This window comes from Hesperophylax consimilis, chromosome 10 (genome assembly GCF_061612785.1).
Source record: "Hesperophylax consimilis isolate HC1 chromosome 10, BYU_Hcon_1.0, whole genome shotgun sequence".
NCBI lineage: Eukaryota > Metazoa > Arthropoda > Insecta > Trichoptera > Limnephilidae > Hesperophylax > Hesperophylax consimilis.
In genome coordinates, this window is record NC_142845.1 from 18656833 (window position 1) to 18945190 (window position 288358).

Sequence of the window (288358 nt, forward strand, 5' to 3'; positions counted from 1 at the left end):
GTTTGAAAGATGTCTTTCTAGAGATGATTTGGCTGCATGTGCTGTTCATAATTTATTACTAACAAAGTTTTTATAATTTTTTATTGAAATATAAAGAATATCGGTTACATTTATTTATTTATTCAAAAAACAGTTTTTAACATTAAAACATACTCTGCACATCTCGCTAGGGCATTCCTGTATCAAGATGTGCAGCTTTACAAATACATCATTTAAAAAATACCATATGTAAACTTAATATAATAATAACATTAAATTTAAACCCAAATAAGAAAAGTTAATGACACTGTTGTGTCGAGACCAGTAGACAAAAATAAACAAAATTTTAGTAACTAATGTACGAAAAATAAAACAAAAATGTCAACAAAAGAAGCATTGGGCAGTACGTTTATAGTAAGTTAGCAACAATAATATTCTTATGTTAACTAAAGTACAAGGTACCTGTGCTGGCTTATCAGACACAACCATAGGGTAACCATACTAACAATTACAAGATGGATAGAGGCCGTTCAAGTATTATGTAAGCACTATAGGGGGGCAGGGGGGTCTTTGCTTTGCTTATTTTTGATGACATGGGGGGGTGGGGGGGTCGAGATAGTGATTACGTCAGCACTGCTCAGCAGTAGTTATTTTTTTTTACATATTGGCAACCCATACATTGTCTATGTTTGAAAACCGAATACATATTCGGGGATTCCCACAAATAATTAATAAGTTTAGGTACTCGCTTAGAAGCGAATGGGGGAATTACCGCGCGCTACTCACTTGTCAAAATTTCTTCCATCAATCTGAAGATCAGAATCAAATCAGAAAAATGCATATAGGTACCAATTTTTACGAAAGCATGGGTGGGGGGGGGGTAAGAGCTTTGCTTACTTTTGGTGACAAGGGGGAAGAGGGGGTAAATAATTGTAATAAATCTGCTTACGTAATACTTGAACACCCCCATTGTATGAATAACAAATTATAAGAAAAAATAAAATAACTAAATAAAAATAGGTAAATAATAACAGATAGGTAAGTAAATAATATTAATAATAATAATAATAAATAGTAAGTAAGTAAATAAATTCAACCCACGCGAACGCGAGCAGTCCTCCGGGCACTGAATTGACAAGGCCCATGGCGCTGATAAAAATTAAAACACAACAGCCCCAACACATCGCCCTTTAGATTTTATTTCATCAAAGTTATATTTTTGTGTAGCCAAAATACAAACCATCCGAATATTATTGATTACAGTGATCACCTACCTAGGCGTCTGTTGATTTTGACAAGGGGTGTCAAAATTTTAGTCGCACCAAGCACCATTTGGCTCAGGGCCGGCCCTGCGTAAGAATGTTCCTTAAAATGGAAAGATCTTGCAAAATGTATTTCTTAGTGGTAAATACATCATGGTGTGTGTTTGAATAACGCTGAAATCAATAAATTATTTTACTTGAAATTAATAATACAAAAATATCCAAGAAAATAATTTATAACTCCGATTGAAGACTTCATTGCCATCTATGAACATAGGGTCAAACCTTTGCGGTAAAACCATGGCCGCGCTGCCTGCTTTTAGTTGTATTATTTCTCAATAGATGTCTACCAACCCCTCGTCTAACATTCCATATTTTATAATAAAAACGGCAAATAAAACATTCCCCTACAAATTAAGCATTTGATTTTGTATTCTTAAAAATTATTAAATTTGATTTCAGGCCTTAGAATCAAACTTTTTGCGTCATCCCTTAAAAAACAAAAGGCTGTATTGGTTTTATTTACACATTTTGACGAATATTGACATATCCTCGGTAGTATAGTGGTAAGTATCCCCGCCTGTCACGCGGGAGACCGGGGTTCGATTCCCCGCCGGGGAGATCTTTTGGCTTTTCATTTACCTATTTTTTTTTTTTTTTTTTTATAATCTATTATGTCTTTTGGCTTTTCATTTACCTATTTTTTTATTTTATTTTTTTATAATCTATTATGTATTGAACTCATATGCGATGTATCTTTACAACATTTCTTAATATGCATGTAGTTGTTTACGCACTGACGTAAATCCTTTCGGTATGTTAAAATGATTATTACGGTCCAATTACTCATAAGAGCAGAGCAACATCTGTTGAATCGATTATCGTTTGAGAAACTAATTATGGTAGACCTACAAAATATAATTATATTACTTTGGTACGTACAATAAAGCGCCTAACGATAGTCTGGTATCTCGTATATAGTAGTTTTGTGAACAGCAGACCTCGCCTGCATAAAATTGTGTGAAATCATTTGAGATTTTGATCAAGATTTGTTACATACCCACTTAATTATATAACTTTTTTTTTAAATTAAAAACAAAAAAAAATTTCCAAAGAAACGTCAATCTGTCAATTATAATTCTTTTTTCAAACTTTCTTTGGGCAGGTAGGTACGATAATATTGAAAAAATGCGTAAAAATATTGTCCAATTAAGCACGAAGATTTCACGTTTGAAAAACTTCAAAACGGTAGAGTTAAAAAAGGTCTTCGCTATTCTCAGTCAAAAATAAAATAAAATCATCATTTGTTTCAATTAAAAAAGGTGATTATAATAAATTGATTTCGGTGCCAAATAATACAGATACATAATGTATCCATCACATTAAATGATAGTTGGTTTGGTACCTACCCAAGAACCCAAGTAATGACTTCTGTACCCTCTATTAATTTGTTACAGTCAATGGCGCGAAGTCAATGTTTTTAGAACCGTTTCGCTATATCCTTTTACAGGGATTCCTTCCTCCGCCCCACAGTGGGCTGAAAATCGCCTTTCATAGACATAGAGACTTGAATTTTCAAGGGTATTTTTTGGATAGAAATGGATTCTGCTGATCTATTATCTACTATGCTATAAAATTTCGTACGAAGCAATTGCGTGTACAAATGAAGGAGTTATCATTTTTTAAAGAAAAAATTGTATGGCACTGACATTAAAAATGAGGCTATCTCTGGAATCATAAGATTGGCGATTCTATCCTTACACGCAGATATACTACTATTTATTTGTACTTTTTGACATACTTCGTATTGTGGCGCAACTTGCGATTTTTTTTTAAATCCTCAAAGTTGAAAAAAACACTTTTTAATGTTGATGATTCATTTTAATGCTTATTTATGCTTTGCAGTATTAACTTCATCATCTCTCTCAAAAATAATGCGTGAAAAACAGAAAGAGGGGTTACATATTTATATTTACATTTAAATACGGTTATATCAATGTTTTACGGTTATTTCTTGAGCTGTTAGCAAAGATCCCGTCTCCGAATTACAGTAATGAGCATATTTTTCTGGCCAAAAAAGGTTTCCAATATGGTAGAGGATTTAAAAAATTTGAGACAGTTTTCAAAGTGTTATTTTTAGCCATCATCAAAAATGCATTTTTTTCGATTTACCTACCGGTTCACGTACCGATTTCATTTTAACAACCGGTTCATAACATAACCGCATGGCAGCCCTGAAAACAGTGATATACTGACAAATATGTATAATATAATGGGTAGGGAGGTGTATTTAGTAGTTTCCCCTTGTGTTTTGAGTTGATGCTCCAAAAATGTGTTAGCCATTTTAGTTCACACCGCGCTGTGATGATTATTACTGTTTTAATTTATTATTTAGTATCTATCGTAAAGTTTTGGAAGTCTGTGAGAATTCCATGTCAGTTATGATAAATAATATTACTATACACATACCTATTTAATTGTTTAACGTAATTAATTAATTAATTTTTGTAGCAAAGTTACAAATTAATAATTTGTTGCATGAATCTCTAATAAACTAATTTAATTACCCAGTTAGTAGAGAAATATTATCCGGCCTAACTGTGAGCTCATATTACAAATATTAGCTTCAAGTACGAATTATAAACGACTAGCTGAAGTTCCCGGCGTTGTGCGGGCTTTAAGCAGAGTTTTTCGAAATCAGATCTGGAGTAGTTTTTAGTTTTTTCCTCATGTTTTGAAAGTCATGTGTGCAAAATTTTATCAAAAGCATCAAAATTATGCTTTAAAATGGTAGGAGACAGTGACCTTCCTCTTGTTTTGTGGGTCAAGTGTGCAAAATTTCATCAATCTCGGTATCTAGATTTTAATTTTAAATATAAACTCGCATAAGATTTTTTTCCACATTTTTTAATAATAATCTTAATTTATAAAAATCACGTGTCACTGTGTTCGTACACGCTAATCTCCGAAACCGCCCAACCGATTTTAATGAAATTTTGGTTGGTCCCAGCTTGAAATATAGTATCATGAACACGTGATATATTAGGAATTTACAAAAAGTTCAAAAAACGACCTGCAGTCCCATTTTTAACCGGATTACCAGTTTTATTATTATAATTAATTTAACTTCACAATTTACACCGTAAATTATACTTTTTACTTAACTTTATATTTAACTTCACACTTTACATCGTAAATTAGGTATACTTTTTACTTAACTTTATACTTAACCTCTACACTTAATACCACGGTGTGATTTAAAAAAAAACTTATTTTTTTGGTACCTTATATTATACTTTTAACATTATGCTGTATACTTACCTTGTACTTTTAACTATATTTCTATTTAATGTTAATAATTGCACATGTTGTGCCGTTTGTATTTAAATAAATTTGAAGAGATTTTAAATAAATTAGCAATACCTACTCATTTTTCTCAGTGTAGTTTCTTTAATCGTTCGTAACATCTTCAGTGCAAGAAAATGATACACAATTTTTTTTCATTGGAACAACACATAAATATTAATTTTGTAAAATGCATGATTTTCCTATAATTTTGGTTTCGGGTTTAGTTCTGGCGTCGTAATAACAACTTTTCAAATGGAGGAATGCCCCACTACGCAAACGGGACTATTAGCGAAGTAATAAATAAATCATGGTATAGTTGTTTATTGAAACAAGGGCGGCCTTTCTTCTCCGTTATGTTAGGACTTTGTTTTGATATCCAACACATTCGTTGACAAATGAATCGTTCAGATTATTCTGGCCCGGACTAAGTAGAAGATTCTTACAATTACTATTTTTAAATTCATTTCCGTAGCAATTGTTTTGTTGAGAGCAGTATCCAACACAGATTTTCAATAAATGTCTATTTCTTATTCGTGTAATACTGATATTTATTTATTACTTTTGGATGCCATCACACAGATCGAGGTAAAAGATAAATCAAAAGTTCCGTATTGTTTTTAGAGTCAATTTTTGTAATACATATCGACTGTGTTCTGATAAAACCACATTAAAAGCCACATTTCTTATGAATGTTACTTTTCAGTAGTTTCAAAGATAAGTCTTTTTTTTATTTTTACTGATTTTTAGGCATTGAATTTGTTTTGGTTATTTCTAGAAAACCGTAGAAGAAATTACTGAATAATTATCGTAAAGCAAAGACGATATTTAAAAAATGCAATTGCTCAAAACCGAGATTTGTTTGGTTTTTGTTTTCAGTCCAGATGATAAAACAGTTCTTTCGCAATTTCTGAGAGCATAGGTACCTATTTAAATATTTTTCAAAATAAATTTATTATTTTTTCCGAACGTCAACTACTAGCGTTGACCCTTGAAAATCACGGGATAGGCTGAATTCTTAACAAATCAATTTCAAATATGATTTAAGATTTTCACGGCAAAAAGTATTTTTGTTATAACACATTTGCCCTGATGATGGACACTGCAATGCTGTCCGAAACGTTGGCTAAATAAGGAGTTAGCTCAACACGGCATAACACCCCAAAAACAAATAACAAAAAAAATCGATTTCAAATTTGAAAATGGCACAATAAACAAAAAAACTTTAATTGCATTATGTAGGTAGTTACTTGATCGCTTGTCTGAATTATTCACACAATCACTCCCAATTCTTAAAATGACTCTTTAATTCAAAATTAGAGTTCATTGAACCAGAGTTACGCAGGACACACAAATAACCGAAATTGGTAATTTTGAGTGCGTAGCGAAGTTCTATTTTGAATGGACCATTTGGCATTTCATCTATCTGTAAAATTGTTTGTCACGTTCCGGTTCCGGTTAATTATGGTGGCCGTGTTGGATACCACTTTTTTATTCCGACATAGTTCGCATTATCGTGGTTCCTACTACGAGCTACGAGAATCAATATTATGGTAGGTACTTACCAGCCCGAAGAAAGTTTGAAAAAATAATGCTCATTGAGATGGTGACATTTAGGACGGGTTGTTTCGGAGAATTTGAATAATTCATCAAATTTCAACGTGAATTTTCAAGTTCTGTGAAAGGTTTTTTCAAGTTCTGTTATTATTTCAGTTCTGTCAAGCAACTAGCCTATAATGATATAATAACAGAACTTGAATAGGACTTTCACAGAACCCGAAAATGAATGTTGAAAATTGATGAATTGTTCAAATTCTCCGAAACAACTCGTCCTTATTTGGACAAATTGTATAATTCCTTATATGAAATGTAAAAAATTTACGTTAAATGTATGTATGCTTTATAATTAAGTAGGTAGGTATTTGAGTAGGTACCTACATACAAATATTAAATTACCTTAGTACATTTATTTTATTTCATTTAAGTTCGTTTATTTTAATTTAATTTCAGTGCAGTTCATTTTATTTACATACATAGTTTGTATCTTATATAACATGAAAATGGGGGCCTCAGCACGTGTAAGAACCCAGTGAGGTTCACATGGCCGAATAATAAAAAAAGCGAAAATTATGAACATACCTTTTTAGGCTGAAGGTCTACTGTTCACAAAAATGAGAGTAAATCTTATAAGAATGTGATAAGAATCCAGAAGTAATCCACCATCCTCACGTTGTAATAAATGTTTTCTCTTAAATCCTAAACACGTTTAATTATTACTAGTGGACCACGCAAGGCTTCCATATTGCTTTGAAACTTTGAAATTTTCTGCGAAATCGGTCAACTACTTTTCAAGTTTTGCGAGCGCTAATATACTCAGACTGAATTTGTATATAATAAGATTGTTCTCAAATTAATTCTAACTGATTCGGGACTGCACTCGGCGTTGTTCAGAGTCGTCATTACGTTGTGCTTGCATTTGTGAGTTTAGGTAATGCGTGGTATAGAGAATAGAGATCAGTTTCATTTGGTAAGGGATCCTTTTCAGGACTCTAAATCGGCTACTTAGTAAAAATAAGTTAGCAATAACCAAAAAGTGTAAATTATCAGGAGAATTGAGAGTGCTCATGGAAAAATATATTTAAATTTTAAATGGAAACTTATCAGCCTTTCGCGCTGCTCGAGAATTTGGCGGACGTTGTTAATAATAATCAGATAAGTCAAGACAAGTGTCAGATATCAGTGATGTTTCCGCAAATGGTCGGGATGGAAGACGATGTCACCTGCAGCTATGGAGGTTTGGAGCCGACCGGAAGACAGAGGTACCAGGCCAACGCCAGGGAGAGAGACCGAACTCAAAGGTTGGTTCATTTATTTGCATGGAGAACGAATAATCTTCAAATAATCTTTTGTAAACGCAGAGAAATGTCACTGATGCGTTGAAGTGATCATATTTGGGTAAATATTTAGCTGACCGCCGCACTTTTAGGTACAGGTTATGGAAATTAAAATATGTACATGTCATAAAAATAAGTACTGCTCTTGCATTAAAAAACTCATCAAAATTATTGGTAATTCAATTAAAAACTGGACTGAAGCCCGCTTTCTGATAAACTTTTAGAAAATTCGTAATAATATCAGAACACATGTTCATGCACCTTCGTTTGTCTTAATAATAAATAATGACGAAATGCGAAATGTTAGGATTTTTATGAATACATTTTCTGACATAGTGACAAAACATTTGTATTTTACTAAAAGTTTATCAGGATACCTATCAATTCGTTCGTTGATGGAAGACTTGAACAGTACCAGCCGAGGAATGGAACTCGAGACGCCTTGGTGGGAACCAGACGCGATGCTAACTCAGCCACTGACATGTCATATTGTTCAAATGCTCTTTCATTTAAATAATTACAAGTCGATTTGCACCTCGTTCCAGTTTATTAAATACTCTCAAATGACCAGACTTTGAACACGTTTATTTGTATTCTATCAAACACAATTTCAAAACGCTAATAGGTACATTCTTTTTTGAAGAATGATTAACTTAATTTTTCTAAGTTAACAATGAAGGTAGGTACGGTAAAAGTTCGGATCCATAACTGGTGATCTATTTATTCACTGTATAATTTCATCAATCTGTTATTATAAAAATCATTCGAATTTGACTTTGTTTTCTTCCGTTACATACTGCAGTAGGGTTGGCAATTGGGTGCATTCAATTTCAGTCACCTGTTGCTTGGGCTCTTTTGACTCGCGAAACGCAAATCGAACGTTTTAAATCAACTTATTCGAATTTTATTTGAATTTGAAGGCTTTTTCGAATTTTTCTTACATTAGCTCTCTCACAAGAGGCCCTGAGATTTAAAAAAAATTAATATAGGTAGGTATGATGTAGGTATTTATGTAATGAATTGATTTGTCAGCAGTGTCAATACGGCCTTCTCGGTCCTTCGTTCATTGATCCCCACGGAGCCTCGAGACAGAAAATTGAGCAAAATAGAGATACTGCGCCTGGCGGGCAGCTACATCAGTCACATGGCCAATCAGCTACTCACAGGTACTTAACAAACTTCTTACACATTTAGTAACAAAACTGACAAATAACAGAGTTATTAACAAAATAGAGATACTGCGACACCATCCATAAAACAGCTCATTTTCACAACAAAAATTGAATAAATTTCATCTTTCTATAGATTAAAACGCAAGATGAAGCGAACACAACATGTCATTTAACTATGTAGATGTAGAGTGTAGAGCTGTAAACTAAAGACGAAGCGAACAAAACATGTCATTTAACTATGTAGATGTAGAGTGTAGAGCTGTAAACCCAAGATGAAGCGAACAAAACATGTCATTCAACTATGTCGATGTAGAGTGTAGAAATGTAAACCCAAGATGAAGCGAACAAAACATGTCGATCCTCTATATAGATGTAGAGTGTAGAGCTGTAAACCCAAGACGAAGCGAACAAAACATGTAATTCAACTATGTAGATGTAGAGTGTAGAGCTGGACACCCAAGATGAAGCGAACAAAACATGTCATTCAACTATGTAGATCTAGAGTGTACACTCTACATCTACATAGTTGAATTACATGTTTTGTTCGCTTCATCTTTGGTTTACAGCTCTACACTCTACATCTACATAGTTGAATTACATGTTTTGTTCGCTTCATCTTTCTATAGATTAAAACGCAAGATGAAGCGAACAAAACATGTAATTCAACTATGTAGATGTAGAGTGTAGAGCTGTAAACCCAAGATGAAGCGAACAAAACATGTCATTCAACTATGTAGATGTAGAGTGTAGAAATGTAAACCCAAGATGAAGCGAACAAAACATGTCAATCCTCTATATGTATAGATGTAGAGTGTAGAGCTGTAAACCCAAGACGAAGCGAACAAAACATGTAATTCAACTATGTAGATGTAGAGTGTAGAGCTGGACACCCAAGATGAAGCGAACAAAACATGTCATTCAACTATGTAGATGTAGAGTGTAGAAATGTAAACCCAAGATGAAGCGAACAAAACATGTCATTCAACTATGTAGATGTAGAGTGTAAAAATGTAAACCCAAGATGAAGCGAACAAAACATGTCATTCAACTATGTAGATGTAGAGTGTAGAGCAGTAAACGCAATTTATAAATAATTTCATTACTATGGCAGCACCGATTTCACAATTTAAAAAAAAATATATTTATCTTGTGAGGTTACATTTGACTTTCGAAGAACCACTAATTTATTTACAGATATATTCCAAACTACAATAGTACAATAGGTTTCGTTTATACCAAAACCTTACAAAAATTTTGAATTAATTCTTCAAGGTATCGGTGACCAACCGTGTATGCAGTGGAAAAGATGTGAACAAGGAGGAACCAGGAGTCAGGTCTGCACCTTCTGCTGGTCTTCTATGAAGAAAGAGGTAATTTACTAACTTCACTAAAGGCTACCCACTCCAGCAATTTTTGGCATATTATGCGAAGTTTACAAAAACGTTTTGAGCTTGCCATAATGTGCCACATTTATAGAACCTAAAAATATGAGATAAACTTTGAAATCTAGGTCATTGGCTTTAAACCGGAGTAAGCAATTTTATATTATGTTCCATATGAATATTTTTAGGAGTGGTATTAATTAAATAATATGGTAAATGTATATATATACAAATGACACCAATCGCTCGAGTGGCTACACACTAAACAAGAAGAGTCATAGAGGGCACAATTTTAATTAAAAATGTTTTGTAACTACTCCACACTTTTTTTTCAACTTTTACGTGAAGAATCTCAAAGTTTTTTTTACATTTCATTAGCATTAATCAAGACTCGTGCGACGCATGAGAAGATTTTTTAATAATTTAAATTTAGCAGCCACCTTTGGTCTGGAGGACCAAAAAACTTGAAAAAAAAACCCTCGTTTCTGTACCAATACGTGCGGTCCGTTTGATAGGTTTCCCTATCTTAACAAACGGATTGCAATCTTTGGAGCACAGGTGTCAGGTAGGAATGGTGTCCTTGGACTTGGTATTTTAATGCCAAAAAGTGCCTTTTATTTTATTTTGTGGATGTTCAGGCATAAATATTTAAATGTTTTCCGATCATTTTATAAATAACTTAATTTGCCACATTATACAATAAAACTATAACCGAAAATGGGTTCGTAAGTAGGAAATTTTGAACTTTAAAGTTTTCATAGGCCTTTTAAATTATTTTTTTCTGGGCTTATAAAAAAGACTTATGAAGAAAATAATCAATCGTTTCAAAGGCCAAGATGTATTATACTCGCGGTATTTATTTAACGCATCTGAAACATTTCTAGGCGACCAAATTTTCAAACGAAAAACACATGATTTTGCATTACTACGTAGTGCATCGCCTTAATTCAACAGTTCGGCAACAATTTGATGTGTTTCCTCCCTCATGCAATATGGGTCTCTTCAAGACCGAAGTGCACTGCTTCCTCTCCCCAAAAACACCATCCACACCGCATCCCCAAAGATGACATAATAACCTGTGTGGAGTTTATATACACTTTATTTTGCCCTCTTGATGGCATTTATTTGGTAGTTGGGAATGGCTTGTGTGGACAGTCTGGATAAAGATATTCACGTTTATCTCTGTTCACCACCTGTGCGGTGTCCACTCTTTTAACCACCCTGTACAGTTTTTTTTAAATAAATTGTCTGTTTTATTTCAGAAATCCCTTCCTGCGAGTAATCAGCCAATCAGCAGCGTCATAGAAGACGTTTCTTTTTATTAGTTTTTACATTGAAATAGCACTAACCACCATTATTTATTATAAGATTTATAAGAAAAAGATTGTTTATGAAATCAATGCTTCTCTTGTTAACTGGCAGTTGGAAATCCCCATGGAACTAAAATACCCATTCTCTTTAGAAATCGCTAATAATAGGTAGATACTAATATAAATAATATGTATACTTATATAAATTTATTTACTGTTGTAAAATACTCTATTTTTAATTTGTAGTTTCAATAAATTAATATGGTATACTTCTTATTTTATGTTGCCATTAATCCATTCTGAGAGGGAAATTTTAATGTATATATTTTGTAATTAATACTGTGCAAGAGTCCTAACTGCTCCGGATTTTTCGGAGCCAGTGAGATTCTCATCGAAATCTCTCCCATGTGAAATCTATAGCTACGCCACTGGGTTCTTGAAAGAGTTTTCCCTCATCACCACAACCTGATTTTTTTTTAAATTTATTCTTTTTTTATTTTTTTTTGCAAAATATTTTGTGTATTTCATTATGTGTAGAATTAAATTTTATTATGCTAGAAATTAAATTTAGAAAAAATAAATTATTATTATCCCCAAATGCGATTTGTTGTGGGGCTGAAAGGAGTGGAGAGGGAATTGGGAATAAGAAGGTTGGGAAATACCTAGCTATTCAGATCTGGTCACTAAAGACAGCTAAAGTAATTTCATGAAACTCTTAGATTCAGAATCATGGTCTTTCACTAGCCCTTAGAAGACAGGTAATATTAAGACAGGTAAATATGTACACATCTCAAATCAAAATATAATATTGAAAATTATATTTGAAATAATTGACAGGTTTCTATAATGTCAACGCTTTACTTGGGACATTATTGAAATGCGTTCAAAACTTCTAAAACCTAGCTCTATACACTGCAAATTGCAGTGCACTTGAACTTGAAGAAGTCATGATTTCACTGATCTGCTATTATAGTTGGTCGGATCCTTGAGGGTAAGTTGACACTGACCTGATAGCGTTTGATTGATGTTTGATGACCGGATAAAGGTCTTAAGTCAGGAAATTGGCAAACCGAGTCAGAGGACATCTTCAATTTATGCATAGGAATTTAAAAGAGAAATTTTTAGAGTATATATCACTCTGAAATGAAAAAGTGTTTCTCAACCTAATTTCTGCCATGCCCCACCTCAAAGCTTCCAAAACTTTCATGTTGATTGCTAGTGTTGGTACTACTGTTCATATTTGACGATGATTTATAGTCTTATATTCCTCTAACTCAGTAAGGGACAGAAAAACTAGCTTAACGTGTGAGATTGTTGAAATATTGTTGACACCAACTTATGAGCAAGATAAAGAAAAAGACACTAATATGGTTTGGGCATGTAGTAGGAATAAACGAAGAAAGGAGTGTAACACAGACATTCAATGGAGTGTTAGGGGAATATTATGTGAAGCGAATGAAAATGGTAGAAGTCGGAGACATCGGAGAAAGACATTGCACGATCAAGCGAACCATATCAGGCCATGCCAAGAGTCAAAATTACAGAGGGTTTAAGTATGAATGTGAATGAAGCAAGAAGAGTGTGCTAAGACCGGGTTTTTTAACCGTCCATCCGCTCTGCTTACCCCTTCGGTAAACGGTGTGGTGGTTAGATTATTCATTAGTAGACTTTTCTTTAGAGAATCTCAACAAAAATTTTGTGCTTTGTCCACAAATTCTCAGAGGTGTGCCATTCTCAGTGGTCAACAGAAGAGGTGTAACAAAGTGTGCCATCAGTTCCTTTCAATATTCAGCGGTAAAGAGATATAATACTTAACAAATAGAAGTGATTCGACAAATTCTGCAGAAATACCTCAAAGCAGAGACAGTGCCAAGAGTTCGGCAGAATAGTGATCATCCTCTCAGACTTTGTGGTCGACATTTCGTCTCAGATATTCCCCTACCAGTTAACTCAAAAAGACAAACATCGTAGCGGCGGTGTCATGTTTGCAAAAACACTATGCCCCACCGAAAAAAACAAGTTCAGACTCGTCATTGGTGCAGTGAATGTAAAGTTGCCTTATGCCCTTCAATTTTTTTTTAAATATATGTAAAGTTGCCTTATGCCCTTCAATTTTTTTTTAATATATCATACACTACACATACATAACACTACAAAAATATACAACACTCCTGGCCCTACCAAACTAATGTGTGGTCACCCTCTTCAATTCCGACGCAGCGTATCGTGAATGTGTATGTATAAGAGGGACGATTTATTTTAGTGTCTAAAATATTCAGTTGTTTACTTTTATTCATTGAAAAAAAGTTTTCATGATTTAACATTATGTGGAAAAGTACATTTATGACCTACGCTAATTAAGTTTTATGATACCATTACTATTGTGTGAGTGATTATTTCTGGGACACCTACATTTTTGGGGTAAATTCAATTTTATTTATTTTATCGCCGTTTCTGGGGAAAATCAGCAAATATCTGACCGGTTGCATGAGGGTTAAATTCCAAAAGAACTAGGCAAGTAAAGAAAACTAATTGATAACCAATTTATTGTCAAAACTACATAACTAATATTCAAATAAAATCCATTACACAGAAAATAAAACCGGTTTATTTGGGGATTATTTATTAACCGGGGATTATTTGCCACCACAATGTTGGCTCAAGACAGAAGTCAAACAACAGAACACTATTGGCCGTGAGAATCTTAAATCATTTTGTTATTTTGGTTTGTTGTGCACTCTCAAAGAAGGCGACCACACTATGGTGATGGTGTAATCGTGCCACTTGAACAGGTGTCCTACATTGCATATCTCTTGAGCCTAGGACTACCATCAAATATTCCTGTTTCTTCGCTGAGATCTGCGGTATATCTCCTCTCTCGGCACAATTAAACATCTCCTGGGCCAACTCCAGTACGAAGGTTACGGATCGACTGCCTGAACATTGGAGCGCTGTGTGCCCGTTGCTCCTATCCGGGCTGTTATAAATGGCGCCGTGCTCAAGCAAATATTTCACAATGTCAATGGACCCATTTGAGGCTGCCACATGCAAAGCAGTGACACCGTCCACAATAGTTTTCGCATTGATGAAATCATTGTAAGCTCTGACTTTAACCCTCTTAACAGTCTGCAATAAGGTTCCAACGCTGTCCACACAACCACAAGATGTGGCAGCGTGTAATGCGGTGTTCCCTTTGACGGAAGCAGCGGTAGCATCAGCTCCACTCTTCAACAGCAACCTAACAATATCTGCATGTCCTCCACTTGCAGCTAAATGTAACGGTGTTCTTCCATCTGCGTGTGCCGTATTCACGTCCGATCCACTGCGAATCAAACTCTCCACCAGGGTAACGTCACCTTCGCTAGCAGCTACAATTATGTCCATTTCACATCTACTTTGAAGACTATTTATATCAATTTCTGGAATATTGCCAATTGTAACAGATTCTTTAAGATTTTTAAAGAATGAATCCAACACTAACATATGTGGGTAATTGATTTGGGGATCCCGATGTTCCAGTCCTTCCCTGTAAACTATTTGAGCGTTGAATTGTCTACCTTGGGAGAGGAATATGTCCACAATTTTGGTGCAGGTGAAAAGAGTATTAGCGTGGTTGGGCCCTAAGACATTCTTCTGAATTGCATAGACTTGCCGGTAGACCTCCAGGGCCTCCGCTGTTTTACCTTGTGCGTCGAGAACTTTTGCCAAATGACCTTGTGCTTTCAGAGATCTACTGTCATTCTGTCCATAAATGCATTTAGTATCCTCGTAAATCTGCTTGCTGATGCTCAAAGCTTCCTCAAACTTCCCTTGTTCTTTGAGCACAGCAGCGATGTTGGTTTGCACAGTCAAAGTCAGAGTGTTCAGACCTATTTTTTGTAAACTTTCCAGAACTTCGTAATTCATTTTCAAAGCTTCTTCAATTTTTTTCAAATCAAAAAGACATTGTGCCGCATGTATTTTGGTAAGCAATAGATCCATGTGGTCGTCGCCCAGAGCTTCCTGTTGTTTAGTGATTACTTCCTGAAATACTTCCAAAGCCTCCTGGCTCCGTCCTAGACGCATTAATGCAGCAGCAATCTGACTTCTCGTGCGAAGCGAAAGTCGGTGATTTGGTCCCAGGGTATCCCTTCTTATTATATAAATTTCATCTAATATTGATAAAGCATCGAAAATTCTTGACTGAAAGAAAAATATTTGAGCTATCTCTTCTACAATGAGAAGGGTGCCAGGGTCATTTCTTCCCAACAAACGATGTCTTTCATTTAACAATTCCTCTAGAATAGACGAGGCTTCTGTGAAATTTTCGAAATCAACCAAAACTTTTACCTTTGTCAAATTGTGTGAAAAATGATCTTGTAAAATGTTACATAACCTGCCTACTTTAGGAAAGTTATTTTTCATAGCAACCTCCACAAGAGTACTTCCTTGTATATTCCGAGACTTGAGCACTGCTTTAATGGTCCCGATGTCTCCAATTTTGGCAATATCTTCAATCACCTTCGCATCGCAATTTTCAGCTTTTTTGAAAGAGTTGTGCACAAGTTTCAGTAAATAAATAGTATTTTCCTGTGTTGCTAAATCAAAGGGTGTTTTTCCGTTCTTGGACTCAATATTGTACACTGCGCCATTTTGTAATAAAGATACAATGATACCCAGATGAGAAAATTCAGAAGCAATATGCAGGGGAGTTTTTCCTTCTTTTCCAAAAGCATTAGGTTTAGCTCCATTCTTCAGGAGAATATCGCATATCTCCTGAAAACCTTTCTCAGAGGCCAAATGCAGAGGTGAGGAATTATCTGCATTCTTTGCTTCTACCAACTTTCGAATTTCTTCAATTAACTTTTCTGCTTTAGAAACAGCATTCTCATTTACAGCTTTAAAAAGTTGTCCTACTGATGCTAACAGTTCTCTGGTGTCAGCGTCGCTAGTTAAATCTAATGGTGAGTTACCATCACCATCTGTAGCATCATACATTGCGCCATTACTGAGTAAAGCGATCACAAGTTCATTGTGACCCTTCCCAGCGGCATAGTGAATAGGCAGTTTGCCCGCCACATCAACTGTATTAACATCAGCATGTTTATCTATCAGGTATTGAGCCAGTGTTGGATGTCCGCCTAACGTAGCTATGTGCAACAGTGTAGCGCCACTATCACCGAGATCGCCAATAGTCATCCCACGCTCGAGAAAAAACTCTACCAGTTTCAAATGCCCTTGGTAAGCCGCAATGTGAATCGCTTTTAAACCATTCGAATCTCTAATGTTAAGATCTGCTCCTCGGTCCAACAGGTATTTTACGACTTCTAGATTTCCCGCCATAGCCGCAAGATCCAAAAGCGACCAGTCGTTACTGCATTTAGCATTTACTTTGACCTTGCAATGTTTGAAAAAACAATTCACATTATTCAATTTGTTGTTAATAATTGATAGCTCTATCGGTGTGCAGTTCTTTTCATCTAGTACATCATGTTTGGCTCCCGATCGAAGTAAAGATTCCACGACACCGGAATGATCCAAGATGGCTGCTAAATGTAGTGGAGAGGACCATCCATCAGGTGTTAGATTAGCATCAGATCCGTGTTCCAACAAGACATCCACAAACTCCTTGTGACCACCGTTCACAGCCAATAATAAAGCTGTAGAGTTGCCTGGACAAATAAAATCAACCTTGACACCTTTGCTTATCAGAGCTCGGCCTATGTGCCAATTACCTGAGTCGGCCGCTAATTGCAAGAACGAAGGTCCTTCAACATTCATATGAATGTCCAAATCTTTGCGTTTAAGCAATGTTTCGACAATATATTTATGTCCTGCAGAAATTGCAGTAGCCAGCGGTCTCCCTCCCCCTATGTTAACATCGGCCCCCTTGGCTAGCAATATATCCAATAGCTCTTTATTGTTAGTGTTGGCTACTTCGCATAATACGGAAAATTGCTCATTATTTAGTGAGTTTATATCAGCACCCTTATTTAATAATAGGTTTACAGTTGATTTGTGGTTTCCTGCCACTGCTAGATGTAATGCGGAATTACCACGCATGTTCACAGCGGGGACATCTGCCCGTCCTTCAATCAATGCTTCAACAACGCTTCTGTATCCATGAAAAGATGATAAGTGCAAAGCTGTGTTGCTGTCCTCACAAACCTCTTCAATGTTAGCTCCCCACTTAAGTAAGAGCTGAACAGTTTTCTGGTTGGAAGCTTTTTTGGCAGCCAAGTGCAAAGGTGTGCAGTTTATTTTGTTCTTGGTATTTACATTGGAACCTTTTATTACTAAAGACTCTGAAACCGCTGCATGACCTTTACCAGCACTCAAGTGCAGAGGAGTTGAACCATCATCATTAACAGAGCAGACATCGGCACCTGCACCCAACAGAATTTCTACGGTTTCCCGGTGACCCCCATCTGCAGCCAGGTGTAATGGTGTCATTTGATTTGCAGTGCGTGCATCAATGATGAATCCCCGCTCAATCAAAGATCTAACAATATCACTATGACCCAACATAGCACTGACATGTAATGCAGAAAAACCATCTGCATTTTTACAGTCCAACTGAGCCCCAGCTTGTAAGAGAAGTTCAAATATATTGTAGTTTCCGCTCCTCACTGCAGAAAGTAGTGGACTCACACCAATTACATTCAAGGAGTTAATATTAGCGTGGTTTTCCAAAATAATCTGGACTATTTTTGTTTGGTCATTGTTGATCGCCGTTTGCAAGGGAGTGTTGCGGGAGTGCTTAGAGACTATGTCAATGAAGGCTCCTTCCTTCAAAAGGATATTCACTACATCTACATGGTTATTAAGCACGGCGGAATGTAACGGAGTTAATCCTTTGGTAGTTTGCAAGTTCACATATGCTCCATGTTTTATAAGACATTTAACAACCTCTGTATTACCATAAGCCGCAGCCAAGTGCAAGGGACGTATGTCTTGAAGAGTCTTGGCATTGACATCAGCTCTGTTCTCCACTAAGTACTGCACCAGCTCTGCATGACCGTGTTCAGCAGCTGCATGAAGAGGAGTAAAATCACTGTGATCATCATCAATAGCTGCAGTATCAACTTCTAATAGAACTTTGAATGAATCAATACAATTGTTTACTAATGCGTAATATAAAGAAGAGAAGCCTTGGGTATCTTTAATGCCTACGATTGCTCCGAGAGACAATAATGTTACAACAGATTCCTTGTGACCGTTCAGAGCTGCTATGTGCAGAGGTGTCTTTCCAGTGCCATCAGGCTGATCAATTAAAACACTTATCTCTTCCACAAGATATTTCACAATGGCCTCTCTTCCAAAAGCTGCTGCTATGTGCAAAGGGGTCTGCCCATTTACATCCATTGAATCTGGGCTCACGTTATTTTCAATTAACATTTGAACCATTTCAACGCTGGTTCCCTTAGCAGCGGTGTGTAACGTGGTGGAACAACAGATTAAACTTCTGGAATATAAGTCCGCTCCTTCTCGGATACATGTTTGCAAACTCTGGAGGTTGCCTTCAACCAAAGCTTTAAGCATTTCTTCCTGATTTTTTATAATCTCTAAGTTCCGGTCAAATTTCTGTTCCAGTTGTTTAAAATTGTGAGAAAATATTTTTCCCATTTTGCCATTGTTTAAAATGAGTATTTCTTCCGTGTCAGGTTCCGAAAGTAAGATGGTGTTCAAGATCATGGCAGAGAAAGAGTCGCTGGATAGAATATTGTCAACCAATGCATTACCGTGAGCCAAGTAGTTTCTCAACATCCTTCCGGTCAACAGAGGCACATTATGGTCAAGATAAAGCCAATTGTTAGAGAGACACTTGGTCTTTTCTTCCAACAGAGACATGGTGTCCAGCATGAGAGCTTCGATCCTCAGTTTGTTGTGATTAGTCTTTTGGACGAATGGAAGTAGATTGCGAGATGAGTGGTATGACCTACCGGTCCCTATAACATCTCCAAGTTCACATAAATGTAGGGTTATGCGTTTATCCAAATCTTCATCTTTGGGAATGATATTTGTTTGTACTTCTGCTTTCGAGGTGTTTCCTTTAATGATGTCTTTATCATGGTGTGTGTGTAATGACAACTGCGTTCTATATTCATCAATCCAGTTGATAGCGTTTTTTTCTTTATTAAATAAAATCTCAATTTTAAATAGTAGTTCTTGTATTTCATTTGTTATTTCTGGTAGGATTCTCAATGACACGCTTTCAAAGAAGCTGTTTGATAATGACTTTAATAACGTTAAATCATAAAAATTATCTTCTGCTGGGAACATTGTGATGTTTGCAGGAAAGTAGTGCTTCCTCCACAAATCAAAGTATTTGATATTCTTCCTGCTGCATTTTGTACCTTGGAAAATTTTGTCTAAGGAACGAAGATATTTAATAAATTTTAAAAAGTCTTCTTGTAAATTTTTGTTTGTGATTTCGGATTTGTTTATCTCTTTTATTTCATTTAATGTTATCTCCTCAAACGTAGTTTTGTCTGTAACGAGTCTGCTAATTTTTTCAATGATGTCTCGAATATATTGGTGCTCATTTGTGGTAAGATCTTGGTTACGTTCAGAGATTGAAAACTTTGGGAAGTGATTCAAATTAAGCAGGATTTCTTGAAAACATTCATTTTTTATGAAATCTGCAGAAATTAATTGTGTTAAAACCTTAATTTTATTTGAGTAATTAATGTCATTTATTACTGTGGCAATCTTTTTGATATCGTTTACAATATTTGAGTATAATTTAGAAACTTCTATAGTATTGTTATTGTCTGGGATAAAGTGAACGTGTGATATTGAGTTGCGTAAGTTTTTAAGAACGTCTCTGGTGGCCTTTGGTGCCAAGAACAGTAGAAGGTCACTTACAGCCGTGGACAAATTGGGACTGTCTAAGGTGTCCTTCAGGTGCTCTCCCAGCACTTGCAGAGTCCTCTTGATGGTCAGCTGGCCTTCTCTTGTCGCAGGATCCACGGGCAAGGCCGAATCAATGTAGCTCTTCATGATATCCAGAGAATAGATATCTCGTACCACATTGTAATCAGCGTATAAACCTTGGAATTGGGGGTATTTGCTGATAATGCCTTCAACAACCTTTTCACGGCTCATTCGGACTCTGGAACGAAGCTTGGAGACGTCGGTACTATGGATGAATCCCTCCAAATCTCGCAAGACCTGACAAAAGTCAGCCAATCCCTTTAGCAATGAACCCTTTCTCAGTACAGACAGGTAAAACAAATTGATCTGTTTCAGATCGGTGTGAGCGGATATGAAACAAACCAAACAAAACTCAAGTTCCTCCCAAGGTACCGCGGAGTATGTAGCCTTTAATACTTGTTTTGAGATATGCATATTCTGCACTATGAACTTGCCAATGCATATAAACCGACTGTCCACTTTCTTGTGGGAGTATTCTACCGTAAGAGTTGAGACATTTTGAATGATTAATTGAAGCCTCTGTTGGATAAGGTATTTATCTGGAGTACTAGGGAGTTCATTATCTTTAGAGTAGAAACGCAACTTAATCAACTTAGATTGGACAAACAATTGCATCTCAGCCTCTATAAGGACATTTTTCAGTAGTAATTCATCTAGGGACGTGGAGAGAAGTTGATCCAATAATTCATGGCACGCTGAGCTACTGAAGAGTGTGAGGAGCGTATCGAGGAGTTCCACATTGCTGGAGCGGATTGCATAATATACTGCATTGTGTCCTTCTTTATCCGTGTAATTCCACTCCGTGGTAGTCTCCATTCTCTCGCGTTTATCACTGACTAGTGACTTTAATACTTCAGTCTGCTTGTGCTTACAGGCCAAGGTAATCAGCTGGAAGGAATCTTCGAGAGGAAGTCCAATCTCCCCTCCAGATACTGCGCCAACCATTTTCTCCATAACTCTTAGCTCTGGTGTATCACCATCCAAGGGTCCAATATGGGATTCCTGAAAGTTAACAATACTTATGTTTATATGCATGGTAGATAACACAGACCTTCAAAAAAAAATTCCTTCCAAGTAGATTTACATGGAACCAATGTTACCACTCACAGTACTTTTTTCGGTAGATGGTTTGGGCATGTAGAGCGATTGAGCAAAGAAAGGAGAGTATATGAGCAAAAGTGAATGGTAGCAGAAGTCGGGGACGACCGAGGAAAATATTCACGATCAAGTGAATGAGATACTCGAGTCGGGCCATGTCAAGAGTCGAAATAATAGAAGAGTTTGTATGAGACAACGTATGAATGTGAATGAGGCAAGGAGTGTGTGCCAAGACCGAGTTATATATGTATATTTATTTATTTATAATAATCATTATTATTATTATAACTAACTAACCATCACTCCGTTTTCTCCGCAGGGATAGGCAGAGAGGACGGACCGCCTAACAACTCGGTCTTGGCACACACACACACACACACGCCGTTTCTCCGCAGGGATAGGCAGAGAGGGCGGACTGCCTAACAACTTAGTTAATTAGTTTAGTTAATCATGATAAAAATAACAATAACAAACTGGGATTACATATTGCATATTCGCTTGTATATTTGCTTTTTGAAAAAGGCAATGTTATTCAAATTAAATATGTCGAGAGAGCAAGTTTCAATTGTGTAATTTCTGAGAACAAAAATTGTACATAAAATGAATGCGAGAAACAACTGCGTTAAATGGAGCATGGATTGTTGTATTTATTGGGTATACGATAATTAATCATACTCACCAGATCAGTACTGATCAGTGATGCCATATCGCGAAAATAAAAATATGTATGTAGATTTGAGACAAAAATCCGTAGGTCGTCAAAATATTTATAGGTGCTAGATCAGTGATGATATACCTAACATTTTTGAATTTTACATACCCATAAGAGCTACTCGTTCTACAACCCTGTTTAATTGTAACAATTCCAGGACTGAGTATTTCAAACACTCGCTTGTACCTAGATTACATGAAGTTAGTAATAGGTACGCAGATGTAGCGGATCTGTTTAACTGCACAGAAGCTAGGTACAAGAAGGCTATACTATCCTATCTTCTAAATCATTACTAATATAACGTAAGTCTACCTATACTTGTTGATAATATTTTGTATGTACTTGTATCTCCTTCTAGAGCTTGTATTAATTTTATACTTGTCGTCATTTTATGATCAAATGCCACAGTTAATTGTTATTCTATGACGTGTGATTATTGTGTATGGTATATTTATACCGTTGATATTAAATAAATTTTCGAATCCATGGAAGGGGAGGCTAGAGAATTTCGGGAGACGAATAATTCCTCAGAATATTTTGATATCCATGGGGGGAATGGGTGGTTAACTAATTTCAGACAAGAATAATTCACCACATATTTTCTAATCAATGGGGAGGTGTAGAATTTGGGAGGAAAATAATTCCCCAATAATTCTAAATCCGTGGGGGGTGTAGCTAGAAAATTACGGGGAAAAAATTCCTCAGATATTTTCAAAACCATGGGGGGGTTGGTATAAACTATGGAGTTCCGCAAGGATCTATACTGGGGCCCCTTCTATTCCAAATATATATAAATGACATCTGCCAGTTTTTTTTTTTTTTTTTATTGAATATATAAACACATTACAATAATTTACAAATGTAGATATTTCGAGGCTGATTGCGAAAAAATTAGAAATTTTTAACAAAAAATTGCCCAACTCAATTGAGAAATTATTTCTCGTGTTTGAGTTGGGGAGTGTTGTGAGTCATTATGGTTTATAGGTTGTAAAATTTCACTAGTTGATGTAGCTAAAAATTAACAAATAGCTATAAAACAAGATGATAAATTTGATTACACTATATAATTAAGAAAATAAGAAATTTAATTACAAACTAAAAAATAAAAAATATAACTTAAATAATATAATAGTTATTAAACTTAGAAAAAAATAAGATATAAAAATAAAAATGTACTTATTAGGTACGAAATAATAGTAGGTAGGTACAGTACTGGTAGTAAATTGTTCAAAGACCGAGCTGGCAATCTTGTATGAAATGGGTACTTAATAAAATGCAACAACAATAAACGCATATTAGCACATATTAGGAAGCGGATAATATAACTTTAGAGGATATGTATTTTTTTTTTTAAATATTAAATTTTGTTTATATATATTTTTTTTTATTAATCATTAATCAATTTTTCTAAATTCATAACGTGAATTTAGGAAAAATTTAATTAATAAAAATTACAAATGAGTTCATATAAACAATTATTTGAAAAAAGTATCCAATGAAATTAAAACTTGTGATTACCGTTGGGTTTATCTAAAAGTTGTTTGATTTGTGATTTGAAAGTTTTGTAATTTTTTTCAGTTTTAATTTTATCCTGAAGGGCATTGAACAATTTTATACCTTGATAATTATAATGGTGTTGACCAGCACTAGTATTACATTTAGGAATTTCTAAGTTACCACGTGATCTAGATCGGTTACTTATTTTTGTAGAAATTGTTGAATTGAAATGGTCTTTATGAATTTGTAACAGTGCATTCTTTTTAAAAATTTTGTTTAAGCTAAGAACCCTAAACGAGTCAAACAGCTCCGTGGTTGGAAATATCGATGGTTTTCTTAGGATGACTTTCAAAATTAACCTCTGAACCTTTTCTACAGGTGAAAGGTTAGTTTTGAAAGTCCCTCCCCAACCGATTATACCATATTGTAATATGGATTGGGCAAGAGAAAAATATATAATTTTAATCATATTATATGAAAGGATGTTTCTCAATCTAATGAATAAGTAAATAAGTTTTCTTACTCTGGTTGCCGTATTTTGGACTTGTTCGTTCCATTTTAAGTGTCTATCTACTATGATACCCAGATACTTTATACTATTTGTGCATGTTATTGGTAAACAATTTACATTACCGCATTCTTTTTTATTTTCACATTGTGATGAATGGATTTTAATGGTAATATTGTTTTTAAAAAATTTTTCCTGCAAAGAGAATGGGATGAAATATGTTTTCTCGGTATTTAGTGAGAGACAATTTAGGTCGAACCATGTTTTGAGTATGTTTATATTGATATTGGCTATCCTCATTGTTTCCTCCCATGATTTTCCTTTTGTGATAACTACAGTGTCGTCTGCGTAAGATATCATATCTCCAACAATGGGAAGAGTGAACATTTGATTTACATATATAATAAAAAGGATTGGACCGATGACAGTTCCTTGCGGTATGCCAAAAGATGAGGTTTTGGGTTCACTAAGGGTATTATTGATTTTGACATATTGGAATTTCTCTTTTAGGTAACTTTGGAACCATGATAGTACTATTCCGTCCAATCCAATTTGTTTTAGTTTCTCAGTGAGTTTTGAGTGTGATATGCTATCAAATGCTTTGCGGAGATCAATGAAGATTCCAAGACACTTTTCTCCATTATCTAATTTTTGCATTATTGTTGATGTCAATTTAGCAATCGCATCCTGTGTGCTGAGATTGTCCCTAAATCCGAACTGGTTTGGGCTCATTATCTTCTTATCTTTTATGTAGTTGTTGAGTTGTTTTTTAACAATTTTTTCATAGATTTTTTCTATATTTGATGTGAGTGCTATGGGACGGTAGTTAGAAGTGTTTTTTTCGTCACCAGTTTTAAAAACAGGGGTCACAATAGTCTTCTTATAGATGTTCGGGAATATGCCCTTCTTCAGACTAACATTTATTATATGAGCAATTGGTTTGCTGATTATCTCAAGTACAGTTTTTAATGTTTTTACAGTTATGTTGTCGTAGCCAGGGCTCGCTGATCCTCGTAGACTTATTATAGCGTTTTCAACTTCTTTATCAGTTACTGAAGCAAATGTGTGGAAACCTTCTTCAAAAGTTGGGTTTAGCTCTGGTTGTTGAGTTTGTTTTTTGTCTAGGATAATATTACTAGCAAGATTAGCGCCGACATTAACAAAATAATCGTTAAAGACATCACCACAAAGTTTTGGGTTTTTTTCTGTGTCAGTATTGATTCCTTGATGAGTAACTTCTTTTGTAAATTTTTGTTTTGTGCTTTTGTTGGTTATTGTTTTGATAATTTTCCAGAACTCTTTGCTGTCTTGACCAGCATTTTTTAATTTATCACGAAAATACTTTTCTTTAGTCAGTCTAATGAAAAGCGTAAGTTTGTTTCGATATTTCTTGAAGAAAGTAGCGATTTTTTCGTCGTTAGGGAATTTTTAGACTGGTGATAGTATTTTTCCTTATTTCTGATTGAAATCACTAATCCATGGATTAGTGATTTCCAGTTGAAACTACATGGTGCAATATTTCTATACGCAGATGACACTGCAATATTTTACTTCAGAAAAAACTTAGAAACTCTATTAGAACAATCTCAAAAGGATCGTACTAAACAGTTGGCTAATAAAAAATAAATTAACAATAAATATTAATAAAATCGGCTACATGATCCTAAGCTCACCTAAAATAATAATACCGTCGCATAAACCTTTACAAATAGAAGAAAGGGACCTATGTATTTATCTTGGCTTACATATTAATAAACATCTGACATTTAAACAACACACTCATCATCCCACTAATTGGTGTATTTGGTAGAATTGCCCATCTCCTACCAACAGAGGTAAAGAGGGGCTTATACTTTAGTTTAAGCCAGTCCCATCTAAATTATTTAATAGAAATATGGGGAAACACATACATTACATACCTAAATGATTTACAAACAATACAGAACAAAGTTATTAAAAAAAAACTCTTCAATTATAACCCGAACACTCCCACAAAAAAAAAAACTATATCAGGAAATGAAACTCTTGAAAATAAGAAAATTGTACGAATACAACATATGTCTCCTAATCTACAAAATCCAAAATGGACTTATACACACAAACACAACATTTAAACAAACGTCACAAGTACACAAACATTATACTAGGCAACATAACAAATTGTACACAAATACTGTAAGGACTGAAAGTGGCAAAAGAGGCCACGAGTGTATTTAAAAAAAATACAAATATATATTTTTTTTAACTTTTTAATCTTGTTATTAGAACAAAATTAGAAAACTACTTGTATGTACTTATTTAAGAAAGTGAAATGTAATTTCTTTTAACATTAATTTTCTCCTATTCCGCTTCACTCTTAATACGCAATATTTCACTTTAAAATAAATGGATTTAGCTTTATTAAATCAAAACATGATTTATTATGTCGGGGGAGACGGAAATATACGCACTTTTAATTTTAATTTCGTTTATTAAGTCACTTACGCGATATGTCAATTAGTATGCGGCGCCGCCGAAAGCGACTATGTTCATATCAAGAGTTGGATTATATTCATAATATCGTAATTCATACCTACAAAATATTTCATAGACACTGCTGCCAACCAAAAAAAAATTTGAATTGCCATATAAAATAAATAATATCATCGTGTATAATTAATCCATATTAATAATATATGTAAGTCAATGTATTATTTATAACAAATAATCAACATATAATTAAATAAAATAACCCGAATAACAAACAAATAGAATAAAATGTGATTAAACGTATTCCGTTTATGTAGTTTAGGTTAGGTTAGGTTAGAACATGTAAAATAGTTATTAGAATTAAATCACAAACAAGTCTATACAAACCTAGCGTAGCCCACATACTATTTGAAAACTGGGATATAACTCTAAAGGGGACGCGAGCAGGCGTTATTAAAGGGGCATTTTTTTGCTATAGAAAGTCACAGTTAGATTAGGTTAGGTTATATATATTAATTTAATATTTTCAAGATTTTATTTTCTAACTGAATTAGTTCGTACAGTGAATCCAGCATGTCTAGAAATGTATTAAATTGGAACTAAATTTTTCATTACTATGGCAACACCGAATTAGTTGCTTTGTCTATGACGTTTCGTATGTCTGTCATGTTATGGTCATGTTGCTCCGATTTACTGTCTTAAATCCGTGTATGATCCGCTCATTTAATAATTATTTTTTCATTGTTTGCCTGTATATTGTTTGAATTTAATTAAAATGAACAAACCGATACGTAGTGGTGCAAGAGAAGTTATATACAGCGTTTTTCAACGCTGCCTAGCCGAATATCGCGCGAAGATGCTCCTATCTAATTTAGAAGATGTTTACAAACGAACTGCAGAAATGACTGGTACGTAGTATAGTTTTTTTAATAAATTTCATTAGTATTAGAAGATTTATGCCAATTTTCGAGCGATTATAACCGTTACAATCTGATTTGAGGTTATGCTTAACAATCCGAATTTGACATTTCCTTTTGACAGTTCATATGAGGCCACAGGAAAAAGGGAATAACTCAATTAAAAAAAAAAATTTGCAACTTCTTTAAACTCATAGAAAAGTAACTTTTTTCTTAATTTTATCTTTCTTTCTTTCTTTCTAAATGAATATTATCTAGTATGTGTTTTTTTAACTATAATTTTTTTCTATAATACTAATTTTAATGATGTTTTTCACACACAGGAAAATCTGAATCAACGGTAAGACGAATCGTCAAGGAAGGGGAAAAGGCAGACGGAAAATTTGAAACACCGGGAAAACGGAAAATAGGACGCCCTAAAAAAGAGTTGGATGATTTTGATATTTGTGCCATTCGACAAAAAATTCATTTTTTTTACATAGTGCGAAAAGAAGTCCCAACTTTAAGAACATTACTAACTGTACTCAAAGAAGACATTGGATTTGATGGTAGCCGGGAATATTTAAGAAGAATTTTGCATTCCATCGGCTTTGTTTATAAAAAGTGCAAAACAAACAGAAGTGCTCTTATTGAAAAAACAAATATTGCGGCGAAAAGAGAGCATTACTTAAAAATTATCATGGATAACCGAAATTTACCTGAAGAACTGCAAAAAAATATTATTTACTTGGATGAAAGTTATATCCATTCATCCTACAAGCTAAAGAAATGCTGGCAATCTATGGATGTGACAGGAGTTCAACACGATATTTCAAAAGGTAAGCGCTGGATCATTGTTCACGCTGGAAGTGAAATGGGTTTTGTCCCTAATGCCCTATTAATTTTTAGTGGAACAAACAAAAAAGAGGATTACCATTCTGAAATGAATGCACATAATTTTAAAAAGTGGGTTGTTGAGAAGCTCATACCCAATATAGCAGAGCCCTCCATTATTGTCATGGATAATGCGCCTTATCACAGTGTTGTGAGAAACAAGGCACCAACAACCTCAACGAGAGTTAATGACATAAAAGCATGGTTATTACATAACAACATTGTTTTTGACAATTCATTAAGGAAACCATCATTGTTGGCTCTGGTTAAAATGCATAAGCCAGAGCCTGTATATGATATTGATGAAGTATTAGGAGAGCATGGTCACACGGTTGTAAGGCTTCCCCCTTACCACTGCGACCTTAACCCGATTGAGCTAATTTGGGCACAGGCCAAACGAAAAGTTGCATCTCAGAATATTGGAAACACGGTCAATATAAAAGAGCTGACAGAAAATGCTTTTAATAGCATAAGTGCTGATGATTGGAAAAATTGTTGCAAACACGTGATGAAAATTGAGGCAGAATATTATGCACGAGGCAGTACTCTGTATGATGATATCGATGAACTGATAATACGTTTAGATGAAGATGAAGATACGGAAGAAGAAGAATCGCATGAGGACGAAGATAATAATTACATGTCAGGTGTTGAATTAATAGACTCAGATTTTTAAATACCTTTTGTACCTACGTTTTTATAGCGAAATAAACGCCCACTTAAGACTTGTTTTGTTTTATTTTACTTCCATTTAAATTACAGTTTTTTGTGCAAAATTTTTGAAAATACAAATACGTTATGAAATATGCATTTTGGCTGAAGTGTTTTTTTTTAACATACATTCATTGTCCTATGAGCCATCTTGGTGTTGCCATTTAAAACCTAGAAAACGATTGCAGCGCCATCATTTGTTTTCTACACTTAAATGTCGAGCTGTAGGTAGGTACTGTACCTAACCCGCGCACTGGCTAGGTAAATAACTAGTTGTGGTATTTCCGGCAAATGTCACATTATTTTGTTTCTTTCAAATCTCGTGTGACATATCGCGTAAGTGACTTAATAAACGAAATTAAAATTAAAAGTGCGTATTTTTCCATCTCCCCCGACATAATAAATCATGTTTTGAATTAATAGAGCTAAATCCATTTATTTGAAAGTGAAATATTGCGTATTAAGAGTGAAGCGGAATTCGTAACCTTTACCCTTTTAACTTAATAAAAATAAAATAAGATAGTCGTGTATCGCCTTGGTAAAAACAACCATTCAGGATCATAACGTTGCTTGAAATGGCATTAGCCATGTTTAGTTACCAAGTAATTGACAGGCACTCCTCAACCTTCATGTTTATTTGTTTTGTTAAAAGTTACAAAATAAAATAATAACATACATGTTACTTTATCGCCTTTCTGCGCCGACACGAATGCTGTCATAAATAAACCACTCACGACGATGCTAATACGAAATATATCGTTTTAACTTGTCCTTTCGTCAATTCTCTTCTAACTTCTACAAAAATGTACAAAGGATGCAGGTGCAGATGCAGCAAGGTGTCCAAAAATGAAAATCCGGCGTAAAAAACCTGTTTTAAGGCTGCCTTTACACTTGTAAGTTTTATCCTGTAAGTTGCTCACGTAAGCGACTTATGATAAATTTACCAATATAAACGACACCTTAAGACGCTTACCGTAATTTATACAAAGTTATAGAAATTTTTCTTAAGTGAGTTTTTGACAGGTCTAATCGCTCACGCGGGAATTTACGGCTCTCACAGCTTATCAAAACAGATTCATAAATAAACCACTCTCTGAAGATTGATAAGTTGTAGAAGTGAGTCGTTCGCGAACGAGTCGGCTCAGTGAACCGGATCTTTTATTTACAAGGATCCGTAAGAGCCGGTTCCCAAATCAGCTGCTCACTCGTTCGCGGATGACTCACTCGTACGGGAACCGGTTTTTTTTCAGAAACCCGCTTCCAGGGGCGTACAACTCCCGTCTGACCTTGTAACCCTGAATGGGAGGAGTTATTCAATACCCAAATTCTTATAGACAAAGCTGTTGTGGCTGAAAGCTCAGATCTCATTGGCTCAGAGCAAAAATTTTAGTTTGATCTCTCGCTCTCTACCATAGCGACTTGTGTAACAGAAAGAGAAGCTAAGCATGTGTTATGCTGCGATAAAAATTAACGGTAATTTCCAAGACGCCATTTCGGAAGTCGAAGTCAGTTGAAGTTTTTAGCGTAAATATTTTGAATTTTGAAAATCGTCTAACCCATCTAAAAATAATGTTGCGGGCTAGAATTCTTCAAGGTGATAAATTAATGCCGTGTTGTGTTAAAGGTTGCTCAGACGGATTCGATAATCCGGTGCTAGCAAGATGCAGCAAGAAATACGTTTGTTTGTGGGTGTCATTTCGCAATTCAAAGCAAAAATACGGTACTTTTGGGATTAAAAAAGAATGCTTGGCAACGCTTAATCTTCCAGTCATCATATAATATCCTGTCTATCTCCACCAACTGAAAGAAGGACCCGAACCCGTTGTTAAATACAGGTACTAACCTCTCGTTCTTTGATACAATGTTCCTGATTCCTGAATTTTCTTAATTGGCTAATAATTTAATTAATTTTCCTTTTCAGACCTATCCGTATTCCGACGCGTGGTATAGTAATACCACGTATTAGGATGCTAAAACTGCTAAACAAAGCCACGATTACATCAAACAAGGTCATTTAAACCTCTCCAGAATTGCATCATGTAAGTATTCAGATTTAACCAGCATTTTCCATAATGTTTTCCGACGATAAAGCTGTGGAAATTATATGAAACCCTTGCAGGAGAATTTGAATAACTTCTAGTGCTGTGGCAATAATAATTAACACTTCAATTTGTTACTCTTCTAATATTTATAAGATGTAAGTCACCTACAGTACGCTTGAACAGTGTGGAATCCTCATTTGAAGGAATATTCTGAAGGTATACACCTGATTTATTTTGCAGTGAAACTCTTTTCGCTCCCTAAAAATTCTGCAGAAACTGCATAAAACGCTATTTTTTCCCATACAAGAAAGTTCAAAAGTTCAGCAGTGAATTAATCCATCACCATGTCCCCTTTTTCTTAAAATATTTTTAATTAATTTCATCCATGAAATTTATTAAATATTTGTACAATACTAGAATAGTGTAATCATTGGTCTCAAATTTTGTCTTTTTCTAGGTAAGACGAAGGTCATTTTGAGCTGCATTGGTCCGACAGCAGCCCTTTCTCCCAGGAAACAGAAGATGCACTTGGAGATTTTGGGGACCAGACGGCAACTGCGATATGTATAACATTTGTATGTATATATATAACAGACTTTTCTGTAGGCCTTTTTAAGGTATACAATTCCGTAGTACATTATTTTGATATTCTCATAAGGTCTCGCCAGCGTTAGCAATGTAAGTGGCCAAAAATAATCTTTATATCGACTTTTCTCTGCTTTTTATCAATATGTGTCAATGCATGTGTTATTTATCTAAACCTTCCGGAATAAATTCTCTGAATGATGCTGAAAACCTTAACGAAATCAGTCGCATAGTTAAGAAGAACTAAGCGCACAAACAGACAGACGCGAATGTCACTTTATTTTATACTATTTATAGATAATGGATTCCACCACGAATTGTCAGTATCCAAAATAGAAATATTAATTACATGTTCTTAACTTCTATTTCATAATATCTGTATCATACGTATCCAGACCTCCAGAATATTTCAAGAGAATTCATATTTACGCCAAAATCACAAAAACACTCAAACCCCGAAACCGCTTGATACCGTGTCGCCGACACATTTGGAGATCTTTACATCAAAATAACTCAATCAAATGATGTATTATATGTGATTAATCAAGATAATTACATAGCAATATAATAGCAGAACCTGAAACACATCTGAAAATAATCATCTATCACCTCCCTCGGACACACCAACCCACGAAGTGACCGCGGCTAGGAAGGCTACTCAGTATTTACGTAGGACCCCCTCCACTACTCCCCGGATGGAATTCCATGATGGCCGCCGTCTCCAACCAATCACAGCCCAGCATGTCACCTTGACTTTCTTATCAAACACTGATAACAGATTCAAATGTGATTAATTGTGATATCATCAGACTGGATTTACGGAAAAATGATGCAAGATATAACTACGAAATAAATATCAACATCAAGAAATGATTATATACTAATACAATAACATGAATAATTATATCTAACTATATTTGTTACCCTTTGGGAAATGTTCAAACCAAAGATATTTAACTTCAAACCCAATATGAAAATTTGTATAATTATTTATAAAATAAATAAACGGGACTGCGGGAGATGGTTTTGGTAGATTGAACTGACTTGGTGAAAGGTATCATATTAAAATATAACTTTCCTCTCAACAAGATAATTGCAGAGAGGAAAAATACCTAACCACTTTACTCCTCACGAAAGAGGATAGAACGCCTCCGAGAGGGTTCGATTTGAAAACGTTCTATAAATAGAGAACCGAATTCCATACAAAGTCAGTTCAACAACTACCTCTGAAAGAGAATCCTCTCTCCTGAAGAACCATCTCCAAGTCTCCAAAAGTCTCAAGAAATATTTTCAAGTGTTTTATTCAGTAGTAAATTCAGTTTTTCCAAGTATTAAATTCTTTTCGTCAGTTTAGATCTGGAAATAAATTCCTCTCTGATCGTGGCTTTAAACTCTACCACGAACTTCTACAACATCTACTACCTCTACCAAGACTGAAAACGCTGACAAGTGTACCCAGCTACCTTCGTATCTACAGTTATTCTACGGACAGTATATTGTTTCGTACAATATCTTTTGTTGTTTTACAAGCTATATTTCTTTACAAGCTTTTATTATGTACACGATTTTTATTTCTTATATTATGATTTATGTATTATGATTTAAATTATACCATGTAAAATTCAAAAGGCGTTACTATTGTTGTTCGTCTAGTCAGGGCCGGCCCTGAGCCAAATGGCGCATGGCGCAAGTAAAATTTTAGCGCTCCTTGTCAAAACCAGTAGATGCCTAGGCCCTAGGTAGTAGATAGGCGATCACTGTAATCAATTATATTTTGATGATTTGTATGTATGCGTAGCGTGGTTTTTATGAAAGATAATATTACGTTGGTTTAGGTATTATCACCCTTGGAAATTCAGCGCCCGAAGTGGACTGCTCTAATTGCGCCCGCACAGGGTCGGCCCTGCCTCTAATTCTTTTTTTTATTACTTGACATAATGAATATCTTTCAACACGTTGAATATGTATTTTGTGTATATATTCTTGTATTTTTGTGCAAGGTCAAATAAAATCCTATTAAGTTGTTGCAGTAAGACAGAAATCCTGGGTTCGATTCCTAGTTGAGACCGTTACTTTTTATTTTTCTGTGTCTTGTTCTGTTTCATGTTTTGTTTAGATATATTAGTATTATCTTCTACTTCAATGATAAATCAATGCTCAATACATCGGTTGTACTGACCCTGTTTTGTATTACTGTCCATTGTCTTTTTGAAAATAAAAAGTATTTTGATGTGTGCATAGCTGTGGGATTTTTTTATTTTCCTTTTCCTACATTCAAATATTTTTATTTTTAAAATATGATTTTTTTGGGCTAGTGAATGAACGATGTTAGCTGGGTGCAGTTATATTGTCTATGTTTGCACTTTTTTAAATGGCCTTGAGATATCTTTATGGTCCACAATATATTTACCTGTCTGGACCAAACGACCGTTTTATCTGTGGTCGTCTGTGGTTAAGGGGGTGACAAAATGGGCCCATACAAAAAGCCCGAAGATATCGATCTAGAGAGTGGTTTATTTATGTTATGAACGGATCTCACGGCTCGCGGGTCACTACTGACGTACTGACCAGATTGATCATAGATTGATAGATACGACATAATAATATTGGTATTCCCGCTTGCATAACATTTTAGTTGTTGCATCGGCACTTATTTAGTTTATTATAACAGGAACAGGGACGAGTTATATTATGTGCATGGTTTATTTTCAGGTAATCATTGATATCTAAATAATCGTAAAAAAAGTAATGTTGGTATTGAGTACTTACATGAACGACGTTTAACTATTATTCTCACACCGAAGTATTTTGTTTCACAACACAATTTTTACATTATTATTACACTTATTTTGGAAACAATTAATTTAAAATAGATTTAAGTTTACGTTTATTGTTCTAAATTTTAATATTCACTAATTGATTTTTTAAACTTGATTTAAATAAACTTTTTCTATAGTATTGATAAAGATTATAGATTGTAATTTTAAAATAACACATCTGACAATTTTGACGATGTCATTCTGGATCTTTTTGGGTGAGAGTTTAACCTGCTTTCGAAAATATTCTTTCACAAGGCACCGAGGTTGATGGTATACATAATCTTTTTTTAACGATTGTATAAAGCTGGGAGTAAATAGCTTTTCTTGTGGAAATCATGGTAATTTTAAATTAAAGCCATATAAAAGTACGTAATTATGTTTTCCGTGTAACATAAATTAACAAGCGATAAGAATCGTGATTCAACGATTACCGTACGATTGAAATTTGACGCATGTTTGACGTTTCGTACCAAAAACCTAACAAAACAAAAGATTTCTCGATTTCATTTTATCATTCTTACAAAAGGGTATTCCAATAATATTGGGAATCCCTTTCGAATGTGATCATAAATAATATAAATATACGAAATATAGATCGATTTCCCGAGACAAAAATTTTGTTTTCGAAATATACCAGACACCAAATACCAATTTTTGCGATTTCTCAAGTTTGTGAAAATACATGTGACCATAGACAATATAATTGCACTCGGCCTACTTAATTCGTTCGATAGCCCACAGAAGCAAAAATGTCGGAATGTTTCCTCACGACACAAGGTCCCATCTAACAAAGTGCTGTCCTGAGAAATTAGCTTTAAAGCATTTATCATTACAGCTCATTTTTCCGGAGGGAGCTTTGTCAGACGCAACCTGTTACTGTTGATGAAAAATCGTAAAAACCCAAAAATATTTTAAATACAACTTTTATAAAAGAAAAATGGGGTGGGGGGGGAACCGGATCAAACGAACCGGTTCACGGAAGCGGATCTTTCAAGTGAACGGGACCTAGTAAACCGGCTCCCTCAACAGAGCCGCTTCGCCCATCTCTAATTAAGTTGAGACCGTCGAGACGCTCTCAGTAAGTTTTGACGTCACTGTCGGGATGGTAAAACAGAAATCTGCAACATCGACAATAAGATTCGGTCTTCTGCCGTTGCACATCGGGACCAGTGTTGCCAACGAAGGCGATTTATCGCCATTTAGGCTACTCAGAACGAGAATCGGCGATGAAAAGGCGACTGGTCGCCTATTAGGCTACTTCAGAGACAAGTTATTTAAGTCAGTCAAATCACAAATAATATTTTTTGCACCCGAAAAAATGATGTGAGGAATTTTTCGATTGGAATTCCGTAGCTACCCCCCCCCCCCCATGGAGTTAATTTTTTTTCATCGAAGTTCTGTTACCACCCCCCCCCCCCATGGATTTCGAAATAATAAAAGGGGGAATCAAGCTCACGTAGAATATTTGTGGGGAATATGTGGGCAGAATCTATACGAGTTCATTAGAATCACTGCAACTGAAATTCGGCTACATTAGGCAACTTAAAGTTTGAAAAACGGCGACATTAGGCCAAGATCCGTTGGCAACACTGATCGGGACTTGTTTACTAGAGATGGGCGAAGCGGCTCAGTTGAGGGAGCCGGTTCACTGGGTCCCGTTCACCTGAAAGATCCGCTTCAGTGAACCGGCTCGATTGAACCCCCCCCCCTCCCCCCCTCCATAAAAAAAAAATAAAATAAATCCTTCGCGATAAAAGAATACATACGTGTAGTCGTCGATATTATACAATGGTACAAATATTGAAATCGACCTGTGTTCTACACTCTACAGTGTCCTAAGATGTTTAAGATTCGCTAGTGAAATTTATTTTAATTGTACATTGTGACCGAAATCAAATTGGATCGTTTATTATACAATGTGCTATTTTTATGTTTTGGTGAAATTAAAAGTATTTATTATTATTTTTTTGGTAAACTAATGTTTAAGACAAGATTTTTTATGCATAGCACAAAGGGTAACAATTATTTTATAAGCAATAATTATTAGCCTGAAACACTAGTATATATTGAATTATTTCGCGGATAAGAGATAAGCCGCCATAGCTCAGTGGTCAGAGCTGTCGACCGGAAATCGAAAGGACACGGGTTCAAGTCCCGTTGGCGTCATGTTTCTTTTATCAGGAGATTTTTCAATGTGGATGAGTGTTTTAGGCTAATAATTATTGCTTATAAAATAAAAGTATTTAAACATGAAATCATGAGATTTCATTTTTCTTTTATAAAAGTTGCATTTAAAATATTTTTAGGGTTTTATGATTTTTCATAGCAGGTTGCGTCTGACAAAGCTCCCTCCGGAAGAATGAGCTGAAAAGATAAATGTTTTAAAGGTCATTTCTCAGGACTGCGCTTCGTCAGATGGGACCTTGCTATCGTGAGGAAACATTTCGACATTTTTGCTTTGGGAATATTATATATTTCGAAGACAAAATTTTTGCCCAGAAAAATCGATCAATATATCGTATATTTATGATTACATTCAAAGGGGATTCCCAATTTTATTGGAATACCCTTTTATTAGAATGAAAAAATGAAATCGAGAAATCTTTTGTTTTGTTAGGTTTTTGGTACAAAACGTCAAACTTCAATCGTACGGTAATCGTTGAATCACGTTTCTTATCGCTTTTTAGTTTTTTTTACCCGGAAAACATAATTACGAACTTTATAATAGCTTTAATTTAAATTTACCATGATTTCCACAAGAAAAAAGAGTGAAATTTGGAATCATTTTTCTGCGGCCACAAAAATTGTCAGATGTGTTATTTTTAAATTAAAATCTATAATCTATATCAATACTATTGAAAAAATTTCTTTAAATTAAGTTTAAAAAAATCAATTGGTGAATGGAATTAAAATATAGAACAATGAAAATAAACTTAAATCCATTTTAAATTAATTCTGTCCCAAATAAGTGTAATAATAATATAAAAATTGTGTTGTGAAACAAAATACTTCGGTGTGAGAATAATAGCTAAACGTCGTTCATGTAAGTACTCAATGCCAACATTACTTTTTTACGATTATTTCGATATCAATGATTAACTGAAAATAAACCATGAACATAATATAACTCTTCCTTGTTCCTGTTATAATAAACTAAATAAGTGCCGACACAACAACTAAAATGTTATGCAAGCGGGAATACCAGTATTATTATGTCGTATATATGATCAATCTGGTCAGTACGTCAGTAGTGACCCGCGTGCCGTGAGATCCGTTGAACGATGTATGCGGATCTTCGTTCGCGAACGGGTGAGTCGGCTCTTCGGGTCTGGCGGGTCACCTGCTCACCGTTCTCGAACGAGTGAAGCGGGTCACCGGGTCACCGGCTCACCGGCTCACCGGCTCACCGGCTCACCGGCTCTTCGTTCGCGAACGAGTGAAGCGGGTCACCGGGTCACCGGCTCACCGTTCCCGAACGGGTGAGTCACTACCGATCCGCGAACGAGTGAGCGGCTGATTTGGGAACCGGATCTTACGGATCGGTGTAAAGATCCGGTTCACTGAGTCGACTCGTTCGCGAACGACTCACTTCTATTGTTTACATGTTTACTTGTCGCGAAAGTGGTTTCGGCGAGAGTGGTAAATTTATGTTTGCGGCATTTGCGGTTTGTTTATTGTTGTTTGATTGGTTTATTTATGGTTTATGATGTCAAGTGATCAATTTAGTGCCGTCAGTGAGTGGTTTATTTATGAGCCAAACTTAAAACTTTAGTTAAACGGGATATTTCGAAATAACAGCGTCATAGTAATATATCTGGGTGAAATGCAGATTACGCCAAACTCTGGGAATTGAATAAAAATGCACTTTCTAGATGAGAAAAGTGTGTAGAAACTCATTAAAAAAAGAATTAAGGCGCGGAAGAATTAATTGAGGGAGATACAGCCGATCAAAGTTTAATAAAATTGCACTTCGCGATCTGAGGGTAAAATTCGGTTTATGGGAGTCACTCGAATAACCGAAATTGAACTTGATTTAGACTAATTTAGGGCTGGGGAATCCGAATCTGAAGAATTAGGTGGGGGTCGGCACTATTAACTGAGTTATAGGGTTTTGAAATTTCGTACGCGATACATAGAAACCATGTTTTATTTATCAATTATGACTTAAGAAAATCAAATTAATAACTTTTTTAATACTTTTGAAATTTCAGTAGTGCCAACCAAAAAAAGAAAAGTGTTGCCATATAATAATAATATTTTTTTACAAAATAGGTTAGGTTTTTAGTTTAGTTAGTCGACATGGTCACATTGCGTTGATCATGCCCCTCTTAATCTTACCCAACCCATCCTACATCTCTGTTTACTTAAATCATGCCGCGCATCTGATCATGTTTTGATAACTTTCAGAAATCCTATATTGGATGGTGATACATCAGAGCTAAGAGCTATGGAGGAAATGGTTGGCGCAGTATCTGGTAAGGATAATGGACCTCCTCTTGAAGATCCCTTCCAGTTGATCACCTTGGCCTGCAAGCACAAGCAGACTGAAGTATTAAAGTCTCTGGTCAGTGATAAACGAGAGAGAATGGAGACCTCCATGGAGTGGAATTACACGGATGAAGAAGGACACAATGCGGTATACTATGCAATCCGCTCCAGCAATGTGGAACTCCTCAATACGCTCCTCACACTACTCAGTAGCTCAGCGTGCCCAGAATTATTGGACCAACTTCTCTCCGTGTCCCTAGACGAATTACTACTGAAGAATGTCCTTATAGGGGCAGAGATGCAATTGTTTGTCCAATCTAAGCTGATTAAGTTGCGTTTCTACTCTAAAGATAATGAACTCCCTAGTACCCCAGATAAATGCCTCATCCAACAGAGACTTAAATTAATCATTCAAAATGTCTTAACTCTTACGACAGAATACCCCCACAAGAAAGTAGACAGTCAGTTTGTGTATATTGCCAAGTTCATAGCAAAGAATATGCATATCTCAAAACAAGTATTAAAGGCTACATACTCCGCGGTACCTTGGGAGGAACTTGAGTTTTGTTTGCTGTGTTTCATATACGCTCACACCGAACTGAAACAGATCAATTTGTTTTACCTGTCTGTACTGAGAAAGGGTTCATTGCTAAAGCGATTGGCTGACTTTTGTCAGGTCCAGCGAGATTTGGAGGGATTCATCCATAGTTCCGACGTCTCCAAGCTTCGTTCCAGAGTCCGAATGAGCCGTGAAAAGGTTGTTGAAGGCATTATCAGCAAATACCCCCAATTCCAACGCTTGTATGCTGATTTCAAGGTTGTGCGAGATATCTATTCTCTGGACATCATTAAGAGCTACATTGATTTGGCCTTGCCTGTGGACCCTGCGACAAGAGAAGGCCAGCTGACCATCAAGAGAACTCTGCAGGTGCTGGGAGAACACATGAAGTACACCCTAGACAGTCCCAATCTATCCACAGCTGTAAGTGACCTTCTACTGTCCTTGGCACCAAAGGCCACCAGAGACATTCTTAAAGACTTGCGCAACTCAATATCACACGTCCACTTTTTCGCAGACAATGACAACACAATAGAAGTTTCTAAATTATACTCAAATATTCTAAATGATATCAAAAAGATTGCCACAGTAACGAGTGACATCAATTACTTGAATAAAACAAATGTTTTAATAAAATTTATTTCCGGAAAATCCATAAAAATTGAACGTTTGGAAGAGATCCTGCGTAATTTGAATCACTTTCCAAAGTTTTTTAATTCTGAACATCAATATCTTACCACAAAGGAGCACCAGAATATTGGAGACTTGATTGAAGAAATCGGCAGACTCGTAGCCGACAAAACTGGGTTTGAGGATAAAATATTAACAGATATAAAGGAATTAAATAAATCCAAAATAAAAAACAAATGTGTACATGAATACTTTTTTCAAATTACTAAGTATTTTAATTTATTAGACACTATTTTCCAACGTACAACATGCAGAAGAAAGAAGGCCAAGTACTTGGATTGGTGGAAAAAGCATTACTTTCCTGAAAATATCAAAACCTACCCAGCAGAAGAGGGTGATTTGAAAGTATTAGGGATAATACAAACATTATCAAAGAGCTTCTACAGAAGCGTGTCATTGAGAGTCCACCCTGAAATTGCAAACGAAATAAATTATTTGCTGTTTAAAATTCAGGTTGTCCTTAGTAATGAAAAAAACACCATCAACTGGATTGACGAATATAGAACGCAGTTGTTATTGCACACGCACCATGATAATGACACTGTTAAAGGAAAGAAGTTGAAAGTACAAACAGATAATATTCCCAAAGAAAATGTTTTGGATAAAAGCATAACCCTACATTTATGTGAACTTGGAGATATTATAGGAACTCGCAGATCACACCACTCATCTGGTGATCTACTTCCATTAGTCCAAAAGGCTAATCTTAACAAACTGAAGATCGAAGCTCTCATGCTGGACACCATGTCTCTATTGGAAAGAAGGACCGAGTGTCTCTCTAATAATTTCCTTTATCTTGATGATAATATGCCTCTTTTGAGTGGAAGAGTCTTAAGAAACTACCTGGCTCACGGCAACCCATTGGTTGACAATATTCTATCTAGCGACTCTTTCTCTGCTGTGATCTTGAACACACTCATACTTACAGAACCTGACACGGAAGAAATACTCCTTATAAACAATGGCAAAATGGGCAAAATACTAACTCCCAACATTAAACAACTGGAACAGAAATTTGACCGAAACTTGGAGATTATAAAAAAACAGGAAGAAATGCATAAAGCTTTGGTTGAAGGCAACCATGAAGGTTTGCAAGCATGTCTCCGAGAAGGGGCAGATTTACATTCCAGAAGTTTAATTGATTGTTCCACTACATTACACGCCGCTGCCAAAGGAACCAGTGTTGAAATGGTTCAAATGTTAATTGAAAATAATGTGAGCCCAGATTCAAGGGATGTAAATGGGCAGACCCCTTTGCACATAGCAGCAGCTTTTGGAAGAGATACCATTGTGAAATATCTTGTGGAAGAGATAAGTATTTTAATAGATCAACCCGATACCACTGGAAAGACACCTCTGCACATGGCAGCTCTGAACGGTCACAATGAATCTGTTGTAATATTATTGTCTCTCGGAGCAAACGCCAGCATTAAAGATGTTCAATGGTTAACTTCATTACATTACGCATCAGCGAACAATTGTATGGAATCGATCAAGTTTCTATTAGAAGTTGAAACTGCAGCTATTTTTGATGGCAGTGATATAACTCCTCTTCATATAGCTTCTGAGCACGGATATATAGAGCTGGTGCAATATCTACTGGATAACAGAGCTGATGTCAATGCCAAGACTCGTCAAGGTATCCGCCCCTTGCACATGGCAGCGGCTAATGGTCATCCTGAGGTTGTTATAAATCTGATAAAACATGGAGCCTATGTGAACTTGCAAACTGCCGGCGGATTTACTGCTTTTCATTCCGCCGTACTACATGACCATGAAGATGTAGTTAATATTCTTTTGAAGGAAGGAGCCTTCATTGATATAGTCCGCAAGGACTCTCGTGACACTCCCTTGCATACAGCCATCACTAATGTCCACAAAAGAATAGTTGAGATTATTTTAGAAAAGCACCCTAATATTAACGCTTTTAATAATGATGGGATAACTCCACTGCTTTCTGCAGTGAGGAGCGGAAACTGCGATATATTTGAACTTCTCTTACAAGCTGGGGCTCAGTTGGACTGTAAAAATGCAGATGGTTTTTCTGCATTACATTTCGGTGCTATGTTGGGTCATAATGATATTGTTACATCTTTGATTGAGCGGGGATTCATCCTTGATGCACGCACTGCAAATCAAGTGACACCATTACATCTGGCTGCAGAAGAGGGTCACCGGGAAACCGTAGACATCCTATTGGCTGCAGGAGCTGATGTCTGCGCTGTTAATGAATATGGTTCAACTCCTCTGCACCTGAGTGCTGGTGAAGGACATGCGCCAGTTTCAGAGTCCTTACTAATAAAAGGTTCCAATGTAAATATCAAAAACAAAATGAACTACACACCATTGCACTTGGCTGCCCAAAAAGCTTGCAAGAAAACTGTTCAACTCTTACTTAAGTGGGGAGCTAATATTGAAGAGGTTTGTAAGGACAGCAACACAGCCTTGCATATAGCATCTTTTCTTGGACATAGCAGTGTTGTGGAAGCAATGATTGAAGGACAAGCAGATGTCCATGCTGTAAATATGCATGGTAATTCTGCCTTACATCTGGCAGTAACAGGAAACCACAAACCAATTGTAATTCTATTATTAGATAAAGGTGCTGATATAAACGCTGTGAATGCAGAGCAATATTCTGCATTATGCTTCGTAGCCCATAATAACAATAAAGACTTGTTGGATTTATTGCTAGCCAAGGGAGCCGATGTTAACGTAGGGGGAGGAAAACCTCTGACTGTAGCAGTTTCTGCAGGACATAGATTTATAGTCGAAGCGTTGCTTAGACGCCAAGATATAAACATTAATATTAACATCGAAGGATTTTCTTACTTACAGTCAGCAGCCGTCTCGGGCTTCTGGCACATAGGTCGAGCTCTGATAAACAAAGGAGTCAAGATTGACTCAACTGGTCCATGCAATTCTACAGCTTTATTATTGGCTGTGAAAGGCGGTCACAAGGAGTTTGTGGATGTCTTGTTAGAAAACGGAGCTGATGCTAATCTGATACTTGATGGATTGTCTTCTCCGCTGCATTTAGCAGCTACCTTGGAATATCCCGGTGTCGTAGAATCTTTACTTGGTTCGGGAGCCAAACACGATGTACTAGATAAAAAGAACTGTACACCGATAGAGCTGTCAATTCTTTATAACCAGTTGAATAATTTAAATTGCTTCTTTAAACACTGCAACATTAAAATAAATGCAAGGAGTAGTCTCAAATGCTCGCTACTGGAAATTGCGGCTACTGTGGGAAATCTCAACATTGTGCAATACTTGCTAGACCGAGGAGCAGATCTAAATGATACAGATTCGAGTGGTTCCAGAGTGATCCATATTGCAGCTCATGAAGGGCATCTGAAAGTTGTAGAGTTTTTACTCGAGCGCGGGATGAGTATTGGCGATCTCAGTGATGGTGGCGCCACACTGTTGCATACGGCGGTAATAGGCGGTCACCCGACAATGGCTCAATACCTGATAGATAAACATGCTGATGTTAATGCAGTCGATGTGGCGGGCAAACTTCCCATTCACTGTGCCGCTGGGAAGGGGCACAAGGAAATTGTGATTGCTTTACTCAGTAAAGGTGCAATGTATGATGCTACAGATAGCGATGGTAACACACCATTAGATTTAACTAGCAATGCTGACACCAGAGAACTGTTAGAATCTGTAGGACAACTCTTTAAGGCTGTAAATGAGAATGCTGTCTCTAAGGCAGAGAAGTTAATTAAAGAAATTGGAAAATCGGTAGAAGCGAAGAATGCAGATAATTCCTCACCTCTGCATTTGGCCTCTGAGAAAGGTTTTCAGAAGATATGCGATATTCTCCTGAAGAATGGAGCTAAACCTAATGCTTTTGGAAAAGATGGAAAAACTCCCCTCCATATTGCATCTGAATTTTCTCATCTGGGTATCATTGTATCTTTATTACAAAATGGCGCAGTGTACAATATTGAGTCCAAGAATGGAAAAACACCTTTTGATTTAGCAACACAGGAACATACTATTTATTTACTGAAACTTGTGCAGAACTCTTTCAAAAAAGCTGAAATTTGCGATGCGAAGGTGATTGAAGACATTACCAGAACTGGAGATATCGGGGCCATTAAAGCTGTACTCATGTCTCGGAATACACAAGGAAGTACTCTTGTGGATGTTGCTATTAAAAATAACTTTCCTGAAGTAGACAGGTTATATAAGATTTTGCAAGATCAATTTTCTCTCAATCTGACTAGGGCGAGAGGTTTGGTAGAACTCGAAAAATTCACAGAAGCTTTGTCTGTTTTAAAGAACCTGTTTAGTGAAAGAAAACATTTGTTAGGAAGTGATGATCCTGGCGTCCTTCTAATTGTAGAAGAGATAGCTCAAATATTATTCAGTCTATCACAGATTTCCGATGCTTTATCTCTATTAGAAGAAATCTATAGTAATAGGAGAAATACCCTGGGTCCAAATCACCGACTTTCGCTTTGCACGAGAAGTCAGATTGCTGCAGCGTTAGTGCGGCTGGGACGGAGCCAGGAGGCTTGGGAAGTATTTCAGGAAATTATCAGTAAACAAAAGGACGAGAGCGAGGACCAAATGGTTCTATTGCAAACTAAAATACATGCAGCACAATGTATGGACAATTTGAGAAAATTTGACGAAGCTTTGAAAATGAATTATGAAGTTTTAGAAAAATTACAAGCTTTGGGTTTGATCAACAATTTAACTTTGAATGCGCTAACCAACATAGCTTCTGTACTGAGACAACAAGGGAAGCTTGTGGAAGCTTCAAACATTTTCAAAAAGGTTTACGAGGATAGTATAAATCTTTACGGATTATATGACAGCAGAAGTCTGCAAGCTCAGGGTTACTTGGCACACATTCTCCACGCACAATGTAAAACTGAGGAGGCCTTGGAGATCTATCGGGAAGTCTATGCAATTCAGAAGAATGTCTTAGGGCCCAACCACGCTGATACTCTTGTCACCTGCACCAATATTTCGAGCATATACCTCTCTCAAGGTAGACAGTTTGATGCACACACATTTTACAGGGAGGGACTGGAACGTCGGGATCCCCAGATCAATCACCCAAATATATTAGCATTGGATGAAACCTTTAAACAGTTTAAAGAATCTATAACAAATGGCATTCTTCCAGAAATTGATATAAACAGCCTTCAAAGTAGATGTGAAATGGATATAATTGTAGCCGCTAGCGAAGGTGACATTACCCAAGTGGAGAGTTTGATTCGCCGAGGATCAGACTTAAATACGGCAGACACAGATGGAAGAACACCGTTGCATTTCGCTGCAAGTAGAGGACATGCAGATATTGTTATGTTTCTGTTGAAGAGTGGAGCTGATGCTACCGCCGCTTCCGTCAAAGGAAACACGGCATTACACATTGCCGCATCTCGAGGTTCTGTGGACAGCGTTGAAATCTTATTGCAGACTGTGAAAACAGTTAAAGTCAGAGCTTATGATAATTTTATCAACGCTAAAACTGTTGTGGGCGGTGTCTCTGCTTTGCATGTGGCTGCCTCAAAGGGGTCTATTGACGTAGTGAAATGTTTGCTAGAGCACGGCGCCATTTATAACAGCCCGGATAAGAGCAACGGGCACACAGCGCTCCAATGTTCAGGCAGTCAGGCCGTAACCTTCATACTGGAGTTGACCCAGAAGATGTTTGATTGTGCTGAAAGAGGAGAGATACCGCAGATATCAGCGGAGAAACAGGAATACTTGCTGGTCGTCCTAGGCTCAAGAGATATGCAATGCAGGACACCTGTTCAAGTGGCTCGATTACACAATCACCACAATGTAGTCGCCTTTCTTGAGAGAGCACAACAAAACAAATTAACATAAAATGATTTAAGATTCTCATGGCCAATAGTGTTCTGTTGTTTGACTTATGGGGTAATAAGTTGTGTTACACTTCTTCAGTGGTCTTTAATCAGGGTGATACTGAGAGTATCTACCACTCTGAAATGGAATAAGAAGATATATACTCGTATAGTATATGAGTGGAAATGAAAGGAATAATGAGTGTGAAGTTTAGCTAAACAAGAAGTAAGTTTTGACGATAATAGAATCAGATGACCCACCAGGAGTTAATTGACTACATAACAATCTAAAAATTAAACAAACATAAAATGTTTATTCGTTTTTTTTATATTTATGCATAATAAATTTATTTACAAATTTAAACACTTATAACACATCAATACAATTCTATAATTTCATTCCACAGAGGAATGGGCAGTGCTGGACAGCATTCGGTGCGTCAATTCAGTTTGCAGGAATTGTTACATTTTTATAACCAGACATCATGACAAATTTAAACAAGTCCAGTGCTCAATAAATAGTAAAAAATTTTAATTGTTGAACCTATTACCAAATAAATGTAAGGCATTTCAATTATCAGAATGTCACTCAGACAATAATTTACTTTTTCTATCCCACCATGCGGCACATTTTGACATAATGTATGTATTTTAATGTGAGACATCTGTTCATGGGGATAGCCACTGATGGATCACATATGCATCAGGCGCGTTGATCAGTTTAAACTGTTTTTTGTTTGTTTATAAAAGAAATTTAAGGCTCACAATAAAGCAACGCTTTTCTTAATTGATTTTCGATTTCACTAAAAAAGCGGTAAAATAAGAATGGACTATTTTTATTGGAAAACGTGAGGAACGATTTTTTTTGTTTAGCTTTTTAACCTTTCGTTTATGTTTACTTGTATTTTTACATTTAAATAACGTGTTTGTGTCATATATGGCACCATCTAAATAAAATGTTTGTGACATATATGGCACCATCTAAATAACGTTTTTGTGACATATATGGCACCATTGTACAAAATCTTCATGGGAAAACCTTATAAATAGATGCATTCCTTTTTTTCTATGGTTTATTAATTTATAAATAAGTAAATCTAGAATAATGAATCTCGCAACTTTCAGACATTAATACGAATGAAATTATGCAACATTTTGACTAGTGACTATAAAGGCACAAAGGGATGCAAATTTTGATCTACATTATAATAATATAATGTAGATATTATATTTAAAAAAAAAATTATATCTTTGAGCCGCATTACATAACTTTTATTTCTTACATTAACATCGGTGATGATGTTGTGCCTGTCTCACTGCGAAATCCTATGTTGAAATCCAGCTTGCATTCAAAGATATTTGCGTTCAAAGATAATAATTATTATCAAATTGTAAGAAAAACACTGATTGTTAACGTTTTTAATTTCATAAATTTTCCCATGGCTAGCAGTGGAGACCTACTTCAATTTGTTAGACTAAAAGATAATTTGGTTTTAATTATTACAATTACATAATAATTACTAAAATTGGTAAAATAATATATCCCTGCAAATAATACTTAAGTACAAACATTTAAAATATTACAGAAAACCATAAATTGTATACAATATTATAGAAAACTACAAATTGTATACAATATTATAGAAAAATTTAAATTGTATACAATATTATAAATACATAATAGAATAAAATTATGAAATATCTTAATTCATTTACTACACACTTCAATACGTACCACAAATATAATTTGAAAACACAAAAATAAGGTTTATAAAATTTCAATTACAACTTTTGATTGATGCCTGTGACAGACCGCGCCATAATTGCGCTATAATTTCATGGCTTGGCCTATTTCAGCATATCGCTCGCCATACATTCCCATTGGTAGCTTATGAAAAAACGTGAGTAAAACCTCTAATTGTAATATTTAATTATTGAAGACGAGTTCGAGGGTTCGAGTCCTAGATGTGACCGCATCTATTTCTGATTTTTCTGTTTCAGATTTTCGTTTAGAAATCGCTGATATTGTCTTCAATAATTAAAAAATATATTATTGTTTTGCATTAGAATAATATTTACTAATTTTGTAGCAGCCGAAAAAGAAAATATTTTGATGGTTGGATAATTTATTTAAAATTTAATTAAATTCAAATTTTTAATAAAGTATGTAATAAAAAAAGGTCACGGAAACACTGAAGAACACATCAGTAATTTTAGTTTTAATAAATCAAAGCACCGTTTAACGTTCAGCTTAAGCCTATTCTAATCTTTCAACAGAATTGCCAAATTCTAAAATTACATTTTCATCTTCTAAGACAAAAACTCAGTTCTAATAGATTGCCATTTAAACCGGCAACTATTTAAAATTGTTTCACCTTATGGTGTCATACTCCGAGGTGACAAATGATTTTTTCCATTCTAGAGTTTTAACAAATAGCCTTAAATTTTTATAGTAACACACTTCAAGCAAGCGAAAATAGGGTCCCGTTCGAGAAAATGGATTTTGCTTTATATATCAATATCTTTGAAAATAATACATATATATCAATAAAAAAAAAAATTACGCATTACGTCGCTCTAGTTCGTTTTTGTCCAACAGACCATTTTTGGCGAAATTGATTAAGTATGCAGTTGTTCTCCGAAAGCATTTATTTATACGATACAAGTGAAAAAAAATTTTTTATGTGTTTTCAGGGTGCAGTTTATCATAAGTCCACCAAAAATAAACAACTTTCTGAGCGTGTTTATCCAACACCTTGTCCTACATTCAAATTAAAAACGTGTTTTCTGCGTAATTTTAAACATTTGAAACTAATTTTACTTAAAAATAATAATTTCTATCACTTTAAATCATTTAAGTAAGCTTAGAATGAGCTAATTACATTGTATATATGTTTTTCGTAAAAAAAACTTTGACGCGCTATTTCTCCCGTTTTGGTCTGTTGGACAAAAACGAACTAGAGCGACGATTAGTCACCACTCTGCAACTATAAAAGCACTGTCTGAAATTAACCTACTTCATAATACAACTCCATAAACTGAAGTCAAAGTCAGTTTTGGGACATTTAGCGATGTTTTTTCTGTAAAAAATGTACATATTTTATAACATTACAAAAAATTTGGTTTTCACTTTCGCACAAATCATTATAAAAAAAAATAATGATTTCCGAATATCTCCAGTGCCATAAGTGCAAGGATTTATTACCCATTCTACAGGTTTAATATAGTTTCCTTTTGATTAAAATATATTCTACCACACTATAGACAAAAAAATAAGCAAATGGGAGACTTGTATCACATTGTTCACCCTTACAAAAAGATTGGTATACAATATTCATGTACAATTATCGGACAGCATTGCCTTTACAGCCATTCAAGTAGGGGTGGCGTAAAAGGTGGAACTACCCTCCCCTCCAGAAGTGTGTTACTATTTGAATTAATTTTAGACATCCAACACGAAAAATTTACCAGTCGTCCACGCAAAGTAAACAAATAATTATATTATTGTTAAAAGTTTGCTGCATAAATTTCTATGTGCTATCTTTAGTGAACATTTAACACAAAATATACTGAAAATACGTTTCACAATTACCTTAAAAATGGTAACCAGATAAAACAGAGCAGTGACAAAATAGAAGATGATTAAATAATAGGTTGGGTTAAGTCAGACAAGGTCAGGATTGTTTTTTTTTCCTTTAAAACATTTAAAACATATTTCCCTTGAACAGTTATGCTCCGAAAATTATGAAAAACACATTTGGTTCCGTTATTCAACGCGTTATAAGTATGAAAAAATTCACAATATTTCTTTAAATATTATTTTAGAAACTTGTTCGAGAGGTAATTGCTCTATTTTAAATGGGTCATGCTTTATTAAATATTTTATTTTTAATATTAGCCCTCTCCCTTTAACATTCGTGTTTAGATATCTCCCTTTCAAACCGTCTTCTTCTTCTTTTGAAAGTTTACTACGGAGCCTTAGCTTTTTCTTTACTTTCCATGCCATATTCTGCTTCGTCACTGTTCTGTTTTGTCGTGGAACCCATAAAAACCAGTGTTGCCAACTCAGCTCCTTTAGTGCTAGATTTAGCTCTAAATTATGTCCCTGAGCTCCAAAAAAGTGGTTTAGCTACTTAGTTCGTTTTTTTTTTTCAGATAATCTATCTCTTTTTAAAACACAAAATAGGGGAGACTAATATTGTTTAGGGAAAAGAGAAAGAGCTCAAAAATCTAGGCAAATTCTGAAAATGTTAACATAATTAGGGGAAATTTCGAATATTCTAGGGAAATTTTGACGTACTTTGAGAAAATGTCGAATGCGAAACTTTTGTGGGGAATTATCAAAAGAGAATACTCCCATATAAATCAAATCTGAAATCTAGGAAAATTTCGAGCATAACATTACTATTTCGGTCCCAACTTAGAATTTAGTTGGCAACACTGATTAAAACATCTTAAATAATTAATGATACTAGTATCACAAGATATGTTTAATCCCACATATAAATATATGTAAGTTTTACAATTTTAAATTACATAATCGTTAAAAATACAAAAATTCCGGGCAAATTGCGTAAAGAGTCTAGATTTAATTAAAGAATCTAAATTTCACACTAGTTTAACAAAAACGCGGCTGCGAAACTGATCTGTCCGTTTCAGGTGCAAATGCAATTTGTTGTGCGATAAATAACTACAGTACAATATAAGTATTCACTTTGTGAATCACACTTTGCTAATAAAACATAACAACACGTAATTGTCACTTAAAATAACTCGTAATGTTCATCACTGAAATTACCGGGGGTACATAGATGTTTAAATACACTGTACATATAACAAAAATATCACTGGACAAAATATATTTTCGTAGTGACAAAACTTTTGTCTAAATTCGTAAGTCATATTTCATTAGCGAGGCAGTTTATTTATTTGTCCACGGCCCAAGGATTTTTTTCTGTAGATGTCTGAACAGAAAATGTTTTAGCGGGTAAAGCTGTTAGACCTTCCTCCTTTCTCCGGGCTTAGGACCGGCATCAGCATCAGTAGACATTGCTCTGCTGAAGGCGGAGTTGTAGTAGTGACAACATTAAACACTTTGGCACTGGTCATTCGTCCAGTGAATGAAATAGCGTGTTCAGTGTATTGTGTTATAGCGCCTTGCCGAGGAACGGGCTGCCTTCGTGGTTCTTCTTTATGTTCCCGGAGAGCGTGTTGTCTGGTCTTCGCCTCTTGAAGAAGCCGAACTTCCAGAGGAAGAAGATGACAATAATGAGGAGGAGGAGACCAAGTATGGCCGACACAATGTATATCCAGAGGGGTATATCGCTTTGTTCGACGGTCACCAGGTCTGGGTATGCTATCGTTTCTACCTGCAATTAAAAACTTGCTTTAACATCACACATCATAGGGGTTATTATAGGCATCCTGCCGATTTTTATGAAATAAAGTTTTTGAATTTTTTCTGTAAAATCTTAAAATATGGGATAAACGGTGAAACCTAGTCGGATTCACTGGCTTTAAACCTCTTTAATCAATTCATATGAGTCCGCATTAATATTTGGAGGTACGATATTAATTAAATCTAAAATCGAACACCTGGAAAATCACATTGTTCGAGTAGTTATAAACAAAAAGAGAGAGCTAAAGTCACATCTTCTTAAAACGTATTGAGGGTCATTTTAAAAAAGATGTATGAGTGAATCTGCAGACGGTTTGTTTCGGAGAATTTGAACAATTCTTCAAATTTCAAAGTTGATTTTCAATTTCTGTGAAAGATTTTTTCAAGTTCTGTTATTATTTCAGTTCTATCAAGCAACTAGCCTATAATTATATAATAACAGAACTCGAATAGGACTTTGAAATGAATGTTGAAATTTGATGAATTGTTAAAATTCTCCGAAACAACCCGTCCTTAGTATTGAAGAGACCCTTTTTGTAAAAGGGAAGAAACAGAGAAGTTGCTAAACCATTCCAGAGCTGAAAGTTGGTTCAGAAAACGTTCTCCAAAAGTGTCCCAATGAGCCAGAGCCAGTGGGACTATAGCATCTCTAAATTGGGGAATGTTCTGTGTAGGGGCGGCTCGTGACTTTTGGGTATACTAGAGTGCTAATATTACACAAAATGGCATTATTGTTGTTGTTGTAGCCCAAAACGTTATCTTTTTTTTTTAGAAAATTCGATTTTTTGTAAAAAGATTTTCAAGAATTCCGATGCACTGCAAAACTGAAATTTCCTGAAAATCTTCATACAAAAAAAACGAATATTCGAAAAAAAAAATATTGATTTGCACTAAAAAACATAAATGATGTCGAATTTTTTTCTGCCACTGGTTCTGTGGCAGAAAAAAGTGAGAAGGAAATGAGAAACCTGAATACATATGGGCATTTATATGGGGCGGTGTTGGTTCAGCATAATATGAATGGTCCAATAGTCAACACAATGTTACCGTGACAGTGTCATCCTCCACATTATTCTGATGTATGTTGAAGTGCGTTGGCAGCGAGAGCGTAGCGCGGCTCCCGACGGACACGCGTGCCACACGCGGGTAGTCCTCCACCAGCGTACTATTCCACAAGCGCCCGTAGATGCGGATGGTGGCCTCCTGGTTCCTCGACAGCTTGTAGATCACGCAGCGGATCTTGATGCACTTGGCCGTTCCTTGTTGGCAATTCTGCAAAGAGAGGTGATGAATATTTTGGATTAAATTTAAAATTTCAGTATTCATCATACAACTGAAAAGAATCGGAGGTAAATGCATAAATTATACACATTGTTATCATAATACATCTCAAAAATTATGTGAGTTTTATTGATTGATAATCTAAGAAATATAAATCTTAGAAAAATACATAGTATTTTTTTTTTGTACTTTAAACCCCACACGGAGGCCTTGAGGAAAATAATTTCCCTCAGAATGTATGTCATATTTTGGGATGCTGTGTGGAGGGTCTTTTTTAAGGAAAGGAAGGAGAGGAAGTTCTGGGAAGGTAAAGGGTATGAGGGTTGAGTAGGAATCTAAGAATCAGTGTGTCCAGGAGTGATGGACATACAAATATATCCTTCCCACTATGGCACAAGGCGATGGGTCGAGAGACCAGTTGGAAACCAACCTCTCCCGATCTGGCATGCCACGCAGCTGGTGGGCAGGCGCATCCTGTACACACTTCACCCGATGTACCCTGTTAAATCACCAAACGTAGCGAACCACTTGGAGTGACCTATGGAAGAGGTGTTGGTTATCCAATAAATGGTTCTCGAAGCTGCAGTACCCAAACCCCCCTCCCAAAATGTATAAAGTAAAGGTGAGTAAACTAACATGAAGCCGTTAAGTTCTAAAAGAGTTTAGTAGGTTCTGTGATAACTGTTTAAAAAAATAAGTGTATATGTGTAACTATGGTGACCCTGCTCTGGGTACCAGGACATAAAGGCATTGAGGGCAACGAGCGGGCTGATGAACTAGCAAGGAAAGGGGCGAAAGCACCACTTGCGGGATCCGAGCCGGCCGTAGGAGTAGCAGCTTGCCACACCAAACTACATATCAAGAGGTGGGTCAAATCCCAACACTGGAAGGAATGGAAGAAGGCACCCGGAATGAGGCAATCTAAAGTACTCATAAACGGACCAGACCCTAACCGAACCAGGCAACTACTCGATATGGACAGAAACTCACTGAGGGTAGGACTATTAACGGGACACTGCCATCTCAGGAGACACATGCAACTGTTGGGAGTGGAAAACACCAACATCTGTAGGAAATGTGAAGAGGAAGAAGAGACTCCAATTCACCTATGGTGCCAATGTCCCGCTCTGCTGGGAATAAGGCTAAGATACCTGGGAAGACACAGTGTGGAACCAGAAGACATCGCCACATATCCAATGACAGCCCTGGTGAACTTCATAAAAGGGACCGGGTTACTGGCAAGGGAATGAGGTAAAATGGGAGATAGTACAATGGGCCTATGGCCTAAGTGCTCGCGGGGAACGTAAGTAAACCGCCTCCGACTTTAAAAAAATAAAAAGTAACTATGGCGCGTAAAAACCCGGGCGAAATGATATCAATAGAGCACAATTCGTTTGAGAATTCTGCGCGAAACATTAAAAATAGCTACCGTAACATTCTACTAAACTGATTTACCCATCGTAGACTGTTGCTATGAAAAGCTTTTGCCTGAAACTCCATGGCTGACCATTACAAAAAAGTGAATAAACCGTCAAATAACTCGGTCTTGGCACACACTCCTTGCTCCACATTCGTACATTATCACACACATCTTTCTGTTATTCTGACTACTGAAAAGGCCTGCCAAGGTATAAGTATTTGATTCAATGATCGCAGCATATCTTCCTCGGGTGTCCACGACTTCTTGTACCATTCACACTCATGTAAAACATTCTCCATGCATTCCTTTCTTCGTTGATCCACTCTACACACCCCATTTAAGTGAACCCTTTTTAATCTTACTCATTACATTCTTTCAGAATATCCAGATTTTCAACACGGTCATAATATGTGGTTTTTTAAACACACGCCTCCAGGATCAATTCGGAAAGCCTTGGGGATAATTAATATTATATAATTAATCTAAATGTCTTACCATGTTCACAACTTGGTGTCTTATCCCATCCTTATCCGTGTAGGCTTCAGGTTTCACCACCATCTCGCTATCTCTTCTCTCTCTCCTGCTCCGTAGCTCGGTACTCCTGTTGTAGGAGCCGGGGCCCTCCGCTCTCCCGGCGATGCCGCTGAGCAGGAAAGGCTCCATGCGCAGGTTTTCCAGTGGGGGCTCATCCACGCCCGGGCGCACCTTCAGTCCCAGGGGGTTTATGTCGCGGGTCGGCGGGTGACACTTGCCGCCTCCGATTGCTGGAACAATGTAAATAAATGGCCTATTCAAATATCAATTTTTTTTTTGTTGTTATTTTCTTCTATAGGGTATCAGTAAAATCGAGATATTTAGTAAAAAAGAACTAAATTTTTTCATTATTATGGGTACACTGATTTTAGAACAAAAAATATTTTCGATTTAAACCTTCAAAATTTTTCATAACATTTATTTTTAATTTTTAGCGCATCCACAGGATGACTTTCAAAATTTAACTCTGTACCTTTTCTACAGGTGAGAGGTTGGTTTTGAAAGTCCCTTAAGTAACCCAACCGATCATAACATATTGTAAAATAGATATGCCCGGTCAGTGGCTGAGTTGGCATTGTGTCTGGTTGAACCCAGGCGTCATGAGTTCAATACCTTGGCTGGCTAAATCCTCCATCACAACTTAACCCCCTCCAACACCATATACCCATACGAGGCCCCAAAATTAGTCATCTTTGACAAGTTGCCATTTCATAATTCCAATGATATTTTCATTTATTATATTTATATATTTTCACTTTAGACCTTCCTTGAGGAACATTGATATTTCAAAAACTCACCACCGTATTATGAAGACTCTATCCCATGTCGATTTTAAATTTCATTGTCAAAGTTTTTGAAGTTATTTCTCCGATTTCTGTACATAATACAATAAAGTATTGGAATTCGACCATTATAAACTGTGGGTAAATATATTTATGTGCTCTGTATTTGCGTCTTATGTGTGAAACTATTAGACGATTATTTTTTTTTCAGTTTTGTATTGATATCTTTGCCAAAACTATTCAACCTCATACGAGGTCTATACATTGATGTATTATACTAGATTTGCCTTGTCTAGTAAATTTCATTTTAAAAATAACCCCACCTAGGAGTAATTTCTCAATACAACTCTCCATTGAATTTCGTCGCCTCGCTTAGAAAGCCTAGTGTATCAGACGTAATCGTGTGACACATAAGACTGTAAGGGGGCCGGTGATCCCAATCTGTGGAGGCGTGAGATGTCGTCCTTCAGTGGCGTGGAGGGGTAGAACGGGGCCGTCTCTGAAGCCGCTGTAGAGCTGGTCCGATTACTTGTCGCTTGTTCTTGAGCTGATTCCGAGTCTGGTCCGAAGGGGTAGGCAGTCCGTGGTCCAGGGTGAGGCGGGGGTCAGAGTGAAAGAAGGCAAGCAGAGTCAGAAGTCGGAGCGAGGTAGAGGGCAGAGCAGAGAGAGAGGTGTAGAGCTGGTGGTGGTTGCTGGAGATCTAATGTTTCAAGGGACTGTTCCCGTTTTATAAGACCCCGGCGGCCTTCGCTGGCCGAGCGACGCTCACACGGGCCTGCTTTCTCTTTGATTCCTGGAATCGAGGCCCGTGTTTTGTGACGCGCCCGCGGCCCGCCGCCGGGTTAGCTACCGCCTCTCGGCCGGTAATTTCGGGCCCTGTGGTCGAACGTGACCACGGCCTCTCTTTGTTCGGGCACGGTCCTCAGAATCGCGCTGGTGGAACGTTCGGGCGGCAAACCACCTCGTACGCTATGACGGCGCACGGCCCTTTGCTTCGGGTCGCGGCCGAACGTTCCCTCTCGTATAAGCACGATTCTCATAACCGTGCCCGAATTAAATGCTATACTAATTAAATGCTATTAATCCACCAGCTCTCTCGGTATACTTCTCTGCCCGTGTCTCCTAGCCAAGCTCCGACGTTTCATTTATTGTTTATATATTCATTTACATTACATTTTTACAAACAGAGGGTTATACAAGTTATCTTTTCATACATTGACATTTTCATTTTTACATAATTTACTCCAGTTTATTTAATTTAAAGACAGGCAAAGTTAAGGAAAATAAAGGATTTTAATATGGGGCGACCGCGTCCGATCACGGAGCAGTACGTCCGTTACACCTAGATAATATAAATACATGTTCCCTACAATACAAAACAAAATGCAAAGTTATTCCTCAAATCCCATAATGCAGTTTGCTCATTCTCGGCCAATAAGAGAAGCTCGAACAGCGTACGTCACAATAATATGGAGATGAACTTAACAACCCAACTCTGTTTAAACTTGTACAAGCGTTCAAACTCGTAAGCGAAACCACGGAGATTTTGTGGCAGAGGTGATGTAATATGGACACAAAGCCCTAAAGGAACTAATACTTATGGCCACTTTTATATGTTGAATAAGGACTGAATCAGGGTAAGAATTAATAAATAACATAAAATGATTTTAATTTCCTTCATTTTTGTTTTTGAATTCTGTACAGGTCCTGTAGAACCAAAAATGGGAAAGTATACATTTTTATTATTGTGCATAGGTGTTTTTTTTTAACGTCGTAAAGTATTTATATGAATGGTATATAATTATTAAAGAAAGCGACAGATACCCTGTAAAATATTTAGAAATGGGTTGTTTTTGTAATTGAAAAAAATGAACTTGCTTAGCTTGACTGGGAGACTAATTGGCTCTACTCTAGTCCAACAAAAGGCAAAACGCAACAGACAGTGCCCTCTTCGCATTGCGATACAATACGCGCGCTTTTTCACAAATGTGCACGTGAACCAAATTAAAATTGGTTTGGGGTTATTTCGATGGTAATATGGCAAGTCTAGTTGTATTCAGTTAATGGGTCTATGTGTTCCAAGGGATGCTAATGTCAACCAATAATATGCAGCGGGTTCTGTGTAAAAACTTATTTTGTTTACAGTATTTTATGTAGAATTAAAAATATTTGAGGGTATGTTTTTATATTCCAAATAATTTCTACAATACAGGCCTAAACTGTCTTTATCAATTCATAAGGATTGTAATCTCGATGAAGGTCCAATTTTGACTCTGCTTGCTCTTCCCAATGGTTCTGACGATGAAGTCTGTTCTGACTTTAACTTTTTCATCACCATTAAAAAGTGATTGCATATACAAGCGTCAGGTATAACAGGCACAAACAGGTTGCGTGGTGCGGCTACTAAACTAAAGGGAACTATAAGGGATTGATAGTAATCTTGTCCACGTTGTTCCTTTGGAACTTTTACTGGTGCTCAGTCAATCTCTAAAGCTAAGAGGTGGTGCAGGCAAGGTAAGGCAGAGATAGACATGCACAGGCCATTTTATGTTGAAATATACAACAAACACATAGGAGGAGTTGATCTGTTGGACTCTTTGATATGCCTGTATCCGCATCACGCCACAGGAGATGACATTTCAGAATTTTTTTCCACCTTCTCAATGTGGCAATAATAAACTGTTAGATTTTATGGGAAATGAACCCCAATAACGATCCGTTAGACATATTAGAATTAAAATTATCTCTTGCTTCATCTCTCATATACACTGGATAGTCATTCAATCAAAAAAAGGTTGTCCAACATCCTTTAGCCCAGTAGGTGGCAAGAGAAAAGTGAGGATATGGGCTCATTGAAAAGGTTGAGCTTAGACGAGATGGAGGGACTCATTGGATGAAAAAAAACTGACAAGCCTTACTATCCCTCCAAATATGATCTACAGGGTTGCAAAAAGAAGAAAATATGTCTTTATCCAGAGTGTTTTGAAGATTTTCATGCCACTAAACCACTTTTTAAATGATAATTTTTCATACCCGATTTTTTTTTTGGTATTGAAATTTTTTTGTATGTACCTACATATAATACTTAAAAAGAATTTATATTCTTAAATATGTTATAAGTACATGTAGGAAATTTTCAAATATTGTCAGGTTATTCGAACCCTTGGAATGTCTTTCTTTAAAAAAGGAGGAAAATAAAATTGTTTTAATCATACAGAATGATGCGATGTTTCTCAATCTGAAGAATATTTAAATGAATGTTCTTATTCTAGTTACCTTAATTTTTACTTGTTTGTCTGTTTTGACAGACCATACTGAAACATGTCCTCAGGTATGAAAATATGTATTAATTATTACGTAGATACTTTTTTATAATTAGATAAGTAAAGTGGTATTTAAAAGACCTACCGTCAACGACAGGTTCACTCTCTAGGTAAAGCAGCCACTTCCCGAGTGGCTTATTGTTGGCCACCTGGTGCGGCCACTCTAATATCACCTCCACAGAGTTTACCCTCCATGGACCCAAGTTGAATATCTAGGCAAAACAAAAACATTAAATTCAAAAGTAGATTTTGGCATTCCACAAGGTACAGCTTTGGGTCCTGTATTAAATATAATTGTTAAATGCACTTTAAATAATCTCTTGGTTGTAACCACTGTTGTCTAAGTACCAGAAATTTGACCAGGATTGCTGGTTCAATACCCTTTATTAGAAATTAATAAAGCATGCCGTTTGATATTATAATATTGCTGCTGAAATTGGCTTGGTAAGAACAGGTACCTGATAGGTATGCAGGACTCGGGAGCCGATGTCATCAAGGTATTCCATTGCGCTCTCTCCTTTGACTGCTCCACCGTAAAATACTTGCTCTGGTCGGGCAGAACTGAAATATGAAAAACATTTATTATAATACATATACATAATGTTATAGTGTCACTGAAAATAAATTATTGATCATTGTGTCCAACTTCAACGACAAGTCAGTACATAATTAAATTTAGTATGTAGTAAAAAGTACCCTTTTATTGTAAGTTCAGCATTTTTGACGACCAAAGCTTCGATTTTCAATGGTTTTCTGTTGGGTTCCACGTCTTTGGACGTGGAGTTGGCCCAGATGACAAAGTCCACAGACAGTTCATGATCCTCTAGGGGTTTGGGGTCGAAGCGGAGGGTGATGGGGTGAGCCTCTGGCACTTGCTTCTTGAAAGGGTTACCCAGGGAGCATACCACCAGGGTCTTGTTGAAGAGATTGCAGATTATATGTTTATCCTAAAAGTAAACAAAAAATTGATCAGGTATAATATAATTTTTTATTTGGTACAATATTTTACATTTCATAGTACAATCCAGTAATGTTGGCCTCACTGGGTAGCTTACCCGTGCTGAGACCTCAATTTTATAATACAAAAAAATATACATAATAAATTTAAAGAAAATATATATAACGTTGATGAAGACAAAAAAAACATAAGATTAAGATAAATTTAAACTGAAAATATAGATTTAAAATTTAAGTAAAATGAAATAAACTTAAAATCGGTGTATTTATATTATATGTTGTGTGTTTTATATTGGTTTTGTGTCATCACTCACAAACACATATTATATGTTGTGTGTTTGTGAGTGATGTGTGTTTTATATTGTGTGTTACGTGTAGGTTTTATTATTTTATGTTATGACATTTTGGTAATATTGTCTTTTTTGTTCTTTAATCCATTTTGTAATTTTGTGTCTGAATTTATTTTTGTTTTCCTCAATTTTATTTTCAAGTGTTAGACTGTTGAATGATTTTATAACATGGTATTGATAGTGTCTTTGTCCAAAGCTTGAATTTACTGTCGGAGTTTTTATGTTTTCTTTGTACGCTTGTCTAACTGTTTTGTTAGTGATATATATTTGTGTATGTTGAAATTTGCTATTTTTGATCAAATATATAGTTTAGTAATGGTTTAACGTATAATTAGCGTATAACTAGTACGTCACAACTGTTGAACATTTGGTCTGTATCAGTCAATGTTTTTTTAGTATTACCTTTAAGATCGTTTTCTGTGCGATTTCTTTGTAATCGATAGCCGAGTTTGTTGCTCCTCCCCAAGCAATAATTCCATATTCTATAATTGATTGGCAAAGTGCTAAATGTATTGTTTTATTTTATATATGTTTCTTATTAAGTTTAGTAGTAATAATAATAAAGGTATTATTATTATCTTCCTTTCTTGTAACAAATAAAGATAATGACATTAATAAGAAATTCACTGCCCTTGACAGACCAATAATACAGAACTACAAATTTAAAAATAGGTATGTAAATTTGCGTGAACATTTTTTTATTAAAAGAAAGAAAAACATTCCCGGGTTACGAATAACCTGACAATATTTGAAAACCTCCAACTACCACCACAGTAAGTGGAAAATTTTGCTTGTATTGTGATGGAGGACTTAGCCAGCCGAGGAATTGAACTACGCCTGGGTGGGATCCAAACGCTATGCCAACTCAGGCCACTGACCGTTATTAGGTAAAGAATTATTATTGCATTCAATATTGGGATGATTGGTTGGTTGATTGTTGATTGGTTGATTAATTATTGTCTTGTTAATTGGTTTATTGAACAATTAATTGATTGATTGACTCGTTGATTGACGGATTGATTGATTGGTTGAAAATATTGTGAGAAACATGAATGATAGTTACAGTGACGTTAGCTGCAACGTAGTTAAGTCCCTTGTGATGCAACACAAACAGTTGAGACTCGTAAGCAGACTCCCCCAAGTTGTCGGCGGTCACTACCAGGTGCACCTCGTTTTCCTGCCCCAGGGTCAGCACATATTCACCCTTGGTATCTGGAAATCAAATAATTGGACACAATAATTATTATTACGTACAGAACTCCTTCCAATGTCAATTCACACAACATATAATGTACTTACCACCTAAATATTAATTGAAATGTAATAATATTATTTTTATTTTACTACATCCATATTCTTAAATTTATTTAAATTTACTGTGTATCAAATTTAGTAACTGCTATATTAGTCTATTTAATTATCTGTACTTTTGTTATCATGCCATAAAAATTTGTTTATTTCTTACTTTATAAATAAAAACTTTCTTTCTTTTCTTTACCTTGTGTATACTGTAATGGCACTACTCCCCAATTCAAACACGAGAAACGTTTTTCTCTATTGAATTGGGTAGTTACATTAAAAAGAAAATATTTTATTTTAATTAGTTTTTAGAACCATATGTTTTTCTTCTGTAAATCTGAAATATGTATGTAGGTATTTCAAATAAAAAATAAAAAATAAAATACAGGGTGTATCGGCACGTACCCGACAAACTTTAACCAGCTATTCCTTAGCATATTTGGAGTAAAAAATCTTATGTGCACTTTGCTGTCCGGTAACGTTTTTTTTTAATAAAAAATTTATTATTCATATTTTCACCACATGTCACCACTGTTTTATCCTTTGTCAAAGTTTGAAAACCCATCTGGCAATATTTTATTCGAATTCCGTTGAATAATGCACGTGTGTACCTATATTGGCGCACTTTTACAATCACAACGAAATGGCACGGCACCATTTGTCTCATTTTTAACTATTATTATTTAGTGTGTGCGAAAGAGCGAAGAAGCTTTTCGACATACTTGCTTATAACAGCTGTTGAACACGAAAAGCAATGCCAATGACAGTGATGTAGTGTGGAAATTTTTTTTGTTTTTAATTGAAAATAAAATGCTACCGGACAGCAAAGTGCCCATAACATTTTTTACTCCAAATGTGCTAAGGAATAGCTGGTTAAAGTTTGTCGGGTTAGTGCCGATACACCCTGTATAATATAATTAGTGAGAGAGTACTATTATATAAAGAATTATGATATGAAATACATCTGCTGTTTCAAAAATAAAAGGAATCTTCTTACCTGTTGGCAGAACGAGCGCCGCACCGATAGCAATGTCACTTTCGCAGATATCATCAGCCCCGCAATCCCGCAGTAGGGTGGCCTCAAACTGACGGGTGGCCTGGGTGGCGTTCAGCACAGGCAGGGCCTCCAGCGAGGGCAGGGGACCCATCTCCAACCACCTGGGCTCACTCTGCACCAGGGTGTAGTTCACGTGGAACTGCAATGCAACGGACAATGCTTTAATGTGACATCTACAATCTAAAATCTATTTTCTCTTAATTCTGTCAGTGGGAATTTAGTTTTTAATAATAAAACGTAATATCACTTCTCGAAAACCCACATTATTAGGGCATTTTTAATTTATCATTTTAGTTCATTGGGGAAACAAATAGTAATGCATATTTTATACCCAAAAACATTACATGTTACATACCGCCATAACACAGGGTCATCCCTAGCATGGAGGGTGAAATATCACAAAAAACCACACATACTCTCTAAATCATGTACCTATCAATAAAATAAATAAATAAATCAACATTGTTGCATGAATTAGGAAAGTTTTCGCAAAAGATTCAAATTACATAATACATAAAAAACAAATGGTTAGAAAAACAAAGTGAAATTAATAGAAAAAGAAAATATTTAGAAAAAGAAAAAATAAAAAAAAACACAGTAAGTATATGGAATAGATAATGTAAAATTAAATCAAAGATAAACAAAATAAAGAGAGAGAAATAACATAATAATAAAAATGAGAAAAACAACTTATTTTTTTGTTTGTTTCATTATTAGGTTTCCTAACTAACAAAAACCAAATTAAAATAAATAATTTTTTTATGTCTCCAGTACACCACTACGCAGGCATACTTAATAATGTCCAGGTAAAAATGATTTACCTGGACATTATTAAGTCAAGTATATAGGTACTTTTTAGTAAAAAGAAGGGAAAAGAACTTGCGATAAATCTTTTTAAAACATATCTTACTTTGATTGGCGTCTGAATATCTCTAGTGTTGTCCTTCACATAGACGGTATGTTCCTGGCAATGCACTCTGTTGTTGGTAACTATAATGTGTTTTCTGATAATGTGCATCGTCTTATTGCCGGATGTTCCACCAAAGTAAACGCGAGAGAACTTCTTCCCGCCGGCAAAGGTCTCGGCTTCGATGACGTAGTTGAGGGTGAGTTTCTCCACGGATAAGGGCTTGACCAGAGTCTCTATGGTGCAACAGGTCTCGAAGGAGAAGCAGGTGTTGGAGGATCCAAGGTCCTTCTCGCAGCCATGTTTTGAGGGGTCAATGTTCTTCAGTGTGCTGTTGTTGCGCACAAAGGTCCTTATGCCGATGATGGGACGGCCTCGCAAAAGAGCTATGCTGTCCTGCAATATAAATAAAAGATGATACAACAAAATATTCTCAGTTTATTATGAGAAAAATTAGAATTTTTAAGAAAATATATTTTTCTACTCTCAAAACAATAGGAAAAACATTTTAATTAGAAAATACACTATTAACGAAGGTAACATTTTTTAACCTGAAACTCCGTTCTACAAGGAGATTAGATATCCATCCAGTGCGACTTGGTTTTCATATTTAAAATTAATCATAATGTTTTTTAAATTTCTTGGTGAAGAATTATTGACATATACATTCTGAAAAAAATTTATCCTAAGTGCCGGTCGATCACACACATGTGACAGCCACACCGGTTTTGACTTTCCAAATCACATGCGTGTGCGTCAGTCGCGGTTAGGTTAAAATATATATATAAAGATAAAATAGAGGTCACCAGAAAGACAACAGAAGAAATGGAGGGATGATTTCAGATGTGTAAGATTGAAATTACATACCCTGCTCCGAGACAGAGATATTTGAAGGGACAGAAAGAAGGTTATTAACCATAGACATCCAAATTGATATACCAGCCCATCAGGGAAATAGGATAAAACTAGGGTCCGCGGAGCGGGGAGGTGGCACGACAGTCTACCTCTCTGCGATTTGTTAATATGTAAATGAATCTGACAGTATACAGGCAAATCGCATTCTAATATCACTATTTAGTCCTCAAAAAATAAATCTGCCAACCACTTACATCCTTTTTACAATGGTGAACAAATTACTGGCTGCGTAAAAAATTTAACTACAAATCCTAAATTATGTAAAAAAATGTTTGGGCTTGTATCCAAAATCGAATATTTTGTTACACTATCTAGTTAGGCACTTTTACAAATGTGTTATAATTTACTCACCTTACTCATTTTTGCGTTTTGATTTGTAGGTGGTTCAGTTAAAAACGATCATTCAGACCCCGCACAGAAAAGTTCCACAGTGGACTGTATTGCAAACCGTTACCTTACTTTAGCGACCTATACTTTTCTGCGAAGGGTTTGGTTATTTCAATGTGTGCTCTTCGGCGGTCAATGTACAACTGATATTGTAGTTTATTTAAAGCATTTTCAAACCCTTCTGGTGTGAAAAATATGGTCACATGATTTGCCTCCAGCTAGTCAAAATGAAACCCGGATTTTATGGCAAGTCCATCAATTTGGATGTACATGTTAATAACGCAAGAGTCCAAATTGCTGCTCCCAAATGTTTATAGCCAGTGTGAAAGGACCTTGCTCTTCAGATCTGGTCATTAAATATGGCTATTGCAATTTCAAGCAACTTTTTGGTTATGAATGGTGGTCTTTCACCAGGGCGATGCTTAGGACGGGTTGTTTCACATAATTTGAACAATTCATCAAATTTCAAAGTTGATTTTCAAGTTCTGTGAAGGTTCTATTCAAGTTCTGTTATTATTTCAGTTTTTTTTAGCCCCTGGCCAGTAATGATATAATAATACAACATTTACAGAACTTGAAAATCAACTTTCAAATTTGATGAATTATTCAAATTCGGAAAAAACATCCCGTCCTCAAAATATCTACGAGTACATACCACTACTGGGGTAACCAACTCATAAGAATAAAAAAATGATGATACCTGTTCATAAGCTCCCACCAGCAAGTCAGGGTATCCATTATTGTCCAGATCTGTTCCTCCGGAGAGGGAATATCCAAATGTCTTCAAAGGTTTGGGTAGCATTTCTGCCGTGATAATCTGCTTAGGCTCCAAATCCAAGCCGTTCTGTCTGTTTCCCAGATAAATATAAACAACGCCAGATCCTTCGTAGGGACTCCCGATGGCGAGATCGTCACATCCGTCTTTGTTCAAATCCCCGGCATTGGCCAGAGCAAAGCCAAAGCGTGACTCGGGTTTTCCCGTCAGTTTTATGTTGACATCAGAATCAAATCCGTTATTTTGGTTGATGTAAACGTAGACAGCTCCACCAGAATCTCGACCGAAGTAGAAAGGTGCACTTATGATGAGATCGGGTTTTCTGTAAAAAGAACAAATAATAAATAGGTAATTTGACACTTGATTGAGTTTCAAACATACAACAGATTCACCTTACTCTCCTATGAGAACAATTCAAGCTCAGTGAATAGATCTTTACAGTAATGTTTTAACCCCTTAGGCCTCTGGCATATTTTGTCAGAAGGTCGGAGTATTTCCGCTTTGTAATAAAATTTAAAACTGTTTTTGAAAGGTAATAAAATACGCTTTCAAATTTTAATACGAAAATAAATATACCATTGAAATACTAAAATTTTGAATGCAGACATAAAAAAAGTTTTAAAAATGGGTTACCACCTTACGTTTTTTGTAATAAAAAATTACTGATAGCAAAAAAATACACACATTTTATTAGACAAATATTTTACAAACCTTAGTCACCACACTTTTTTTGTCATTTCGTATAAAAATAATTAATTAAAAATTTACAAAGTCGGAACGTTTGATTTTTAAGAGCAGTACATTTTAGTTCTACGGTGGTTAATTTCTGGATTTGATTAAATATAAAGAGTGGTGTTTTCTATTTCTAGCACCATTTAGATCATATTCCTCACCACGGCAGTAACAAACATACAACGATTTCTGTGAGACAATTTGAGCTGTTCCCAAAATGGAACAGATTATCCTGAGGGGATAAAAAATATGTTTTTAATAATCATCTGTCAAGAGTAGAAAACTAATGCTGGCAATCTGGCTACATGGTATAATGTAACAACTTCTTAAAGTCTTAGAAAGTTTGTACAATCTTACCCATCGCCATTCAAATCAGCAGTGGTTAGTTCGTAGCCGAAGTTGGAGGCGAACTGCTCCCCGCTGATGATGAGGGACACGTTGATGGGGTTGGCTGGACCGCGCACGTTTTTGCTGAAGATGATCACCTGTCCCGTTCCTAAGGCCCGTGGTGCCCCCGCAGCATACGAGTAGTGGGGCCCAAAGTACTTGCCACCCGTCACTGCCATACCTGAATAATTGAAAAAATTATTTTATTATAAAAAAATCATCCAATTGGGCTTGTAAAATTCAATATCGATAGCTTAAAGCCAAGACATTTTATCACCACTTCACTCCAATTCACATATGGTGACAAACCAGGAAATACTTGGGAAGAAGGTCACCGAGGGAGCTAGTAGAACTATTAATAGATCACCGCTGCCTCAGGAGACATGTACGCAAATTTGTGGAAAACACTAATAGATGTAGGAAATGTAAAGAGGACAAAAAAACACATTCATCCGTGGTGCCAATGTCCCCGCATTCATGGGAAGAATGCTCAGATTCGTTGTGAAACCAGGAGACAACACCAAATATCCAATGACAATCATGGTTCACTTTATTATAGGTACTGTCTACAGAAAATGGACGCTTTCATAATTCCTACGGCTACAGGCTACAGCACGGCGGCAGCAACGGCGTTTAATTTCTTCAATACGTGTGAGGGATTGATTCCATTTTGCCTTTGCATGAAACAGACATACGTACATTTGTCTTTAACAGCCTTTTCTTACACAATATTATTTAGTTGAGAGCTGCAGCATTATTGTGATAAAGAATGTACGTTTTAACCTTCCAGCGGGCGCGTTGAGAAATTTCCTTTGAGCGGGCGCTTGTCGTAAATTTTACGTCATCGAGTTTCTCCATGTAAATGGTGTTTTCTTTATACAAATGTGAGGGAATTTCTTTAAGGTTATACAAATGATAATAAGCAGTAATTAAAAAAAATTATTTGACTTTCTTTAAAAAAAGAAGCAACACTCTAAACGTGTTAGTATTTCAAAACAAAATATTTTATCGACTTATTTAGTCAGAATCAATATTCTCATCCTTACAATTGTCACAAATTACCTCAACTGAAGAACGGTTCTTGCATGTAAAGGACTTGCAACGGCAACACTTCATTGATGCTGAGAATCTTTTCTTATCCAGTGCACATAACCGACAAACACCGCATTTTGGAAAGCTTCTGTTTTCTTCTTCTAATTTTGAGAAAAGCACTTATATCTTGCGGTAAATGTTTGACATTTGATTTGACTCTAGCATAGCTCGAAGCTCGATGCTTACGACTAAGTGGTAAGAGTGGGGGAAGCGATATGGCGCGTCTGTCGTAAAGTTTACGACAGCGCGCCCGCTGGAAGGTTAAGCTTTATTTGTGCTGTTGCCGTTCCATAACTGTAGAAATTATAAAAGCGCCCAAAGGTTAAGCACAAAAGGCCGGTGACCCGTACTTACGGCAGCTACACAGATAATCTCCATATCAATAAATTAATTATGAGTACCTAAATAGCTGTATTTGTCCACAGGACTGATGTCCTTCAGGGTGGGCCCTACGTAGGGCATCTTGTCCCTCTGGATAAAGTCCTCCTGGGTGTCCAACACGAACACTGTTCCCCTCCAGGTGTAGGGGCCAGGACTTCCGATGATCATGGTACCATCCTCCAGGATAGAACTGCTGGTGCCGGCCTGACACAATCCCCACTCTTGGTGCTCTCTGGAAATCAAGGAAATTATCACTTTTTCTTCAGAGACTATTAAAGTCAAAATGGATGTTAGTGACTGCTACTTCTCAGCAAAATATGTAAAAAGAGAATAGAAATGGCGATCCGAAATGGCCAGGAATCTGAAAAATTTGCAGAAAATTAAAGGCGGCCTGTTTTCGCTCTCCAGAATCATTTGCAATTTGTCACTTGCCCTTTTGGCTTGAAAGAGGCGATAGTATTATGTGAAAATAGAAGCCAATATATTTTATTTATAACGAATAACAACTGAATAAATAATTTATAAAACTGATAATACAGAAGTAGAAAAAGGTAATTTAAATATCTTCTCTTCCTTTCACGTTTCATTATTTCACAAAACATTTCTCCAACCTAACTAACTAACTGACTACCATCACGACGTTCCGCAGGGGTAGGCAGTGAGGACGGACCACCAAACAACTCGGTCTCGGTCTCCTTGCCTCATTCACATTCATACATACTCTTCTATTATTCTGACTCTTGACATGGCCCGACTCAAGTATCTGATTCACTTGGACATGCCATGTCTTCCTCGGGCATCCCCGACTTCTGCTACAATTCACATTTGCATCATATTTTTTACACTCCTTTTCCTTACACTCCTTTCTTCGCTCATTTAAATTAATTTTAATTTTCATTTCATCGAAACTTCAACCAAATATCTAGGGATCACTATTGACTAATGCATAAAATGGATACCACATATAACCATTCTCAAAAACAGAGTACGAAAATTAACCTATATTTTTAGCCGCTTGAGACATATTCTAAATAAACAACTACCGAGAATGACGTACTTCGGGTTCTGTCAATCCATAATCCAATATGGTATAATAGGATGGGGGGCGCCTATAAAACTCATACACAACCTCTTTACATTGCGAAAAAACTAATAATTAAAATAATATTAAAGAAATCATTTTTATATTCATCTGAAATCATATTCAAAGAATTTAAAGTCAGAAAATTAAATACTCTATTACTGTATCACTCAACCTTAAAAGTTTACAAAGAGGATATCCTAAACAAAACCGTACCACTCAAAAACACAGCAAATCTCAGGCATAAAAAAAAAGTTAAAAAACTTTGGGTCAACAAAACTACAAATACTTGGGAACAAATTTCTTCAATAAATTGCCAGAAAATATAAGATCACCTAATGATAGATACAAAGAATTCAAAACACAATTAAAAAGATATACTAAAAACCTTAACTAAAAAAAAAAATAATAAAAAATTTAAAAAATTAAATCTAAAAAACTAAACAAAAAATACCTCATCCCATACACACAAGCAATTGATTATTATGGGAGAACATTAAAAAATAAAAATAAATTATATTTACTTAATTTTTTATTTTAAATTTATATTTATAATTCTATTATTAAAAAAAAGAATTGCTCTACTTGACCAAACCATCTAAGCGTCCCTTTCTTGATCTTACTCATTACGCTTACATCAGCTTTGCACTCTTTGCGGATCTCCACATTTCTCACACGATCATAAATGGTTTTACCACACATACGTCTAAGGGATCTCATTTCTACAGCATTCAGTCTACTTTCATCCTTTCTCTGCCATTTCCATGCCTCACTTACATACATCAGGGTAGGTACCAGCACTCCATTGTGGACTGGAAGCTTCGCGTCTTTTGACAATTTTTTGTTAGCGCCAACTGCGTTGAGTCTTCCATTAATGGAGTTATCTGCATTTAACCTTCTTTCAATATTTCTCTCAGTCTTCTAATCTTTCGTAAACACACTTCCTAAATACTCAAACTCATCCACCTGCTCCAAGTATTAGCAACCTTCTGTGCATAAATAATCTACTCACCTTTTGCGTTTCCCTTCCCAACTCTCGGAACTATGAACTATCGGCTAACTATCATCCATAATCAAACCACTCATCTATCATCATACAATGATGCTTGGAACATGATTTCTTATTTTCCCCCCATTTTCATCTGTCAGAATGACTTGTATATTTCAAATATAGAAGAAAACGTTTAAAAGAAAGTACCTACCTTATTTTAGAGAAAATGAAATTTTATTTTTAGCCATAAAATAAAAAAAAGAACAACATACTTGCTAATTGGTCTCCCAGCACAAGGCTCCCAGTTTTCATCGTAATCGAGTTTGTTGTCCAGAGTATAGCAAAGCCCCTGGCCCAACTGTGATTCTCCATTCATCTTAATGTACCTGAAAACCACAGACATAGGAATTAATAGACGAGAAGATAATGGCGAGGGGTAAAATCAACTGTTGAAGAACGAAGGGGGTGAAGCTGACTGTGATTCGTCAATAAATCAATCTGACAGTAAATAGGCATCTCGCATTATAATATCACCATTTACTTCTTAAAAGTAAAATCTGCTTTTGAATGAATAGACATTTTTACATAGGAGCGCAAATTACAAATTTGCGAAGTCCAAATTCGGCAAAAAAATTCGGTTCAATTTTCAGAGTCGAATATTTCGTTTAAGTATTTAGTTAAGACACTTTTATAAATGTTCATAATTTACTTCCCAGCAACCAACCAGCTTTTTGTTTCGCGTCCAGACATGTTTCTACAACTGATCCATATTATACAATGTGAATATGCTTAAAATAAAGTAAAATAATGCTTATATATGGAATGTAATACGACAATTGGGTTTATTCTCTTTTTCACATCTATTTTTACAAGTTTTCATAGCATTGGGTCAACATTTTGCCGTGTTATTTCGTAAAATGAACCGATGATGCCTCGACCATAGTTCGCACAAGAATGATGACGTCACGTTTTCAAATTTCACTTGAGGCCATACGCGAGCACAGCCGGCTCCAATGGAACCGGTATGGGGAGTGGGGATAATACGCTTTTAATCACTTAGGGCAGGTCTACTAATATTCATATGTCTATGCTGAAAACCATTTAATAATAATATAAAAAATTAATAATAATAGTGCATTCAGCCGAACAAAGCGGTGGATGAAATACTCTGTCTGCATAATACAATTATTACATATATAATATAATTATTCTCTCGCCAAATACAAGAGCCTTGTTTCTTTGTTGTGAAGAAAAGCTATCATGATTGTTTACTTTTTAATACACTGTGAACATGTAATAATTATTATACATCTATTGTAAACAAATACATACGTATTGTAGGGGATATTTACCCATGCTCTTGATAGCTTATCCATAGGATAACTCGGCTAACTTATCTAATATATAACCACTATTCAAGGGTTCGAGTAAGAAATAGTAAAACTCGTAAATTGAAAACATACGTTATCCTATGGATAAGCTATCAAGAGGATGGCAAAATATCCCCCCTATAATAAAAAATATTGAATGAAAGAAATAACATCATGACATAAAATAGTAATACTAAAAATTAAATTAATATTCGTGTACATTTAGCACTTGTATTCGGGTGGCTCCAGGGAAATTCTCCGCCTATGATCAATACCTCCTAGATCCCCAGTGTCTCAGGGGTAACGGTTGTACCCCCCTGCAAAAGAGGAACTAACGAAAGAACAAACCATTTTTCAATCCATAGATTTCATTGAATCCACAAAACTAATCCGCCATCGAATGTAAAGTTATCGTTGTTGCTGCACATACATTTCAAATTTGTCTATGGTGGTATTTTGTATTTACGAAGGTAAATGGAAGTGTTATTGTACCTGTGGGCACAGACAACTGCCTTTCCTCCGCCTCCCTGACTCCTCACGGACACCCCCAGCCACTGGCCATTCTTGATCTCATCAGCTCCTGGAGGCTTCAGATCGTTCGATTCGATGGCTATAGTTCCACAAAAACATTCATTAGTTACCATTCATGAATAGACCTTCCGAAAGAAGAGAACTGATAGAATTTATTTGTAAGTAATAGGTACCTACTTAAAATGAGGATGTGGGAAATATTATATTCTATCGTAGCAGATACGCATACACGCAATTTCAAAAAAGCAGTGCGAAGGTGGTACCAGTTGTAGCCATGTACATATGATTAGCTTTTCCATCTAAGCCCTTGTGGTGGTTAATTTCTCTGGCAGCCTTTTCATATGACAGAAAATGATTGGGAGAATGATAAATTGTTTACGAACAGGAGAGTGATTTTTCATTTTCTTTGATTAGTTCCCAAAAGTGCCACTCGGTGCGCATTTTCGTTTTTACGAATCGGTAGGATAGTGTTGTACCCTTCTATTTTATTCCATTATTGTATAAAATATGGAGAAACAACATTATCTAAAATGCACGTGCAATGTCCAAAGAATGCGAGAGCAATATAGAATAAATCTGTGGTGAGAGTGAGATAGATTGTTCCACTGAGAATACACAATGAATTTTGAAGTGATTTATAAATGAGGTACAAACGGGCATTAGGTAGGTACTAGGCTACAACAACTGATATTGTCTTCACAGCACATTTTTGACCTTGCATAATATATACATGTACGCGTATCTGTAGGATAAAATGTAATAGATTTTTTTTTCAGAATTTAAATATATTTATGCTTTGTGAAAATACAATAAAAAAATACTATATTATGTTTGTATTTTTAACAAATAATGTTTAGTTAACTTGAACAAACAAATTTGGAGTTATTGAGACAGTGGAATACGGACATTATATACAAAACATAGAATCCCGCATGTTATTTACACACAAAAGTGTAACAAACTTTTGGAGTTGTTCCATGGACAAATTATTATAAAAATATATCACAAAAAAACAATTAAGAATAAATAATAGCGATGCGGCAGATGAAAATATGCACAATGCAGAACACCGAGAGGCCAATATGGAGGACAAAATATAAAAAAAATATTTATTAGTTATATTATAATTATGTCAAATTAAATTAGCTTTACATACACTTCAGAGGGGTCGGTTTGAAACAAATGTAATCTTAAATCTTATTAGTTTTTTGATATTTAACTGATTATTTTTCAAAACAAATTTAACCTTTTATTTTAAGGTTGGGGGTTTGAACTGCTTTCACATTTAATCAATTTCGTCAAATCGAAAGACAGCATCCTTTTAAATTTTGAACTGTCCCCTATAATCACCGATTCTCGGCCCGTTTCGGCTTTTGGTCAAATTGTGCACAATACGCAACAGCGCTTCGACCACTATGCATGCTTAACGGTTGATCAAAATTTGATCAAAAGTTGAAACGGATTGAGAATCGGTGTTTAACGGGGACCGTCCAAATGTCGAAAGTTTAATATGGCGCTAATCTTCGATTAAATGCAACGGAGATTGAAACAACCCAACCTAAGTAACGAAAGTATCAATGAAAATTATGAAATATTTTCCCATCTTGTGACAATCGTAAAAAAATAATTTTAATTTATCAATAAAATAATTCATTTATATTCTATGAGTTGTATTGATATGTGAAGCCCGCGAATTAGCGAAATATATGAAATGTCAGTAAAATGCATGATTCTAGGTTAGTAAGAAAATTTGAATAAAGCCTCTTCATATTTGGATATTTCTCTCGGTGTGAGGTTTTATTCGATGCAATTCACACAACCAATAATATACGGTGGTGGTGATGAATAATAACATGGTGGTGAAATGTGGTGAACCTTAAATAAACTTTCTAAAATGGATGCAAGTAGCTGCAAAAAAGGTATTCACAATGCTCTTAAAAATAATAAATCCTGAAACAATACCATGCACAAAATACCTGAATTTTTTACAGTTAAATTAAATAATAATGTAATCATGTGTGTATTCAAAATGTGCAGAAATGTTGGCAGTGCAGCTTACATGAAGATATGCCTATTAATTTTGAAGATTGTTCACGATGACCAGGAATGGTTTCTGATATACTTCTGGCGGTAAAAATCCAGAGGCGCGTCTCATCAGATACTCACAAATTATTTGAAAAAACACTTCATGTCAGTTTAACTACAATGAGGAACAATTACTTCAGTCACCGGAGAAATTATTATCATTATTATACATCATAATTATTAATACTTTACTTAACTATGAACATTCAAGATGGCCGCAAAATGAATTCAAAGATTGTTTTAAAGTTTTAATTTTAACAACTGCAGTGGCAACTGTGTGGTCAGTGTGACTGTTAACTCAACGTAAGAACGGAGTGGAAACAATGTGGCATCGGTGTGACAAAGATGGGACAATGACGTGGCAAATAAGTAAAAACTGTCTGGTAACATTGTGGCAAAGATGCGGAAACAACGTGGAAAGTATATGGAAACGAGAGGCAACGATGTGGCATCGAACTTGCATTCTGGGAAATCCACCAATATTTTTCACAAAAACATAATCTGCATCGTGTGTCAATACACACGATGCAGATTATGTTTTTGTTTGGAAGGCACAATCTGATGTCAATGTATGTTTTTACGGGATTTATTTCTGTCACTGTCATTTTATTCCATCAGCACACCGCCCTGCATAATATTACAATAATTGGAACGGCCATCGCATGTCCGATGTCCGAGTATGGTGGCCAGTGAGACCGGCTACCAATATCGGACATTCGCGGGTCAGTCGGACACCGGACTCCGGACTCCGGTGTCCGGGCATCGAACCCGCGGGTGGATAAATACCCCGCCAATACCATCGCCCTCCAATCGGGCACTACTCCCGCTGACTAATTGTCATAACTCAATAATTGTATCTGCCCGTGTTTTATCTTCTCGCAGCCACGTTCAGATGAGAGTACATTGCACACAAGCCCAACTACAGAAATACTCTGGGCTGCTACTTCTATCCCAGTCTGAATGTGGCCTAAATGTAATGAAAAATAATTCATGCACTTACATAAAAGACTTATGCATAATTATACATAAACCGAATTATGTCTAAATGTGTCCAAGTCATTGTAAAAATGTTGCTAAATCGCAGATTCAATCGAAGATCAAAGCTGTACATCTCAAACATGTCTAAAATACAACTGTGCAACCCTAAGGGTACGTATACATTTGCGAACCACGAATTACGGGAAAGGAACGAGTCAACTGCAAGCGGCTTTTCGCGCCATTTGTGGTTGCTTCATTTCTTTCCCACAAGTTGTGGTTCAGTTCGGCAGTTCGCCTCGCGTATATTAATACGTAGCACAATCTAATTTTTATTCTAAATATAAACATCATAATTTACACAATATTAATTAAAATTTCCTGGCTACCTCGGGAGCTTATTGTTCCCTATTACTTGAGCTAACGTTCATTATGATATTTAGAAAATAATATGACTCTCACAGTAATCCACCGCTCGATTATCCAAAAATTACTAAAATCCACTGTTATTTTTACTAGTTGAAAGCACAAAATCGATCTCTACAATTGAATTAGTCACTTTTCCTAAGTTATATTCAGTAGTCCGTCGCGTGCGTAAACTCGAGCATTCTTTGTGGTGCAAGAGCGTTAGCGGCATTCAAAGGCAATGTTCTTTCACGAGAAAAAATATTTTTAAAAAGGTTTCCGAGCTAGCGAAGGCTGGTTAAGTAAATTCAAAGGAAGATTCAGCATATTGGAATCTTGTAAAGTTATTACTTATTACTTTTTTGGTTAATATGTGATTTTGAGTATAAATAATAATGTAAGTTGCAAATACAAATGTCACATTAAAAACTGTTTTTTATGAAATTCTTCTTTTATTTTTTAACATATTTTATATGTATGCACTATAATCCGCCGCTTTCACTGATTGGACATTATCCAGGTTTTTTTTGGGTGGCGGATTACTGAGAGAGCAGCGTATTTATATTAGGGTAATAAAGCTATATTTTTGATTTTTAGCGATTTATAGCTTAGTTCTTTGATTGAATCATGATTTTCGTAAAACTTTTACAAGAAATTGGTCGATGTTGACAAGAGCGGTTAAAAAATTGTTGTCATTGGTTCTGTTATTAGTGTGTAAAGATTTTATTAAAATTAAACGAAATGTAACAGGGGAAACGTCTACTCTTATTAGCTTTGACTTAAATAGTAAAATATATGTATGTATTTGCACGAGTCTATGTAAGTATTGCTTTTCCACGACTGCACCTTGTGTTGTACTTTGTGGCAGGAGACAGGAGTGGCGGACTATTTACGGCGTCCAGTAACAACTTGAATCCATTTATCAAACACCCACGCTCTCAAACCTAGCGTGACTCACCACTGGAAGTTCAAACACAACCTACATACATAGCAAATAGCCAGTTATTTCCTTTCCCATGCTGCTTGAATTTATTGTTCAGTAACGGAGTAGTCTATTTCATTGATTGGTTGAAATATCAGATAAAATCTATAATCTAGAAGGTGAAAGATTAACCGAGCAAAATCTAGTAGACTTTTCGAGAAAGGGGAAATATTATTTAGCGGTTAATTGTCCAGAATCGCTGGACATCGTTAAAACACTTTGCATTAGTTCTATTACAATGACGACCATCTATTTGAGACGTCAGAAAATCAAAATAATTAATTTTTAACAGCTATTTCGTTAAAATTAAAATTAATTGTTCATTTGGCGTTAAAATAGTTTCTTAGCTTCTTAATTTGGGTTTACTTAAAAAGAAAAAACTAGGCACAAAAAACATATTATTATTTCAAAACATGACGGGAATAAAATACGTCAAATTATCAATATTTTAAAATAAATAACCATTAAAATGCATTTTTTTCATTTCCGGTGACTAGCTGCTTCTCATTATTACTAAACTGATACATTGTGTTTTAAAATATTTTTACGTATAACCGTGTTATTTATTGTATTATCTATAGACGAGATGTCGGACTTTTACGGAACAATTATTTAATGTAAAATTAATCATAAATATGTATAACATTAGAAACAAGCGTAAAAATCACAATTGAAAGCTTAAAAAAAACGCTTGGTTTGAAAACCCACACAGCACAAAAATAAAAGCAAAAACTTTTGTTAGTTTTGAAACACCACTCAAAACAGTTGAATATTTATTAAATCATTTGTTATAATAATCGCACACAGTAAAACGATGTTTGATCTCGGCGATTTAGTCTTCTTTGTCGATGCTCCATTTGTCCAGAAATTGCAATTTCGATTTCATTTTTGAAACAAATAATTTAAGTCTATTTCAGAAAAGGAGTCAATTTTCACCATACCGATTTTACGTGAACTCTGACAGAAGTATGTACAATCCGTAAGAAGTTGTTACTGAGTTTTTTTGCCAAAGTGGATTCTAAAATTTGAGTCTGAAATTAGCCACGGAAAATGCAACTAATTTCTTTTTGCTAAACTCTTTATTTGTTCGAAAATCCATAACACAGTAATAAGTTTAGTTCAAATTCAATCCAGAATCGAATTGACGCTAGTATTGGTGCGAATTTCAGAAAGTTTCTCAGTTTCTACGCCGAAATTTGACTCCCTCCTGAAGTGGACTTAATTGTTTTTTTAGATGCATTTTCAATAAATTATAAATGGTTGAAAGGGTTACAAGCATATTCTCTTGGTCAATTTTGTCCCTTTATTGTTTCTGTGTGGTCCCAATTATAAATGAAGATAGGAAAAGAAATAAGAAAGATTTACAGTAATTAATTAAGAGATTGTTTCGTGGTAAAATAACACGACTTGGAAATTTTGTTATCGTATTAGATAAGAGAATTTTATGAATTCGACAGAAGAACTAACTTTTTAAATTACCATTATTTAATGTCTGAAGATTAGGTCTTATTATTTCGGGTGAATTAATTAATTGTTTGTTACGCTTCTTAATACACTGATTAATTGGATTATTTGGGTTACCTTGGCGCCATTACAGCTTGCAACATCGATTACATTAAGGTATTTAGTTGTGTAAGTTTCGTTATGTTACGAAGTTTTAATTTTCTACTTTCCGCCCTTACCATAAAGGGCACTATATATTGAACAGCGAGACTACGCCCGTTTCATTGTGAATATTATTTTGTTATAAGATTTATTTATTAATTGGTTTAATTTATGATAGAAATTATCGTTTATATTCAGGATCAATATTATTATCTACCAAGTAATGCATCTTTTGATAAGTAGTTCATTACTCTTATGAATGTTATAGATACCATAACCATAGGAAATTATTACTTAAACTATCGATATATATTTGCCGCCAGCTGGTTTCGCATAAACACAATCTTCGACAAATTAACATAGAAAAGATTCATAAAGTGAGCTATTTTTTCATATTATATAATATACAGGGAGTTAAGGTACGTACTTGACTTATTTTAACCATTGATTCCTGACATTATTTGGAGTAAAAAATTTAAATGAAATTTTGGAAAACGGTGACATTTTTGATGTCTTTTTTCAACGTAAAACATGAAAAACCAGTAGGTATTGGAGAGTTGGGATCGGGGTGAGGGGTTGGTCGGTTACTAGACTGAGTACCCAGTGACAACATGTAGAAGAATTTTTTTGCTAGATTTTGAATACAAAATTAAAATAAATAAATAAAACGTTAAAAAAAAACACCAGATTTCAAAATTTCGTTTTTACTCCAAATAATGTCAGGAATCACTGGTTAAAGTCCATCTCTTAACACCCTATATAATGTCTAACTATAAAGGGATTGATTTCTTATTCATTTGGTACCAACCAAACAAACTAAGCAAATATTTTAGATATACCAAATACCCTAGCATATTAGTAATAGTCTAACTCCAGTAAAATGTTGGCAGTATTTAGGTATTGGCTACAACTCTGGCCGCTCAGAAATGCTTGGGAAACATCCGAAGTTGTAGGTATTATAACTAGTCTACAGTATTTGGTTATACTAATCCAACTACATTGAATATTCTGAGCTTGGTCTCGAATTAGATTTGAAAAAAAAAATGGAAAGATACAAAAGGATGTCTGAATACAATCATAGCACAAACAACAATTCATCACTATATTATCATAAAACTTTGCCGCGTTGAATTATCTTTTTGATAAACCCAAAAAGGAATGACATTTCTGTTTTGAATATATAATAGCTGGATGCCCTTAAACGATGGCGGTATTAGATTTTCATTTTGGATAAAAATTAGCCTTTTATAATGATAGAGCAGATCCACAAGCTCTGTTGTAATTCCATTTCAACCAGAAACAGGGCTGTTGCAAAATACCACGAAATATTTTTTAAATGATGATTGATACTTTTTTAAATAAAGAAAACAAACATGGTAATATTTTTATTTGTTTCTGGTGAAAATCGCAGGTTATGCTGCGTTCAGATCTGATCTATTATATGTGGGAATCTATAACCAATTTATATATAGAACGAAATTTCAACTTTGTTTCTATTCCATGAAAAGCCGGTTCTCACTGATCTATCTCACAAGTGGGAACGCTGCATTAGTCAACGTAATATTTCGATTAAAGAAAATCTCTTTTAAGAGGCTGAGTAACTTTGTAACCTGAAATAGGAGTACCTATTTAAACCGATTAGCTAAGATTAATGTAAAAATAAACTGACGATTAGCGCATTTCAGGTTTCAGTTGACCAAGTGACCATTCTGCATACCTACAGGTAGAACTTTAAGATTAAGAATTTAATCCGTTGACCAAATATGGAAGTGTCTATAAGTCTCAGTATTAACCGGGGAGCTATGTGTACCGCTATCTGCTATTAAAGAAATCTATTCGGTTCAAATTGTATGTTAATATCATGCTTTGCTAATTCGACACTCCATTTTGGGCGGACTAAATAAATTACGGCGCCAACCGCTGGCCAAGGAATCAAAATTGTTATTTATATTCTCTTGTTATCACGACCACGAAATATCTCTGATTGGTAACATTTTATTTTTATAATTTTTCAGAGATTATTGCTGTTATCGCCGTTTTAATAATTTTATTGAACTAAATCTTAGATAAATAAACTTTTCTGGCGAAGTAACATATCGTATATCTTACCTTTTAATTCTAAAATATTATGAAGCAATTTACCTTTACCTTTGAATGTATTTAAAGTTACATGATGTAAAATAAGATTATCATTAAGGACATGCTGTTAAGATTATATTATGTTTATTACAGTAGAATTAATAGCAAACATGCAAAAAGCGTCAAACACATGCCCCATGCTCCCATGCCATGCAAACGTGCTATCAATAGCTCTGGTGTAGGCGAAAATTTTCTATGGCGACTTTTATTTTTGGCACTTGTCCATTATCCTCAGCCTGAAAAAACCAAGGACGGGTTGTGTTTCACAGAATTTGAACAATTCATCAAATTTCGAAGTTATTTTTTATCTTTAAAGTTCTGTGAAAGTTCTATTAAAGTTATCTTATTATCTCAGTTCTGTGAAGCAACTGTCTCATAATTATATAATAACATAACTTGAATAATACATTCAGAGAACTTGAATTTTAACTTTTATGAATTGTTAAAATCCTGTGAAACAAGTGGCCCTCGGGAAGGGGTGTTTCACAAAATTGAACAATTCATCAAAGTTAAAATTCAAGTTCTGTTATTATTTCATCATCGCCCGGTTGTTTCATAGTACTCGGGGAACTTGAATATTAACTTTCAAATTAGATAAATTTTTCAAATTTTCCGAAACAACCCGTTCTTAATGTCTGAAAGTTTTTGAATTTTTTTGAAGCAATTGAAAGACCCCAACCTTGAAAACAAGCAATATAATGCGTGAACTCTTTGGACATCAAAACAAAGTGGGCTATATACCAACACGCCAAAAATAAAAGTCAGCCATATTCTTTCCTCTGAAAGAAAGCTCCGAGGAGTGGAAAGTTGATGACGAAAAGAGTGAAAGAGTTCGGTTAATAATTGTTTGAGAGAGTTAAGTATTGAGTATTAAGTATAGAGGTAAAACAATTAAAAAAGAAACAAGATATGACAGAGATGGGAGACCACCACTTACACTTTAATATGTCATACTGGCCGTTCTTTTTCTTGACTTCACGGAGGCACCACCGACAAAAATTAACAAGTTTAAACAATTTAATAACAGTGTTGAATTAATTGACGAGGTGTGTTGTGTTTTGGCATCCGACCTGATCCACATGGATGACAGTTTCGCCTTGTAGAAGCGTTTACTCTAAAAGCATCAACTATATCTAGAAGAGGGTTGGCTGAAAGGGAACTAGGGATTAAACAGGTGAGATAGCGGGTAATATATATATAAGGTCAGTTTTGGACATTTCGTAATCTGCCCAACGTATTTATAAGTTAGATTACGTAATGTTAAAATTACCAACGTTGCGACTGTAGTACAATCAGTGATTTTTTATAAAAAAACACCTTCTTCTGAGACAAGAATTAATTTCAAATAAATTATACAGAGTGACTAATTATTTTTCTATTCTACTTACTATGTTCACATAATATTGTCGATACTTGTCAAAGTGTATCGTTTTGTCTAAGTCAACTATTTTAGAACTAATAATAATGTAATTTATACAATTTTTCACTTGTTAGCGTTAGCAGTCTGTACTCTCAAGTTGGTTTTTATTATAAACGTATATCTTAACAATAATTATAATTATAATAAGCAATAAATATATCTTATTCAATAAAAACGCACAATTAGAAAAAAAAACAAATATAAACCACTATACCATTTCCACGACTTTCACAAAACCTGAATGCACCAAAATTTTGATAAAAATAAACAAAATCTTTTACCTTTCAACAATGGTTGTTTTTTTTCAATCAACTTATCATTAAACCCTAGGAGGAAACAAATTTATAATTATTAACGATTTCATTCAAACCATAAATATAATCAATAATAATAACAATATTTTGACATTCAATTAGAAGACCAATGAATGAGAGTATATGAAAATTAAAAAGAAATTCAAATACACCATGAAAATGGCATTGCAAGATCGTGAAATAATAACATTCGATGTTTCTCATGCCAAACAAACATAACTACCAAATTTTTATAAAAATCCCTTTACCCATATCCAAAATTCTATGAAAACAAATTAACAACAAAAAAAACGGTTGACAGGATATTCTCGCGAAAGTATCGCCTTCCTTCAGCAAAAAAAACGGTTGACAGGGTATTCTCGCGAAAGTATCGCCTTCCTTCAGCAAAAAAACGGTTGACAGTATATTCTCGGGAAAGTATCGCCTTCCTTCAGCAAAAAAAAAACGGTTGATAGGATATTCTCGCGAAAGTATCGCCTTCCTTCAGCAAAAAAAAAACGGTTGACAGGATATTCTCGGGAAAGTATCGCCTTCCTTCAGCAAAAAAAAAGGTTGACAGGATATTCTCGCGAAAGTATCGCCTTACTTCAGCAAACAGTAACAGTAAGTTGTAACGGTGCCAACTTTATTTATATTACATGAATATGTAGGTTGGTATTCGAATAATCATAGATTAATTATTTAGTAGTGCAAGGGTTGTGACTTAGTTGGGCGTGTTTAATTGCAACCCCACAGTTAGTAACATTGTTACAATGTGCTAAAAATGTACATATCTTGTATATTTAATTATTTCTTTACATGTCTGTCCCGTTTCTACTTACGGTTAACGCAACGTTCGTTTTAATCTACAGATAGCGTTATCTACGAGTATATAAAGATGGCGTTAATTTAATTATTTTATTAAAATACGCTTTTTGAAAGTTATTTTTTACAATATGAAGATGATTTTTGATAACAAATAATTCGTCTTAATATTTTAAAGCATAACCATAGTATAACTTGCAAAAGCGTGTTTTAATAAAATAATTAAATTAACGCCATCTATGAGCACGTAGATTATAACGAACGTCGCGCCTTACTTTAATCAGTTGGGAAGGGTACTCACGTAAATATTTGAATTTTTCATCGACGTTATGTTGGTTTAATAATAATTATTACTCTACAAAACACTTCAATTTTTTATCCAACACCAAATTACGAATTTTCTCTACCACAACCCTTTTCTTTTATAACGTATTTTTTAATGTTTTAATGCTACATTCAGCATTCGAAATATAGGTAATATTTTACTATTTTTTTACAAATGAATCAAGGTAGAAAAAATATTCTTTGAAATCAATTCCCGAAAATGAAATAATCCCCAATATACTACCTAATGCGTAAAAAATATCAAAAATAACCTTTTGACCGTTTCATTTTAGACAAACTCGTTATAAAATCAAATTTAAGGAAATCCCTTTAAAATGTTCGTAAGCATTTGTCAGGACTCTAATGCAACAATCATAGGTCATCTGGAAATGTACAGTTCCATGTAATACTTTGCATTTATTGTGAGATTTATTCTAAATGTTGTATCTTTATTAAAAGATTTGAAAAGTCTTGGTAAGGTTAGTGGTGTTTCACAGAAATTCAAATATAACATTGTCACCAAAAGGCTAGTCCATTTTGTTTTTTTAATGACGTTTGAAACGGATTGTGATCAGACAAGCATAACATGACGTCTGTGCTCTTCTGCTGACGAATTTTACCGGAACCTAGAATCGGCTTTTCACGGAACCTTTCAAATGTTAAAAAAAGGCGCTGAACGGTCATTTGATGACAACGTTACAATTTAATTTCTGTGAAATTGAACAATTGTAGTAGAGTATTAATTTCCAACCATGAAATAAGTTTGGGTTTTGCTTGAAGGCAGTGTCCACAACATTACAAGTGTTCACTATGAAATAGGCCAGTGCAAGAAGTAAGTAGAACTCACAGCGTCTTCCGTCGGTGATGACCTGCTCGCAGTCGTTCTGGCTAGTGGTAAGGGGGCACTTCCAGAGGGCCCCGGACCTGTTGGTGTCGGGCTGTAAGTTTTTACCCAATGGAGCACCCACCAGAAGCCTGGAATCGAAACAAATAAAGATTATTAGCTACATTTTATTAAAAAATAGGAAAATAATGCTAACCAAAATCTACCACTTTTTTACACTTTTGATATGTCTAAATATCTTCATATTATTTGCACATATTCTCTCCTACTATCTCTTCTAATTGCTTGTTAATCATCTTATTCTTATTATCTTCTGCTATTATTTTATTTTATTTAAATTATTCATCTATTTTGTACCACTTTTGTATCTCATTTGTTTCTGTCGCATCTATTTCTATTATGTAAGTGTTTTTGAATTGGATTGTTCACACGTAAGTCAGGACATTTATAAAACAATTTACATGTAATAAATAAACATGTGAGATTCAGCAAGACAGTTTATGTTAACAACGGGTAAGTTAGCATATTTTTTTTACATAAACATCAAAAGAAACATCAAATCAGTCTAATGCTTTCCATCCACGGATTCCGACATGATCAGAATAAAGAAGAACACAATACCAACCAACAAGAAGAACCAAAAGCCTGACCACACAGGCCTTATATTTGAAATTCGGAAATTCGCTCTCTCAGTACATATTCAAAATCAAATGGAATGGAATATACGATGACAGACTGAATAAGAGAGATAAAGCACTGTATTGTCATTGACTATCTCGGTTTCCATTCATATCTACATGGAAGGCACTTCTATAAGGTGTGAATATGTATTATCTATTCAGTGAGTTGTACCATTAATTCCTACTGTATCGACTGACATGAGTGATATGAATATATGAAGGTAAATAAATTAGAACCAATGCACGTGCTGTATTTGCAACAATTCGGATGACACTGCACCGAGTTCAAGAAGCCAGTAAGTTGCCTCAATATACTGAATTGGAGAATTCACTTGGATGTCAGTGAATTTGAAAAAAACAACTTCTCCAGCCCTAAGAGAGGAGGCAAGTAACGATTTCTGGCCATAAAAGGCTAAAAGTTATTTAAAATCAGTCAAAGGTTTATAATAATGTATATATCTTTGTTATAATCGACATCTTCGTTTGGTTTTGCGGTCGTAACCATGCACGTTGAAAGTGTCACATTTTTATAATTATTTTTAACCTTTACAGCGGATGCACTATAACACTTAACATTACGCAAATATATGACAAAACAGAGATAATATTTAGATTTCTATCCCGCGGATTTGCAGTGTTTTGTTTAACTTTCGTGTCCTGCTTCTCGAACCGATGACTTCACTGCGCGCATAAACAATTCAATTTAACGGAAATCGTAAAAAATAATTTTGAAATCTGAAATAAATGTAGATATAATACAAACAATGTGACATGTGCGCAATATTTTAGTTAGAAGTGGGCAGGCATGATTGCAAATAAAACAAGAATTATTATTGAACTACAAGTAGTATACCCATCAATTTATGATGGTCATTTAGAAGGAAAGAGTGCCCAGGAAGACTTGTAGCGATGCTACGAGATTCATCTAGAACGTCTCGCCAATACAAATAGCATCGTAACCCGAACACTCCAGACATAATGCTCACCAGATCCCCAAACGTCTAAAGCTCGCCGAGTTAAAATCATGGTAAACACGTGGCAACGCAAACAACCAAGGATAATTGAAAGAGCTCAAAGAGGCTTTCATCCAGCAGTGACTGATGATGACTATGGCTTAGATAGACATTCATTTACCATGCTAACTGAATCAAAAATGTCTACATAAATATGCCCCTAAAGTAAAGATACCCGTGTTGATCTTTGATTATTGAATTTACGTTTCAAAACTGCCGACGGAGGAACTGAAGGCGACTGAGGAAGATCTATGGGAGATAAAGGGTCCATTCATGGACCAGACTATCTCAAGTAGCTAAGTGCCTAATCAATCTCGAATGTCTCAGGCAACTGGTTATTAATAAGACAGCCGGGAATTAAAGCAGCTCGAGATAAAGTGGATACGGAAGCACGCCATACTGTCAACTGCTGTCGCTGGGAATAAATAATTATTGGGCTATATAATTTATTATAAATAATAATACCGTTTGGTCGGTTTTCGTGCTTGAGCAGTTTGACGTTTTCTTTTCAACTGGTTTTGAGAGGCAACAAATTTTTGATAATAGCAAGAATGTTCAGGTAACTTCCAGCTTTTTAGCATAAAGTCAAATGGAATGTATAAATTAACTTACAAATTAGGAGCTTATTAGTTCAAATGGCAGGTTATCTGAATCGCTCGAATCAGCCGTTAGCGCCGGTGTAGTTGGATATCATGCCAGCCATTATTCGTATAAAATTTTTTTAGAAAATTTAAAAATAATAACAATTAAAATGTCTCAATATTATATTGTGCTTTTATGCTCCCCGTAAACGCCGGGAGATATATTTATAAGTGATTAACATTCAAGAAAAAAAAAGTGGATTGTGCCTTAAAAATACATAAATATAAACTAATATAAAATTCTCGCGCTTGTAATAAATATTTTATTTTATTAGATTATGTGATGCCTCGGGAATCTTTTATAAGCTTAAGTATGATCTAATTTGAAAAAAAAAGTTATTTTAAAGCGAAGTAAAAAAAAAAAAGAAGTATTCAAAAATTTAAGATAAACTCTATAAAATGTGTATATTCTTGGTATACCTAATATCGTAGGTAATAGGCAATAAAATCGCTTGACAAACGGAGTCTAGAAACTGGTTTTTATTTATTTTGTGAATAATTTTATAAAAAAGTTAATTAAGCGAAACTGTCAGTATTTTTTAAAAGTTGTTTCCTTTACGCGTTGATACATTTCTATTGAAAAAAAAATCAGTAGTGTACATTTATATTTTTTATTGAGTAATTTATTTTTTTATTTGTATTCTACACAAGCTAAACGATAGGAAATCCTTCAATGTATCTAAAGCATATTTTTTGGTATTCATAATGTACGCCAATTCGTTATAAAGATTAATCAAAATAGTGATTTAGCACTAAGCTTCGCCTTAAACGATATCTTTTAAACCGTATCACAGATGCCAGATCAATCAAATGATATCCAACCACACTAGCGCCATCTACCTCGAGCTTTCCAAATTACCTGCCATTCATCGTGATGTGTCTAAAAGAAAGCAAAGCAAAAATACTACAGGGTATTCCAATAAGAGGTGTTATTTTTATATTCAAAGAAACTTTTCCCGTAAAAGATCAATGGTTTCGTTGCTTGTGTGGCACGTAGCGCCGTCTTGTTGAATGTAAACGTTGTTCAGATCAATACCATCCAATTTCAGCCATAAAAAATCATTAATCATCTCTCGATAGCGCAATCCATTCAGCGTAACTGTTGCTCCAGCCTTATTTTCGAAAAAGTAAAGTCCTCCGATGACTCCGCCGGACCATAAACCGCACCAAACAGTCACACGTTGAGGATAGAGAGGATTTTCATCAATAAATCTTGGGTTTTCCGAGCCCCAGATTCGACAATTTTGCTTGTTGACGAAGCCACCGAGGTGGAAATGGGCCTCATCACTCAAGATGATCCTTCGATGGAATTCTAATAATTAATAATAGTGAATTTTAATAATTTCAATGCGTTGTTGAAGCGTTCCATTTTTATTAATGGCGCAGTTTCTAATTGTCAAATGTCAAAAAATGACAGCTTCAAAAGTAACATCTACCGAAATAGCGGGCTATTCAAAATAACACCTCTTATTGGAAAACCCTGTATAAATAACAAAATACCGTCAGAGATCGTAGATAAATCCGGGAAGGATGGAAAGGAATCTACAAATGGTTAAAAAAAATCCTTTTGGAGAATATTATGAAGTTATGAGAATAAAGGAAATGAGGAAGAGAAGGATAAAGACAAGATATAGACACAGGAAACGTCTTCTGTCTTCACGAGCAATGGGTTCCAAACCTAACAATTAAAAACGGATAAAATATTACATGCTTATCAAAAATACTAATTTCGGTTGTAGATCTGGTACCTCTGGTACAACGAACTTTCGAAATTTGAATGTAATTTGTATTTTCAAAATTGGAGAACTGATTGTGTTAAGTTGTTATTACCTACCATAATATAACATTTCAACAGAAAATTATTTTAATTCTCTATTTAAAAAATGTGAATTAATAATTATCGTTATACTGGACAAATCCTCAGGCTTGCGCTAATATTAATATAATAAAGAGATTATTTTGATTCTCCCTGAAAACAAACAGAAGCCATTGGGAGAAAGATATAATTACTTTTAAGAACTTTCAAAGAATATAACACGACTTAAAGTGGTAGAGAAATAATTAAAGGAGATGTAATACAAGTTTCTGGCAGCAATGAAGCGCCAGATGGTCAATGGTAACTGGTCACTCGGCCAGTTATCTTTATGGGACACTTGGTACATCAACTTTTAATGGACGTTCACACTTTTTTGATAAACAATAATTAAGTTCAGGAAAACGGTTCACATCTCCAGCATGCTGTTTTAATTGAAAAACACGCCAGTTTGAGTGATGTGATGAATGAACCATGTAATTAATCGTAATAACACTGAATTTCTGGAGTTTTACGCTGTTTTATTTTCAATTGACTCCGTGGACAAGCAGTTGAATCATTTTAAAATACAAACGGTGTCCGGAAACGAGTAATATCCACAAGCGGGAAACTGGTGCATCTACATTACACATAGAACCCAAAAATTTTTTTTGTTGATCTGAGCATTTAGATTTCTTTAAACTTTTACTTTTCCGTTTTTTCAGCAACTAAACTAAAGGGTTAAAAATACTTTTTGTGCCGAGTCCATGCTTCGGCGTATTTTAAAATATATTAGATTAGATTGGATAATTTTGGTGCTGGAAATGGTTTTCATTAGTAGTCCATTTATACTCGTAAAAATAATATTGAAAAGTTAATAAAAAATGTGAAACAACAATTTTATAACCTTAATAATAATTTTTCAAATTCACTCGGTTTTCAGCACGCGCAGGTGTATGTGGGCCCTTAATAAAATGCTTGTAAGAGATTCCATAGACGCACTCGAACCCGAGAAGATCATTCGAAAATCCCGCACAGTCATGAATCATAAAGCAATGAACGTTTACCATAGATAAAGGAATAAACGGGTGCTATCTATCGCCCGCCTTCCGAAATAATTGGTTAAGTACTGGAAATAAGTTGAGTAAGTACTGCACACAGATCGCGTGCATCTGGTTGGATAATTAATTACATCTTGGCATTTGTATTTTTTTCTTCCGATCTGGCGCAGCCGATGGTAAAGAGTAGAGACGAACAAAGCCAACGCACAAATCAAGTTGATATTTTTACACGCGTTGAAATTCCTTCTCTCGGGGTAGGGCCCGTAATATGTGAGTAATACACCGAAGATATTATAATAATTCTGTGTTGGGACGTGACTAGAATTTGGAGACAAATATTTACATGGTCAGGATATTACGACTTATGAACAACAACTGTACCTACATATTATTTTTAAGAACCTGGGGCAGGTTGAGATTTTTTTTTTTACTTATGAGTATGAGAGGGGGCGGGTTATGGAAATGGATGGAGAGGAAAAAGAAGATAGTTGAGAAAGAAGCTGGCTATTCGGATCTGATCACCAAACACAACTAAAGCCATTAAGCAACGTTTAGATTGTGAATGGTAGTCTTTCATCAGAGAGACATCACTTAAAAGATGCTTAAGAGGAAGCTACAAGCCCAAAAATGTGTTTATTCTTGGTATACCTTATATCTTAGGTAATAGGCATTGAAATCGCTTGACAAACAGAGTCTAGAAAAGTTCGATTTCAAGCAAAAACTGTTTTTTTTAAAATTTATTTTGTAAATAATTTTATAAGAAAGCAAAAAAGTTAATCAAGTGAAACTGTCACAGATAATCTTAGCTATAATAGTCTATTTTTAAAAAGTTGTTTTCTTTATGCGTCCATATATTTCTATTTAAAAAATATAGTTTTAGTAGTTTACATTTATATTTTTTATTGAGTCATTTATTTTTTTATTTGTATTCTTCAAGCGAAACGATAGGAAAACCTTCAATTTATCTAAAACTTATTTTTTGGTATTCATAATCTACAGTAATTCGTTATAAAGATTAATCAAAATAGTGATTTGGCATTAAGCCTTAACAAAACCTAGAAAATAACGTGATATTTGTAGAAAATACTTAATATTTTAATTTATTTATAAGGGCTTTTTGAAATGATCGATTCAAAATTCTAAAATATATGTTGAAAATGTTTTATAAACTTACATGTATGTACCTACCTAATCTACCACAGTGTTTTCTGTGTTCTTCCTAAAAGTAAACAGTCAAACCATAATGTTCAGGGAAAAGTAAGAAACATTCAAATCTTTATCCTGCCTCAACTCTTTTCGTGTTCCACATCTAACCTTGGTCCCTTCACACATAACACAATAAAAACGCTATTAAACAAATAAAAAGGTCCATAAATAAGGAACATTTATTTTGCTTACTCACGGTCGCGCCCGTATGGTTAAAAAAATAATATCATTTCGTTTTCGTCGGAGCGATAAAGTTTAAAAAATAAAACAGAAACAAACTCCCACATTTCTTGTAGACACATGTGTTGGACACATTGTTCCCAGCTTTCTGCATGATAATTATTACTTGTATGGGTTCATTGTATTAAGATTTGACAATTCTAAGGAGCGCTTCGTATAATTTAATTGTGACAGGACATTAGAAGAAGTGAAAAATTGAAAGAAAATGTTTATTGGTAGAGAAACCAAGTTCATAAACCTTTTCCCCCTTATTTTCTGACGCATATAAAACTCTCAAATGAGTTCTGGTGTTATGAATTTTTCACAGATTCATGTATGGAATTTTCAGGTCAATGCGACTATTTTTTGTTTGAAATGTCAATTCCAAGAAGGAATCATTTGCTTTGAAACATCCATTTAACTGTAAATAAAAACACATATAACCATATTCTTAAATAATAACGGCCTCGGTGATCGTGAGGTAAGGCTCTCGACTAGCAAACTGCAGGTCGCGGGATCAAATCCCGACGTGCGCATGTGAATTTTATTAGATTAATTTATGTTATATCACAATTTAAGATTTAAAATAATATAAAGTATATTTGTGGCACGTTCCAGACTGTAAGATACTGTCAGTATTGCCAGCATTCAGAATAGAAACGTCGCTTAAAATGGCTTTGGCCGTGTTAGATCTGAATATGCAGGTACTTCCCCACCGTCATCTACCACATCTACTCCTCCTCCCCTCATAATTTCAGCCACACTACTTACCCCTATTGTGGATGCCATAATCTTACTGGCTCCAGACGGTTGGGAGCAGTTGGGACTCTTGTGCGGTTTCACACTAATTCAAAAAAATATGTTGTTTAAATAAGATAATATTTAGATAGGAAAAATAGATTGAAAAAGCATAAAACTCGTAGGACGAAACCGGGTAGTAAACCTAGTAGAACATACAAACTAACATTTGACTCTCCATAAAAACAGGGAAATCCCTGGCAAGACCAAAAATAACAAGAAAACCGGAATACCATGTAGAAAATTAAAATTAGTACGTTCGAAATTTATACACATAGAAGCCAAATATCTACAGAAAACTACACTTCACGACACCAGAAATTTATGCATATAGAAGCCAAACATCTACAGAAAACTACACTTCACGACACCAGAAATGTATGCATATAGAAGCCAAACATCTACAGAAACCTACACTTCACGACACCAGGAATTTATGCATATAGAAGCCAAACATCTACAGAAAACTACACTTCACGATACAAGAAATGTATGCATATAGAAGCTAAACATCTACAGAAAACTACACTTCACGACACCAGAAATATAATAGTAAACGTAAATAGAATTGTAAACGCTATGGGGCATATCAATTTAACGTTGTAATTATAGTTATAAAATGTTTACCCTTATGTGATAAAATTTTCAGAAAAATCCCACCTTCAGAAATGCGCAAATAAATTGAACTAATTCTATTGTTTTTGGCCCATTCCCCCGAGCTGCCAGCGTCTATACAAAATATGTTTAAGTCATCTTGTCATGCGATAAAACCATTATGGATCCGGTAAATAATAGAAAGGTAAATGAATTGTTCCCAAGCCACTCCAATTCAGCACGAAACACCGATTGACGAAATTCGGTGATATTTATTGTCGAGGGGTTAATTACAAAATTGAAGCCATGCGGGTTGCAGTTAAAATTGACTTTTGTTATGCTCTCAAATTACAGATAACTATAATAACAGTTAGGGGTACTAGTACCGTAATATGGGGTGACTATTGAATCCGGGGCGACTTGATTCTCGCGGATATCTGTAATATGTAATTCTCACTTCCACTCAATAATTATTAGCTTCTTTTAACAATTGTGGATACAATTGAAGCTTCAAAAATTAATGTCAAACTAGTTATTTTCTTTTAATATTTAAATATATCGTCGGTTGAACGCGAAGCTGTGATTTTATTTTATTTATCTTACTTATTATATTTATTTTATCTATTACATTTATTTTATTTAATTTAATTATAATATTTATTTTATTTATTTCATTTATTTTAATTATAATATTTCATAATTTATTTTTTATATTTATTTCATTTTATGATTTTTTTAATTTTTTTTATTTGAGTACATAAAACAGGTATGAAACCTAAAAACTTACATACATTGATTATAATAACAAAATAATGTTTTTAAATATTTTCAGTGACAGATGTGTGAAAGTCGATTTTGTAAATTCCTCAACGATTATAGTTTCTTGAACATTTTAACACACATTTTCTTTTTACATATTTAGTTGGGATTGGCGTACCATTGTATCTTATAAAATCATGATATATAAAAGTCGTCCCACTCCGAAGTTTGATTTTCATCACCATGTTTTATAAATATTTTTTTGACTCCCTTAAACAATTTATATATAACTACAATAGTATCAATAGATATGTAGATTGTGGTGACACGTGTCACGATATAAAAATCTTTTGGAAGATAGATTAGCTGTTGAACTTACGAAGTAGTTGTAACTAGTAGGTTGGCAGTTTTCTAACAAGGTAACGCACCTTACCACAAATCAAAGACGGATCTTTATTTTTTTCAATTATAGCAATATCACCTGCTTGGATTTTCTTGTCCTTGAAATTCCTGAAATTGTCTGAGCAAATTTGTAAGGCAACAATTGAAAAAACTCATTGATTCCATTTCTAAATGAGTTCAAGAAGTTATTAAAGCCAATTTTGGACATATTTCACATTAGTTACTGTACTTTATAACTAACTAACCATCACGCCGTTCTCCGTAGGGGTAGGCAGGGAGGACGGACCGCCAAACAACTCGGTCTTGACAAACACTTAGGTACCAGCACTCCACTGTGGACTGCAAGCTTCGTTTCTTTATACAATTTGTTTGTTAGTGCCAACTGTGTTCAGTCCTCCATTAATGGAGTTACCTGCCTTTACAGTTCTTTCAATATATCCTTCCTCTTTTCAGTTTACATACATATTTTAAAAATATATTTCGTTAGTTTAAACTTGTGTAATAAATAGGTTAGGTTAGGTTAGGTTAGGTTAGGTTAGGTTAGGTTAGGTTAGGTTACAAAACGACACAACGGACACAAAAGTTTTTATAAAAAAAACTATTTAGTTTCAAAGTTCAAAATTGATCAAAGTCACTCCATTTTACGGTATCTGTTATTAATTTATAAGCAACCCCACAAAGATAATTTAATTGTATTTTTTCTGTACCAAAAGCTGTGAAAGCAATAGAACAATAATTGTAGGTAATTAATAATAAGTGTTTGTTAGGTTTAATATGGCTTGTGGGAATAAAAAACTTCTTGATTCGTTTTCTCATTGATTAAATTCGTGATCCCTATGAATAATATTGTCCTGATGAACCTGTCAGGTTCCTTCACTGCATGAAGAGATGCAGAGACTACTACTGTTCTATATACTTGTAAGAGCCGGTCAGTCCATAATTATTATGAGCTGGAGGGAGCACCTCGCTGAGCGCTGTTCGAGGGCAGGGAAAATAGAAAACGAAGACGGTTGTGGCCACAACATCCTCGTCTTCGAATTCCCCGACAACTCTTCCGGTACAATACTAGTGAGACTAGATCAGTCCATTTCATGTTCATGTTCTATGCACCATCCACTACTCTTCCAGCTTTCCTCTTTTGAAGTGATCACTATTTCAGATTTCAGAGAAGAATCACTGGAGAACTACAGAGGTTAGAATATTCGATGAAGGCAAAAATTAGTTTGTTGCAATATTTTAGATTTTTTTTTAATAAAATGCTAACAATTTTTGGTAAAGTTCTTCGAATAAGCTAGCTGGATATAATAATTTTGGTGGGCGTTTTAACAGCCGGGTATGGAAATATTAATTAGTTAATTGGCCTTAATTATAATTGTGGGTTGTGTGGGAATTTCTGTACATCCATGGTCCATGCAGAACGGGCGTTACTGTGGATTATAGAGGGATTAGTTATCCTTATGTATTTATTATGTTATCGAAGGGAAACCAGGAAATTTTCTAAAGATTTGCTAGAATACGCTTATGCGCTTTGAGTCCGATACCAGCAAAAATACATAGAACTACTGGAAAAAATCCAAAAAAGGTTTATAAGGAATCTTTATATGAGAATGCATGGTGAGTACATGCAATTCATTCATCAAATGAATTAGCTCTCTAAAAATTGGAGCCCTTTTAATAAGTAACAGTATTAAAAATAAGATTTTATTGACAACCCATACCTCCTGGAATGCTATAAATTGTTCGTATCGAAAAACTAGACGCCAGGGTCGTCACCAAGACCTGATATGTATTACATATGGCAGAATGGACGTTCTGGCCCAGCATAGCATGATAAGAGGTATGGTGCTGTTAAATGTCTAGTGTGACGGACGTACTGCTCCGGGCTCGGCCGCGGTCACCCACGATTAGGATAATAAGATAAATATAGAATTGTGGAATAAAATTAAATGAATCCTAACTGTCCTAAAGAAATAAAATTGTATAAAATGTATGTAATAATGTAAAGATATAAATGTATGAAGCAATGTAAAATGAAAATGTTATCAATAAATGAAACGTCGGAGCTTGGATAGAGGTATACGGGCAGAGAAGTATTGTTAGAGCTGGTACAATCATGAGATCATTTAATTCGGGCACGATTATTAGAGTCGTGCTTATACGAGAGGGAACGTTCGGCCCCGGCCCGAAGCAAGGGGCCGTGCGCCGTCGTGGCGTGCGAGGTGCTTCGCCGTCAGAACGTTCCCCAAGCGCGATTCTGAAGATCGTGTCTGAACAAAGAGAGGCCGTGGTCGCGTTCGACCACGAGCCCAAAATTACCGGCCGAGAGGCGGTAGCCAACCCGGCGGCGAGCCGCGGGCGCTCCACAAACACGGGCTTCGATTCCAGGAATCAAAGAGAAAGCGGGCCCGTGTGAGCGTCGCTCAGCCAGCGAAGGCCGCCGGGGTCCTATAAAACGGGCAACAGTCCCCTGAAAAATTAGATATCCAGCAACCTCCACCAGCTCTACACTTCTCTCTGCTCTGCCTTCTACCTCGCTCCGACTTCTGACTCTACTCGCCTTCTCTTCTTCTTCTGACCCTCGCCTCACCCCGGACCTCTCTGCCCCTACGAAAGACCCGGACTCTACAGCAAGGACGAGTACTAGCATCGGACCAGCTACAACGGCTACAGAGACGCCCCGTTCTACCCCTCCACGCCACTGAAGGGAGACATCTCACGCCTCCACGGATTGGGATCACCGCCCTGTTTACAGTCTTGTGTGTCACACATTACGTCTGGCACATAAGTGGTCCTTCGCCGCCGGATCTCTCCGTGGAAGATGTCACCTTCACTGCGCTCTGGGAAGAACAGCGCTGACGGGGACTCATCGCAAGGAAGCGATGATCCCACACCAACCGGGGCGGCCGCAGCCGCGCCCCCCGGACTCCGGCCTACCGCCCCCCTGGCCCCCTCTGACCCCCAAGCGGAACTTCTGGCTGGCCCCTCCGACGCGTCACCACCACAGACGCCCCCTGCCATGGCCGACGCCTCGTCGAGAAGCGAAGCTTCGAGCGAGGACACGCTCCGGCAGGTGCAGCTCGAGCTACGAGCTGAGAGGCGGCGCAACCAGAAGCTGCAGGAGGACAGCGCCCGACAGATTGCCGAATTGATCGCCACGCTGAAGGGCCTCCCGCGGACCGCTTCCCCTGCAGCCTGGCAACCGGAGACGCACGCCCCAGCTCCACGGGCGGAGTACCCGATGACGGCGGCGCCATCTAGCGGCTTCGGGCGAGATCCGGACTACGCAGCGGAGACGCGCGCCCCAGCTCCACGGGCGGAGTACCGGACGACGGCGGCGCCATCTAGCGGCCTCGGGCGGAACCTGGGCTACTCAGCAGAGACACACACCGCTGCGCCGCGTCCTGGCTACTCAGCGGAGGCGCACACCACTGCGCCGCGCCCTGGCTACTCAGCGGAGACGCACACCGCTGCGCCGCGTCCTGGCTACTCAGCGGAGGCGCACACCACTGCGCCGCGTCCTGGCTACTCAGCGGAGGCGCACACCACTGCGCCGCGCCCTGGCTACTCAGCGGAGACACACACCGCTGCGCCGCGTCCTGGCTACTCAGCGGAGACACACACCACTGCGCCGCGTCCTGGCTACTCAGCGGAGACGCACACCACTGCGCCGCGTCCTGGCTACTCAGCGGAGACGCACACCACTGCGCCGCGTCCTGGCTACTCAGCGGAGGCGCAAACCACTGGCCATGCAGTGAGGGCTCAAACCGGGACGGACAACCAGGCGGCGCATCCACTCACGGACGGCGCTTCCCCAGGCGTCGCGACGCTGCGAGGTGGGCCGGAGCCGCAGTATGGCTATCCCGGTGTGACCCGCGGGCCCGCCCAGTTCCCAGCATTTCCCCCGAGTGCAGACTCGCCACCGCAGCCCCACATGGATGGATACGGGGCGTTCAACCGCGCAGACGAGGCAGCAAGGCAGACGCGGGACTGGGTGAACCAGGGGAGTGTCCCTCTCGCCCAGGTGACGGCCATGTTTGCCGACGCCCTCCGGCAGTCCCAGGCCGGCGGTACACCCCGCTCCCACCCCGAGGATGAGCGGATGGCGTCGCTCATCGCCCGGCAGTCCAGCGCCAAGGACCTGCCGCCTTACGCGGGCGACGCCATAGAGTGGCAGGCCTGGAAGGCACAGTTCCTGCAGTCGACGGCTACCTGCGGGATGACGGCGGCCGAGAATTTGATGCGGCTGCAGCGTGCCTTGAAGGGAAAGGCGCGCGAAGCCGTCAGCCCTCTCCTACTGGACCCGGCGCAGGTGCCGGAAATCATGGACGTCCTGGAGCACCGCTTTGGGGGCGCGCACTCCATCGCCACTGTCATGTTTGACAAAATAAGGCGGCTCACTCGGCTGCCGGAGGATGCGTCTACCGAAGCCCTGGTAGAGTTCTCCGGGGCGGTACAGAACGTGGTCGCCTCACTGGGAAATCTGAGGAGCGACTACCTCTCCAACCCGGCCCTACTCAGCGAGATCGCGTCGAAGATGCCTCTCGCCCTCCGCCTCTCATGGTTGGACAGGGTGGCCGACCAGGCCCAGGCCGCCACCGTGGTGCAGCTCGCCGGGTTCCTGAAGCGGTTGACCAACGCGGTGCCGCGGTCGGGCCTCACCGATAGCGGCCGAGCAGCGCGTCCGAGCATGGCCGAGCATCCGCGGGCCGCCCGCCCGCACCGCGACAACGTTTTCGTTACCGACGAGCGGCCGGAACCCCGCAGTGAAGTGAAGTGCACACTGTGCAAAGACGCTACGCACAAGTTATTCCGGTGCCCCAAGTTCGCGAGTGAAACAGTGGGTGCGCGATGGGAGTTGGTGAAAGGGGCCCGGATATGTTTTAAGTGCTTGGACGGTGTGCACCAAACTAAAACGTGTAAATACCGTGTCAACTGCGGGGTGGGAACGTGCCGGGTTCCCCACCATCGCCTACTGCACGACGCCGCTTACGCTCGCGGCCCCGAGGCGCAGACAGTGACAAACACCTGGGACCAATCGGGAAAGGTGCTGCTTAAAGTGTTACCTGTGACATTGTGCGGCCCCGGGGGCCAAGTGACCGTGCACGCGCTGCTCGACGAGGGCTCGACGGTGACCCTCGTTGACGCCGAAGTGGCAGACATTGTTGGGGCCGCGGGGCCGATCCGCGGCCTGCGCATTCACGGCGCCAACGGCATGTGTTCGTCGGATGCCAAGTCGCAGCGGGTCAAGTTGTCAGTGCGCGGTGACGGCTGTGAATACGCGATGGTGGCTCACACAGTGTCCGACCTAGACCTCCCGCGACAAACAGTGGCCGGCCGCCGGCAAGTGAAACCACGGCTATTAATCGGCCAGGACAATGTTCATTTGATCGTGTCACGGGAGGTCCAAGAAGAGGATGGCGGCCGCATGACGTCACGGACGGCGCTCGGCTGGATTCAACATGGGGGCACCCGGCGGGACGTGGATAGCGGTACCACGCTAAACGTGATCGGCGAGACGGCTGAAATGGGCGAAATCAGCGAGCTCATACGAAGGCACTTTTCCGTTGACTCGCTGGGCGTGACCGCAGTGAGCCGGGTGTCCGCCGACATACGCCGCGCCGAGCGCATAATGGAACAAACAACGCGCCCGCTGGACTCGGGTCGGTGGGAGACCGGGCTGCTGTGGAGAGAGGACGACGTGTGGCTGCCCGACAACCGGCAGTGCGCCGTAAACCGCCTCAACGCCCTCGAGAAGCGCTTGAAAAGCGACCCCGCACTGGCGGCAGCGTACGCGGCCAAAATTTCGCACCTGATAGAGCGCGGGTACGCAGTAAAGGTACCCGACGCCGAGGCTAGCGTACCGTCACGGCGGAGGTGGTACCTGCCCCACTTCGCGGTCACCAACCCGAACAGCCCCGGGAAATTGCGAGTTGTTTTTGACGCCGCCAGCCGCTGCCGGGGAACCTCCTTGAACGACCGGCTGTTAACCGGGCCCGACCTGCTGTTATCCCTGTTGGGCAACCTGTTGAGGTTCCGGGAGGGCAAGATCGCCATAGCCGCCGACATAGAGGAGATGTTCCTCCGCATCAAAATAAAAGCGGAGGACCAAATAGCGCAATACTTCTTATGGCGAGCCGGTCCACTAGAGGCAGCGACCACATACAAGCTGTCCTCAATGATGTTTGGGGCCACTTGCTCTCCCAGCAGCGCGCAATATGTCCGCAACAGGGTGGCCGACCAAGGCGCCGCAGAATTCCCCGCCGCCGCCGCAGCAGTGCGTTCTAAATTCTACATGGACGACTACCTGGACGCCGCCGATTCCGTGAGCGAGGCTGCGGCGCTGGTACAAGGCGTCAGCACCCTCCTATCCCGGGGAGGCTTCCACCTGGCAAGCTGGGCCTCCAACGCACCCGCTGCAATCCAAAGCGTGCCGGCAGAGAAGAGGGCCAAGGCGGCCATAGCCATCAGCGGCGGCGCCTGTGAAACCGAGAAGGTGCTCGGCCTGTCGTGGGATCCCGTCAACGATACATTCATGTATGAGTTCAAGGAGACGGAGAAGGCCGAGCTCATCCGGCACCCAACCAAGAGGCAGCTGCTGAGCACGGTCATGAGGGTGTTTGACCCCGTGGGCTTCGTGGCCTGCCTCACGGTGCGGTCAAAAATTCTCCTGCAGGATGTCTGGAGGTCCAGCGTCGGCTGGGATGAGCGCATCCACGAGGCGCACGCAGCAAGGTGGGCCGAGTGGATCAAAATGCTCCAAGGCCTGAGCATCCGCATACCGCGGCGTTGCCTGCTGAGCAAGGCCCACTCCTTCGCTCTACACCTCTTCTGCGATGCGTCTGAGGCAGCCTGCTGTACCGTGGCCTATCTAGTGGAGACTACGGGAGAGGGAAGCAGCACCGCCACATTTTTGTCCAGCAAGTGCAAGGTGGCACCGCTGAAACCGCTCTCCATTCCCCGCCTCGAGCTGCAGGCTGCGCTCATGGCTGCCCGCCTGGCTGACACTCTTCGAAGGGAATGCCAGGCTCCTATCACCTCCACCTCGTACTGGACTGACTCCACCACGGTGCTGTGCTGGCTCCGTACGGACCCCCGCAGCTACTCAACCTTTGTGGCAAACAGGTTGGGGGAGATTGACGAGCTGTGCGACATCGCCAGCTGGCGCTGGGCCCCTACCAAGCTGAACCCAGCCGACATCGGAACCCGGGACCTGGAGGAACCGGACCTCACCCAGAGTGGAAGGTGGTTCACCGGCCCTTCCTTCCTGACAGCGCCGAGTAACCAATGGCCCCAGGAACGGCAGAGCCAACAGCCGGGTGACGAGAATTTGGAAAGGCGGCCAAATTTCGTGGGCCTTACTCTCGCCGTGGAGGATGGGCTGCCCTCCATCCTGCGGTTCTCGTCCTGGAACCGATTGATCCGGGCGACAGCATGGATGCTGCGGTTCATTCGGCGATGCCGCCAGGGACCCGCTAGGCCAGCCGAGGGCCCCCTAGTCCTGCAGGAGCTCCGGGCCGCAGAATGGCGGTGGATAAGGCACTCCCAGGGAGCAACCTTTGGAGCAGAGCTACGCCAGCTCCACTCGGGGCAGGCCGTGCCCAGCAGCAGTCGCCTCGTCTCCCTCGCACCCCACATCCACAACGGGGTGCTCAGAATGGGCTCGAGAGTCAAGGGAGTGAAGGGAGTACCCGAGTCACCCATAATCCTGGACGGTGGTGACAGCTACACCCGGCTGCTTGTGCAACAATACCACACCCGAGCCGATCATGCGAGTGTGGAGACGACGATGGCCGAACTGCGCACCAGCTTCCACATCTTAAAGCTGCGCTCAGTTCTCCGCCGCATAAAACACATGTGCCCCGCTTGTAAAATGCGGCGGGGCAAGCCGTCTCCCCCGATGATGGCACCCCTACCAGCATCCCGGCTTGCACGGCATGTGCGGCCCTTCACCAACTGTGGGATGGACTACTTTGGGCCCCTAGAGGTAACCATCGGGCGCCGGAAGGAAAAGCGATACGTCGCCCTCTTCACGTGCCTATCGACGAGGGCGGTGCATCTGGAGTTGGCCACCGCACTAAGTGCCGACTCTGCCATAATGGCAATTCAAAGAATGTCGGCAAGGCGAGGCCAGCCGGCGACCCTGATGTCCGACAACGGAACCAACTTCCACGGCGCGGACAAGGAGCTGAGGGACGCCGTGGAAGACATCTGTCGGGACCCAAGGGTCCAAAACTATGCGACCACCCAAGGGATGGAGTGGAGCTTCATCCCGCCCCGCAGTCCCCACATGGGGGGAGCTTGGGAGCGGCTCGTACGCTCTGTTAAGCGGGCGCTCTCAGCTACGCTCAAGGCGAGAGCGCCAAGAGAGGAGACCCTCCTAACGGCGCTGGCTGAAGCGGAGTACACCGTTAACTCCCGACCGCTCACCCACCTATCGGTCGACCCCAGAGACGAGGAACCGCTGACACCCAATCACTTCCTCATGGGCTCAACGGGGAGGCGGCCCCACCTGGCCATGTACGGGGCGGCCGAGGAAGAGGTCTGCCTCAGGAAGCAGTGGAGGATCGGCCAACAGCTCGCGGACATGTTTTGGAGGCGTTGGGTCCGCGAGTATCTGCCTACTCTCGCCGCCAGGAAGCAGTGGCAGCAGCCAGTGCAGCCCCTACAAAAGGACGACCTGGTGCTGATTGCGGACCCGGCGCTGCCCCGCAACAGCTGGCCACGGGGACGGATCCTCGAGGCCACTCCAGCCCCGGACGGACAGGTCAGGACCGTGAAGGTCAAAACCAGCACGGGGACCTATGTCAGACCGGCAGTTAAGATCGCGGTCCTCCTGCCGGCCTGTAATCCCGCCTCCAAGGACACATACAAAGGACCTGTCCAGACGCCGCCCCGACGAACTCGCCACCTCAGGGGGACTGGACGCCGGGGACCACGCCGCACCAAGTCGCAGCACGCCTCCCGCTAAAATGGGTGTAGCCGAGCTCCACGGGGGGAGTGTGACGGACGTACTGCTCCGGGCTCGGCCGCGGTCACCCACGATTAGGATAATAAGATAAATATAGAATTGTGGAATAAAATTAAATGAATCCTAACTGTCCTAAAGAAATAAAATTGTATAAAATGTATGTAATAATGTAAAGATATAAATGTATGAAGCAATGTAAAATGAAAATGTTATCAATAAATGAAACGTCGGAGCTTGGATAGAGGTATACGGGCAGAGAAGTATTGTTAGAGCTGGTACAATCATGAGATCATTTAATTCGGGCACGATTATTAGAGTCGTGCTTATACGAGAGGGAACGTTCGGCCCCGGCCCGAAGCAAGGGGCCGTGCGCCGTCGTGGCGTGCGAGGTGCTTCGCCGTCAGAACGTTCCCCAAGCGCGATTCTGAAGATCGTGTCTGAACAAAGAGAGGCCGTGGTCGCGTTCGACCACGAGCCCAAAATTACCGGCCGAGAGGCGGTAGCCAACCCGGCGGCGAGCCGCGGGCGCGCCACAAACACGGGCTTCGATTCCAGGAATCAAAGAGAAAGCGGGCCCGTGTGAGCGTCGCTCAGCCAGCGAAGGCCGCCGGGGTCCTATAAAACGGGCAACAGTCCCCTGAAAAATTAGATATCCAGCAACCTCCACCAGCTCTACACTTCTCTCTGCTCTGCCTTCTACCTCGCTCCGACTTCTGACTCTACTCGCCTTCTCTTCTTCTTCTGACCCTCGCCTCACCCCGGACCTCTCTGCCCCTACGAAAGACCCGGACTCTACAGCAAGGACGAGTACTAGCATCGGACCAGCTACAACGGCTACAGAGACGCCCCGTTCTACCCCTCCACGCCACTGAAGGGAGACATCTCACGCCTCCACGGATTGGGATCACCGCCCTGTTTACAGTCTTGTGTGTCACACATTACGTCTGGCACAGTCTAGGTTTCTCATTTTCAACATTGGACTTGAAGGTTTCAAGAATCATTTTAGGCAATAACTAGAAAAATATATCAATGTAAAATTTTTTAAGTACTAATTTATTTTTTATTTGGTGTAAGTATATAAATATTTGACTTTTCTGAGGTCTTTTAAAGAAGAAAAAACCAAGTCGAACGATTGAAGATTTCATTCTGGTAGTTGTACCAAAAAGTGATGAAGACCTGACTCTTTTTATGTTAGAGGGGAGATTTTATCTGTCTCATGCCAAACACAGAATCTGTTATACTTGAATCTGTTAGTGAAGGGTTTCTCACCCGATGTTGACTTCCCTGGCCTAAGGGATCACCCTTCATTGAGTTAATTCAGCCAATTGAGAAAAATATCGATCGACTATTATAAATTGATTTACAAATAGGGGACTCCTCTAAATAGTCGGTAAATAAATTTAAAAAAAAATCGTTTCCCTTTTTATCAAAGCATTGCTCATATATTGTTAGATGTCAATTAAATGAACAATAATGTATTTTTAACGCAGAAATAATAAGTCATCATTGTACTTGCTTTGATAAACGACAACAAGATGTATTCAATGGTTGTTAATGTGAATATAACTTGACTGAACTCTTGAGAGTCATATGTTAATATTTTGAAGTATTAAAAATAATACCAGTGCATCACTTTATTTTGGTACATACATTTGAAAGCACTACAAAATAGATGCTTCGGTGGAAGGAAACTTGCCATTTTGGTGCCAGAGAGGAAAGAAATGTATCGAACGCAGCAATTTGGAACCGAGCCATATGGAGCATCATACTGTCATAAATTTTGTGTACGAGTATATTATGTAGGCCATTTTCATTTTAAATCAACTTAAGAGTAGCTTTAAGGAATCGAAAGCGTACAAAACTTTAGATTTATGAAGCGAAATAAATTAATTATCACGCCAGTGAAAATCAATAACAGTGAAATACAGATACACGATTATTTCTCACTGAATTGGCAATTATTTATAGTGTTAGGGGAATCGTAGTGGACTTAAATTGGTTTAAGCATCTCCGTGACAGCTGATCCCCTCCGATCAAATGAAGTAGATCCTGTTATATTCAGAAGAGGTTGGGTTCTTGACTGGAATTAGAAATACAGAGATGTTTTTGACAGGAGGGAGTCCCCTGTGCCAATATCGGGATGAAATTTATGATTGATTAATACCCCAGCCATTTGAACTGAAAGTTGATGACGGAAAGTTTGTTTTAAGGTTTTCCCTGTAGGTTAGTGTCAAAGCGGAAGAAATCATCTCGATGGAAATAAACTATTGAATACTCACTTTGAAAAGAAGTTGAGCATGTGATCCAACTAAACTCACAAGAGGGTAAAATTGTAGTTTATTCACCCTAGACAGAGGTAGATACTAACTCCAGAACATCGTAAAAAGAGCACTAAAACCTTGAAGTATATCCAACCTCAACACTTTCCAGAGTCTATTATTAAAGTAATGGTTCCCCAATAGTTATATTTACGACTATCAGCGGACAATGGTGGCAAAGTGTTAACCTCCCGCCCCCTTCTTGAGCGGGTAAGATTGACGGATATTTATTATTGTGGGTGGTAGAAGGCGCGGCCCTCGGGCTGAGTGAAACCCTCGGGCCCTAGACAAACAATGCAATAAGATCCAACAGGCGATTCCGTAATATTGAACAAGACTGTACAAGCATTGTCTTCAATCTATTTTGAAGAATTCAAAGACAATTTAATGCATACGAACAAAATAAAACGATATGAAATTAATGAAAGGTAATAAAATATCTCATTTTGTTTATCACGCGCCTATTTTAAGACGAAAATATAACCTAAATGAGTACAAAGGTATTTATTCTCTAAAAGGACAACATCAAGAAGACAAGTTATTCATTAAAACGATAAAACAATTAACATACTAATACCGTATTATTAAAATGAATCCCGTTCGAAAAATCTAATTAACTATACAGTTAAATTGTTAACGAAAAATACTAATATTTGAATGAATTGTTTACTCTCTGCACTGAAATGAAATAAAAACAAAGTGCCACGATACTCAGATACAGTTTGGCAATAAGGACTATATAATGGCCAAGCAACGCGATGCAAAGGGCCATCGACTTGACAAGAAAGTAATTCCACTGAAAGCTTTATCATTCCATTCGGGGTTGGAACTGGTAACTGTTGGAGGTACAAAGTTAGGTACTTTACTGACCACCCCTTTGATGGGAGACAGATAGGCGATAAATCAACGAGAAGCACGAAACTGCTGATGAACGGAATGCCACAGGGATGAACTTTGTGCCCTCTGGTAGTCAATTCAGTTAACGCGACAGAAATATATACTTTATTTAATATATAATACGTAGGTAGGTACATCATATTTGTATATTAACTGAGTTTTTATAACTGGATTGTTCTCATGTAAGTGAAAAGGTCTGTAAAACTCAGTTAAAATAAATAAGTAAGCAGTTTGGATGGAAACTTTCTAACATTGAATTCGTCACTGCATGTTTTGTTTGTTTTATATTATATGTGCTATTTTAATTATATTATGCTTACCATTTAAATTATATGTACATGATGATAAGGTGAACAAAGTTACTGTCCTGACAAACACTTCGCTTCGTGAATCACTACCATTCATCTATTTAGCTAAGATTTCTCATATTTTTTTATGTCTTTAAGATAATAGGAAGATGAATGACGCCAGTTTTCCGTTTCGCCGGATGTCTGAGTATGTTCTATGAGAAATGCCCTACTAACGAGAGAATAAAAATTAAATAAACATTGATAAGGAATGATAATAGCAATTGTATTTGAACTGTGAGTAAAGATTCTCGTTCAAGTTGCTCATTATACAGCATGCCTAATGATATAAACATTACATCTGTAGAGTAGAAATAAGCGGCTTCATAATGAAATTCTTATATTCGTAGGCCAACAACAGAAATCAGGTATACGTATTGAATCATTAAAGGTTTATTTAAATTACATTTTAAATGTCAAATTTATGCTCGATAACAATAAAATAACTATTGTCCTTTAATTTCCTAGAACATTTTCGCTTGCGAGCGAGTTGGAGTGGTTGACATCAAATAGTGCAAGCAGTATCATTGTAACTGGTAACTGTACACCAGAGTGATCGAGTTCAATTCAATGCAGTGTTTTGAAATCCAATAACGGCAATCGTTTTACTCGGAATATAGTATTATTCAAAGAAATAAAACAGAGTTACGTAGAATTAACATCGTATCATTGAAAGGATAAATGTAATTATTTAGTCGAATAAATACAGACACAACAAAGGCAGTTACAGCAATTTTAAAAATATAACATAAATTTTTCATGTTTTATTTTTGGAATAACTTAATGAGTAAAACCTCAAATTGAAATATTTAATTATTGAAGAAAATATTAGCGATTCCTGAACGAAAATTTGAAACAGACCATCAACTATAAAAAAGTTTTTTTTTTCATTTTACAATTTATTTGTACAATCTCTACAACCATACTAGGCTCGTGCCAGTTTCATGGTAGTCGTACATGACTAATTAACCATCACGCCGTTGATTCATCACAAGAGGACCGACCTCCTTAACAACTCTGTAATGTCACACATGTCTTGCTTCATTCACATTAATACATAATACTCTTCCGTTATTCAGACTCATGACATGGCCCGACTCAAATATCTAGTTCACTTGTTCGTGCCATGTCTTCTTCGGGCTTCCCTGACTTCTAGTCGTACATAGTTAAATGTATTATGGTGGTGTTATAATGTAATAATAATATAATGTATTATCAAAATATATTATTAATCATACATTAAAAATATTAAATTAAATTAAATGAAAACAATTTTCTTCCATTTTGAAAGTATTCAAAATCACAGAACTCATTGCAGAGTAAAGCGGTGAAGATTTTGTAAAAAATTCAGACCGATATTAAAGCAGAGGAAAATTTATTAATATTTTGAAAAGAAATTATGAAAGCTAGATAAAAAATCAGTGGGTTAAGGCGATGCACTACGTCGTGTAATATTTTAAATCGAGCCGCTATCAATAACACCCCATATGTAGATGGCGATAAAGTTTAAATTCCCGTGTAACACCATCCGCCTGTTTTGATTTATGCAAGAAAAAAACATGGCCAAAAAGTGCCTTTTATTTTATTTTATGGTTGTTCAGAATGTTCAGGCATAAATATTTAAATTTTTTCCGACCATTTTATAAATAACTTAATTTGCAATATTATAAAATAAAATTATAACCGAAAATGGGTTCGTAAGTAGGAGATTTTGAACTTTAAAACAGTTTTCATAGGCCTTATACATTATTTTTTTCTGGGCTTATAAAAAAACTTATCTAAAAAAATACTCGATTATTTTAAAGACTAAGATGTATTCTATTCGCAGTATTTAATTAAAGCATCTGAAACATTTCTAGGCGACCAAATTTTCAAACCAAAAACACATGATTTTGCATTACTACGTAGTGCATCGCCTTAAGTGCTACGGCGATTAATTATTTTTAGATAATTAGACAAATATCCCCTATAGTTTAAATCTACTTATCCAGAAGATAATACAGTTTGTTGTTAGTGACATAAAAACATGATCAGATTTTTTTACGACACAAATGCTAGATTAATGGGGCAAGGTCGGGGGTTGGGGGTTTGGAGGTGCGGCGGCGTTTTACTGCAATAAAATTATAATAAGGGCGGTGATAAAAAGTGCCGGGGTGTAAAATAAGCTAATGGAAGCAAACACGACACCAAATGATGATCATTGCATTGTGGGAAACCAACCAAAGGCGGGGGATTTACTGGTCTGTCCAATTCAGGCTACACAAGTTACAAGGATTTAGGGACACGTGGGCTTTTAACATGGAATTATCTTTTTTTAAACAGTAGTTATAATGGAATTAAAGCCCTCTTTGGTTGCAGTTATAAAAAAATCCTGTTTAATACACTTCGTATATTTGATTGTCATTATGTCACACGTTGATTACATAATATTTGGGTTGAAAAAATAAAAGAAAAGACTTGAGAAAATATATGAAGTTCATCTGAAATGTTAAATAATTTTTTTTGCTAACTAATTTTTTGGGCAAGTTAAATATATAATTGATATAAATTTTTAGATGTTATTTTTTACATTAATCTCACACATGAGGCCCTGGGGAAAATAATTTCCCTCAAGGCCTATGTCATCTTTTGGGATGCTGTGTGGGAGGGGAATTTTTTAAGGAATGGAATTAGAGGAGTTCTGGAAAGGTAAAAGGTATCAGGAGTTACGGACATATGAATATATCGCTCCCACTGCGGCGCAAGGTGATGGGTCGAGAGACCAGTTGGAGAGGACAAAGGGTCTCCCCAAACCAGCCTCTACCGATCTAGCATGCCACGCAGCTGAACAAAACTAAATAACCAAACGTAGCGAACTATGAAAGGAATCACCTTTCTGGATATGCTATGAGAATGAAAACACTAAAAAGGCAAGACAAATAATTTCCGAATTTGCATTACAATAGGCACCAAACAGAAAACATATAAATAATAGTAATCATAGAAATTCTTATATTATAGTTTGATAGAATTGTATAGGTTCCTAAAATATAGTAAGCTTATTTTAATTGAAATAAATCAATAAAACAACTGGCTGAACCCTGGCTTGATTCTTTAACAAAAAACTGTTCCAACAAAATGTCTCAAATAATGATAAAAATCGATTTTGGTGAACACACTCAGGCCAAAAAACACGGAAACGCAAAACAGCTGCCATTGAACGACTGTACAAAAAACGCTTTGTAACTATTTATCGATGAATTTGTTGGTTAAAAACATGGCCCACATTGATTCCCATTATCACTTGGCCATTGGCTATTGACTATTATTCAGAAAGCCAGTGAAGCGTACTATCGCCATTATTGTAAACACGTGCCAGCGCTGTGGTTGTGTCGAATCATGAATATTTTTTCCATTCCCTCGAATATTTCTAAACGAATTATGTTAACGTCGGTGGAAGCTTAGCGACTAGCTGCTGCTGTTGGCCTATCTCCCTGTCAAACGGAATGACGGCTCTATTTACATTTGGTTCGATAAATTATAGGCTCTTTCGTTTGAATAATGGTAGATTAGTTTAATTCTTGTAATATAATGTTATTATATTTTTAGAGATGGTGAAAACAATAAAAGAGAAGAACAATGAACTGAAAGGAAAGGAGGAAAAAGGCCACCTGGTTGTCTTGATTGTCGAAAGCGTTGTTTAAAAAAGTAGTGAATTGATGGCAACCCGTAGACCTGGTTAGAGTTCTAAACAGTTCTACAGATAAGTTACTTGAAGATAATATTTAATCAATAAAAAAGCACGTAAGAAAAGGTAATATCGTCACCTCATGTTGGTTATCGTTATCAATTATTATCAAGAGGGTTATCAGGTTTTCACTGTTATCAGTGTGTAATTTGAGGGCAGAAGGCAGTAGGTTGTAGATAATATGGTATTGCCGCTGAGAGCTCCATTGTCACCTCTCTTTCCGAAACACTCGTCGTTTAAGAGAAAGAGGGAGTGGTACCAACATAGCTATCAGTGGTGTGCATAATATACTAGGGACTAGAGACCCACCCAAAACTGATTCGCAGTTAAGTGCACGCGAGCAGAAACGAAATCGCCCCACTACACGCGTTGCCCCAAATGTCCCCAATAAAAGACAAAACTGTAGATGTCTACAAGATATATAATAAATTATGATTGTAGGGATGCACGTCGGATTCTGCCATGATGCAAATTGTTATCATACAAATTGAATTGAAACCTAGTTTTTTTTTTTTAAATATAAATTTATTTATTTAAATAGTTATGACACGATGTATTATTAACTATCCCGCAGCCAAGTGGGGGAGTAGGTAGTACCCAAAATTACTATCCTCCTTACATTAGCTTAAATACTTGACATATTTTTTTTTTCTTTTTTTTTAAAAGAAAGACAAACATTTCCGGGTTACGAATAACCCAACAATGTTTGAAAATCTCCTACTACCACCACAGAAAGCCGAAAATGTTGCTTGTGTTGTGATGGAGGACTTAGCCAGCCGAGGAATCGAACACGCGACGACGACGCGAAATATTATTTTAGTATTTTACGTATTCCTGCGCAAATACATAAGTTACCATTAATAATTGGGATTTCTGTAGTACAAAAGCCCATAAGACAGAAAAATGCATGGGGTCGTCGGAAGACCCACTTGGTTACAGACGTTTTGTTTGGCATCTGGGCCTGTCAAGAGTTAATTAGTGCGTCCTTGAAGTAAATTTTGCACAAAGTGGCTATTTAATAATTTTAAATGTTAATAAATATATCAACACAATCATTATCTCACTTTCTGACTGGGCATTCAATTCAATTCGTGACATTTGGCATTCCCTCGTTCTGATTTCAAATTAATTACCCTGTGTCAAATTTTACGCCAAATGGGGGATTTGTGGCGATTTGCCATTTGCCACGCATCACGAAACCGGGGCTTTAAGTTGGTGCGGTTTTGGCCCCATCTCCCCCTCTAAGTTCGCAAATGGAAAGATAAAGGGATTGGGATAAGCCAGGCAGAGGGGGCCGGTAATTAGGTGCTGACATTTTTATCTGTGGAATGTCAAACTGGGCGTTTGTCAATGGAACACTGCTGCGTTTTGTTTGTGGATTATATCCATTAGTGTTCCGAAGCAGATTCCAAAAATAAATAATAAATTAATTTGAAGAACTTCCACGGTTAAATATTACCTTTACTCGGATAATTATTTTCTGTTAAATCTATCCTTACTGCCTAAAAATATTAGAAACCACTGAGGAACGGAATGTATCATAATTTTTTATCAAAAATGCTTACAGGTAGGTTTTCCAACCTACCAATCTATTATTACTCACACTTGAATCATATCAGATTCATGGATACATAAAAACCCACACCAAAACCATAGTTGAAAATATTCTTAATCAGAATTTTATAAATAAAATCCTGTAATGTAGATAAACTGTAAGTTCGTTTTCGAGATAAAAATGATGACTTAACATTCTTTTTTGCGGTTTCGTTAGATAACGGTGTGATTCACACTCACACATAACCGCATAAATTTCAACTATCAGAAAATTATTCACATTTCAGCTTGTAATCAAATTACAAAAATACCCGAAAAAATCTGTGGGTATGTAGCTAATTACTTTCTTAAGGCGATGCACTACGTAGTAACGCAAAATCGTGTGTTTTTGATTTGAAAATTTGGTCGCCTAGAAATGTTTCAGATGCTTTAAATAAATACCGCGAGTATAATACATCTTGACTTTTGAAATAATCGTGTATTTTTTTTCATAAGTCTTTTTATAACTCCAGAAAAAAATAATTTATAAGGCCTATGAAAACTGCTGTAAAGTTCAAAATTTCCTATTTACGAACCCATTTTCGGTTATGGTTTTATTGTAAAATGTGGCAAATTAAGTTATTTATAAAATGATAGGAAAACATTTAAATATTTATGCCTGAACATCCACAAAATAAAAAAGGCGCTTTTTGGCCATGTTTTTTTCTTGCATAAATCAAAACAGCTGGATGGTGTTAAGCGGGAATTTAAGCCTTATCGTGTTATTGATGGCGGCTCGATTCAAAATATTACACGACGTAGTGCATCGCCTTAATTATTAATTGTAATTTTTCGTTTCAAAACAATGTTCGAATTTATTACCCATAGATAAATATAATATATCGTAGGTATAATCTATATAGGTACACCCATATTATAGAATTTATTATGGAATCTATATCTATATCTATATATTACTCCGTTAATAATAATGATTGGATTATTTGCAAGGGAGCTTAAAAGAACGCTTAGGAGGTTACCTCTCATATTTTTTAAATTCACGTTTTCTACTCCCCAGATTGTATTTTCTGTGGTCTACAAGTGTTCTTTATATTACATATTTTTTTATGTCCCTCTCTAAACAAATATTCTCTTTTCTACCAAGCCTTATCTAAAATTACCCACTCCATTTAACAAGTTAACATCGTCTCCAATCTTCCATTTAATTAAGAAAATTGTTACATTTGCCTTCGTTCTCTTCGTAATTTGAAATGATGCACTAGAACCAATGTTTTTAGAAAATAATGATTTTTTACGAACATTGGTTTTGAGTGGTGAAAGCCAGAAACTTTTAAATAATCTTTCTTTTATTTCTAATTCTTCTTTTTCAGGCTGCAGAACTCAGTGGAACTGCATTCGTAACAGTCACGTTGGTTTCGAAACCATCGAGTGGTCTGTTTTTATTAACATATACTAGGTACCTAAATAATATTGCAAACTACGACTATAGGCGTACATTGTATCGTTGATAGCTTCACTTCTTTTTCAGCGATGGATGCTTTCAGTATCGCTCTGGTGAAAGGCCACCGTTGAGAATCGAAACTTGTTTGAAATGAATTTAACCGTGTAAGGTGACCAGGTCTGAATACCCAGATTTTTTCCCGAACTCCTTCGCTTCACTACTCCTTGGGCTTGCAATAGTCAGAGTTCCGGAAAATCGGGAGAAGCAGTTGAGACTATTGTGCAGTATTCACATAATCCTTTTTCGCAGTGTTTTCTGTAAAGCATGGGCCACTATTGTATATTATATTCCAAAGTTTCGTGGTCTCGAAAGTTCAGTATAATAAGTTTTATATTTAAGCTTAAGGTACATACTTAAAAAACGATTTAAAAACGCTCCCAACAATACATTAAGCGTGACGCGTTAACATTAACGCGCCGTCTAAAATCGGATTTGTTTTAAATAACTCGACTGAAGTAAATTATTTTCAAAAGATCGTCAATTAATTTCGTCTAATTAATTAATTATTTTTAATAATTAACTAATGTTCAATAGACAAAGTTTTTATGCGTAGCATAAAGGATAACAAATTACTATATAAGCAATAATTAGTCGCCTGAAATACACATACAAATTGAAAAATCTCCCGAAGTAGAATAAATGCCGTCGACGGGAATTGAACCCGCAGCCTTTGAAAAAAATGATGTTTAAATTATCAAGCCCTTTCAAAATACGTACTATTCCATATATTAAAAACATTAAAAATACACACATATAAAAAAAGCGTTAACCATACAGTTTTTGAAAATAATTTTAATCGTCGGCAGGTACATATAAGTTGTTCGACAAAAAACATCAAATAAGTCCATATTAACTTAAAATTAATAATCCTGCTAATAACTTCCATAAAAACACTAATACAAAATATTAGTACAAACATATTTAAATTATCATTCCATCCGATCGATTTAAATTTAAAATTAGGAACGCGAAACGCATTCGCCGCCAGGTGTTGTCTAAAATCACCTTTCTAAAATGTCAATTTACCCGTGTAAACACTGTTACCTTAAATGCCCCTACAAAGTCCCAAAAACTAAACCAGACATCTGTTAGTTGAACCACAAACCCAAATTAGTATGTCAGCTTTGACAGCGTTCTATTTTTAAAACGATTTTTGAGAAGACGGCTGCCAAATGACACTATAACCACAAAAAAGATAAGGGACTTTAGTGAGCAGATCTGGTCGGGTTATTTCAGTTATTTGACAGATATGGGTCACCAAGTTATATTCGGACTTGCATCATTCGAAAAAAAGGGTCAAGGATTATAATTTCAGATTGAGATTGCGATGGATAGAACCAACGAGGAAAAAAATAGATAACAGTCACCAACAAAAATTCCATTTCTCTGCAGGAGTATTAAAATATCATCTCAGATAGAAGTACCTACTCTTCCGTTATACCGATTCTTGACATTCACTTCATAATATATCCTCTCCCGACGCTTTTTTCTATGGACATCCGTTTCGTGTACAAACCATAATATCATTCTTATCTCTTTAATCTGGTAAGATTACACAATACATCAGCTTTGCATTTATTTCTGATTTCTACATCAGGGTTGGCATAAGAACTCCACTGTGGACTACTGAGTAAATAAAACTCCGGGTAAACAAAACACTTAGATTGACAATGCGCCCTGATATCTTAGTAAAAATGCGATTGGAATAATGTTGAGGTTTCCACCTTATTTATTGTACACTTGGTATCTACAATACTCGACAGCTAAACGCCATCTATGGGTAACCTAATAGTATAATATTTAGTGCTATACATGGGTGAGCTCTTACACTAATATCAAGGATATTATAGGTTTTATTTATAAAAGTAATTCAGATAACACATTACCTACCTAGGTTTATATTGCACTACCAGGTGAGAGAAGTTCAAAGCTTTTGAAAGGGAACGCGTCAAAAGCTTAGCCATTCACAGCGGGAGGCAGCCAGTGAGCCAGCGGCACTATTATTATTATTACTATTATTATAAAAGCCAAAGAAAGGCAGAAATATGCCCTCTTTGTGCGCCATATTGGAGCGTGTTTGCATTTGGAAGGCGGCAATTTGTTCTGTTCTATTCACTGACCAGAGACAAACGCACAAAAGGGCGGGAATGCGGAAAGGTGTGACGTTTAAAAAGGCGGTAAAAACAAATTATGAGGTTGGGTTCGTCTTTTGATTTCACTTTGATAAGCACCATAACTTTTAATAATAATAAAATTATATGTATTTGTATATTTTGTGACGTTCCACCTCAAGTGCACTTGCACTGTAAATAGCTTATTTACACGAATCCATGATTAAAGTCAATTCAGGGGTGGTCTACACAGATAAACTATCTTACTAAGCCAATATGTCAAGTTTCGAAAAGCCAATATTATGATTGCACTTCAAAAATTATTAATCTAAGCCAGCAATGTCAAAAATAAAAAAAACTAGTGAGGTAGGTACTTAAATGTTTAAAAAATTACTTATTTCATCAGTATGTTTTATGAAATTTGGTTGATAGAATTAATTTTTTAGTCATTTTATTTATCAGAGTGGTATGTTTCATGATCAGAGTCGACTGTAATTGAAGCATAAGTTCCTAAAGAATAATAAAACCACCAAATTAAGCGCATCCCATCTGTCGTAAGTAGTAATATGGAATTATTGTATCTATGGCGCGATGCCCCACGTGGCCAGACCATATAAATCTATACCACTAGTAACCAGTACCCGCCAGCATTAGCAGCCTGCACTTATTAATAATTTACCAGTCATTGTTTGTCTGGACCAGAGCTCTAATTCTCAAATAAGGGAGGTTCCAGGGTTAAATGATAAAGTTACACTAACTTTTAAAAATATATTTAATGGGAATACACCGTGAGCACCTAAACCGTTGAGGAACTTCTCATTAAGTAACTTATCTTTAACTTACTTTATTGTAACATTGCACTGACCAAATTAACGGGAGCTTGGATTCTATAACTAAAGTGCTAACCTAAGCAACTATAGACACACAATACCGGGCGCTTGGATTCTATAACTAAAGTGCTAACCTAAGCAACTATAGACACACAATACCGGGCGCTTGGATTCTATAACTAAAGTGCTAACCTAAGCAACTATAGACACAAAATACCGGGCGCTTGGATTCTATAACTAAAGTGCTAATCTAAGCAGCTTTAGACACAAAATTTACTTTACAAGTTAAAGTAAGTTTTTATACTGATCTGCAGCAAATGAGCGTGTGGCAAATTGCCACGCGCAAATGTTTACGAATGTGCGTAGGTATGCATTTAAATTATATTGTGAATGCACTTGAACGCCCCGACGTACGAAGGGTCCCCCTTCGATATCCGAGTACCACAGCTTCACCAATGTACCAAAAAAGAAACACCTAAAAGCTGATATGATAATGCATAATTAGTTTCCGGTCATCCCGCGGGCCAAAACAATCGATTTTCAATGTTTACAAGTCACGCGTGGGACGTTCATTGCTCATTGATTGGATCTACATATTTTACTTTCAGCGTGGGTTCAAACAAGATCATAAGGAAATTAAAAACTACCGAAGGCATTGTGATTACCTGATAATAATAAGCTCTCAGCAACTTGAGCAACGGATAAAATCTAAATTATATACTAAATTAGGCAGTTTACTACTAACAAACACGAAAATGAACTAATACCTAATAAAAAACTTGTACAACACAGAATTTTTCTACCGTAAAAAAATATATCGACTTTAACTTGTTAATTTTTGAGTTTGTTCACCACCAAAGATTCTTGCTGCACAGTCTGCATTTTCTAACTTCGTCGAACGTCACAGCGGTGCTGCCAAGGTCTGGTATATGTGAGAGGATATTGTGTCAGCGCTTTGTTAGCAGCAGACACATACTTGGACGGATGACGAACCTTGTGCTGGCACTGTTGGTGGACGCGGTGGACTCTTTTGCTGGAGCAGATGGACCAGTTTCCTCACCACCTAGAATTCTTGCTGCAGAGTCTCCATCTTCTATCTTCGTGTCGCCTGTTCCTGTACTTCATTTTACTTAACTTAACTTCACTATTTTTTTAATATTTATATTTTTTGTAATACTTGCATCAACTGTAAAGCGCCCCTGGGGTGATAGCGGCGCTATTCAAATTGTCCAATAAATAAATAAATAAATCATTCCACAAATTTGAGCGTTTTCGCAGCATGCGGAATTTGTTAATGCCAGTTTTTAAAATAATACCCAAACATTTAAGCAAATTTTGCAATAATTGTGCAAGTATTTCCTAGATTCTTAGCGCGCCTTTTAAGAAATGTTTAAAAAAATCAGTTAATTTAAAATTAATATAATTACAAGTATGTGTAATAAATACAGAGCATATAGAAATGAACCCATCAACGAGAGTATAGACAGGCTATGTTTGCAGGCGATGTTTGACAGTATTATTGATTAGCATATTGACTTTGACAGATCCTAACTCGACTTAACCGTCAAGGTTACACCGATAAGAGATGTCTGACAGCTGTCAGCTGTCAGCATGGACAAGTAAAACAAAAATGTACGTAAATCGAGCGCAAAAGAAACGAGGAAGAAAATATCATAACAAAAACGCGAAAGCTTTATCTCTGACTCTGTTCAACTAATGTGTTTTGTAAGTATCAACTCAAGGGCCTTTAAAAGCTAAAAAATAAACAAATAAAGAGTAATTTATGTTTGCTAATTTCTGATAACTAAGCTATTTACGTAAATGACGAGAATTTGAGAAGTTGACAGATAAATTAATATCGGTATTATTTACAAATTTGCAGTTGTTGTGGGCTTTGAAAAGATTCAATAAAGTACAAAGAATGAATAAACAAACAAATTTGCGCAAAAAAATTTGAAAGTGCAAAAACATGTAAGTTTGTAGACATTGGGTGTTTATGACAAATATGCAGTATGCAAGTAACTAGTTTATTGGAGGACTGAACACAGTTGGCGCTAACAAAAAATTGTCCAAAGAAGCGAAGTTAGCAGTCCACAATGGAGTGCTGGTACCTACCCTGATGTATGGAAGTGAGGCATGGAACTGGTGAAGAAAGGATGAAAGATTGAATGCTGTTGAAATGAGATCCCTGAGGCGTATGTGTGGTAAAACCATGTATGATCGTGTGAGGAATGTGGAGATCCGCAAAGAGTGCATGGCTGATGTAAGCGTAATGAGTAAGATTAAGAAAGGGACGCTTAGATGGTTTGGGCGTGTAGAGCGAATGAGCGAAGAAAGGAGTGTAAGGAGGATATATGATGCAAATGCGAATGGTAGCAGTAGTCGGGGACGTCCGAGGAAGACATGGCACGATCAAGTGAATCAGATACTCGAGTCGGTCCATGTCAAGAGTCAGAATAATAGAAGAGTATGTATGAGACGATGTATGAATTTGAATGAGGCAAGAAGTGTGTGCCAAGACCGAGTTGTTTAGCTGTCCGTCCTCTCTGCCTACCCCTGCGGGGAAACGGCGTGATGGTTAGTTAGTCAGTAAGAGGACGTAAGTATCGAATTTGAGCGAGATTAAAGATAAATAACCTTATATCCTTTCCACATACCTACCCTTATGGAAAAATCGGAGGAAGACAGGGTCTAAGTGATTACATTAAAGAGTACCTATATAATAGTCAATCAAAAAATATGCAGTAATTATAAAATCCGTACGCCCTCGATACTGAATAAAATGGGTATTGTTAAATGCAATATTTCATTTCCAGCCTTGTGTTAAATGTTACATTGATTATTTTTATATTTTTCCCGGTGATATTTCGATGATTAATACGTTGTAATCTTAGAGTAATTGTTACTCTAAGGTTTTAATCGGTTGTTAATATCGTTCATAAATAACTTCTCACCGAAACAGATATAATATTTCCAAGAAGGTAACCACAAGAAGGCCTACCCTAATAAATATCTAACACCCCACAACAGTAGGGGGCCCTGATAAATCGCATCATTAACAGTTTGAAGAAAATCCATCGAAAGTGGTTTGACGAGAGATAAGTAAAGGTTGGTTATACATTCCTAGTCTGGTAGGGTAATATAATTCAATATTGAATCAGGTTTCTTTATACCAATTTTGTTTGGGTTGAAGGGTAAGGAAATAAAATAATTAATGACTAAACGCAGTAGATATTTCACGGAGAAAAATGAGTATTGCAAATTTATTAAGAATCTCTTTAAGTTATTGGTAACCCAGTTAAAAAAGGGATTGCAGGCCTTAACGAATGAATTAACAGGTTTCCTGATAAACTTTTAGTAAATTACGAATATATTATCAGGAGATCTGTTAATTCATTCGCCAAGGCCTGCAATCCCGCTTATAAAAGGATTACCAATAATTATATATAATTATTATAATTATCAATTAGCAATACTCACTTTTCTCCATGTACTAATAAAAAAGCTATAACAGTCCATAAAGAAGTTTTGATATCAACCTTCAAGTCTAAAAGAGGTAGGTGCCTACACTGCACATTATCCATTTATCCAAAGCCCAACTTTTACCGGTTAAGACGAAACGAACCCAAAGAACCACTCCTTTCAATAAACCCCTTATCTCCGTTTAAACGAGAGGGTTTACTTACACTAAGTTATACTTAATCCCGCTCAGTTAAGTAATTGGGAGATAGCTTAATGAAATAGTGAGCTCACTTTAAAGACTATAAAATGCAAGATAACTTACGTCGGGGGAAAGAAGAACCTCAAAGGCTGTCTAGGAACACCGCTGACATTAAATTTTTCCGATGAATATTCAGAATTAGACTTTAAAGTCATATTTAGTTTAACAGGATATGTATGATTGGTATAAATTCACTGGATACTGGATTATTTAGATTCCAACATGTAAACCAGACTTGAAAATAGACATTATTTTTAATTGCTTAGCTACTATTATGGCCTTAAAAAATAATGACCGAAATAATCATTTAACCGCGTATATACATGTAAATAAATAAAGCATAAAAAAGTTTGTTAGGTAGATTTTAACTAACTAACTAACCATCACGCCGTTTCCCCGCAGGGGTAGGCAGAGAGGACGGACCGCCAAACAACTCGGTCTTGGCACACACTCCTTGACTCATTCCATTCATCCATCGTCTCATACATACTCTTCTATTATTCTGACTCTTCACATGGCCCGACTCAAGTATCTGATTCACTTGGTCGTGCCATGACTTCCTCGGGCGTCCCCGACTTCTGCTACCATTCCATTTGCATCGTATATTCTCCTTACACTCCTTTCTTCGCTCATTCGCTCTACATGCCCAAACCATCTAAGCATCACTTTCTTGATCATACTCATTACTCATATGCTTACATCAGCCTTGCACTTTTGCGGATCTTTACATTTCTCACACGATCGTACATGGTTTTAACACACATACGCCTCAGGGATCTCATTTGTACAGCATTCAGTCTATTTTCATCCTTTCTCTGTCAGTTCCATGCCTCACTTCCGTACATCAGGTATATAAATTATTACATATTAACTAACTAAACATCATGCCTTTTTACGGCAGGGGTTACAGAAACGATAAACTACTAACTTTGTCCTGGCACACATCCCTTGCGTCAATCACATTCATACATAGTCTTACACATTCTAATCTGCTATATGGTATTCTTGACATAGCCCAATAAATAAAATCGTGATGTTGAGTAAAACAATGCAGAAATATGTGTGAATTCACCAACTTTGTTGGGTAATAAGACATTATTCTTAGATGTTCGTCTTTGTAAATGTTTAATTTAATTTATTTTTTGATGTAAAACGTATTTTTTATTTAAAAAATATACATTAAAGAAAATTCGTCAAATACTCAACAATGTTTTGATCTTTCTTTTTCACTTGATCTTGCAAAGTCTTTGTAGCGAAGACTTCTTATTCCATTCACTTACGCTTCATAATATTATATTCTCGCTCCTTTTTCAGAATCCTTAATTAGACTTACATTACTGACTACCTATTGACTTACTGGTTCAAACCATCATGAAAATATTTATAGATTTATTATTCACTTCAAGAGTTTGAGAATAATAGTGAGTCATTCTCATATTCGCTCAAGAAAGCTCATCTTCGAGATGTGACTCACGGGGAAGAGTGAAACTTCGTAGATACTTGTTTTGGTTCATAATTCTGCTTATGAGACTATAACGCAAATTGAACTAAAGCGACCTAGTTCACGGAAAGATAACAATAAATGTAAATTGAAGAAGATTGCACGCTTATGCAACAGATTAATCTCCCAGTTTCCGGAAGCAGTGACGCTGTGTATAAATATTGGCAGTCAGTTATCAGCTTCCGTCAGGCATTTTGCGCTTCCTGTTTCTTCAATAAAGGAAAGCGGCAGACAACAATAGGCGGGATAAGTCATCCAGACAACAGATAGATTTGAGTCGTAGAAACCTAATCTTTTCTTGGAAATCTTAAGCATCGGCAAGGTTAGGTTTGGTCAGGGACTTCTTGTGAATTATTTTATTTTAACTTGCAATATCTAATCAAGAACTTATTACTAATTCCCAATAACAGTATGAACACTAAAATCAATTTCATTTTTATATTAGACCTACACAGGAGGCCCAAAGGAAAAATTTCCCTCATGACCTATGTCATCTTTAAGGAGGCTGTACCCATACCCGCCTCCCTTGTGGGGCTTCAATATTAATACAAAACTAGCAGTTAAAAACCCGCTCAGCGGGTTTTTTGCTGCTAGGCCCTGCGGGCGGCTCTTAGGTGGGCTTCGCCCATTTTGAGTGATATTAACAACAGTTACATTTAATAGATAGATATTAGAACATTCACAGAGAGAGGGTGAGTAGGTATATATATTGTTAAAACACGGAACAGGAAGGAGTTAATTAATAATAACATGCTAAATTTACGCATAATAAGAATGACAGTTGTTTGAATAAATGAAATTTTACGTATTTGTGATGGATTATTTCAAATGAAACACTATTATTGACTACATGTCTACAACTGATATTAACTGTTATCGTACCTAATATAATAAGCTCATAGGAGACTTGCAGTGCTTGAATATGTGTTACAACCGTCAATGTTTATAAGTTGAATCAATATCGTTTAGTTTGTCACAATTAAAGATAGTTTTAACAAAGTTGACTTAAATAATAGATTATTACATATTGATTAATTGTACCCGTGTTTATGAATAAAAGGAGGGTAATTGTGCGATGACATTAGCAGTCGGTTTAATTAAAATGTGTTAATTTTACTCCAACTGGTGGTAATTCTTTACCTACAACTGTTACTGTATCTAATAAAGTTTAAAGCTAGATTATATATACACCTTCATCAGGAGAGTAAAAATCTATATATAAAGGTAGATTATTACAATATAGCGCCCCTGAGGTGATATATCACAAAAGCGGCGCTATGCAAATTGTCCAATAAATAAATAAATATAATGTTTACATTTTATTGTGTATACACCGAAGTCAAAAATTAAATATAGATTGCAATTGGGAAAGAAGAAGTGGAAGGAGGGGGGAGGGGTAAGAGTAGGCTGGGTTTATAATAATTAGGAATTACAATATCGTTAGACGGGAAAGACCAGTTGAGTGGGAAAATATTTAAAAGAGAGTTTATAAAAAAATTCTTGTTAATTATATCTGCTTTTATATTAATATGTTTCCTCATTTCTAAAATTTCAAAATTATTTATAGTGAAGTATTTTAAGACCTGAAAAAAACAAATAGCATATAACCATAAAACAATATATTCATAAGACAAATAGCATTTAATAACGGTTATTCTAATAAATTGATAGTTGAAATACTAAATAAAAAAATTAAACACATTCTCTTCAAACGGTCTTTCTAAAGATAGAAATAAACAATGGCGTAGAATTCTGTTTGTGGATAACGATACTTCTAAAATTATATATATAAACAATCCTGGTACCATTCAACTGGCGTTTTACACTAATAACAATGAAGAAATATATTCTTAATAATAAAGATAGCAAAATTCAAACAAAAAAATCAGGAGTTTAAAAACTCAATTGAGATGATTTTAATTTATTTTACAAAGGTAGAACCAATAGAAACTTTGAAGTCAGAACTAAAGAATATCGCAGGGCTATAAATGGAAATAGTGAATCTGAGTTTGCAAATAATCTTTTGAATAATGATCACACTTTCGATAAAAATTCAGGTCTTAAAATACTTCACTCAAGATATAAAGCATTGTAAATAAATAATTTTGAAATTTTAGAAATTAGAAAACATGCCAATATAAAATCAGATATAAAATAAGAAAAAATATATAAATAATAATGATAAATGCCATTACAAAGTGATAAGCTTCCAGAAGAAATCTTCTTATAAAACGCTTGTTAATGGTAAGTAGTCAAGTATTGTGAGCTGCATATTTAAATATTCGCGCCAGGCATTTGGTTCGTTTTTAAACCGCCAGAGGTGCGCTCTGTCGGCCATCTTGAAGAAACGCGTGAATTTTTATAAACGTCAAACATAATCACGTAACTGTGGAGAATTTTCATTGTAATGTAATTAATCCAATGGATTATGAACTTTCTAAAACATATTTTCTTCGATATTATCCAAAAATTATATGAGCAGAAACGATGCTTTTGAAGAAATCTCGTATTATTATGAGGCGATCCTATTTTAGTATGGAATCGTGTCTTAATATTCAAGTTACCCGAAACAGACAATTTTAATTTGACCAATCAGAGGGCCTACATCGTCCAGACGCTGGGACAATAATACTATCAGATAGATTATCTCCAAATTTGTCAAAAATGAGTTATGTACTTTATTATCATTTCGTATGAATTCGAGGGCGCTGGATCTATTTCTGGCAATATTTTTAGTAAAACTAGTAACTAGGTATAGGTTCGGCCGGTTCATTTTAAAATTTTAAAAATATATGTTTTTACGCAAGAACTACTACTTCCAATGTCAAAATATGTCCCTTTTATTTGAATAATGACTTAATCCTTTTGCTGTGTAAGCAACAATTTAAAATAAATAATAATCTGTAGGTAAGATAAAATGCTATTCAAAATATAGAGTTTTTTCCCTTTTTCAAAAAATGTTAAAATGAAGATCAACTTTGAATTACACCCCCGCATTTACTATACAATGGATCACAGAATGTTATTGATGAATCTATGATAGGAGACTGGCAAACTATGTAATGAGAACATAATGGATTTCCCTGTAAATATACATAGTACGTAGGCTCAATTCCATAAACAAGCAGGCACTCAAATTTGCGATGCATCGATGTTTAATGGTGTGTGGAAAAAGCAGATCTATAATAACTCGACCGAGCAGAATATCCATTTCCTATCTCTCTTAAATCAATAATATACGCCATCGTAAATCTCAAACTGCAGGCTATTGATTCCGTTTTACATTATTATAAAGGGCAAGATTGGCTTTTCATTGCAAATATTGAACATGCAATTCTGATAGTAATACTAGACTTGGCCCAGTGTATCAGTCAGTCCGTATCCTCGCTAAGCGGGCTAAATCGGCCGCTTAAACCTTGTTAAGCCGTGGAATAGTTCGCTTTTTAGACATTGCGGCGCTAGGAGTAACAAATGGTAAGGTATTATAAGAGGAATTTTTCAACGCCAGGACAGTTTTTTCAGCGATTTGTTTGTTATAAAGTTATGAATAGTGCATTGACTCCAGCAAAACAATAAAATTAGTATCCTCGTATATAGAACCATGCTGATTGATGTGGGAAACTTTATCAAAAATTAAACCTGCCAAAAAACAGCTGTCGTTGGCATTTTGAAAGTTTGTGATCTCGCGATGACATTAGAAAACATAGATAAACCACTCACATAGACAGTAGTTTATTAAAATCATAGACAATAAGTGTAATATTGCTAATATCTAGGCTTCCGACCTATATACGGATTATGCATCAAGCCATTCTAAACTCGACATTCCAACCACGCCGAGCTTAAAATCAACTGATATACCGGGCTCAAGATGTTTAGTCTCCAGTACACCTAGTGGTCCCGGGTCTGGGCCGTACAAAACATGCTAATTGTACGTGTGTTCGGTTTGTATAGATTTCCAGTATTTTATAGTTCTGTTACGCAGCTATATTGGAAACTAGTACAAGTTGTTTCGTTTCCTGATGCATTGCTGTTGGATAACCGTGATGCATTATATTATTTTTATGTTTTTAATACTTCGATTTTAGAAATTCCATTGCGAAAATACTAACTAATAAATACTAACTTTTTTCACTAGTTCATTTTGGGTTGGTCAGCCTGGCCGCTCCTGTGATGAATGTAAAATAAGATAAACCCAAAGATTTATGGTACTGTCAGAATTTGTCACTAATCAGTAATACCCCGTTGTGTTCAAAATTGTTGAATTCGATTCATCGACCGAGGCGTCTACCAAAAAATAATATCGACAACGTTATCGAACATAAGATCAGCGCCGGTATTTCAGGAATGTTAATGTGCTACATTTAAACAGGTCAAAATTAATAAAATACGACTCATAAATCCTTATGAGTCGGATAGGGTCGTCAGGATTGCAACCCGATGGCAACTTGACGAGCTTAAAAAGCAGCTAATCAAATACCTGCCCGTATGAAGTATACTAGGATCAGCAGATAGACCTATCTAGAGATTTGTATATCGCTGGAGAACTGTAGTTGTGCAGTTAGTACCAACAGATTTCCGGGTTCTTAGTTCTTAGCAATACTCGGTACCAATCCACTGTGCCCAGTGAACTAGAGGATTACACGATTTCAATATGTTTATTCTCGGACAGCCATACAACTGTCGTCTTAAGGAAATGCGCTACTTATGTACATTAATAGGGTTTTACTAAAACTATTGCAAATCATGACAACATATAAAATACAACCTTTATGCCAATTGCTAATTTTGTGTTCTACCTTTATTGCCTGCACTTAGTTGGGCAGTAAATTCAGTTTTAAGTATTTCAGTGAATCAATTATATAGTAAGTCAATTAATTATAAACATTCATTTAGAGACATTGTGGAACTATTGCTATTTTCTAAATAACACAATATTTTTAAGTGTCAGAAAGAGAAAAAACCATACTTTTATAATTAAAAAAATCCCTTTAAAATTGTTTTAAATTCACCAGTTAATAATGTTTTATTAAATCCCGTTAATTGTTCTGTTGTAAAATATATATTTTTAATAGTAGTATAGATTTAATGACTTTAAATCTACCGATCAGTGGCTGAGTTGGCATCGCGTTTGGGTCGCCACCCAGGAGTCGTGTATTCAATTCCTTAGCTGGTTAAGTCTTCCATCACTGATAGTAAGAGATTTTCAAATATTGTCAGGTTATTCGTGACTCGAGAATGTTTGTCTCTCTTTAAAGTTTTTTTTTCGTTATTTTGAATGCTTCTAAAATATCGTGTATTTTACCCAGTCGATTGTGTTTATCGAAATAATATTAAGTTGAATTATTTATTAATAAACTCATCTGCAATAATAAACAGCACCCCCGTCTTGTCGGCTTCCTTTGAGATACAAAATCTTACACTAACCGGACACACTTTACATAATCCTGATAAGAAAGAAGTGCTTTTAAGGATATTAAAGTATTTTTAAAGAAGCTTCCGAATGCACTTAGTTTTAAAATTATTACACTGCTCACTTCCTGTAATACAGCGCTCTTTAAAACAACAGATAAAACGCGGAATCCCCAAGTAGAATAAAAATAAAGGCCTTAATTTGATTGAATTTTTAAACAAGGCACGCGCTCCGTTTGTTTGAGGATAAACTCAAGTGGGCAATTAGAATACTTAGATTAATGTTGAGCTTTAAGCTAAGTGAGTTAAAAGTGCACAGCATTGGTATAATTAATTGGTTTCTAATAGCTTCCGTGGTTAAAAATAATACCATATTCTAATATTTAAAACTACATATGATACGATAAAACATCTATTTTAAATTGAGTATAACTTCTTTTCCGATAGAAGTAAAATTATCTTGTGAATTTCGCAGATTTTAAGGATTGTTCAGCGTGTGCATGACAAATTTCAGATGTGTAAATTGCACAAAATACTAGTCATTTAAAAAAAACCAGGCAGGAGCAATGCAGACAAGTCCTGTTCGGACCACGTCAATCTACATATTATCATCAATCATATTTCATCAATCTAATAAATAAAACTGTGGATTTGAAATATCAATCAAATCCACCCCACCCGCCACGGAGCACAGACAATATTCTTCATCTAAAAACTTAGATTTGAAAACATGGAATATATTTATTTATTGTACGAATTAATAATTAATTCACGAATTTAAATTAGAAGAAGAAACCTACACAAAACTACTTTAAGAAATTTTAACCCTTTTTAATAGTCTCTAGGTTGTGCTTTATTCATCCAGCTTCCATAAGCTGTATCAATTGGTACAAAAAACTCGATTCATCCGTTGAGTCTGATAGCTCCGAAATAAGATAATATTGTTACAGTAGGAAGCTGGAAGACGCAGATCATACTTCACCATTATTCTTCTTGACGTTGTAATAATATGATTTCAAGTGAAGGGGTAAAGCTACGCACAAAGCTTGAAGCTTCTCCAAACCATAATAATGTGTAATTTTAAAGCGTTTCAAGTGCCTACCAGAGTTTAAAATGCAGCACGTGCGCTTTGAACCTGAAAGTCAATGTTATTATTAATTTGTTAGGCCAGACGCGATTATTCAATAAGGGCACTAGGAAATACGCCCCACACAATTTATGACAACTTATTTTCTTATTTCGCTATTACTATCGATGTAACATTTTAAGACAAAATTCTTGAATGATTTATGATTTAAAAATAAATAACATTTGTTTGAATTTCCTGAGAAATGCGCTAACGTAGAATATAGTAGGTGGTATTACACATAAGCAGGTAACTCCATGAATGGAGGACTGAACGCAGTTGGCGCTAACAAAAAAAATGTCCAAAGAAGCGAAGTTAGCAGTCCACAATGGAGTGCTGGTACCTACCCTGATGTATGGAAGTGAGGCAAGGAACTGGCAATAAAAGTATGAAAGTAGATTTAAAGCTGTTGAAATGAGATCCCTGAGGAGTATGTGTGGTGAAACCATGTATGATCGTGTAAGGAATGTGGAGATCCGCAAAGAGTGCAAGGCTGATGTAAGCGTAATGAGTAAGATTAAGAAGATGGTTTGGGCATATGAAGTCGGGGACGCCCGAAGAAGACGTGGCACGATCGAGTGAATCAGATACTCGAGTCGGGCCATGTCAAGAGTCAGAATAATTAAAGAGTATGTATGAGACGATGTATGAATGTGAATGAGGCAAGGAGTGTGTGCCAAGACTGCCAAGACCGAGTTGTTTGGTACTCTCTGCCTAACCCGGCGGGAAACGGCGTGATGGTTAGTTAGTTAGTATTATTAAATGTGCCCGGAATTATAGGCAAATTTTATGTGACCAAAATTAAGGCACTGTTTGTGGTAATTGTTAAAATAAGGAAGAAATCTTATAGTGGAAGAAATTATTCAATGGAAGATTATCAGAGAAGCCATCGTCATTGATCCCCTCGGGAACGGTGCATAGCCGGAAGCACGCCTAACTCGCGTCCAACCTTTGTACATGGTTGACATTTGTCACATACGAACGGGTGGTTTTTACGACTCATTCTTGAGTTCCACTCTACGGCTATGGAACGATTTGCCGGCTTTTGTGTTTACTCCCTCCTGCAGCATGGGCCTTTTCCAAGACCACTGTGAGTTTATATTATAGAAACAAACAGTACATGATTTACAGAGATGAAACAATATACAGGAATAAGATACTTCATGTTTGGCACCTATGATATGTTTCCTTGTAATGTCTGCTAATTGGTATGTTTATTCCTTAATTACCAGGTGACTTGTGTAGTTTATAGGTGTGTGTGTGACGTGTGTAATGTATGTGTGAGTGTTTGTGTGTGTGTGTGTGTGTGTGTGTATGTATGCGCATTGAATAGTTTAAATTATTGACATGATGCCACGTTTGAATTTGTGCAGTGAATCCGAAAAAATGTCAATGTTAGAGTTAATACAAATATTATTTAGAGTAATATATAAAAAAAACTTCAGGTGAACCTGATTATGTTCATCAAACATGGCAAACAATCTAGTGTAGTGTAATGATAACATCTTTTCGCGCTGTAGCGGGGATGAAAACTGCAAGTCCGCGCTTCAGAGATAAATGCATGGGCCTTTTACGCTACGGAGACCGTCTAACAGCCAGACAGAAAATTAGAAAGTAATTGGTATTTAATAACAGGAAGATAGCATCCTGAACATGCAATTACGATCGTTTGAATGTAGGTTGAAACATCGTCCATGTGCAGAAATAATCAGAAATCTCCTCTGGAAACAATGCATCATAATTGTTTTGTCCCAGAACACCCATGGCTAATTTAATCTTATCGTTGATTCTGAGAATCAATTCTTATGGGAACAGTTTGCGAAGAGAGCCAGGCGTTAGTCGTTAATCGCTAGCCGTTATAGTTTCGTTATGCACTAACGGCGCAACGCCCTCGTTATTGAGTAAAATGTGGGCGTTATAACAACAGCACTGATATGCATGTTCTCTAACTATTTATTAGGATTACATGTGAGAATAAAACTTTCGATTTTTATAAATATGATAAAATATTATTTATGTTTTGATTAAAGCATTTTTTTACTATACTACGTACAGGTTTTGTTACAATACCCAAGACAAATTCTAATTGGATAGTACCCAACTTTATTTCGTATATTAACTGCTGTAATATATTTTATTAATGCAATATCAACCAATTTCAGAAAAACGGCTGAGTGCCGAGATTCAGCTCGATCGGATGCCGGGAAGTGCACGGAAAAAACATACTCAAATAAAATATTGTTAATTTAATAAAAAATCTCGATAAATAATTAGTTTTCTTGTTAAAACGGGACTGCAGGACTTTGACGAATGAATTATCAGATTTTAAAACGAACTGACTGTAAAGCACGAATATGTTATGAAGAAGTCGGAACAAGTGTTCTAAAAAATTATAAAGTTTTCGCATTTCATCCATTATACTTATTAGGCCATCTGCGTGAACACGTGCTCAGATATATTCTGAATGACTAATGTTTTATTATGAAATGGGCGTGCAGTCACATTTTTTACAGTATTTTGATAAATCGGTCATTTTCCACTTCCACAATTCATTTTCATTATTTCATTCATTCAATCAAGAAAATAAAATCGAAATTCATATACAGGGTCATAATACAGGGTTTTCCAATAAGAGGTGTTATTTTGGTATTCAATCGTAAAAGATCAATGGTATCGTTGCTTGTGTGGCACGTAGCGCCGTCTTGTTGAAAGTAAACGTTGTCCAGATCAATACAATCCAATTCCGGCCATAAAAAATCATTAATCGTCTCTCGATAGCGCAATCCATTCACCGTAACTGTTGCTCCAGCCTCATTTTCGAAAAAGTAAGGTCCAATGACTCCGCCAGACCACAAACCGCATCAAACAGTCACACGTTGAGGATAGAGAGGCTTTTCAACAATAACGCTTCGGTTTTCCGAACCCCAGATGCGACAATTTTGCTTGTTGACGAAGTCACCGAGGTGGAAATGGGCCTCATCACTCAAGATGATTTGCATTTGATTCACTCAAGTGAATTTTAATAATTTCAATGCGTTGTTGAAGCGTGTATCGTTCCATTTTTATTAATGGCGTAGTTTCTACTTGTCAAATATCAAAAAATGACAGCTTCAAAAGTAACATCTATCGAAATAAATAGGGCTATTCAAAATAACACCTCTTATTGGAAAACCCTGTATTTAAAAATAGAGAAAAATACCAAATTCATTCATTACCTGATCCGCTACACTATTCCATTTACCACTTCCGGAAGAATTGCATCATGGCAACTCTAGTCGGAGCGGGAAATATATTAAATAACAATGATTATTATTTCAATGTTTCCGACGTTATCATATTGTATTACGAAATTCCTGCACATGATGCAGTCAGTTGCCTCATAACTCCTAACAATCATAAAGGTTAGGTTCATGACGGAAAACGTTTGAAAAATAATGAATACAATTTATTATGTAGGTACACTGCGATTTTAACCATTTTCAATTAAACTAGCACAAGAACTAGTTTCTTCTTTGGTGAGATTACGATTATAAATATATTTTATATCGATATGTAATTTAAATCTTTTAAATTCCAAATCGCTCTAGCCAGAGACACAACATATGCTTGTACACAGTACCTCACTTCAAAACTAGGCTTGCCCAAAGACACATTGACTATATTGGCCCAAAATTGTTTAATTTCTTGCCGAGTTCCATCAAGGTGTGCCAAAACCTAAACTCGTATAAAATAAATGTCAAAAGCTGGGTAAAAAAGTATCTGGAAGTGAGAGAATTTTTTCTATAATTTATACTACGAATATGATAATATGTTACCATCTACATTTAAAAAAAAAAAGAAGTTCTTTTAAACTGTTTTTTTTATTGAATACGCAAAAACTCCAGTAAAATCATATTAAACTAACTATGTGTACTATATATATATATATATATATATTTATATTTTTTTCATTTGAGTGATAGATAATGTAACCACCACTGTTTTGAATACATACCTTATAATGCGCACGCACAGGCTTCGCCTATGTGGGATGTATTAAAAAATTGCCAATAAAAAAAATAACAACACTGTACCCACTTATATCTTTATTAAATATAAAAAAATTGACTCTCGGCTTTCTTGCTTTTAGCAATCGATGATGGAAAGGCAAGAAGTGGGATGTACATAATCTCAAAGAATTTCAAAAATACCCGAAGTTATAAAGCTTCAAAAGCGTTGTGTCCCATATCGGAAAGCTTTACTTTATGAGCACGAGTCAGACTTCAGATTCCTAAGGAGCTTTTTGGATAAACTTTTGATAAACGATAAATAAACCAGACGTAATGATTGTCAGTAGTTCCTCGGACATTCCACAATCTAACATTCCCTCATAACACAATAGGACACATGAATAGATGGACTTAGTTCTTCTGTGTGGTCTACTAACGTATTACTGTCACATATTCAATTTAATCCCATACTTTTTGAAGTTACACACAATTTATTGATAAACAATATACAAGATTGGATTATAAAGCTCCACAAATTACCATAAATTATCGGTCTAGTTAGTATGAAGACAAGACCGTAACGTTAACTTTCGTCCATGTCAATTAGTGATCACGAAATTGTCGTATTTTTGTCATCGGCTTAAAAACAGATAAATAATTGGCTTTGTATTCACCAAAACAAAATGTTTTATTTAATTCTTTAGGTATGTTATATATTTTCTATGTGAAACATTTTTTGGCAGGGTCAGGAGGATATGACTCGTTGGTTCTTCCCACCCAGCCGCCAAAACTCTGTGCGTGGAATGCTCATCGAATAGTATACTTTGTGGAAGGTTTTAAAGTAAAGTAAAGTTTGTTGCTGTCCAGTAAGTCTATCTTCAATATCAATTTTTTCATCAATATTGTCTTGAGACTCTTGAGTAATCTTTGGTATTTCTTTATTGACAAATTATTCGTTTACGATACAACTAACTGCAATGTATAATTGTATTTAGTGGTACTTGTATTTTTCACAATTTTTTTGTGTCTATTTTAATAATAATAAAATAATTGTTTGACTATCAAATATATGAAGACTTGTTTACTTTTCATTTTCACTTCCTTAAATAATAATCAATTTCAATGTTTCACATCTGCGTGGCGTTCCGTGACTGCACAGACATATAATATTCATATGTCTATGCGTGACTGCTATTTTTTGTGTATTTTCTCAAGCAAACAGAAGATTTAAAATGGCAAAGGAGCTAGGCAACATTACGGAATAGCACTCAGTCTAAATATATACTAAAAAATGATATTCAAACATAAAATATTATAAAGACACGAAGAAACGAAAAAAATATTATTTCGTCTGTTCATATATATATATACACTGCAATAGTACAGGTTTCATCTGTTGTGTTGTTATTATTGGTTGGTTTTAAGAACGTATAAATGTAGAGCAGCCATAGCCGTAAAGAATACTTTGAAGTTTGAGACTAAATCGGATTATTCCGATTTAGTTACCCCTGGCGGACACTGTCAATGTCGCAGTGGTAATAAATACAATGTATCCCAGCATTGGGTAAAATTAGAGTCTGCGGCTAGGCGATAATCCCAAACAACCCCTATTCGATGATATCCAATGCCATTGAAAACAAAAAGAGACATAGTATTTCAGTACCTTCTATTACGTTGTAATCATTTTAGGTCGCTTTTTATTATTTATTTTTTCAATAAATTGTCAAAGTGAAAGTGATTTGCCACTGAATCGAATGTGAAGTAGGAAGTTACGAATATTATATTATATGACAAATCGTAATACATTCTTAGTATTTAAAGTGTGATTAAATGCAACATATTTATACGTTTCCTAAACATAAGCTTTTATGCTTAAGATTACTATCGTTGCGCTGGGATTTCTTAGAAACTGATGGTACTCAAAATTACAGCATCTATTATAATATTGTACCATAATTTATATATCTATATATATATATTATACAATATTTAGTAGCTTTTTCCCGGAAAAAACAATTGTTGACATGTCGACTAACTTCTAGTGTCCACTCTGCATGTATAAAACAGGACAGTCTTATTAGTTTATTTCAAGAAGCAGAATAAACCCAAGGCATAAACAAAATATGCAAAGAAAACTGTTGAAATGACAAAACAGTTGGACCAGAGCAAAGTCAAAATAACACGTACTCATAATCTTAATTCTGACAACTTCAAAGGTAAATACATAATGCTTGTCCACTGAGTTTAATATTCCGTTCAGTTTCAACCAGCTAGTGCGAAATATGCTAATGCCCCACTTCTGCATAATAAAATATCTATTAACAAAAAGTGATAACAACTTGTCGCCAAGGATGAACCTAATCAAGACAGTGTCAATGCCTAAAAATGTATTTTAAAAACATGTATAAAGGAGGCGCCTTGTGACTGGTTACGTTAAATTCTTCAGGTCCTTGAACTCAAAAAGGACCTTGAAATAGAAGGTCAGCATAAATTAATAAAAAAAACTTATGACTACCATCAAATAACCTGATTTAAATATTGATCATTCTTTGTCGGCGAAATTGTGTATTCGTTTCTGCCCTAATAACTTTTGTTTATTCCCTAGCCTAAAAGTATAATGATTGTCATTAATCAGATATATCATCGTGGATATCACTGAAATTCTCTGGAGTCTCTGAACTACCAACATTTGTTGTATAGACACAATCCTGATACAACAAAATTTTAAAAACTGTATGACAATTTATTTTTTTAATAAGAACACAATTGCATGTAATTGCCATTTGCCATACTGGAAGAAAACTAGGTTAGAATAATAATGTCAACTATCAGTATAACTGCTGTATAAAGTGGCGTGAGGAATTTAGCACCCATTCCTAGGAAGTAATATCTGTCGGATTCATCTGTCATACGCGATCCCAGAGACTTGGCAAGCGCAGTTTCGCAAATACCAACACAACTGCGCTAGTTTATTCTGGACCCAGTCGGGGGGTCGTTGTGTGGCCAGAACCATTATGTGGCACTAGCTGATATAGGCCAAACTAGGTTTACCATTGAGGTATAAGAATATCACAGAAGATGAATAGTGAGAAAATAAAAAAAGGTGAAAGACCATTTAGACGGTGAAATACTAAAAATCGGTAACGAAACCAATGACTTGTGGATCCTACTATAATATGCTTTCAGGGTTCTCTGTCTTTCGTAAAACGACAATGTTAAAACCCTGTGCGCTCACAGCAACTATGCGTACAAATTGATGAGGCCATGAGGACAAAACCACATAGTACTCCGTTGAAGATTGACCATACTACCAGTTCCCAGAGATACATCGATGCTGCATGCCATAGAATAATGGATGAAGAAACTATGCCGTCACAATCACCATTTTTTTGAAGCAGAAGAAGAAGAATAAGAATTACCACAATCACCAATGCTACCAACTGATTATTGTAAACACGGATTTTATTAACCCATTTGCCGATTTTCATTATATTCATATGGAAAAGATGGTTCTTCTAGCGCATTCTATACCACTGGAAGGACTATTTGCAGATGGAGCGTGAGGATATGCAGGGAAGTGTAGTAAAAGCGATAATGGCAGTTAGAGGATGGATAAATAATTATTCTAGATAATTTTATGAACAGCATGAGAAAATACTTAAATCATCAATGGGTACCGAATTTTCCGTTGTGGCGAGTGCATCATGCTTACTAAACCGCTATTATACAGGGTGTATCGGCACTAACCCGACAAACTTTAACCAGCTATTCCTTAGCACATTTGGAGTAAAAAATGTTATGTACACTTTGCTGTCCGGTAACATTTTTTTTCTTTTAAAAACAAAAAATAAATAAAATTTCCACACTCCGCTACTGCCCACAGTATAGGGGTAAAATAATTGGCAACGCCGCGCTACTGTCATCTCTTTCACACATATTCTGTCTCAAGTCCCGTGTGGTTCCCGCCACCCCGTCTCGTATCAGTGGTCAGTGCTGTTTTGGGAGTTCGCATGTCATCAAGTTTCTAGTTTCGTTTTTGTTTTGTTATCTAAGTTTTTACTGTTGAAATATGCCCCTCAATTATCCACCTGCCGAGCAAGCAGATATTGTTTTTGTTTATGGATTTTGCAATGGAAATTCACGAGCAGCCGTAAGGGAGTATCGCATGAGGTTTCCTGGAAGACGCGTCCCACACCATGCTACCTTTGTCCAGGTTTGTACCCTATCAATTGTTTATTGAAACTATTTACATTCATTGATAATGCCAAAAAGCGCTTTTGAAATTTAAACTGGGAACATTAAAAACATAACAAGGGGCCACCAACTTTAAAAATGTAAATTGTACTTTAGGTGATTTGTGTTCAGTGGTCACTAAACGGCGTTTTAAAAAGTTAATTAATTTTAATCTCTAATAAATGCATCATTCACTGCAATTGAATTCACTCCCTTTCTCACCATGGGATTATTTAAATTACTTGAATTCAATTTCACCCCTGTGAATCCAAGATATCAACCGTACCTAGTTAAGAAAATTATAATTTAAAACACTTTGTTATACATTTTACTATAAAAAAATGAAATAAATGAAGAGAAAACGTAAGTTTTCTGATATGTGCCTAAAATAAGTGTTCTTTAAAAATAAAATGAGTGAAAAAGCCCGCGATTGTTTATTTGACATTATTACTGAGCTGAATAATAAAAGCAGTTGTTATTTGTTGTTTTGTTTCAGATGTATCAACAATTGCGTGACTGTGGCATCGGACGGATTGAAGGCGCCGGCGGAGGACACAACATCGTTCCTGTGGCAGTTGAGGAGAGAATCCTGAACTTAATTACCGAAGACCCCACGCTGTCCGTGCGTCGGGTCGCTCTGATGATAGGACACAGGGAACACATGGCGGTATGGAGAGTTCTGAAGAAGCACGGGCTCAAACCTTTTCACTATAGGCGCTGCCAAGGCCTCATGGAGAATGACCACTTTTCCAGAGTCGTGTACTGCAGAAGAATGCTGCATAATGTCATAAGAGATGCAGACTTCATGAAAAACATATTGTTTACCGACGAAGCACAGTTCACTAAAACAGGAGTGCTAAATGTGCACAACTTGCACCATTGGGCTGAACAAAACCCCAAGCTTGTTCGGGAGTCGTCGAGCCAGGACAGATTTTCCATCAACATGTGGGCAGGAATCCTGGGAAATCAAATACTCGGTCCAATCGAGTTGCCTCCCAGACTAAATGGACCGATGTATTTGGAGTTCTTACAAGTGCAACTGGGCGAGATTCTGGAAGATGTGAACCTCGAATTACTACGGAGAATGTGGTTCCAGCACGATGGAGCCCCACCACACTATTCGATTGCCGTGCGGAACTACTTGGATGTCGAGTTTCCTGGTCGTTGGATAGGCCGTGGAAGTCCGGCCATTGCTTGGCCACCAAGATCACCCGACCTGACCCCCCTGGATTACTACCTGTGGGGGGCTCTCAAGGAAAAAGTGTATGCTAAGCCAATAGCCTCAAGAGAGCAACTGCTCGAACGAGTGATGGAAGCCGCTGCAGAAATTAAAGCAAATCCTGCAAACTTAAATAATCAAAATATAACAAGACTACACGCTTGCATCGAAAATAATGGTAGTCACTTCGAACAAATGCTCCAATAAAAAAATTAACATAAACTACATGTCCGCATTTTCATTTATTATTTATTGGTAAAATTCTCACAATGTCATTCATTTACACATCAATATTACCTACATATCAATATTTAATAAAATCTGTAGAAGAGTATGCCCGTCGGCATTCAACAAGTTTTTCGACAAGTGTGTCGAAAAGCGTCTTCTCTCTTTCCTACACACTAAATATTAATGGTTAAAAATGAGACGACTGATGCTTGTAAGCGCGCCAATACGTAAAAACAACGAAACTCGAATAAGAATTGCCAGGTGGGTTTTTTAATCGCTTTAATCTGACTTTAAACAATAATTAAACACGTAAAAATTATTTAATATAATATTACAGTACAGTACTTTGAACCTTCGCAATAAATTTATTTGATTTTAAGTTTAGTTTGTAGAACTCCATTTCAATTTAGAGATTTTTTTTATTTTAACAGTCTTATTAAAAAATTTATAAAAACAGTGTGTTTATAAACAAGTTCTGCTAGTTGTAATTATTATTACGCGTGACAGCTGTTTCACCTTCTGACGGCATTATCAAACTTTGGTAAAGCCACTTACAGACGACGTAAGTGGTAACTTTCTTTTTTTATTATTCTGGCTTTATTGATTTCCGAGTAAATTGTCGTAAATTATTATTTGCTAATCCCAATATTATTTGCTAATGCTAATAATTAAGTGAAATTTTAAACAATGCAATAATAGGATTATTGCATTGTTAATTTCACTTAATGTCGTTGGTATTTCCAACTGATGACTCAGGGGTTTATTTCCCTGAATAATTAAGTATTTTGGGGTCTAATTATTATGCATTTCATTACATCCGATAATTTAAACAATTTTTATGTTGAATTGGGGTAAGTTTTATGGCTAAGGGAAGGAGTGGAAGGTGAGGAAGTACCTGGATATTCAGATCTGGTCACCAAATACGGCTAGTCATTTCAAGCAACGTTTAAATTCTAAACCTGGATATTCAGATCTGGTCACCAAATACGGCTAGTCATTTCAAGCAACGTTTAAATTCTGAACCTGGATATTCAGATCTGGTCACCAAATACGGCTAGTCATTTCAAGTAACGTTTAAATTCTAAACCTGGATATTCAGATCTGGTCACCAAATACGGCTAGTCATTTCAAGCAACGTTTAAATTCTGAACCTGGATATTCAGATCTGGTCACCAAATACGGCTAGTCATTTCAAGCAACGTTTAAATTCTAAACCTGGATATTCAGATCTGGTCACCAAATACGGCTAGTCATTTCAAGCAACGTTTAAATTCTGAACCTGGATATTCAGATCTGGTCACCAAATACGGCTAGTCATTTCAAGCAACGTTTAAATTCTAAACCTGGATATTCAGATCTGGTCACCAAATACGGCTAGTCATTTCAAGCAACGTTTAAATTCTGAACCTGGATATTCAGATCTGGTCACCAAATACGGCTAGTCATTTCAAGCAACGTTTAAATTCTGAATTAATTAATCAATTACGAAAAAGCGTGGGGTTAAGAATATTTTTTTTAAATTATAGTTGTAATTTATTGTCGATTTTTTAAAAAAATTGCGATATTTTAAATAAAATTTAATAATTATTGTTTAAATAAATTAGCAATCTGGCAGCATTCATTTGCAGGTGGTCAATCCAATGCAGTCATGACGTTTGTGTGAGTGCTTTCCTTTGTCTCAGTGTGTTGCGCAGCAGTTTTATATGAACCGTTTTTTGATTCATCGGGATTGTTTTTAAAACTATACATTCTTTGTACCTTCAAATTAGTGGAAATAAACTTAAGTGTGTCAAGCTGCTCGTTATATTCCGGTAATTCTGGAAGGCTTTTAACATAAGCAATAATATTCATAAATCACATTCCGCGAAGTTGTAAATAACTAAATTTATTAAAAAATATACGTTGTAGGATAGCCTAGCAAGTAACATTTTGACAGAGCACTTACGGTGATTTAAAAAACAACGGCGCTGTTCAAATAATCCAATTATTATTATTGATAAGTACCTAAGTGAGGAAAATTGTTTTTAAAAGTGCTCAGAATTATTGGACTTCGATTATAAATTCAGGAAATCTACTAATTAGTTTCTTAGTTTCAAAATTAGACTATTTAATACGTGAAACGCGTAAGAGGTGAAACCAAAGCATTCCAGAGGTGAAACAATTTAGATACAAAAATAAAACTGATGTGTACAATACAAGAAGACAATCAGTGATTCGCATACGAAAAATGTGAATAATCATTATTGTTAAATAAAATATTTCTTTTCTGGTACTGGATTATGTAATACGGGCTTCGTTCGCAGCAACACGCGAGAGTTGCGATGTTGCTTTCAAATTTTGACAAAGGATAAAACAGTGGTGACATGTGGTGAAAATATGTTTAATTAATTTTTTATTAAAAAAAAACGTTACCGGACAGCAAAGTGCACATAACATTTTTTACTCCAAATGTGCTAAGGAATAGCTGGTTAAAGTTTGTCGGGTTAGTGCCGATACACCCTGTATAATGTGTAAAATTAACGAATACAATAAAATCAAACGCGGTTCATATGTTACAGAAATAATACGAAACATTGGACAAAACCAAACATTATTCAAATTAATAAATCAGTGATGAGATTATTGATGGAGAGAGGCGACACAATGCAGATTACTTGAAATATAAAAAGATTAGGTAGCAGTCTATTTAACTTGATAAATAATATTAAAATATTCGAATTAAAAAAGATTGTAAAAAAACGCGTAAAGAATCTTTTAAGAATAATTTCAAATTTTTTAAGAATATATAGCTTATCTTTTTAAGAAATCAAAAGAAAATATTGAATACTGTACGTATACGTGATAGTATCAATAATGATTTTTCGAAAGAGATTAAAATACTAAAATAGATTTGCTACCATGTATTTGAAGTATGCTCTAACTAGAAACCTACTGATGGAAATGAGTTAAAAGAACTGATAGAGATCTGAGATAACACTAAGTTTGCAAACTCGCATCGATAACCAGTACAAAACTTTACTAATCTCATTTAAGTAGTAGGTTCAACGTTACGTTTCGTTTTAGTTAGCTTTCAGTAAGTTTTCTTTGCTAAACTCAATTTAAAAATAGGATAATGCTAAATGACAAAATTTACGTTAGATAATAAATCAATTATTAGAAGCATAGTATCATTATTATTACAATAAATGCCAAATTGGGAGTTATGTAACATGCAGCAGTTATTACAAAAATATAGAGTTTTTCCAATTTGCACAGATATCCAGTATGGAAATTAAACACCATAATTTAGGCTGAAGAATTCCACAAGGATCAACATTACGCCCTATTTTAGTTTATAATTGGAACCTGGATAAGATTTATTCGCTGACCACAATTTAAATACGAGTATAGTACAATGCAAACTAATATATGTTGCGTTAGCTCATAAATAAATTATTGATCGTATATAATTATTATAATAATACGTACCAAATTGGTAACATTATAATTTGTACCTGTTCAGTCACATAACATCGCGGTTCGTTTCTACAAAATGGGGGCCTCGTTACAATATGGAAGGAGGACATAAACTAATGAATTATTCATTTAATTAAAATCAGCAGTACGCGGTTACTAGTTATTAATCATAACTTGGTGCTAACTACAGCGAGCGAGTCAGATCAGAGGTCTCGGTACGTGTTGGCATTTCACGATTTAAGAAAATACCTTATTGCTACTGAAATATCCAATGCTGTACCAACTCTGCATAGGCTCTCTAATGACTTTATGCATAAGGTCTCACGCTTAAGCAGACATTCATAATTATTTTCATTAAATTGCACACTAATTTACTTTTAGATATGCGTTAGAACCTCAAGTCCAACTCAACTCCAGAACCAACTGACCGCGATGATGTATTTTTGAAAAACGTCATTTCGTGGTTAAAAATCCTCTGCTATCTTTGTAAAAGTGGCGTGGTAAAATTAAGTGTAAGAATAACGTACGTAATAATTCGAGTTTCCAGTAAGAGATAAATAATGGGGGATTAGTCTTGGGTTTTTCGGAAGATTTGCTTACTGTTTAACATTATATTACAAACTAGATTTATTTACACGTGATGCCGAATGAATATTCCATTTGGCTGAATCAAATAAAACTATAGCTCCCCATTTTGGGACTATTGTGAGGCCGAAGGGAGCAGGAGAGAGGAAGGAAAAATGAAGATTATTTGTTACTGGTCACAGAGTAACCAAACAAAAGCAACATTTCGATACTGATCGTTGGTCCCTTGTCAGGGCGTTACTGAAAATATTTTCTAGATGTCAAGTTACAAAACCTGTATTTACTGATAAGTGTGTGTTTTTTTTTGCTTTCGCCTTGTTTTTTACATACGACCTCTGGTAAAGAGCTTATCGCTCTGCCACAGAGGTCATCAAAATGTTAATACAATGGCTATTTTCTCTTTCATTCGTATCGTATCATGAGCGCGACCGCTGATCACCCACCGAGAATTCCCATTGCGGTAGCGAAGCGATTGGCAATGATGCAAAACCTCCGAGACTCCGAGAACAATCAGTGAATGAAATAGGCTCGTTGAATAATTTATATACGGGGAATAATATTTCTATAAGCAGATGACTTCTATTCAAATCCGCAGCATGACAAATCGCGGATGTCGCATTGGTACAAGATGGAACATCACGGCTGTTAGCAGAAGGTTTACGTGATGACGATGACCCAGATAAGAAAACTTAATGTGACATAATGACAATCAGAGGAGAGAAAGATGAATAGATAAAAAAATGTAATGCGGCATAATTACCACCGTGAGATGACTAAGAGAATGCGAGTACTTGCAGCTGATTGAGAACAATTTTGAGAAGACACGTTTATACGTCCAAACGTCGGAGGATGACTTACCTGCAAGAAAAGAAAACAAATTATTAGTAATTATTACAACTTTGGCGAAATACTCATAATGTGAATTTCAAAAATTATATGACAGTCAAAAGGAACTGATTGAAACCAGAAAAGTTTTATTAATATGTGTAACTATAAATATGTATTATGTTTCATAATCATGAATAATCTTACGTGTGTGTATTAGGAACGATCAGAAAAGTTCGCAATCGAAATTTAAGACGGATTGTTAAACGAATAAAGCGGCGATATGTTACTATTTCAAGATTACAGATCTAAACTAACTAACTAACTAACAATCACCAATCAACCGTTTCCCGAAGGGGTAGGCAGAGAGGACGGACCGCCAAAAAAACTCGGTCTTGGTACACACTCCTTGCCTTATTCACATTATTACATCGTCTCATACATACTCTTTACATGGCCCGACTCAAGTATCTGATTCACTTGGTCGTGCAATGTCTTCCTCGGGCGTCCCCGACTTCTGCTACCATTCACATTTGCATCGTATATTCTCCTTACACTCCTTTCTTCGCTCATTAGCTCTACATGCCCAAACCACATAAGCGTCCCTTTCTTGATCTTACTCATTACGCTTACATACCTTGCACTCTTTGCGGATCAGATCTAATTTTCTTTAAAAAAAAAAGAAAAATTTCGTAAGAAATAAAAATATACCTATATAAATATAATACATTTTCATTAAAAGAGATTTGAATTAATTTCATTCTTTGTTGAATGGTCGCCGTTTTAAGAGTTACCTAAAAACTATCAAAGATTGTATAGGAAGTTCAAGAAATTTTTAATTAACATTGATACAATATTTTTTACGTCAAATTTTGGATTTTTTGGAAAGCTGTTTAAATTTGTTTGCCTTCGTGTTAAATACAAAACTAACAAATTATGAAATTAAAACACGTCAATCAATATTTAAAAACCAAACATTTTGTTAATATTTTAAAATTAGTGTTAGCATTTTTGAGTTCCATTTCGACAATTGCAGGTCTCTGCAGACCTAATTATTTAGTATATTTTTTAAATATTCTGAGAATCAAAGCGTTAAATAGGTGCACCTAAGCTGTTCTCAGAAAATCATTCATTTCGACCCGACCCAACATTTTTTAATCGTATTTCTAAATAATCGCTGAGACTTCATATTTCTAGATAGTAATAGGTCGGGCATTGCAATACGCCTAGATAATAATAATTTGATCTTTGAATCTTTGTTCTGACTTTAATCATTAGGAAATGGTTTACCGTGTTTATGAAGCAATAAACCAATCAACTTACGACAAAAATGGTTTAGCAACAATTTAATCGATAGTCGTGTCACGGGGTCGAATGGTTCGACAAACAATCTATTAGACCAGACGTTATGGCCCCCTTTTACTAATATATTTGAACTCTGACATTAGTGATTGTTCCTTTAGCAATCAAATCACAAAATTTCACTGATACAACATTATGAATGAATGGGAATTTTTTTTAATTTATTTAGAGTTGTCGTTGACTTATACAATGGTCGTAAATTTAATCCCTATGGTGTTCAAGTGAGAAAGATGGTCAATTGTCGATGCAGTGTGCCAATGCAAATTATGAATGCACAATGGACGTGTGATGTTTAAATTCTGTTTTATTTTTAAGGCCCTGTAGTAAGCGTTCAAAGATGGTTTGAAAGGGAGATAAATAAATACGAATGTTAGAGGGAGCGCGTAAATATTAAAAAAACGGTAACAATTAAGCGAAAATGTAAAAATATTTAATAAAACACGACTCGTTTGAAATAGAGCAAAAATCTCTTGATAAATGCTTTAGTTGCATTTAAAGATAGATTTTGAATTTGTTCATGCATCTAACATATTAAATAAGAGAACAAAACGTGTTTTCAATAATTTTCGGAGCTTACTTTGAGATTTCTTTCTATCGAGGGAATTTCAAATAATTAACTTTTCGGCATAACAAATGTATAGATATTATCTTCAAAAATAACTTATTTTTTTTAATTTTAAAAACTTAAAAAGTTAACGAGAAACGTGTTATAAATTGGATATGCGGGGGTTTAAGTTTGTTTGTTAATATTTTTTTAATTTAGCAACGTAATGGGTAGTAAAACAGAAATATTCGTAGTTTTAAGTCATTAGTTATAAGACTTAATTATTTAAGTCATTAGAAGTTACTAGTTATAAGTGTAAATAATAGGGCAGATATAGGTTATACATGTATATTTATAACCTATATAAGTTGTAAAGCGCCATTGAAGAAATATACAGAAAAAAACTGCTAAATGTATTTTGTGAAATCTGAATATTATTTTTTTAATATTTTTTTATAATTTGGTATTTAAAACTAACATTGTTGTTTGACATACTGATGAAAATAAAACAATTCATTTCTTTATAACCAGTTTTAATTGTATAACCTGAAGATGCTTTACTACGCGAAACCGGTCGGTTATAGAAAATTTAAAAAATAAAAATTCGTGATTATAAACAAAAAAATTGTTTTTTTTTTCAAATATTTTTCATTTAGCCCTAAAGAAGACGAGACCAGGTATTAAATTTGCTGGCACAAAACGGAATAAAGATTTAAATAATGGTAACCGGGCAACTTAAAACAATAGCAATTTAACACCCTTTCGAAAAGTATATAAAGTCCCAAAAAATGGATTAGGTTAGGTTAGGTTTGTAAGCCAGTTTTTTCTCACAACTTTTTATTAATATATCACTTTTCAAAAGTGTTTTGAATTCCCACTGTCCTGAGTTGTGATGGAACCGTAAATAATATTACGTATATACCATTATAGTGATACGTTTGTAAATCTTATGTAAGGAATTTCCATGCGTGCTTTTCTGTACTTACTGAAATACAAGAAGAAGTAAAAGTATATTTTTTAAAAGTAAAAATTATTTTCTTTCTCTTTATGGTCGATGTTGTTTGATAGACTTATTTGTACAGAAGTTTGATTGTTAGGCTGCATGGCCCGGTACACGAGCGGCATTTCAAAAAGTAGAGCCATTCATCACGCATGCGCCGACACCGCTCTAGCCACAAGCGTTTTGTAAACCGGGAAACAAAGTAAACCGAACAATAATGCATTTCAATTTCCAACAAACTAAAATACAACGAGCGAAAGCTTCAGGGTTGAACTGGGCCTAAACATCGGAACCCATATAATAATAAAAAAACATGCTAAAGCCACCTTTGGACAAATACATTAATACTCAGAATGCAAACTATACAAAACACCTCCAGTTAAGCTTAGAAAAATATGAAAAAAATACTAAATTCATAAATGAAATGGATTGCTAAAACAGGTCGTCCCATTATTTCAAACGGTTACATGATAACTCAACACAGTGACAAATCAACACACCTTTAAAAAGTGATATAGAGTCATTACAAACGATGAAAAAAAAATTAAACCTAACCTAACCTACTTAACCCAGTTAATAAAGTTTTTGTTTCCTCACTTTCCATGACTTTATATAAATTTTTAAAGATGTGATGAATTATCATTTTGATGATCCATAACAAGACCAACAGAATTCAGGTCAAAACTATAAACTTACCTTTTTAAGCTGTCATACACCCTTAAATTAAATATACAATTCCTGAGAGAAAATCCAGTTATATTCAATTTTACAATTACGTCCTACATCCTGTATCTAAATTTCGCTAATAAACAATTAGATAATGTTAATTAAGTGTTAATCTCAAGTGACCTACCACGTAAGTATTGTACTGTATATTATCTCCATAAATAGTTAGTAATAACATAGATCACTGTAGAAATGTATTATAAATTTGTACAGCGCCCTTGAGGTGTTTTTGCACAAAAACGGCGCTATAAAAGTCATCCAATTATTATTATTATTATTTATCCGGTCACCATTGCAAACTACAGTAAAATATAATACACGTATATATTATGTTTTTGAATTTTGCTTTATATTATATATTTTATTATCAAGCAATATCGGCTTATAGGTAATATTTACGTGGAAATTTAATAATGTGTCAGTAAACATTGATAAATCGGTAAATTTCCTAGAATATTTCTTATCTCTTTATGGTTAAGTAACCCCACAACAGTTTCATAATGTCAAAATCAATAATAAAAAAATACAACTTAATTTTGATACCAATTAAATATGGGTAAAAAAAATATATAACAGTGACCAACAGAATATGATAAATGGGTGAGGTTTGGTTTATTATTAATAATAATAATATTGGATGACTTGTATAGCGCCGTTTTTGTGCAAAATCACCGCAAGGGCGCTGTACAAACTTATAATACATTTCTACAGTCTGTGTTATTACTTAACTATTTATGGAGATAATATACAGTACAATACTTACCTGGTAGGTCACTTGAGATTAACACTTAATTATCTAATTGTTTATTGGCGAAATTTAGATACATGATTTAGGACATAATTGGAAAATTGTATATAACTGGACTTTCTCTTAGGTATGGTATATTTAATTTAAGGGTACGACAGCTTTGTTTGTTTGTTTGTACTTTTTATTCATTTCTCTTCAGTGATCTATTTTGTCATGGAACCAATTTTATGGGAAATTCGTTATTTGTGATTTGCAATGATGTATCCGCTGTATGAGGTCTGAAGTAAATATAATTAATTATGTGTGAAAACGATTGAATTTTTAAAGTTGGAGTTTCAGTTCGGTTCTGACAACAGGGTGTGCCGACTGCCGCGACTGTTTAGCGCCCAGCAATCTAATAAGAGAACAAAGCAAGACACATTCCTGCTGCAGTTATTACTGCATTCACTGGCGAGGGGCCCTCCTACTACACTACTCTACATACATGTTGATACAGTGGGTAGGTACTCTGCCACTCCGAGACGATGTCGACTCTTCTTAAATAATAGAAACAAAGGGAGCTATGGCATGGAAGCGCGGCGGTTGTCCCCGAACTACGACCAAACTGCATGGTAGTGTTTAAAGTTATGCGTTTGGCGTATAGGTATACCTAAACAAAGGCCACGTTGCTGTTCACAGATGCGATTTGCAGTAGGTGAAAGATGTTGGCGACACTATTGTGCACACTGTTTCATATTATTTCGATTATCTATCAATACATATAAGTGATGATGTGTTGTTATGTTTGCCTTCTCTTCAACGCCCATCGAATATTTCCATTACGGTTGAGTCAATAACTGATGTGCATGTTATTACGGAGTTGTTGCACTTGTGGATTGCAAATGTTTGCTTAGCTTTTGCATCTGTGTAGTTACTAACTACAGTCCAGCCACGTTCTATCAATAGTAGACAGGAATAAGTGAACATATTTACAAGCGCGATTATTGAACTGCTAGATGGTAAATAGTGGGGATCTTACAGCATGAAATTTGCCTTGTGGGTTGCACTAAATCCTGTACAGCAGTTGACTTCTATATAAATTTACAATTTACTGAAAATAATCATCTCTGCCGAGTTGAGGTATTGTATAAACAAACTGATTGATATTAATAGATCTTTAATCTTTTGCTTGAAACAGGTAAAAGAAAGGAATTACAAAAATGAAAATATTTTATCACTTAGCTAATAAAAGCCAAAAGCAAATCAAAATACGAATGACATTAAAAAAGCAGTACATATACACGTTGGTGGCCTAGCAATATCGTATTTTGAAAAATCCATTATCATACGATTAAAATTCGTTCCATGCTCAATATTCTCGTACTTCCCTGAATCAAGCAATACCATTTAGTAAGAATTAAATACGGTTTAGAGGGGCGTTCATCGACTTATAACGTAAATATTTTCTCACGTCTTCGCACTAAAGCTGATTTTCAAGCGTGTTGTTTACGTACAAGGTATATAATAAGTATTTCTGTGCATATAATTATTACTTCATGAGCCAGTTAGACTGTTTGTGTACTGCGATCCAAACCCAGTCACATCACGTCCGTTGACATCATCATCGATAGTAATAGATTTGAATCAGTGAAGTAGTGAAGATATGAATAAGAAACGTCCGAGTCAAGCGACGCAAACAGACTGATTGACATTAGAAATACTAGAAGTAGACGGAACCTATGCCTGTGAATGAAGAAGTTTTGGAGTTATTGATCGTTATCACTTGATTTGCATCTAATTCGATTGTTTGTTTGCTGGCATCCTGTTGGACAGTTAGGACAACAGTTAATTCAAACAATTCAAATATAGAAAGCTGTTTGAATGACAACTTCCCTTCATAATAAATATTTTTAAAATTAAACAAGTCGATAAATTAGAAGCAATATCCCTGACATCAACCTGGAAGCGATTTTGTGTCACTAACATGTCCGTGAAACAGTAAAACCTTATTAATATACGTGTTTTAAATTTTATATAAATAATAAACAACCCCATAATTTAGAGTAAATCAATGAAAACCAAATAAGGATAGTGTATAGTACCTACCTGGGTAATTAATACAAATATTTAAATATGTACTAAGTTTGGTGATCGCGCTTTCGGATTATCTGGGCCGAAGGCTTGGAATAAACTCCCTCCGGAACTAAGATCCATAACAAGTCCAACAGAATTCAGGTCTAAACTAAAAACTTACCTTTTTAAGCTGTCATACACTTAAATTAAATATACCATTCCTGAGAAAGTCCAGTTATATCCAATTATGTCCTAAATCCTGTATCTAAATTTCGCTAATAAACAATTAGTTAATGTTATTTAAGTGTTAATCTCAAGTGACCTACCAGGTAAGTATTGTACTGTATATTATCTCCATATATAGTTAGTAATAACATAGATCATTGTAGAAATGTGTTATATATTTATACAGCGCCCTTGAGGTGATTTTTCACAAAAACGGCGCTATACAAATCATCCAAATATTATTATTATTTTTATTAATTTCGTAGGTTTTGGAAAAGTCCTCTACTTTCCGCATAGACTTCAATAGATTTACACTATAGCCTAAGCTGTGTGGGTCGTACACAAGTATAATTAAATAAGTAGACAGAAACTCCGTATACTGATTGATTTTTCAATTTCAGACGTCGTGTTAATACTAATGTTCCCGAATAAATCTCCAAAGTGCGATAACTTAGCGGCTGGTTGACATACCCAAGACACGCGATATATGCATAAAGCCCAGGAAGTCACTGGGACGTGCCAAATCACTCGGACAGACGAATTTTCGCCCGGAGAATGACGAATCGTTAGGGACACGTCAAACTCAAAAGTCTGATGATTCAATTTTATAATAAACCCTTTCGTAAACTTCTCAGTCGTCACAGGGCTGTGCAAGAGAGAAGTGGAAGATTTGAAAATAATGCAGATACAAAAATTTAAAACCTAAAAGACTCAAATAAATTTTGTGAATGTGGACAAAGACCAACTACAGAACATAATAAAAATGGTATAGGAATCTGTCGTCTACTAGTTTTACCATCTGAGTTGAATCAAATGACTTCCGATGCTATCGACTGGCTGCAGAACTTCAAAATGTCACTATCCCACTATGACTTCCACCAATTATCCTCCACCATACGAAGAAGAATAAAAAAAGCGTTGAACCTTAACATTGGCATTAATTGAAATAAAATTGAAGTCTAGTCTGTTACAGAAAGAAAATATTTTTGCAATAGATTTTTGGTTCGTTTGAAATCATCTATCATTACTGACGCCTGCGTCTCTTTCTTTGAAGCCGTCTTCATTTGATTTTTTTTAATGTGAATACCACAAGAGAGTCCCAACTGCTACCAGCCGTCTGGAGCCAGCGAGATTATAGCATCCCCAATTGGGGTATGTTGTGAAGGAGTTGAGGAAGAGGAAGTATCTGGCTATAAAGATCTGGTCATCAAACACGGCTAAAGCCATTTCAATCAATGTTTCAATTCTGAATTGTTGTCTTACACCAGAGCGATCCTAGTCGAGAGTCTTCGACCACGGAGGTCAAGAATTGAAAAATAAGATTTCCAGAACTTTCTACATCTCCAAGAGCAAAGTCTCACATCAAGTTGTTCCAGTAGGTTCTTCAACCAGGTCATCGAGAGGGGAAGAGTTCTCGCAATATTTTTCCAGCGATAGTGAGCTTCTCCAGAATACAATTCTTTGAATCGGGAGGGTAAAAAGTTGTAGCCATCTTCAGTGACTGTCTTATTCAGGATATTCACAAAATGTGCTTCCAAAGGACAGTTCTAATACATTGGATTATTTAGCTCTCTCAGGATCGTACATAAGATAATATTATGTATATTAATGAGGTCCTTTTTGACATCCTTGCTAATTACGAAGAATATCCGTTGGTGACGTCACGCGGCAGTCTGCACGAAAGAATGAAGTTCTTTATTTTTTCAAACGGTTTTAAATTTCGAGGGCGTCCGACTAGCCAATCATACAACGCAATTCTCATGCACACTGCATACTCATTTTACTTGTTATTAGCGATAGTGACGTATGGATGTATTAATCAACTAAAGAATGTACTAAAAATTAATGCAGAATTCAAATGACATCTGGTGATTGTTCAAATTTATGTTTGACCAAAATCAATAAGAGATTTGTTCTACAAATATGTCGATGAATAATGAATCAAACTCTTCAATCAAAAAATTGTGGGGTATTTTAAAATGTATTTGAAGATTATTTTTGACGTACATCAATGCGTCGTGTGTATTATATCGACAAATGAATGGAATCAATTTATATTAATCTCAGAATGAATTCGCGATGTTAGCAACGAGTATTGATGTCATTTCAATTTCGTCGTTTAAAATATTTTAGTATGAAACTGGTTGCTTGAAAATAAAAATTATTTGCTGTGTTTCGTGTCTTCCGGTGAGTGCACGTTTTAATATGTGCTTCTGTGTTCGCGTGGCTTAAATATTTTTATTACCCACATCGTCCCTAGTGCGTCTAAAGAAAAATTATCTTTTTAATTGCACCTTTACCGGAGGTTCGCTAGAACATTTGAATTAATTCCGACGAATTCGTAACAATTATATATATTTTATAGTGATTCATACGGATGTAAATTATTTATATTTAAGATCAATAAAAACAGTACCTTCACATTAAAATATGTATGTAAAACGGTTTGCAAATTGTATAAAACATTTTCAACTGTAAAATTAGCGGTATCACCAGATGTTATTTCTTTAGACAATGGATTAGTAACATCCCAAAGGGATTGCTTTAGAAACATCTGAGATTTTAGTAATACGTTTATCAGAAATAATTAAAATAAACCGCACGGAAAGATCGATCTTCTAGGTCCGCTAGTGCAAATTCGGCCGTAGATACGCCGGTCTAATATTGTTTTAACACGACTTCAAAAAGAGATTTTTATTTTGTAAAACATAAGAAATTCGATACTTAATAACTTCCCATATTCAACTAATTTTGGTAATTACTGTGTTTTCACTTACGACGGCAGGGTAAATACAAACAGTTTATTATAACATTTTAAACGGGTTCCTTATCTCCTACTCATAAAGGGTAAATGCACATAATACTTATTTTTTGTTATCGTCAACTCAATAGTATAGCTGTAGTCTGCAATCAGTATTTTCTGCATAAAACCGATAAATGCGTCAATCAGCAAATCTATAATGAATCTATAAATCTAAAATAAACCAGCTGAAGTCTTCGGCGTTGTTGGAGCTACATGAAGAGGTTTTCTAAATTAGATGAATACAGTAATTTTCCTAAAAATTCCGTCAATAAGTTTCAAAATTATGCTTTTGAGGATGGGGTTTTTCGAAATCTCGTGAAATCATTCCTCTTGATTTGAAAGGCAAGTGTGCAAAATTTCATTTCGAAATAAAACTGTAGATTTGTTTACAAAACAAAGCCACGCAACCACACGTATATATAGAAGATAGATAGATATCTTCACCGGGAACTCAAGGAGTCGGCCAGTCAATGAGTGGCCGTCTTGTCGAGCTGATCGCAATAAAATACAATTTAATCTGAGATCTCCGATCGTGTATAAATAATTCCTGGGCCCTTTTAACGCCATCGCCCGGAGGTCTATGCGTAAATCTCCGCTCTCCAGTAAAGACACATGTATAGACTCCGAGCGAGATATTATCTCGCCGGCTCCAGACTCGTATCCTGGGCCGCGCGTCCTTACAAGACAAATGGGCTCGGACCTCGGGGAACTGTGATCCTGAATTCCTGACCACGAAAAAAGAGCATCGCCCCAGGCCCTTAGTAACAAAGGATACTTTAACCCTTTAGGTGCGGTGTGCCATTATAATATATTGGCATGACACTTTATAGGTCTCGAAAACTTGATCACAGCATGAGGAACATGTATCACTGTTATCTGCTCATTCAATAATGGAAAAATGGGCAAATACATTTATTTTAAATTTTCAAATAAAAATTAATAATAAATAAGCAAATGACATAAAAATATCAAATATTATTACTTTATTTCTCATGTATTATTCACACTTTTTTTAGGAAGAAGAATAAGAAGAAGAAGAGACTAGAAGAGCCAAGAAAGGCCAAAAGAGGACAGGATGAAGCAAGAAGATGCATATGGAGACTAGTAGAAGCAGGAAGAGTCAATAAGAACTAAGAAGCATGAAGAATCAAGAGGAAGCCAGAAGAACCAAGAAGAAGCGAAAAGAGCCAAGAAGGGGCCAAAAGAACCAGGAAGAGCCAAGAAGAAGTAAGACATAAATAAATTTAAAAAAAACTATTCTCAATAACTCCTTTATTCCTCTCCATCTTAAATTCAAATATAGGTTTGCCATGATTAAATTCCATCCTCAGAGCACGTGTTTCAAATCTTAACAAATCTTGACCAATCCCCTGGTCAGGTCTTCCGGTCGCACTGGGACAGGAGTGTGCTACTAGCTTGGGTGGTACGTTCGTATCGTATCGTATTAGATTATTGACACTTCTTATGAAATTATAAAAAAAAAAAAATAACGCACCTAAAGGCTTCTCACAATTAATGTTCAAAGATAATGAACGATTTGTATGCTTTCCATACTTTAATTAATTAAATGAAGTAATGTATTTTTTTATGATTGTATCACTGTACAAGATTCTGCAGACGGTGAAAGAATAGCAAACCCAATTTGGGGAATGCCTTGGGGCTGAAGTGGGATAAGGGAAGCAGAGGAGGGTTAAGGTTAACTTGGCTATTCAGATCTAGTTTCAAAATAAAGCTGAAAACTTTTCAAACATATTTTTAGATTGTAATTGGCTGTCTCACACACGAACTATGCTGAGATTATATTCCACTGTGAGCTGTGACTTACTACAAGGTTTTAAATAATGCGTGTAGTTAATTACACACAATTATCTATAATATTAAGAACAAGGGTGTGCATTAATAAGATGAATACGGCGCTAAAAAGGCACTTAAAAAAACATAATGGCGTACCTATAAAACTCTTGAGCTATTACAAAATTTGAGAACATTTCATAAATTCTAGAAGAATGCTGATTTTTAAAAACACGTGCAGCACTAACCGGTATGCATATTAGATTGTATTATGTAGAATCTAAAAAAATATTCTTTTGTCAAACCAATACGAAGATATTTTAAAATTTATTTATACGTCAAAATGTTAATTCGGAGTTCTATTCTTTGTGATCCGCGCAACGCCTAGGTGATAAATCATTTTAAAATGATGAAATTGAAATCCCTTCGCTTGGTTGTGGGTCTATTGGTTTATCGCAACGGAAATCCACTCAGATAACGGGCACAACAATGCCACGATCTTCACGGAAAGAAAGATAAAGGTAACCCAACAAAAGATATCACGACGAATAACTCGTGTTGAGGTTAGGTTAGGTTAGGTTGCTTTGGGTTGAACAGTGTCGACAATGTTTCAAGCACCTCGCTTCTTTTGTTGCATCGTTGAGGTGTATTCAATGTTGAACGCTATAATTTATTTCGTGGAATTTACAATCCAATTCAAAGAAAAAAATAAAATGGGACAAAAAAATAAAATGTCTTTTTTTGCACATCCTATACGAAATTAGAGTGTTGATCAGATTTTTTACAATAATATTTTCTACGTCAATATGTGAAAAATGCAGTTCATCGTGTAAGTATATATGTCCTAAACTGAATATTCTTTAATATGGAAAAAGTATACAATTGTTTAAAAATTGTATCAAAGACTGTATCCCTAAAATTTTGTCAAAGACCGATTGAACCTTTTGCAAGATCAGTACGAAGATACATTATGTTTTGAAGAAAATTTACTTGTGTCAGAAGTAAAAAGAAGTAAGTGTATCGACTTACAACAAATAATAAAATATTGTCCAAGAAATGTGCAAACATTGACTCCCCTGCAGTCCAGTTTTAATAGCCAACTGTACCAAGTACCGCGAGAGCGTCCCTCTTGTTCGGTATTGTCCAACACGTTCTGCATTGTACCTCAGCGCTCAGCGGTCACGGGCAGGTAGGTTAGCCGCAAGCCACAGGTAACACACACACACACACACATATGTCCAAAGGAGGAGCTTTTTGCTTGTAACCCTCTCTTCTCAAATGTATCTATCTCAGAAGGCAAGCAGCAGAAAGCTTTTAGAAACTGTAAGATGCCATCGTTAATTTGAGTTAATGATCCGAACATTTTCTAAACCATCTCGTTTCCTCATCATTTGCTTCCTCTGTCCCAGTGGGTCAAATTGTTATCTCTAAATCATTTTGGGAAGATTATTGATTGTTGGTTTTTTTGCTACAGCAGGTCTAATCTTTTGGTTACTTAACGGTTTTCGGCATTGCGAATTGTTTCCAAAACTCTAGCCGGCTTTACAGAAATCGAAGACTACACTTTATATTTAAAATGTACGTTCTTTGGTTCCGCCGCTGAGAGTTTCGGTTTAACTTCCCGTTGAAAAGGAAAACATTACGACTGAGCTACTTGTATTTTTATCTATGATACTTAGGCAGGTACATTTAAAATAAAAGCAACTTTAACTGACATGCACAATTAATTCTGTCCACGGACTTTGCAAACTAAATTGATTAATTTTTCTGATTTTGACCAGCAGACTTAGACTGGAATCCAGAATAAGATGATTTTGAACGAATTTTTCGGACAGTTTTCTTTAAAATTGGTGTTATCTGCATCGGTGTAACGAAACAAGTATTGTGAGGTAGGTACTGGGTACTGGCTGCGTGTGGTAGTTCTGGTAGATGTGGTAGCTTAGGGGTTAATGTATGCCTCGCACGAAGTAAATGATAATCAGCCCGCGAGTGGAGATAAATTGGTGAGTCGTGTTCCTGTGTTCCGTAGGTGGCTCTGGCTGTATAGTATGCATAGGTTAGGTAGGTACTGTTATACAGTATACCCCCGGGGGTTTATTGGGAAGTGATTCCAAATTGCTTTAATGATGCACACGACTCCTTGATTTGTGCAGTGTAAAGGAAAGGGATGAATAACACTGTTAATTGGTAAAGTAAATGTGATTGCGAGAAACGGTAAAATGATAGTGGTAAATTAAATAAAAAGGATTTGCGTGATACAGTTGAAATTTTTGTTTATCCTAAGGTTTCATATAGGATCGAAAAGTAAATAATTTGAATATAAGCTTGCAAAGATGTGTTCGATTAACATGACCATGGTATATACTCTAAGCTTCGCCCTAGTGAAAGAACACCATTCAGAATCGAAACGTTGCTTTGTGAAAAGCCAGGAGTTTCCCATTCTTTGTCTTCCCCGTCTACTTTCAGTGCCCACTCCCTTCAGCCTTATGATTCCAGATAGTTGGGAGCTGATCGGACTCTAAAAAAACTGTTTCAAGCCTTTAAACTTTACATCATGTACTGCAAGCTCACGCCCGTGACATTAGATCGTTCTTATGATCGAACTATGATCGTTCTTTTAGTGTAACAGGCCCGCTCATCTGGAATAGACTTCCCTCAGCTCTTACTAATCTCCAGAATTTTGCTGAATTTAAACGGGCTTTAAAAATAAAATCATTTAAAAAATCTTACCATTCATAAATTTTAACTTCTTTTCAATATTTTATAATAAGCCATATTCTAAAACTTCCGGTAATTGTTTGGTTTCAGTTGTCTCCTTGTTGTACCTTTTTAAAATGTCTGCTCAGAAAATTCTCATTTCTGAGCACAAACTGCCTCCTGTTTTATATTATGTTTTAGTTTTAATATTCTTGTTTTGTTCTGTCCTGCTGTTATTGTTATTCTAAGTTTTGTCATCACTTTGCATAAACAGTGTATTTAGTGTTTATAATATTAGATCTGTATTGGGTAAGGCACACTGTAGGAATAATTTGAAGACCCACTAATACTGAATTACCATTTTTTAAGTTTGTTATACGAGTAGTTAAGCGCACTTGAAATGAAATAACACTAAACTGCGCTATATAAATGCCATGTTATTATTATTATTAGCTGCAAATAGCCATCCTGGCATTAATAGTTTAGGTAAAAGTTCCTGCCGTCCGATGCACATCGTCTAATTTCTAACTATCAATAAACCGCTTTTTTATTACAACAGTATGATTATTGGGAGGAGCGAAGGAACAAGCCAGGTAAGGAGTGGAACAGGTCATCAGATCAGGGATAGACAGCAGACAGTTCTATCTGCGTCTGCGAGTTGCTAGCTGTCCGTCTGCAAACAAGTCATCCAACCAGAACTGTCAGCATGAGTCCTAATTATACGGAATAACTAGTTGTTATTTCATTCGTTAACAAAATCTAAATGATGTGAACTCAAAAGAGGTCGGCAATCTTTTGGAATAAACCGTGTACAACGTACAATATTTTGGTATATGCTATATGGATTGAATCTCAAGGTGGGATTTGGCCTCTTACATAAATGTTCTCCACTGGCTGCTTTAATCCTCTGCCTCTGGGCTGCTTCCACTGGGGCATAACTTCGTCCTAACATCGTTGAGAGGACCCAATCCTTTCTAATTTTTTTATTATTTCCTCATGATTAAACCATCGCAGTCTGTGGGATCTACAGAACCTATCAATGGTCTCATGGTCTTTGACTGGATCCATGTCATCGACTAAATAATATATCGGCCACATTGATGGAATAACCTACCATTCAGAGTAGGGTCAGAAACCAGTTTTGGTAGCTTTAAAAGTATACCTTCAAAACCAATGTAAAGCGCCATTGAGGTGATTGAATCACTGAACAGTCCAATAAAAAGATGACTATTTAGCATTATGATCATAGTTAAGATTTAAGATTACCTTAAAAAAACACGGCTTTTGTGTGGGCCAAATTAGCTAAATAATTTGTGTTATCAGCTTTTTAAGTCTTGACGTTTGTTCATTTGAATCCTTAGACCAGTCCTGCGTAAGCTAAATTAGGAGTAGGTATACGGAGAAAAATGATCCTGTTAAAAAGTGACAGCGTGCCAACTTCCTGATAAAATATTAGTCATTCAGAACATATCGAGAACACGTGATGTCAAGATTAATATCTGTATTTGTATGAACACGTGTTCCACCGTCCTCATAATACATTCGCTTTTGACTGATGCTTTGTTAGGAACTCTTTTAATTCATTAGTTATAGGCCTGCAACCCCATTTTAAGTAAGTTTTCTACGGTACGCTGACCATGTTTTGCCTACCTCTGTTTTAACAAAATTAAGATGACTAGTTTCGGAGTTCATTCAAATTAGTTGGCCTGCCATTTCACAAGACAGCCACGTCACTTTTAACCCCCGTCACTGCAGCAAATGACTTTTGAATGACGCGTTACGGGGCGTTTTTGAAAGCCACCATCTTGTTTTCGTCACGGCACCCTGTCACGTCAATTCAAATTTTGGAACGTCTCATTGCCTCTAATATTTATGCTTCGTGGGGTGAACACGCGAGAGACATTTTTCGAATAATTAAAAAATTATCGTCTATGCAGTTTCATTAGCACGTAGCGTGTCGGGCGCGGCAAACATTTAATTAGGCTTTGAATTATTTGATCAAAGTGATAACACTGATAACAGTTAGTAAAAGTGTTTAGGACTATAACCATAAAAATTATGTATTTTTATCTTTGATGGTTTTCCTTATTTTATCACTTGTATTTTATTAATCTTTTTTTATTATTTCTGTACCGAATTCTTGGTTGCTATTTTTTTAAGCTTCTCTGCTATTATTGTTCGTACTTACTACTTTATATTCAATTTAAATAAATAAATTGAAACATTATATTTTTATGATGTTTAATGTTGATTAACCCCGTTTTATGTAGTAATTGGGACTTACTATTTTGTTATTTGTAGCACAAAGGATTACAAATTAATATATGGAATAATTAGCCTGAAACACAAATATAAATTGAAAAAATCTTCAGAGAAAAAAAAACGAAAATAAAAAATTTTCACTGAAGATATTTTCAATTTATATTTGTGTTTCAGGCTAATAATTATTAATAATAATAATAATTGGATGACTTGTATAGCGCCGTTTTTGTGCAAAATCACCTCAAGGGCTTGCTTATAATAATTTGTTATCTTTTGTGCTTTGCATAAAACCTTGTCTTTTAAACATATGTAGTATGATTTTATATTATGCATGGTGTACCAAAAATACTCTAGGAAAACTAGTGAAGATACATCGCATTTGAAGTCGATTATGAAGTGTAACTTTTTTTGATTTGATCTTTGGTTTTCTATTTATTTTTTTTATTTTTTTATTTATTGGATGATTTTTATAGCGCCGCACACTGGGGCCAAATACCAGAAGTTGATACAATAAACAAAAAAAAATAATTCAATAATACGATGTCGTTTCATTTGTTTCGAGGTACCTCGATAGTTGTAGCATTATTATATAGCAGGTAGAAACTCTTGACCATACCCTTCAACCTGTGACACCGCTCAGTACAGAGCGAACACTCGTGCAGATAATACGCCGTTTACAAGTGCCAGCATAAACCTCAAGTTCAAGTATTTATTTCGGAAGACACCTATTACGAATCCCAAAAGTGAGTATGGAACCATCATATTCAGGTATTTATCTTATTTTTTCACATTATATTTTGAACATTATTAATTATTTTGATAGATAAAATTGTATATCAAATATATACAAAAATATAGTAGTGATTTTTAGAAAAATTATATTCTTTTAGAGATTAGTTGAGCTCCGGGCACCTCCGGGCTATCATTCAAACACTTTTAGGACCAGTAACTATTGTTATTTACGAATCATTTTTAAAATCTTGCACATATGTACACTTTTTTAAGTAATGAATTATTTTAATGTGACCGGTAGCTATAATTAAAATGAACAGTTTTTTTAAAAACTCGGGATCTGACAATTTAATATCATGTTAGTTACAAAACCTGTCAGAATAGAGATTTATTTCAAAATAATCATTACTGACATTCAACTTCCATTTTTTGGACGTAAGGTGGTAAAGTGTAACTCGAAGATAAAACTTCATGGTCTCCCTTCCTAAAACTGTTTATACCACAAATCTGGTCATAATAGAACAAAGATAGAACGCGTTTTCTGGGAGACATTAAGTCGTGTCAGTTGGTGACAGATATAGCACAACGCAATTCATCGGTTTTTTATGCCTCGTGACAAATACAGCACTACTCGTATATATGTCGTTAAGATAGTAGTTATAGGCCTTAGTCGTAAGTCACTAGATATAAGTCTTAGAGATAAGTCAGTAGTTCTAGTATTAACTATTTAAGAAATATATTTGTACAGCGCCCTTGAGGTGATTTCTCACGAAAACGGCGCTATATAAATTAGCCAAATATTATTACGTGAACCGAGCGGAGAAATTTATTAATTTTCTTTTTTTCACACAGGTGTGAATTCTGATACCTTATTCATGACAAGACGACAATTATTCAAAATAATGAAGAACTCTGGACACGTACACATTCGAGATCAGCTAAATTCGCTGCAAAAGGAAATGGAGTTGAGGAGAGGATTCATCGGTGATCCCAGAAAACATATTTCGAGAAGGATAAATCGCTTCAAATCGGAACACTATTCACGATGGGTAGCAGCGCACCGGATTGAAGTAAGATTTCTGGAGAAAAATAAAACATTGCTGGATTCATCAATTTATTTTCCTAATCTTACACTAAAACACGGTGGTCCCGGTCGCCCGAAAATTACCTTTGATCAGAGTACAAAACGAAAGAAACGACAAAAGACTCTGGATTTGAGAAAGTTTACTCCTCTAACTGAATTACTTTTTGCCACACAAATGGATCTTAGAACTACAGGACAAATAGAGGCGTCTATAGCAATCACTGATATTTTATCTGATTCATCAAGTCCCAGTAAACATTTAAAAGCGTATAGAAATTCTCTTGAAACTGTTACTATGTCAGGAGAGGATGCTGTAGCACTCGTAGTGGAAGCGGGATTATCTCGACACCAATACAATGTAATAAGATCAAATGCTCCAAAACTTTACCCGTCTTTTAAAATTGTACAGGCCGCAAAAAAGGAATGTTACCCAGTAACTGCAAAAATCAATATTAGATACTTCAGTTCATGTTGATTTGCAGACAATGCTCAATCTTACCATTAAGCGTTTGGTCTTCGCTCAGGGCGATGTAATACGTACACTCAACTCTAATGAATTATAAAATATGTTTTCAGTTTGTTGTTTTTGTCATCTGATCCTCTGATAACGAGCAAAATGAAGCAGCCAAAAAAAAATTGACCACACTCCCCATAGAAGCGGTAAAACTGCTATTGGCTCCATCATTACAGCCGACATGTGAAAATTATTTAAGTACTCAGGATGATGATGATGATAGTGACGATTACGATTATTATGATGATCGTGATGGTGATGATGATAGTGATTTTGACTCAAACAAGTCGGATAAAGAGAATTAATTTTGTTTTATTATTTATATATTTAAATCGTGTATATATAATTTGTACATAATAAAGTTTACATATATTATGTATTTAAAATTTTTGTTTTTTTATAACCTTCCTTTCCACATTCAAATTTTCTCTTAAAAACGTCCCTGTGAATAAAGGGCGTTTTTCATCAATCTTGCCCCAGTGTGCGCCGCTTTTGTGAGATATCACCTCAGGGGCGCTTTACAGTTAATGCAGATATTACAAAAAAAATTTAATATTACAAATTGAAATTGAAATTAAGTTAATTAAAATTAAGTACAGAAACAGGTGACACGGAGATGGAGAATCTGCTGCAAGAATCCTAGGTGGTGAGGAAACTGGACCAGCTGCTGCAGAGAGAGAGTCCACCGCGTCCACCAACAGTGCCAGCACGAGGTTCGTCATCCGTTCAGGTATGTGTCTGCTGCTAATAGAGCGCTGACACAATGTCCTCTCATGGATTCCAGAACTTGGCAGCACCGCTGTGACATTCGACGAAGGTAGAGGATGGAGAATCTGCAGCAAGAATCCTAGGTGGTGAGGAAACTGGACCAGCTGCTGCAGCTAACGAGTGCACAGCGCCCACCAACAGTGCCAGCACGAGGTTCGTCATCCGTCCAATGTCCTCTCATGGATTCCAGACCTTGGCAGCACTGCTGTGACATTCGAAGAAGATAGAGGATGGAGACTCTATCTTAAGCGCTGTCACAGTATCCTCACATAGATAACAAACCTTGGCAGCACCGCTGTGACGTTCGGCAAGTCCATCTCCGTGTACACTTGTTCCTGGTGATTATGTTAGTGGTGCATTGTCCCACAATAAAAGGCGACGGCGGTATAATAAATCACCCTGGGCACTTGTTACGGCTTTCAGAGTTTCCAAGAATTACATTGAAAACATCTGGCGTACCTACAGTTACCGATTCTCGTCCCAAGTTCAACTTCAGCGAATTAAGAATATTTTTAGCACAATTTTCGATTATTTATTGTTGAAACACTGCACTCTAATCACATTACTATTAAGTTCTGATTACTAATTGGTAAGTTTATTTAAAATGTTGATTCACTGATTTTTAAAATAATTTCAAAGGGATGTTGCCTCGTTTCCCTTGAAAATACTAAAAAAACACAAAGCGGTTTAAGACGGCATGACGCGTCCAGCTGCCACAAAGGGCGCTAATATTCTAGGAAATCGAGTTAGAAGTTGAATATTTTAAGTCAAATTTGAAGAAAAAAAATCGGTCGCTACGGGGTTAGTTTTCAATTTTATTGTATTTTAAAATGTCTGAAATTTTTTTAACATTTAGTTGCTGAAAAAAGGAAAAAAAAGAAAAAATATGCGAAATGCTAAAATCAATTCGGTGTTCCATGTAATAACGTAATGTAGATTGTAGATTCAACAGTTTCCTGTGTGAACCACTAGTTTCCGGACACCGTGTATAGGACTTCGCAGGTGAAAATACGCTTTGGAAAGATGACAAAAAGCTCGCTCGATTTAAGCATGATTTTAAATTTTCGAAGGATGATGATATGTGTACCCTAAACATTCATAAAAATAATTCAAATTGTTATTGAAAATCTCTTAAAAATTAGTAAACAAATTAAAACATGTGGGGCTTTTATTAAACTAGACAGGGCAGGTGATTAGGCTGATTAGCATAATGGATAATCAAAAGCTCGGTAGTACGTAATGTATGCAGCAGTTTGCATCGTAAGCAGTTTTACTAAACACGGGTTACTAACTGAACTTTGCATAAATACAAATAACAGAACAAAATTACTGCTATCGATTCATGTTTTACTGCTTTGTTGCAACAGATGTTTAATGTGAGTAGTTTGAAAAGTACATTCCAAGATAATATATCATGTTCTCGTAATGTGGTGGTGTACTTAACAAAACAAAATTGACATTTAAAACAAAACAAAGTGCTTACTTATAGGTATAAATCATACCGCTGAATGATCCGTTGTAACTTCAATATTCATACTGTCCATCTCCTTCCCCTCCCCACTTCCGCCATAATAACAATTATCCCAATACTTGGGATGCCATAGTCCAACTCGCTCCAGGCAGTGGGACTCTTGTGATGTATTCACATTAAAAAGCTCTAACTAACTAACCATCACACCGTTTCACCGCAGGGATTGGCAGAGAGAACGGACTGCCAAACAACTCCTTCTTGGCACACACTTCGTGCCTCATTCACATTCATACACCGTCTCATATATACTCTTCTGTTATTTTGACTCTTGACATGACCTGACTCAAGTATCTGATTCACTTAATCGTACCACGTTTTCCTCGGGCGTCCCCGATTTCTGCTCTCGTTCTCATAAATGATACATGTAACAGAAAAAGAGCTCTCAGTGGAAGGAACATAATACCTACCAATTTAACAAAGAATTTTCTGCGGACAGAAATAATCCTAAAATATTTGACTGGAGCCAATACAAAAGTACAGACGAAGAACTTCATCGCGTTGGAAAAATACACAAAATCGAAATCCAACTTTAGACCAATAAATTCCAAATGGAATAGGCACACGAGACAGGAATCCCATTAGCGATGTAAATGCTCCGCGGAGGAAATTGATCGTGGCATGTCAACAAAGGCTCGGTCCTGGATCTTTTGAAGCCTAAACAAACTGCCCAAAAGCCCGAGACTTCTTGGGGAGAAAATAAACAAACGCCACACAGCAAGGCACACAACACACAATGGTGAGGTCGACCGCTTGACTGCTTGACTTGCACAAACAAACATTATTGGACAAACCAGCCTCGACAGCTATAGTCAACAAAATTGAAACCAACTCACGCTACGGGGTCCTTGTAATTTGACGTTGTTTCTTTTAATTTACAAGATTTCAAGACGTTTACAGGAAACGTTGAGTTTTATCAAATGATATAATATGCATTCAGACATCCAAAGTTTTTCCGGGCAAGAGAGTTCGGTTGCTACCTCGTCCCTTTCAAGTTATTTTGTTATTTGTACATCGATGTTTACAAGTTACGAATTACCTACTATATTTTATCTCGTTTAATGTGGCTCCTACAATACATCTTTAAATCTACCAATTGGTGCAGACGGCGCATTATAATACTTAATACCTCTGTACGGAAAACTATTTTGCGTATTCGCCTTTGTTTTTTCGGAAGCCTGATTTCATTGCACGTCCTTGTGTTAGGTCTGGGAATTTCCTTGCTGTGTACAATTTAGTTTTAAAAGTATTTGTAGGTTGTTTATTATTTTATTTGTTGATATTATCGCATTCGAGGTCTGCAATCTGTTTCACTGTTAGCCACTTCAGTTCCTTTTGAAAGTCTATTATCACACATTTGATGCTCGGATTATTATTGGTTGGGAAGTTTCTGGGTTTGCCTATTATTAGAGGTAGGTAAATTACCCCCCCAAAAGATAATGGTTAACTGTGCGTCTTTTGACTTCTTGCACAAAAAACCGACAAAACACGGCGAGCGCAGCTGCAGATAGTCTTGCCAAGAGTAAAGAGAGATTGCAAGCATTCAGTTTATGTTTGTATGTAAAAGTTGTGTGATTTTGGGAAGTATGTTCACAAGATATGGAAAGACCAATGAAGATATTGAAAGAAGGATAAATGCAGGAAACTTCATTAATGAAGGACTGAACGCGGTTGGCGCTAACAAACAAATTGTCCGAAGAAGCGAAGCTAGCAGTCCAAAATGGAGTGCTGGTACCTACCCTGATGACAGTGAGGCATGGAACTGACAAAGGAAGGATTAAAGTAGACTGAATGTCGTAGAAATGAGAATCCCAAGGCGTACGTGTGGTAAAACCACGTATGATTCTTTGAGAAATTTGGAGATTCGCAAAGAATGCATGGCTGATGTAAACGTGATGAGTACAATTAAGAAAGGGACGTCTAAATGGCTTGGGCGTATAGAGCGAATGCAGGAAGAAAGGAGTGTAAGGAGAATATATGATGTGAATGTGAATGGTAGAAGAAGTATGGGACACTCGACGAAGACATGGCATGATCAAGTGAACCAAATAGAGTTCGGGCGTGTATGAAACGATGTATGAATGTGAATTTTATGTGCCAAGACAGATTTGTCGCGGTCCGTCTTCTCACCCACCCCTGTAGCGTTATGTGCGTGTATGTTACAAGGAATTCGATAATGTCTTTTCTGAAAATGACTGTATATCATAACATGGTCCTAAAAATACATAGAGATATTACACATAACTACAGTCAAGTCAAGTCATCGTCATAGTGAAGCGATGTGCCAGGCTTTCTTCAAATGAACTCAAAGCATCATTTATTTGAACAGATCATTAGCAATGCCTTAATTAAAAAGGCGGTCTCCATCGGATGAGGATTCTAAACAAATGTATACGTCTGTATTGAACGGGCCTGTATATTTCTTTATCCGAAGCTGTTAAATTTAATTTATTGCAAGTCTTGTATCTAAATCTACCCGGCTTTCTTTCACTTGTGTTACTGGGAATAAATAATTATACGAGATATTTTGGGAACAGATCGGTCATACGTATTCCCAGCGGTCAAGTGGATCAAACGGGAACCGCGTAGTCTATATATGAATATGAGTGAGAAATTATCAAGACATTGCTTATTAAAACGTTGGTTAGAGCCAAACTTCCTGCACTTGAAATAATATCCTGTCTTAGAGCAAAATGTTTGGTGATTCCAAAAAAGATGGGGCGTACGTGAAACAGTGATGGTAGATCCATTAAAGTAAAAATAAATTCTTGTAAAAACAAGAAAACACAAATAAAAATTGTATTCACGAACAACTCTCACACACATAATTATTTGGGAATATTCTTGACGTATTTTCGTATCGTTCTCTTATGTCAAGACTAGGGATGTGCACCCGGGTATATCCCCCGACATAATATATAGAACATTTATTTTTTTGGTTATTGTGAACAAGGTTTTTAAGTTAATAACGACAATAAAATTAAAAAAATGACGAGTTATGAGCTAAAAAAATGGGTAAAACGCGTGCTCTAGTTAATATGATACATTGTTAATAACATTAAATTTATTTGGGGATTTCACCATTTATATGAAAATTCTTGCAATATTCCCCGTTTCGGGAATATTCCCCAAATAATAAATATCCGGAATTTACCCATCACTAGTTAAGACTACGGTAAATTTATAATTTATATCATAAGAAAGCAAAGAAAAATAGAAAATGTGAAATCAATAGGTAATATCTATTGTCCTATACACAATTCAAGTCATCCATTCAACCTCACGGGGATTTCACCAGTTATATGAAAATTCGCGCAACATTCCCCGTTTCGGGAATATTCCCCAAAAAATAAATTTCCGGAATTTACCCAACACTAGTTAAGACTGCGGTAAATTTATAATTTATATCATAAGAAAGCAAAAAAAAATAGAAAATGTGAAATCAATAAGTACCTCTATTCCTATACATAATTCAAGTCGTCTTTCCCACTCTCTCCAGGTGTACATATGCATGTATTATATTGTTGATCGTGTATTTATAAAAAAATATTCAAAATGTATTAATAAATAAATTAATGAACACTTTCATTAGGTATATTTTATTTTCATATTTGTGACTCAGTTTTCTTTTGTATTTCTGAATCAATAATTTGCCCAACTATGAACATTGTCAATTTATAATTGCTCTGTTTTTTGTCATCTGAGTTCTGTATATTATAACAGTATTAATACTGATTATTTTATTTATTTATTGGACAATTTGTATAGCGCCGCTTTCGTGAGATATAACCTCAGGGGCGCTTTACAGTTGATGCAGGTATTACAAAAAATATAAATATTACAAAAATATGAAAAGTTTATTTTCCCTAAAAATTAATAAATTTTGATCCAGAGTTCTATGAACTCTTACTAGAGAAGTCCATATTATAAATTTGCTTTAAAATGATTAAGCAGTTAACTACGAACTTAACCTATAAAGTTTTTTCGTTACCAATAATTTATTTTCGGTGCTATTTTGCCTTATTATATTTCTATTTATTCTAATTTGAAAAATAATTATTATAATATTCTAATCTGCAAATAATGTTTAAAATATAACTTGCAACGAAAAGGCCACATGAACATCTGGTGACCGGATAAATCATCAAAATGATAATTATCACATCTTTAAAAAATTATATAAAGTCATGGAAAGTGATAAAACAAAAAATTTATTAACTGGTTTATGTAGGTTAGGTTAGGTTTAAATTTTGTTTTTTTTATCGTTTCTAATGACTTTATATCACTTTTTAAAGGTGTGTTAAATTGTCACTGTGTTGAGTTATCATGGAACCGAGCATACATGTTATACTATCAAATTCAGTATAATATACATCTTCAGTCCAACGCACAGTGGTTTAAATTTGAGCGCTGGCGCGACATTGACCCCAGATCGGCATGTTCCCGAAATGATTTTTTTTTTACCAATGTGTTCTCAATTAATCACTGACATTAAAAAAACCATTGAAAATAACATCCGAAGCTTACTTACTCGGTAATTACGCACAGAACTGAGATGTTCGGGCGCGCAACTATGCTGCTGTATCTAGGCGAGTTTGAAGGCGTGCGAAATCAGGTTGTTTGTGTACTTATTTTACAAAAAAGTATTTTTAAAAATCCATTGAGATATTTTTTAAGATACGTGCTTTATTTAAATAACTGAAAAAAAATTTTTTTTTCATAAATTATAACTGTTGCCTTAGTTCAAAGTTTACCCTTTTTTCCATTTTTTTTCCAATTGTTTTGGCTTTAATGGAGTAGGAATAAAAATCTTCACAAGTCTTCACGCTAATTTTAATAGTATATAATTTCTGTGTCTTTTTTGTATACGGACAAAAAAAATCACCACCAACTTTAGCCAGCCACTCCAGTAATTGCATTTTTAAGAAATGATTGTACTTAATTTTCGTCAATTTTTTTTCAGAATCCAATATTTGACTCCGATATGTCAAAGAAAGATCAACTGTATGTAATATTTAGTTCTGCGTACCGTTAGAATAAAATTTAGGTTATTCACAATTATTCACTGTCAATTTAAATTAACATCTGAAACTCAATTATTATGTAATTAGTCGCAGAACAGGGGTACACTGATATTCGGGCGCGCCACTATGCTGCTGTATCTAGGCGAGTTTGAAGGCGTGCGAAATCGGGTTGTTTGTGAACTTATTTTACAAAAAAAGTATTTTTTAAAATCCATTGAAATATTCTTTAAGATACGTGCTTTATTTAAATAACTGAAAAAATATTTTTTTTTCATAAATTATAACTGTTGCCTAAGTTCAAAGTTTACCCTTTTTTCCATTTTTTTTTCAATTGTTTTGGCTTTAATGGAGTAGGAATAAAAATCTTCACAAGTCTTCACGCTAATTTTATTAGTATATTATTGCTGTGTCTTTTTTGTATACGGACAAAAAAAATCATCACCAACTTTAGCCAGCCACTCCAGTAATTGCATTTTTAAGAAATTATTGTACTTAATTTTCGTCAATTTTTTTTTTTAAATCCAATATTTGACTCCGATATGTCAAAGAAAGATCAACTGTGTGTAGTATTTAGTTCTGCGTACAGTTAGAATAAAATTTAATTTATTCAAAATTATTCACTGTAAATTTAAATTAACATCTGAAACTCAATTATTATGTAATTAGTCGCAGAACAGGGGTACACTGATATTCGGGCGCGCCACTATGCTGCTGTATCTAGGCGAGTTTGAAGGCGTGCGAAATCGGATTGCTTGTGAACTTACTATGCATCCATAAAATTATTTAGTTTTAACTGTATTTTTATTATCTGTTTTATAAATAATTATAATCTGTGAAATAATTATTTAAAAATGTTATTATCTGGTTTTTTAAAGAATTATAATGTACAATATTGTTCACTGTATTTTTATTATCTGTTTTCTTAAAGAATTATAATCTATAAAATACAAAGTGGTATTTCTTATTATACTAAAAAAAAACATCAATCATGCCAAATGGTCGAACGCCGAGAGCGATGTCGCGCCAAATCATCAAAATTGGCCACTGTGCAACGGTTTGTTTTAACTGGACAGTAATCCTTTAATTCTCTAAAGCACGAGCCCGGGGTTGGTTGGTCTATTGCCTGACAAAGGGGGTTCATTTCACGGCTGTTGGTCACCCAGTCTGTAGCTTTAAAGGCGTAAGGCACAAACCAGGACAGACCCGAGTGCTCAGAGCTGGAAGTAATAAGTAACAAGGCCGGTGTTCTGATCGTTCTGGAGCCGGTCGCTCTCATTAGGGCAGGAATTCTGGCGCATGTTCTGAGAAGAATAAACATGTTTCATAGACTGGAAGGGTTAACTATTTCGTTATGGCCATGATTAAATAACTACATGCAACGTTTCCCAACAAAATTCCATTATTGGAGGCTATAATGGAATTATTAAAGGGAACTCAAAAGATTTCACCGCAAATTCTAAACTCATCTCTTAAGAAATTCATGGATACGCGTAAATAATAGGTAATTAATTTGAAACCTTATATTCACATCAGACTTCATGTCTATAATATAATATTTTCTTCTTGCACGATTAAACAAACTTAGGCTTTGTGTACCGTTTTCAATTTTAAAAATTAGATTAACCGCTCGATTGATCGCGTCAATAACTGGAATATGAGTTGAGTGATTGGCGTTCAAGTTTGAAATTTCTCGCCCTCATAAAAAAAATCTTACCTCTGAATTTTAATACGGAGACAAATAAAGTGATTACATATAGTACTATATATCCAATGAATTCGCCTATATTTTACTATATTTTTATGATTTATAAAAAATCGGAAATGGCATATTATGGAGTACAATCACATTTGCAAACTCGACATAATATGCCGAAAATCCCTCGAGTAGTTATTTTAATCACAGATATAGTTAATCCATTTACTCCAAACCTTTCACCAGCTCGTTAATTGTTAGTAGAAAGGGGCGTTTTCAAAGCAATTTCAAATTTAGTTTTACGTTATTTTTTATCTGGGTTCGATTCCTAGTTGTGACCGTTTTCTTTTCATTTTTTGTTTCTTGTTCTTTTTTACGTTTTGTTTAGATTTGTCGATATTATCTTCTCATTAAATGATATTTTAAAGCTTTTTAAGACGCCATAATTTCATAACACGATAAAAATGGGTAAGTTTTTTTGTGTAATAACTAGCTGGTATGTAATAAAAAAATATAAGGATAAATCTCTATATCGGGGAAATGACTAGTTGCACACTTCAAAGAAAATCATTAATTGATTTTATATTTAAACGTGCTAACCGATGATTCAAATTTGGTCGATATTGACGAATGAAATGATTGATCTAAATATTTTTAAACGACTTAGATATGCGATGACGGAGAATGAATGTGACTTTGTTTAGTTAACGAATAAGATGAAGTTCTGAGAAAGACGAGTGAGTGAGGTGAGTGCAGATGTGAGTCGTGGGAAGTGCAGTCTGCAGTGTTTATACAAGTCATCGCAGACTAAACAGCAAACAAGATAATGAGTACGCAAATTCCAGACATCAGGTTTCACACCATCTGATGGTAATTATTCGTCATCTTCTTACCAGCTCAGATGAAGCGAGGCGCAAATCATAAATATTAAGTATGCGTAACTCCACCACCCTCCTACCTGCACTACACACTCACCTACGAGGTGACCGCAGAAAACTGGTTTCAAAATTCCTTGTAAATCCCAGGCTATCCAGAATTGTTTTGAGTTCTTACTACGATGTTTTAAAATTCCACTTGGCTTATTGGATCGCAATCAATATAAAATTTTTGCAATTTTAAAAAAATGGGTTCCATCCACAGACATATGAATGGTTCCATCGGATTTTCCAAATTCTTAAGAATTATTACGAATTACGATAACCATAAAAACAAACGAAATAATCTTCTTTGCTGTAACTATCGGACTTTTGTTGTACATTTAAAAAAAATGTACAACATAAAATATATTAAAAAATACAGATTGTTCTTAAAGCTAAATTATTTATTTAAAATGATAGTATACTACAAAAAACAATTTTTATAATACATATGTTATTCCCAATGAGTTATAAAACTAATTTCGTGAAGGACAGCATCATAGACCAAGAAGAAAACACTTATTATTACAAAAGAATAGGGTATAGGTAAATGTATATATTAAGTGTATTGAAAAAAAAATTCTGATAAATTTACTTAACAAGTAGGTACATGAGAGATGATTGTACATAAGAGATGATTGTACATGAGAGATGATTGTACATGAAAGATGATTGTACATGAGAGATGATTGTACATGAAAGATGATTGTACATGAAAGATGATTGTACATGAGAGATGATTGTACATGAGAGATGATTGTACATGAGAGATGATTTTACATGAGAGAAGATTGTACATGAGGGAAGATTCTAGAAATTTATTGTGATTAGCAATAATAGAGCCGACAATATCCAGCTGTAAAAAACCATTACATTATGTAAGAATTCCATGATATTCGCATAACTCTTGATTATTCTTGTTTATTTCGTGGTCTGGGGCTACCCTGCTACGGAAATTAGCAACAAAAAGTGCATTGTGAAGAGGAGATGCATCTAGTGAAATAATTTACACACCTGGAGACGAGAGTGGCGAGTTCGATTTCTGTCACAATTTAAATATCTATTATTGTAGAAAGCAATCACTTTGTGGTTTGACATACTTAATAAAATAAAATGAAATACTTTTTGTTTTAAAACCACGAGTTTTTAATAATTTTTATAACCGACCGGTTTCGCTTTACTCAAGCATCTTCAGGGTACAAATTATTACTAGTAATTCTAGTAATAATTCTAGTAATACTAGTAATAATTTGTACCCTGAAGATGCTTGAGTAAAGCGAAACCGGTCGGTTATAAAAATTATTAAAAACTCGTGGTTTTAAAACAAAAAGTATTAAATTTTATTTTATTTAAATATATTTTTGAATGACCCTCTGATAGATTTGTTTCCATTGCATGGTAATAATCTTTTTTATAATCTGTATTTGAAATTTAGTTTTAAGTTAACCCCGAAGAAGTGAGCATTGCTTAGGAAACATGTCTGTTAATTTTAAACAATAAAAGTGGTTATAACTGAGTATTGACTTTTTTTAATATTATGTGATTTTGACTTTGAAATCTCATAGACCTAAAATTAGCCTGATAAATAAAATCACTTTCCTACCATTTGATCTAAAAACTTTTAAAACATATTATAAGTCGGCCAAATTAATGTGGGAATTCGTATTAATCGGAGCTAAGCTAACTGTGAAGATAAACAAAACAAAGGTTAATATTTAGTCAGCACCTCTCCTTTAGCAGACAAAGGCAGACAGCGCACAAAGATAACCAGAAAAAACGAAACTAATGGCCTTGGGCACAATTTAAGTGTACAAGAAATTAACTAAAAAACTAATTGTCTAACCATGACTAATTCTTCATTGTTTCTTCACGACCACATCGATTTGATGAAAGCATACTGACCCTATACACATTCTTACTGTATTCGGACTGACGTCAGAAATGATCAAAATATTTTTTTTATTTTATCATTTAAGAGGGACTCTCTTACTGCAGCAGCTGGTCCAGTTTCCTCACCACCTAGGATTCTTGCTGCAGAGTCTCCATCTTCTATCTTCATGTCACCTGTTCCTGTTCTTCATTTTACTCTACTTAACTTCACTTTATTTTGGTAATATTTATATTTTTCTTAATACCTGCATCAACTGTAAAGCGCCCCTGAGGTGATATCTCACAAAAGCGGCGCTATAAAAATTGTCCAATATAAATATTATTATTATTAGCGAATCTCAAACGAAAATATGAAACAGAAAATCATAAAAAGTTACGGTTAGATCTAGGAATTGAACCCGGGATCTTAGCCTTGCCGGGGCTTTGCTCTAATACTGAGTTAATCCTTTCCTTCAGTCATATTTAACTGTATCATCGTTAGAATAAGAACTACCAACTACCAACATTATACAGCCAAAATATGCTATGTATAAATCAGGATTTTTACGAAATGTGACTACGATCTACGATAGCACTTTTTATGTATTCTATGTAGGTTTAGTACACAATGTGTTAATTTAAGTTTACCTACATGAAGACTTACGTTTTGAGAGGACAAGGTTTTTCTTGAATCTGTATTTATCATACTCAAATTGCAATTTCATTAACATTAATAGAGACCTCGCCACTTGGAATCCGCACGGAGAAAAACAAATATTGCTAAGCAAGCTTTTTCCTGATAAACTTAACAAAATGAAAAATCAACATACCTTTAAAAGGTGATATAAAGTCATTAAAAGTGATGAAACAAAAACTAGATTAAATAGTAACATATGTAACCTTTAACCTAGTTTTTCTTTCATCACTTTTCATAAATTTATAACACTTTTTATAGGTGTGTTGAATTATCATTTTGATGAGTTATCCGGTCACCACATAAATGTGATGTTTTTTGTTATTTGTCTTTTTAATAAATCAAAATGTATCGCAATAAAACCTTTGGCGCTTAAAATCTCATATGTATCATTTTTAAATATGTCTATTTTAAAACATTGTAACTTTTTATTACTGCATTGTTCTCGTATATTCTCAACCTCAAATAATCAACTTTTATTGTTCAATCACCATAATATTTGCATAAGTGCGTGTGCAGTTTTGTGGTCGTAATAGAGTCCTAAAATACAAATAAAAATAAACGCTTGAAAATAACCTTTTTAGTCAAACTAAAGCTTGTAAGTAATATTAGTAGGTTAGGTCATCGTGGTATACGCTTTCAAAAACAAAAACACGCATTTCGCATCTTCGGGTGTTTTGGCATCGTGACAGCACTAAATCTTACTGGTCCCAGCTCCATAGTCTCATCTCGCTATCTCTAGCCGGAACTAGACAGAGCGGAACCAGAGAAACGTCGATATTACGGGGAAGTGCAGAGATAGGTCAATAGCACAAAAGGCTAACAAACCTATTCAAGCATTGCTACAGATTACAATAGATGCTGCTACTTCAATTTAAGAATAAATAAATTAATATTTAATCATTGAAGAAGAAGATAATACTAAAATAAATCTAAATAAAATATTAAATGGAACAAGACACAAAAAACAAAAAAAGTTAACGGTTACAACTGGTAATCGAACACAGGATATCTGTCTAACAATAAGACAGATTATTTATTCATTATAAATTTTCTGTGTCTTGTTCGTTTAATGTTTCGTTAGATTTATTAGTATCTATTATATTCTTATTTAATAATTAAATATTACATGGATATACACTTTAAAAGTTATTCCAATAAAATTAATACATTAATTTTTTTGTTTATATTTTGTAAGCTGGGGGTGTTTACATGTAACAATAGAAAAAAATAACCGAAATAAAGGAAAAAATCAACCCGTTTAAATAAATAATAGAAATTTTGTAAAAAAAAATAAATGGAATAATTATTTTTTAATGATAAACTGATGTTTATAAGACAAGGATTTTTATGCATAGTACATAGGATAACAAATTATTATAAGCAATAATTAGTCGCCTGAAATATCCATACAAATTGAAATTCCGAGTAAAGAATTTATTAATTAAGGCATTTATTTTTAATCGGGAGATATTTTCAATTTGTATGGATATTTCAGGCGACTAATTATATTTTATAATTTGTTGTTTTTTTATGATACATTTATTATCATTTTCCATTTCTTGGGCCGGCTAGTAGCCAATTTCAAAAAAAGAAGAAAAGAAAAAATGGTTTGACCGATGATTGAACATACCTCCACAGGGATTGGCTCCAACTGCTGTGAACTTTCAAAATAATAATGTTTTGTCTGAGGACTGAACCTTTCTCCCCAGGGACTGGAATCAACACCGCTAAAACCTAAGCGATATCCTAATTGGATAGTACCGACATTTAATTTGTATTTTAATTGCTATTAATTTTTAAATATATTGTCATCCAATAAAAATGCGTGTATGCGCGCGTTTTTTCCACCAAAAGTTTAAAGAATGCATTGTCATTGACAACGAGTTATATGTAGAGTTTCAGCTCGATCGGAAGTTGGAAAATGGGTTAATTTTCACTTCGAAGATTCTATTTCATTCATTAATTTATTTATTCATTCAATCAAGAAAACAAAATCGAAATTCAAATAGGTTTATCTAATAGGGACACGAATCATTAATTTATTTATTCATTCAGTCAAGAAAGCAAAATGAAATTCAAATAGATTTATCTAATAGGGATACGAATAGGGAAGTGCGATGTTCACTGTTTAGATTATCACAGGAAGGACTCTAATCTTTGTTAGGTTATTATGGCTTTTCCCGGGTCTCAAGGGGCAAGGGACGCATTTTTCGTGGTCTAAGTACAATTTAGGGTTTCACATTCCAAATATCACCACTTAGAGGCAATGTTGTCAGTTGGTAGTTTCAAAGTTAAGTAGGTTAGGTTAAGTTCTAGGTAAAGCTTAAGTAAACAAAAAATATTGAAAAAGAATAACAAGTTAAATGAAAATCGAGTTTCTTATGTTATTATATCATACGGTGAAAAGAGTTCATAAGTATTTTCACGGTATGATATAATCTTGTTATTATATCATACGGCGAAAAGAGTTCATACGTATTTGTGAAACGATTAATGATTTTCCAAACGGTAGGAGCGTAATTTTCATATTTTCCAGTTAAATATGCAGATGGGGGTAATTTTTGGCACCGCAGAGTCCATCCTTGTGCAAGAATGAACATACATTGCATAATAAAATAAAGGTTTATGTCCCGCATTTCCTTTGTGGAAAGTTTTTATTATTTGTTTTACTTCGAATTTTCTTGTTTACTTGCATTCTGAACGAGTCACGGAAATTATTCACCATGGAAAACTTTCAATAGCTTCCAAACTTCAAAAATATTTTGTAAATCTAACTTATTTCATTGACAAACAAATATAAGGTTTCTTTAAAGTCCTAAGCTTTATTATACAAGGTAAGGCTAGCTTATTTTTATGCTCCATCTACCTAAGTAATCGTATTATCTTTTTCATCTTAAAGGAAGTAAAAATACAACGCAGATAAAAATAAAGTTTCTCGATAAATCAACATCATAAAAGATTACATTACAATACGAAATTCATATATAAGTAGTGAATCTCGTTCCCATAGAAGGAGAGATATAAAATATTGGAAGTAAGCTTCCCATGGGTAACTTGATACTCCTCTGCACACAAGGAATATGGAGGTATCTATGTTACCGCGTTACAGTACACAAATGTAGCAAATACCGTAATGGATTTAAGAGCTTTTTGACCGTTAACTATTGGGATAAAGTGCAATACAATGGAAATGGGATACTGTTCCCTCACTCTAACAGCACTCTGCAACGATTTTATAAATATTGAATGCAAGTCAATAGGTATCAATTGGGTACAGAATAATTACGCGATTCACGTGAATACGGGTACTTTAAAATTTAAATTAGCATTCATGGATGTCCTTCTGGCACTGGTATTTGGCAGGAAAATTGACGGCCTCTGTCGTCGAGGGATAAGGCTCTCCCCTAGCAATCAGGATGTCAAATCCTGGCGTCCGCAAATAAATTATATTTGTTTATTTGGGTTATTTCATAACTTACTAATTTAAAATAATATATAGTATATATTAGCGTCACTTTCTAGAGTGGAAGATACTCTCAGTATCTCTCCGGTGTAATACCACCATCCAGAATTGAAACGTTGCTTTAAATGACTTTAGCCGTGTTTGGTGACCAGATCTGAATAGCAAGGTAATTTCCCCATTCCTTTTCACCATCTTCTTCCCCTCCCCACTACTTCAGCCTCGCAACATACCCCAATTGGGGATGCCATAGTCTCACCGGTTCCAGACGGTTGTGGCCAGTTCATATAAAAAGGCAGAGGATGATAATCGACGCGTTGGAGTGATTAAATATCACAGGTATCTTAAACGTGCTTTGGCCGTGCCGTGACCGCAAGGAGTGGAGTAATAATAAAATAATAATAATACCTGGATGACTTTTATAGCGCCGTTTTTGTGCAAAAACACCTCAAGGGCGCTGTACAAACTTATTTCTACAGTGTTATTACTTAACTATTTATGGAGAAAATATACAGTACAATACTTACCTGGTAGGTCACTTGAGATTAACACTTAATTAACATTATCTAATTGTTTATTGGCGAAATTTAGATACAGGGTTTAGGACTTAATTGAAAAATTGAATATAACTGGACTTTCTCTTAGAATTGGTATATTTGGTAGATTTGGAGTAGTCATGCTTACCAGGGAAATTATAGTGGGGATCACAATTTATGTATGTAGAGATGATTCATATTGCGCGCGTTAATCCTCGTTGGGCCAGTATTTCAGTACAATAGTTTTTCCAATTATTGTGGTTTTCGGTGTTTAGTTTTGGTGTAGCCGTAAAGTACTGGATAGTATTAAGCGTAGCCCCTTGTCTCTGGGGTATTTGTGTATTTCAATTTCCTCCGTAATTAGGCGTGCATTTGATGAATTTTGGATCTTCCCCAGAGTTCAGATAAAAGAAGAATCTATCCTAAATTCCATACCATCACATTAAACTATACCAAATGAAGAGCCGGATATAACGAGATTTCTAAAATGCATCTTCAAGGCATGTAACAGGGATAGACGACAGCCAACTGACGACCAAAGATATACCGTCTTCATAGATGCAGGACGAATGAATATTAGAGACATAATAGAAAGATAGCTGAAGGATTATGAAGACTAATATCGCAATCTTGAGCGAGAGGAATTGAAGGTAGACAGCAGTAAACTGACAAGGGTGGAGGCGTTCGTCAAAACTTGGTCCCTTCAAAGTAGTATCACCGAGCCCATTTAGCACGCGTTTTGTCTCTCCTACACCTGCTTGACATCGTATTTCGCCATCCCATCTGAATTTCGTTATGATGATTAAACACAGTTTTGAATTGCAAATTTAAGGCTCGATTTTTGCATCACAAAGTACGCCCATATCGCATTTCTTGTATTCTCCTTCATTCTATGGTTTTTTGCCAAATGAATGTTTAACTCGTGATTGGAGTATTAAATTTATATGTTTTGCAGTTAGATTATTATTTCGTAAACAAATTATTTTTAATCATAAACTTGTAGTTGTTTCACATGCCTACTTACTAATTTATGTATGCTAATTAAAAATAATTCTTATTCTAGTGCACTTAGTGCTCCAGAGCAGAAGATGCTGTGTGATTTATAGCCAATACAAAATCTTATTTCGTGAAACGTCGATATTAATTTCTTACCGACTTATAAATATTCATAAAACCTCTCATTAATTAGAACCCGACCGGTGTGGTCTGCGAGAGTGCTAGGCAGGCTACTAATACCAAAGGAACTAACTATTATTACGTTATTGTGGAAGTCGGTTCTTAAATTTAATGTGTTAATGTTTTGTATACGTCATACGGCGAACAAGACCGCAGAAAGCGGTTAGAGATGATGTTCTCTGCATACAGAGATGATCATTAGTAAAATGAAAGTAAAAGCTATAATTAATGAAACATGACATCTGGACACGGCTCAGTGGGTTGCCTGTTCGATAAGAGATGCGTCTGTCATTTGATTAAATTATCATATCCAAGAGATAACTGGCCATCGATCGTTAGTTTATGGCCAAAACATGGGAAATTGTACTACATAGATACAAAAACAAGAAAACACCAATTTCTTAATGACGTCATTAGGATCCTCAAATACCAGAAATGAAAAACTTGTAACATTATGGCTTTGAAACTAATGTTAAACTGCCATAATAATAGCCAACCTCCGATAAGAGAACACCAGAAAAAAACGAATCACTTGAATCCAGGACCTCTGCTTTACTGGGGCATTACTCTGACCACTGAGCGAATTCGATTTTATCAGCTTTTGTCAATTTAAGTAAATCATACTTTTATATTTTTTAAAAATAAACTTATTTTTACAAAACAAGTTTTTTTTATGCAAAGCACAAAGGATATCAAATTATTGTATAGCGATAATTATTTGCGCACCCATATAAAATCCTAAAATCTTCAGAGAAAAAATAAATGCTACCGACGGGAATCAAACCCGCAGTCTTCAACTAAGAACTACCAATATTATCTCTATTCTTAAGGCATATTATTTTTAAGTGTAATCTTTGTACATGTTTCACATTTTTTGAGTGCGAGTGGTTACTATTGTCTTCTATGATTAAATATTACAATTTGAGGTTTTACTCATTAAGTTATTCCACCATAAAAAAATTAACGACGAAAAGATTACTTACTCGAAGTTATTTGATTAATTACATGAAGATCATGAAACAGGTAATAACTCTCGTGAGAGGGGAGGGTGGAATCATTATGTTTCTTGAATCGCCTATTAATAACTTTCAAACAAATGCATCAAAGCCTAAAAAAATCTCCTTCATTACAAGCAATCTAATAATAAGCCCCTCTCTAAATCTACAAAATAACAACGTGTTTTGTGCTTTGCCCTGTGTCTTAGTATTATTAAGTCACTAGGGCATCCATCATTTAAACTATCAGCATGTTTGCTGGGTCATCAATCATCAGTCCTTCCTCCCTCCAGTCCAGTCTAGTGACTTGTCACCGAGGGACCGAGGTCTATGACAATTAATTAATTGACCTCAGAAGAGGACCACACCCTGAGGTCTAAGGAATAGAAAACAAAAGGCCAAACAAACAAACAACTAAGTGAAATGCAGATGACAGGACTGTCTTTGTGTTACTGATATTCAATATTAGCGGATAGTTATGCAAAAACATTACTTTTCTTTTTGTATTTTTTTTGTGTTATCGTTGAGGCAAATGGCTGACAATATTATTTGGCAGTACGTATTAAATTACGATAATAATATGGTAGAATCGGTAGAATCCAAGTGTAAAGAAAGGCGAAGTACGTATAACGAATATTTATGAATTCTGTTTATTTTGGTAGTGTCTTGAGAAATTTCACATCTATTCAAAATTATAGTCAAATTACCTTAAAAATAATTCAATATTCACCAAGGCATTCCTACAATTCATAGAAGGTCTAATATTGTGCATGACGCAAGTAAACCAGAACGAGATTCAAGAAAAACTAGGTTCGTTAGAAGAAATTGTCACTTGGAAATAAAATAAGTTTAAGGAAAAAGTAATATTTTTCTATAAATTTATCGGTAAGATAACATTGTTATTTTTTTCTTGGGGCATGCACATCGCATCAGACTCACATATTTCTTGACTTTATCAACTGCACGTCTTCACTATTCACATTGATTATATTTAGATATAGATGGACAAGTCTGGTAAAAATGGTTTAACTTTGTGCGATAAATTATCATGAGAGATTGATTAGGCAGTGCATGCTGTACAGATCATCCAAAAAAATAGAATATTATTATTGTGTGCACGAATGCTTAGTGTGAATAAGCCACTGCAGTAAAGCACGTGCCGGTCTATCAGTCAGCTAGGAATGCTGCGAGCAGGAATCTCGGATAAAGATACAATCATCGGAATTAGCAACATTCCTTGTCTGCTCAGTTGCTCACCTAGTACCCAGAAACTACTGACTGATGCATACTTAAAACTAGATAAATACTTCAGCACGTATATCCTACATCTAAGACGTTTCATACAATCCCCTAGGCCCTGGGCTGTCTTTTAGATTTGGCGGAACCGAGCTGTCTTTCGTCTTACTAGAGAAATTTCTCGATTAACGAGAGAGATTAGGATTTCTGCAAGTCATTCGTGAGAACGGTATAATGAAGATCTCCCATCTACAAAAGTACTTGGTACTTGGTAGTATATCTAAGCTTATTGATATTTAATAAAGTTTGCCTTTCTCCCAGGAGAGCATGAGTACTAGGGTAAATGTAGTCCACTGGTAATTGTATTTCTCCATGCTATGCGTCAGGAGCTAATCCAGTACATACGGGAGGTTAAAGTCACGTAATATTTAATTAAACAAATCGCCAGTAGACTACGGTGCGTAGAGCTAGGAAAGCAATTTGCAATGGAATCGCTAATCAATTCTAGGAAGAATGTAAAATGGCTGATTAATGGTAATGAAAACTGATGTTCCACTTTTTTTCAATAAAACTATTTGTCACAATACTTCGAAATGAATTAATGAAAAATTCTTATCTAGCAAAAATTATCAGTGTTAGACAACTCAGTGGTTAAGTGCTCAAAACCACAGTCACGGCAAAAATCCTTTATGCAGCGATCACACGAGGACAGTACAATACTGTTTTGTCCCAGCTTCGGACGCACTGTTCTAGTGTTAACAGTAGTTTAGTAGACAGGACAATGAAACAAGATACTGTCCCAGAGATAGACCGGCAAGCTATCTCCCCAGCATCATGGCCCTTGAGATTATTTTTCACAAAAATGCCTAAAATGTCCCTTAAATGGAACACTACAGTACATCTTGGTATAAAAGACTGAAAGATAAGATTTTTCATCATTTGTCATTAAGTTTAACAGCGTTCCGCATTTGAACGACGTAGAATTGTTGTACTATCCCATTGTTCTGCCCAGCGCGGTCGAAGCTGTCGAAGCACGGATCAGGGACAGTACACTATTGTATTGTCTTCTGTATTATCCTCGTGTGATCCCGGCATTATTCTCGCGTGATTTTCTATGGTTTATTTCTTGTAATGTTTATAATATATTCATATTTTTGTCGAATTTTTAGGTACCTATTTGTCACAAGCTATATTACTTTACCTGTAATCGTAGATTAAATGCTTTGTCAAATTGGTATAGGTATTAACAAAATAAGAAAATACTATAAACACTCTTACGAAATCCATTGTTTACCTAACAAGTCACGAAGATTTCACCGCCAATAAATTTTCCACAATGAGTAAACAAATCTAAGAGAAATTGCAACACATCACATTTATAGTTTTTAAGACTTTCGCAATTTCATTGGGTCTGCTACGTCCTACAGCAACGAGAGATGTTGTTGTTATAAACTAGAGATGTTCCTTCATCGCGAGAGTGTGGTCATCATCACCGTTTGATGAAGATTACATCACCAGCACGAAGACGTCATCGTCCATCACTCCTGACTTATGATCATGATCAAGCTAGATGCATAATCATAGAGCTTATTATTCTAAGGTTGAATCATGACTCCAACGAAAGCGTGAAGGGAATTAAAATGTAGCCTTTCATTAAGACTTAAATAATAATAAATTGTACGAAAGTGATTTAATCTCACAGCTTCTCCTATTCATTTACAAATAATTATGTTGGAATGAACTCATTCAGTGCAGATGCCATAGAAGAAGCGAATGTATCATTTTTATTTTTATCTTAAATTAACAAATTTATGTAGAATGAGTCAGCTTTACGCAGGATTATTATTCAATAATATAATAACATATTATCATCTCGTTTATCATGACATTGATGTTGGTTTGAACTCTGAACTCTAAACCGATGATTAAAAACAACATGTGTTATAATATCAAGATGGTAGATGAACACGTTTTAAAATGTTTCTGAAAACAGTGAAAACCAACTTTTAATCTCTAATAAAAATCTATTGTCTTTTAAACAAATTGTGTACATGTTAATAGTTAACAGTCAACAAAGTTCAGAATTTATGGGAAAACCATAGACAGCAAAAACTTAATTAACATCAACACAAACATAATTACTTTACAATTAGACTTTCCTTTTGACAGAAGTCAAAATCACAGAAGTAGTTGGCTTATTACAGTAATTACTAGTAAGAACGTTGAAGATCTTTCAAGAAATACCGACCAATAAAGAAGAGGAAAATGTGTTCAAATGAAGAAAGAAGTGACGAAATATATGAAGTGTAATATGTATAATTTTATATTCTACTGTACTTAATTTGTACTTTTATTGATATACATAATGTAATTTTTATATTTTTGTTTAAATGTAAACCTAGAAAATATTTAAAAAAATACTTATGTACCTATAAGTAGTCGCACTTTATCAGAACTGCTTATATTATATCGTTTTGTATTTTTATTTTTTTTAATAAGGTCTTACATTTAGTGTGTCGTTATTTTAATTTTATTGGTCAATGTTTTAAAAATTCCTAACACTGTAAAATATGAATGTATTATAACTGTGAATGTTTATAACGCTAATCAAAAATATTAGCACATATTGTACATATATAATGTAGGTACTTTTAGAAGTTACATTACTATGGGCGTTGGTCACAGACATGAATCGTAGTTTACCGACAGCCAATAAATTTTAATGAAAATTTTGTTAATTAATTATTTCCGTTGGCTTTTTTATTATCAATTAACACCAACCGTACGAATTTCTCCCATTCGTTCATTTGTTAGTACAATAAAGCGTAGTATGTGATAATTTAGACATTTTAAGAGGTAAAACAGTAAAAGAGTAATTTTAAAAACTTCTTCAATCTTTCAATGATAAAAAACCACGCAAATCGATTAAGTTAACACCTGGCTATACCATTACCCACCTGATATATACACATGCGAATTGTGTACACAATCATTCAAATAGTGTTTAAAATTGCTAAACCGTAGGCCTGTGGATAACCCATTTCTTTACCGGTACCAACCCAAGTTGTTCATAAAACCAATACGCTAAACGGTAAATAAAATTGAGGTGTTTTATGAAGTAAGTTGCTTTATACCAAAGGTTCCCAACAGATTTAACTAAGATTTAAAAGAATTAACATAATCATTATTTCCATAAATATTCAATTTACAATCATGGGTGAAAAAATTATATCCTTGTGGTAGGATAAATTAGTTTCTATTATAATGTCTTCAAATTATTGGTAATCCTGTTAAAAACGGGATTGAAGACCTTAAAGGATGAATTAATAGGTTTAAACGCATGTGCATTTGCCTCAATAATATATCAATACGAAAAGCGAAAATATTCAAGAACACGTGTTCCGACATCGTAATAATATATTAATAATTTATTAAAAGTTTATCAGGAAACCTATTAATTCATTCGTTAAGGCCTGCGATCCCGTTTTTAACCGGATAACCAAAAATGTGAAGAGATTCTAAGTAAAATAGCAATACTCATTTTCGTGTAGATCCGCCCTAGGTAATCTAATGAGGCCGTTTGAGAGCCAGCACCAAAAAAAATCCAAAATATCAAAATCTGCTAACATAAGCAATATTACATTTGAAATATTTATAGATTTTTTACAGGCAGGTAGGAAAATATATATGATTTCCAATTATTAAAATCCTCAAACTGCAATAAGTATTTAAAATTCTACGAAACACATAACAAAATGTTTGTAAGTACGAAACTTACTGGCAATACCAGTGAAGGCAATTTCGAACGTTTTAGCTTAAAATCCTTTACTTTTTTTATGTTGTACAAGACTTACAGTCCAAGGACTTATTTTATTGGAAATCTTACACATTTTCATAACTACCAGTATATAATTCACATGTTTACATCATTTCTAGGATTTTTTGCGTCAGCAGACTAAAAAGTGTGTATTTTTGGGTGGTAAGTTTAAAAAAACAAAAATAATTCTTGTCAGATTCTTGCTAGAAGTCGATCCACATAAAAGTAGGTTAAAAATCTTCCAACTTCCAACTATAAAAGTTTGGGAACCATTATTTTACACTTTCCGATGTTTACTACTCCCATTGGCCCAGTTTCGAAACTATTTGTTTACATTCGCGGTACACGGAAGTCGGAAGCTGCGCAGAGATGAACCACGTGAGATGTGAGAACTCGCACGTGGAATCTTTCAACGGGAAAGTGGAATCAAATTGGGAAATTCGTAGTCAATAAAAGGCGTCTGTTTTCTAATTATGGAGTGTTTTAAAGAGCCGTTCTATTGGAGATTGCCTCACAGATTTCAACAGAGTTGGTACCAGATGCATTTTAATAATATATTTGCAGGTTTTAATGTCTTACTAATACATACTTAGACATTATAATATATATATATACTTATGTGTTGTTTTATATGACTCCACACAGGAGGCCCTGAGGAAAATAATTTCCACAACTGAGCTGTTGAACTCAAGAACGAGTCATAGAAACAACCCGTTCTTATATGACATTTAATGTGGACTGTGTTTTTTACGCCGAACATATTTTGCTAAAATACCGGTAGAACAAGGATAGCATTCCCACCTGAAGCCAGTGCTCTAAAATTCAAAAAATTTTTTTTTCAAAATTCAAATAAACATTTATTGCAAAAAAATACAGAGTATAAAGGGTATAGCTTATAGGTTACATCCTATTTCTACCAGTTAACCAAACAAATACACATTATATTACATAATACAACAATTACATGTTAACAATTATTGTATGTAAATAAAAATAACAGAGGTATTTAATTTGTAACGGACGTACTGCTCCGGTATCGGACGCGGTCGCCCCATATTAAAATCTGCCATTTGCCTTAACTTTGCCTGTCTTTAAATTGAATAAACTGCCTGTAAATGTATGTAAAATTAACCTGTAAACCCTAAATAATGTAGAAATTTGTAAAATTGTTATGTAAATGTAAAATTGTTACAATAAATGAACGTCGGAGCTTGACTAGAGGTATACGGGCAGAGAAGTATTGTGAGAGCTGGTACAATCATAATCATATTTTAATTCGGGCACGATTGTTAGAACCGTGCCAAAACGTAGTGGGAAGCCGTGCCGTGCGCCATGCGCCGTCATAGCGTCACAAATGACCGGTGGTACGCCGTCATTACGTCCCACGGGCGCGGTTCTGAGGATCGTGCCCAAACAAAGAAACTACCGGCCGAGCGGCGGTAGACGGCCCGGGGGGGCGCCGCGATAGCGTCGCTACACGGCTCACGGATTCCAGGAATCAAAGAGAAAGTGGGCCCGTGTGAGCGTCCGCGCGCCCGCCGGTGGCCTATAAAACGTGCAACATGTCCTCAAAACGTCAGATATCCAGCAACCACCACCAGCTCTACACCTCTCTCTCTGCTCTGCCCTCTACCTCGCTCCGACTTCTGACTCTGCTCGCCTTCTTTCACTCTGACCCCCGCCTCACCCTGGACCACGGACTGCCTACCCCTTTGGACCAGACTCGGAATCAGCTCAAGAACAAGCGACAAGCGAACGGACCAGCTCTACAGCGGCTTCAGAGACGGCCCCGTTCTACCCCTCCACGCCACTGAAGGACGACATCTTCCGCCTCCACGGATTGGGATCACCGGCCCCTTACAGTCTTATGTGTCACACGATTACGTCTGATACATAAGTGGTCCTTCGCCGCCGGATCTTTCTGTGGAAATCATGTCACCTTCACTGCGCTCTGGGAAGAACAGCGCTGACGGGGATTCATCACAGGGAAGCGATGATCCCACACCAACCGGGGCGGCCACAGCCGCGCCCCCCGGACTCCGGCCAACCGCCCCCCTGGCCCCCTCTGATCCCCGAGCGGACCTACTGCCTGGTCCCTCCGGCGCATCACCACCACAGACGCCCCCTGCCGCGGCCGACGTCTCGTCAAGAAGCGAGGCTTCCAGCGAGGACACGCTCCGGCAGGCGCAGCTCGAGCTGAGAGGCGGCGCACCCAGAAGCTGCAGGACGACCACGCCCGACAGATGGCAGAACTTGTCGCCATGCTGAAGGGCCTCACGCGGACCGCTTCACCTGCAGCCTGGCAACCCGACGGAGCCTATCCCGGAAGCCAGCCATCTAGCGGCCCCGGGCAAAGCTGGGGCTACGCACCCGAGGCGCACACCACTGGCCCACGGGTGGGCCTGCCACAGACTGCGGCGCCCTCTAGCGGCCCCAGTCACAGCCTTGCCTACACAGTGGGGGGAGAGCCCACTGTTTCGCAAGCTACAGCACCACGGGTGGGTCTTCCACAGACTGCGGCGCCCCCGAGCGGCCCCAGTCACAGCCTTGCCTACACAGTGGGGGGAGAGCCCACTGTTTTGCAAGCTACAGAACCACGGGTGGAATACCTACCGACGCCGACGCCGGCGCCTCCGGGCGTACCTAGTCAGGGGTACGCAGCGGAGGCGCAAACCACTGGCCCATGGGTGGGCCTTCCACAGACTGCGGCGCCCCCGAGCGGCCCTAGTCACAGCCTTGCCTACACAGTGGGGGGAGAGCCCACTGTTCCGCAAGCTACAGCTCCACGGGTGGAATACCAGCTGAAGCCGGCGCCCCCGGGCGTACCTAGACAGGGGTACGCAGCGGAGGCGCAAACCACTGGCCCACGGGTGGGCCTGCTACAGACTGCAGCGCCCTCTAGCGGCCCCAGTCACAGCCTTGCCTACACAGTGGGGGGAGAGCCCACTGTTTTGCAAGCTACAGAACCACGGGTGGAATACCTACCGACGCCGACGCCGGCGCCTCCGGGCGTACCTAGTCAGGGGTACGCAGCGGAGGCGCAAACCACTGGCCCATGGGTGGGCCTTCCACAGACTGCGGCGCCCCCGAGCGGCCCTAGTCACAGCCTTGCCTACACAGTGGGGGGAGAGCCCACTGTTCCGAAAGCTACAGCTCCACGGGTGGAATACCAGCCGAAGCCGGCGCCCCCGGGCGTACCTAGACAGGGGTACGCAGCGGAGGCGCAAACCACTGGCCCACGGGTGGGCCTGCTACAGACTGCAGCGCCCTCTAGCGGCCCCAGTCACAGCCTTGCCTACACAGTGGGGGGAGAGCCCACTGTTCCGCAAGCTACAGAACCACGAGCGGACTACCAACTGACGGCGGCGCCATCTAGCGGCTTCACCCACGGCTTCGGGTATGCAGCGGAGGCGCGAACCACTGCGCCACGGCTGGATTACAGACCGACGCCGGTGCCCCCGGGCGTACTTACTCAGAGCTACGCAGCGGAGGCGCAAACCACTGGCCTGCCACAGACTGCGGCGCCCTCTAGCGGCCCCAGTCACAGCCTTGCCTACACAGTGGGGGGAGAGCCCACTGTTCCGCAAGCCACTACACAGTTTCCAGCATTTGCCCCGAGCGGAAACTCGCAGCCCCCCGCTGACGGATACGGGGCCTGCAACCGAACGGATGAGGCAGCGAGGCAGACACGAGACTGGGTGCATCAAGGGAGTGTCCCTCTCGCCCAGGTGACGACTATGTTCGCCGACGCCCTCCGGCAGTCCCAGGCCGGTGGCACACCTCGCTACCATCCCAAAGATGAGCGGATGGCATCCCTCATCGCCCAGCAGTCCAGCGCAAAGGACTTGCCGGCCTACGCTGGCGACGCCATAGAGTGGCAAGCCTGGAAGGCGCAATTCCTCCAGTCGACAGCCACCTGCGGGATGACGGCGGCCGAGAATCTGATGCGGCTGCAGCGTGCCTTGAAGGGAAAGGCACGAGAAGCCGTCAGCCGCCCTCTCCTCCTGGACCCGGCGCAGGTGCCGGAAATTATGGATGTCCTGGAGCACCGCTTTGGGGGCGCGCACTCTGTCGCGGCTGTCATGTTCGATAGGATAAAGCGGCTGACCCGACTACAAGAGGACGCATCGACCGAGCTTCTGGTGGAGTTCTCGGGCACGGTGCAGAACATCGTGGCTTCGCTGGGGAACCTGCGGGGTGATTACCTCTCTAACCCGGCCCTCCTCAGCAAGATCGTCTCGAAGATGCCGTTAGCCCTACGCCTCTTGTGGTTGGGTAAGGTGGCCGACCAGACGCACGCGGCCACCGTGGTGCAGCCTGCCGCGTTCCTGAAGCGGCTGACCAACGCGGTGCCGCGGTCGGGCCTCACCGAAAAAAGCCGAGCAGCGCGGCCGAGCAGCTCGGTCGAACATCAGCGGGCCGCCCGCCAGCTCGGGACAACACTGAGGATGGTTTGTCCGGACACCGCCCCACCAGCCTCGCTGCCAACGCCCTGGACCATGCCGCCGGGGACCATGCCACCGGGGACCATGCCGCCGGGGACCATAACGCCGGGAACCATACCGCCGGGGACCATGCCACCGGGGACCATGCCACCGGAAATGCCGCCGGGGACCATGTCGCAGCACGCCGCTTGCAAAGAGTGTAGCCGAGCTCCACGGGGGGAGTGTAACGGACGTACTGCTCCGGTATCGGACGCGGTCGCCCCATATTAAAATCTGCCATTTGCCTTAACTTTGCCTGTCTTTAAATTGAATAAACTGCCTGTAAATGTATGTAAAATTAACCTGTAAACCCTAAATAATGTAGAAATTTGTAAAATTGTTATGTAAATGTAAAATTGTTACAATAAATGAACGTCGGAGCTTGACTAGAGGTATACGGGCAGAGAAGTATTGTGAGAGCTGGTACAATCATAATCATATTTTAATTCGGGCACGATTGTTAGAACCGTGCCAAAACGTAGTGGGAAGCCGTGCCGTGCGCCATGCGCCGTCATAGCGTCACAAATGACCGGTGGTACGCCGTCATTACGTCCCACGGGCGCGGTTCTGAGGATCGTGCCCAAACAAAGAAACTACCGGCCGAGCGGCGGTAGACGGCCCGGGGGGGCGCCGCGATAGCGTCGCTACACGGCTCACGGATTCCAGGAATCAAAGAGAAAGTGGGCCCGTGTGAGCGTCCGCGCGCCCGCCGGTGGCCTATAAAACGTGCAACATGTCCTCAAAACGTCAGATATCCAGCAACCACCACCAGCTCTACACCTCTCTCTCTGCTCTGCCCTCTACCTCGCTCCGACTTCTGACTCTGCTCGCCTTCTTTCACTCTGACCCCCGCCTCACCCTGGACCACGGACTGCCTACCCCTTTGGACCAGACTCGGAATCAGCTCAAGAACAAGCGACAAGCGAACGGACCAGCTCTACAGCGGCTTCAGAGACGGCCCCGTTCTACCCCTCCACGCCACTGAAGGACGACATCTTCCGCCTCCACGGATTGGGATCACCGGCCCCTTACAGTCTTATGTGTCACACGATTACGTCTGATACATAATTTATGAAAGGTATTCATTTAAGGTGTAGTGACATTTGTTTAAAAGAAATATTTTTAGTGATGATTTAAATTTAAGTATGTTGGCTATTTGTTTGATGCTACGTGGAAGGTTGTTATATACTTTAATGGCCATGTAGTGTGGTCCTTTTTGAAATATAGTTTTGTTTGCTTTTGAGATTAATAAGTTTTCTGTGAACCTTGTAGCGTGTTTATGTGTTGAGTTTTTTTGTGGGAACTTTTCTGTAGATGATCGAACTAACAGGCATAACTCCATTATATATATGTCCGTCACTGTCGGAAGTTTGAGATTTTTAAAAATTGGTCTACATGAATCCCGGTGATCAGAGTTTGTAATTTTTCGTAGGCACCTCTTTTGGATGATAAAAACATCTTTGGCGTTTACTGAGTTTCCCCAAAAAACTATTCCGTATTTTATCATTGAGTATAAGTCTCCATAGTATGCGGTGATTACTGACTCGATGTTTAAGATATTTAAAGATTGCAAACCGTTTGTTATGTTAGGATAATCTATCAAACGGATCGTCCGTTTCTGCACAGAGTTGAGGGTTATTAGAGGGAAAATTGGATCACTGTAACAAAGGTCATTTTGTGAATGGGTGCTTGGATAGGGTTGCCATATTCGGCCAGGGTCTCGTCGGGACGTTTCAGGATGGAGCAAATAAAAATGTTGTAATACTTAAACAATTTCTTAATTTTATAATAAGTAAGTAAATATGTTTGTTTTATAGGTTACTTTAATTGGTACTAGCAGAAGTACTTGGCTGGCCATACTTTTCAGAAGATTTCGCTTTTCTCAACAATTCTGGGTACCTTTTAACATAATTGTAGAACTCTGTACAAGTCATGTTATAATTGACTTGACACTGTAAAATCGACTCCACAGTCTCTGGGCTATGGGACGCACGGAAAATTAAAATTTGCATTGCGTAATTTCAATCGGGACATTTGAGGCTTTTGTCGGGACGTCGGGACAGATAGCTCAATAAAGGTGACAGTCCCGATATATCGGGACGGATGGCAACCCTATGCTTGGACCATCCTAAAACCACGATAATATGGAACTGTAGAACACGAAGTGTAGAACTACTATCTATGTACCTCATCTTGTTTTGCAGAAGATTAAGCCAAATGGGAGCTTTTAACTTGAAAATTAATTTGTTACGGAGAAAAACCTTCGCAAATAATATTAATAAACACTGTCTAAGTAAAACCATTCAGTAAAAATAAAATCGCAGTACAATCAATGTTCCCTCTAAAGTGCGGCTGCACATTAGTTACAAATTGTCCGCACACATGTTTGCACCTTCCATACATATCTTAAAGAAAGGAACATGTCACCAATTTTTTTAAAATATCTATAACACACATATTTTTTTATGGTACATTCTTGAATAATTAATTTTATCTCCGCATTTCAGCATTGGCCTCTTTTCTTTCTGCAATATCTTGCACACAAGTTGAAGTGCCACACACACAAGTAAAAAAAATAGAGGGAACGTTGACTACAATACCATCGGACGAAAAATAAAATGAATTTGAAGGAAGCTAAGTAACTAGTAGGTAGGTACCTACAAATTACAGACATAACCTTAAAAAAGGCGGAGTAACGTCCAATATTGACATTAGCGCTAAATGTCAAAAGACGGTCGCTTTTCCAAAGCTCGCCGATCAAATTTGAGCGATTAAGGAAATGTGACCTTTATTTTAAATTGCATTTAATATTCAACCATTTCATACGTGGCTGTACCGGTTATCGTATTATTATCCTGTTCAATAAACACATCAGCTTCAGCCATCAATGCATCAACGTAATTGCGATGTCATACAGAATAATCTATTCCTGGGGCTTTGCGGCTGTCAGGGAAGCCTGCAGAGGGGTCACGTGACAAGATGGCGGACTGGATTTGACGTTAAGCTCATTAATGTCGTTAATATCAGACTGGTTTGCAAAAAATCCGACTGCAAGGGAATAATGAATTATTATTTAAAGAGGTTACGCTTTTCCTTACCACGAGAACATTACCTAACGAAAAAGATATGGAAAATAGAGATACCAATTCAAATTTAAATGGCTGACATTTTTTGCCATTTTTGATAGTGTTTTTAGTTTTCTGAGTAAGTTGCTTGAACTTTGAGAAAACGTTCACTAATTCCACTAATTTTTGCTGCATTTTCAAGGAAAGGCGTAAATTAATAATGAAAGAAAATAACCCATATATGGAAACCTTGGTTTTTTATACATAATTTAAAAATATACGATACACGAGTACCTACTTACCTAGCGCAAATCACAGTAATTTTACAGTATCATTTTTGTGTGTGATCCACTTACCTGTAACAAAAGACACAAGTTTATTAGTTCATATTTTACACGTTTTCAATACATTATTTAATTAAACAAGTAAACAGAGTCAACGCACGTTTATTATATCCTCACTAATACTAATATAAATCCCTTATGTAAAACATACAGGTTATGTAAAACATACAGGTTAGTGTGTGAGTGTTTATAATTTCATTATTATTCCGAAAATTTAACTACCCGAAAATAAATTTGATTAAAGTGTTTTTAAACATGAGTTTCTTTACACTAGGTCCCCGAGAACCTTTTAAACGTGAGTTTCTTTGCACTAGGTCCCCGAGAACCTTTTAAACGTGAGTTGTCTCTAGCTTAAAACTAGACATTTATGTGCATGTGATAGTACCTAGTAAACGGTAAATCATCGTAACATTTTTTTAGAACACCCGTTATCTTAATCTAGCTAGAGCATCTCCGATCACTTGCAGTTAATTGGTCGAATATTTGCAAGAAAACTCTGCGAGAGCTCCGGGCATTAAATTAAATGCACTGTTTATCTGCAGCTCAATCACATCAAGATCACATCTCACTTCAAGTGTATTAAAGTGTTTAAGTGTTGTCATGACATGTGAAATATAAATGGAAACCACTATTTTATTTAACGGCCCATCGTAAAATGTGACAGTTAAAATATATGGGGGTTGGGTCGTTCTACGAAATTTACAATTTTAATTACAAAATGTCTAGATAAAAAAAAGGTCGGGTGGTAAAATATTGATATAAATATGAAAGCCATATTTACGGTACCATTGACTCGGTGATAAAATTTAAGAAAGAACTTCAACATGAACCGATTCTTTACAGTACATTCACTACGAATCGATTGAATTTGAATTCGTAGATATATCATCAGTGAGTTCGGTCAAGTTCGATTCTGTCAAGATTAGATTTGAATGGTTTTATAAATAACAAGCAATTATTGTTTATTTGTTTATTTATTTATTGGATGATTTGTATAGCGCCGCTTTTGTGAGATATCACCTCAGGGGCGCTTTACAGTTAATGCAGATATTACAAAAAAATATAAATATTACAAAATTAAAATTGAAATTAAGTTGAATAAAATGAAGTACAGAAACAGGTGACACGAAGATGGAGAATCTGCTGCAAGAATCCTAGGTGGTGAGGAAACTGGGCCAGCTGCTGCAGCTAGAGAGTGCACCACGTCCACCAACAGTGCCAGCACGAGGTTCGTCATCCATCCAGGAATGTATCTGCTGCTAATAGAGCGCTGACACAATGTCCTCTCATGGATTCCAGACCTTGGCAGCACTGCTGTGACATTCGACGAAGATAGAGGATGAAGACTCTGCAGCAAGAATCCTAGATGGTGAGGAAACTGGACCAGCTGCTGCAGCGAAAGAGTGCACCGCGTCCACCAACAGTGCCAGCACGAGATTCGTCATCCGTCCAGGTATGTGTCTGCTGCTAATGAAGCGCTGACACAGTATCCCCACATAGATAACAGACCTTGGCAGCACCGCTGTGACGTTCGGCAAGTCCATCTCCTTGTACACTTGTTCCTGGTGGTTATGTTCACCAATCTATGAATTCGATTGAAGTCAAATGTAACGAAGTTTCGTCGTTTAGTTTGGCTAAAATATATTTTGAAATAATCAATGGACACGTACCGAACAGTGAGATTCTGGCACAAACCAACCTAAGTGTGCCGGAGTTCTACACTTGAGGACTTCGCGACAAACGTGTATTATCGTTTAAATTGGTGTAAACCTACAAAGTTTACACTACATACTAAATGTGTCAACGCTACTTTTCCAACAAATTAGGTAATGTTGCATAACTTGTAATGTTTTAATATTATGTACATGAATAAAACAAATTTAAGTAGAGCGAATTGTCCTCTATTTATGAACTAATTAGAGAATTAGAGTTCAGGAAAAGATCACGGAGCATCTGAAGTATTTTATAGCTTTAGCGAATGCCATTTATACATTTTAATGAATGAATGAGAGTAATGGATTATCAGTAAGAACTATAATGCCCTAGCAATAGTGAGTAGGCGTAAACCTGAATCTTTGATTTCGAAATTCCTGACCACGAAATGACATATCATTTCACGAAACCTAATCCCTCAAATGACGTCTCAGTAGTTTAATGTTTAATACGAAACTAATGCTGGTTATCTAGATTTATACTAGAGGATATCTTACAATCAAGAAAGTTTTATTAAAATAGATAATAAACTAGAATTAAGGCCATTACAATACGGTAAGCATTTAAAGAATTTGACGACTGCAATAGCAGGAGTCATTTATCGGGGATTCGAAAAAATCTGACAGTAATGTCTTTATAATTTCGTTAATATTCAACAGTTATTTATTACCGTGTAATTTTTGGTCTCGATTCGTGGTACAATGGCACTCGGTAGCATTTTCCTTATTAATATAATCAATCATAAAACCCACGCGGTTTTGAGATAGAATCGGCTTCGGGGATTGATGAGTAAATCAACGAACCAATTATCCTGTTGTACTGAAATACATCATTGAACCTTATGATTTTGGTTTCAAAAGTTTTCTAAGAAATTGCCCGTGAAGATAAATAATAACAACAGACAGCTTTTTGATATGTTTGTTGAAAGCCTCCAGCTACAAAAGCATGCAAATTAAATAATTCATAAAAAATGATTTATCATCATCTGTTTGTTGTTTGGTCAAGAAGACAGGAGAGGTCAAGTAATAAATAATATACCTCTTGATTGGATAGTAGTAATGTATGTTTTTATACCTCAAAATAAAAGATATATCGTTTTAAACGCCTTCAGTTTCAGAGCATAAATATTTATACTTGACTATGCCAGACAGAATTTACAAAATTTCATTACACAATTACAAATACCAAACTACATATTTAATCTCATTATTGACTTCGATGGATATATTTTTATCGTATTTGAAAATTACACAAATTGATATCGAAGTTTCGAAAATCAGTCGGATTCTAAAAGTCTTTAATAAACATGTTAAACCCCCGTTCAATTCTTCGAAATACATTCAATTGACAGAACACGTTTCAATCAATTGATTCAATAGTATAAAGCGGGCATAGTTAAATAATTCGTCCATTTTACATATTCATTTCGTTTGGTACTTCAGAAGTTCCAACATTAAAATTTTATTGTTGGAGATATTTATTCTGTGGTCTCTGACAACACCTCGTAGTAGAACCTTCGTTGTTCAGCAGAGGACGGAAGTCAGAGTAATACAGCCTGCAACGAGAAAGCTGTCCGGTCACTCGACTCGGTGGTGGTGTGGGCGATGCCCCGCAGATACTGGGTTCGAACCCGCGTGGGCAGCAAAAAGAATGTGAACCAAATGAGCAGGGAACATGGAACATCTATGTAAAATATACATATCGTTCTGTTGCGGGCTATCTAAATGGGTACAATTCTGTTTTATGTATTTTTTATACTCGTTGAGTAATAATAATTGTTCGTTCGTCCTTTTGTATTGTAGTTGAATTTCCCACGGGGTTATTTGTTAACATTCCTATGTATTGTATCAACACTAATGACCGTCATTTGAGGAGGTAAACCAGGAAAAGCGTTGTTTGATTTACGGAAAGAAACCAAACGTTTGAAATGCCGACAGAAAACAACATCAGTGAATCGTGAAACCAATGAATTAAAGATATTTTTATTCAAATTTTATTTGAGTTATATTTACTGAAAAAAGATGCATTGCTCGTCCTGCTTTAACTCTCGAATAGTTGAAATGTTTATTTATTATTTTTTAAGTGGCTGTGAATAGCATCACTCGTCTCGTCTTCGCGGTTGTCAAGTGTTACTTCACCAGAAAAATGCCAAACCTGAGTTGAGTCTGCAATGCTCTTCATTACTTGCGCACGCTGTCGAATCGACCACGGAGGCCGTCAATTCTCCTGCTGATCATTTAGTATTAAAGCATTTTTGTTATTGATATTCTTGTTTGTAAAGAACATCACCTTGTTGAAGGATGATCACTATGTTTTTGTTAGTCATGTGACAGCTTCCTTTTTCATTAGCATATCACTAGTTTGGTATGTGAATATCAATTTTCTTTTAAGTTTTTTTTTGTTGAGTGTAATACAAATTTTGTTTTCATGGTGCGGCAGTTCTTTAGAACTCTATATATTTGTGCTGTTCAGGGGGTTGAATTGATCCTCCGCTCCTGAATTCATAGCTGACTATTATCTTCCAATGTTGTTTTCTTTCTTAAATTACCATGGAGTGCAGATTTATGTTATACTCGTATTTGCAATACATTTGTATTTTTTATTTTATTTATTTTTATATTTATTCTCATCACGGTCATTTAATAATAATAATAATATTTGGATGATTTTTATAGCGCGCCGTTTTTGTGCAAAATCACCTCAAGGCCGCAGTATAAATATACAATTCATTTCTACAATATCTATGTTATTACATTGTAACATTAACTAACCCATTACTTCGTACATAATACTAATTCCCATGGAATAACTTGGACATTGAAGGTTCTAACTTCGTTCAACTTAAATGTAGCTTCGTTTATTAAAAAAAGTATATAATCGTTGTGACAGCCCTGAAGGAGTGACCATCTGTTACGGTGACTGGATAACTAATCAAAATGACAATTCAACACACCTATAAAAAGTGCTATAAAGTTATAAAAAGTGATGAAACCAAAACTAGGTGAAATATGTTACATATGTAACTATTTAACCTAGTTTTTGTTACATCACTTTTCATTACTTTATAGCACTATTTATAGGTGTTTTGAATTGTCATTTTGAAGAGTTATCATGGAACCATCTGTTACTTATACCAGGGCGGGAGAGCGGCGGATAAAATCCAGTACTCTTCATCCGTATCAGACGTGTGCAGAGTCTTTTTTTAGTTTTCAAATTTTAATGAAGTAAGTAACATGAATTTTATTTGTTTATTTGTGTATTTGTTAATATGAATGGCTTATATCTAGTATGTGGTGAACATTGCTTTGTTCTCAAGAATCATTCGTATTAATTTAATCCTAATCGAATGGTGACAGAAGTCGGAGACGCCCGAGGAAGACATCAAGTGAATCAGATACTTGAGTCGGGCCATGTCAAGAGTCAGAATAATAGAAGAGTATGTATGTATGTGAATGAGGCAAGGAGTGTGTGCCAAGACCGAGTTGATTCTGCCTACCTTGCGGTGCAACGGCATGATGGTTAATTAGTTAATCCTAGTCGGCATGCTGGGTACCAAATTTTTGAAGTTGTTTTTTTTTTTAAATTTCTTGTTTGTGATGCTAAACTTGAATGAGTCCCTCGATGACTGGTTATCTTTTAAAATAAATCTATTTGAATCTCGATTTTGTTTTCTTAAATGAATGTATAAACAAATTAATTAATGAAATGTAATCTTGGCAGCAAAAATTTACCCCTTCCTGATATCTGATCGAGCTTAAACTCGGCAGATAGAGTCGTTGTCGATGACAATGCATTCTATGAGACTGGTGGCACTTACGCATACACGCGCGCACTTACACGCATTTATCTGAAATTGGATGACAATAAAACTTACAACTGTTTACATCCAATTAGGATTTGGCTTAAGTGATAGCGCGGTTCACTCATTTTAGAGTCACTCGGTTCAGTCAAACCAAATACGTATTTGTTATTTGATTATTTTTAGATTTTTTTTTCTTCAATTATTTCTTCACAATCAACCACAATATACCAGGGATATTTGTAGGCCATGGGAGAGTTGGAATTTGCGTATTTTGAAGATATTTGTGGACAACTTTGGCATTGTGGCAGGGAGCCTTGTGCATGAAAATTCCATCAACATTTGAAAACCATGGTTGCCAAAAATAAATACTAAACATAGCTCTAATTATTTTTGTTATTTGTTTTGGGGGTGTTGTGCCGTGTTGCGCTAACTCCTTCTTTATCCAACGTTTCGGACAGCATTGCAGTGTCCATCATCAGGGCAGATGTGTTATTTGATGATGGACACTGCAATGCTGTCCGAAACGTTGGCTAAAGAAGGAGTTAGCGCAACACGGCATAACACCCCAAAAACAAATAACAAAAATACTTTTGGCCGTGAAAATCTTAAATCATATTAATAGCTCTAATTAAATTAAAACAATTGGATGACTAAATTATATTTGATGACCTCCGTGGTCGAGGGGTAACTAGCAAGCGGAAAGTCGCTGGTTCAAATCCCTGCGTGCGCAAGTAAATTTTATTTGATTCATTTTGTTATTTCACAAATTACTAGATACAAATTATACATAGTACATTTGCGGCACGTTCCGGAGTGGAAGATACTCTCAGTATCGCGCTGATGTAAGAACACCATTCAGAATTGAAACGTTGCTTGAAATGACTTTGACCGTGATTGGTGACCAGATCTTCCGCCTTCATATTCCCCTCCTCACTACCTTCAGCGTCACAACATACCCCAATTGGAGAGCCATAGTCTCATTGGCTCCAGACGATTGGAAGCAGTCGAGACTCGTGTGCGGTTTTACATTAAAACATTAAAAAAACAATTTTAGAATTTAGGAGTAACATCTAGAAAGAAAGTAAGGCGTAATGAAGATTAGATCATTGAATCTTGTCTGCTTCTGATACGAGTGCCTTTTTTACAGTCTTACATTGCGAACTATTTAAGGCTGGCCGCATACATACGTTTTCCGTATTCGATTTACGAATTCGTTTTCCGTATTCGGAATTCCGTGAGACTAGCGCAAACGTTCGTTTTTCTTCATTCGGAATGTATAAACGTCAGAACCAGTGTTGCCAACAAGGGCGATATATCGCCATTTAGTCTACTCAGAGCGAGAAGAATCGGCGCCGAAAAAATCTAAAAGGCGACTGGTCGCCAATTAAGCTTCAAAAACATCAATTTTAAACATGTCCCGAAATTCTCTAGCCACCCCCCCCCCCCCATGAAATTTATTTTTCGGGGACAAATTTTATATTTTCTTGAAATTCTCTAGCCACCCTCCCCATGAATTTTTTTTATTTTCTGGAGACAAATTTTATTTTTTTGAAATATTCTAGCAACCCCCCCCCCCACTAAATTTTTTTATTTTCACGTAAAAACATCAATTTTAAACATGTCCCACCTAACAGCAAATTCGGCTACTTTACGCTACCTTTTGTATGAGAAACGGCGATATTAGGTCAAGATCCGTTGGCAACACTGAATTACAAATGGAAATATCCGTACGTTTGCGTCGGCACAAACAAACTGTATGCAATAGCTGCGTTCCACATGACGTCATTAGGTTTTTTCCATTCGTTTTCTCCGAACGCGCCGGCTGGCATTCGGAACGTGCGTAAGGAATTTGTTCCGTTCGGAACTAAAACGAACGTGTGCGGCAGTTAATGTATTTTCTACTGATTCCGTGCATTCGGATGTCCGAATACGGAAAACGAATTCGGAAATCGAATACGAAAAACGTATGTATGCGGCCAGCCTAAAACGGATGTACACCGAGAACTTGCAATTCAAGAGGATGTTCAACGCGTTCACTAATGACAAAAATATGTGAAATATTCACGCGACAACAAAACAAAGTGCCGCGTAAACTCGTTTATGTCCTGGTTCCTAGATCCTTGAAACATAAAAGTAGTGTAACGTCGAGACATTCTAGAGTTGTCGTAAATATAAATTCAACTGTAAGGAGTCCGGAAGAGCGTGATTATTTTTTCATTAAGAGGAAGCTAATAGGCATGTAATAGGCATTAAAATCGCTTGACAAAACGGAGTCTAGAAACGTTCGATTTCAAGCACAAAACTGGTTTTTACTTATTTTGAAAATAATTTTATAAGAAAGCAAAAAAGTTAATCAAGTGAAACTGTCACAGATAATCTTAGCTATAATACTGTATTTTTTTTTAAGTTGTTTCCTTTACGCGTTTATACATTTGTATTAAAAAAAATTTTTTTTTGGTATTTATATTTTTTATTGAGTAATTTATTTTTATATTTGTATTCTACTGAAGCGAAACGATAGAAAAACCTTCAATTTATCTATAGCATATTTTTTGGTATTCATAATGTACACCAATTCGTTATAAAGATTAATCAAAATAGTGATTTAGCATTAAACTTTGCCTTAAACTTAACAACATATTATTGCTTTAAACTTTGTATAAAAAGGAAAGAAACTGCAATATCTTTGTTACATAGGGAGCGACAAATAGGTACAAGTTCAACAACTGATAAAACAAGGGAATATTGACGTATGACTGGCTTTTCCAGGCTGGCTGCACCCTGTACTCTGTGGTGTGAACCGCCTGCAAAGTGAATACTTATTATAGCCAAATTCTGATGGGAGACGGCAATAGTAGAAGTAGAGGTGCATCATGCAAGTTTACCGTGTTAAAAATGGAGCATGGCCCCAAATCGAAGAGCTTCCTAGAACTACTTAAAATAATTAAATAATGTTTGCATGCATCGGAGTAGGTTGCTACAGCTCCAGCCAACAAAACCGCGTGAAAGTTTGTTTACTGGTGTTGCGGTGTTCAGCACAATGTATAATATAAATATACACCCATGCCTGGAGCTTTATGAAATTCGTACATACGGTAGTTTTATTTAGCAGTCCGGCTCCGATGCCAGACGGCGGGTGCGGTCGGATAGCTCCAAGTAAAAAGCTCTCCCTTAGCCACAGTCGGCAGTCAGTGGCAGGTGCTTGATGTGTGAAATGCAGACCGGTGTCGTTAATGCGAGGTGCATTGACCACCGAGATATTCCAACAAATAAAAAGTCGACCGCGTACTGAAGAACACTGTTTACTTTTTATAGACGGAAACGGTAAAGTGTGGTTCTTATGATATAGACATCACAGGGATTTGTTTTTGCGTAATCATAAGAATCAAATTACATCTATTTATTATTCAGTTCACTGAACAAAATGAGAGATACTCATAGAGACTATCATTCAGAATCAAGCAGAAGCTTTATTTAAAATGAACAGCTCTGAATATACAAATATTTACCTTACTTAACTTAACTTACTCTTCACCTCCACCACATTCTTCAACCTCTCAAAATATATTTCTTTGGTGTGGATGTAGTGTGCATTCGTAATGGTCCTTCTCAATAATCTTGAAACCTGATAGGTAGAAGATAAATAGTCTGGAAGACGTTAACCTTCATAGCATTGTTAACATTTAACCAGGATATACGTGTAATATTTCAGGGTACGTATCCCCTTTAAATAGACTATTGTGAGCAACTTGGCAAAGGTGAAAGAGAATATCTATCGCCGGATGTTAGCGAATCGTTTGTCCTTGCTTCCTTTACTTAAAAATACGTCCTCAATTATTTACTTGAGAAAAGCTTTACGCATTTATTTAAAAACTGTTAGAAAAGAAATCTTGAAAGTTGAAGTTATCGTACGATTTTAACTGTTATTTGATTGTTAATCGTTTCTTAAGCAAAACAACTGTTTTTGTTTAGATAATTTATATATTTTTTTATCACAATATAAAATTAAGTTTGCTTTGGTTAGGCTTAAGTTAATTTTGCTGTGAATAATAATCATGTTCATGAATTATTTAGAATGAAACTTGAAATGGAAAATGTTTTCAGACGGTCCAATAATTGAGAAACAATCAAAAGCTCGCATAACACAACATGATGCAGCTTTCAATAACGATTGCATTCCAAAATATAAAATAACACAAATAAACCACACCTAAAGTGCGCACTTAAACCAATCACAATTTAATACTTGTTGAGCGCAGCCAAGCCGAAGGAAAACACCACACGCAACGAACACAACAATAAAAACGTAATTGGTAATTATTCCGAGATTTGCTGAGTAATACTGAAAGGTAAAATACTTGATACAAAAATTTATTCCGATTTGAACTCAGACCATTACAGACCTTTAAATATAGACAGATCTTGCTTGGAGTACCGCGTTCATTGGTACTTAATAATTAAGTATTTGATGCGTTCGGCAAGTTAATGATACCCCGTCACAGAAATACAGATCCGAGATGAATGACTGACGAATCATGATTGAAAATCTCCACAAATGATTGATACCAAATGATCGATCATTAGATCTTTTTTTAATGTTATTTGTATCCGTAAGAAAAGCTCCGAGGGTCCGAAGACAAATTAGTTGTTTGATTATTAATTATATTCATTGTAAAGGGACGACTGCTTTGGAAAATTAATAAATCAAATAAATTTAAAGGCTTGCTACATGTTTACGAAATCTGATAATATTATTGATTGATGGCTTCCATATTTCTCATATTCAAATTGCACATAGGTATGTTATGTGTATAGCCATAGGCAGACTGATAGAACCTAAGCGCAAGCCAAATATGTACTAAGTTTGGTGATCGCGCTTTCGGAGTATCTGGGCCGAAGGCTTGGAATAAACTACCTCCGGAACTGAGATCCATAACAAGTCCAACAGAATTCAGGTCTAAACTAAAAACTTACATTTTTAAGCTGTCATACCCTGAAATTAAATATACCATTACTGAGAGAAAGTCCAGTTACATAAAATTTTCCAAATATGTCCTAAATCCTGTATCTAAATTTCGCTTAAAAACAATTAGTTAATGTTAATTAAGTGTTAATCTCAAGTAACCTACCAGTTAATTATTGTACTGTATATTATCTCCATAAATAGTTAGTAATAACATAGATCACAGTACAAATGTATTATAAATTTGTACAGTGCCCTTGAGGTGATTTTGCACAAAAACGGCGCTATATAAATCAAATCCAAATATTATTATAGTATTGAGTCTATATTGTAAAATAATATCGAGTATTGGTAAACTTAATTTTTATATCGATTAGTCTAGTTTTTATTTGATAACGGTGGTTAAATAAGCATAATTATGTATCTACCTTTCAAGTAATTCTAACAAAATTTCTTATATCTGTTTTCCGAAGCGGCAAAACTCTCAAGCGGTGGATTTAGGCGTTATTATATTTATTCAGTAGAGAATTAAATGGTAATTTACATTACAAGCTAAGGAACTTTAAAATACAAAGTTAACTGTTAAAAAATCAATCCGTAAAACACAGTTTTTTTTTTTAAATTAATACATCTATTTTAAGTTGTTTTTGGTTTAACTTAGGATTGAACCTTCCTACCCAGGAACTGGAGTCTACAACTCTACCAACCTCGCCAAATGTCGACCGGGTAGGACCGATATATATTTCGTATATTAACTGCTGTAATATAATGAGAAATGTGTCAAAAAATACGAAAAAACGCCAGATTGACTTGAATTGAATTTATTTCAAATGTTCAAAAAAAAAAAGAAATTCGTGTTAAAACTCGGGTGAAACCGGAATAAAGAAATTGACAACAAATATATCATAGTCACTATTTAGGAAATAATATGACATTTCTTTATTTCGTAGCAAATTGATCGAAAAAGAAGTTCCCACGCCGATTTTACGATAAATATGTCGCCGGGACGAAAATAATTATTATGTCATTTCTGAGAATTCTGTTTTGGTTTTGACATCTGCCGCCTTCTATGTACGATCTCAAAGGAGTTAAATATCAACCACACTGGGCCATATTTTAGGACAGTACTATAATACTATCTTTGTAACATAGATAATAAAATATAATATAATTAAATTTCCCCTGGAACTTGGGTAAATATAGACTTGGTAAAAAAGTGAAGATTCTATGCGGTGGGCGATGAGACGCGCGAGGCGATGTATCGATTATACGGATCCCCAATCTTAGATTTGTTATTTTGCTGTCTCAAATGGCCCATTTGAATTTCTTTCAATTTCCTCTATATTCATGGATTCGCTTTATAAATTTAATAGCTATGTTTATTTGCGAGGGGCACCGATTCTTTTTCGCAACATCTCCCCTTACTTCTCGCAATAAATAACAAATTTGTGGTTTTGTTATGCCGCCCGACATTCCTTTTGGAGTGTTATTATGTTGTGGGGTGCTCGAGTCTTTTGAAGGATGTTTGAAGGCATAAATCTTCAAGGGGCGCGCGCGTTATGTGATATATTATATTATGCTCTCGCAAGCGAAATAATTATATGCATCTCTGGATGAAGAATAAGACTAATTTTCTGATTGATTGTCCAACAGATGGCGCTGTTTTTCAAAAAAAGCATGTTTTTACTTGTCACAGGTGACATCTATATAATGGTGACCATCAAAATGATAATTCATCACATCTTTAAAAAGTTATATAAAGTCATGAAAAGTGATGAAACAAAAACTTTTTAACTGGGTTAAGTAGGTTAGGTTAGGTTAGGTTAAAAAAAAAATCATCGTTTTTATTGACTTTATATCACTTTTCAAATGTGTGTTGAATAATCACTGTGTTGAGTTATCATGGAACCCTATATAATATAGGTATATAAAATACACGCAATATTCGAATGCAAAGTTGTGTCAACATTTCATAGTAATCGGTGAAAAACTTTCTGAGATTTAAGATTTTGAACAACGAACAAACATTTTTTATATTTTTAAAGATTTATTTCTCCAGTTGGCATAATTGCAGGCAACACTTGCAACAAAGCTAAATCGCACAACAGAAAAAGAGGTTAAAACGGAACTTTTAGCTGCATTTTCTACCATAGGCATTTCTTGTAAATAACTACTTGATATTCAATGGAAATAAGCGTAAATTAAATCAGTGGGTATTTTACATGTTACAGTCGTGATTTCGTTATAGACGTGGTCATAATAACTAAAATCCACTGTATTGCATCTGCATGCGGGAACAGTTTTAATCAAACATAATATAGAATCCCATTTTAAAATTACCTTTTTTTAAGGAATCTGTTCCGTCACGCCGATTGCTTTTGGCAGGCCGTGTGCTAACGAATAGTATGGTTAGAATTTGAACTGTGCAGTTTAAATTCACACACGTCAGCTATAACCACGGAGTGCCGTGAGCCGCACAATCGCACGAAAACGTTCGTCCTGTCAAAACCAATATACTATCGCCGGTTATTTATCGGAATAATCCCTTAAACGTATTTTATCGCAATCCAATTCAAAATAACGAGTGCTACCGTACAACGATCACCATTCCAGTGCTGACAGATGATTCTCGATATGCAGATTTCATTCGCCACCCGGTAAGTTGACTGTGAATTAACCTTACGAATTGTGTTTTCGCATTAGCTTGTCAGAAGCCATAGGCTTCATCCATGTTTTATCTGTGTGGAATAGCCCTTTAAAATACGGCTATCCCAACCCTTGTTCGTTTCTCGAACAGTATCACTTTAAAGTTGATCTTCATGAAATACGTTCATATTTTATTTGGCATTCTATTATTGTAAAGGTCCTTCAGTTTACAATGGCCCACAAGGACCTAATCTAGTCAATAGGAAGATGCCTAACTTTCTATTGCGAGCGGCAGTCTCCGTCTCCGCAGTAAACACAGACCTGAGGACATCGGGTCCTGGGAGATAGTACAATGGGCGATGGGTGCCAGCAAGGATCAGACTATTGTCCTGGTAGCTTTGTTCTTCTGGCGCCATCTACTATAAAAATATGCAGGTATTTTTATAGCTTCGGTATGAATATTCCCTATTTTTTTTATTCCATTCAAAGGAATATTGTTGTTAATAGCACCGGAACCGAAGAGCTATTTGAAAACTTTTTTACGAATAAAATAAATAAATACATCAAATTGTTAATATTCATTTTTAAAGGTGTTTTCGCCATATATAAAAATTACGAGATAAATAGCACATTTATTTATAACGATTTAAAATGTGTAATATTTGATATGCAGCCAATATGATATTGTTTTTGATCGTGAAAATGGCGTTGTTGACATCACGTCGAATAACGTTGGTGACAGACAAAGATAATAGCCGTCATACCAACCAATAGTGTTTTCTTCGCCTTAACCCGTAGTCCCACAGGTATCAGTCCCCGCGCAGGGTTTTGCAGCATTTTGTTTATGTCGATTGCTTACCGACCCGTGTGAGGGCGGGCTTAATGTCATAATATTGTCGCCAGTTCGAACCGTTCATGAATGGACTGTTTTAGATCGTTTTTAAAAACAGTAATGATTACGAATGAAATATTAAAATTACACATTTAGAGCGGTGATCAGAAATAGAAAAAAATACTTTTAAGTCTTCCATAATGTTTTTTTTCTCATCTGTTTCCCGGCCCCTTTTGTAATTATTTGAGCAGAATAATCAATAATAATATAATCATATTCAGGTAAAATTTTAACATGCTCATATGATATGAACAGTAAATAACGTAAACGTGATTTGCATCTAACATTCATTTGATATGTCGTAATAATAATGATGATGTGTGGATATGTATATCTGTGTGTTTTCTTCCATTTCATCATATTGAAAAGGTGCCTAACTGACTTAGTGGACTAATGCATTCAGAGCGACGAATAAATAACATGTTTTATGTATTTACTTGGCTTATTTATATTCTCAGCGAGTGTTCGTAGTACGCGAGATAAGAGAAGTTATGGGCTTAAACATACCAACCTATTTTACCAATACTGTGGCGGTACAGTACAGAATTACCTGCTTTAGACCTACTAACGTAATACACAGGATAATATCCTACTACGTCGATATACAAACCAGTATAATCCTAGTACAAACATACACAGGAGATAATATCTACGTACGACGTAGTACATATATTCATAAATTATTGAACGTGCACAAATATTAAGGCGATGCTCTACGTCGTGTAATGTTTTCAATTGAGCCCCTATCAATAACAACCCTTACATAGATGGTGATAAGGTTTAAATTCCTGCTTAACACCATCCGCCTGTTTTGATTTATGCAAGAAAAAAACATAACCAAAAAGTTCCTTTTATTTTATTTTGTGGATGTTCAGGCATAAATATTTAAATTTTTTTCGATCATTTTATAAATAACTTAATTTTCCACATTATACAATAAAATTATAACCGAAAATGGGTTCGTAAGTAGGAGATTTTGAACTTTAAAGCAGTTTTCATAGGCCTTATACATAATTTTTTTGTGGGCTTATAAAAAAATTTATCTAAAAAATACTCGATTATTTCAAAGGCCAAGATGTATTCTACTCGCAGTATTTAATTAAAGCATCTGAAACATTTCTAGGCGACCAAATTTTCAAACCAAAAACACATGATTTTGCATTACTACGTATGGCATCGCCAAATATGTTTTTTCCCTTGATGTACAAAAGTCAATAATGGGTTTTGAATATGTTTTTGACGATAATTATGTACAAAAGAACTTTTTTTATGTGAATACCGCACGAGAGTTCCTACTGCTCCCAAACGTCTGGAGTCAGTGATAGTACGGCATTACCAATCGGGGTGTGTTGTGAGGTTGAAGGTAGTGTGGAGGAGATGGGGAGGAGGAAGTTAGGGAAGTATCTGGCTATTCAGATATGGCCAACAAACAAAAATAAAATAGTTTTTCACCAGAGAGATATAGAAAGTACCCTCCTACGTGCCGCAAACACAGGGTGTGACAAAAGTAATCACCCTATTGGAAAACGCTATAACTTTTGCAAATGGCCGGCATAGTCCAGTGGTAACGCATTGGACTGCCATTCCGAAGGTCGCGGGTTCGAACCCGGCGTGCGCAAATAAATTTTATTTGATTAATTTGTGTTATTTCACAATTAATTAATTAAAATAATATATAGTATATTTGCGGCACGTTCCAGAGTGGAAGATACTACCAGTATCGCCCTGGTGTAAGACCACCATTCAGAATTGAAACGTTGCTCCAAATGGCTTTAGCCGTGTTTAGTGACTAGATCTGAATAGCCAGGTACTTCCCCACCTTCCTCTTTCCCTTCCCCACTTACCTTCAGCCTCACAACATCCCCCAATTGGGGATGCCATAGTCTCACTGGCTCCAGACGGGAGCAGTTGGGACTCTTGTGAGGTATTCACTATAAAAAAAAAAAAAAAAAAAAATGGCGCCAAATGTCAATTCGGTTTTGACATTTGGAAAGTAAACAAACGCAAAATACAAATCGACACAACATGTGGAACAAAAGTAATCACCTTATTGGAAAATGCTATAACTTTTGCAAATGGCGCCAGATGTCAATTCGGTTTTGACATTTGTGAAGTAAACAAACGCAGAATACAAATCGACAAGACATGAATCGGTTTACTCCGCAAAAACGCGGAATAACAAGCAGTACCAAAGTTTATCATAAAAAAAATTACAGCAAAAGAACATCGGGTGATTACTTTTGCCCCACCCTGTATTATAAAGTAATCTATTATTTGTAATGAATTAATTGTGAAACAACGCAAATTAATTTAATAAAATTTATTATTTACAATTTGCTCCTGTATAAAATCAGATTTACTGATAGACAACATTAAATGTCCACTCAGAAGATTTTCATTTCTGAGCACAAACTGTCTTCTGTTTTATATTACGTTTTAGTTTTAATGTTGTTGTTTTGTCCTGAGCTATAATTGCACTGTTACTGTCATCTTTTGTTTTGTCATTGCTTTGTATGTGTTATATTATTAGATCTGTATTGGGTAAGGCGCGCTAAAGGAATCATTTTAAGAACATGACTACTAATACTAAATTACTATTTTTAAGTTTGTCATAGTAAAGCGCACTTGAAGTGAATGACACTAAACTGCGCTATATAAATGCTATGTTATTATTATTATTATAATTATAAAGCAGTTGTCCCACGGGTCGGTAAAGAATCTACAAATACCGAGTGCGGTATACCGAGAGCACCCCGATCCATATATTTTTGTTGGGGGCTGCGAAAAGTGCAAACGGGTCGGGGGCGATAGGGACTTCTCATTATATTTTCAACAATATAATTTTTTTAGTTATAAATGATTTAAAATTAGACGATAATAATGCAATGACTAATGAGATTCAACTTAAAGGCGGTTTATGCGAAAACAGAAATCTGCAATACCGATATTAAATTAAATCATATTTAATATGTAAGGAAGTTTCATTCAATCTCTGCGAACAAGAATTGTGCAGAAAATTTGTGCGAGAAGCAACTACATGAAATAGAGCATGGAATATCGTGGTGTATTTATTGCCTAAGCGATAATTACCTAATCATACTTAGAAACACTTACATTAGGATTATAATATTTTAGTAGTAATTCTTTCTACAATATTGGTAGTCGTTTTTTCCTCAGAAATCGCACCGTGGCTTAATGCCTCGATGGACATTAAAATAGTATATCTATTTTCAACATCGGGTGTCATAACTATTTATTACTATTACTATCTGAATATTATTAAAACGATGAAATTAATATGCGGCGATGCGACCTTGAGTTTGGTTTCACTGGAAAACGACTTATTTATAATATTAATCTTCTGTGTGAGCAATGGAAGTAGGCGGTCAAGGAGCCATGTAAAATAATGTCTGTGTTTACCTGATTCTACTTCTACTAACCCCCGAAAATGTGACAGTTATGTCGCTAGTAAATAAATGACAACTATCAAGTAGATACTATACTATCAGTGGCCTGAATTAAAAAAAAAAATATGTGTGTATTTACTTTGATCCGTTTCTGGGAAACTGCCGTTAAACTATCTCCCCATGCAAGAAGTTTAGTCGACACCTATCTAAGGTAAACATTCAATTTGAAAATGGGCACATCGATAAAATACAATATTTTTCAGGAACGTTCCTTACTCATTCAAAATACCAGTAACATTTTTTATGGACGTATACGAAATTTCGGCATTTCTAAAGTTATATCTATTGATAAAACGTTGATAGTGATTATGTTATAAATAATTTAGTATGGCTTTGAGCGAATAGCGTAAATAAATAATTTAATTTTCTGTTATAGTGACTTATAAGGATTCAAAATATTTATAACAATGTCTGCTTCAACTTTGTAACTTTATATTGAAATGTTTGTATTTCAGTCATGGTAATAGAGATTTCATTAATAAAGAAGCATAAGCATACAATATAAAGGTACCTACCTAATGCCAAAAACTTCATGATTTCTATAGCGTTTAAAAATAAAATGGATTAACCTTTCATCTACGCCCTGAAATATAGTCATCTCTGCATAATCAAGATTATAATTATTTCTCGAAAAATAAATCAAACTCCACCAGGAAAAGTTAGTGACATTTTAAAAAAGAGCCATTTCTGGAATCAACACCTTTCACGGCAGATTAAATTTTATTTCCGTCCACGCGGAAAATGTCAGCTAATAATATTATACACTAAGGAAATGTCTCATTTGTGCCGTAATATTTCACGTTGGAGTCAAACGCCGATGGTCCGTGTTCTACATAGGTTGAATACGACAATTTATTGTTGTTTTCGGACATTCAAAGTAATGAAAATAAACCGTATTTGTGCTTTTAAATCACAAATGAACAAGTTCGAATAAGTTAGATTGCCATAGTCCGGAAAAACTCGTATCTTTTGGCATTTTCTAATCGAAATCCAAATAATTTCCTGGGATACCATTTTCTAATCGAAATTCAATTAACTTCCTGGAACGCCATTTTCTAATCGAAATCTAAATAATTTCCTGGAACGCCATTTTCTAATCAAAATCCAAATAATTTCCTGGGACACTATTTTCTAATCGAAATCCAAATAATTTCCTGGAACGCCATTTTCTAATCAAAATCCAAATAATTTCCTGGGACACCATTTTCTAATCGAAATCCAAATAATTTCCTGGGATACCAATTTTCTAGCAGTCTTTTTTTTTTCAAACCAGTTTCACCTTTATTCCTATTTTGACGGTACTCCGTGCTCTTTTCAAGAATATTTGATTTATTTTCCAGATTTCTAAAGATATTCATAAGTGGGGTGACACCGTGCCATCAATTTAGTCAGGGAACCGTGTGAAATCCATTGTCCCGTGTCGCCTCAACAATTGGCCATATCACAGGAACACAAAACACCGTTGGAGTGGTATTGTGCCCAGCTATCCCCATTACGCAATTTAACACTAGTGTTTGCAGAAGAATAGAAGACATAAAGGGATTTTGTAAGACGGGGTTTCTAAGCCACACCGATTTGCGTGTTATAATAATATTATTGTATCAGAAGTCTGCGGTCTGCGAGACAGTTGCTTTCAGAATCTGTGGTAAAAGTTAAATCCACATCTAATTTCAAATGAATACATAGCTTCTTACGGTTTGAATGCACAAACAATAAAGGTCATCCCACAGAATAAAGAAAGGAAAGACTTGAACTATACCAAATATTCTGTTCCATTTCTCACGACTGGTGTCAAGAACGGTGAACCCCCGTGTTTTGTAGTATATGTACTCGTAAATGTTTTTTTTATATTAAATTGCCTTATTTAGAATGGAAGACTTGAGGGATTAGAACATTGCAGTATTTTGGTACGATGCAATTATTGACATCCTGATTTTTTAGGAAATCTGATGAGTCTGAACGGAGTTAAAACTAACTATTTTTAGGAAGGATTTTGCATCTGCATAACGAAGCTCTTTTCATACTATTTTTTTTTCTTTACTTTATTCGTAAAATATATTTGTATCCAGTTTTTTACGTGCTTTTCGACTACCACACTAGACACATGTCCGCATTATGGTAGTCGAAATAATGACATAAATAATAATAACAATTATAAGAGTCAAGAGAATTCATGGCATCTTTTTACAACAATTCACACTTATTTACTCATTTGGTGATAATTTTTAACTCTGGATACAAAGATCAAATATATTCATAATGATTTAAAGCCATATAAACATACACGTTATTAAATTTTACTTGGAAATTGAAAGACGCATCATCGACCATCACGGAAGTGTTTATTTTTTTGTCTTGGCAATTAGCAAACTGCTAAATAAATTAAAACATACAAAGTTTATCGAAACAACCTGACTATTAATCACTGTAAGTGCTTATTTCTTAGTTTCAATCGAGCAATAATTACAGAGAAGTTTACTAGTAAGAATTATCATGAAACATGGTGGGCATTGAAGCAAAAGATCAACGTTCATAGATTTCCTTGACAAGTTGATCGAATGCGCAATTACGAGCGTGATTCATTCCCTCCAGCGTTTTATTCTGCATTAACATTAATTCGATGGAAGATAATAAAGATTTTAATACTCTACCATTAAATTCCCGACCTGTTGTACCGCACAACAATACAATACGCCCAAGACAATAATACGTCTGCGGGGAACAAACCAATCATTAAAACGCCGGGGTTGGCAATCGGCGGCGGGATGTCTGACAATTGAAATACCAAGAAGTAAACCAATTACCGAATCTGTTACAGATTAAAGTGCTACAAATGGTACATTGAATCTTGGAATAAATCAAGGAAGTTAAAACAAAACTAATAGATATTTTTTCTAGCAGATGTTGCTTCTTTGTACCAGGCAGTAAGACCACAATGAAAGACCATCAACAAGATCAACCATCGAAACTTTATTATTATTATTATTATTATTATTATGTAATGAGCAGGCAGCATTCTGCTGATGCGCTCATATCTGATTTCACAACAAGTTTGACAGTAAACATTGCTTGGAATGGATTTAGTTAAGCTAACGTGCTTCTGAAACACCCCTTCCTCCATACTAAATTTGCTTTATTAGTCTTGCAAGTACCCACCACTCACATAGACAGTGAGGCTCTTGTGCTATTCACATTAAATGTAATACCCATATAATATATTACGATCTCTTGGATTGAATCCGTCTAAGAAAATGCTACAGAAGCCTCCGAGGCAAGGTCAAACCAAAACTAAAAGATGCAAGATAAAATATATTGGTGTTGTAATAAACTTACCTAACACACAATTATTTTCAAACAATAGAAAATTACAGATATCTGAAGATCTGCTCGAGGGCCACTGTTAAAGGACAAGTTCTCCATCTAAGAAAGCGACCATTGAAAGTCCGGCATTCAACGTTCAGCATTCAGCGTTCTGTGTTTATCCACCCACGAGTAAATCTTGCTTCTTGCCTCTCCGCCTGGTGTACTTGTTAAATCACGCCGCCGGCCGTCAAATTACTCACCACTTACTCAAACTATACTTATCCAGTGAGCTGGTCCGAGAGACAATTGAGCAAATGTTCGACTCATTTCTACACGGCGTGTCGATGGTGCGGAATATTCACTCCTGGGATTGATGGCATTGGAAAGGGAGTTCACTCGTCGGACCGAGCCCATTCGCTTTGCTCAGCGGACCTCTTTGTTCGTTAGACAGATTGCAATCCGTGGAAATAGGGCAGAAATAATGGTATAAATCAAAGGACTCATTTGAATGAGGTATTTTTTAAGGTTTCACGGTAGCGAGACACAATTCAAAGGATCAAATTACGTTGGTCATAATACTGAATTAAAAAAGGGAGGGGATCCTGTCGTCTAACCTCTAACCAGCGATGTTCGCAGTTTGAAGATGCATGAGCAACCATGTACATAATTAACACATAATATTATGTGGGAAAGAAATAGCCATGGAACTCGAATGTATACTTCTTTCTATATCAATATATTTTTTGTTTATTTTTATTCCGCCAGGACAGGCAGCCTTGTCTGCATGAGATCCAGACGATATCGATTTCACAGTAGATCAAATTTCCAGTTTTACTGACAAGGAAATAATTCATTCAACCTGATGTGAACATTATTTATGAAACTGATATGTAGACGCAGAAGCGATGAGCTACATAAAACAACAACATAAAACATGCAACTCGGAGAGAAGTAGATTTTGACACCTAGTGAAAAGAAACTCCCAACATAACAATAGAACCATTAGCGAATAGATTAGCGATAGTTTGAACTCTAAAGTCAATGGTAAAAGCACTATCGAACATTTATTTTCTAATTCTCTAAACCTGATGATCCATTCGAGGTGATAGGGTTTCACAAGAACGAACCTAAACACGAACTCCGCGTAGGCGAAAAGTTAATCTCCAGATAGTAGGTCGAAACTACAAGCTCATCATAGGCCAGCCATCCAGTTTAAGAATATTGCTTATTATTTTACAGTATGCACTTAAACAAGTTGTGCAAGTTCTCTGTTTGTGTATTTCGGCTTTTGAAAAGATGATGGGTTGTGGGCGGAAGACGCTTTTAGTTCTAAACCAGTCCTGGACTATCGATACGATTTGTCATAGTGAGCTCGTCCAGAATCAAGATTATCTCAGAATAGAACGGGTATTGGACAGCATGGGAGTGATGAAACTGTGCAAGTTTAAAGTGGTTTCGTTCGAGTATTAAAGAAGTAGTGACATAAGTGTGAATAGATAATGCTGAAAAAATATGTTTACTAGTGAGGTTGGGCAAAGGTATACATTTTTGAGGTCTTCTGTGTTGGTCAGAAATGTATCTTTCATAAAACGTAAGTTTTTTTGGTAGGTACATAAAGTTATTGATCAACATAATATCACTGTAAAGGAAGATAGTACCGTTTTACGACCTCTTATTCCGGAATTTCTACCGACATATAATATACTTCCCTCGAAAACATTCAGTTTTTAATCTCTATTCAGATGCGGAGTTGAAAATGTAATTGAATTTCCCTTGATAGACAAAAATCGCAAAGCATGCTCCGAAAATTATAAAAAAACACATCTGGTCATTTAAGACGACACAATATCCTAAAATAAAGCCAGAATCTTAAAGAAGTGAAGCAGCATTGAACAAAAATATGCGAGGCGCGACCCCAGTGTATTGGACAGACCTGCGGTTAAATTTGCCCTGTCAAATCTCTAAAATAACGTGGGAACGACATAAGTGATGAAGTCATGTAAAAAAAACATTCGGCGCCCGGCTTGACAGACGGACCTACGGTCGACTTTGCCCTATAAGGCTTAGAAAATCAATCTTTCTGTGGGATTTATTTTAATTATTTTTGATGAACGTATTACTAAAATCTCATATGTTTCTAGAGAGACCCCTCGGGAAGTTACTAAATCTGGTGCTTAACGCTAATTTTATAGTCGAGTAACGTTTTATAAAATTTTCAATCCGTTTTACATAAAATATTTTAATGGTAAGGTCCTGTTTTTATTAATCTTAAATATAAATAACTTACATCCGTAGAGATCCCTCTAGAAACATTTGTGATTTTAGCAATACCTTTATCAGAAATAATTAAAATGTGAGCGTCGTTATCAGAGTCTTATGCCCCCTTAAGTTAAGATGAAATTATTTATTTAATGCTTCTTTTTTTTAAATGCTACTTAACTAAGATGTCAAGATATATTTGCTCTATTTTACATAAATCGTGTTTTATCAAATATTTTCACAACAGTCGCTTCCCTTTCATCATTATATTTTTTGTTTTTATTTGTAATGTTAGCGGATTCCCTCTATCATTCACATTTACAAATCTTCCTTTCAAACCATCAATAATAGGTAATCATCTTCAGAAATCTTCTTCTTGAAAACTGTTAAATCAATGACAAAAGTAACAGTGTTACATTATACAAACAACTAACAAATACTTTTTTTTTCTTTCATTTAATAGTTTTTATCTTACTCGGTCTTGTCCGTAACAGTGATTTTTTTCCTGATGCTGTAACTTCGGATATAACCTTTGACATTTGTAATTACTTTTGCAATTGCGATAAACTGTATTTCTTCACAAGGAGACCGTCTGTCAAAGCATTAACTGAACATCACAATATTACGATGCTGAAATCGTTTTTTGTAGCAATTCTGTTAATTATAATAGGTAATCATTATCCTTCTAAATAACATAAAATCTTATAAAACGTATAATGAGGAAAATGAGTCAAAAACAGTGAAGTGGGATTTCGCGAATGTAATAAAATAAGTAACGCAGAAGAGCAAAAGAGTTTGTTGGCAGATTGTCAACTCAAAAACACACCTCCCGTATCTTTGAAAGAAAATAAAACCTGACCTGAAATTATAATCCGATTTAAGGTCCTTTTGTCCAATTTCCCAGATCGTGCCACACAGGGATTAAAATATTCTCAATAACACCTTGCAAAGATGAAGAATTTAAGGTAACCTTCCCGAGAAACGCTTTGTTTATATAAACTTTAAAAAGGTAATATGATTAATTTCTAAGAACTGAGAACCCAACAAAACAGTTGATAATAAAGCACTTACATACATAATAGAGAAACAGTAATGAGACCATTCTGAAAGAGGCAAACAAGTAACGAACACGTTTTCTAAATTCTCCGTGTTATTTTAGAATTCACGAATTCAAAATAACGAAAATGAGCTGCTGCGTTGTTACGGCAGTTATTTATTTTCCATTATCGGATAATAATGGCGTTTGACACTTCGTGCATCGTTATTATATACCTACTATGCATAGTTCAGTTGAAATGGCCAATTTAGATAAAGGCTTTTTAACGTGTAGCTTTCAGGTTGGCATGGGTGTTAATGCAGTTACTAATCACGATTACGGTTTTATGTGGGAAGACACGGATCTATAATATTTAATTGTTTCGCGTGGTACAACTGCAATATAGTAGTAGAAAAGGGTAATCTTGAAACTTCTTTTTACCACTGACTGTTACATATTCAAGAACAATCAAACAGAGTGTACAGCTCTAATTTGTAACAAAAAATGGAAATTAATCATTATTAAATGGTTCAAAACTCTATTGCAAAATTGAGTGATAATTTTCAGTTGAAAAGGTATTATTTGTCGAATGATGTTGCACTGTCGTTTGCTCATACAACAAACAGAGAGGAATGCGCAGATTGTATTTGTCACTTGAGTAAAAGAGGAATGCCAGTAATTTAAAGAGATAACTGTAAAAAGATTCCAGATAAGGCTTTCTTTATTATCCGTGCAAATATGCATTGGAGCCAATGCTTTTACACACAAATTAAATAATTTAATGAGCAAACCCGATCAGACCATACAAACATTAAGTCCTGCATAGCGTAATATATAGTGATATTTGAATTTGTGTCAAAAGCTTGCTGGTTCGATTTGATATTAAAAAATTATTTACAATTTTTGTAAACCTGACATTTTAGTTTTCATTAAGAGATCAGAACTGATATGGGTGTTGCAATGTTGGTTGTTAAGCTTGACGGAGTCTCACAAAAATGACTATTATAGCTGTAATAAAGAGCTTTGAAAAAAGTGACATATTTCGAACATTCAGTTTTTTGACCTCCAACTCTCCCAACTAACTAAAACTACTGATTCAGTTTTCGCGTACCGCTTATTGCGTTCTAATAGTGGAACAAGTTTCGACGAGATGTTAGTGACACCTCTAATTATGACTCTATGGTTTCGAATACATTCGCTGCCGTTTATTTAGTTGGAAACACGAAATAAATTGCAATGGTATGCATTTTCCGTTGTTCTGCATTTGTCCTTTCCAGGAATTTTGGATCAACGTTCGGCTGCAAGTGCAGTATTGTTCTTTAGTGTGTACTTAAGTTATTTTTTTATTGACATAGGGGATATTTTAAGTGAGTTTGACAAACGAAACTTTATCGATTTAATTAATTTGTTAATAAAGGAACTATTGATCCCGTTCTATGGAACCCGAGAGTATGTTTTAACTAGAGACACGGATAGCGTTTGTGAACTTTTAACCACATAGTTGAGATCGATATCCTTTGACTGAGTTTGTCCTTGCGTCCAGTAACAGAATTGAATTTCACAAATACCAAATCCTATAGAAATACGTGCCAAAAATACCGAAACTTTATCTAACTGCAAAAGCGTCCCGTTCATTTTTTACAACCGATCATTCAACCCGAGATTTCTTTGTCAATTTTCCTCAAAGATATCAAATGTCAAAACTATGAAAAACGCATAAGCCATAGAGTCAAGAATATCCGTCTCTTGTGGCGTTTGAAAAGCAGTTTCTCCGGGAAGACAGCCAGCGACCAACAAGCAACAAGCAGTGTCTCGTCCAATTAGTGTGGATGCAGAATGTATTGCACGCGGATAGGGCTTATGTCGCAAGGTATATAATATGGTCAGATTAAGTTCGAGCACAAAGAGATAACCCGAGGTAAGATGTTGTGAAGGTCAGACTCGGTCCGAGATAATGAGCAGAACTAGGAGTTGGAGGATGTACGCTGTACAAGGGAAGAGGTACAATATGGTCCAGTGCAGATATCTGTTACACTGTGAATGTCACTTGGATTATGTATTCTAGTTGGAACTCGAGACAATGGTAACATGGACAGTTGGGCAGTATTTATTGAGCTGATTTGAGGATAGTGACACATTTTTATGAAATTAATCTGTCGTTTTTCACAAGTAAATAAATACACAGGATTGAAAATTAATCAGAAAACAGAATGGTTCGACGATAGCTGTACTTTTACTAATTTGATGTTTGAACTCTAAACAAGGTGTAGGTTAGATATTGTGCATGCAGAATGAATTAGTATTATCATATTCCGAAACAAGAATGTTTCAAGACTACCTTGATTCTCGATCGCCCACTTAAAACGCCTGCAAAGCCTACAGGTACATTTTAAACACAACCTGCATTGCCAATCTCAAAACGTTGATATGTTGCTCGACCATAAACTCATTATTTGAAGAAATTGCAGAAGATTATAAAATGATATGTAAAACGAGGAAGAATATACACGCAATAATTGGACATAATTTTCACCAGATCAAACCGAGCCGTCCCTATAATATTGCCTGGCACTGCCGACTGCAGCAGAGATAATATGGAAATTTCTGCGACGGTGATTGTTTCCCATGGATATAAAAGACAGATACCAGAAGAAGATGAGCCCTTAGTAAGAAGCCAACAATGTTAAAATGCATCCACTGATAACAACCAACGTTTGTTTGGATGACCAAAAATGGAGCAGGATCACAAAATTATGACAACTGCCCGATTGGAATTCTGCAGCTGGCATCTTTACTGCCTGCGTTCTGGTTTACATAGTTACCAGCCACCGGAGATTTGGTTAATTTTCCAGTAACATCCAACCTGGTTTATTCTATGTCAGAGTATTTTCTTTCTGGAATAATAATTGGGTAGTGTCCAGTACCGGCACAGGGGTGGACCGACTCGTACGCTGGGGGGCCGTGGCATTTGGACACTGCAAATGTCAGTCCATTGATAGTCTGAAGTGCAGTAGCTATTCGGCCAGTAACTATCAGTATGACCTTCGACCGGTAATGCCATTCCAGAAATGCCATATAAAAGGCATCCAATCTAAATTATTTCTGTTTTTTTAACCTTCTTAACTGCAATAAAGTAAGAAATTTGCATGCAGATGCAGCAAAATCTTTTGAATAGCGAGCTCTGGGGTTCTGAAATCCTCATAGATTTTGCTGTCTGTAGATCCTTGGTTAACGTAACTATCTTCAAAGTGTCACTTACACCATGACCTTTAAAATGTTCATTCAACTGTCAAAAATAATTGATAACTCCTTGGCTCTAAGAAAAAAAAAATATGTGTAAAACTAGTTCACTTATGAAACTAAAAGAGCTTGGGTTGGATTTGGTAGTTTTAAGTTATCAAAGACTTAAATCAGTGGAATAAATAGAATTAAAGCAAACATAAAGAGTTATTAGAAAGATTATCTGATAAAAAAAGTGCTTTCGAAATAGTAACCAAAAATAAATTTGGACAGTTGACAAAATGAACTTTGGTAAAAATAGCAATTAAGAGTTTTAGAATAACAATAAAGAGTCCGGGTCTGCGCAGCCGCCATGTGCGATCCTGTCCATATCTGGATCCTTCCCGTCCTTGAGGTCCAGCACTAAACAAGACGCCACTAATTGGCTCCACAAAAGGACCTCAAAGACTTGGTTTTGTTGTTTTTTCACTGTCTCGCTGTTCTCTGCTCGCCCCTGGCTCTTAGTCCCTCGCTCCACGAATACCACGGACCGGCAGATGATTATCGTTGCTTGTATGCAAAGCTTTGTACGCGGTACTTATTGCTTGCTCTTGGTACGATAGTCGGAACACCGGAGATCGTGTTCAGTTGATTATTTATTTTTTATGAACTGATCTGTTGCCAAGCTAATTATTTTGCATATGCAAATTAATCAACTGTTGAATCTAATTAATTACGATTATAAATGCCTGTCTAAAGCTAAATGAGGATTTCTTATCAAAAAGTTGATGTTCGAACTCCCTTATGTTGAAGAAAACTTATTATTTAAAGTGGTGAAAACCTGCATAGATTCCTGAAGAATGCAAATAAGTATGTGCATGAGGAGGAAGTGCGAGGAAGATGGATTCGGAAACGTCACAGTAAGACATGCCATAAACAATGGAAACCAATACATACATGACATAAGTTATGTCATTCTGTCATGTCAACTCTCAACCGCCGGATAATTACATAGTTACATATTTAGATTGTGATTGTAAGGAATTCATGTTTTCCAGGAAAGAATTTAAACACATATTTTTTTAACCTTTGATTTAGACTTGTGCACAAATACCAATTCTTGTTAGTTCATTTATATATAACTAATAATTGGATTAATTAATCATCAAATAAAATGTTATGATGCGTATACGAAGTTATTAATGAGAACGGGAAAGGCATTGTCTTTGTAGGCACCGATGAAACTAATAGCTTCAATTACATTTCTTTAAAAGGTGTAAATGCCATCCATTAACAGAAGATTAAGATGTTTATCTAAAAAGATTTCGTCAGTTTCGTAAAACCGTTTACCGCTTCCGGTGTTTAACAGTTAAACCTTCTTCCAATAGGCCAAGTATCTTTTACCTTCACCAGAGACAAAACCGACACAGAACTGGATTGGTCGAACAGAAAATAAACTAATGAATAATCAATAATCACTAAACGAACGCTGTAAACACGTAAACAATGTGGCTCCGGGAGTCGTTACTTCATTGTGAAATCTTCATCGACTATCTTAGTTTCTTTACTTTCCTTTGCGCTCAGATCTACTTGAAGATACCTAACTAGGCAATACTCTAAAATATATTCATTTTGGTAATAAGTAGATTTAGTAATACTGAAGGGGGTTCTAGTACAGTGAAATCGATAACACAACAAAACCGTATCGATAGGTAACTACCGATGATTTTATACCGATTTTCCGAGCACGGTCGCACTATTTATATCCAGACTAACGTTAATAACGCAATAAATCAGAATTTGATCTACGCTGACAACACTGGCGCATCTCTCTATGAATTGACATTCATAAACGTTAGACGACTACGTAAAAGCTAAAAATATTAGGGACGGGTTGTTTCAGAGAATTTGAACAATTCTTCAAATTTCAAAGTTAATTTTCAAGTTCTGTGAAAATTCTTTTCAAGTTCTGTTATTAGTTCAGTTCTGTCAAGTAACTGGCCTATAATGATATAATATGACATAAAATAATTGAATAGAACATTCGCAGAACTCGCAAATGAAGGTTGAAATTTGATGAATTGTTCAAATTTTGTGAAACAACCCATCTAATAATTTGTCGAATTGAAATATTAACTTTAATATACATTGGCAGTCCGCATTTACTTGTACTTTTTGACATTAAATAGGCGGTGAATTAGTTCACGAGGTCATTAGTCATAGTCATAACGGTATAACTAACAACTTTTGTTTTTTCCAAGTTGAAACGGAATCAATTTATCAGGTTTTACATGAATTCATTGTGTCTATGGATCGTGTATACGATTTCTTTCAGTTCTAAGAGCTTAGTTAGTTCATCCCCATTCATTAATAAACCAGTTACTTTGCATAACGAAAGACATTATCCAAATAATTGTGTATATTGACAGCTTATCGACACTTTTTAGAGCGCGTTAAAAATAGCAACTTTTGTCTACCGACTGTCGGAATAATATTCTGACCGTGCTAATAAATATCGCTAACTGACCATAGATGACGGATTTCGTCAATATCATATTAAATTGACATAGGGTTTTACCTATCGTCCTTGCTAGACCTCCTGATTACTGATCGCCTTCAACAGGGTGGCCACAAAAAACCAGAATTCAAAATAAACTTTCCCGATAATTCTGGTTTTCTAGAGCAGCGTCTACCGCCTTATCCAGCAAAAAATTCTTCAAAAATAAATGCTAAAAAAAACAATCTAATTCTAATTTTGAAAATGACACTTTTTTAAATTCTTGAGTTCATTGAACCAGAGTTACAGACAGACGCCCAACCGAAATCAGTATTTTTATAGACATTTTCCGTATCAACTTTTCTAATTCTTCATATCTCATATTACAACCTATAATAACCGCTCATAACCGGGGTTTCAAAATATTCGCACATTTCAGAACACCTTCGTAACCTTCACTGGCTCAAGTGCCCTGAAAGAATCCAGTACAAATTGTGCTGGATGGTGTTTAAAACCATCAATGAAATGGCCCCACCCTACATCTCTGAACTATGCGTCCCTGAAAACACTGCTCTGAGGCAGTCAACTCTTAGATCAGCAACATCATCAGCTGTAGGCAGACTAAACCTAAGCGCAAGCCAAATACTAAGTTTGGTGATCGCGCTTTCGGAGTATCTGGGCCGAAGGCTTGGAATAAACTCCCTCCGGAACTAAGATCCATAACAAGTCCAACAGAATTCAGGTCTAAACTAAAAACTTACCTTTTTAAGCTGTCATACCCTTAAATTAAATATACCATTCCCGAGAGAAATTCCAGTTATATCCAATTTTCTCATTATGTCCTAAATCCTGTATCTAAATTAGATAATTTTAATTAAGTGTAATCTCAAGTGACCTACCAGGTAAGTATTGTATTGTATATTATCTCCATAAATAGTTAGTAATAATTTAGATCACTGTAGAAATGTATTATAAATTTGTACAGCGCCCTTGAGGTGATTTTGAACAAAAACGGCGCTATACAAGTCATCCAATTATTATTATTGTAATGACGTGCCTCATCGACCTTGCATCAATGACGCGCCTGCTTGATTACGCGTGTATATTGAACCAAGAAGAGAGTACCAACATTTTAGTGCTTGCTTTCTTTTTTAGCTTTGAAAGGCATGTCTGAATATATAATGCAATTTCCAGCTTTCATTTGCAGCTCTCAAAGGGAACATGCCCGAAGATTTAAATGGGATGCAAAGTCATAAATCTCACCTGTTGAACCTTTAGTGAGCCCAGGTACGAGGAAATTGTAATACCCGCATTATTCGCCTACGTACACTTCCACGAGTAATCACCTGGTCTGAGATTTGTGGAGAAGATCATCGCGGGCACGATACCTCGTGAGGCGCTCGTACTGCGACTGAGCTTGAAGAATGGATCGAGCCCGAGCCGAAGCGTGGGTCGAGCAATCGAGTAAACATGGGCGTATTTTAAACCATTTTGTTTATTGCTTTAATGGCGCATATCGGACATGTTTCGGGTCTGAACGTGAAATCAAATTACTCAATATTGAAATCAAAACGTGACACCCATAAATAACTCGGCGTACAACTGGGCACAATGATGCCTCAACATAAGTGAGATATCTACGCAGCTTTGCCGTATATTGTACAGACATTAAACATTCATAATTTAATAGAACTCAAGCAGTTTAGGGTTTCACAGAATTTGAACAATTCATCAAATTTCAAAGATAATTATTAAGTTCTGTTATTAGTTTATCATGGGTTCACCAGTTGTTCCCCCTAAAATAAATAACTCTGGTATTATAAAGCCCGTACCTTATCCAATGGAAACACCGATATCCTATTAAGATTTCATAGAAGTCTTGGGACGGGTTGATTCATAGAATTTGAACAATTCATCAAATTTCAGTGTTCAAATTCAAGTTCTGTGAAAGGTCTATTATTATTAAGTTCTGCTATCGGGTCACCACGGGCCGGTTGTTTCACAGTACTTTCACGGAACTTGAAAATTACCATTGATATTTTTGGTAATAGATAGTAAAAATAATAGTAGATAAGACAAATTGATAATAATATATGCATAATAATTCCGAAATCCAGATAAGAGATAAGCTTGTATTCAAACTGTAAATAACACTAGTTCAACAAAAGGTGTTATAATACCGAGACCTACATTTACTGTAAGGCATCGGTTTATTTGACCTTATAACGAAATGGGACACCCTTAGTTCCCGCGAAATCTCTTCACATCGGGCCCAAGACACGAGAGTCCGCTTAGCTCTAACTTCAGGTAAGCGCTATATTATAATAAATGATAAGTATTACCTACAAGAGACCAGTGGGTAGCAGGTAGAGGTATAAGAGGCTACCTCCGAACAGGTAAAGCGACTGATCAGTCAGGTGCTGCCGGACTAACGGTACTTAGCGGTACTTCTGTCGGTAAATGGTGCGGAGAATTTTATTCTTTAATGTTTCTGGATGACGAGATTGAGATTGCACATTGTGTGCAAGGTGCAGTGCGCAATAGTGCACGTATCTCGGGGGATTGATTCCAGACTTCTTTGATCACTTCAATCACGTCGCCGCGGGCATTTTTTTCAAACAATTTACAATAATTATTATTATCTTCGGTGAAATATACCCATTTCTATTTGCTACTGATGGAACGGTTACTGATTACGATAAACAGATTCAGAGAACTCTTATATAAATTGATTAAAAAATATTTTTTCTTACTGCCCGTGATAGGTCGAGCAAAAATAATTCACAACTTTGGTGCCTATCTGTAATAGAAAAGGATTGTGTTTTAAATTACGCTCTAAATTAAAAATAAGTATGAGATAGATAAGGATGACGAAATATGATTAGGTGGTAAATTCTCAATTTGGGAGGCGGGTTTGTGTACCGCCGCCCTGTCACATAGGCCACCACAAGTGGTTCTCTACGTTTGGTGATTTAGCAGGGGTGCTCGGTTAATTCTCGGATCGGGAGAGCCTGGTTTGGAGCGGGAGGGATAGATCATTCCGTCACTCCTGGACACACTGATCCCTAGATTCCTACCCACCAATCATACCTTTTTCCTTCCCAAAACTTCCTTAAAAAGACCCTCCACACAGAATCCCCAAAGATGACATAGGCCCTGAGGGAAATTATTTTCCTCGAGCCTCCTGTGGGTTAATGTGAGTCCCGATACGACTAAAGATCTGGGTTCGAGTCCCAGTTCGACCATTAACTTTTTATATATTTTGTTTACTTTCACCTTTGTTTATTTCATATTTTCATTAAGAGTTGTTGATATATGTTCTTATAAACGAGCCTAACAAGAAAACTTGTACAATATCCCATGCACCTTTTTTATGCTCCGAAATCGAGGACTATCTTACCTATCTATACCTATACCTATCAGAACGAGTAAATCAACAGAGCGACTCCACTATGCATTGACCATTGACATTTTCAACATCACTAACTATCTTTTGACGCATGTCACAAAATAGTAAATGACTTATGAACTTTTTAATTTATACTTTACATTGCTCTATTTCCTAGCAACGTTTTCTAGTTGTACCAACGTAACATAACACAATAATTTCACCTCTTTGTTTATTTATTTAGTTTACAAAAGCCGAAAATAATGTGATCTCACTACGGTACCCCGTTCTAGGTCGCATTATACATGGTTTCATGTTCATTTGATGGGTTACAAAATCATACATCATACATAATCATACATAGAAATGTTATTTTATTATTAATTATTACAGCATCTTGAATCTTCTGCAAAAGGTTTTATCGGACAGAATGTCGCGACAGGTAAACATTGAACATTGTTGTCACTTTTTAGGAATCTTGCAAAACTCGTTTTAAACACGGTTCCCGCCACGAATAGTCATTATTTATTTGCCACACAAAATTTAATTGAATCAAGAGTTATATTTGTACATAGCAAAATTCGTTTTAATTTACCCGAAACTTAAACAGGTACTACCGCAGCGAGGTGATCAAATTTAATCAAATAATAATGTGTAGTATTTTATTAATTTATTACACAAGAACCGCACGATACAACAAAATTTATAATAAAAAATTGAATACGTTTACAAATATTTATAGGTAGTCACTATTTTACCGATAATCATTTGTGTAATTAAAAAAATGTGTAAGTAGGTCCCTATCTGATTTTTTTTCTTAGGATTGTCTATTATTTATTATTAAATTATCGTCAGTTGCAAAATAATAAATCAATGGCAGTTGGGAAACTACAAATAATAATGAAAATAGTACATAGTGAAGAACATCAGAAATAATAATATGAAGTAAATTAATGTAAACAATGAAAAAAACGGTGTCAAGCGGTAGGTAATTACGTCCGACAAGTGCTTGTTTACATTTTTACAGTTTCAAAACAATTGCGTTAGTTCATAAAAATAAATAAACGGCTTTACAGTACTATGCTCACTCGACGTTTGACCTATGGAACCCAACATTTGTATTGTACAATCTATTATTCAATATTCATACACGAGATACTGATAAAAAGATCTTTGCAAGAAGGTACATTAACTTATCGCAATGGGTTTTACGTATTAAAATATGATCACTCTGCGATATCTATTATCTCAATCTGAAAACAGTGATAAGAGGTTTAGAAGAGTATTTATGGAAGCAAAAGTATTGTTTAAACACCTGTAGCCTCTAGAGATTGGTATCGAAGGTATCTTGTTTATAACCGCGAAAATTTAAATTAGTTTTTTTTTACATACCAGCTTATTGGGGGTCCGTCTGTGTTATTAGTTATATGTTCTGCCACGGAATATCCAAAGTAGGATCCAAATTCTCCTGTTTTAATCACAGGTATTCTCGTTTCCAAGTTAAAAGTTTTCGCAAATTGAAAACCACTAAAGAAAATAAAACACAGCACTTGCAATGGTGCATTTCGCCGGTGAACAAACATTTTCACTGAGTGTATTGGACACTTAATAGAAACATAAATGTTTACTTTTTATAAAGAAATTTAGACATATTTGTTGTATACTTTATACGCGAGTTTTGCGACGTTTTCGTAAAGCACTCTATTACTGTGAGCGCGAGCCGGGTGCACGCTTCGCCGGCTGAGCGAAAATCCCTGCTCTGTTGAGAATGAGTAGAATCGTACGAATCAACCGTGGCGCGTTGCCAGAACTCCCTAGCTGAGTCATACAAAATCCCTAGAAACCCGAAAGGTTCCCTAGATTTTAGAGTGCCGTTATAATTTATTTTTGTTAAAAATACTTACATTCCCTCTCTGTAAGGGAGGACGTCGCAAAACAAAACGCGTAAAGATTCACAAAATTTATAATAAATATAAATAAATAATAAATTCTTTATTCCAGGATGTTTGGAGGTTAGTGCAATCCCACACATCCCATAGAGGGTATAAGTACAGATAGTATTTACATATAGTAAAATTAAAAAAAAAAAAAGAGATTAAAAATTAAAAATTAAATTAAAAATGAAATTAAAGCAGAGAAGCACGAGAATCCATCGGATCTAAGATTGTGGGAGCAAGTATATTTCTCCAATGGTCTTCAATGCTCGATCCTGAAGTCAGACGGGATTCTATGATAAGAATGTTTCTGGAATGGTTTATCCTTCCCCTCAGTCCTGCAATCCTGGTTCTTAACAGAGCTGTTAATCCTGGAACTCGCCCTTCTGTAAACATTGAGGAGGCACTGCAGTGCCTGGGGAGTCCGAACATCAATCGGTAAGCGTTGTTATATTGCACCCGAAGCCTTTCCATTGTTCTTTTCTTGAAATTAGCCCAGAGCTCGCATGTGTACAGGGTAGTGCAAAAGGCTATGAAGAGCGTCCTTTTCACTCGTGGACTACACGTGGACTACTGAGCATGTTACATTTTATACTCAGTATACGCCTCTGCCTGTCAATATCTTCATCATCCGTTAACTTGTTGTTGATGACATGTCCTAGATATTTTGTGGTTTCTACTGTTTTCAGAATCTCACCATTAAAAAAGTCGGGAGGATTGTTTTTTGGGCCTTCCCCGTGTTTTATGACCAACAATGCTGTTTTTTTTCGCATTATAGATCATGATGGTTTCGTGAGCAAATTCTTCACAGATTTTTAGGAGAATTCTTAATCCCCGTATTAACGGTGCCATCAGAACGATATCATCTGCGTAGCACATAGACCTCCGATGTGGCAGCCCACTCCAGCATTGTTTAACCTGTGGGTTAATTCGTGCATGTATAAGTTAAACAGTACTGGGGACATACCACCTCCCTGTCTGACCCCGATTTTCAAGAAATAGGGTTCTGAGAATCCATATTTCCACTTTACAAGGTTTTCCTGCTGACGGTGCCATGATTCGAGAATTTTTACCACTTTCCATGGTATCCCTCTTTCTTTTAGTTTTTTTCTGCCTTACTAAGGTCCAGAAAGCATGCGCAAGTTGTTGTTTTCTTCTGCCTGTAGTATTCTAACGTTCTTTTTACGCAAAATATAGCTGAGTCAGTAGAGCACTCTCTCTTGAAACCCATCTGATTATCTTTCGTTGTCATATGGTATCCGACTTGATCTAAGAGAACTCGTTCGAATATTCTAGCGATGGCCGTAGCGATGGATATCGTTCTGTAGTTTTCCTGTAAAGTTATGTCTGCCAGGTTGGATTTTATTATCGGTATGATAATTGTCTTTACCATGTCTTTGGGTAGGTAGCCACTCTTTATGATGTCGGTGAACAGTGTTGCCAGAAGTTCCATAATAGCTGCCCCTGCATGTTTGACGTGTTCGGTGCTTAAACCATCATGTCCTGCAGACGGTCCAGATTTCATGTTACTAATGGCCGATTTTATCATGTTAGTTGTGACGGTGGGATCGATATTTATTTATTTATTTATTTATTGGTAAAGGTAAGAGACAAACAGCTTATACATAAAATACAAATATAAATATATACATGTTAAAAACAGTCAAGCCAAAAAAGTCTCCTATATTAATATTGATTGGAGATGGAGTTTTATTGCATAAAAAAAAAATAAAAATAAAAATATATATATATATATATATATATTTTAGGTGAGGAGGGGAGGAATAGGAATTTAGGATGAGGATAGGAGATGCTCTGGATACATTCCATACTATAGTATTAATTTTCGATCTTATGATATCATCATAAGCAGTTAAATGTGATTCACTTGAGTCAATAGTCGGCGTGGTAGTTGCGAAATGTTCTTTAAAAATGTTTGCAATTACTTCTGGATTCGTCTCTCCGTGTATGTTGCACGAGATTTTACAACGCATGTTTAACAGTTTATTTAACTTGTTCCAAATTTTTTTGAAGTCACGATTATCCAGATCCCCTGCTATTTTGTCCATCTGGAGTTGAGTCGAGTTATTTCGGCATTGTTTTAGTGCTGTTTTAAAGGCAGCACGCTTTGCCCTTCTATCCTCTGCGACAGGACCCTCGCCTGGTTCCCCATTAGTTATCCAAGTGAGCATCGCTTGTCTGGATTCATCGTATTTATCCGCTACAAATTCATTCCACCCACATACTTTCTTATGTTTTTGGATAGTACACTTAGTAAACGCAGAAATGGCACTGCTTCGCAGAGCATTTACTATACTGCCGTAGAGGTATTTTATTTTGGCGTGTATAGGGTTGCCACCATCCTCAGCAAATGTTTTATTTTACTTGATTTTGACGAGATAGGTTTGCGAATAAGAGTTATATTTTCCGATATCAAGTATATTATTCGGATTCCATAGTGCTAGATCCCTCAACTCAGATGTAAACACTTCCGTTGTTGCTATTCCATCTGTTTGTAAGATCAGCTTGAGAGGCCGGTAATCTGTCCAATCAAAATATCTTAATATATTTTCATATCAACAATTTGCTTCAATATATTTTTCGTAACCAGACAATGATCTAACCACCTAGTAGAGCTGTAGGCATCACTGATAAAGGTGTAAGAATCTGCAGATAATAATTCGATGTCAGCACACACATATTCAAATTCTTGACAGAAAGAGATTAGCTCCAATCCAAAGAGTCGGGATTAGATAATAATTGTGTTAATGTAATCTTTATCGTCAATTATTGCTTGTAGGGATGCAAGGCAGTTAGAATATTCCTCAAAGTTGTCAGTTGAACAATTTGTCATGTAGTTTGTAAAAATACTTAATGTTTCAGTAAACAAACTAACCTCGATTCCGACCATCAGACAGTTATGCATTGGGATTGCGGTAAGCCTTAAATTTTGTCTGTAGATTATCCCCACTCCACCGTGCGGTCTTCCCAGGAGTGGCCCATCGGCATTCCCAAGCTGTTGAAATCCGGGTGTATATGTGATAGGAAGTCAATATCTGTAGGGAGTAACCACGTTTCTTGAACTACTATAATATCATGTAATTCGCAAAGATGATGTATAAATTTTACAGAACTGCGAACCGATCTGCAGTTCACGGATATAATTCTTAAATTATTACTTGTCATAATGTACTACGGAATTGTATATCTTAATAATAGCAGAAGTGGGGGACGCCCGAGGAAGACATGACACAGAATCCCCAAAGATGTCATAGGCCCCGAGGGAAATTACTTTCCTCAGGGCCTCCTGTTTGGGTTTAACGTGAAAAAATGTGGTTATATTACTTTTGTCTTACCTTCGTCTATTTCATATTGAGAGTTGTTGATGTATGTTAACTTTTACTAGAGCCTAACAAGAAAACTTGTAGAAGATCCCTTTTATCTATTTAAGAGTATTAGTCTCTATGTTCCTGATGGTTATCTCCGTCACCGACAGCATAGACTGTTTTATCTCCCGGCCTGCAGGACCAACTTGCCAATGGTCATGCCGGTGGGGAGAGCAGTCTTGCTGTTGAACAGAATTAATTCGGATATCGACATATTTAGCATCGGTGAAGCTGCCTTTAAAAGGCAAGCTCTATTGATGCTGGTATAGTTTATACACCGTTTACTTATTATGTAATACCATTTTACAAATGTACTTAAAAACGAAATAAAATGTAATTTTGTAATGTTTTTAAAGGAATAAACTAATTGAATTGAATTGAATTGAATCTTTTTTATACTCCGAAATCGAGAACTTCTGCCTATATTTAAAAATTTCACAGGTCATTTAATATTTTTTGACATGCACCAAAAGATAGTTGCTAAAATGTATATTAGTGACGTTGAAAACGTCAATGGTCAATGCACAGTCGAGTCGCTCTGTTGATAATAATTTGTTAAATTTTAAAAATGTGTAAGTAGGTCCCTACCTAATTTTTTTTTGCTCAGGATTGCCTATTATTTATAACATCATCGTCAGTTGTAAAATAATAAATCAATGGCAGTTGGAAAACTACAAATAACAATGAAAATAGTACATAGTTAAAAAACATTCCCAATAATAATATGAAGTAAATTAATGTAAACAATGAAAAAAAACGGTGTTAAGCGGTAGGTACCTCCCTCCGATAAGTTCTTGCTGCGATAACTTTTTGCAGTTTGAAAATAATTGCGTTAGTTCATAAAAAAACGGCTTTACAGTACTATGCTCACTCAACGTTCGACCTGTGGAACCCAGAATTCATATTGTATAATATATTATTCAACATTCATACACGAGATACTAATAAAACATCATTGCAAGAAAGTATGTTACTTTATCGCAGTGTGTTTTACAAATTAAAATTTGATAACTCTGCGGTATCTATAATCTCTTAATCCGAAGACAGCTATAAGAGGATTAGAAGAGTATTTATGTAGGCAAATGTATTGTTTAAACACCTGTAGCCTCTAGAGATTCGTAACCAGGTATCAAAGCTCTCTTATTTATTACCGCGAAAAGACCTCTGTGTTTTTCCCTACACCTAGGGATTTTTCCCTTAACATGGCAACACCAACTCTTTCTCTGTTGCGGTGCTAGGCTGCTAGATGGTGCGCTTGCGGATGATAGTCATAATATAAATATTTATGAGAGACATCTATTGAAGAAACGCCTTAACATTATATAAACTTGTAAGAAAGCCTTTGAACTTGCATTGAATTCCCCGTTATGGATTGAATTTACCTTCTTGCAGAGTTACTAGAGACATCTACGGCAATTGTTACAAAGAGCTTTTAAGAAAAACAAAAACCCAAGAAATCGGTATTTTATAAAAAAAATGTTGATAGAATGGGAGGTCATCCAAAGTTTTGAAGGATAGGGAAGAGTTTAGGATTATTTGAAAGCTACTAAAAAGTATTTTTTAAATATTTTTTAAAAGTACTCGTAATCATTTACAACTTCATGGCATTGATATAAGAACTGGAAAACAAAAAATAAAAATTATTTCACGCTTCACTCTTCACTTTTCCAATATTTCTCTTTTTGTTGGTTTTACTGTTTATTACTATTTTTGTTGGTTTTCTTATGTTCATAAATTTTGTTTTATTTATTTATATATAATTTTAGTTTATTTTTGACATTATTTTTATTTTTGGGATTTTTATGCAAAGCTTTCAGCTTAGGTACAGTTTTGCTTGGCTTCCTGCCTTACTCACCATCTAATATTCACACCTATCTAATATTCACACCTATCTAATATTCACACCTATCTAATATTTACACCGCGTTTATCCAATCCAGAGATAACTAACTTACCTTAAAAAAAACTTACCCTTTTAAGCTGACAAGTGTCAGCTACACTACTCGCTTCGACGCTTCGACGAAGTCCTCGACGAAGTTAGCCGAAGTTCGAAGTGCGTGCCCACACACTCGTGCAACTTCGCGAGTAACTCATTCCAACCAGTCAGTGATTGGTTTATTTATGCAGTGACGCTTCGAGTCCTTTGACTCGGGCGCATTTACCGACAACAATCGGAAGTCGGGTGAAGCGAAGCGAAGTTGCCTGAAGCGAAGCGAAGTACGTGCCCACTCTATCGTATTCGGTCAACTTCGCGAGTAGTGTAGCTGGGCTATTAAATTAATAATGTCCTAAATAAAATTATGTCCTAAATCCTGTATCTAAATTTGGCTAATAAACAATTAGTTAAAGTTAATTTATGAATCTCTAGTGACCTACCAGTTAAGTATGGCACTGTATATAAAAAAACTAACTAACTAACCATCACACCGATTCCCCGCAGGGGTAGGCAGAGAGGAAGGACTGCCAAACAACTTGGTCGTGGCACACACTCCTTGCCTCATTCACATTCATACATCGTCTCATACATACTCTTCTATTATTCTGACTCTTGACATGGCCCGACTCAAGTATATGATTCACTTGGTCGTGCCATGTGAGGTATATTATCTCCATACATAGTTAGTAATAACATAGATCATTGTAGAAATGTATGATATATTTGTACAGCACCCTTGAGGAGGTGATTTTGCACAAAAACAGCACTATACAAATCATCCAATTAGTATTATTATTATTAATTACCCAACTTATAGATAGATGATTTTTATAAATCAAAACGAATTACTTTGAATACTCTACAATCAGCTCATATGCATGGACCTTAAAAGCTCTGGACGGAGCAATTCCTTGTCCCATCAAGTACCCCAAAAAAATCATCAGCCCTTATAACTGCGTTAATAACACAAAAATAAAATAATAATATTCCATTAAGCACCACTTTTCATAGAAATCAGTTCAAAAGGAAGTTGTGCAAATGGCTGCCAGGCAATTTCTCCTCACCATAGATTTGGCTTAATACAAAATCACACTAATTCTCTGTCCAGGGCTTTTTAGGTCCATGTTTAGTTACTAGCTTGATTAAGCTTCTATGGAATACCAAAAGATGTCACTAATATTCCATACATGGAATATTCTATTCTCGATCCTAGTTAAGAACGTCCTGCTGGCGTACTAAATTAGGTTTATTCTGCGCATACCACCCCCCCCGCTACGTTCCTTCACCATCGCTCGGCTGCGATTCCTGTCTCCGCTCACAATTCAGTATATCCTTGGCTTTCGTTCTAAGTGCCCGCGCTTAGAAAAATTTACCCATTCAGACCCTGCGATAAAATGGATGTGCAGCCGATATGTCCATATTCATTATCACCAATTTCAAAAAACAAAAAAGGACAGGTACACATTATTCATGTGTTATTTGTATGACTATTCGATTTGCAACAATGCATTTTTATAATTCAAGGATATAGATAGGTAATATATGTATAAAATTTGTAAATGTTTGTGTTGATCGGTTTTATTTACGATGTGGTCAATTGTTAAACAGCATGTCAAAGTAAACAATACCTCGTTCAAAATAAGTGACGTAAGACGACTCATGCAAGAAGGTATCGAAAAAGTTACGCCAGAGCATTGAAGTAACTTTGTTCGACATATTATTGGAATCGAAATTTTTTTTTGGAATATCGATCACATTGTTGATGAACTCGAGGACAATAATAATTTGTTAGCTTTTGACATTTCAAATGAATCATCTGAGGAAAATTAATTATTTTTTTTGTAAACGAAATGATGATATTTTCAACATTGGATTGATTTCTTAGCCGATTTGATAAATCTGATGCCAAATAAAGTACAATATATGTATTGTAATACTATCATCATCATTATTAGAATATATGAAATAATTAATTTATTAAAATAGTGGGTCTGAATGTGTTAATGCTCGTCCTTTTAGAAGTGGGGAGAAGGGGCGGAGACATGCGCTCGTCTACGGGTTGTTCTAATGTTGGACCGAGAATAGATAATATTTTGTATTGTGTATTGTTTTGTGTTTAATTCCTAAATAAAAATAATTTTAAACCCTTACATATAGAAAGAAAGGGCCGTAGATTAAATTTACTTGAACAATTAGAAATCAATAAAACGAACTAATGACCCTAATATAACATTTTAATAAAGTAAGGAAAATGATTTATTCCTAAACAATATAACACATTTAAATAAATTAATAACTGCTACATCATTATTAAACAATTAAGATAACATTAATGTGGGGAAAACAGACTTCAAAATACCCCCACAGAATATGAAATCTATATTGTCACAATTATTTTATCAGTATATCGGTTTAACCGGTAATAAATCATTTTAAATTGGGAGGGGGTAAAATAGAATTATATAAGTAAGTCATCTAAACGTGGCTAAAACCACAGTTTGAAAACGGCCTTGAAAGCCGAAACAGCTGAAACAATAACAAAAACCAAAAAATACTTGCAGAACCATAGACATATGAATATTAGTAGACCTGCCCTAAGTGATTAAAAGCGTATTATCCCCACTCCCCATACCGGTTCCATTGGAGCCGGCTGTGCTCGCGTATGGCCTCTAGTGAAATTTGAAAACGTGACGTCATCATTCTTGTGCGAACTATGGTCGAGGCATCATCGGTTCATTTTACGAAATAACACGGCAAAATGTTGACTTGTACTATGAAAACTTGTAAAAATAGATGTGAAAAAGAGAATAAACCCAATTGTCGTATTACATTCCATATATAAGCATTATTTTACTTTATTTTAAGCATATTCACATCGTATAATATGAATCAGTTGTTACTATCACATCGAGAAACGTCTGGACGCGAAACACAAAGCTGGTTGGTTGCTGGGAAGTAAATTATGAACATTTATAAAAGTGTCTTAACTAAATACTTAAACGAAATATTTGACTCTGAAAATTGAACCGAATTTTTTTGCCGAATTTGGACTTCGCAAATTTGTTCATAACGTGGCGAGTAATTTGCGCTCCCATGTAAGAATGTCTATTCATTCAAAAGCAGATTTTACTTTTAAGAAGTAAATGGTGATATTATAATGCGAGATGCCTATTTACTGTCAGATTGATTTATTGACGAATCACAGTCAGCTTCACTCCCTTCGTTCTTCAACAGTTGATTTTACCCCTCGCCATTATCTTCTCGTCTATTAATTCCTATGTCTGTGTGCAGAACTTAATAATTATATTATTAAATTTGATTTTAATTAAATTTTAAAAAAATCGTGTATACTGCTTGCAGTCATCATTTCACATCTGTTTACATGTAAAAAAAAAGCATTTTGTTCATGTCTGTGACTACAGTCATTTCCAGTAGACGGTAGAAAGCATAGAAAATTTGTAATATTCAATATTGCCCCAAATAAGTACAATTTCGGTAACTTACATAAATTGTTACACTCGTTTTTAAATTGTAATACCTAAATTGTGGTATTGAAAAATAAGGGAAAAATGGTGAAATATCAGTTGATTCAATACGCTCTGCCACACGTACACTTCAGAGCGGCGGTACCACGCGCCGCTCCAGGCCGCCGCGCAGAAAAGTAAAGTTCAAAAGTAAGGTAACGGTTTATAGGACAGTCCTTTGTGAGACTTTTCTGTGTAAGTGTGGCAAAGCCTATTGGCTTTAAATCACAAAAGTTTATGTTTCCGTAAAAATGCTTAGAAATTTTTGGAATGAGCACGGCGGAATGCAAAACTAAACATCCAGAAATAAGTTACTACTAAGTTTTTTTTTAAATGCCTTCTTTGGTTAAAAAGAGCAATGTGTGTACTTGTGTAATAACTTGTGATGGGAAGTAGGAAAAACATCAATAAAACAATGCATTTTGTTGATTTATTTATTTCATGACAAAAGTAGGTACAAATAATTTCAAAGTAAAATACTGATATTTCTGTACATAACACGCACAATGGGCTGCTCTCACTGCCTTGGCAAGTTCCACAATTTACGTATTCCAAAATCCTTTATCATCAAAAATATGTGGCAGATTATTTTCAATTATATAATATTTATTATACTTGATAATTTGCTAACAATTCCGGCCCTGAGCAAAACGGCACCTGGCGCCAGTAAAAAACTAACCAAATTAGATTATTATCAGTGCCTTGACTCCTTGGCAAATCGGTGCCCAGAGCAGACTACTCCAATTACTACTGCACAGGACCGGCCCTGAATATTCATTCCAAGGTACTCCTTATCATTTTGTACTACCCAATAGTGAAAATGAATGAAAATAATTTATTTATGATTAAAATTTAATGTTATTTTTAATTATTTTTTACTTTTAGGTTTTATACATAATAAAAATATTATTTTGAAGCTTTTGATCACATTTTTACTAGGACAGGATCTTGCTAATTTACTAGTACCTTGCTAATTTTCAGTACAGATTTGAGATTCCGTATAAGACAATTTAAGGCAAAACTTAAAATATATTATGTAATTATTTCATAGTGACTTTTGTCTCACAAATACTCTCATAATATTGTGTAATGAGTTATTAAAATTCGCTTCAAAATAAAGAACACTCGTTTTTTTTTACAAAAAAAAAGAGTGAAAGGATAAGATAAAAGTGTTGAGGATTTATAAGATATAAGATATCATAATCAGATCTGATCTGAGCCATTAGAAAACACAGCACTAATTTTAAAAATGATTTACGACAATTTAATACAGGTTTCAAAACATGACCTGTTTACTGTTCCTTTTCCCTTCTAATTAATTTAATTCCTTTTATAATAATATACATAGTGTAAAATTTGACTTGCGCAACCACTCATTGGAATGCATTTGATGCACAAGTCCCGCATTCCCATTAACTACTATGTACATAACAACAAAATATCCAAAAAGATTAATTTCTGATCTAGAAATAATAGGAAATTATGGAATGCTTCAAAATTAGAAGAATGAAGTCTTTGAAACGTGGCACTTTGACACATGATGATGAAGTGATCTGTTGATGTTAATTTCATAGCGTAAGCTAATAATAAATCCATCTAAATTAAGCATAAATTTAGCTAATTATGTAATATCATGATTTCATTATCCATCCCAACTACCAGCGGAGAACAGTTCTAGGTGAGCCTCCTCTCTAACATTCAGAAGTAACATAGAATCCTTCAAGGCAAAGGGTGGAAAGTTAGCTCAGTTTGCGACTGGACAAAGAGCTGGTTCAGCTGCGACGCCAGTCCAACATTGTAGACCTTCACCACCTTGGCCACAGGAGATTCCGGGTCCTTCTGGACTATCGCCACTCCGGAGACCCGCATGAGATGGACCTCGGAGTCCACGGAACCTCCTCCGGTGGTGGCCAGCTTCATGTGGCAGGTGACGTCCACTTGGATGTGCTTGACCACGGACTTCCTGGTCTTACCTGGGACGGTGATGAGCTCCGTCTTCAGCTCTATCTGCGGAAGGTCGGCGCGGAATACTTGTGCTTCTCCCAGATGTTCCTGCAAAGACAAATAGCATTCTATCATATTCCTATAAATTTAATAACGTTGTTATACATTTTAAAATCTAGATTGATGTTTTTAGTCGGGACGCGATACGACACAACGGACAGGGAAGTCAAGTTTTGTAATATAATAGATGTAACCTGTCTATTTGTGCCACAATGCGAATCTATACTTGTTAGAGTGACATCCAAAAACGGTTAAGGTTAAACTCTAATCTACACGTTCGTAGGTGTCGAATTTAATTATTTTATTAAAAAGCTCTTTTGCAAGCTATGCTTTAAAATCTAAAGACAAATTATTTGTTTGCGCCCATACGTACGCAATATGAATTTGAATAAATAGTCTGTATAAAAAAATTAAATCTTTCAAGAAAGGCGGTACAAACACAATATTGTATCGATGATTCAATCCATTATTGTATTTGTATGGCTTTCTTGAAAGAATTGAGTGTTTTTACAGACAGTACTATTTATGTATTCATATTTATATTGCGTGTGTACGGGCGCAAACAAATAATTCGTCTTAATATTGTAAAGCATAACTTGCAAAACACGTATTTAAAAAAAATATATAAATTAACGCCATCTACGAACACATAGATCAACCTTAACCTTAAAAACAAATATTACAGATTATCGTCAACTTCACACAACACAAAATATTGTTGAAGACAATATTAGTGATTTCTAAACGAAAATCTGAAACAGAAAAATCAGAAAAGGAAACGGTCACATCTAGGGTCCCATTAGCTCAGTCGGTAGAGCACTGTCCCGGAAAGACAAGGGTCCTGGGTTCGAGTCCCAGATGTGACCGTTTCCTTTTCTGATTTTTCTGTTTCAGATTTTCGTTTAGAAATCACTAATATTGTCTTCAATATTTAAATATTACAATTTGAGGTTTTACTCAATAAAGTAATTCCGAAAAATAAATATTCATTCTAGACTTGCAGAAAAGTCAACAGATGTCGCACATTAAAAATTTAAAAAATTAAGATAGGTTTATCTAAAAAGACGCTGTCTGGATTGCATTTAGTTCGGGTTGAATCTTGCGATCATACATAAAGATAGTTGCCAATAAAAATGTGCGGTGAAAAAATGAAGACACTGTTAGTAGTTCTTATTCGAAGTATGATACAGTTAAAAGTGACCGAGGGGAATAGGGTCCCATTAGCTCAGTCGGTAGAGCACTGTCCCGGAAAGACAAGGGTCCTGGGTTCGAGTCCCAGATGTGACCGTTTTCTTTTCTGATTTTTCTGTTTCAGATTTTCGTTTAGAAATCACTAATATTGTCTTCAATATTTAAATATTACAATTTGAGGTTTTACTCAATAAAGTAATTCCGAAAAATAAAAAAAAAACAAAATATTGTTTTTCTTATACGTAAACCTCAGTTTATAAGCAAATGTCTATCAATATACTAAAGACATTGTTTTCATATAGCTATTTATGGATGAGTGGGTGCTGTGATTTAAGTTAATCCATTTTGGTTGTTTTTGTATTTGCAGAACCACTCATTTCAAGTGGTATATTACAGTGTGTTTTTCATTTTTAAATAAGTTTATTGTTTTGTGTTGTTTTAACTCACCCCGTTAGCGGTGACCTCAAACTTCATCCCTGAGTGCAACGCGCGGGGCTCGAATCCCACCCCGTCGGCGTGCGAGTCGGACCAGAAGTAGTTCTCGGGAGCGTTGAGTGTGTCGGGCTGGAAGGTGAGGCGCTTGCCATAGCCGATACCTACGGCCATCAGCAGCAGTGAACGATCCTGGAACAGGCGGCGGCGCAAGCCCACTGGACGCACGCGGTAGTGGAAGCCGGCGATGATCCGAGGATCCACATAGGTTCCTGGAAAACATAATCAATTCGTAATATTTAGAGTTGTAGAATATTCTGTAGAGTGCTATTCTATCAACTATCATGTTGTTAAGCTTGAGAACTTATTCAAATTTTGAAAGAAAGCTGAAACACACACAGAATCAGCGTTTGAAGGGGACCTTTCAAATGTGAAAAATAATAAAAAGGCGCTGAATGGCCACTTGATGACAATGTTGCATTTGAATTTCTGTAAAACTTTCTGGTTCTAAATGTCAATGCATCTTCAACTTTGGAACAAGGTACCAATATACTAGTGCTTGCTTTATTAGGTTTCCGTTAATATAAGGTTTTTTTCTCTCATTGTTTTAAATAGAGATTTAGATAGTGTTAAGCGGTTCACTGGTTCACACAGTGTATTTGGATCAAATAATATGACTGTAACGAAATCAATTGTAGATATTAAGGACGGGTTGTTTCGGAGAATTCAAACAATTCTTCAAAATTCAAAGTTCATTTTCAAGTTCTGTGAAAGATACTAACCTACAACTGGAAGTTCATAATTCTCCAACCCAACAATAGTGTAGCGCGTGGGTACGTCAGAGATCAACTCCCCAGACACTGTGGTCCTTCTGAGGCAGGATTGTATGCCTGGCTTCAGCTCGTATCCCTTCTTGCTACACTTCACCCCGATGGACACGTTCAGCACCTTAGTGACTGCGGCCGCCTTCTGTCCGCGGCACTTCTTTAGCACGGCCACTCCATTCACGGGGATCACTTTGGTCTCCCCGTTCTTCTCGTACCACTCTACTTTGCAGAGGGTGTAGATCTTGACCTTCTTCTCGATGGATCCATCTGTGTTTATCACCTGCTCCAGTTCAATTTGCTCCTTCTGTAAGATAGCATAAAATTAAGTAAACCATATCGCTGACCATTATCAATAAATCATAGATATGTACATACTGTACTACACCATGCAGCTATGGGCATCTTCAGACCAGTACCAGTTTATTTACAACATGGTAAACAACCTAATAGATTGCTGTAGGATAAGTTATTTGTGACCTAACAGACGAAATTCTTCCTCAACAGTGCCTTAGGAAAAAGCATACCTAGAGACCACAGTGAAAATCTGAAAGCTAAGTCACGTAGCTGATGCTCGGACAGGATCGACTTGCCACTGGGTCTACCAGGTTTCTATTTGCCTACGTCACGAGATGGTGGAGAAGAAAGGTCTTTGAGGACTGGTAGTGTTATTGTATACACAAGGACCAATAACTTATAACAGTGGATAGAATGACTAACAAACAAATAAGGTGATCTGAATGTCAAATCCTTTTGACTTTGAATATTATACGGGACTGCAGATAAAACATTATAGATTCAAGATTCACTATCATAGTTTTTAGCCAATAAATACAGATGAAATTTGCAATCTTTACTTTTGTCATTTGATTTACATGGGCGGATGTTCTACAGACAGAAGTGTTATGTAATATTTACTAGTGAATCATCTTTATTATATTTACCTGCAATTGCACAACTTCCAGAGTGCCCTGTGCCTGATGGTTGGTATCAAACACCGTGAACTTCTCTCCAACAGAGACAGCCTCAATCTCAAACCCATAGCCCTCCGGTCTGGAGTCGCTCCAGAAGTAGTTGTCATTATCATTCAGGGTCGAGTCCACAGGGTCAAAGGTAAACCTCCGGGCGTAGCCTCGTCCAATACTCAGCAGCGTTAGAGCTTTATCCTGAAATAGGCTTCTTGGCTTCTTAGAGCTTGCGGGTGTATTCAATGCCTGCAAAAATTCAAAACATGTTACTTTTTCAAATCTAAACAATGAACTATACATCTTTTTAAGAGAGGGACTAATTTTACATGGTGTTTTTTTATGTTTGTGATGTGTAGGTTTTAAATTTTTCCATTTCATAGCTCAAAGTGTAAGAGAACATACTAAATGAGATTTGATGCCCTTCAAAACTGTTGGTTGTGATTATTTTTACCGTCAGATTAAGTTTACATGAAAAATTATATTGTTGGTCTCAGTTACTGATAATTGCATCATAGAAAATCACCGATATTGGAGACATTTTATTTTTAATTAGCATCTCTACGCATTGTTATATTTCTTGTTAATTAGACATTTTTTTGGGGTTACGAACTAAGTTGTAAGGTTAAATCTAAGTTAAATAAATAATAATTACTATTGTTCCTCCAAAATAAAAGTTTTCAGTTTGATGCAATGATCTGTAGTGAGGTAGCAAATCTACTTATGTCTAAATGAAAAATCTGGTGTTGAGAGAACTTGTGGTTTAGAGAATAATCAGAGATGATTTAGCAGGGAGTCGAACCCAATTTCCAGACATGTCGAACAAGACTTGAACATGAAAGTACAATCACAACAAGGAGAAGGGAAGCATCACACGACACATGAGATGAGACAAACAAAGCTATGATGGATGAAAAAAGGATTTGAAAGTTTGTATCTTATTTAAACGTTTTCTGCAGTTGTCTGATAATTATGTTTAAATACAATGGAGTACAATAATCAATACATTTGCATTAAAATAAAAGAAAAAACGACTCACGTTGTCCGTTATGGACCAAGGCCACCAGCCCTAATAACGCTTTTTACTGGAATTCAAAACAAATACATTTTATGGGCGAACTTGGTCGCCAATATGCCAACTGGAACCAATCTATATATTTGCAGTGAATACAAGATATGCTTATTACCGCTGCTAAACTACACCGATCGTTTAATTGGCTTTGCCGGTACTTGGATACATACTTCACACTTGCATGCATGGAACAATAACCCATTCTTTTGATTGTTTGTGAACAAAGTTTTATTTTGAGCGGTTCACCGAAAGCGATAAGTTTTCTTGAAACACAATCACTAATCGCATTCAAACATATCCCTCGCAAATTTCAATACAAAATAGTAGATTACATTCTTTATTTCTTAGAAATGGGTTTGTGTTCGTTTGTAATATCCACTCGAGCTTTCTGCATTGAAATTCAATAATCAAAAATACTGAGAAGGAACGAAAAAAAAATTCATGTTAGTGAAACTAATCAGTTAATAAGAATGCATTCAACGCCTTACAACTTCTGAGAAAAATGTATTTATTAATTTTAATTGAAGGCAGTACCCGCTGCAATAAATCACTTTGCAATCATTTCATCAATTTAATACCATCAATTTTTCAATCTTGCATTGACACAGTTGAGCCATTCAATCATTAACCGTTTGAGTGCTGGGCATTTTTTCATAATACATATATGTACTAAAATTGGGTGTTAAAAAATTGTTGAACGTATTTTTGCTGTGAAATCACGGCTCGCAATTCACTATTTTTGTAATTGAAATAAGCGATTTAAAAAAAAAAACGCACACCACACGTACTACCTCGCATGCCGAACTCTCAAAGCGTGAAGCAACAAACCGCGGACGCAGCGTACCAGAATACCAGAGATATACTGCGCATTGTGTCGTAGATATATCGACGACACGCAATTTATGATAGATATTCGTTCATCAAAATATCGACGATACGCATTCAAACGGTTAAAGACATAATTTGTGTGTTCATAAATGTAGCTCATTCGATCATGAAAGACATAATTTGAGTGTTCAGGAATGTAGCTCATTCAATCATGAAAGACGTAATTTGAGTGTTCATAAATGTAGCTCATTCAACCATCAAAGATTTGATTTGAGTGTTCATAAATGTAGCTCATTCAATCATGAAAGACATAATTAGAGTGTTCATAAATGTAGCTCATTCAACCATCAAAGATTTGATTTGAGTGTTCATAAATGTAGCTCATTCAACCATCAAAGATTTGATTTGAGTGTTCATAAATGTAGCTCATTCAATCATGAAAGACATAATTAGAGTGTTCATAAATGTAGCTCATTCAACCATCAAAGATTTGATTTGAGTGTTCATAAATGTAGCTCATTCAATCATGAAAGACATAATTAGAGTGTTCATAAATGTAGCTCATTCAACCATCAAAGATTTGATTTGAGTGTTCATAAATGTAGCTCATTCAATCATGAAACACATAATTAGAGTGTTCATAAATGTAGCTCATTCAACCATCAAAGATTTGATTTGAGTGTTCATAAATGTAGCTCATTCAATCATGAAAGACATAATTAGAGTGTTCATAAATGTAGCTCATTCAACCATCAAAGATTTGATTTGAGTGTTCATAAATGTAGCTCATTCAATCTTGAAAGACATAATTAGAGTGTTCATAAATGTAGCTCATTCAACCATCAAAGATTTGATTTGAGTGTTCATAAATGTAGCTCATTCAATTTTTTTTTTTTTAATTCAAGAAACTTATATTTTAGCTCGGTCTAGTTGAGTTTGCCAATTATTTATTATTTTTTCCGAAGATGCTAGCCTTATGATTTGGGACACATGACAGGTGAAAGATGCCGGATCTTCCTAACTCGTTGACTCTTTGTGCAATCTTTGTTAAAATAATATGCTATCTATAGTAGGGTGTCCCAAAAAAATTAAAGTTGTTATTTTTGAACGCATACCCTCTAATTTTGTTTTAATAATAAAAAAAAACTTGTAAAAAAAATTTCGTTTACTTTGGACAACTGCAACCCGTGCCGACTTGCATCGAAAGATGTTAGTACTTGTACATTAAGACGCCGGCGAGCAAACGTGTTGATGAGCTTGTAGTAACTTGCTTTTTTGTTAGTAAACGAAAATCACTGGTTCAGGCAAGATGTGGTTAGATTTACGCACTTCTAAAAAGAGTATATTTTTAATAGGAGTCGTAAAACACCAAATATCGGGTTCTAAACTACCATCTAATGGACAAGTTCTTGAAATTTTGTTCTACAATATCCGGAAAGTGAATTTAACTGTCAATTTATACCAAATATAGCCATAGTTGGTATTAAAAGCTGTGTTTGAAGTAAAAATCAGTCAAGTGACTACAAGCCCTGACATACCACTCTTCAAAAAGTTTCGAGATAACTGTAAAAATGTTGATCCCGATAAAATTCAGTGCTACAGAGAAAATCTCACATTGCACCTAACCGCTTCCGAAATCGATGATTTGCCTGACTTTTACCGTACTGCATTGACAACAAAAATACTTGGAGATGACTATTGAGAGTTTTTAGAGCTCTGTGTGATAGTTTTAGGTGGAGATACAGCGAGAAAATTTAAGATTCGGCCTCCAGGTGCTCGATGGATGGCAAAGGCGCTTTATTCCTTGAAAATATCATTAATTTGTGCGCAATTTAAAATTACCGGTAAGTATAAGAGGGCACTTTTAGACGTTTGCCTGTTCATAGTAACATCTTATGTCAAGCCATGGTTACAATGTATTATAGCAGTTAAACCACCTTACCAGGACTTGTGCTTTTTGAAATCGATGAAGGCTTACGAAAAAATTGATGAAAACATCTCAATGGCAGCTTTATTTCTGTTCAGTAAGCAGTTATGGTATTTGACCGATGAAGGATCTATTTTATCGCTGTTTGAAGACGCTGTGGATCAAACTAAAATAAAAATGCTCGAAATATCAAAAAAATAATTTATCAACCCATGACAAACGTTATATCCCATCGAAGGAAGATCTTGATGGTAAATTGTATGGTAAGTTTATTAAGTAGTTTAAATTATGTTTTGTATTGAGGTGTTTGTTCATATCATAATTTAGTGACTTTTGTTTCAGAGAAAAATATTTACGACTTCATTTCAGTCAAGAGCAAGTATTTGTTTGATCGTCTGAAAACAGATGCCAGTTTTCTTAACGAATTCCCTACGATGTGGTCAAATAATGCTTCGTATCAAGAAGTCATAAAGAAGGTGTTGCCGCTGAGGGTAGTGAATGATACAGCTGAAAGAACTGTTAAGTTAATGCAAGATTTTCATGGCTTAATCTCACGGTCGAAGAGGAACAAAAATAATTTTTGTTACGATGCGTTCAGGAACACCGGAAGATTTATCCTGACTGTAAAAAACAAACTATGAAGACCAAATTGAATCAATAAACCATTTTTAAATATAAAATACTACATAATTGAACATTTGTGCATTTTTAAATTTTATTTATCCATCAAAAATGAAAGTTGAAAATCCTTCCATATTAACTCTGTACCATATGTTTGGCATCAAGTCGGCACGGGTTGCCGGTGTTTAATCAAAATAATATTTATTAAATGAGTTATTCGGATCAAATGAAATAAAATAAGAGGGTATGCATATTTAAATTCATGAAAAAAAAATTCTTCCTTATGTCCTGGGACACCCTAATCTATAGGAATGATGACAGGTTATAATAGAGAATGATATTTAAGAGGAATGGTAATAAGCAGATATAACATGAGATTGTAGTCAGTATTGGATGCAACTTAAGCGGTAAATTTTTCTTAATATCTAAAACAGTATTTTCAAAACTCAATCGTTGAATAAAAATAAATGAATAAGAAAAACGCATTTCAACATTGCTGTTCCACAAAACTTTCACTATTCAAAAATTTATAAAAGATAAATACAACTCGAAATTTTTTGCGAAACTCTTATTTTTTTAATGTTATTTTTTTTATACTGTGTGAATTTCAATGTTGAAATGATGTTTTAAAATAACTTTACAGTGAAAGATAAGTGGGTATACTCACCAATCTACCCTAAAATTATTATTTTATCAAAATAATCATCTTTGTTTTATGCCCAAAACATTTGATATTTTGATTGAAATATCAAAAATCAAACGCTTTGAGGAGTGTCTTAAAACAATGCAGTAATTCAGATCAACCTTTAAGCTTTTGTATAAATGCACACAACATGTAAAGCTTCACATGAAGAAATTTGCACCACTGCCCACAGGCAATAATAAATTTATTTATATTTTCAAAGCAAGCAAAAACATAAGAAAGCACAGTAATTTTGTTTTACACCACTTTTTAATAACAGTTTTGATGCTCACTGGAAATCAGTGTGACTCCTATATTTATATTGTTATGGAATCAACTAACCTCTCGGCGAGTATGGCCGTACTATTACGATCAGAACAAAATACTAGCCAAGGAGTATGGCTGTACTATAGCGTCCTTGATTATTATGATCGAATAAATAATAATATTTTTACATTGCTAGATTTTGAGAAAACTATGGTTTTGCATTTAATTCTTTTTTATTTGTGTACTTCAAAAATGCTCACTCATTGGACACAGTTTTGTTCGAAAAAGCTCACTCTTCGAGAGGTTAACAAGCTTTCTAGATATGACAAGACTAAAACTGTAATATCTCAGTCACATTATGAGAAATGTCAAATACAAGATGACGACCCCAAATCTTGTGAATTTGAAACCTATGTGACAATTGCGAGTGCAATTCCGGACTGCAATCATAAGGGTCAAGACTACCCCGATGATAGAGGGCTCCATAAGTAGAATAATTAGCTCTGATGAAGCTTGAGTAAAAAATAAAACCGGTCGACATCAAAATAAAATTAGCTCTGATGAAGCTTGAGTAAAAAGTAAAACCGGTCGACATCAAAATAATTAGCTCTGATGAAGCTTGAGTAAAAATTAAAACCGGTCGACATCAAAATTATGAATAAATAGTGTTGTAAAAACCATGTTATTGCTTTTTTACTTGATTTAAAAGTTAGGCCAGATGCGTATGGATGATTTTTGTTTTATAACTATTTCAAAATCCACTGTAGTATGTGAAGGTGCACGCATGTGGCGAAGTGACATTAAGGTGACTTTTTATGGATTTTGAAACAGTTGAATTGAACAGTTGTCACAACAACGAAAATGTTGTTGTGACAAAAGTTACCAGTGCGCCTGGCAGTACAATTATTTTGTCAAGTAATGAAATTGATTGTGTGCAATGTTGAAAAGATCTCCCTGCCAAATATTCTATCACCTTTCATCGAATCATGAACCGCAAACACTTAACCCTAAGGCGGTATGGTACGATTATGAAATCTCATCTCACCTGAAGGGGGCGCACTCGGTATCTGAAGCCGGTGTGGACGCGGGGGTCGACGTAGACACCCACCACGGGCAGCTGGTGGGGCGCTAGTGGGGGCACTGCGTAGATGGCGGGGATGTCTCCCAGGGCTCCAGCATCCAGAACAGTGGGGCCGCGGCTGATCTTACGCTTGGGACGACCGAGACTCTCCAACTGACCCTGGAATAATGTTAAAATAATTATTTAATCAATGAAATAATAATTTCAGGGAAGACGAAAACTAAGGTGGTAGATACTCTCAGTATTTTGACGGCCGGCATAGTCCAGTGGTAACGCATTGGACTGCCATTCCGAAGGTCGCGGGTTCGAACCCGGCGTGCGCAAATAAATTTTATTTGATTAATTTGTGTTATTTCACAATTAATTAATTAAAAATAATATATAGTATATTTGCGGCACGTTCCAGAGTGGAAGATACTCTCAGTATCGCCCTGGTGTAAGACAACCATTCAGAATTGAAACGTTGCTCCAAATGGCTTTAGCCGTGTTTAGTGACTAGATCTGAATAGCCAGGTACTTCCCCACCTTCCTCTTTCCCTTCCCCACTTACCTTCAGCCTCACAACATCCCCCAATTGGGGATGCCATAGTCTCACTGGCTCCAGACGGGAGCAGTTGGGACTCTTGTGAGGTATTCACTATAAAAAAAATAAAAAAAAGTATCGCCAGGGTGAAAGACTAACATTAACTCCTGAATGCTGTATTTTTGAAGGAAGGAGTGCACCTGGAAGCTTGTAGAAGCTTGAAGCTTGTCTTTACCACCTTCAAATCAAACGCGTAAACAAGACTTAAAGCTACCTATCGTGTTGATCTAAAAATAATTACTGTTGCTGTTATGAAATGTATATGTATGTGTGTATACATGTATGCATGTAGGTGCATACATGTACATTATTCTTTACTTACAGTGTTGTGTTCATCAATGTTGTGTTTGTCTGTAATTAGTGATAGTATCAACCAAGTTTAATTAATGTAATTGTATTTTGAGAGCTTTGATATGAATCACTGTTGACAAACCTAAGAGGAAAAAAAAAAAAAAAAAAAAAAAAAGAGTGAAGAGACCCATATTGAAGGGAGGAAACACAGAGGTCGGCAAAAAACGGCTTGAAAAGGCTTTAGCCATGTTTAGTGATAAGATCTGAATAATCAGATACTTCCCAACGTTCCTGTCGCATTCCCTTCAGTCTCTATATATCCCTATTGGCAATGCCACAGTCCTCACTGGCTCGGAGCAGTAGGGACTCTAGTGCGGTATTGAAGGGGAGGAAAGTGCTGGGATATAGAATAACTTATTATTTAAGTTAATATTTTTGCAAAAAAAAAAATTACGTTTCGTGCTTATTTTGCCTTTCTATGCCAAATTATATTTACTTGTTGCTTCTGAAATGCGCCCAGGCAATTTTTTACGGCAGTTCTATTCCAAAACATATTCCAGAACAGCAAGAATAAATAAATATATATATATTTTTTTTTAACATGAACTCCGCACTGGAGGCAGTGAAGAAAATAATATCCCTCAGGGCTTATGTTATGCTACGTCGAGGAAGGAACAAGAAAGAAAGGGAAGAAGAAAGTAAAGGAAGAAGAAAGAAAAAGAAGAAGAAAGAAAAAGAAGAAGAAAGAAAAGGAAGAAGAGGAAGTGTTTGTAAGGAAAAAGGTTAAAAAACATTGACTGGCGCATACAGCTTTACGATTCACAACCATAACGATTCTAATTTTTAACGTCGTTGAACCATTGACCAAAACATCAATGCGTTGAACAGTTTCAAATGTTGATTCCAAGTGACAATTTGTAACAATATTTCGATAATAAACAGCACTTTTCAAAAAATAAGGAATTTCGTGATTGGATCCAGTGACGGTCCTGGCCCAAGAAATACACAAAACGATTGCACATATTATATAGTCGTAAATTCACGCTATAAACGTGTTTAGACACTTAACAATTCAAAGCACCAAATAAACAATTCAAACCTCTAAATAATAATCACCAATGTACGCAATCAGCTTCTCCAGCAAGAAATCCATCAAATAGGGAAACTGATGAACTATTAACATTCTGAACTAATTCTAAAACGAAAAATTAAAACAACGATAAAACTATACAACGGTGTTTCAACAACTTCAAATAGTTTAACCAGATAATTTTTCTTTTACACTAACACCCAAAAGTGTGGGTTCTTTAACATCAATAATATCGAGTCACTGTTTTTATAAATAAAATTTTATTGGTGAGATCTATTTGTTGATGTTCCGTTTACGGAAGAGGGAAGATAAATGGCGAATTAGATCTACCTTTTGGTTTCGACCTTGTCCATCGTAAATCCGCTGCCAAAATTTGTGTCGTAATTTAATAATTATGCATCTTGCTTTTAGTATGCAGACAGATTAATCTTAGTAATACCAATCTTAGACGTTTTATTTGTTTGTATATCCCACTAAATATTCGCGCAAAATTTGAATAGTTTTTGTCTGGATTTCTAGTTCAGCGTAACTGTGTTTACTTTGCAGCGCCATTTTCTTTTTTGCCATTAACTTTGAAATATCATTTCAAATGTCTAAAAAAACGGCATATTTCTCAAAGTGTTCAACCAGAAAAACCAAAATGTTGAAACCAGGGAGAAGTCGGGTAGTGACTGCTAGTATAATTTTTCCTAAACCTCTGAAGAGATCAGAGATGTACTTTGTTTCAAATAAATCCATTTCAAATGGAAATGCAAAATGCAAAATGGGTATTTTCCATTTTGCATTTTAAATGCTTCTATAAAAACCATTTTGCATTTTAAATGCATTTCTCAATGCATTTTCCATTTTAAATGCTTTTTTGCAACATTCTTCCTACTATCTCCACTCATTTTTTTTTCATAAGCCCCAAATATCAGTCGGTCCTCAACCTAGCTATGAGAGATAATTTACATTTGTCAAGTTGCTCCCTGGTAGAAGCCCTGGCAATTGAATGATACCATTATAAAAAATACTGATTCAAATACTGAACATGGGGCCATGACGCTGTAATATTAAATATTAGATAGCAGTTTCTATGTTTTTACGTTGGCAACATTTGTCCCGCGCAAATATTTTGTGGTTCATAATCCGTAGTCGTGGCATTTTTTGATTTACCATAATGTAATATGTTTGTTCTACATTGATGTTCATTATTAAATGACAAAGCTGTTTAAAAATTCTATAATTATTTTAATTGTTTGACCTGAGAAACCATTTTGCATTTTCAATGCATTTTGAAAATAGGTATTTTGCATTTTGCATTTGAAATGCTTTTTTAAAAACCATTTTGCATTTTCAAATGGAAAAGTTTTGACCCATTCCCATTTTGCATTTCAAATGTTTTTGGTACCCATTTTGCACATCTCTGGAAGAGATGAACACCGACCCAAATTTAAAAGACCATAATACAGGGGTGAATCCAGCAAAAAGAAGGTATGTCACAGCACTTGCAGTTCCTAGACAATATCACAATTATTGAAGGTTTCTTTTAGTAATATAGTCCAATTGGAAGACCGCCATACTTGAATAGCTGGGTAGCTTGTTCCAATTAATTTGGACGCAGCAGGCTACTCAAATCACGCTGTTATGGTTTATGGTCAGTGCCAACTTTCGACGTAGTTCCGTTTCAAAATGGAAAACAGATTGATTGCTATTTATAGCAAATAGAAACCCTATCTGTGACACGATCCCACTAATGTACTTGTTATGATCGAGATGGCAGGAAGACCCATTGAGCTATTTATGTATCAATCATTTTGTTTGTCAAGCGAGTGGTATGAGTATAAAGATCCATCAATTCATCCCCAGTGGCTTATGACGTACTCGTTCATGGTCCATTGACGAACGCAGCGTGAAAAGTTCGCCACGTTTCTCTAATTGAAATTGCTTGTTTGGATGCTGTGATCTGCGGGTTATTGTGCGTGAAGCAACTGGGAAAATATCTACCGCAATCAATTACAGATGGAAGCCGCACGAAGCAAAAGAAAAATAAACCAATTTATCTAAATCTACTCTGTTGTAGCGAATCTCTACATCCTGTGAACTAGGTACTTGTCTACTTGCTAGAGCAAAGTCTGTCATTTTATCAATATGTTGTGAAAGATATAATATAAACAATAAATATACTTTTAAGGTACTTGAACCTTTAAATAATTTCTAAGAAAATTTTTACACATTCAACAAATTGAAAAGCAATCGTTAGTTTATTTATGGCAGTGTTATTTTTACAGAACTTTGAACAGAATTTGCATGGAAATTCATTCGAGACGTTTTTTATGGTACTGCAGACTGCAGAATAATTAACGTGTTTGTTTGAGAAGTCATTTTACCCTGTTCATTTCACTTGATTACATTAGGTGGGTAATTGATGAATAAAATTAATGATAAATCAATGAACTTTCGATGTTTTTAATATCATTCAAGATTAAATGTAACGTGGCATTTGGCACGAGATCTGAAAATGTTCTAAATGTTCGGATCAAAAGTTGAGGATTGCTACGTCAATAAAGGTCGGCAAAAGGTTAAAACATTATGAATATTTAAAATACTAATACGTGTGAAGGTAAATCATCAAAATATCTTAATAATAATCATCAATATCAGAGAGTTTTTTGCACATCTTTTTCGGTCCGGAATTTCTAGCGAACGCAACTACTTTACTACGTATTCAAAAATGAAATACGGTTTTTGAAAGCAGATGAAAGAATCGTTCGTATTTTAATAGGTATTACAAACGAACTATATGCAATAAAATAAATAAAATCAAACTTTTTTTCCAAAAAAATTTATAGTAAAAAATATATATTTATAGTAAAAAAATTATCGTAAAAAATATATAGTAAAAAAAATATATATATATTATTATATATAGTTTACATTTAAGAATCTAAGTAAGAATCGTGGCTCCCTTATCAGGCACAAGAGCTCCTCTTTTCTGATAAGGTATACATGACCAATTATGAACCTAAATATTATATTTTGCAAAATATGTATGTATTAATGTAACCCATATGATCTATATTTAAAAAAAAAACATATGAAAGCCAACATAGCTAAAGTTTTAAAAATGGCTTACCGTTGGTTTTTACTTCATACGAAAATAAAAATACATTTAGTTAGACAGACTACCTATTAATTAAAGGTTATGTGCACTTCACTTTTTTGTTTTATTTAAAATAATATTCTTCAAAAATGGCAAACCTTGACCAGGTGAACTATTTGGTGGTTTTCTGTTTTTTCTGTTTGTTGTTCTGGATTATTTCAAATTATAAACTTTTGAATGTAAGGAGAAAGCGTGGCGTTCTCTCTTGCTAATCTGTTTATATTATGTCTGACCATAATATAATAGAAGATAGAACAAGTTTTATGCCGACGTGTCATTGACCCCAGTGGTTTTAATGCCATAACCAATTTCTCAAATATTATATTTTTTCTTTTAAAATTTTGAACTTTAGCAAAATGAAAAATAAATAACAAGTCACAATAACAGTCAGTATGACGTAAAGCTCGCGTCATTATAAAGGGATACGGAATAACAAAAGCAGAAGAAAGATTGTGATACGAAAATAACACTAACAAAATAACCGACAAACACTATAAGCCAAGAAACACATCAAAATATTGATCTTGATAGAAAAAGCTGTGGAAATTTCATAACACCATTACTTAACGTTCGATAGCTTGCATTGCTTGATAACATAAACAGTTTTTTTTTTTAATTACCATAATTTTTTTTTTAACTTTAAACCCACACAGAAGGCCTTGAGGAACAAAATTTCTCTGTCATAATGTCATATTTGGGGATGCTGTGTGAGGGGGTCTTTTTTAAGGAAAGAAGGGCGAAGAAGTTCTGGGAAGGAAAAATGTATGAGGGGTGAGTAGGAATCTAGGGATCAGTATGTCCAGGAGTGACGGACGTATGAATATATCCCTCCCACCGTGGCGCAAGGCGATGGGTCGAGAGACCAGTTGGAGAGTTCAAAGCGTCGCTCCAAACTGTTCTCTCCCGATCTGGCACGCCACCCAGCTAGTGGACAGACGCATCCTGAACACATCTCACCCGATGAACCCGGGCAGAGATGTAGATTATTCAAAAAATGCCAGGGCGGCGGTACCAAAACCCGCCTCCAAAACTAGCAAATAATTATGATAAAGTTGCCTGTAAAATTATAAATAGCTCACATCCGTACTATATATTTGCTATACCATTTCATTAAAAAAATATCATTCAGTTTGGTTGGTTATAGTGGCCTTAAATCCAAAATTAAGTTTTGTAGGATAAGGCAAGCAGCCGACGATGCTGTTTCCAACTTAGCAACGATCAACGACAGAAGAATGTTTCTAGATTTTCAATCCAAGACCCAAAATTAGTTATCCAGTTAATAGGAGATTCTTGCTTGTGTAGTGGGTACTTTATCGTAGGACTACTGCAAGAGTTAGCGTGGAATACTGACAGGTAAACCATTTAGAACCAATTTGAACGATTATCGGTGGGCACATAACGTCCGTTCTCAGAAATGATTTGTCCATACGTTTACATCACGAAAAACACGTCATGAAAATATTCTAGAAGAAAATGGTAAAATTTGATTGGTGAGAAATTTACACACCACGAGCTTTTGTTTTGTGTGGGTGATAAAAACGTTTAAAATGTATTTAAATTTCTGAGATTCGAGTTATGTGAGTGGTACATTATTCTTTGAGTAGGTAGCAGATGAGCGAGGTATCAGTCAAATCTTTGGCATTCGAAAGCAGTCAGTCGTCAGTAGCCAGTAGAATGTTAGCAGAAAATAGAATACGATTATGAATAGATGATGCTGGCGATGATACTAACCGGCGTCAGTAGCAGGCGCCCATCCCACCCACACCTATAAGATGCTTACCTATTATTATAGTATAGGTATATTCATATTTATACCTACGTTGGTTGTTGGTACAGAAGGTCAGGGGTCGGCAAACTCACAACTCTATCTATATAAATAAAAATGTAAATGTTCGTTTGTTCAAAATCTTAAATCTCCGAAAGTTCTTCAATGATTGCTTTGAAATTTTGACAAAACGTTGCATTCGAATACACGTGTTTTTATATGCCTATATTATTTATTATGTCACATGCGACAGGTAAATACGTCTTTCTAAAACAGGACCATCTGTTGGACGTAAAATCAAGACGCGTTATTGTTTATTTATCTGCACAGACAGACCACAGGAACGCGTGACGGGGTACAGCTAGTAAATAATATGAATATTAAGTCAGACCAAAAAAGTTCCGAGTGTTTTATCGTTTTCTAGTATTTCTACTTCAGGGGTTAAATAATTATTAATTATTAATATCAAAATGAGACTTAATTGGCTCCGTTATAAGCGTTCAAAAAGAATAATAAGATTACTGAAGAAGGTTTGAAATATTTAAATGACCAAACGAGATGCGTTTTTAATAATGATTTTTTATTGGAATACAGATTATTTTCAAAACAAGTACATCTATTTTTACAGAGATTAAAAATTTTTGTGTTCAAGGGAAGTATGTTATATTACGGTAGAAATTCGGAATGCGGGGTTTTAAAATAAATTTGTAAATCCGTTTGGATGGAAACAGTAAAACTCTCGACTTCTGGTATCATACAATTTTTTAGCTTTTTCGCTATGGAAATTCCTGGTTAACATCATGGAATCAAATAGGGACTTTTAAATATACATGTAACTTAAAGAAAAAAAACAGAACAATGCTTAATTCATAAAAAAAACAGAACAATAATTAATACACATTTTTGATTTGTTCAAAAGGTTGGGTAAGTATGACAATAGGAAAAGGAAGATATTTTTATGGCCGATAATTTCAAAGATGCATGCACCAGAAGTTTACCACCCCTGGAATGTACAGACATGATTATGCAACCGTGCAGACACGTCTCCACAAGATGCAGGAGTGAGTCGCCTACGTCACTAGCGACCGGCAAAGCAACGTGGGCTGAGAAACCCTGGATAGGTTGGGTTGAGTTGGGACGGTGAGACGCCGAGCATAAACGCATACCGGACGGATATAGGCTGACGGAGACAGGGGTAATCAACAAGCTCACTAAATAAGCAAATAATTAATAATGTATTCAATTACTATTCTTGTTGCAAGTTCTTCGCCGACGAAAAACCAGATACAATAACTGGGATACGCAAGTCAAAACAAATCTGTGTTAAAAAAATATCATATTTAATAATATTGGCCGCTGAGATAAGAAAGGGTAGCTCTCAGAAATACGAACAAGCTGACGTTTTTATAATGACATTTTTCCCTCGCACACGCCATGGGCATAAGCATGAAAACAGTGAAAAATTTAAAGAAACACAGCTTGAGATAGCGCCAGCATTTAAAACTGAAAATATATTTTGAGAAGACTTCCCCATAAAACGTTATGTTATAATGCAAACAACTCAAATATTATTATCTTCAATTGTTGAACTTGGGAATCAAAACAAAATTATCAGAAGACCACAACCTCCCACGGAGATATAATTATATTATATAATATAAAACAATTATGAACAAACATATTATGTACCTTCCCAGGTAGACGCTCGTATAATAACAGTTGTAATGGTGAGGTTGAGATGAGTATCACGAGATAACCACGAACCAATAAACATTGCAATTAACCAGATTTTAGCAATCACCACTGCTTACTACCTACAGATAAAAATGATAACAAATCTCAAATTATTATTGATAATAATAATAATAAACCATGTAAATTATGGAAAACGCTCCATGGGGTGATAAACAAGATTGCATAAACATTACAAACACAATCGTAAATAACAATAAGAATAAGAAGAATATTCTCAACAATATAATTTCTTCCTGACATTTTAAAAATTTAAACTGATGTAGGTATGTGTTAAGAAATTTATTCATAATATAAAGATAATCTCTTCAAATCCATACAAGCTGTAAATTACCAATCTGTAATATATTTTAAAGTGCGATTATTTTTATTCCATAATATTTAAAATGAGTTAAAATAAATAATTTTGCAGAAACAGTTTTACTAATATTGGCGAGCTATAATAGGCACTTACAAGGTAGAGTAACAACTACCAGTTATTTATAAAACTACTGCGACGAAGAAAGATGATATCAACATTAAAAGCAAAATAATAAAAATTATACAAATATTTATCTTTTAATACCGATGATTTTTGTTCAAAATCTGAAAATTCTTCACTGATTGCTTTAAAATTTTGGGTAAAGTTTACGAATTCCGCTTCACGGTAAATACGCAATATTTCACTTTCAAATAAATGGATTTAGCTTTATTAATTTAAAACATGATTTATTATGTCGGGGGAGACGGAAAAATACGCACTTTTAATTTTGTTTATTAAGTCACTTACGCGATATGTCACACGAGATTTCAAAGAAACAAAATAATGTGACATTTGCCGGAAATACCACAACTAGTTATTTATCTAGCCAGTGCGCGGGTTAGGTACAGTACCTACCTACGAACTAATTCAGTTAAAGAAAATAAAATATTGAAAATATTAAATTAATGTATTTATATAACCTAACCTAATCTAACTGTGATTTTCTTTGCAATGCCCCTTTAATAACGCCTGCTCGCGTCCCCTTTAGAGTTACATCCCAGTTTTCAAGTAGTTTGTGGGCTACGCTAGGTTTGTATAGACTGGTTTGTGATTTAATTCTAATTCCTATTTTCCATGTTCTAACCTAACCTAATCTAAACTACCTAAGCGGAATACGTTTAATCACATTTTATTCTATTTGTTTGTTATTCGGGTTATTTTATTTAATTATATGTTGATTATTTGTTATAAATAATACATTGACTTACATATTAATATGGATTACTTATACACGATGATATTCTTTATTTTATATGGCAATACTAATTTTTTTTTGGTTAGCAGCAGTGTCTATGAAATATTTTGTAGGTATGAATTACGATATCATGAATATAACCAACTCTTGATATGAATATAGTCGCCGTCGGCGGCGCCGCATACTAATTGACATATCGCGTACGTGACTTAATAAACGAAATTAAAATTAAAAGTGCGTATATTTCCGTCTCCCCGACATAATAAATCATGTTTTGAATTAATAAAGCTAAATCCATTTATTTGAAAGTGAAATATTGCGTATTAAGAGTGAAGCGGAATAAGAGAAAATTAATAAATTTTGACACAATGCCAACGTTGCATTCAAATACGCGTGTTCTTTTATATATTTTTTAAACAGCGAAATCTTTTCGACGTAAAAGCAACAATATTGTTTCTCTATCTGCACATACAGACCGTTGCAACGCGTAGCGGGGTACAGCTAGTCAATGTAATAAAAATATTATTTATTAATCGCTGGGATTAGATAATAATATCGAATTATTTAATTCCGACATTCGACGGTCTGAAAGTGCCCTACTGTAATGAATATTGTTTTTATAATATATGTTTACATAATTAAATATAAATCACGCGTAAATTGCTATGGCAGTTAATAATTATTTGGTGTTTACAATCTGCGGGTCAAACTGCACATGAACTTGAATTAACATGATTGACAGATTGCAATAAATAATTGTTATTGGTTTTAGAATTAATTAGTTTGACCGGAGACCTTTTCTGTTTATAATAAGTAGATTGTAACGTACTAGTATCTCAATGATAGTCAATGTTAAAATCTATCGACACAAGTCAATTAAATCGACCTCATTTGACGCAAAACTTCAATAAATTAATAATAATTGAGCCCTTACCCGGGAGTAACAAACATTGTATCGAAAAAATATGCTTGTTTTGAGACAAATTGAAAAAAGGTTCATATTTAAAATACAATTATTGGTTGGTGAAGAAAGGCAATTGAATTAGAATTCAAATCAATAACTCGACAAAGAAAAGGGAAAATTTCAATAATAACAATGCGGCCAGAAAAAATAACCCATTTCGTCCTGTCCCTGGGGATAGTAAAAGAATTATTTGCCGTTTTAGCTGTTTGCAGCATATTGTACTATCTTTTCCGATTTTATGTCCGGGTTAAATCTTCCCCATAGGAAAAATTAAACCCTTCCACACACTTTTCCACAAATGATCATCTAGTCAATCAACATTATGAAAGTACATTATATAAGCAAAATAAATACAAAACAATACAAGAACAACACGTCAACTCACCAGAGATCAAATGGGAAAATAATTCACCGACCCAGATATTTTCATATCAGAGGGTTCAGCTAGGTAGAACTCCTAACAGTGCCTATAAATCCTACCGATCCCTCAGCATAAATATTTAAAAAAATCTTTCGTTATCCTACATGTATTTAAAATGACTGATTTTTATATATAATTTTTTTGGTAAATCTAATGCGCCTAAATTTTGAATGAGAGAGCTAGGTATAATGCCAGTAGTCGAAATTTTAATATTTATAAAATTATTATTAATGTGTATTAAAAAAACTGTTTGTGTCCCCTGATATTTCAGACCCCGTCACAGACGGTCGGGATTGCGTTGCGTCTGAATTTCAGCGACGTAATGAGTTGACTGAGTCACAAAACGGATTCATTTATTTCCGACCTGCAATCTTTAAGAATTCCGTAGAACAAAGTTCAATAGAGAAGCCAGACGGAAAAAAAACATAAATCATATCTTGGACAATAACACGATAACGGATAACACACTTGAGTATTATAATCACTCCATTACCTCAAAATAAATATTTAAAAATGATTAACTAACTAACTAATTAATCATCACTCCGTTTCTCCGCAGAGAGGACGGACCGCCAATCAACTCGGTCTCGGCACACACTCTTGACTCATTCACATTCATACATCGTGTCACACATACTCTTCTATTATTCTGACTCCTGACATGGCCCGACTCAAGTATCTGATTCACTTGGTCGTGCCACGTCTTCCTCGGGCGTCCCCGACTTCTGCTACTATTCGCATTTTGCATCATATATCCTCCTTACACTCCTTTCTTCGCTCATTCGTTCTACATGCCCAAACCATCTTAAGCGTCCCTTTCTTAATCTTACTCATTACGCTTACATCCGCCTTGCACTCTTTGCGGATCTCCACATTCCTCACACGATCATACATGGTTTTACCACACATACGCCTCAGGGATCGCATTTCAACAGCATTCAATCTACTTTCATCCTTTCTTTGCCAGTTCCATGCCTCACTTCCATACATCAGGGTAGGTATCAGCACTCCATTGTGGACTGCTAATTTCGCTTCTTTGCACATTTTTTTGTTAGCGCCAACTGCGTTTAGTCCTCCATTAATGGAGTTACCTGCATTTACCCTTCTTTCTATATCTCTGTTAGCCTTCCCATCTCTCGTAAACATACTTCCCATATTCACATTTGTTTTTTTTTTAAGGTTTTTTTTAAATGCTGAAATATGACAAAACTCAGATGTCACAATACTTCGTCATCAAAATCCTAGCTGATTATTTCCGTGAACTATATTTTAGTTAGATATTCTAGACTCTAGACGAAGCTGCTTCTGCAAGAGTAAACATCAAAAATAACAAAACTGTTAGGATAGTAAAATCCACAAAATGCGATTGTATTTGTTATTGTTTTATATTTGAGATATTTGGCAGAGTTGCCAGTATGTAGATAAACCTAAGTATTATATAATAAGTAAGGAGAGGATTATTTAAAATATAAACCCGGTTCACCCGACGAGACAGCTGGGGGGTTTTCTATTTGTGGAATCCGTGGACTGCATGAGATGATAGCGTGCTAGATATTGGGTAAGCCAACTAACCAAAAAACAATAAATATCACCACATACGCGAATTTTTAAAACGAAGTCTAAATGCACCTTTCGTTTGTTCCAAAGACTGCACGAATCGAGGAAGGAGAGGAATCCATCATATTCGATTAATTGCACAAGGTAGGTATCTATATAAAGATAGTTATTGTAATTATGTGTTATTTGATTAACAATTTCATTTAATTTTGATGTGGTAGGTACCGCAAAACCAGTGCCCGAATCCAGAAAAATTAAGGTTTGAAATTCCTACCTGGCTTCATCAGATCTTGTCACTAAACGTAGCTAAAGCCCTTTCAAGTAAATTGAATTAATTCTCACAATGTGCGATTGAAGTGCTCTAATGGTGTGTTTGTACGATTTAAAAAAATGATTGAGCGTCGTAGACAATATATTTTTGATTTAGATATTATAAACTAACCCAAGTTCCCGGCGTTGTCCGGGCTTTACGCAGAGTTTATTTTAAATCTCGTGTAGACAGTCGCCTTCCTCCTCTTGTTTTGAAGGTCAAGCGTGTAAAATTTATTCGTCTCGGAATAAAACTGCAGATTTGTATAAAAAATAAAGCCACGCTTTGTGCAAACAGTTTATATATAAACAATTTAGTAAAGTATTTTAAAGCACAATATGATATTATAATCGAGGAATGTCAGAACGTAAGCACATGCTTACGACACGTGTTGAACAGGAGACATAAACGTGTCTCCTCATTTGCCGGAGATGATATGGATTTGCGAATAATTGCGTAATTTAATGTCAGAATTAATGTAAAGGAAGTTATCCAAATGCTAATTTTATTATTTTGCAGAAGATAACCCAGCCGTACGACCTACAACATACTACCTATATACGCTTTACTGAAATTGACAGTCTGCATCATTTCTCTTGCTCGACCTTCTCCAGCGAGCAGATTAGAAGTTATACAGCTTTCACAGGAGTTGAAATAAGTAGGTTTATGGTAATTATTTTATATTTAATATCTACTGAGTGGACGATACCTGATGAAAAGGCATAAATCAGATTCAAAACGTTACTTGGCATGACTTTATCCGCGTGAAGTGATTAGTGATTAGATATGAATAAATATATCTGATTCTTAGACATCCTCTTTCCCTTAAATTTCAACCCTCCGGCATTTCGCAAATGGGTATGACAGAGTTGCAAGGCCTTCGTGGTCCAGGGGTAAGTCTCTCGACTAGCAATTCGGAGATTGGCGTGCGCAAGTAAACTTTATTTGATTAATTCGTGTTTCTCACAATTTACTGATTAAAAATAATTTGTAGTATATTTGCGGCACGTTCCAAAGTGGAATATACTCTCAGTATCGCCCTGGTGTAAAACCACCGTTCAGAATTGTAACGTTGCTTGAAATGGATTTGGCCGTGTTTGATGACCAGATCTGAATAGCCAGGTACTTCCCAACCTTCATCTTTGTCCATCTCCTTCCCCTCCCCCGCTACGTAGAGTAGTTGGGGCTATTGTGCGGTTTCACATAAAAAATAAATAAAACTGGTTTCGGGCAGTTTGAAATCTTTTTAAATAATATTTGTATTTTTTTATCTGCTTTAGAAAAAGGTAAACATATTTATACAATAAGATACGAAATCGTAATATCCGGAAGACATAAACAATGACAGAACAAATCAATAGCAAGTGAGATAAAAATGAACCACTAACAGGACTCAAATGACCCTGGCTGTGAAACACTGACCTTAAATATTAAAAGAGAACTACGTAGTACGTTATGATGTAAACTATTGTAAACGTAAACAAGACGAAGACTAAAGACCGTAACAAAAGGGGGCCAAAACATAGACCAAACAACCATCGGACTTTACACCCAATTTGATCCCGAAGAACAAATTAGGTTAGCAAGAACTCGATTGGACCGAGACACAAATAAACGGTTGGTGTCAACATTCTTATCGATTCAATAACCGTTATTCATAAAAAGCGACAAGGCAATAATCTACTTATATCTACTTAACGAATTGATTCACGGAAATTTGAACATGAATGTTCGGATTACTTACACGAATCAAGGAAGCGATAAGTCGAGAGAATGGACTGGTGGATGCGACAATCAATTTTAAATTATGCATAATATGACCAAATATATTTGTTTGAGGAAAAATTACGATATTCTTAGAAAATTAGAATAAAATGTTTTTTGATCAGGCTGTAAAATAAAAAAAGTTTTTACTCAGAATTATCTTTTGAAGTTGAGCTCATAATAAGCACATTAACAATTCTGTAAAAAAAATAAAAAATTGAAAAATGTAAATTGATCAATGGATTAATTCGCAAAAGGTACTTATGTAATTTTATGTTTTTTCTAAAAGATCATAGATATTTGCGAGTCGTAAAAGAACTATGCTAAGGGTATTTATTACCAATTTAATCAATTTATTACATTTCTTGGCGTGAAAAGTAACTTTAAAACTATTTGCACTCGTAGTTTTCATTAAACATTTATTAATTGTCGATTACAATTCGTGAGCTTCGTGTACGTACTTACTGATTTAATTTTTTCTATTCATATCTGCAAAAAAACTATTCCTGATTTATAATTTTTTTCTTCATCTCTCCGCACACTTTCTTCCTATTTAGTATTTTTTTATTATTACTCAACCACTCAAGTGATTTTCGGCAAATTACGCCAAGTTTGCAAAACGTCTTGAGTGATCGCACGCTATAATATGCCATTTTTGAGAATTAGCGCATTTAGGATTTCTTTTATAAATTCTCAAAAGGGTGACCGGGTATCTCATCAAAATGACAATTCAACACACCTACAAAAGTGATATAAAGTCATGAAAAGTGATGAAACAAAAAATAGGTTAAATAGGTTACATAGGTAACTATTAAACCTAGTTTTTGTTTCATCACTTTTAATGACCATCACTTTTTAAAGTTAAGTTGAATTCTCATTTTGATGAAATATCATGGAACCCCTAAAAAGATAGGAAACGGTAAAATATAGATGAATTCATTGGCTGTATAGCACTATAATCAGTTTATTTGTCTCCCTATTAAAATTCAGAGGTATGATTTTTTTAAATTAGGCCGAGAAATTTCCAACTTCAATCGCTGAACTCGTATTCCAGTTATTGACGCGAGCACTATTCTAAGCTTTAGACTTGTAAGTTTTTTCGTAAATTTACGACTTCTAGCCAATGGGCATATTGCATTTTGAAAATCCAATATGCCCATTGGCTAGAAGTCGTAAATTTACGAAAAAACTTACAAGTCTAAAGCTAGCCTAGGGATCAAGAACAATAATTTCATCCCAGACTAATTACAAAGACATTTTAAGGACATACGTAATATGTACATATTAACTTCCTATACTTTAATATTTAGTACCTTGTAGTAAAATGTACTGTTAATGACCAATAACTTTGTATACTTTAATATTTAGTACCTTGTAGTGAAATGTACTGTTAATGACCAAATAAAAATAAAATAATAAATGACTTATTTCGAATTATACCAGAGAACCGAAGTACGTTATGAATTATAATCACAGCTGTACATTATATCAATGATGTGCACTGAAAAAATTGTTCTGTTTTCAAGAATACAAAAGATTTTAAGGCATTTTTAATACTAAAACTGAAAAAAAGGGTAATCTTTTTTCATAAAGGGTCATAAGTAGATTCTGAAATTCCGATAACAACCCTGATGGTCGTGAGGTATAGAAAACATACTATTTATTATAGGGAGGATAAAAGTAGACCGAATGCAACAGAATTATATACGTAATTGGGAAAAACTCGAATGAGAAGATTGTCAGGACGATGTATATATAATGATTTAGATTAATAAAGGTAAGTTTATATGAATTGAATACATAGAGCGGATGGATGGCGAACGGAGATATCGAGAAGAAACTGAGAATCTATGCGAAGACATTTCATGAAGCGATGGAGTGGGTGGCAAAATAGAAATGTATGGTATCCCGTCCCCTCCGCGTGAGAATTAGCTATTTTAAATTGGAATTTAAAACACGTGCAAATAAAATATGACGATATAAGAATAGCAACCAAAAAACAGAGAATAGCGTATATCGTCACAACAGGCCACTGAAAGACAGTAGTAGAACCTGACCAAGGACGTAATTTCTTTAAATTAGAGGGCATGGTGCCATATTATAATGCATGTGAGCTGTTATGAGAACCAAGATCTATTGTAGTACAGTTACGCTGTACCTACGTACCCCATACGTAGCGATACATCCTACACACAAAGTTGCTAGAGGGTTAGTTGATATATCATTACCTGGGAGGTATTTCCGGAATGTTACAGCGGAAAACCGTCGAACTCTTCGCTAGGAAATCCTTGACTACGGAAATAAATTCAAAGTACGTAAACCTCTCGGTGAATATTTCAATGTCTGCCCGGTAAACTGTCTGTGGATGGTCTTGACGGGGTTTTTTACACGCATTCGTGGCGTGGCCAATGGTTATAGCGAGCCCTTCGACGCAGGCATTGTACAAATAATTGTACACACGCGAGCAAGTTGGCCTTTAAGCTAGAGGTTTCGACTTAAATAGTCGTCAAAGTCAGACGATGGAATGGCAGACAATCATTACTTTTACATCCAAGTCATTATACCTGTTTAATGAACATTTGTGAGGAATACCTGAAGAAAATTAAAGGTCAATCATAGCTTCAAAGAAGGAAAACATTACATGTGATATAAAAACTACTCTTAAACGATGGACTTTAGCAATATGAAATGTGCTTAGCTTTTTCTGTACGGAAGTTCTATGTCAATGCAACTGTGTTTAGGGGGAAAGGTGATTTCCATTGCGAGCTGCGTGGCTTTGAAATATCAATTTAATTATAAAACAACGGATTAATATGCTATAATGTTTGTTCAAAATTTTCAATCATTCTATAGAAAATATATTTCGAACAATGAGCATAAATCTAATGAACTTTAACACAGATTTTTTCTTAAGCTGGCGGAAAAATTCCAACTCACCGACTAATAAACAAATTTGTAGATAATTTAAGACTGACATTCGGATTTCGTAGTCCGATTCTAGGATTCCCAGTATTTATTGATAATCGAAATAGTTTTCCAGTGAAGATGCTAATTTTGTATATGACGAAACAACTGTTATAACAAATGTTATCTCTGAGGCATTCAAAAACTATGATCGAATCAGTTAGTTGGCTAAAAATAACGCTTTGAAACTCATAATTGAAATACTAAGTATTAAATTCAATAAATAATGCGACCTTATTGGTGCGATATTTCAAGGCAATAAATAAAGTCAGCGAATGAATCTACATGTAGTCAAATATTTGTGTTGTCTGGACATCTGTCACTATGTCGAAATTTATAGCGGAAAAGTTTTAGAATCGTTTTACCTCGGAAAATTAACACATTTTATTAATCAAAGAGTAGGTACACGTAAAAGAAACTTCATTTGTTTCAACCTAAAATACTGCAAAGAGTCGTGTTATTGTTAGTGACGAAAACAAGTGCGTCGGATAACGTGGTTGTATCACCAAGCAATTAATAATTATTTAGTTCGTATTCGTTACAGTTACTACGCGGAGCCTTGAAAAATGTTCCAATTTGATTGCACATTGTTATAATTATTATTATGTTCCCTGTTTGACCGTGCACAAGTTATTCCACAAGGACCTCGCATTGGCCCTAATTTATTAACAAGATTTGCTCCTTCAAAATTACATAGCAATTTATTATTGACTTAAAAATTAATCATCGAATATTATCATTATGGTAATCAAACAAAAGAATAATAATCTTACCTGGATTTCATGTTCGTGGAATAGTTCTTCGGCATCACTTTCGACATCTGAGAACGTATTCAGATATCTCTTGGCCGGCAGCAGGTTCTCAGTGGGTTCCTAAATAATAATAAAAACACAGAACATTAAATCAATGAAGACATCCAGCACAGATCAAAATGAAGTTCAACGTATGTAATCGATAAAGCATTCATTTAAATAAAGCAACCTCGTGAAACTGAATTGCTTCAGAGGGTATCGAATTTTGTTTACTCAAGAAATGCATGTAATCTTTGAAGTGTCATAATATCACGTCATGTGGATATTATTTGTTGTAAATGATACGTAGTAAAGGTATCGTTAACGTTGGTGTCTCATTTTTCGCTAACAAAAGCCTGTCACGGAAAATGTCACTATTAAACCGCAAACGATCTTCCATTATTTCCCTGAAGACGATAGTAGTATACACATCGGCGGATTTTATAGAAATACATACACTGCGATGTCAATAAAAAAAAACCTTTAATATGCATGAAATACAGCTTGAATTTACAATAATTTCGTTACACTTGTGCGCAACGTTTCCGTTTATTGAGTTTTCTTTAGTCGTGGAGATCGTTTCATAACCCGTCGCAAACAGTAGGAAATTTGCATCAAAAATCCATAAACCAACAAGAATTAGCATGAAACTACCCAGGGAGGTAATGGGTTGAGTATATCGACCTAAAAGTCCTATAATTAAGTTTTATAAGCACAACATTTTTACTTCAAACTCTTTGCATTGCCTTGAATAAACCAATCGTCCCGCGACAAATTTAAAAACGTATTCTATACACGATTGCAAAATAATCTAGGTCATCGAATGGCCGTCAGAAATGCCGTAAAAAGTGGCATATAATTATTTGATGTTCAATTCAGAATTGCATTCCAAAACATAATAAGTGGGTACCGAATTAAAAAAAATTAATCGGATCAGGTACCAGTTCGCAAATTGTATTGGGCAACATATCAAGCAGAAAATAATTATACAGAAACTATGTGTAGGTAACAACTTTCAAATAAAATAATAAAACCTGTATAAGGCCCTAAACACGAGAAAGAGAGGTTAAAATAAAATACAATACTTAAAAACCAAACAATTGGTAAAAGATAAAATTCGATTTTAATTAATTCTCGAATAAAATATCCTAAGCCAACGCTTGACTTTCTTCACAGACATTCTCTTTTCAGCGACAGCAACAAGAGAGAATTCTTCCGTTAATTATTTCGTTTTGCAAAGAGACATTCTATCAACCAATAAAATGTAAGCAGCAAGCTCCGTCCAGGACTGGTGAAAATATGTACACGAGTACCACTTACACGAAAAAAACTGGTTTCGTTTTTATAACATCGCAACACAGCATCGCGGGGAAATAACCACTCTTTCAGATGCTGAAAATTTGATAAAGATTCATCTAATTTCTGTACTATATTCTGCTTGATTCACATTCATACCTATATAGAATTCTGTTATACCGATTCTTAACATAACCCGACTTAAATATTTGATTCAATGACGTATCATGTCTACTACCATTTACTTGCCTGTCATTATATTTTCTATCATTTCTTTCTCAGCATCATTTTCTTAATCTTCTTCATTGGACTTAAATCGGTCTTGCATTTTTATTGGATCCCACATACGTAATACAGTCGTACATTTCCAGTCATCTGTTGTCCTTCCTTTGCCTACTGTAATTAAGGTGGGTACCAGAACTTCATTGTTGACTCCTAGTTTCGCTTGTTTTGTCAACTTTTTATTGGCGACTACTGCATTCATTCCATCATTAATTGAATGTTCTACATTCACCATTCTTTCAATGTCCTTTTCAGTATTTCGGGAACATTTAGTAGTTATTTCTCAAATGCGCGTCCATTGCATTGCAATTTCGTCGACTCTTTCAAATACCATGAATATGGACTAAACCCATCGTCCCGCTGGCTCAGTATCGGTATCGAATCGATGAAAGTCTGCGCAGAAAGGTAAAGTTCACGCAGAGCGTTTTTACGCCGGCATTACCAACCATAAGAACAACTCTATAAATAAAGCCGACCGGTATGACGAAAGTGTCCGACAAAACATCAAATCCCAAACAAATCCTCCGGAAGAATTAAACAAAATAAATCCATTTTCCGCAAAACTAACAACTAACACAATTAATGAATTAAATAAATAAATAAAATAATAACTACCCTTATAATCATTTGTCCCATCATTATAAAGGAGCTAGAGCTTGTCAACCAAGCTAATCACTCTATTTTCCATTCTATCATAGTCGAGTACGGTTTATTCGGTACCGATAGCGAGTCAGTGGACGACGGGCTTATATTCACGCACTAGCCACGAGACTGTAGATCTTCCATACTATTAGATAGTACCGCATCATCAACACCCAAAAGGCCATACTTACAAATTTCTCATGTTCGCAACTATGCCCACGTCTTCCACGGGAGATTAACCACGGAGATATTACACAGCCTTGCTTAGCACCCCACCAAAATACCACTGCATAATCTAATCAACAGCCACAGGCAACTACAGATTTGTCGACTCAAAAAGACGCCAGGTAGACCAGAGCTGATCATTATATGTATAATTTAGTTCTCACCTGTGCGCTCTGGAAGGTCTGCAGCATGTCAGCCTCCATGTGGCTGGGCAGGGGTTCCCAAGCGTGACGAGCTCGGGCCATTTCCCACATCCTCTGCAGACCTGGCATGGTCACCTCTTCTCCGGGCAGTTCAATACTGGGGCTGGCGGCGGCAAGCATCCTGACTATACTGAAAACATACTCAAATTAGATGCCATTCTTCCAAATTATATTTATCTTAGCAGCCTCCATGAATCCTGTCAATGTGGTAACAACTTCAACACACTACTAATAAAAATACGGATACCATTATAACGATTTAGATAGTAGATCATTCAAGCTTCTAGGCTTCGTAATTAGAAATTCGTATTCGTACAACGCACAAACGCTGCGGCTATTATATAACACACAAACACACTAGTCTGTAATGTAAGTGTAATGGAGTCAAATTCAATCGTTTGCGCCCCACACGGAGTGTGCATTGTAAGAGTTCACTAGAAATTTTTAAGATTTTTATTTTTGTGTCTCTACGGATATTACCCCTGGCTATACCTATCTACTTTAGATGGTTACATATCTAATAATGAGATTCTGGATCAAATAAAATCCTGTGTAACAGAGTCAAACTCTCAAGGACGTCACCATAACCTCCTTTATTGTAGAATGAGCCGCACCAATTTGTTCATAAACTCACTCGTGGAAAGCCAAGTAGGTACTTTCTAAATGTACTCGTAATCGATCAAAAGATCGATATGAATTTTATTTCCTACAACGTTCTTACAAGATTTTTGTCGCTGCTAATACATTGTATAAACGATACAATTATAACGACCAGACCCCAATCCGTAATGTTATAAAAAAATTGTATCAATTGAATTAAATAAATAAAAAATGTCGATACTTGAATAGAGTATTTTCACAAACTATAAATACCGTTATAAATGTATAAGGCGATAACATACGTAGTAATGCAAAATCACGTGTTTTTGGTTTGAAAATTTTGTGGCCTAGAAATGTTTCAGATGCTTTAATTAAATACTGCGAGTAGAATACATCTTGGCCTTTGAAATAATCGAGTATTTTTTAGATAAGTCTTTTTATAAGCCCAGAAAAAAACAATGTATAAGGCATGTGAAAACTGCTTTAAAGTTCAAAATCTCCCACTTACGAACCCATTTTCAGTAATGATTTTATTGTATAATGTGGCAAATAAAGTTATTTATAAAATGATCGAAAAAGGCACTTTTTGGCCATATTTTTTTCTTCCATAAATCAAAACAGGCGGATGGTGTTAATTTAAACCTTATCGCCATCTACCTAAGGGTTGTTATTGATAGCGGCTCAATTTAAAATATCACACGACGTAGTGCATCGCCTTAACTAGAAAAATAATATTTTAAGTCGTAAGATAAGGTTTAAGTTGCTTTTCCCTTCAAAGTCTACACCCTATTGCGCTTATCTTTCTTATCATTCGACCTTCATCTACGAGCGCCAACTAAGTTACCAGTTTTTAATCAATTTTAGCGGTTTTATTCAAATCAAACATTACTAATTTGTACATTTCCACTGGTTGACAGTTATAGATGTGTTACGATATAATTTTTAATCTTTATACTAATTATCACACTTCCGAATTCCTTATCTTTATGCCTAGTTTAACCAGTATATTATTGATATAAAACATTGCTTCCTTTTTATGTGAATACGATACACCGTTTTAACTCAATAGAACCAGAATGATTATGGCAAACCCGATATTAGAGAATGTAGTGAGGTGTAATGACCGGTCTGTGCCTGAGTTGGCATCGCGTCTGGGTCCTACCCAGGCGTCGTGAGTTCAATTTGAAACGAGAATGTTAGTCTTTATTTAAAATCAAAACAAATAAGTAAATTAAGGGAAAAGGGAAGAATAAAATAACGATTAATTCTAAACGGAGTTTCATTTCACCATAGCGATACAGAGAGAATCTTCCACTCTTGACAAAAAGAATTGTAAGCTTTTTCAAAAATATTTTTTTATATTACTACTAGCGACGAAGCTTTAAAAAAAGTTGTAGAACGGGTTGTTTTACAGAATTTTAACGATTCATAAGATTTCAGCGTTAATATTCAAGTTCTGTTATTATCCAAGTAGGTACTGTGAAAAAGCCAGCCCACGATGAAATAATAACAGAACTTGAGTAAAACTTTCCACAAACTCATATTTTAACTTTGAAATTTGATGAATTGTTATAATCTGTGAAACAATCCGCCCAAGAATCACAAATTTAAAAAAAATAGTTGGGTTTACCTGATATGTATATGTATTTTATATTACTTATACAGCTACACTTTATAAATATTATAACTGTTGGTTTTCCAAATAAAACAAAAAAATATATAGGTATGTATATTAAACAAAAAAATACTATTAAACATAATTCATTAAAAGGCCAATTTTGGCCTGAAAATAAACATATTCAATAGATAATATTCATATCATGAGCAACCTAATATCAACTTGTTATTGATTAATAATAATGCTTGTAAGTTGTAAGGCGTTTATTATATCTAATCAATGGTATCGATTGTCAAGGGACACCATTATTGACATTCAATTAGCCAAATGGTGTTACTGTGAACCTTATATCAGATGTCCAAAGCAGTTGATTATTTACAGTCAATCATGTTGTCGGTAGTTCCTACATAGCTGTTATTGAAACAGATAATGACCTACAAACGGTACAAAGCCTAAAAGGGCAATTCTAATCGATCAATGTCATGGTTATGAGTCATTTAGTTCCTCGGCGAACTGCGCCTAACTTGGAATTGATTCATTATGCAAAACTGGACCGAGATTGTTGACAGAAATAATTACAAATGCATCGAAGGGCTTCCAAACAAAATAAAAATAACCTTTTCAAATTCAGACAAGCAATAAAGTACTCTATGTACGGATAAATCATTTTAGCACGGGTATACATATATTTTCAACTACGTACACGGTATACATGGGTCTAATTGGACCCGAATTCAATTATGTACCGTAACTAAAAATGCGGTATATTTTACACCAAGTGATAAAATTAACTAAGAATAAGGTCATTCACACAATAAAATACATGTATACAAGAATACACACTTGATATGTTAATTTTTTTTTTAATAAAATCTTTTTAACTCAAAATACCTTTTCTAAACTAAAATTGAGACATCTTGAAACATAAAATAACTTTTTTTATCAAATAAGTACAGACAAAATAACAATTATCCTTTTTGAGATTTTTTTCTCTCTAAATAGTATAAAACAAAGTCAGTATCAGCGTCTGTCTGTTTGTGCGCTTAGTTCTTCGAAACTACGCAACAGATTTTGATGGGGTTTTCACCATTATTTAGAGAATTTATTCCGGAAGGTTTATATACGTTTATAAAACACGTATATTATACTTATAACTAACTAACTAACTAATACTATTTAGAGATTAAATGAAATAATAATATGTCAAAATGTGTAATACCTTTGGCAAGACAAGAAGTTAATTACAACCCGTAACTTTCACGGGAAACAAATTGGTGATTTATTTTTAGGAATAAGGAAGTTGAGTCCATTTTTTTTATTATTTTTTATCAATGTTCGCATTCAAACTTAAATACTGGTATTTTTTTTTTTTTTTTAAAGTTTGTTTTCATAGTTAAATTAATTCTCAAAGTTTAAATTTTATTAAGCCCGCCAAAACGAGCGGAATCCGAGCGGTAACAGGCGGGGTGTAGTGTGACGTCATTAGAACTGTGAAAACCACGTCGCTTAAGCATTATGTATGGAAAAAAATTTAATTCTTCAACAAGGAATTCCAGTAATTTTTTTACCAATGTTAACCGTCTATTATAATTGATGTTATTAAAAAAAAAAAGAAAATTGATTAAGATTTCATAGTTAAATTAATATTTTAAGTTAGAATATTTGCTTTTCACGCCCGATACGGTACTTGTACGGTATCGCCGTCGCTACTTGTTGACGTTCCCCGCGCGAATTCAGGACCACCGCGCAGAAAAGTAAAGACCAAAAGTAAAATAACGGTTTACAGCCCAGTTCACTGTGAGACTTTTCTGAGCGGCCGGCGGCCTGAAGTGTATCACATGCTTTGTGACATGTATAATAATAAAAACATCTAAGTTATGCAATAAACAACATATTATTATAAAGCACTATACGAATATGTATCTTTAGAAATCCATTTCATATAATAATAATAACAAATACGTACATATATTTGACAAACCCAAATAAACCTTTGGCCTATACACCTCTCTCATCTAAATCGACCATCTCTCATGTAATAGAAAGAGATGCACCATAGGTGTTCCGTTGTACGTACAAGTCACGACACATGTGACGACAGAATTCTTTCGACCAATCGTGGAGCGTATACAGTATATTGCTATTGAATGCTTTTTCAAGAACGTTTAACTTATTGTAAGAATAATAATATAGAAATATATTTATATATTTAGAATCGATATTTTTTGATCTACATGAACATATTTTTTATAAGTCAAAATATTTTTCACTCAACTTCCTTATTTAACTAGAGAATAGAAAAGGCGGAAAAGTTCGGGGCGGAAATGAGTTATGAAATTTGCACAGCTTTTTCTACTTCGAATTTCAAGAAAAACATTTTCAGCTTAAGGCGATGCACTACGTAGTAATGCAAAATCATGTGTTTTTGGTTTGAAAATTTGGTCGCCTAGAAATGTTTCAGATGCTTTAATTACATACTGCGAGTAGAATACATCTTGGCCTTTAAAATTAATAATCGAGTATTTTTTAGATAAGTCTTTTTATAAGCCCAGAAAAAATAATGTTTAAAGGCTATGAAAACTGCTTTAAAGTTCAAAATCTCCTACTTACGAACCCATTTTCGATTATGGTTTTATTGTATAATGTGGCGAATTAAGTTATTTATAAAATGATCGAAAAACATTTAAATATTTATGCCTGAACATCCACAAAATAAAATAAAAGACACTTTTTGGCCATGTTTTTTTCTTGCGTAAATCAAAACAGGTGGATGGTGTTAAACGGGAATTTAAGCCTTATCGCCATCTACGTGTGTTATCGATAGCGGCTCGATTCAAAATATTACACGACGTAGTGCATCGCCTTAATGTGTCATGTCTAAAAAGAGTTATGGAACTTTTAAATATAAAGTAAAGATGCGAATGATAAAGTAAGATGTAAATGCGATTAAGTACCTGCCATTATATAATGTTTTTAACGTGAAATCATTTTAATTGCCATTTTCTAAATTGGAACTGATTTTTTCACGAATTCAGGAAATTTTCAAAAGTAATGGCATGTCAGGTGAAGCCGAGAAAAACAATGTGGAAAATTATTTTTTTTTTTATTCACAATAAATAATTTAAATGTTATTAACTATCATAACATATCAGTCAGGTAATTTTAAGTTTTAACCAACTATAAATACTAAGTTAGGTAATTTAATTTAATCAATTATTGTTTTAAAAATAAAAATTATGAGTTTCATTATTACAACATGAAGTTATTGTCGTAAACCGAACAAATAAATTAATTTCATACATAGGGTTGCATTCCTTCCCGATAGATTGGGTCTGTCACCGTTAAGGCCGAGTGTAGTTTTTTATTAATTTAAAATAATGATAATATTATTAAGCAAATCGATAATGATAGTGTTTTCAACAAGTAAAATTTTTTTTATACATTTTTTAAATTAACATAGGCTTAGTAATTATCAAAATCAAATCGAAAATATGACCTTTTTCAGACCGTAATACGTGCGTTTTAAAAAATACTATTAAAGGCTTAATATCGTCAAAAAATACCTGAAGGGGTTTTCTTTAAACGTACGAAAAAAAAAAACTAAAAAATAAATAAAATAGGTTCGTAGTTTAATTTTTTCATAAACACTAATTGTTCTTGTTTTTAAAATGCAGATTATAAAACTTTGGATACGTTTATTTAACAAAACTAAACGATAAATTATTGGTATTATATTTTTCCATTTTTTAAAGTTAATTTAATATTTTTTATACTATAATTTAAGAAAGAAAACTTAGATTTTTAAATTACTTTTAAAGTAGCCCGTCTGGTGGCGCCCATTTGAAAATTTTAATACGGTAGAACATCGAACTAAAAGCTTCTTTTAAATATCCCAACAGATGGCGCTATCATGGTCATGGTTGTAACTTAACCGCCAATTTCGCACGCGTTGTCGTACTTAGATCCTGTTAGTACATCCATATTCTATGAAAATGACTTTATACTTACAGAGGATAGACTGCCTCACGAGTATTTATATTGAAATGGAACTTTCGCAAACGTCAAATCCATGCTAAAAAAATCTTTTGAACTTGATTAAACAAAAATTGTAAATTTAATACATCATTTACTACGTTTCGTGACTTAGCAGGGGTGCCCGGGTTCATGGGGTGAGGTTTGTCTGGGTAATTTTATAAGAGAAATTTTAAACTTTGATGGAATAAAATTTTATTTTAATGTATCTTTTACCATCTCTCCCGACGTAAGTTTCTTGTAATGATTAAGTTGAAACAAAGCGTAATATCCATAATATGTGCCTATTAAAATTGCGGCGATTAGATTGGTGAGAATTAAATATTTTAAATTATGATTACTAAAAAATTATTCTAATTTGTTTATTACTAAACATGGCTAAAGTCATTTCAAGCTACGATTCCAACCAACGATGTTTTAGTATATGTTCGTCAATCAACAGGAGCCATAATGTCTGTACATCAGAGCCCTTGAGAATTATTATCCAATAAATGGTTCCCGGGGCGGCGGTACACATACCCTCCTCCCAAATTGTAATAAACGTCTACTTTCAAATGCAAAACATAATTTAAAACGTACCTAAATCTTGACCTCCGTTATCGAGGGGTAAGGCTCTCGACTAGCAATCCGAAGGTCGCGGGCTCAAATAAATTTTACTAAAATTAATTTGTACTATTTTACAATTAGTGTTTGGTAACCAGATCTGAATAGCCAGGTACTTTCCCACCTTCCTCTACGTCATCTCCTTCGAGGTCCACAATACCTTCAGTCTCACAACAACCCCAATTGGGGATGCCATAGTCTCACTGGCTCCAGACGGGAGCAGTTGGGACTCTGGTGTGGTATTCAAAATTTTTTTTTTAAATGAAAACAATATTGTAAATATTATAATCAGATGCCAATTATATTTCCTACAAATATACATCTAATTTCGAAAAGTTGTATAAAGTGTTTTTAGCACGGCAAAATGGCAAAATTGCAATATTATTGTAACAATAGCAATATTATTATAGTAGACTAATAAAGCGGCCGCTACACTACTCGCTTCGACGCTTCGACGAAGTCCTCGACGAAGTTAGCCGAAGTTCGAAGTGCGTGCCCACACACTCGTGCAACTTCGCGAGTAACTCAGTCCAACCAGTCAGTGATTGGTTTATTTATGCCGTGACGCTTCGAGTCCTTTGACTCGGGCGCATTTACCGACAACAATCGGAAGTCGGGCGAAGCGAAGCGAAGTTGCCCGAAGCGAAGCGAAGTTCGTGCCCACACTATCGTATTCGGTCAACTTCGATCAACTTCGCGAGTAGTGTAGCTGTAGTAGTGTAATTTATAAACACATTGAAACGAAAGGAACGAAGCAACCGCAAGCAGCGTTATGCGTTGTTTGCGGTTCCTTCATTCCTTTCTCAAAGACAAATACATAGCACTATCTTTTTTTATGTCAATACAAATATGGGATGCTAGGAAGAGGAATATGGGAAAATACCTGGCTATACAGATTCGGTCACCTAATACGGCTAAAGCCGTTTCAGGCCACATTCCGATTCTTTTTTTAAAATATATTACTTTGAAAAAGTTTATTTGTATTTATTTTTGTTCCATTTCCATAGTCCTCAATAAGTTTTATACCTGTTCTGAGGTCTACATACTACAAACTGAAACATTCGGTCGGAGCCGCAATGTTTTTTTTTATTTCTGTGGGCCTTAGAACTACAATAATGTTATTTATAACGGTTTTGTTGACCGATGGAGAACGAACACAGGTTCTCTGTTTTTTGACCAGATGTAGGTATATTTTTTACAATGCCGGCCGGCGTAGTCGGTGGTAAGGCTTTGGACTCCCATTCCGAAGGTCGCGGGTTCGAACCCTGTGTACGCAAATAAATTTTATTAGATTGATTTGTGTTATTTCACAATTGATTAATTAAAATAATAAATACTATATATGCGTCACGTTCCAGAGTGGAAGATACTCCCAGTATCGCCTTGGTGTAAGACCACCATTCAGAATTGAAACGTTTCTCCAAATGGCTTTAGCCGTGTTTAGTGACTAGATCTAAATGGCCAGGTACTTCCCCACCTTCCTCTTCCCCATCTCCTTCCCTTACCCACTTACCTTCAGCCAAACAACATACCCCAATTGGGGATGCCATAGTCTCACTGGCTCCAGACCGGAGCAGTTGGGACTCTTGTGAGCTATTCACTATAAAAATACTATGTAAAACCAAATGCCAAAATGTTTTTAATAGAGATATACATAATTAAGAAATTGGCACATACATCATCATACATGTCATAATATGGAGAATCAGGACTAAAGATATATGAAGAAATAATAATAATATAAAATGAAATGTCAGGCTTTCTGTAAAAATATTAAAATACATACAATTAAATTAAATGTTACCTTGTATATATTCGTTTAAATTCTAACGTAGTATAAACTAATTAAATAAATAATACAAAAAAAATAGTGCCATCTGGTAACTGAAATTCATAACTTTTATAACGAAGATTTACATTACCGCCATCTTACTGTTTTCAGGCAAACGTTTTTAAAATAAATTCTAGTTAGAAAAAATATTGTTTTGGAAATGAACAACAGAGTTCGTGTGTGTCGAAAATAGTTGATTTTGTCATGTCTACAATCGGTCTTAACAAGCACTCTTTCCCGACATCCCGAAAAAACCAAAAATGTCGACAAATTAATATTAGAATAAAATCCTTAAAAAATCTCCCAGGGATAATATTTATAAAATCTTCAGGAAAGTTACGTAAAATCAAGATTACGTCCTTTTCCACATATGTCAAATAAAATGGAATAATTTTGAAAGTGCCATGTGGAACATAGAACGACGTAAGCTGTCGCGAAAAAAACAGCTTTCTCATTCTCCCATTGCACTTCAGAACGTGCAGGAAAGGGATGTAAAAAAATCCCTTGAGAGGCGGGAGAATGGAATTTCGTCTTCGCTAGTATTAAAAAACTGGGCGGAGCTGACGCGTAATTTGAAATGTAATTTATGAAAAATCGTTGGTGTGAAGTAAATTTATATTAATTTACCAAACTAAAGTTGATATTAAAAATGAAACCACAAAATTGAGACAACTCAACAAGTTACAAAAAATAAATACAAATTTGACGTTTTAACTTGACACGCTCGCAAAAATGACATTTATTAGCAGAGATTCGTAATATTTTCTTCATATTACTATGAAATAGGGTATTACAGATACAAAAGATGTATAAAGTGCATGTTATTCTTACCTGTTAATTCAAAACGGTAGAAAAAAATATATTTAAAGGTTATGCCGAAAGCAATAGCTAATTTATATATCCGGCGTTTTATTTTGTTAAATTTATCAGTGGTATATAATTTATTTCGAGAAACAACACAAACTTATTCAGAAATAATAAACAATCTCACAGATACTTTGAATTATAATTTCGAAAACGTATTTGAAAAGCGGAGCTGGCTGTTTGTTAAAGACCCTCCACAGAAAAACTAACACTGATTCGAATTCGCCCATGTGCTCTGTTTTATCAACGAGACAAATACACCGGATAAAATCACAGTAAGTATTTAGCAATAGCAAAAGAAACAGATTCAAACTACAAACAAAATCATAGATAATGAAACAGCGTGATACTTTTTTACTCAGTGTGCATTCCGGTAGTCGTTACTAGTTTCGTGAAGACCACACACATTTACATGGATGCGAAGCTTCGCCCATTGGACGATAGAAGTTTTGTGTCTCTTTCTATCCAAATGGAAAAGTTTGCAGTAAGACAGAGATACTCCGCGAACCTAACTTCGCTAATGCATATTTGGTCATTGAATGGCCCTTTTTAGGGTTCCCAAAAATATTTTTATTAAATCAAAAATATATATTTTTAAATCAATTAATTTTTATGGTCCGTTAATAAATAACAATAAAATGACTAATTGAACTTATACAATTTTATATGATTTACGTCAAAATGCCGCAGGCTCATAATATAAGCAAAACGATTAGTTTTATATTCGGATTTTTTACAAAAGGAGCGTTATTTTAATCATAATTCATATTGGTTCATTGGGTTAGCTGGAATAAATAGGATGTAACCTATAAGCTATACCCTTTGTACTCTGTATTTTGTGCAGTAAATATTTTTTTGAATTTTGAATTATGATGGAATGCCAAACAAATCACAAACATCTTCTAGCTTGCTTCATCAACATTCGCAGAACAACTCATGCATTCAACAATTGGCTATTCCGGTCTTTCATATGACCCAACTCGAATATTTTTAGAAATTAAAAAAATTAGAAATTAGATAGTAAAACCATATATATGATCGTGTGAGAAATGTGGAGATCCGCAAAGAATGCAAGGATGATGTAAGCGTAATCAATAAGATTAAGAAGGGGATGTTTATATGATTTTGGCATGTAGAGCGAATAAACGAAGAAAGGAGAGTAAGGATAATATATGACGAAAATGTGAATGGTAGCAGAAGTCAGGGATGCCCGATGAAGACATGGCACAATCAAGTGAATCAGATACTTGAGTCGGTCCATGTCAAGAGTGAGAATAATAGAATAGTATGCATGGGACGACGTATGAATGCGAATGAGGCGAGAAGTATGTGCCAAGACCGAGTTGTTTGGCGGTCCGTCCTCTCTGCCTACCCCTGCGGAGAAACGGCGTTATGGTTACTTAGTAAGTTAGTTTAGTTAGTTAAATAATTAATTACTAACGCTTAAGTGACAAATTAGCTAGTCGTAATAATCATAAGAGATCATTTTGTGCAGCGCAATTCCATATCACGTTGCATACGAATAAAATTATATAATCTTCTACTATTCACTTTAAGTTTAAGTGAAACATATATGTATATGTTCGGAGAGCCTCAGATCCTCTCCCTGCGCTCTGGTGGCCAGCATCAGACCCAGAGGCGGATTTGCCCTTAGGCCTATGTAGGCCCGGGCCTAGGGCGGCCAGATATTAGGGGCGGCCAATCGTGACAAAAAAGTCACAGATGATAACAAGAAATTACTTCCTAAGTACCTAAATATTCTACGTACGAAATAGCGATATGCAAGAGCGTGTTCACACACAGCACACAGCGCACGACAATCTACAATTATACAGTAATTGAACTAGCCAATTTAGCAAGCGTATTTTTTTACATTAATTCCACACAGGAGGCTTTGAGGAAAATATTTTCCCTCACGACCTATGTCATCTTAGGTGATGCTCTGTGGAGGGTCTTTTTAAGGAAGGGAAGGATAGGAAGTTCTGAAAAGGAAAATGTATGAGGGGTGGGTAGGAATCTGGGGATTAGTGTATCCAGGAGTGACACACGTATGAATACATCCCACCAACTGCGGTGCAAGGCGATGGGTCAAGATAGTCCGGCTGGAAAGGTCAAAAGGCCTCCCTCGCCCAGTCTCTCTCGATCCGGCCCGCCACGCAGCAGGTGGGCAGACGTATCCGCCGCCAAGACCTGGACAAATCTCACCCCATGAACCATGAATGATAATGGCAGGAAAATTAAAACGGTTTTGACCCTAGGAACTTACTGAAAAGTTTGGATACTCCTGGTCAATATGATGGGTACTGAAAAAGGGGCGGCTACATGGTCTGGGGCCTTAGGGCCTAGGGCGGCCAATACTGCAAATCCGCCTCTGATCAGACCATGCTCAGAGGAGTTATTATCTGAATCATAAGAAGTCCCAGGAGATAAACGCCCACCATCCGCTTATCAAAGGGTTGCTCAGAAGAGTCACTGACAGACGACCCAGAATATCCCAAGGCTAAGGAAATTGCCGACATGATGCAGTATGCTACAAGAAAGAACCGAGTTTGCCTTGCAGATGATGAGACAGACTACGATGAGGAAGACTTCTCCGTTATTTCCGGCAGCGATATCATCCCAAAAACAACAGTCAAACTTCTCGGTGTCAATTTAGATTCAGACTTTTCGTTTAAAAGTCAAATAAATAGGACTGTAAGCACCGGTTTTTTTCACCTAAGACAACCCAAGTCTGTCCGAAGAAACCTTCCTTCAGAAGCAACAAAACTACTTATCAACTCTTACGTAGTCTCACGTCTCGATTACTGCAACGGCATTTATGCCAGCCTTCCAAAATATCAAATTGACAAACTTCAATCAGTGTTTAATGCAGCAGCACGACTCATAACCGGGGTTTCAAAATATTCGCATATTTCAGAACACCTTCGTAACCTTCACTGGCTCAAGTGCCCTGAAAGAATCCAGTACAAACTGTGCTGGATGGTGTTTAAATCCATCAATGAAATGGCCCCACCCTACATCTCTGAACTATGCTTCCCGGAAAACACTGGTCTGAGGCAGTCAACGCTTAGATCAGCAACATCAGAAGCTGTAGGCAGACTGATAGAACCTATGCGCAAGCCAAATACTAAGTTTGGTGATCGCGCTTTCGGAGTATCTGGGCCGAAGGCTTGGAATAAACTCCCTCCGGAACTAAGATCCATAACAAGTCCAACAGAATTGAGGTCAAAACTAAAAACTTACCTTTTTAAGCTGTCGTACCCTTAAATTAAATATACCAATCCTAAGAGAAAGTCCAGTTATATTCAATTTTTCAATTGAGTCCTAAATCCTGTATCTAAATTTCGCTAATAAACAATTAGATAATGTTAATTAAGTGTTAATCTCAAGTGACCTACCAGGTAAGTATTGTACTGTATATTTTCTCCATAAATAGTTATGTAATAACATAGATCACTGTAGAAATGTATTATAAGTTTGTACAGCGCCCTTGAGGTGTTTTTGCACAAAAACGGCGCTATACAAGTCATCCAAGTATTATTATTATTATTATTATTAGCCAGGAAGACGCGAGTAATGACAGTAATCAGAACCAGGAAGATGAGATTGACGCGGAATAACAAGATGAACTGTAGTCTGTCAAAACAGGTCAAAATGGACGCTGCGGTGCAATGGACAAAGACTTTTCAGTGAATTTGAAAATTTTCAGTCCAATTCCGTTTGTTTATGATGTTTATGAGGCTGGCATCTAAATATGTCAACTTCATACAATAGCGGTTGATATTAATTTATTGTTAATTCAAGGAGGCATACTTATTTTTACCAGCCCTGTTGTAAAATTTTGAATTTTTAGCGTCATTTTCCATCAATACCATTGAAATATTATATAAGTGCGTCCAGCCAATACCATATTTTACATGGTATTAACATCATATTTATAGCAATATCCCATAAAATCATCAGCTTCCATCCATGATACTGTATCTGTTTGTCTTATTATTTAGATTTATGTATTATTATTATTTTGATGTATCCCAAAGGTTTAGCCAGCGTCAACAATGTAGAGCCCGAAAAAATATTTTTATTACCTGATAATAAAGCATTGACTTTTCTCTACTCTAAATAAATAAAATATGAATGTATCATCTATGTAAACCATCCGAAAGAAATGATAGTGAAAACCCTATCAAAATCCAATGCGTAGTTTGGAAAAACTAAGCGCACACACATACATTCATATTTATACAGCGCCCTTAAGGTGATATTGCACAAAAACGGCGCTATACAAGTCATCCAAATATTATTTTTCCGACTTTATGTCCGGGTTAAATTTTCCCAACAGGAAAAATTAAACCCTTCCACACACTTTTCCACAAATGATCATCTAGTCAATCCACATTATGCAAGTATAAGCATAATTAATACAAAATAATACAAAAACAACACGTCAAATCACCAGAGATCAAATGGGAAAATAATTCACCGACTCCAGATATTTTCATATCAGAGGGTTCTGCTCGGTAGAACTTCTAATTGGACCTATAAATCCTACTGATACCTCAATATAAATATTTAAAAAATCTTTCGTAATCCTACATGCATTTAAAATGACTGATTTTTGCATTTTTATGTATAAATTCTTTGACAGATCTAATACGCCTAAATTTTGAATGAGAGAGCTAGGTTTGATGCCAGTAGCCGAAATAACAAATGGTAATATTTGTATAGTCTGAGAATGCCAAATTATTTCAATTTCATTTCCTAAATCTGTGTATTTTCTTATTTTTTAACAGATTTTTGAATATTACAGGAATTTGGAATAGCGACATCAATGAAATAAGTTTTTTTATTTTTATTTTGTCATGTAAAACAATATCGGGTCTATTATGACTAATCGTTCGATCTGTTAGTATAGTTTTATTGTTATTATTATTTAGAGATAATGTATTGTTTCTGGAGAAACCTATTTCTCAGGCGCGATTAGAGTACCTGCTGGTTTATTCTGAGTCACAAATGTTGGCCCAATGTCAATGTGTATGTATGTACAAATATTTATTTACAATCATATCACGACGCAGAACGTGTATCAAAGGCTTTCACATTTCCAATCATCAATTTTCTATTTCTTTTATTTTATTAATAATCGACAAAAGAAAAATCGGTTGCACGATTTGCTTCGTGAGCACTCATAATATCGTGAAGGAAATTATTTTATTTATCATTAGAATATTGTGGTGTTTGGCAATAGAAAAAATTCTTAATAGGTATTTATAAAATAGAGACAAACAACAAATTTACCATCCGAATGAACACAGTAAACCTTAAATCATTACTCAAGATGCCTTTCAAATCTGCCAAAAATGTAAACAAAAGAAAATACACGTCTCAAATATAGAATAATTATTAATTTTTTTTGAACAAAATAATGTTGGTACCTACCTACTTTGTCTAACTTCCAATTTTGAAAATTAAAAGTTCAATGAACTTAAATAATAGGTGACACATTATGCTACGAGTATACGCATCGTGGCTTGGTCTATTTCAGTATGTCGCTCGCTATAAACTACCAATGGGAATGTATGGTGAGCGATATGCTGAAATAGGCCAAGCCTCGAAAATATAGCGCGCTTATAGCTTGGTCTGTCAACAGACTTAAAGCACGAATATTCATATCACAAACACACCGACAACCAAATTTAGTACGTTTTTTTTTCCTCTTTATATCCGGGTTAAATTTTCCCCACAGGAAAAACTAAACCCTTCCACACACTTCCCTTCCACAAATGATCATCTAGTCAATCCACATTATACAAGTGCATTATATAAGCATAATAAATACAAAACAATACAAGAAAAACACGTCAAATCACCACAGATCAAATGAGAAAATAATTCACCGACTCCAGATATTTTCATATCAGAGGGTTCGGCTCGGTAGAACTTCTAATTGGACTTATAAATCCTATTGATCCATCAATATAAATATTTAAAAATCTTTCGTTATCCTACATGTATTTAAAATGGGTGATTTTTGCATTTTTATATATAAATTCTTTGACAGATATAATACGCCTAAATTTTGAATGAGAGAGCTAGGTATAATGCCAGTAGCCGAAACAAATGGTAATATTTGTATAGTCTGAGAATGCCAAATTCTTTTAATCTCATTTCCTAAATCTGTGTATTTTCTTATACGTACGTTTAACACTAGTAATATTATTATTGTATGCCCAAGTTATTGGGTTTGATAAAAAAATAATAATTAAAGGGTTCTTTTTAAGTAATATTGCAACAGAGGACACGTGATATAGGTAATTAGGAAGGTAAAAATAAAAACGTTGTAGGTCATAAAGGAAGCACTATACGTTTAATTTGCATACTCATATTTATCATTATGAAACAGCATTTCAAATATTATCTCAAGTACAGACTTGTCTCAGCAGTTGGTTGAGAATAGAAGTAATGGAAGTAATACAACATGACTTTACTGCGCGGCGTTTAGTTTAGTAGTTATGGGTAGACATATATTATCTTTCGGTACACGTTGCCAATATATTTATGTACATATTATGCGACAATGTCTGTCGTCGGCATCGTATACCGGCTCAGACTGGATTTAGTTAGAAGCTTCACATAAGTATAAATAAACTATCACCGTTAGCAAATTAATGGCGTTTCAAGCATACATTTCAGGTCTAGTCAACTAAGAGAATTAACGATATTTATTAATATTTCTTTATTGTTTTTAGTCGAACCTTTTATGCCTGAAGAACACTTGAGAGGAGGAGTGTTTGAGTTATGGATGACCTATTTTGGCTCGCTGAAGATAATATGGTAAATGAAGGATGGCTGTCAACACTATTAGAAAGGGGGCACACAGAACAAGAATTTTTTAAGAACTCGTGGTAAATGTGGGAAACTAGAAAATCGAAAAATTATTTATAACCTTTAGGCTGAAAAAATTTAAATAAAATATATATATTCCTTCAAATTGACACCAAATATGATTGAACTTGTTGAGCCACGGATCGGTAAGTAATATATATAAACCTAGTGCCTCGAAAGCCTCTACTCACGATCCGATTTACGGGACAACTTGCAGGACAGCCATGCTGGAAGGAAAGTTGGAGGTTGCCTACACACCACCCGATTGGCAGTGGTGATTGATTTTGCTCCGTGAACAAACACATGCTGCGCTCAAACGTGCCGTGGATTACTCGCTTTCGAAATTTCAACGGATCGGAATAGTTTTGGCTTTATTGAGAAAACACGATAAGATTCGTAAAAGAAAATATTGGGTCAAAAATAACAATTTTCAACAATTTTGCAAAACTAAAATAAAAATGCTAACTTTTTTCCCTTTCTCACACAACTTGAATGGTGTGGTTAATTTTCGATAAATAATATCATTATTTCTCCAGACATTTATTATATATATGTATATATATTTTTTTACGTGAATCTCAGGATCCAGTGAGACCATGGAATCACCAATGGATATTGTGAGGCTGAATGTAGTAAGGAGGGGAAGAAAAAGATTATTTCTGGCTATTTAGATTGGGTCACCAAACACGGATGAGGCCATTTCAAGCAACGTTTCAATTCAGAATGTTGATCTGTCACCAGGGCGATAATGAGCGTAGGTATCTTCCAATCTGGAACGTGCCACAAATGTACTAAAATATATTGTTTTTAATGAATTAATTTTGAAACAACACAAATTAATGAAATAACATGGGATTTTTTATTTTTTTTATTTATTTATCTATATAAATTTTTTTACAAGTGGTTTCTCGCTGCCTGTCTCACTAGGGTAAACCTGTGTCGAGACAGACATAGAGTACATCGATGTATATACATATAGTTGAGTGAATGTCAATAAGGGTAAATACAAAATATAAAAATAATACAAAATAATTTCAATACAATCAAAAGAACGGTTGGGTTAATCCTGTTAAGATTGTGTTCATTACAAATGTGGGAAAATATAAATAGATCATTTTAATTAAGTTTGAATTTGGTCGTGTGTAAATAGTACTCGTTGTCTATGTGCAATTTGGTTTACATATGCTTGCAATAGTGGGACGCCCTGTGATTGCAATCCATTTCTTTATTTCGTGTTTAAATTTTGTCATTTTTTCTAATTGTCTGATCGTAGTTGGTAGTGTATTGTATAGTTTGCAAGCTATGTTTTTAAAATGTCTTTGTCCGAATGAGGTTTTAGCAAAAGGAGTTTGAAGAAGTTCTTTGATTTTGGCTCGGGTATTGTGAATAGTTTGTGTTGGTTTGTATAGTGATTTATTGTTCTGGTGTAAGTTGACCAAGATGGATCTTGCATACAGCTGTTTTATGTCCATAACATTGATAGTATTGAAGATCGTATCAGTGCTGGTAGAAAGAGGAACCTTAAGGATTATTTTAATGATTTGAAAGCACGGTCTCCAGATTAGTAGTTATTATGTTTTTTTTTAAACTTCCGATTTAGTTGTCCGGGTTAAGTCTTCCCCAAAGGAAAAACTTAACCCTTCCACTCACTTTTCCACAAATGATCAGCTAGTCAATCAACACTATGTAAGTGCATTATATAAGTAAAATAAATACAAAACAATACAAGAACAACAACACGTCAAATCACCAGATATCAAATGGGAAAAAAAAAATTCACCGTCTCCAGATATTTTCATATCAGAGGGTTCGGCTCGGTAGAACTTCTAACAGGGCCTATAAATCCTACTGATCCCTCAACATAAATATTTAAAAAATCTTTTGTTATCCTACATGTATTCAAAATGACCGACTTTTGCATCTTTATATATAAATTTTTTGATAGATCTAATACGCCTAAATTTTTAATTAGAGAGCTAGGTATAATGCCAGTAGCCGAAATAACGAATGGTAATATTTTTATAGTCTGAGAATGCCAAATTCTTTTTATTTCATTTCCTAAATCTGTGTATTTTCTTATTTTTTCACTAACAGATTTTTGAATATTACAGGAATTTGGAATAGCAACATCAATGATATAAGTTATTTTTTTAATTTTGTCATGTAAAACTATATCGGGTCTATTATGACTAATCGCTCGGTCTGTTAGTATAGTTTTATCATAATATATTTTATAAAATTCGTTTTCTAAAAATGAATTTGGTTCGTATTCATAATATGGTACTACATTACGGCAGTCAATCAAGTTATGTTTAATTACCAAATTTTGGTGAATTATTTTTAAAACTTGATTGTGCCTAAATGTATACTCGGACGGTGCTAATATAGAACATCCCGATATAATATGTTCTATAGTTTCCGGAAAAGCCAAACATTTTCTACACAAATCATCAATTTGATTTGTATCTTTGATTATATGCTTTCTATAATTTTTAGTATTAATGACTCTATCCTGAATTGCAAGCATAAATCCTTCTATTTCTGCGCTCAACTCTCCAATACTCAACCATTTGTTTGACTTAATTTTGTCAACATACGTTTGGTTGAGATAATTGAAGTGTTTTGCGTGTAAAATTTTATTTGACCAGGAATCTAATAATTCCTGGTTGGGATTTATAAAAATGTTGGCATTCTCATCGTATAAATTTAAAGGTGTAATATTTCTATCTGCCTTGCAAATTATTTTGTGCATTTCTGAGCTATGAGCTTTCCTATGGAAAAAAGTTCTTAGCATTTCTACCTGATTATGTTTCAAAGAAGTTATTTTGACTATACCTCTACCTCCTAAATTTCTAGGTAAATTAACTCGTTCTATAGCTGAATTTGGATGGTGGCAATTAAACTTTGTTAGCGTAGTTCTAATTAATCTTTCTAAGTTATCTAAATCTGTATTAGACCATTTAATTATGCCAAATGAGTACGTTAATAGAGGTATTGCCCAAGTATTTATTGCTTTTACTAAATTTTTAGCAGATA

The 288358-nt window shown here is 35.8% G+C and overlaps 6 protein-coding genes and 1 non-coding gene across 10 annotated transcripts; 4 read left to right on the top strand and 3 right to left on the bottom strand.

Moving 5' to 3' along the window:
• The first annotated feature begins 1790 nt into the window (after nucleotides 1-1790).
• Nucleotides 1791-1862, top strand: TRNAD-GUC (transfer RNA aspartic acid (anticodon GUC)). The gene has a single exon. It is a non-coding gene; the product is annotated as a tRNA-Asp (tRNA).
• A 5272-nt stretch (nucleotides 1863-7134) lies between these two features.
• LOC149420414 (transcription factor 15) lies at nucleotides 7135-11566 on the top strand. Of its 2 annotated transcripts, none has more exons than XM_089636130.1 (4): nucleotides 7135-7444; nucleotides 8513-8646; nucleotides 9925-10022; nucleotides 11297-11566. In XM_089636130.1, exons 1-4 carry the CDS (start codon nucleotides 7236-7238, stop codon nucleotides 11357-11359), a joined length of 504 nt encoding a protein of 167 aa, XP_089492256.1. In that variant the 5' UTR covers nucleotides 7135-7235; the 3' UTR covers nucleotides 11360-11566. The 2 variants fall into 2 exon arrangements, with proteins under 2 accessions (XP_089492256.1, XP_089492257.1); XM_089636131.1 differs by having other exon boundaries at nucleotides 8516-8646.
• Nucleotides 11567-13889: 2323 nt separating this feature from the next.
• On the bottom strand, nucleotides 13890-30090 carry LOC149420415 (uncharacterized). Its single transcript, XM_089636694.1, has 2 exons — nucleotides 29722-30090; nucleotides 13890-21262 (listed from the first exon to the last, which is right to left on the bottom strand). The coding sequence occupies exon 2, from the start codon at nucleotides 21212-21214 to the stop codon at nucleotides 14054-14056; it is 7161 nt and encodes a 2386-aa protein (XP_089492820.1). The 5' UTR covers nucleotides 21215-21262; nucleotides 29722-30090; the 3' UTR covers nucleotides 13890-14053.
• Nucleotides 30091-38127: 8037 nt separating this feature from the next.
• On the top strand, nucleotides 38128-41366 carry LOC149420416 (uncharacterized). Its single transcript, XM_089636356.1, has 3 exons — nucleotides 38128-38156; nucleotides 38899-41315; nucleotides 41359-41366. Exons 2-3 carry the CDS (start codon nucleotides 38939-38941, stop codon nucleotides 41364-41366), a joined length of 2385 nt encoding a protein of 794 aa, XP_089492482.1. The 5' UTR covers nucleotides 38128-38156; nucleotides 38899-38938.
• LOC149420417 (uncharacterized) lies at nucleotides 41319-46107 on the top strand. Its single transcript, XM_089636695.1, has one exon. It carries the CDS (start codon nucleotides 41417-41419, stop codon nucleotides 46082-46084), a length of 4668 nt encoding a protein of 1555 aa, XP_089492821.1. The 5' UTR covers nucleotides 41319-41416; the 3' UTR covers nucleotides 46085-46107.
• Nucleotides 46108-46129: 22 nt separating this feature from the next.
• On the bottom strand, nucleotides 46130-226709 carry mew (multiple edematous wings). Of its 2 annotated transcripts, XM_089636696.1 has the most exons (17): nucleotides 226349-226709; nucleotides 83913-84040; nucleotides 81141-81176; nucleotides 71974-72091; nucleotides 70384-70497; nucleotides 68060-68271; nucleotides 66537-66747; nucleotides 65373-65769; nucleotides 63374-63766; nucleotides 62404-62602; nucleotides 61171-61319; nucleotides 59497-59747; nucleotides 59259-59361; nucleotides 58886-59012; nucleotides 54657-54925; nucleotides 52508-52732; nucleotides 46130-51431 (listed from the first exon to the last, which is right to left on the bottom strand). In XM_089636696.1, exons 1-17 carry the CDS (start codon nucleotides 226537-226539, stop codon nucleotides 51210-51212), a joined length of 3345 nt encoding a protein of 1114 aa, XP_089492822.1. In that variant the 5' UTR covers nucleotides 226540-226709; the 3' UTR covers nucleotides 46130-51209. The 2 variants fall into 2 exon arrangements, with proteins under 2 accessions (XP_089492822.1, XP_089492823.1); XM_089636697.1 differs by lacking the exon at nucleotides 81141-81176.
• Nucleotides 226710-236156: 9447 nt separating this feature from the next.
• Nucleotides 236157-278637, bottom strand: LOC149420419 (uncharacterized). Of its 2 annotated transcripts, none has more exons than XM_089636700.1 (8): nucleotides 278405-278637; nucleotides 268851-269014; nucleotides 266224-266322; nucleotides 247595-247789; nucleotides 241132-241401; nucleotides 240146-240494; nucleotides 239379-239635; nucleotides 236157-237788 (listed from the first exon to the last, which is right to left on the bottom strand). In XM_089636700.1, the coding sequence occupies exons 2-8, from the start codon at nucleotides 269007-269009 to the stop codon at nucleotides 237456-237458; spliced, it is 1662 nt and encodes a 553-aa protein (XP_089492826.1). In that variant the 5' UTR covers nucleotides 269010-269014; nucleotides 278405-278637; the 3' UTR covers nucleotides 236157-237455. The 2 variants fall into 2 exon arrangements, with proteins under 2 accessions (XP_089492826.1, XP_089492825.1); XM_089636699.1 differs by having other exon boundaries at nucleotides 268851-269019.
• Between the last annotated feature and the right edge of the window lie 9721 nt (nucleotides 278638-288358).

Bases quoted from the DNA above. Each gene is read 5' to 3' on its own strand.
- LOC149420414 (XM_089636130.1), top strand. From the start codon at position 7,236: ATGGAAACTTATCAGCCTTTCGCGCTGCTCGAGAATTTGGCGGACGTT. The intron at 7,445-8,512 runs GTTGGTTCATTT...TTGATTTGTCAG, and splicing joins GAGAGAGACCGAACTCAAAG to CAGTGTCAATACGGCCTTCT. The intron at 8,647-9,924 runs GTACTTAACAAA...TAATTCTTCAAG, and splicing joins GGCCAATCAGCTACTCACAG to GTATCGGTGACCAACCGTGT.
- LOC149420415 (XM_089636694.1), bottom strand. From the start codon at position 21,214: ATGGAGAAAATGGTTGGCGCAGTATCTGGAGGGGAGATTGGACTTCCT.
- LOC149420416 (XM_089636356.1), top strand. From the start codon at position 38,939: ATGGAGGAAATGGTTGGCGCAGTATCTGGTAAGGATAATGGACCTCCT.
- LOC149420417 (XM_089636695.1), top strand. From the start codon at position 41,417: ATGGTTCAAATGTTAATTGAAAATAATGTGAGCCCAGATTCAAGGGAT.
- mew (XM_089636696.1), bottom strand. From the start codon at position 226,539: ATGTTTGTTCACCGGCGAAATGCACCATTGCAAGTGCTGTGTTTTATT. The intron at 68,272-70,383 runs GTATGTTGTTCT...CTTGATTTCCAG, and splicing joins GCTGGGAGACCAATTAGCAA to AGAGCACCAAGAGTGGGGAT. The intron at 52,733-54,656 runs GTAAGACATTTA...CTCTCTTTGCAG, and splicing joins GACACCAAGTTGTGAACATG to AATTGCCAACAAGGAACGGC.
- LOC149420419 (XM_089636700.1), bottom strand. From the start codon at position 269,009: ATGCTTGCCGCCGCCAGCCCCAGTATTGAACTGCCCGGAGAAGAGGTG. The intron at 247,790-266,223 runs GTAAGATTATTA...ACATTATTCCAG, and splicing joins TCCACGAACATGAAATCCAG to GGTCAGTTGGAGAGTCTCGG. The intron at 240,495-241,131 runs GTAAATATAATA...GCTATCTTACAG, and splicing joins TGGAAGTTGTGCAATTGCAG to AAGGAGCAAATTGAACTGGA.